The sequence below is a fragment of the Macaca nemestrina genome, chromosome 11, assembly GCF_043159975.1.
Source record: "Macaca nemestrina isolate mMacNem1 chromosome 11, mMacNem.hap1, whole genome shotgun sequence".
Lineage (NCBI taxonomy): Eukaryota > Metazoa > Chordata > Mammalia > Primates > Cercopithecidae > Macaca > Macaca nemestrina.
The window spans coordinates 70290334-70553985 of record NC_092135.1 but is presented as its reverse complement, the minus strand read 5'-3'; the positions used below and the strand labels follow the sequence as shown (position 1 = coordinate 70553985).

The window sequence follows — 263652 nt, the reverse complement described above, 5'->3', positions numbered from 1 at the left end:
CTAAAAGGGCACACTGTAACACACGCCCACTTGGGTTCCTGCACTTGTCCAGCTGCCTGCTCCCCATCCCGTAAGGGGTTTGAGCAGTGATGGTGACCAAACAGACAAGCCACAACCCTGTCAAACATCAGGCGAAGGGGTTTGGGGAACTCCTATTTCACCACCATGCTGCTTCCAGAATGACCAAGAAATGATCCAAGAGCTTAGGAAATATGGATTAGCACTTTTTCACCTTCTTACATGAAAAGAAAGTTAAATAAAATGTAAGCCTGACCATGTGAATGGGAAATAACCAAATGCGTGGAATGAGCTCTTTCTATTAGTGGGATTAGTAAAAGGTTCCTAAAAGGGGCCACTGGAAGTGAATCAGCGAGACCTGGAATGATGAATGTGTGACTAAAAACCACCATTTGTTCAACACTGGGAAATGTGAACACTGCTGCCTAAGGAGTTTGTATTCAATAAAATGCTCTCTAAAGAAATAGTTTTAAAGTCGGTCCTCGGGACAGATGATTACTTTAAAGCAGAGCCCACAGCCCTCATCCAGACCACAAAATGGGAGAGGGGCTTTGCCAGGTTGCAGAAGCCTGCTGACTCCAGCCACCAGGTGGGCAGGGCTGCAGGCCAGATAGCGGGGGAGCTCCAAAAGGTGGGTCAGGAGCTACAGAAGTGCCCCTTATTATCCAAAATCCAGGATATTCTGGCTGTACAGTCTTTGAGGACTCCCATGCTTGTTTTTGTCCATCTATGGGGTAGTGGTTTGGGGAAAGGGGATGACAAGGCAGTACTGAGTATAGCTGACAAAATCCCAATCCCCTCCAGCTCACAGACTTTTGCACTTGTATTGCCTTCTATGCCCGCTATTAGGGTAACCTCCCAGGTGAAACCGTCCTTACAGCTTATCCATAGCCAGGTAGGGAGGCCGTAGAGTTGCTTAGGCAACTGGGTTTTCCACAAGGCAGAGCGCATTGACATTTAAAATTTTTCTGTTTTGAGATAATCTTAAACTTACAGAAAAGATGCAAAATTAAGAAACAGTTACCAATATATATCTTTCACTGACCTTCCCTTAAGGTTAACGTCTTACCGTCTAACCATAGGACAATTAGCAAAACCTGGAAATTAACATTGTTACAATACTGTTAACTATACTGTGGACCTTTTTAAAATTTTATTGGGTTTCCTACTAATATCCTTTTTCTGGTCCAGAATCCAAGTCAGCATCCCATGCTGCATGTGGTTTTCATTTCTTCTTAGTCTTCAATCCATGACAGTTTCTAAATTTTTCTTTGTCATTCATGACTTTGACACTTTTGAAGGTTACTGTTCAGTACCTCAATTTACGTTTGCCTAGCATTTTCTCATGATTAGATCAAACTAAAACATTTCTGGCACAAATATTACAAAGTGGTGTGACCTTCCTTCTTGGTGCATCACATCAGTGGGTACGTGAGAATATGTCTTCTTATTGGTGATATTCACCTTGATTCTTGGTAAAGGTAGTGTCTACTGTGTTTCTTTGTTGTGAAGTTATGGTATTTCCCTTAGAAACTAAGAAGTATCGTGTGGTAAAGACTTTGAAACTCTGCAACTATTCTGTTTCTCATCAAATTTTCACCCACTAATTTTAGCATCCATCAATGGATCTTGCCTGCAACAATTATTACGGTAGAGCTCGCTCCATGGTGAGTTTCCAGTTTCTGCGTTCCTTGTACATTTATTAATTGGAATTCTTTCTTAAGGATGAATTGTCTCCCTTTATTTATATTTTACTCATTCAATTATTTATTTATGTCAGTATGGACTCATGGATATTTAACTTTTTTCTGAGGCCTACAATGAAATACTATCATTGTTTATTTTAGTCCTTGAATTAGCACTGCTTTGGCCATTAGTTGCCTCCTGTGTCCTTTTGACATGCCTCCATTATTTTTTGAGCAGTTTCTTGCTTGAATTTTACAGTTTGCCTCTTTTCAGCATATGCTCCTCAATGTGGTGGCCTTGAAGTCCCATCTGTCCTGACCAAGAAGCTGGCTTACCAAGAGTGATCACCACCAAGGGTCCCTCAACTTCACAGTGTATCCGACCATCATATTCCCTGGGCCCACCTCCTGAGACTCTGATTTAGCGAGTCTGATGTGGGCTTATATCTACATTCTGTAAATAAACACACAAAAAACTCATTAGGTGCTGATCCTAAAGCTCATCCGTGTTTGGCAATCACTGTCCTCCTTCATGGGCTATGGGAGTATGAACCTTATTGGCCTCTAATATGCTACTCAAAGTGTGATCCGTGGACCAGCAGCATCAGCATCACCTGGGAACACGTTAGGCTGGGCACGGTGGCTCACTCCTGTAATCCCAACACTTTGGGAGGTCGAGGCAGGTGAATCACCTGAGGTCAGGAGTTTGAGACCAGCCTGACCAACATGGTGAAACCCCACCTCTACTAAAAATACAAAATTAGCCAGATGTGGTGGCGCATGCCTGTAATCCCAGCTACTTGGGAGGCTGAGGCAGAAGAATTGCTTGAACCCAGAAGGTGGAGGTTACAGTGAACCGAGATTGTGCCATTGCACTCCATCCTGGGTAACATGAGCGAAACTCCGTCTCAAAAAAAAAAAAAAAAAAAAGGAAACACAAGGTTTGGGTCTCTCTGACTTGAAGCAAAATCTCTGGGGACAGAACCTAAGAATCAACATTTTAATGAGCTCTTTAGGGAATTCTTATGTATGCTAGTGTGAGGAGCACTGAAACGTGCTATGTTGTAATTACTAAAAACCACAGGCAGGCTAACAAAATTCATCCCTCCAGTCTAAACTCTACCTGAAGCAACTACATCAAGTTGACTGCTCTTTTTGCCTTGGATGTGTTTACCTAAAAATTCCCATAATTCAACATTCTCCTTTTCTTGGGTATCATCCAAACAGTTCCAAACAGATTACTTGGTTCCTCTATAAGGATGTCAAATTACAAGGAAAAAAAGTGGATTTTTGTTTGCAAAGAGTAATATAAATATTCCACCACAGAGCACCATTTCCTTTCTCTTTTCATTTCTAGTGTCCTTCTCACAGATGAAACAATGCCAAAAAATTGAAACAAAACAAAATAGCAAATATGTTAATTAAGTTGTCATCTAATTTAAACTCCTTTTGTATGAGAATCACTCTTCAACAGACATATATAAGAAGTCTTTTTTTCTGTTGTGTCTTTATTTATTTTGCATACTATTATCTATCCACAGCAAACCCTGCAGTAAATTACAATAATCCAGTTGGGGCAGTGCACACTGTGCAATTATGCTATCTGATTTAGTATTTTAAAAGGTGTTATTTGCTTCATTGTTAAAGGTACATGTTTATAAAGAAAAGAAAAGACAGAAATGAGTATGTTGGCTAAGTTTACCCACAGTAGCCTGACTCAATCAACCAGTCAGTGAAATGCTTTAAAAATCAGGTTTTTGGTGTGATATATGATCAATCATATACATTATTTTATTACTGCATGATCAAACTGATTTATTCAATCATGTATCCAACAAACACCCATTCTGCCAGGTACTGTGCTGAATCTAGGGGAAATAAAGATGAATAAAAGAGTCTAACACAGAAGGTTGCAGTGACCACTGCTCCAGTCTCTATGGCTATGATGACAACACGTTACTTGCCCTGTCCTCTAGACATAGTCTAAGTTGTTCTCTCTTGGAGCACCATGGGCACAACCATTCTCTTTCAGTAGTGGAGTTATACAGTGCCTCAAATAGATGTAAACATGTATTAAGAGCTCAATAAAGCAATAGTTTTAGGCCGGGCACAGTGGCTCACGCCTGTAATCCCAGCACTTTAGGAGGCCAAGGCAGGTGGATCACTTGAGGTCAGGAGTTTGAGACCAGCCTGGCCAACATGCTGAAACCCCATCTCTACTAAAAATACAGAAATAAGCTGGGTGTGGTGGTGGGCACCTGTAGTTCCAACTACTCCAGGAGAACCGCCTGAAACCAGGAGGCGGAGGGTTTCAGTGAGCCGAGATTGTGCCATTCTACTCCAGCCTGGGCAACAGAATGAGACTCCATCTCAAAAAAAAAAAAAAAAAAAAAAATTTGCCTATTTTGTGCTGTGTACTTTGCTAAGCCTGTTAAGTGTTTATCCAATGTCATCAGTGCAGTGCTGGTAAATGGATTTCTGGGGGAAAGGGCCTGATATACAGTTTTTGCTGATTTCTGTAGGGTAAATACTCTCATCGCAGCTAATTTCAAGATACCCAGTGTTTAAAAATTGGCTTATAAAATCCTGAAAATGTAACCATTGAGTCTGCCCATGGTATGAGCTAGCTCCAGCACACCACCGAATGTAATCCTCACAACAAGCCTATGTAGTGGATGTTAGTATTACTACTGTCATAGCGATGTTATCTGTGTTTTACAGATAAGAAAACCAAGGGCACAAAAAAGTTAAGTAATTTGTTTAGGGTCATACAGCAAACAGTAAAGTTAGGATGTAAACCTGGGCATTGTGAGGCTAAAGCTAGTATTATACTGACTGACATTATACTCCTTATGTGTAATAAGTATGGAATAAGATGAAAAGTTATTAAACTTCTTATCTGCATTTTCCAGATGATTCAAAAGCAGTCCTTCACATTGGAAAAGGAAGCCATTGCTCCTTTGGCCGTGAGACCTTTTCCTTCTCAAATTCAAGTTATATTTATCCTGTGGCTCAGCGCTAACCCATTCATTGAAGAGTTTGCTTTTCACTTTAAACTGTTCTTATTATCCATATAGGCAAACATTTTCCATGAGGACGAATAGTAATCACAACTCTCATTTACTGAGTACTTGAAATGCTAGGCACTCTATACTCTGTGTGTTTCATTTTATTTAATCCTCACAACCACCCTGTAAAGTAGGCACTATTACCATTCCCATGGTACACACAGGAAACTAAGGCACGGAGGAGGTTAAAAAAAAAAAAAAAAAAAAAAAAAAGGCCCAAGCCACACAACTAATGACCATCAGAGCCAGGATTTAAGCCCCAGGCATATGTTTTTAGAGCCTGAACTCTTTAACTATTATGTTATCCTAGTCAGTCCTGAAACACTACAGACAGAGGTGCTGGCTGATTTTATGTCCCAGCAGCCCAACTCCTTGTTATATTCCTTGAAGTTCTTTTCTGGTACATTTTTAAAGTCTCTCTTCCTGTCCTGCCCCTGGTCACCTCTCCTTTCTTACCTACAGCAGGTGTTTGCTGTGACCAGAAGAGCTGGATGCCTCCTCATGCCCTCGCGGCATCTCCAAGTCTGCTTTGCTGTAAACCTGTCACGCCCTTTGATGTTAACCATTCTCGGAAGATGGCACTCATAGAACTCAGTAATGGGAACTGAAGCTTCAAGTTTCATATAATGGGGGCAACACATGAGTCACTGTGGGTGGCTAGCCCACCCCTGACATTTGTGGGGCCTGGGGGCAGCAATGTTAATGGAGGCCCACATACCATTTGTCTAAATATTTAGAATTATAAATCAAGCTATTAAACTGTTAAACCAAATCTACTCTGTTCTTCATAATGCTTCAGGGAGCCAGGCTGGAATTCAGAATTATTGAACTCCTCAGAGTTTCTCATGGTGGGTCAGGGAGAACTGGCCCTTAACCAAAGGCCTGTCCCATTTTCTCCCCACCCTCAGCTCTGTCCTTGCACACATGAATGTGGACATCCCAGCCCATACATCCAAGCTAGGTCCCCCTCCCCAGCAAGCAGCTGCCCCTTGGCCACCCCTTGAGTCTAGGGGTGCAAACACTGGAGATATGGCCTGTCCCCAGAAAGATGGACCTAAGGAGGAGGTCTGCTTAGGCCTGGATGTGCACTCCAGGTATTTGGGAAGGAGATTCCAGGGCCCAGGGGCTGGAAGGGATGCCCTGAGGCTAAAAGAGGACTCAGCATAGCCGAGGCTCAAGTCCACACCTGACTCCTATAGATCTAGGCTTGGGAATGATGGTGAGTATGCTGTTCCTGGAGTACAACTTTGAACCTGTGGGTGTTAAGTTTGAATGACTCAAGTATTTGATAAATAGATGAAAGGAGGTGAAGTAGTAATCTAATATCTATAAAACTGCCACCATTATGAGGTGACAGCTACATGGCAATGGCTAACAGTCACCTTTTCAGCCCCAATGTCCATAACACCAATGTGAGAGCTAATGCAGTATCACCATTTGGCTAATGGCTTATAACAAACACGATATTCCAAAAAGAGCTGCAGTTTAATTGAAGGGAAGACTCCCAGCACTTTCTTATATACAATCTGAGTTTACTGAGTGCTACCTCTGTCCAAAGCTCCTCTTGAATAGGCAAATTTAGGGATAATCTTATTTTAGTTCACTGAGTATGAAAACGGTTGATGTCCTAAGAGAAAAGATTTGACACTTAAATTTCCTAAATCTCAGCAGAGAAGGAGGAGGAGAAAAAGAAAGAAGAGAAGGAGGAGGACTGGGAGGAGGAGGAGAAGGAGGAGGAGTGGGAGGAGTGGGAGGAGGAGAAAGAGGAGAAGAAAGCCAGTACCTTGGCACAAAGTGCCTGAGGGAGGGAGCCCAAGATCATGGGGCACACTTGAGGATGGGACCGGCCACCCTGTCAGGAGGTCTCTGTGAACACACTAGGCCCAGCTCATTCTCTCACTGGCTTAGAAGCTCTCAAACTTCCCAGCACATCAGACTCACCTGGAGGGCTTGTTAAAAGGCAACAGAGCGTTGGGTCCCGTGCCAAGAGTTTCTGATTCAGTAGGTCTGGGGTGGGGTCCGAGATCCTGCATTTTAGCAAGTTCCCAGGAGATGCTGATGCTGCTAGTCCAGGGACACCACTTTGAGAAGCTCTGCCTTAGGGTTTTCACAGCCACTCCTACACCATACTCACAGCTCAGCTTCCTCTATAACTGCACCCCCTACCACCTTCCTAATTACATAATTGATATTCCATCTTCACACCAAGTACCCACATAAGAGATTAAACTCAACAGTGTAAGCCATTTGCACAACAAAAAAGAAAAAGCACATGCAGTTTCCCAAGGTATTGGTAAATTCCAAAAGTCTTAACATTAATAACATATCCTTTTTTTTCCTACAGTCAGACAAACAACACCATAGACACTCCATTCAACTCTGTATTCTTCCCCAATAGCAGACATCAAAACATCAAAACAGAGGTGTTTTGTGGAAATCTAATCTCCAAAAATACTGATTTTCTTTTTTTTTTTTTTTTAGACGGAGTCTCGCTCTGTCGCCCAGGCTGGAGTGCAGTGGCGCGATCTCGGCTCACTGCAAGCTCCGCCTCCCGGGTTCACGCCATTCTCCTGCCTCAGCCTCCTGAGTAGCTGGGACTGCAGGTGCCCACAACCGCGCCCGGCTAATTTTTTGTATTTTTAGTAGAGACGGGGTTTCACCGTGGTCTCGATCTCCTGACCTTGTGATCCGCCCGCCTCGGCCTCCCAAAGTGCTGGGATTACAGGCGTGAGCCACCGCGCCCGGCCAATACTGATTTTCATAATTGGCCTAAACCACTCAAACATCTCTAACTTTCTTTTGGATTTGTTACTTATGATGTTATTGTTGGGGCTTAGAAAATAATGCCCCAAATGAAGGGCTCACCAGCAGCCTCAGAAGCAAAGGTTTTCTCTGATCTTCTGCCCGCCCCGCCGCCCATCTCTCAGTCCCACTCTCTCCCAAGGCCAGCCATAGAAACGAGAATTCTTCTTCCCCAAGGCAGGTCGTAGCAACCAGAATACCTTTTCCCAAAAGCCAGCCATAAAGCCTAAAAATATTACTCTAATTTTTCCTTTGCCTTTTTGTATAAAAACCGGCCATAAAGAAATGATCTGGGCCAGGCACAGTGGCTCAAGCCTGTAATCCCAGCACTTTGGGAGGCCGAGACGGGCGGATCACAAGGTCAGGAGATCGAGACCATTCTGGCTAACACGGTGAAACCCCGTCTCTACTAAAAAACACAAAAAACTAGCCGGGGGAGGTGGCGAGCGCCTGTAGTCCCAGCTAGTCGGGAGGCTGAGGCGGGAGAATGGCGTGAACCTGGGAGGTGGAGCTTGCAGTGAGCCAAGATCATGCCACTGCACTCCAGCCTGGGTGACAGAGCAGGACTCTATCTCCAAAAAAAAAAAAAAAAAATGGACAATTTACCAGATGCAGCACCTTACACCTGTAATCCCAGCACTTTGGGAGGGTGAAGTGGGAAGATCACTTGAGGTCAGGAGTTTGGGATTAAGCCTGGGCAACATAGAAAGATCCCATCTCCACGAAAAGGAAAAAATAATTAGCCAGGTGTGGTGGCGATTCGTGCCTATAGTACCAGCAACTTGGGAGGCTAAGGTGAGAGGATTGCTTGAGCCCAGGAAGTTGAGGCTACAGTGAGTTATGATGCCATTACACTCCAGCCTGGGAAACAGAGCAAGACTCTGTCTCAAATGAAGAAAGAAGAAAGAGAAAGAAAGAGAGAGGAGAGGAGAGGAGAGGAAGGAAGGGAGGGAGGGAGGGAGGGAGGGGAGGAAGGAAGGGAGGGAGGGAGGGAGGGAGGGGAGGAAGGAAGGGAGGGAGGGGAGGAAGGAAGGGAGGGAGGGAGGGAGGAAGGGAGGGAGGGAGGGAATGAAGGAAGGAAGGAAGGAAGGAAGGAGAAAAAAAAGAGAAGAGAGAGAGAAAGAAAGAAAAAAGAAAGAAAGAGAAAGAAAGAAAGAAAAAAAGAAAAAGAAAGAAAGAAAGGAAAGAAAGAAAGAAAGAAAGAAAGAAAGAAAGAAAGAAAGAAAGAAAGAAAGAAAGAAAGAAAGAAAGAAAGAAAAGAAGAAAAGGAAAAGAAAAGAAAGGGAAAAAGAAAGAGAAAGAAAATAAGGGAGGGAGGGAGGGAAGGAAGGAAGGAAGGAAGGAAGGAAGGAAGGAAGGAAGGAAGGAAGGAAGGAAGGAAGGAAGGAAGGAAGGAAAGAAGGGAGGGAGAGCTTCCCCTGTATATTTGGATCTTCATTCTCAGGGCTCCTGTGTATCCATGTGAAATAAATTTGCATGCCCTTTCTCCTATTAATCAATCAGCCTCATGTCAGTGATTTTCAGCAAACCTTTAGAGGGCCCTTGGCCCCTACATTATCTAAACTCTTCCTATTTCTATTTTGAACATATTATCACCTCTAACAAAAGCAGGTTAACTCTCCATGTAAAAGACCAATGCCTCGGCCGGGCGCGGTGGCTCACGCCTGTAATCCCAGCACTTTGGGAGGCCGAGGCGGGCGGATCACAAGGTCAGGAGATCGAGACCACGGTGAAACCCCGTCTCTACTAAAAATACAAAAAATTAGCCGGGCGCGGTGGCGGGCGCCTGTAGTCCCAGCTACTCAGGAGGCTGAGGCAGGAGAATGGCGTAAACCCAGGAGGCGGAGCTTGCAGTGAGCCGAGATCGCGCCACTGCACTCCAGCCTGGGCGACAGAGCGAGACTCCGTCACAAAAAACAAAACAAAACAAAAAAAAAAAAAAAAAAAAGACCAATGCCTCATTGCGGTTGGCTGTGAGCAGAAGGCCACATGCTCCAAGCACATTCCTGTGGTATTTAAGCAAAACATCCTGAACAAACAAAGAAAGCAAAGAGCTGCCAGCTATTACATTTCCAAACAATTGTTTGGGTCTGTAAACATACTATCAATCAATCAAATCTCATATATATATATATATATATATATATATATATTTTTTTTTTTTTTTTTTTTTTTTTTTTTTTTTTTTTTTTTCTTCCTCTCAGTCTTTGAGGCTTCTGTGTAGCCATTTGCCTTTGCTGACCTCATCTGCCAATGAGCAGGCTGAGTTCTCAGGCAGTTTTGCCTGGGGTATCGCTTTTCAGGACCAGAAAGGAGGGCCCAAAGTTAGACATAGTGTCTAAACTCATATTAAACCTAAATACATACTTATGAATAAATATAAGACATCTTTTCCAGTGAGTCTCAATTTCTGTTCACAGTGTGCTAGGTAGATACTGCCCATAACTTAACTATACTAAAAATGTTTACATTCTCCAGTCAGTAGCCTTCTATCCGTTGTCAAGGGGAAAATCAAACAGGATGAAGTTTAAAGACAAAAAATATTTCCTGGCAGTAGCCCATGGCCTCTATCACATTGTCCATTTGGAATATTTCTTCGGCTTTCTGGTTTGTCCACCAATTTCCATAATCCAGTCCTACCTCCTTTGTCCTCACATTTGTTTCACCTGCCACATAGTGATCTGTTGCTGAGGCAAATGTCACTGCTGACTCAGCCAGTGCCGATTGCTATGTCCTGTCTATGTAGACTAAAACCACAGTGATTGTGGTCATTCCTGACACGTCTCCCCTAAAGCCCACATAAAGGTTGGAGTCCCTTAGGGCAAAAGTGTGATGACAGTATTAGATCCCTCATCCATTTTGCTGAGGTGTTTTTTTGTTTGTTTGTTTTTGTTTTTTTTGAGAGCAAGAACTCTTGCCCAAAAGATGATGTTAATCCCTTCCTGAAGGTGGATCCCTCATGACCTAATGTCCCTTAAAAATACCACCATTTCTCAACACTGTTGCACTGGAGACCAAGCCTCAAAATGAGTTTTGGTGGCGGCAACCATATTCAAACCACAGCATATAGCACATTTAAGTTAGCATCACTTATTTTGGGAATGAAAATAATTCTACATCATTTACTGAACAAAAATCAGCATATTTTGTGGTTTTATGTTAGCTGCTTTTAATTGCAAAGAATAGAGAACTCCAGTTGTCTCTGATTAGGAGACATTATAAATCACCTGTAGTAATAAGGAAACGGGGATCTCAGACACGTGGCTAAGACACATGGGGACCTAGAAAAATCAAATGCCCAAACTTCACAGGAAGAAAAGAGACTCCATTAGCCAGAAACTTTGGAGAGTGAGCACACAGGTCATTCAGGATACAGGTGGCTCCTGAATTCATGTGACTGTGTAGCTCCCTCCACGGCTGCCTACATAGTGTTTAAGGCCAGTGCAAAATGAAAATGTGAGGCCTTCTTCTCCAAAAGCGGAAACATTTGCCATTAAATATACTTGGCTAGGCATGGTGGCTCATGCCTATAATCCTGCTTTTGGAGCAAAAGGCCTCACATTTTGGGAGACCAAAGTGAGAGGGTCACTTGAGCTCAGGAGTTTGAGACCAGTCTGTGCAGCATAGTGAGACGCCATCTCTATTTTTAAAAAATTAAAAAATGAAAAATTTTTTAAAAAGGTGTTAAAATGTTTTTTCTTTTCTTGTGCAGTTTCTCTCTCACCTTGTCATGAAGTTTTTATGTGCTATTTGATGCCATTCCAACTTAAAATCATAGATTATCAGCATTTTTACCTTCATCTTTATATGGTGTGATGCCAGTTTTAAATGCAAATATAAGAGTGTTTAATTTATATGTAGAATCATTTAAATTATGCAATTTGTGGCCGGGCGTGGTGGCTCACGCCTGTAATCCCAGCACTTTGGGAGGCTGAGGTGGGTGGATCATGAGGTCAGGAGATCGAGACCTTCCTGGCTATCACGGTGAAACTCCGTCTCTACTAAAAATACAAAAAATTAGCTGGGCGTGGTGGTGGTCGCTTGTAGTCCCAGCTACTCGGGAGGCTGAGGCGGGAGAATGGCGTGAACCTGGGAGGCGGAGCTTGCAGTGAGCCGAGATGCGCCACTGCACTCCAGCCTGGGTGACAGAGCGAGACTCTGTCTCAAAACAAAAACAAAAACAAAAAAAACAAAAACAAAAAATAAATATATAAATAAATAAATAAATTATGCAATGTGTATTTCCCCGTTCCTCTCTGCATATGTATTTCACTCTTACCAGAACAGTAGAAATACTGCACAAAACCAACTCAACTATCTGTATTTCGCTTCTTGATATATGTACATGTATTCTGCCAAGACTCTCCACCTTTGGCTTACTGCTAAGTAAGGAAGGACCGAAAGGGAAAGGACTAGGAGTTGCCCCATCTTTTCCCCTTTCCTTCAATGTCATTTTCAGTGTAAGTGATTGACTAATCCAGGGAAGTGACATGAATAAGAAAGATTCCTTGGTCATTTGTGTTCCTTAAAATGCACTGTATTCTTTCTGCTTTCACAGCAAGTTCTGGTTTTGATGCAAAGTATGGCTTCTTGGGGTAGTGACTGCCCTACTTACTCCATTGTAGATATAACTCCTTCACCTTGCATTCACTCTGAGTCTCACTGCCCCTCCATGGGTCCCCTGGAATTCTGTGCTCAATTCTTGCACTGTGAATTTTGTGTGCAAAAGGGTGGCAAGACATAGCAGACATGCCTATTGTGCCTGTCTTAGAGATTAAATTAATAAACATTTCAAGACAGTGACAGCAGAGGATTAAATCCAGTGCTGGGTTGTGTTTGTGGTCCGGTGTTCAGGAAGCTGGTCCTGGCCCCCTCAGTGGAGAACATGGTGATTCATATTCACCATTAATGTGGCCTGGATGTCTGCTTGTACTGATCTTACTGCTACCACTGACTTCCTTGCTCTCTATTTGGTATGTATTTTTTTTCAAACTGTTATTGTGGTAAAATATATATTACATAAAATTTACAATCGTAACCATTTTTAAGTGTATATATCAGTGATATTAAATGGACTCGTAATGTTGTGGAATGATCATATTTGGTGTGTGTTTTCACATAGTCCTAAATTCAAATCATTCATGATCTTTCATGGCCCTTTTCTCTGTATTTCTGCTAACTTCTTCTGATACTGACTGACCAAGTGTCTCCTCATTTCCACCTAACCTACTGACAGAGACACAGATGGTCCTTCTCTGTGTGGAGACTTTCGTGCTAGGCCATCCCTGGGATGGGAGAGGGGCAAGAATGGGTTGGGAAGAGGAAGAGGAGAGAATTAAAAGCACATGAGTAGAATTCAGGAACTTTAAGTGATTTCATCCATCCACAAAAAACAGGTTTTTGTTTACAAATGAATGACTGTAGAAACTAACTAAAAGCATCAATGGTAATAAAAATACAGTTTTTTTTGGCATATTATAGCTAAAGAAGTTGTATTAATAAGATTTAAGTATAGATATTTGCTAGTTTTATGCTACATATTATACTGAATATGAGCTCTTTTACGGATAAACACCATTATATAGATTTTACCTGTATGATTAATTCCACCAAAGAAATATTTTCTACATGTTACTATGTCAGCTGAAATTCAGTTAATAATTTTCAAAAACAGTTTTTTCCTCCCACTGACTTCACAGGAAGGAGGATTTTGTCTTTGGAAATGTATGTCAGCAAGAAGATAAAATGGCAGTTAAAGTTTCATTTTAATTTGTTTTCTTCACTTGTCTATTTTTGGCTTTGTAGTAACGAGTGGCATCACCTAAGACAACTCACTCATGATAATAAAATGCCATTTTCTTCATGAGTTAATTTTTTAAATAAAAGTGCCATCTCTGACCACGGCAGCAGTCCATGGTGTTTCTTTCTTGGGCCCATACTTGGGAAGGCTGGTTGACCACCAGTTGCTTGCATGACTGTTTCTATCCAAGTAGCAATTATGAAAATCAACCAAACATGAAGGAATTTATTTCTTTAGCTTAATATTGATTTGTATCAGCTTTCTCCCTACTCCATTTAAAAAAAATAAATGCAGGTGGGGCACAGTGGCTCACGCCTGTAATCCCAGAACTTTGGGAGGCTGAGGTGGGTGGATCACCTGAGGTCAGGAGTTTGAGACCAGCCTGGCCAACATGGTGAAACGCCATCTCTACTAAAAATACAAGAAAATTAGCCAGGCGTGGTGGTGTGTGCCTATAGTCCCAGCTACTTGGGAGGCTGAGGCACGAGAATTGCTTGAACCTGGGTGGTGGAGGTTGCAGTGAGCCAACATCGTGCCACTGCACTCTAGCCTGGACGACAGAGAGATTCCATCTCAATAAAAAAAAATAAAATAAAAAAATAAATGCAGCCTATTGATGTAGAAGTAGAAAAGAGAGCAGATCAGAATGAAAGCACTAAGTTATGTATTTACTTAATCAAATCAACTAAATAGTGTTGACTTAAATGTCAATCTATAGAAAAATGGATTAAAATGGGAGAAAACAAAAAATTATTAATTATTGATTATACTATTTCTAAATATCCTAAGGATGATAAAGAATCCTGTAGACCCAAGAGTCCCAACATTTATTGATTCTTGATAAAAGAATAATTTTAAATGCGATAAGGTGTATCAGGTACAGGGCCGACTGAGGCTGTTTGGTAGGCATTAAAGGAATATTCAGTGAAGGGAAATAGGCAGAATAAGTGACCTCTGTGGATGTTCAGCAGGAAGCATGTGAAATGTTCTGAACAGTGAAGGGTCCTCCATCAGATCGTGCGTTCCAGAACACAGCACCAAACTGCTAGCATCAGGAAGCTGCTCCGGAACAGGTCAAAGTGGGAACTAAGGAATACTTGGAAACATGAACCATTTTTTAAAAGTTATCTACAAAGCTGCCTTACACAGAAATCACTTGAGTCAGTTCTAATGCAGATTCATTAACCCATTCTAGACTCTTCTTTCTCATAAGTGTTATTGAAATCCTGCAATAACATAAACTGTTATATAAACAGCTTATGTATTATAAACTGAGCCAGGGATTCTGGGAAAGTTAAGGTCTGGAGTGGGAAGGACACTTACTGTTTACCTGTTGGTACAGTTTGGGTTTTTTTCTATGTGCTATTTTGTTTGCATTGGAGGGTGGAGGGTAACAGATTGACATTGTCTGGATGTTTGTCCCTTCCAAACCTCATGTTAAAATTTGATCCCCAGTGACAGAGGTAGGGCCTGGTGGCAGATGTATGGACCATGGGGTAGATCCCTCATTAATGTCTTTGCGCCATCCTTATGGTAATGAATGAGTTCTTGCTCTTTTTTTTTTTTTTTTTTTTTTGAGACGGAGTCTTGCTCTGTCACCCAGGCTGGAGTGCAGTGGCACGATCTCAGCTCACTGCAACCTCCGCCTCCCAGGTTCAAGCGATTCTCCTGTCTCAACTTCCTGAGTAGCTGGGATTGCAGGTGCCCACCACCAGGCCCAGCTAATTTTTGTATTTTTAGTAGAGACGGGGGTTTCACCATGTTGACCAGGCTGGTCTTGAACTCCTGACCTCAGGTGATCCACCCACCTCAGGGTCCCAAAGTGCTGGAATTACAGGCATGAGCCACCGCGCCCTGCTGAGTTCTTGCTCTTTAAGTCACCTCGAGAATATGATTGTTTAAAAGAGCCTGACACCTTCCTCCCCTCTCTCTGCCGCCCTCTCTCGTCATGTAATGTGGGTTCCCTTCGCCTTCCTCCGGGAGTGAAAACAGGCTGAGGCCCTCACCAGAAGCAGATGCTAGTGCCATGCTTCCTGTATAGCCTGCAGAACCATGAGCCGAATAAATCCCTTTTCTTTATAAATTGCCCAGCCCCAGGCATTCCTTTATAGCAAAGCAAAACAGATGATGACACAGACTTTCTGTAGATATGTCTCATTTGTGTTCACAGGATTCTAATTTGTGGAAGTGACTGTGTGCTGACAGGGAGAGGCCAATGCCACTGAAAGAAGAATTTATTCCTTACACCTCCCAAGAGAAGAGGCCAAACCACGCCATGTGGGGCCACAAGGGAAACATCAGTTTTGGTTAGGAGGCAGAAAGGAGCCAGGGGAGAGCCTAGGTCACAGCTTTTACTGGGTTTCCACAGGAAAGCCAAGGCAAGGCGGGGGAAACAGTTTAGGATTGGCTAGTGTGAATAATTCTGGTGGGCTTTGAGCTATTGGGGTGGTGCCAGGTTGACCAGTAACTGCCCCTGGAATGATGTGGGGAAGAGGAAACATTGGGTTGGTGTGTGAGGTTAAAGAGAGCGGTTGGCTTGCATATGAAAGGCATACTCCCAAGTCATTTGTTCACTATGTTTAGGAATTAGCCCTGGGAGGGACAGTCTCTCCCAGAGTCTGTAAGGCCACCAAATGCCAGAGCATCAAGAATACAAAAAATAGAAAAATAGTTAATACAGGCCAGGTGCAGTGGCTCACACCTGTAATCCCGGCACTTTGGGAGGCCAAGGCAGGTAAATCACTTGAGACCAGGAGTTCGAGACTAGCCTGGCTAACATGGCAAAACTTCATCTCTACTAAAAATACATAAACTAGCCAGGTGTGGTGGTGTGCACCTGTAATCCCAGCTACTCAGGAGGTGGAGGCAGGAGAATCACTTGAACCCGGGAAGGGGAGGTTGCACTGAGCCAAGATCACGCCACTGCGCTCCCGCCTGGGCAACAGAGCAAGACTCTGTCTCACCCCCGCCCCACGGCCAAAAAAGTTAATACAATTGGCCGTGTGATAAATAGATGCCAAATAGACAAATACAGACTCTAAGAAAGTATGGTAAGAATAAAAGTATGGGAATGAAATGCATTTCTATATAATTAAATTTTACTGTGAAATAAATATGCAGTCATGTAAATCCCACTGTTTCTATAGTATATAGAAACATATAGATAGTATAGCATGTGTTCAGATAAATACTAGATGTATATATTGAACAATGCAGTGATATTGTAGACTTAAACACATATAGTGAGATTTCACTATTTCTAATGAAACAGAGTTATGCAAGTATACATTTTAGGTTGTGCTTGATTTTGCGGGGGAAGCAGGGAGTATTTTAAAAAATTAGTTTTCAATAGAAATTTTATTCCAATGGAATAAAGAATGTTGACATTCTGATCAGAGCTCCTTCATGAAATGCAATTACAATGACTATTCATTACAATGCACTAATACACTGCAGTTACTTCATACAAAGAGGGTAAAGTTTCCTTAGCATTTTTATAAATTATATATTTTCTTTTTGAAAAGAATAAAAAAACTTATTTTTTTTTTCATTTTAAGAATAGATTGCCTTAATCAAGAGACTAGAAGGTAGGATTGAGGAATTCTTTGTACCTGAACATGAAAAAAGAAACATGTTCAAAGTTCACTGCAACAATGATTGTATTAACAAATGAGTGGAAACAATCCAAAAGTCTCTCAGTAAAGGAATTTATAAAATACTATCCAGACGTTAAAATAAATACATTACGGCTGGGCATGGTGGCTCATGCCTGTCATCCCAGCACTCTGGGAGGCCAAGGCAGGCAGATCACTTCAGGTCAGGAATTTGAGACCAGCCTAGTCAACATGGTGAAAACCTGTCTCTACTAAAAATACAAAAATTAGCTGGGCATGATGGTGCATGCCTGTAATCCCAGCCGCTCAGTAGGCTGAGGCAGGGGAATCTCTTGAACCTGGGAGGCAGAATTTGCAGTGAGCCGAGATTGCGCCACTGCACTCCAGCCTGGGCGACAGAGCGAGACTCGGCCTCCAAAAAAATATAGTAATAATAAAATAAATAGAACTACATCTGTATCTTCTAACATAGCAAGAACTAAAAACATAATGTTGAATGACAGTTGCAGAAATATCATAGACTTGGCCAGGCATGTTGGCTCATGCCTATAATCCCAGCACTTTGGCACGCTAAGGCGGGCAGATCACCTGAGGTCTCAGGAGTTCGAGACCAGTCTGGCCAACATAGTGAAACCCCATCTCTACTAAAAATACAAAAATTAGCCAGGGCTGTTGGAGTGTGCCTATAATCCCAGCTACTTGGGAGACTGAAGCAGGAGAGTTGCTTGAACCCGGGAGGCGGAGGTTGCAGTGAGCTGAGATTGTGCCACTGCACTCCAGCCTGGACCACAGAGCAAGGCTCCATCTTAAAAAAAAAAAAAAAAAAATCACAGACTAAAGATGTCATACAGGCAAAATTTTAAAATACATAAAACAATATTGGGAGGGTGAGATATGAGAAAGGAAAGAGAAGTAGGGAAATTTCATTTGTCATAATAATTTTCTTATTAAATAAATTAAGCTAATACATAAAATGAAACTTTTATTATATTTTTATTATTAAAAAGAAGAGAAAATTGAATTGAAGTAAATATAAAATGTCGATATTTGTTCATCTGCCAGGCTGGCTTATAGGAGTTTGTTAATATATTGTGCTTTTCAAAAAAATTTAATTAAAAAAACCACAAGCAAAACATAAAAACAGATTGGCTTTAGCTACAAAAAATGGAGAAGGCCGGGTGCGGTGGCTCAAGCCTGTAATCCCTGCACTTTGGGAGGCCGAGATGGGCGGATCACGAGGTCAGGAGATCGAGACCATCCTGGCTAACATGGTGAAACCCCGTCTCTACTAAAAAAAATACAAAAAACTAGCCGGGCGCGGTGGCGGGCGCCTGTAATCCCGGCTACTCGGGAGGCTGAGGCAGGAGAATCACTTGAACCCGGGAGGCGGAGCTTGCAGTGAGCTGAGATCTGGCCACTGCACTCTGGCCTGGGCGACAGAGCGAGACTCCGTCTCAAAAAAAAAAAAAAAAAAAAAAAAAAAAAAATGGAGAAATGCTCTTAGCATTATAAATTATCAGAATTAGTAGTGCATACAATAATTTGGAAAGTTAATGAGCATTTCTAGAAAATGATCAGTTTTGATTTTGATCAATTGGAACTGTCAAGAAAATGGACCAAAAAAAAAAAAAAAACCAAAAGAAAGAAAATCAACAAATACAAAATATTAAATAGGGCCAGGCTCATTGGTTCACACTTGTAATCCCAGTGCTTTGGAAGGCCATGGCGGAAGGATCACTTGGGACCAGGAGTTTAAGACCAGCCTGGGCAGCATAGTGAGACCCTATCTCTAAAAAAAAAAAAAAATTGTTTTAATTAGCCAAGCATGGTGGTGCATGCCTATAGTCCCAGCCACTTGGGAGGCTGAGACAGGAGGATCGCTTGAGCCCAGGAGTGTGAGGCTGGAGTGAGCTATGATTGCCCCACTGCACTCCAGCCTGGGCAACAGGGTGAGACTTTGTCTATAAAACAACAACAAAAAAGAAAAAATATTAAATAAAAACGTATACTATATTTGTTTTTTGTTTGTTTTTGTTTTTGTTTTTGTTTTTGTTTGAGACGGAGTCTCGCTCTGTCGTCCAGGCTGGAGTGCAATGGCCAGATCTCAGCTCACTGCAAGCTCTGCCTCCCGGGTTCCCGCCATTCTCCTGCCTCAGCCTCCCGAGTAGCCGGGACTACAGGCATCCGCCACCGCGCCCGGCTAGTTTTTTTGTATTTTTTAGTAGAGACGGGGTTTCACCATGTTAGCCAGGATGGTCTCGATCTCCTGACCTCATGATCCGCCCGTCTCGGCCTCCCAAAGTGCAGGGATTACAGGCTTGAGCCACCGCACCCGGCCTACTATATTTCTTTGAATCAAACCATCTTTTTTTTTTTTTTTTTGAGATGGAGTCTCGCTGTGTCACCCAGGCTGGAGTGTAGTGGTGCAATCTCAGCTCACTGCAACCTCCTTCCTCCCGGGTTCAAGCAATTCTCCTGCCTCAGCCTCCCGAGTAGCTGGGACTACAGGCGCATGCCACCACACCCAGCTAATTTTTGTATTTTTAGTATAGATGGGGTTTCACCATGTTGGTCAGGATGGTCTCGATCTCCTAACCTCGTGATCTGCCCGCCTCGGCCTCCCAAAGTGCTGGGATTACAGGTGTCAGCCACTGTGCCCAGCCAAAACCATCTATTAAAATTAAATTAAATTAAAGTCTAAGTAAAGCAATTTCAGAAAAGAAGGGGAAAGGTAGGCTGTGTCAGAAGTGTATTCGTATACAAATATCAGAAAGTCCTACCATAGGAGTTGCATAGACAAAGGATGATTTAACTCATGCTACAAGCCAAGAGACAGCTGGGTTGATATTGACAGCTAACCAATGCTACCAGTCATAGAGGTTCTTTGAGTTTTCCTGTCCTTACATCTTTAGGATGTACACCTTTGTCCCCATGTGTGTTACCTCAGAATACTGTCTACATTCTAGGCAAGCAAAGAAGGAAAGGGAGGAGAGAATGACTTTCTATGGGACCTTTTTACTCAGGAAACAAAAATCACCCCTAGGGAATTTTGTCTCCATCTCATTATTTATAACCTTACCACATGGCTAACTTCTGCTGCAAGAGTCTGAGAAAAGGAATATTTTAGCTGAGTATATTGCTGTCCCAAACAAAACTGGGAGGCCAGTCCACAATGGTGGATGTTAAGTGCACATGCACAAGCAGAGAAGGAAAGTTCTGTTAGTGAAAAAGAAAGGGAGTGAACACTGAATCATAATTAGGAGAGTCGGCTATAAGAGAGGACTGTGTCTTCTAGTAAACAACACAACAATCAGTACACATCTGGCACAAGCCAAACTAACTGTGGAATAGAATGACATAGGATGGGATGGGATGGAATGAAATAGAAAAGTCAAAATAGACACGCTTATATGGTAATTTGTTATTGGATAGAGGTAGCTCCACAAAACAGCAAGAAAGGGATGCATTAATAGATGGCATTTGGAAAATTGGCCTATTGTATATACAAACGTAAAGCTGAAACTTTGTCACCCTGTATATAAAGATCACTTCCACATGGATCAAAGACCTAAATGTGAAAGGTAAAGCTATGAAGTGAATACAGAATATGTAGGAGAGTATTTTTTGAGTACTTGGGGATGGAGAAGGACTTCTTAAGATTCCACAAGAGGGTGGCCGAGCGCAGTGGCTCATGCCTATAATCCCAGCACTTTGGAAAGCCAAGGTGGGAGGATCAGTTGAGGTCAGGAGTTCAAAATCAGCCTGGCCAACATGGCAAAACCCCATCTCTATCAAAAAAATACAAAAATTAGCCAGGTATGGTGGCATGCACCTGTATTCCCAGCTACTCAGGAGGCTGAGGCATGAGAATTTCTTGAACCTGGGAGGTGGAGGTTGCAGTGAACAGAGGTTGTGCCACTGTACTCCAGGCTGAAAGACAGAATGAGGCCCTGCCTCAAAAAAAAAAAAAAAAAAAATTCCATGAGAGGGTAAAAAATAGGTGGACATGACCATATGAATATCAAGGATCATCATTCAATGAAGGACATGGTAGATAAGCCTTACAGTTGGATGATCATTTGGTAGAAGATAGAGCTCTCTGTGATGATGAAATGTTTTCTGTCTGTATTCTCCAATATGGTAGTCACTATCCACACTGGGTTACGGAGCACTTGAAATGGGGATAGTGCAACTGAACAACTGAATTTTTAGTTTTAATTCATTTGAATTTAAATAGCCATCTGTGGCTAGTGGTTACCATATGGAGCAGTGCAGAACTAGGGTATTTGAGGGACTCTAGCAGATCAATAAGAAACACAAGACTGTCCAATATAAAAATAGGTCAAGAATATAAATAGGTTGACAGAAGGGAAGCCCAAGTACATAGTTTTTAGGAAAACATCCAAAATCACAAGTAAATAGCAAAATACAAATTAAAACCGTAAGATAGTACTGCTAAAATTGGAAAGTCATATGATCCCAAGTGTTAGTGAGGATGTGGGGAAGAGCAACCCTCACTTACTACTGAAGGTTGAGGAGTAGATTTGTGCAGCCATTTTGGAATTAAGTGTGTATATATCAGATAACCAATCAATCCTTCTCACTTTCCCTAGAACAACTCACACACAGATTGTTGAGGAGGTGAATGTGAAACAGAATATTTCCCTTCACCCCGTCACAGGACCAGCCAAGGGGTTGGCTTGTTTACTCAGCCCACAGCTTTCAAACCTTCATGGAAGGGGAAGCTCACAGGTAAAAGGGTGCAGAGGTCGGGATGAGCACTTCTGGCCAACCGGCAGGAGCAGAACTCCATGCAGGCCTGCAGCAGCATCTAGGGGTTGCCTGTGACCCCTGACGCCCCAGAGGGAGTGTTACATTGTGTTCACTTAGCTTTGCCATCTGCAGATGGCTGTTTCATAGCTCAGTGTGACAGCCCTCTGTATCCCAAGCTCTTGTTTGGTGTCCAGGAAGAATCAGGTCACAAGAACAAATTGAAGGATGGTGAATGTGGAGGATTTTATTGAGTGGTGGCAGGGGCTCCCAGCAGGATAGGGAGCTGGAAAGGGGATGGATTGGGAAGATGGTATTCCCCTGGAGTTCGGCCATCCCCAGCTGAAATCCTCTCTGAGATCTCACTGTCAAGTCATCCCTCTGAAGTCAAGCTGCTTCTCTCTGACGTCCACCTGCTGCTTCTCTTCTTCCTTTTTCTGCTGCTCTGCCACTCCACCAGTGCGGCCTGTGGGGTTTTTATGGGTACAGGATGGGAGCAGGGGAAGGGCCAGGGTGGTTTTGGAAAAGGCAACATTCAGGCAGGAAAACAGGAATGCATATTCTCACTTTGGGCCATGGGTCCAGGCTTGAGGGTGTGGCCCTCACTGGGGACCACCCTCTTCTACCCAGTATTTCCCTGCCTCCTGTCCATATCATATGTACAAAGGTGAAAGGTGCCCATCACATTTTTTTTTTTTTTTTGAGCCAGGGGTCTTGCTCTGTTGCCCAGGCTAGAGTGCAGTGGCATGATGAAGGCTCACTGCAGCCTCAACCTCCTCAAGTCTCCAGCAATATTTCCACCTTAGACTCCTGAGTAGCTGGGACCAGAGGCATGTACCACCACACCTGGCTAATTTATTTTTTGTAGGGATTGGGTCTCCCTATGTTGCCCAGGATGGTCTTGAACTCCTGGGCTCAAGAAGTCCTCCCACATCAGCCTCCCAAAGTGCTGGGATTACAGGCATGAGCTACCATGGCCCACAACATTAAGACAGTAGAGATTTAGAGGCGATGTAAGTTTATCGTGGGTGGGAATGGAGATGTTAAATCTGATGGAGGTATATACTATGGAATACTCTGTTACAATCAGAAATAATGAACCAGAGCTACATACAACAACATGAAGAGGGCTGGGAAATGTAGTGTTAGGTGAGAAAGGTAAGAAACAGAGTGAGGTGTGATAGTATGATCCTATCAACACGGGTTTTCAACATCAATTCACCCAGAAATAGTAATATATTCTTCAAAGATGTTTGTATAACCAAGGCCATATATCAAACACATTACTCTTGCTTGGTACCTACCGACAATTTTGCACCACGAAGTAGAGGGTGAAAGCGAAGTAAGGGGCAGGGATCGGGGGAAGAAGAGAAAAGGCTACTGTAAACAGGAGTGATGATAATATGCCATAAAGGAAAGGAAATAATTATCTTAACCCTTAAACCTGTTATACAACTGAAATGGGTTCTACTAGCCTGGCACCATGAGACCAGACATCCACACAGAGGTTTGCAGCAGGAGAAAGGAAGGTGTTTTACTGGCAGGGTGCCAAGCAAGGAGGCTCAGGTAGCTAAGCTAACGCTTAAACTTTGACCTATGACTAGCAGGCAAGGGTTTGTAAAGCAGGGGTAAATTTCAGGAAAGCAGAAGCTATAGGCAAAATAATAAATCAATGATTTATGGCCATGACCATAAATCAAAACCATAAATCAAGGTTACACATTGGTTTTGACCTTAAAGTGCAGGATATCTTGAAGCAGGGGCTTACAGGTCATAGATACATTCAAAGACTTTCTGATTTGCAATTGGTTTGAGAAGCTTTAAGAATTTGGGGTCAGCAGAAAAGAATGTTAGGTCAGCTCACAGGTGTGACTTTCTTCACCCCCTGCAGGAAGAAATTTAGACCAAAAGATGGTGGTCAGAGTTTCAAGCCCCAGATCTCCCTTATCTGAGGCCTATGTGCAGGTAGATGTGCAGGCAGATCTGTTTGGTGAGGGTTCAGTTTCTGAAAAACAACTCAGAGACATATGTTACAATGTTATCTTTGGTTTGTATAGGGGAACCAAATGTCCCTTGATTCTAGTTTCCTTGGCTCTTGCTTTAGGCTATTACCTTCTTGCTCATCAAGTTGCTTATTTACTTCTCAGGGCTAACTAGGTGCCTGGAACTTGAAGGAACTCAAGATTTTCCTTAATTCTCATGCTTGGGGGGGGGCCCCACAGGCCTCTAAGGAGGTCCTTACTCCATCTCACATCTGATGTCCAAGAGAAGGGAGAACAAAATATGGTCTAGTATGTGAATTTCCTAAATCTTTTAATGAGTATGTATGGCTTTCTTGATACTGTGCATATTTTTTGAGCTAAATAGAAGCATGTTCTGTGTTCTGTTGCCTCTCTTATGTCAGTGCTTGCTTTAAACATAAGCATGTTTATAATTCATCATATTGGGCTCTGCTCATTTCTATAAACTCCACCAGCTGCTGTTGCTTTGGCACAACAGAGTATTTTATGTTCCTCTGAAGTATTTCCCTGACGAATATAATGCTTTGTGAAACCTGTATTGCAGAAAATGCCTGAATGTTGAATTGAAACCATGAGAACTGAAGAGTGAATGGGCCAAGATCAGAGCTTGTGACAATCCACAGGTGGCCCTGGGTGCAGGTTTAGATACTATTCTTTCAGACAATGTTCTCAGCCCTGTGCATCACTCAATCCTCTACATCTGAAATGATTTGCATAACCATGTTGCTGGGCCTGGGACGAAATTCCTATGGCAGTGTTGCTTTTTCAGATTCTCATTCTCTCCCCTCTTTTTTTCTCTCTCTTTTAGAATTCTGCAGGAATGGAATGGATTTGTGTGGGGTTTTCTTTTCTGTAGAAATTCATGTTGTATGTCTTTTATAAGTGTTCAGACCTGAGAAAGAAAGGGTTTGAATACCGTTGTATTTTACCGTGCCTTCTATAAGACATTTCAACAATCTCTAAATTAGTTTATCTCCTTGTTTTTTATTTCTTAAATAAATTAATGACCTACCCCAAAAGAAGGTGTGACAGTAATTTCTTTTCTCTCTCTCTCTCTCTCTTTTTTTTTTTTTTTTTTTAGTGCCGTGGCATGATCATAGCTCCCTGCAGCCTCAACCTCCAGGGTTCAAGCAATCCTCCCACCTCAGCCTACTGGGAAGCTGGGACTACAGGAATGCACAACCACATTGGGCTAATTTTTTTATTTTTAGTAGAGACAGGGTCTCACCATGTTGCCCAAGCTGGCCTCAAACCCCTGGGCTCAAGTGATCCTCCTGCCTCGGCCTCCTAAAGTGTTGAGATTACAGGTGTGAGCCACTGCACCCTGCAACACGTTAATTTCAAACCTATATCTTTAAAATAATGGATATTAGTGTCTATATGGATTGCCAAACTACAGAGAGAAGAACAGTTATTTTGTTTCATTATTTATAAAGCTTCCCTCTTCTCCAAAATAACTATGTCTGTTGAATGCTGGCAATACCAATATGTCAACAGAAATTTTAAGTCTATAAATTCCTTTTTATTTATTGCCCCCATTATTACTAATGTCCCTCTACCTTCAAAAGAAAAATCAAATTGAAAAGTAGCACATCTCTGACTTAGGCTATTGAAAACTTTTAACTACTTACATTTCAGATAATAAATGAGCCTCAGCAACTAATCAAACTCAGAATCCAAAAAATAAGTACACTTAGTTTCTTAACTATAAATTATTTTGACCCAAGCCAAATATATTTTTTATCTTCCAGAGATATTATAATCTCCCAAGCCAAGGAAAGAAAAAAATGTTAGGAAGAATCCAATACATGACTGTGTTTTCAAAGATTTTGAAAGATTTCTAGGTAATATTTTTACCTGCTGCAGACTCACTACCTTCAGACGTCAGTTACCACACTTGCATGGGAGGAGGATCTTTGTGATGTTTTTATGGGAGGAGGATCTTTCTGATGTTTATATTGGTTTTCTCTTTTTTTGTCACTGATTCATTCATGTCATTAAGCACATATATGTATATATGATATATATGACATATATAGATACATATACATAAAATATATCTATATATTTTTTGCTATGTGCCAGGCATTGTTCGAGGCTCTGGGAATGCAATGCCCAAGAGCCTTTATACCTCAAATCCAGAGAGGGGAAGCAGACAATTAAGAAATGTAAATAAGGTGTCGTAAGTGCTCCACTAAGACAAATAGAAAGTACTATGGGAGTTCATAGCAGAGGCACCAGATTAGGATTAGACCAGACTAAATGTTCAAGGCAGGCTTACTGGATAAAGGAATATTTACACAGAGCCCCAAAAGATGAGTCAGATTCAGTCCTTGGAAAACAAGGGCATAAGAAAAATATGTTCCAATCGTAGAGAGGTAGAGCAGGGACTAGCAGGAGATAAGGTTGAAGGCAGAAAGTTACAAACAGAAGCATGATATGATTAGATGAACATTCCAGGAACATCACTCTGCCTGGAGAAAGGACACACAGGACAATTACATCTGTCAGGAAACCAAACAAAGGCTGAAATACAATAATGCAGTAAGTATAGAAAGAGAATTTACACAAAATTCTCTTTCTATCCTTCAAAAGGCAAATTCACAGGTCAATTAACTGTTAGAGTGGGGACAGGGGAGAGTGGCTGATCACAACCCTTGAATTTCAGACATACTAGTGAAGTTATATGGTGGGCTACTGTATTAGTTAGATTCGTTGATGCTAACAGCTGTTATGACTCAAAATCTCAGTGGCTTAGCACAACAAATGTTTATGTTTATTTCTCTGTCACCTCACAGTCCAAAGCTGAGCCGGGAGAAGGTGGGTTCTGCTCCACACAGTCATTCATATCTCCATGTTTTGTCCCTGGATTTAAGCATTCAAAAGACATTATCAGGCTTCTGTCCCTCCCCCTTTTATTTTTTACTTATTTATTTAATTTTTTGAGACAGAGTTTCACTCTTGTTGCCCAGGCTGGAGTACAAGGGCACGATCTCGGCTCAGTGCAACCTCTGCCTCCCGGGTTCAAGCGATTCTCCTGCCTCAGCCTCCCGAGTAGCTGGGATTACAGATGCACACCACCACGCCCAGCTAATTTTTTATTTTTAGTAGAGACAAGGTTTCTCCATGTTGGTCAGGCTGGCCTTGAACTCCTGACCTCAGGTGATCTGCCCACCTCGGCCTCCCAAAGTGCTAGGATTACGGGCATGAGCTACCTACCGCACCTGGCCCTGCCCTTTCCTTTTTATTCTCAGCTCTGCCTTCCTTTTCACTGGTTTACCCCTCTCCTTATGGTGGCAAGGATGGGACCCCAGCATGTCCACTCAAATGATCTCTAGTGCAGCAGTTCCCAATCTTTTTGGCACCAGGGACTGGTTTCGTGGAAGACAATTTTTCCATGGATGGTGGTTGGGGGATGGTTTTGGGATGAAACTGTTCCACCTCAGTTCATCAGGCATTGGATTTTCATAAGGAACACAAAACCTAGATCCCTCGCATGCACAGTTCACAATGGGGTTCACCCTTCTATGAGAAGCTAACGCCACCATTAAACTGACAGGAGGCAGAGCTTAGGCAGTAATGCTCACCTCCTGCTAGGCAGCCAGGTTTGTTACAGGCCCTAGAGTGGTACCAGTATGTGGCCCCGGGGGCTGGGGAACTCCTGCTCTAGTGTATCATCTCAGGAGATAAGCTTTCCCCAACCATTCTCTTAGCATGTCTAATAATCCCTGCAAAAGGATTCTGGACTTCCTTGGGTCAGATAACCACCCAGGGCCAGTCACAGTCCAACTGGATGAAGAACTTTGATTGGCCAGCCTGAGTCACACCCCAGAGGCAGAGGAGACCTGATGATTGGTAGCTCCATCAGATGTGGGAGGAGGAGTTCCTGAGAGGAACAAAGAAAGAAAGACTCTAATACCAGAAGGCAGGGATAAGTAGCTGCAAAAACAACAGCCATCACCAAAGCTATATAAGCTTTAATTTCTCATCAAATTTTGGTTTAGGATCTTAGCAGAACTGACGGGTAGAAAATCAACCTATGCAATTTTAATTTAGGAGTGCCCAATGAGCAACCCGCTGTGCTATTATGCTATGAAGTATGATGACTAAACATTTCCATTGTGTAAGTCTAGAATGTCACATTTTTTTCAAATCTATATGTTCATTGGTGTTTTATCTTTGAAACGACATGGTTTTTACTCCAGTCTTTAGCCTGTATTGAGGTTTATGGGTCTCCTGGGGAAAAGCTAAGTTTAGTGTAGAATTTGTTCTGTCTTCAATCACAAGGGAAAAACAACCTGCCCAAGCAAATCCTGTGGGAACATGATTTATGAGTGCATGCTTAGGTGTTTTATTACTACATATCATACCTTTTGTTAGTGCTTCTATTAATATTGCCAGTCACGAGCCATAAAATTGACTCTGAGTGCATCCATAAGCTTTTATAAACCTCTTTCTGAATCATTGGTTTTTCTGTAAAACATAAAACATTTTGGTAAAAAACAAAAAGTGGCAATTCACTTGGTTTTGGCTTAGCACTTGCATTTTCTAGGAGTGGAATCATAGCTGCTCAGAACTGTGGGAGCTCTCAGAAGTCATCTCACCTCATTCTCTATTTCTCTGTGACTGGAGGGTAGGCACTCTGTACACTTAGTGGAATGAATGTCTCCACTGTGGCATCACACTGCTGTTAAGCTTATTACCTCACAACAGCCCAGGTTTTCATGTGATTGTTTTATTTGCTTTTGAGACAAATTCTTTTTTTTTTTTTTTTTTTTTTTTAAACAGTCTCACTCTGTCGCCCAGGCTGGAGGGCAGTGGCATGATTTTGGCTCACTGCAACCTCCACCTCCTGGGTTCAAGCAATTCTCCTGCAATTCTCCTATATAATTATATATTATATACAAAATATATATAATGTATATATTTATATAAAAATATATTTATATGAAGGGCAGTTTATTAAGTATTAACTCACATGATCACAAGGTCCCACAACAGGCCATCTGCAAGCTGAGGGGCAAGGAAAGTCAGTCCGAGTCCCAAAACTGAAGAATTTGGAGTCCAGTGCTCGAGGGCAGGAAGCATCCAGCACAGGAGAAAGATGTGGGCTGAGAGGCTAAGCCAATCTAGTCTTTTCACATTTTTCTGTCTGCTTTATATTCTAGCCACACTGACAGCTGATTAGATGGTGCCCACCCAGATTAAGTGTGGGTCCGCCTTTTCCAGCCCACCAACTCAAATGTTAATCTCCTTTGGCGACACCCTCACAGACACACCCAGGATCAATACTTTGCATCCTTCAATCCAATCAAGTTGACACTCAGTATTAACCATCACACATGCCCAGCGAATTTTTGTATTTTTAGTAGAGATGGGGTTTTGCCATGTTGGCCAGGCTGGTCTTGAACTCCTGGTTTCAAGTGATCTGCCTGCCTTGGCTTCCCAAAGTCCTGGGATTATAGGAGTGAGCCACTGTGCCCAGCCGACACGTTCTAAACATCAGAAATGTGCTCTAGTTTTTTTTTCCTTTGAGCCTGTATTAGGCCATTCTTGCATTACCACAAAGAAGTACCTAGACTGGGTAGTTTATAAATAAAAGACATGTAATTGGCTCATGGTTCTGCAGGCTGTACAGGAAGCACTGTGGCATGTGCTTCTGGGGAGGCCTCCGGAAACTTTTACTTATGGTGGAAGGCAAAGGGAGCGCAGGCACTTCACATGGTGGAAGCAAGAACAAGAGTGTGAGGTGGGGAGTGCCACACACTTTTAAATGACCAGATCTCGTGAGAACTCAGCCACTATCATGAAGACAGCACCAAGGAGATGGTGTTACACTATTCATAAGAAATCCAGCCCCTGATCCAGTCACCTCCCACCAGGTCCCACTTCCAATACTGGGGATTATAATTCAGCATGAGATTCGAGTGGGGAGACAGAGCTAAACCATATCAGAGCCCCACAGAATGAGCCTGCATAGGATGACAGGTCTCACTTTCAGATTACCCTAGGTTCCCTGAGGCTTTTCTTCCCCAGACTTCATATCCTCAGTTCTGTCCAGCTTCCCTCAAATGCCATCGTTTCCACAGCCACATCTATCTTGACCATTTTACTGTGGCCATGTTCCAGTCCTCTTTGGGCACAGTTGTTCACTGTATTATAAATCTACCTGCCCTTCTGTCTTCTGGTTCCCATTCTTACATCTTATTCATGATATTTCAGAAGACTGTCCAATTATTTGCTGAAGTCCAGATACCTATTTCAACAGCCTTTGTCTGACCAAGACAAACTATCAAAAACATAAATGAGTTTTGTCTTGCTTGTTTGACACAGGGTCTCACTCCAGACTGGAGTGCAGTGATGTGATCTCGGCTCACCGCAACCTTTGCCTGCCAGGCTCAAGTGCTTCTCCTGCCTCAGCCTCCTGAGTAGCTAGGATTACAGGTGCACACCACTACCACCTGGCTAATTTTTGTATTTTTAGTAGAGACGGGGTTTTGCCATGTTGGTCAAGCTGGTCTCGAACTCCTGACCTCAAGTGATCCACCCACCTGGGCCTCCCGAAGTGCTGGGATTACAGGTGTGAGCCACCATGCCTGGCCTGAGATCAGTTTTGTCTGGAATGTTCTTCATGTAGAACATTAAGGTTGCCCATCTACAATTTGCAGCATCCTCTTTCTTCCTTCCTTAAATGAAATTGAGACTTTTCCCTGACTTTGATCATCTGATCCTTTTTCCTTTTTCATGAGCCATCAAAGGCTATTATAAGCTTTCATGGATCTCATCACAGATCCGGTCAATATCCCTGGGTGTAATTGTGGCGGGATAATATTTTGAGATATTACCTGAGAAATCCCTCTCTAAATTTTTTACTCTTTGCCTTTTATTCATTTAGTCAATGCATTCATTGCCTCAGGCAAAGACTGTTACAGCAGAAAACCAAAGAGCTGCTAAAATTTCTGAAGCTTACACCTTTAGATGTTTAAAAAAAAGAAAAGAAAAGGAAAAAAAGCTAGGCCTAGAGATAATTCAGGTCATAAAAATTAAACGGGAGAAAATGAGTTATCGGCAGAGTGTCTGCTTTTCCTGGTCCTCTGCTTCTCTTCAGCTCCACCCCCGGTCCACTGAGCTACGGAAATTTGTTCAGACTATGGGAAGAGAGAAATCAAGACAGTTGGAAATCCAAGAACAGGAGAGAATGTGGGCACCCCTGGTGAATAAGGCAAAGCTTGAGGGTCTTCTCCTGCCCAGCAGCAAAATGAGTGCAAATGTCCACGTGATACATCCCGGCAGCCCAAGAAAACCTCACAAGGCCCTGCTCTCCCTAGTGCAGCTGGGGGCAGGGGGTGGCAGAATGATTTCCGGTAAGCCTGAGAGTAGCATACAAGTGGTGAAAGTCATGCAAAGATAAGGGCTTAAAACAGAAATGGATGAGTACCAGCAAGAAAAATCTGCATTACTTCTTATAGGGGATACTGCAGCACTTCATCCAGAGTTGCTCCGTATGGTCGATGTACCTAACTCCAAGCTGCTGGGGATATTGGCTGCAGACCATAATTTCTTTACCCAAAGTCACACCCTTCCCAGTGCTCACTGATGCAGGAATAAAACGGCCCACTTCTCTAGCCTCAATGTGGGACAACTCTGAAAAGCCACCCCAACTCTGGAACTCCCAGAAGGATCAGCTGGGACCTCAGTTGCAGCCACACTGTAGGAAAGCTTCTTGCTTTGGTCAGTCCTGCCTGCCCCAACTTCTTCCAGGTTATTTTCTAAGAACTCTCCCAAACAAATTTTCTCAGCTCTCCGCTTAATTTTGTTGCCAGGGAATTCATCTAAGGTATCTGCTCACCTGAGCTGACAGCTTGAAGATTGCATAATTCTGCTCCAAACTTTTCCAGGTGCAGAGATAAATTATTTTACAGAATCGTGGTTTGCACTATTGTTCTTTTCTTCTTCATTCATCTTTGGCTTCAGTTCTCACACATCAATTTTACTTCTACTCTTTCCTACCAGATGATTATGAAAGTGAAGCAAAGTAGGAATGGAATGTTTTAATCTTTATTGCTTGTTGCCATCACTGTCCAAACATTGGACCAATGTATATTCTTGCCACCAACTTTTGGGTAAACTAAAAAGGACCCCTTGTTTTCGTCTTTAGCATGTTTCAAAATATCTCCTTTTAAAATTTTAACTTTTCTTTTTCAATCTTATACACTTCAATAGTTGTATATCCTAAGATGAATGATGACTTCAGGGTCCTAAGCCAGTTTATAAAGGCCTCCTTTGTATAATAAGTCCTACCTACATAGTCTATCATCTCACTATAGAATGTAGGGATAGTTGGATGCTTTTACTTGCAGACTTGGAAGCCTCCACTAAAATTGACCGAGTCTCATTTACTGTCCTGTTACATTGCAATAGCCTAAATAACTGTGATCAAATGACTGTTTAAATCATGACGTATCTATTATAACGGAAAACTACATAACCCCTAAAAGTGTTGAGGGTGATTTATGGGTTCTAACATGAAATATGCTTTGTAAGTAAAGGAATAGGTTATTGCCAAATAGTTTTCAGCAAAGTTTTTAAATAAAGTTATGTGTTTAATGTGTATAAATATATGTTTGCATATATATAGAAAATGTTAGAAATAATGCACAAAAATATTCAGTCATTACATCTGGGGCATGGAACTATAGAAGTTGAGAGGTTCAGAGGATGCTATGGTTTGAATGTTTGTTCCTGTCTTAACTCATGTGTTGAAAGCTTAATCCCCAATGCAACAGCACTGGGCAATGGGGCTTAATGGGAGGTGTTTAGGTAATGAGGAATCGCCCTCGTGAATAGGTTAATGCCATCAGAAAAATGGCCTGCAGGAGCTGATCAGCTCTCTCTTGATCTTCTGCCATGTGAGGATATGATGGTCCTCCCCTCCAGATGACACAGTATTCTAGGTGCCAAGAAATCTTGGAAGCAGAGAGACCAGGTCCTAACCTGCCAGTGGCTTGTTCTTGGACTTTTCATCCTCCAGAACTGTGAGAGAATAAATTTTCATTCTTTATAGATTACTCAGTGAAATCCTGTTATAGTAGCACAAAATGGACTGAGAATGCGTTTTAATACAAATTATTTCATTTAATAAGAATCTTTTTATCTTTAATAAAACATTATTTAATAATTTTTATCTATTCAATTTTCTTAAGTATTGAATTTTAAAATAATTGGCCAGGCGCAGTGGTTCATGCCTGTAATCTTAGCACTTTGGGAGGCCGAGGTGGGCGGATCACTTGAGGTCAGGAGTTTGAAACCAGCCTGGCCAAGATGGTGAAAACCCATCCCTACTAAAAATACAAAAAAATTAGCCATGCATGGTGGCAGATGCCTGTAATCCTAGCCACTCAGGACGCTGAGGCAGGAGAATCGCTTGAACCCAGGAGGCAGAGGTTGCAGTCAGGTGAGATCACACTACTGCACTCCAGCCTGGGTGACAGAGTGAGACTGTGTCCCTAAATAAACAAACCAACCAATCATTTTTATAAATTACAAAGACAGAAAAAGAACATCTTATTGGGAAAGCATACTGTATGCCATGTTCTGTTTTTCTATTGTTTTGAAGTTGACTTTCCAAGACACTACCCTGAAAGAAAACATGCATTCCACTGTCAGTCCAACCACTAGCCAATTTAGATGCAGAAGTATGCTATTCAAGAGGGAGCATTATTTTATTGCTTTTTAAATTAACCTAATTTAAAAATACTCCTAAATTTAAAAATAACCTATCACATGTAAGTAAATTATGTAGCATAAGATGATGAACCTCTATGAACTTATTTCTCACAAAACCTTCAACTTGAACAATACCATTCATTCACCTATGTGCTTTTCCCTATCCCATTCATGCAACCATTAGCCTGAGTTTTGCATTTATCATCCCCTCACCTTTCAAAAAATGTAGGTTTTCATAGGCCTGAGCACTGTTTTGTTTGGGTTTTTTTAGTTTATGGAGATATTATACAGTATCAGTCTCTCGGGAGTTCTTTTCCACTCGAAATTATGTTCCTAAGATTCATATCCATGTGTGGAGCTATAGTTCATTAACTGCTGTATATTATTTCGCTGGATAAATACAATATACCAAAACTTACTTATTCCATGTCATTGGGTTTCAAGAGTATTTCCAGTTGTTTTTGTTATTAGCATTCCAAATACGTGCAACTTTTCCTAGAATGTATTTCTAGGAGTAGAGTTTTAGGTCACAAGTTATGTCAATGTGTAATTTTACAAAAAACTGCTAAATTGGTTTTCAAAGTTATTTTATAAATTTGCACATGCATTATAATGTATGTGAGTTCACATTGATTCATATTCTCCCATTTGGCTTTCTTAGACCTTTCCTCTAAGGGATATAAAATAGTAGTACCTCAATGTGGTCTTAATTTGTACTTCCTTGATTACTAAGCAGGTTCAGCACTTACATGAGATTTCACTTTCTGGTTTTCTTCTATAAAGTGCCTGTTCGTAGCTGCGTCCCCACAGTGCTGCTTCTACTGTAGGCACTCCCTAAATGTTTGTTGACTGAGTAAATTTTCATGTAGCAAAATAAGACTCAGGATATGGACTTGCTAATTTAAGATGTAAAGATGTTCTTTTTTACAAGGTACCACAAGCTCTACTTCCCTAACCTTGTAATTTAGTAAGTCTCATTACATAGCCAATTTAGTGTAACTGATAACCGATTCTCTTGCATAATTGATTTGTTTCAAAAAGTGTTCACATAATTATTGTAAAGATGATTTTGCATAAGATATTAGTTATCCTTGGTGAAGCAGTATTTGGCTTCTATTTTTTTTTTTGAGATGGACTTTTATTCTTATTGCCCAGGCTGGAGTGCAACGGTGCAATCTCAGCTCACTGCAACCTCTGCCTCCCGGGTTCAAACGATTCTCCTGCCTCAACCTCCCAAGTAGCTGGAATTACAGGCGTGTGCCACCACACCCGGTTAACTTTGTATTTTTAGTAGAGACCAGGTTTCTCCATGTTGGTCAGGCTGCTCTTGAACTCCCGACCTCAGGTGATCCATCCGCCTTGGCCTCCCAGAGTGCTGGGATTACAGGCATAAGCCACTACGCCCGGCCTCTACTATTTAATTTTAATGGCAGTAGAGAAGTTCTAAATTTTGTTCTAGTCACTGAATAACTCAGTGCTGTTTTCAGAACACTAAGCTTTTTTTTCAGAAAAACATGAAATATTGAACCCAAAGTTGGCAGTGATGCAAGATTTCTCTCAGCCCCTTTGCCAGACTCCTAGCAGGGGCACCCTGTCTGCTTGGCCTACTGTGCTCAGACTCTTGTGGGAGGGAGCACATGAGTGGGCAAGTGTGGGATCCAGGTGGCCACTCCACCCACATAGGAGCAAACTCTCTGCAGGGTCTGTAGCCAGACAAGGCAAAGTTATGTCCAAGAAAAAGTGTAAACAGCTATTCCTGAACGTTCATCACTGTTATGTACTAATACTTAACAGACATGTCATGAGGCATCAAATTTATGAAAAATTAATACAACTTAAAATTCAGAAAAACGTTATCTGTTACCTTAATTTTTATGAAATCTTTTTGTAAGTGTTTCTGAATTAGAAATAGATGATTGTTACAGGATCTCTGGGGTGTCAATTTTTTCTGGCCAGAGACCTCTATGGCCATGGTGCCTGAATTCTTGTTCTCCATCCAGGAAGAATGAGGTATGCAGACAAGTGGAGGGTGAAGAAGAGTTTTATTGTGTTAGAATAGCTCAGAGGAGTGGGTGGCTCCTCTCTGTAGGCAGATTATTCCATTGGGTGTTCAGTTCTCAGCCGAGAGGCAGCCCTGGAAAGGGTGGCTCCTCTCTGCAGGCAAGTCATTCGGATGCCTGCAGGTCTCTGAAGCTCTCAGCAGAGGGTAGCTCCTCTCTGCAGCTGGTCGCCCATCATCTCCAGCTATGGGTAGAGTACTTCCTCTCTGTAGCTGGTCATCCCGTCATCCTCTGCCCTGCTCTGGCTGAGCCCAGGGCTTTTATGGACCTCAGAGGGGAGGAAGTACGTGCTGATTGGTCCATACGCAGCCATGAGCAGCACGGAAGAGCATGAGTCCCCACTCCTGTGGGAGGGACTGGCAGCCACTGGCAGCCTGGACCCCAGTCTTCAGGCCCTCCCTGGCCAGAAGGTGGGGACTTACTGGGGACCCACCCCTTCCATTCAGGACTCTGAACAGACACTCCTGAACCTGCAGGGCTAGGGGTTGGTGGGAGTTGGGGAGCCTTCCTGGGATCCCTGAGGGTGCAGGCTACAGAGATTCCCGGGTTCTACACCTGGGAGGGCGGTCACAGCTGCACCCGGGAGCTCCCACCCCATCAACTTGGAAGGGGCAGGGCTCCTGCTTATCCACAGCTCCTGCCTGCTTCCTGGAGCAGGAGACCCAGGTCTGAAGCTGTGGGTGCGGCAGCTGCAGCTGCACCCAGGAGGGCAGATCCTGCCTGTTTCCGGCTCCCTCAAGAACACAGGGAGGCTTGGATCCACGGCTGTAGTTCGGGAAGGCCAGGAGGGCAGGGCTCCTGCCTGCTCCGTAGAGCAGGAGGCCTGGGTCTACAGCTGCGGTTTGGGCGGCCACAGCAGCACCGGAAATTCCTGTCCCAACTCAGGAGGAGGAGGGATTCCCCTGGCTCCATGGCGTACGCAGCCCCAGCCACACTTCCCTGCTGCAGCCAGCATGATGGCAGCAGCCATTGGCATCATTATTACACATTTTTAAGTGGGTAGGTATTCCACAGAAATATGATTTTTAAAACCACGCTTCAGATAGTCCAGATAGGAGACTATCTGATAGGGAATAAGGAAAAAAGTCAAAGGTGGGCATGGTGGTAAACCCATAAGCTCAGATACTTAGGATGCTGAGGTGGAAGGATTGTTTGAGCTCTGGTGTTTGAGGCTGCAGTGAGCCATCATTGTGCCACTGCACTCCAGCCTGGGTGACAGTGAGACTCCACCTCTTAAAAAAAAAGGAATTAGCAGCAAAAAAGGTCAAATAAGGATTTTACTATTTGTCTTCTCCAGCATTTCTTCTGAAGTCATGGAGGTGTTCTGCTCAGATTTCCCCTCAAGAATGAATGTCCAGTTTAGCTGTAAAAAATGCAAATTAGCTGATAAGCTCCATCTGTCAGTTCCTTCAGGCTGTGCTTCAGCTTTCAACTCAAGGCCACACCCCTCTAGGGAAGTTCCTACCAATGACTGAGCAGGGCCAGGGTACCCTCCGCCATTTCTGCCCCGAGTGGGTATCCTCACGGGCAATCTTTGCTCCTGAGCTCCTCATGTTAGTCAAGACTCAGCTCTGCATCATGGTCTGAGGTTCTCTATGCCCAATACTGCTTCCTCCACAATTCACTTCTAAATTGTTTTGTTACCCTCCAATAAACCTTTTACATTCCTGTCTCAGCATCTGCTTCCCAGAGTACCCAAATGACACAACTTTTCTGTAGCAAAGGCTTTAATTAAAACACTAGCTGTGCCGGGCACCGTGGCTCATGCCTGTAATCCCAGCATTTTGGGAGCCCGAGGCAGGCAGATCACCTGAGGTCATGAGTTCAAGACCAGCCTGGCTAACATGGTGAAAACCCGTCTCTACTAAAAATAGAAAAATTAGCCAGGTGTGGTGGCACACCCCTGTAATCCCAGCTACTAGGGGGCTGAGGAAGGAGAACCGCTCAAACCTGGGAGGCAGAGGTTGCAGTGGTCTGAGATCACGCCATTGCACTCCAGCCTGAACAATAAGAGCGAAACTCTGTCTCCAAACAAAAAACAAAACAAAACAAAAACAAAACATTACTGGTAGCATTTTCTTTTACTGACATGCATGTGTAGCATGTATTTGGCTAAACACACAGAAAAACTATTAGCACATTTTAAATTGAATTTTGGATAGAGTGGTGACTGGACTTAGGAGAACACAGTGTTCCTATCACCTACGTCCATGGGTTTGAGAAATTTATGCTTAGCTTGAAAACGCTTTTTTTAAAAAACAAAAATCCTTCTAATCAATGTAGAAAACCTCTTGACATTGTTAGTTTATGGCAGTGATACTAATTACTATCATATATTGAGTATTATACGCAGGAAATGTGCTAAGCGTTGTACATACATTAGGCTCACTTAGTTCTAGAGGCTTATGTCTAAACAATATTAACTCATGAATTAGTTAATTGCTCGTAAGAGTTTCAGCTTTAGCCAGGAAGTACATTAGCGTTGGATCTGGGAATTGCTATCTTGGCTGTATAATGAAAATATTCAAATGTTAATGTATAATGGTGGATCTTGGGAAGAGAAATGGTCTTTACTAGCTTAGGCCAAAAAAGTGTGTACCATAGGAATAATTATGAATTTTCCAACAACATTACATATTTAGAGAAATGCTCTTCTCTGTGAGAAAACACCTTTTAAAATTGTGGCTTGGATAATTATGATTTGCTAAATACGTGTTTGATTTATTCCATTTCTAGCCATGTATTTCTTACGAATTCTGACTCACTGATTTATAAGATGAGATACAAAAAAGCATTATTCTTACATCAGGGAGTATCAAAGATGGGAGAAGGTGCCTGAGGGGAGTCAGCACTATCAGATCCCAACATGGGGACCACTGGCTATTTTGAATATATGTGAATTTTGTCAAATGCTTCTATGTCAGTTGATATTATCATATGATTTCTCTTCTTCAGCCTGTTTCTATGATTACACTAATTGATTTATGAATCTTGAACCATCCTTGCTTACAAGGGATAAATCACATTTGGTCATGACATGTACTTCTTGTTACACATTAATGGATTTAATATTTTTGGGGGAGTTTTGCCTCTAAGTTCATGAGAAATATTAATCTGTAGTTTTTTTTTTTTTATATTGTGTTTGGTTTTGGCATCATGGTAAAACTAGTCTTATAAAATGAGTTGTGAAGTGTTTCCCTCCTGTTCTATTTCCTGGAAAAGACTGTGTAAAACTAACAATTTTTTTTTTAATATACTGAATGTATGAAACTGATAACTTTTTTTTTTTTTAAATGTTTGATAGAATTCTTCAGTGAAACCATGTGGGTCTGGAGATTCCCTTTTTGAAGTTTTAAAATTACAAATTCAATTTATTTAGTGGTTAAAGGACTATGCACATTTTTTCATCCTGATTGATTTTTGGTACTTTTGAGGTTTTTGCTCCTGGTTTTATTTAAGGAAAAGATGAAAATAGTCAATGAGAGAATCACATAAAATATGAAGTTCTTACTAGTAATTTGAGAAGAAGTTGATAGAATGCAAAGTATTTTATACTCAGGATTTGACTATCAACTTGTTCATGAATTGAAACCATTGCTGAATGTGATGCTGAGGATTTTTTCCCCTTCTATAACCCGAAGTCTCTGATTTTATTGACTTTATATGCTACCAAAACCCCAAGATCCAAACAAATATTTCACTTAAAATCACACATAAATTCTACAAAATAAAAACCCTCCTTTGCCACTGAAGTAAAACTTTAGATACATGTTTTGCTATTTTTACAGCTGTATTAATCAAATAAGGAAAACAGAAACTAAGAATTTTAGAGGCTGAGTACAGTGGCTCATGCCTGTAATCCCAGCACTATGGGAGGCCAGGGAGGGCGGATCACCCGAGGTCAGGAGTTTGAGACCAGCCTGGCCAACATGGTGAAACCCCATCTGTACTGAAAATACAAAAAGTAGCCGGGTGTGGTGACGGGCGCCTGTAATCCCAGCTACTTGGGAGGCTGAGGCAGGAGAATCGCTTGAACCCGAGAGGCAGAGGTTGCAGTGAGCCGAGACTGCACCACTGTACTCCAGCCTGGGCAACAGAGTGAGACTCCATCTCAAAGAAAAAAGACAAAAATTAAATAGAGATAATTTGATGTAGGAAACTGAATATACAGATAATACAAAACTGAGAAACCAAAAGGTGATTATGAGGTAACCCAAAGATGAATAACCACAGGAAAATAATTTTTCAGCCCAACCCAGAGCTGGAGAACAAAAGAAAAGACGTGTTTCAAAAACCTAGACGCAGGGAGGAGCCCCCCATCATGCTGGCTTGTTCTGGCCCTGCAAGCTCAGATCCCACGCTCAGAGCTCTGAGAGGCATCATAGGGGCAGACAGTGCCTAAACATACTGGATACCTATTTTTCAAATAGTGACTGCAGAACAAGAGGGACGATTCAAGCAGTAGATACATTTTGGAGAAGATAAACCAAGAAGAGCCACTGTTGAGTGAACATAAACCTGAAATCCTGTATTATAGAATTAACAGCGAAGGATATACTAGATGAACAAGCTAGAATATTACAGACTAAAAGTGATACTGGCTGGGTGCAGTGGCTCACACCTGTAACCCCAGCACCTTGGGAGGCTGAGGCAGGCAGATCACTTGAGGTCAGGAGTTTGAGACCAGCAGACCAACATGGTGAAACCCTGTCTCTACTAAAAATACAAAAATTAGCCAGGCGTGGTGGTGGGCACTTGTAGTCCCAGCAACTTGGGAGGCTGAGGCATGAGAACCATTTGAACCTAGGAGGCGGAGGTTGCAGTAAGCTGAGATCACACCACTGCACTCCAGCATAGGGCCCATCTATTGCATTTGCCAGATGGATAATTCAGTTTACTTTTGGGACAATACTGCAAGTACAAACAGCAGGATAATCACGCATTCCAATGATGATGTGCACTTAAGGATACACGCATGTCCATTTTAGAAACTTAGTGTCTGCATTTCTTTCCTTAGAGCATTTCCTTCGATTTCTTTGGGTTGTTTGGACTCTAATATAATTTCTTCTGTGTGGTCTTTATTTTATTAGAGTGCAGCGGACACCTCTGTGCCTACAGCAGTAATACTCCAATTGAAATAAATCAAATTCACTTAGAATGCACCTGAGAAAAGTTAATCAAAAAAGCATAAAATTTTCTTTATAGTAAGTAAAATTTCAGATTGTGTTTAATATGATACTTAACAGAAAGAAGTCCAGTTGTTTATACTGATGAGGAGGAAAAGCTGTCTTCTACCTTAAATATACCTGACCAATGTACAGCAGTGCTCCCCTTGCAAAGACAAACCAGACAATCTCCAATTAGAATGTGCCTAATTTCCACTAAGAATCATTTTCTGGAAGTTGAATGTCCTTGTCATAGACAGCATTCACACAGAATACCATCCTAACTTTCTCTTTGAATTGGAATCAAGTGCTGCTATCTGCTGATTGGAAACTAAAAGTGCATTTAGGGTGCTATTTCAAAAGTGTCCATTATTAACTATCTCCTTAGAAAATAAAGCTTCTAAGTCAAGCATATTTTTAGTTTTGCATAGTGGAGTAAGTTTATCTTCACTGATTTGGGACTTTATGATTTTCCATTACAGAAATTCAGAAATATACAATTTAATGTGGTTTATGAAAATACCCAATTACCAACATCCTGAGTGGCTGTTAAATGATAGGGGAAAGAAAAGACAAATTCAATTCCAGGACCTAAAAAAGCCCATCTGCGGATGGTGGATGTCTTAGTCTTTTCCATTTCAGTGCCTTTCATAATGCTTAGTATGCAGTAGGCACTCAAAAAATACATGTTCAGCGAACGAACAATCATATAGTGGGTAGCTTTGAATTTTTTCTCAGAGGGTCTAGGTGGCTCACACAAAAATGAGTGACATATGATGCAGGAGAACATGAAGGATTTTAATCAGAAGAAAATGGAGTAAGAAGAGATACAATTCAAAAAAATAAAAGATAGTTTGGAGGTGGTAAAATGGCCACCGGTAAATCCACAGATTTGGTTTCACATAGACTTACAGCACAGTGAATGACAAACAGTTGTACAATTTAACATGATGGAAATGTAAAATTTCTTGCACAATAACTGGAGGTTCTTTCATATTCCCATTAATACTAACTTCTTCTGAGTTTACGGACATTGCAAATAACATTAGTCAAAATACCCCAGAATCTTGCGGGTGGAAGAGTAGACTAGCTATATAATCACCCAGAATCAGAAGGAAAATGTTATAAAATAAAACGACCTTTCTTTCCTTCTGTATGTTTGTGTATTTTTCTTTGATCAATGCCCAAGAAGTAGCTGACTCCTCTTGCTATGTATTTCCATTTCCTAAATAGACTTTAGTTCCAGCAATATCATTACCATTCAGTTTCTTTTCTCCTATCTCATGCTATATGTTTGTTATAGATTGTAAATTCCCCACAGGGTATGATGGTCTTGAGTTTTCAGCCTTCTCTTCTACTTACGTTTTTGCATCAAGAGTCTCAATGTCAGTTGAGTCAAGTATTAACTAAAACTTATTTAAAAATCTTTATTATTCAGATTTTTACCTTATACTACAAAAACTGCACACTATCTGATAGTGCTTGGATAACTACAGTCTAACACTGAAACACAGCTCCTTTTAAAAATATCATTTCTAAGGCCAGGCGCGGTGGCTCACGCCTGTAATCCCAGCACTTTGGGAGGCCGAGGCGGGTGGATCACGAGGTCAGGAGATCGAGACCATACTGGCTAACACGGTAAAACCCCGCCTCTACTAAAAATACAAAAAATTAGCTGGGCGTGCCGGAAGGCGCCCGTAGTCCTAGCTACTCAGGAGGCTGAGGCAGGAGAATGGCAGGAACCCGGGAGGCGGAGCTTGCAGTGAGCCGAGATAGCGTCACTGCACTCCAGCCTGGGAGACAGCGAGACTTCGTCTCAAAAAAACACAAATATATATATGTGTGTGTATATATATATCATTTCTAGATCACCGCCCAGGAAATGTCTTAGAGTGTAAGTATACACTGGATATGGTGTACTGCTCTGAACTGGAAACTGTAGGTTTCAGATGCCAGTTATCAATGCTACGCTGCTCCTAGAGTTCCCCTACCCCCTGCTCCCTTCTGGCCCCCTTCTGGCCCTCATCCTTGGTATTGCTGAGCCTATTCCCCTAGGACCGGCTCTGCTACAACCAGATACAGCGTCAGCCTCCACTCTGAGTTTGGCCAACCTCCTTCCTAGTACCATTGTTTCGGATTCACCGTCACGTTACTATCCCACTCCATTCTAGTAGTTACAAAGAACAGAGCTTGGCATGATACAACAACCTGTAGTTGTAGTGGCTGCCAAGGCAATGACAGTTGGCTTGTCTCAGGGTAACAGCAAGTCTTATTTTGGTTTGAGGCAGGCCCTGGAGTGACAAGACAACTGGAGGCATGTTGAAGCCATCATCCTTGGCTAGCTCAAACTACATCTTAGAGAATACCGGGAGTTTTTATGAAGAACTGTATATGAAACTTAGCCAATTACATTTTCACAATTGTTTGATTCTATATATATTTAAAAAAATCAATGCATTTACTATTTCAAATTTTTGTTTTAGAAGCAATCTCACTCTGTAACCCAGGCTGGAGTGCAGTGGCACAATCATAGCTCACTGCAGCCTGGAACTCCTAGGTTCCAGAAATTCTCTCACCTCAGCCTCTGGAGTAGTTGGGCTTATAGGCGCGAGCCACCATGCCTGGCTCACTATTTTGGATTTCAATTTGGGACTCAAAATATAAGCATGTTGATGTTAGTCTTTGGCTGGTTTAAAACATTCCTTTGAAGACAATATGCCTGAGGGCTAATTTAGACACAAACTGTTTCTAAAGGCTTACTCTTTTATATTTCCACCCTTATATAATTATACCACTGTAGAGAAAGATCCCAGGAATAAGACCCCAAAGCATGCTACAAAAGTGGCATGATAGAGAAACTACCACTATTTAAGGGGTGCAGGGTTTCCTTTTAAGGTGGTAAAAATGTTTTGGAACTAGATAGAAGTGGTGATTGCACATTGTGGATGTACTGAACGCCACTGAATTACACTTTAAAATGGTCATGTGAACTTCAACATGAAAAAGGTTTTTAAAAAAAGGAAAGAAAAAAGAAACTACCACCATTCTCACTGCTACCATAGAGCACTATAAGCAAGGAATTTGACTTTACTGCAGCCATTAACACCAGCACCGATGCCACTTCTGTATCAGGAACTTGACCTGGCAACCACGAAAGGTCCTCTGAAAGCCAGATGATACATATGGCAAAACTCATGACGGCATATGGGCAACTGAACAGAACTTGTGCTTCATGTTGCTGAGTGCAGATGTGGTTGCCAAGAGTTTGATTAAGTTCTGAGAGACAGGAGATCTTGGCATACTTTACCTTCCAGAGGATGCAGACAAATTGGCTTTGCTAAAGCACCCAATGTCTGCTTATGATCATTATACTCTTATCAATACTTCCCAGGTCTCCAGAATTAGGACACTCATTTGTTATTAAATTAGCTGTATATTTCTCCCAGGGATCATATTCTCATGAAGCATGATCAACCAATGACCCATTTAGCCATAGGACTATGCTATCCAAGAGAGGACCCAGTGATGCCACCATTGGAGGTATCTACAAAATTAAATGGTTTTAGATCTATAATAGTACAGAGTTTTAAGGTCACACAAAGTATGTACAAAATCTGGCTCATGGAGTTTGGGAAGAATAGTGATTGGACTGCAGAAATTATATATCTATCAGGTTTGGGGGAGGGGGAGTTGTGGGGGTGGCAGTTAGTGAATATCAGCATGCTGACCTTTCCAAACAGGTGGTAAATGTCTTTCCACAGATCCTGCCTCTATGCTGGTCAGAAAGTAAAGCAGGTGAATGCATTTTCCAATAATTAATATTAGCATAAATGGGGCAAACATGAAAATGAAAATCTAAAGAAACCCATTCAGCACAGCTTTCATGAGCTCCGTACCGACTCAGGATTTACAGAGAGGCTGAGCGCAGTGGTTCATGCCTGCAATCCCAACACTTTGGGAGCCCAAGGCGTGAGGATCACTTGAGCTCAGGAGTTCGAGACCAGCCTGGCCAACATGGTGAAACCCTGTCTCTACTAAGAATACAAAAATTAGCTGGGCATGGTGGCGGGCACCTGTAATCCCAGCTACTCGGAGGCTGAGGCAGGAGAATTGCTTGAACCCAGGAAGCGGAGGTTGCAGTGAGCTGAGATCACACCTCTACACTGTGGAGCAGAGGAGCAAGACTCTGCCTCAAAAAAAAAAAATAAATAAATAAAAAATAAAGATTTACAGTGTAGACCAAACCTGGGCAGTCTAGTTAGTTCCACTCACACATCTTCAAGCTCAGAGGCTCCTGAACGCATATGTGTCCTACCCAGAGGCCTCCAGTGTCCTTGACTGTTCACAGTGGAATAGAAAGAGGCATTATGGTATTTGGTTCTATCTCTTGTGCCTCTTGTTGACTGGATTCTCACTTAGAAATAAAGGCTGACACAACCCAATGGATGGGCTGGGGTAAGATGCCAAGGAGAGTAATATAGGTGTGTGACTAACTAAATGGGCCAACCAAGCCCTGTGCCTCCTTCTTAAAATGGTGAGTCTATAGAGGGAGAAGTTTTCTCTGAGAGCCTCAGGAATGTTAAGCCTGTCATCTACAAACATATCTTTGGGGCTGAGATCTTGAACCTTATAATTGCTTAATAAGCCATTTACCGCCTACCATTTGGAAAATAAGAAAGAAAAAGGCAGAGATCAATACCCCTAATGATACTTGGATAAGAACATACCCAATATAAAGCTCCAAAATAATCTCAAAACTAGAAAAGTAGTCTGCGCACATCATATTGTGGCACAAAACAGTAACACTCAAGCAGCCCTGGACTGGGCCAGTGAAATTTTACTGCTGACCCTTCCAAGTAGTCTAAATGGAAAGGGCTAGACAAGAGGGCAAAGTCAAGTTAATGGCAGCCTGATATTGCATTGGACATACTGCCACTTCCTCAATTATGGACACCACATCAAAGACCAAGTGAATAAGGTGGAACTATGTTATTTAGTAAAACTCCAAAGGCCATGATTTTTCTGAACTGGAGATTCAAATGGTGAAATGTATTAGCAATGAACATTGGAAAGGAAACACATTTTTAAAAAAAAATTTTAAGTTATTAGAAAAAAAAAAAGGAAATACTTAGGTTTAAGTCTAACAAAATATGCACGGAATCTGTAAGCTGAAAACTACAAAACACCAACGAAAGAAATCAAAGGCAACCTATGTAAATGAAGATATACACTATGTTTGGCTGGGTACCGTGACTCACGCCTGTAAATCCCAGCGCTTTGGGAGGCCAAGGCAGGTGGATCACTTGAGGTGGCGACACCTTGTCTCTACTAAAAATACAAAAATTAGTCAGACGTGATGGTGCTCACCTGTAATCCCAGCTACTAGGGGAGGCTGAGGCAGGAGAATTGCTTGAACTCAGAGGCGGAGGTTGCAGTAAGCCGAGATCACGCTACTGAACTCCAGCCTGGGCAACAGAGGAAGACTCTGTCCCCACCCCCGCAAAAAAAGATATATACCACGTTCATAAGTTGAAAAGCTCACTATTGTTAAATTCTCCTCAAATTGGTCTAGAAATTTAACACATCACAATCCAAATCTCAGAACTTTTTTAGATATGTTAACATCCTTGCCCATCAGTAGTGTCAGGAGCATCCACCTTACCAGCCAAATTGTAAGCGGAGTCTCCTTCGCTAAATCCTCAGCAGTCACCTATACAGGACATTCATGTATTAGATTATGTGAAATGACTATAGTCATCTGCTAAATTAACGCAAAACATTAATAATGAAGTTTTATCAAGGCCTTCCATTCACAGGCATAAGAGATCTTACCAAGTGACTTTGATGTTACCCGCCTAGATCTAACCCTAGAGACTAGATCCACATCGACATTCACCAGAGAAAATCACTTGAGCCTTGCCCTAAGGGGCCACAGTAAGTCCTATCTATCCGCTACCACTGCTGTAAAGTGCCAGAGTTTTCAGTCTTGGGTCCATGCTTCCCACTGCCAGAGACTTCACTTATTGTCTGGAACAGACAACGTTAGTGAAGCTCTCATTAACCACTGAAGTTTACCGTCGTCTTCCATGACCTTCCCCATGAAATGGATACAAAGATAAGCATTATACATGGATATCACTTCCTTGCATTAGCCAATTTTCAGGATTTCCACTAGTTATATGCTCACTGGGTAAGATCCTTAAAATTCAGATTTCACAAAGATTAATGGGTTTCAATTTCGAGGTCATGGACACATCCACCAAGTACCCTGGACATCAGGAATAGATCCTTCTTAAGTACTCTAAGAACCAGATTAGCAGATCTGTCTCTCCATTTGCTCTGCAACTGGTCTCAACTTTCCAGTTGGCCCTTTGGGCTGCTAAAAGCAGTTTATCTCACAACCTTTAGTCCTTTGCTACTCAAAGTGTGGCTCACAGACCAGCAGCATTAATACCACCAGGAAACTTGTTAGAAATGCAGAATCTCAGGCCCCACTCCAGACCTGCTGAACCAGAATCCACATTTTCTCAAGATGTCCAGGTGATTCGCATCAGAAGCATTGCTTACAAAGATTTAACCTTACTTTCCATTGGTTAAGCGAGTCTTTATTAAGCCAGCCCTGATCCAAGAGCAATAATCAAGTTCAGCTGTGCACCACAGCAAATGAGGCATCACCTGATGGTTCTTAATTGGTGGTGGTTTCTATTTGTTGCTTTTGTTTGTCACTGAGAGTTGGTTTTAAGATGAAAGGGATCTTCTTCTCCAAAGGAAGATTTGCCATACCAAAGCAGGAAAGGCAACAGTTTACCAAACAAAAAAACCCTAGGCCCTTTTATAAGCCTAATAATGTTTACCCAAACACAGAAACATCAGATGTTTGTTTCCTCCATGTTCCAAAATAATAGGCCAGAGTTAGAAAGGGGAATCCATAGGCAGGTAACTTTTTGTTAACACCTTGCAAATGGTGACCCTTGGACATATAACTCAACAAATTTTCCATGGCAGGCCCATGGATCCAACCCCATAGATAATTCCAGTATATCTGTCTTACATCTGCCACTATACAAGATTTATTGTAACTGGATATAATGGCTTATATAAGTGAGTTAAGCACTTTTAATTACAACCATCCCCTGCAAAAAACCTGAATTTCCTATCTCTGTTGATGTGTTCATGTTTTTCCTCCTCTAATCTGTAGAGAGGTAAATTACATAGATTTTTAGACATTAAAACATCCTCCTGTTCCTGGGATTCTCCTTTTGCTCAATACAATATTTTTATGCACTGCTACATTCAATGTGCCAATATTTCATTGGCAATTTTTCCATCTATGTTCATAAACAAGATTGGTCTATTAATATTTCATAGTCTTTGCTCAAGTGTAGTTTTGAGATTTTACTAACTTGTGAAATGGGTTGGGTAGCTTTCTCTCATTTCAAAGTTTCTGTAAGGAATTATCAGTTTTTTGATGTTTTGGTAACATTCATCTTTCAAAAATTGCCTTTTGGCGAGGTGGACTTGTGATTACTGATTTCATTTCCTTAGTGGTTGATTTAAATTGTCAAAATCTTAGATGGATCTTATACTGTTTTCCTAGAAATATATCCATTTCTTCTCCACTTACAAAATTTTTATCATAAAGTTAATGGTACTCTTATGATTATTTTAAATCTCTATTGGTAGTTATGTCCTTTAAAAAAAAAATCGAAATACTGTATATTTGGGCCTTTTCCTTTCCTGACTGGAGGTTTATCGGAAGGGTCCCTTCTGCTGCAGCCTGCAAAGCCTCCATCAAGGGACACCCACCAGCTGGCTGCTGTTTACCTACCCCAGCTAACCCAGTGGGTATTAGTCTGTCCCCACACTGCTATAAAGAACTGCCTGAGACGGGGTAATTTATAATAAAAAGAGGATTGACTCACAGTTCCGCATGGCTGGGGAAGCCTCCAGAAACTCACAATCATGGCGGAAGGCACCTCTTCACAGGGCAGCAGGAAGAATGAATGCAGGAGGAACTACCAAATACTTATAAAACCATTAGATCTCATGAGAATTCACAATCACGAGAACAGCATGGGGGAAACCACCCCCATGATCCAATTACTTTCATCTGGTCTCTCCCTTAACATGTGGAGATTATAATTCAAGATGAGATGTGTGCGGTGGGGACAGAAAGCCTAACCACTATCAGCGTGTTTGCTTGTTTACTTCTATTTTAAACTTTAAAATAAACCCGTAACTTCAGCAGTGCTGTTTTGCTACTCCTCTTAAATTCTCTCATTTTCTTGTGTATTTCATCCTTTTGCTAGTTTTGCACTGGTTACTACTCAGTTTCTTTATCGTACTGAGTCATTTTTAAGTATCATTTTGAGAATGGAGAAAAAAATGTTATTAAGTTCATTATTCCTTATGTATTTACTGAGCACACAATTGTTATAGAAGGCAAAAATAATTTAGGTAAACAGGGTAAAGCGAGTCCCCAGCAGAAAACTTTCCTTTTAACAAAAGCAGCTCAAAAACAGCTCCCTTTTTAACCTCATGCAGTTAACCCCAGTAAAACAGTGGCCCTTAATAAGCACATTCCTTTCCCTTTAGGGGCACTAAGATAAGGAAGCTAAAAGCAGACTAGGGGGGATGCCTGCAGCTGCAAGATGTTTGGGAACAGACATAGAAACTCTCCCTTCCAGATAAGCAGGACAAAGAAACACAGACTAAGAGTCTAAGAGCCTACGTGGTCAGGGACTGGGATAAGAGCTGATAAAAAGCTCTGCTCTGCACAGATAGCACACCTGGTCCCAACTAAAGCGTCCTCGGGCCCTAGGAGAATAAGACATCACCTCTTCATGAGCTCCCTCCTCGCTAGCCCATTTATAAAAACCCTGACATTTTTACTACAACTTGGCAACCTGCTCCCGACTCCTCTCTGTAACAGAGAGCTGTTCTTTCCTTTTGCCTATTAAACCGCTCCAAACTGTGTGTCTGCGACCTCCATCTCCTTGGCCGTGAGACCAAGAACCTTGGTATTTACCCCAGACGAGGCTGCTTCACAATTACAGGTGCCTACTACATACTGGGCATTATGGAGATACTGAGAGTAGAGTACAGTTTTGGACAAATAATTTCACACCATACTGTATTTTCATGCAATACTGTAACTGTAGAACTGTGTATTAAGTGTTTTCATACAGTACTATAACTGTTACATTCTGAATCCCATAATGAGAGACATCTAAGTACAAAACCATGGCAAGAATACTGTGGCTTTTTATATTTGAGTCAAACTTAAAAGTGTCCTGGCTTCATAAACTGTTTCCAAAAAAAACCTTCTCAGCATTTTTAACTTATAAGTAGATGGCAACACTTTAATCAAAACAACAAAATTTCTGATATTATCTGTGACAAATGCAGGAAGTGTACTTCCACTCTCAAAAAATACCCTGAATGAACATAACCCTCACGTGGAAGTTTATTTTACTGGGGTGAAACTACATTTTTGCTAAATAATCTCTAATTTAACAAAGTAAAAGATAGCTGTCACAATTCTCAATATAAACAACAGCTTTTCCAAGTCAACCAAAAAGAGTAGAGTTTTGCACCAAAAACTGACAATCTTGTCTTTTGCTATTAAAAACCTACGGTTAGCAATTGCTAAAGAACTGTGGAGACTTTAGAAAGAGGGGGGTGGTACATATGTTCAATTCTTTTTTCCAAACATGTCAATAGAACAGAAGGCGCAGTACTTTATGAATGCCAGAACTAAGCAAACTAGTGATTTGTTTTTTTTAACATGGAAAAAATCCTTCACACAGTATTAATTATATTATTTTTCAAGTGCATTGGGTTTGACTGTAAGAAAATTAATTATTGGGGCCAAAAATTAATCAGACATGATTAAAAGTTCCTCCAGCAAAAGTCATGTTTGCAAACTACCTAACTCAACCATGATTACCCATATGTAGATACTTCACACTTACATCACAATTAAAGACATAAACTGAAATTGGTTGGCTGTTTTTTGGCTTCCTCTGATTAGTCATTCACAGGGCAACAGTGTGACCTTAAAACTAACAGTTTCCCCAGCTCTTTACCTCTGGAGTTCTGTTATGGAACTTGTTGGCTTCAACAATGAAGGGAAATTGTGGTGCCTATATCCCATCAGTTAGAAATAGGATAGGAATTCATAGGAGTTTAGTTCTGCCATTCAGCTGATACAAGCAGAGGGTAATAATGCTGGTTAAATTAAGACTTTTTTTTTTTTTTTTTTTTTACAGTTATACTGTGGAAAGTTATTCAAATTTCAAATTTATTTACAGTGTTTGAAAAGCACACAACAGAAGATCTTCATTTATGCAACAAGTCAATCATCTGTGGTATGTATGGAAAATAAAAATCTAGGGTAAGTCAAACATACAAACTCTACCTCTTGCTTTCTCCATTAGAATATACACATTGGAAATCTAAGTTCCAAACAGTTCCTCTCTACTGAAGATAGTGAAATTTAGTGCAAGCCCCCTAACTATCAATTTTTTGGATGCTTACAAAATGTTGAGCCTTGATGGTGGAAGAGGATTCTATTTAAAAGAGATGATCATATTTTTAAAAGGCTAAATTGACTCAGTTTATTTTCAAAATAAGGGTTGATCCATGTTTTCAGTTTATTGTCGTACAGAAAACATTTTATAAAATAATAAGGTAGACTTCCACTCCAACATATTCACGTAAAAACATCACAGTGCAAGAAAGTGATCACAATTAAGCATGAAGACATCAAAAGCCCGCCAGTATTTTAACTACAGAGCAGAATATTCTTGCTGTCCCTTCCTAGAAAATGTTGGCACATTCATTAACTGCTCAGGTTACAAAAATCACTTCGTGTCCACTTCTTGTCCTTCAATATATTTTCATAACTACACTGTGTTACATTAATGCTGGTGGACAAAATAGCTCCTGTAAAATCTAAAAACCTTTCAGGTAACACAAGGATTTAAAACCAACTAGGAGAAAGCTCTCCCAGAATATTTTTGTATGTAATTTTCTGTCCATTACCACAATAACAGAGTAAAAAGATGTTTTACCTTAAGAAATAAGCTAAAGGAAAAAATTTCATTTTTCCTTTAAAACATTTCTTAGCTTTTAAATAGAGAGAAAAAGTTCTAATTTTCTTGAGGGAGGAGAATATTTCGTAAGTAAAAACATCAAATGTTGTACAAATGTTTCATTTAGGAAACAAATACTTAGATTCAAAGGATTCTAAAACATTTCATCATTATAAGAAAAGTGTAATTTAAAGCTAAAAAATTGTAATACATCAAACTAATATAAATTACTCATTAACATGTTCTATTGTATTTCACAAAATCCATAATTAAGGAATAGTGGGTTAGGTGAGACATTTTCCCCAACATTTGGTCAGATTAGCTAAGAAATTCTGGGCAAAGGATGCCTACTCTGAATCAGGATCTTGGCCTCTTAAATGAGGGCACTGGACTAACTGCCTATTCACTAACTGCCTCTAATCCACACATTTATCACAATTGTTCATCTTACATAATCCTTCCAAGGATGAAGTGTTTCAACTCGATGGATTTTCCAGACAAAGCTCTCCCGTTTAAGTGGCAAAACTCTTATTTAAACTTTAAAATTTTTACTTTAAAATGTTATGTCCACTGTATTTTCCTGCCACCTTAAAAGATGTTGAGGGGTAACTAACAACAAGTCTCTAAATGACACAGTCTCCTGGACTTGCCAGCTGATGACAGGATCTGCAGATACACCTCAGGGTCTGCTCCGACTCTGAGCAACTCTGGGCTACACTGAGTGAGAAAGACAATGATACCACCTACACTGCATCGCTTTGTTTCAAAGACCAATAGAGTTATAATATATCAAAGTGTTTGTAAAGTACAAATTACCATACGAATGCAAAGGACTGCTCTAATAAACCTAAGCAAACTTCTCCCTGATAACGAAATTTGGATAGTTTTAGAAAATATATGTTGTTTGTCAAGACTTGTGCAATAGGCCACGTGTAGTGGTTCACGCCTGTAATCCCAGCACTTTCAGACTCAGGCAGGAGGATTTCTTGAGCTCAGGAGTTCAACACTAGCCTGGGAACATACCGAGATCTCATCTCTACAAGAAATAAAAAAAATTAGCTGGGTGTGGTAATGCACAACTGTACTTCCAGCTATATAGGAGGCTGAGGTAGAAGGATTACTTGAGCCCAGAAGATTGAGGCTGCAGTGAGCCTTGATCATGCCACTGCACTCCATCCTGGGCAAAAGAGCGAGACCCTGTCTCAAAAAAAAAAAAAAAAAAAAAAAAAAAAAAGAAAAAGAGAAAGAAAAAAGACTTGAGCAATGATGGCTCTGATGCTTTGGTTACCTGGCATTTTGTTCTTCTGCTTCTAATTATGCTTCTAATTGCACCAGGTGTGGGATTCAGTTTCTGTCTTCTCGAGTCTATAAATCTGGCTTTAAATAGGTGGAAACCAAAACCTACAGATCTGTTACTTTAGTAAATGCTGTGTCATCACTACTTACTTTGAAAGAGTGGTTCCCAACCTAGGGTAGGCATCAGACTCACCTAGGAAGCATTTTTAAAAGTGAGATTTCTAGGCTCTAGTCCTAGGGATTCTGATTCAGTACATCTGGAGTAGGATGCAGAAAAACTCCCATTTTTTTCCAAAAGCTTTCTAGGTAATCTCAACAAGCAATCAGTTCAGTTTTGGAGACATATTACTTTGCCCTCAATTTCTTCTCTATTTTAGTAGCTGCTAGTATGTTTGTTTTCAGTATAAAAATTTCTCCTTGCATTAATCACAAGTACACTTAGAACAGACGGCCCATGATTTTGGCATAGATCCACAGAGAGATAGTCATTACACTTCTTTACAATAAAATTTAAAAATGATGAATTAACCTCATAGCTAAGACAATGCACATAGACGCCGAATGGTGGCTGGTTCTGTGATTACAGGGCAACTGTTTTCTGCTTTACTTGTAGTCAGTCACTGATAAACATGAAGACCATATTACTACCGAATAAAGATGGCAGAACTCCTCCAAATAACAGGAAGATGGCTAACCAGCTAATCACTATTATTTAGAAAATGTTTCTAGCAAACAAAGTATTTTTTTAAAAAAAAAAACTAGTTTCCTATAGAAACCCAAAGATTTCCACACTTCTGAAGTCTACCACAAAGCAAAAAGTTGACCAAAACTACAGTTGTTTAAAAATATGTTCAATTACTGTGAAATATAAGTGTAAAATAGGTGTGATTTCATCCTTTAGGAGGTTTAATGGGCACAAATGGAATTCAGTTTCCATTTATTCTACTCAAATAGTTTTGTGAAAACGACAAATGAAGTATTTGGTATAATATAGTTCTGAACACCATACCTTCCAAATTTAATACAAAAGCCACATTTGGATTTTCCGGATGTCCCAAGTGTGTCTAGGCACTGCGGAACGTCGTCATGTCTTTGGGTTCTCTGCTGGGGACGCACCAGTCATCAGCCTCGTGGTTGGTGTTGTAATGCTTCCAGGCAGCTTTGTTATACACTGGGAGTCTTTCTATTGAGTCTGTTGACAAAGCCTGAAAAAAAAAAAAAAAAAACCTAAGACCTATTAAGTCTGGCATTTTTTAGAATTCATTATTTGAGAAAATAGAGAATGGTAAAAAGGTTATGACAAATTAGATAACATTCTATTAATATCTTATTAATCCTTATACCACCTAACTATACTTTTAAATGGTATGTATATTTGAAACATCTTATTTATTAAATCTATGGCACTGACTGATGTGCAGGTTGACTGAGTTTGTTGCTTACAGTAGTTCCCAGCCATCCTGGAAGCTCCTGTATTGAAATTTTACACAAAACATGACCCAGATCAGAGTTGGCAAACTGAAGAAGTTGGTTAAATGTAAAAACATACAAATCGATATATGTATCTTAATATATGTACATAAAATTAATGAACTCTATTTTAATTATTTACTAGAAGAAATAGTTTTTGTTTTTTTTTTTCAGTATAGTCACTGTGCTTTAAAAAAACTCATCACAAGCCAGGCACAGCGGCTTACGCCTATAACCCCAGTGTTTTGGGAAGCTTACACAGGAAGATTGCTTGAGCCCAGGAGTTGGAGACCAGCCTGGGCAACATAGCAAGATCCTGTCTCTACACAAAATAAAAATATCAGCTAGACATGGTGGCACATGAGTGTAGTCCTAACTACTTGGGAGACTGAGAGAGGAGGATCACTTGAAGCCCAGGGGTTCAAGGCTGTAGTGAACTGTGACTGTACCACTGCACTCTGGCCTGGCAACACAGCAAGACATTGTCTCTATAAATACATAAAAATTTAAAAACTCATTATAACATTATTAATAAATATAAATCTATGTCTAAGGCATCTTGGCTTTTTTGTGAACTTTTCTTGGCCCTGGGTTTGAACCTGCATCTTCTGCAGCCTCCAATTTCAGTCACTGTGCACAAGATTGCTGCATCATGCATTATTTCATGTTTTCAATATATTATTACCATTAATTCTCCATTGTATTTCCTGAAAGTCACTGGAACCTGAGGTAAACTACATTTCTGGTTATCTTCTTCAAGTTAGGATTTTTCAGTAGTATTTCCACCCCAGGCCAAGGGCATTTCCTAAGATGCAGAACATCCTGAACCAGAAAATCTCATTCTGATAATGCTAAAGTCTTTTTTTTTTTTTTTTTGAGATGGAGTCTCGCTCTGTCGCCCAGGCTGGAGTGCAGTGGCGCAATCCCCACTCACTGCAAGCTCCGCCCCCCGGGTTCACGCCATTCTCCTGCCTCAGCCTTCCGTGTAGCTGGGACTACAGGCACCGGCCATCGCGCCTGGCTAATTTTTTGTATTTTTAGTAGAGACGGGATTTCACAGTGTGAGCCAGGATGGTCTCGATCTCCTGACCTCGTGATCCGCCCGCTTCGGCCTCCCAAAGTGCTGGGATTACAGGCGTGAGCCACCGCGCCTGGCACTAAAGTCTTTGATGTTGACAATTTTAATGATTCTCTAAGACTTCTTGTCTTCTATTTTCTCTAAGGTAGAACTAAAAACCTTTCACCTCCATATTCTCTCTAAATATTCCAGAATTTCTTGATCTATAGGCTAGATCAAGCTTGTCCAATCCATGGCCCACAGGCTGCATGCAGCCCGAGAAGGCTTTGAATGAAGCTCAACACATTTGTAAACTTTCTTAAAACATTATGAGATTTTTTTTTTTTGCAATTTTTTTTTTAACTTCATCAGCTATCGTTAGTGTATTTTATGTGTGGCCCAAAACAGTTGTTCTTCCAATATGGCCCAGGGAAGCCATAAGATTGGACACTCCTGGGCTAGATCAAAATGTTATATTTTGTCATAAAACTACTGCATTGGGCCAGGCACAGTGTCCATGCCTCTAATCCCAGCACTTTGGGAGGCCAAGGCAAGTGATCACCTGAGGTCAGGAGTTCAAGATGAGCCTGGCCAACATGGTGAAACCCCATCTTTACTAAAAATACAAACATTAGGCGCCTGTAGTCCCAGCTACTTGGGAGGCTGAGGCAGAACAGCTTGAACCCGGGAGGCGGAGGTTGCAGTAAGCCAGGATCATGCCACTGCACTCCAGCTTAGGTGACAGAGCAAGACTCTGTCCAAAAAAAAAAAAAAAAAAATTGCATTGATGTTGCCCTTTTTCCTCACAATTGACATGGTTAAAAAAACAAACAAAAAATACCATCTGGAAAGAATTTAGTCTTTTCAGATTTTTCCAATATAAATTCTTCAACATTTTCTATAAAATAGATGCCATCTAGTGGCCAAAACAAGAAACTAGAGTCACTAAATCAGGCATGAACAGTCACCAGTTAGCTGAAGAAGGGGAACGATGGAACCTAGTGTTTTTCCAACCATGTAAAAATGTATGGATCCCTCCTTAATGCATTGAACACTCCAGGCAAGCAAACTAAGTGCTTCTGTGTCCATCGGGTAAGCTATATGCTTACCAAGAGTCACTTGTGCTTGTTCCCAAATCTGTTTGTACAGTTCTGTCATTATAATTACAAAATTACATTAGCAAAGAATAAAAAAGGGAATGTTTCTTTGAAAACTAAGATGAATGTTTTGGAAAGACTCCTGAAGGAAAGTCACATAAAACTTGCTGTCAAATCAGTCAGGAGGTATCTGTAAAGGACAGCATAAAAGTCCAAAAAGAGTATGCACTTGTTTGTTTAAAGAAACTAAAATGATGCACTGTCAGTACAGCTTTTGCAAAAAAGACAATGTGACACTCCTATCTGCAGACCCATATACAAAGAAAAGGCCCTGGCAGTACATCAAAAGTTTGGTATATCAATGTTCATTCATGTGTTTTATGTTAAAATTATTCTTGTATGATATATAACTTATGATTCTCTACTTTAACCCAATTTTTTTCCTATTAATAGCCAGAGTCCTGATCACTCCAGGATACAAATCTCTTTCCCCATAGTTGAGGGGATCATCTATCAAAATTGGTGAGAACCCAGGCAAAAAACCATAATCTTTTTTCTATGTAAACAGCATGTGGTAAATTTCATTACAGTTAAGTATGGGCATCTATTCTTATCATCAAAAGAAATATTAAATCAAGAAGACTACAGCTATTACCTTAATGTAGATAACTGCATCTGTCCCGTAACCCTCTAGGGAATACAACTTCAGGTCTCCTTGGAAGTATTGTGCGTAAAGACGTGATATGGGCAATCCATAACCAAAACCAGCCTGTTTGATGAGAAAAACAAAATTCTATTCAGAGAGCCACACACTGAAATACTTCTAATTAAGATAGATGCCACTGAGGCTTTCAGAGCCTACATCTGAGAGAGGCATTATATTTAATATAATTAATATTTAAGCATTAATGATTAAGCTGAGGTTTACTCAAGTACTGTATCACCTAACTTCCCTCTGGTCATTTAAAACTCTTTATTCTTTCCATAAAATGACTTGTAGTTGGTCTGGAAAAAGCATATTGCTTTTCCTTGCTGCCTGCTTGATCGTATTGTGTTCGGAATTGGTTCCTTCCGGCGGGTTCTTGGTCTGCGGACTTCTCCAGGAGAGGGGAGAAGAGCAGCATAAGTGGCTGGCAGAGGCAGGGAAAGACCAGCAGAAAAGAGAGAGAGAAAGAGACAGAAAGTCAGAGAGAGAGAGAAAGGAAGAGAGAGACAAACAAGGAGTCAGAGAGAAAGAAAGAAAGAGACAAAGTCAAAGAGACAGAGAGGAGGAGACAGAGACAAAGAGGAAGTCAGAGAGAAAGACACAGTCAAAGAGAGAGGAAGAGACAAAGACAGAGTCAGAAAGAGACAAAGAAGTCAAAGAGAAAGAGAGATAGTAGCAAAGAAAAAACAGTATACCCTATTCCTTTACAAGCCAGGGTAAATTTAAAACCTATAATTGATAATTGAAGGTCTTCTCTGTAACCCTGTAATACTCCAATACCACCTTGTTGTCCATGTAAACAAGGGCATAGCCTGAAAGCACCGAGGCCACTGACAACCCATAGCTTTCCTATCAAAAATCCTTAACCCAGTGGGTTTCCTAACAGGGGATCTAAATCTGAAGGTCCGACCACACAAAGGAGGAACTCCCTTCAGGACAGGACGATAGATGTTTCCTCCCAGGCGATTAAGGGAAAAAGACACAATGGGTATTCAGTAAGTGATAAGGAAACTCTTGTAGAAGCAGAGTTAGGAAAATTGCCTAATATTCGGTCTGCTCAAATGTGAGCGCTTAAGGTAGTTACAGAATCAGGAAGGAGCCATCTATACCAATTTTAAGTTAATATGGACTGAACGAGATCTTATTAATAGGAAAGAATAATTGAAATCCCAAACTTACAAGGTTTCAATAAAAGTAAAGTTTGCTAAAAGCTAAGAGTGTAACATATATTATCCTAACTTCTAATCTCATGGAAATCAGACCCTATCAGTGCTCCTCAAAGCTCAAGTCCCTCAGCGCAGGGCCATACAACTAATACCCCTACTTACAGGGTTAGAAATGGCCACTGCTACAGGAACCGGAATATCCAGTTTATCTACTTCATTATCCTACTACCACAAACACTCAAAGGATTTCTCAGACAGTTTGCAAGAAATAACAAAATCTATCCTTACTCTACAATCCCAAATACTCTCTTTAGCAGCAGTGACTCTCCAAAACCACTGAGGCCTAGACCTCCTCACTGCTGAGAACGGAGGACTCCGCACCTTCTTAGGGGAAGAGTGTTGTTTTTACACTAACCAGTCAGGCATAGACCGAGATGTCACCCGGTGTTTACAGGAAAAGTATTCTGAAATCAGACAATGCCTTTCAAACTCTTATATCAACCTCTGGCATTGGGCAACATGGTTTCTCCCCTTTCTAGGTCCTGTGACAGCCATCTTGCTATTACTCACCTTCAGGCCCTGTATTTTTAACTTCCTTGTCAAATTTGTTTCCTCTAGAATCAAGGCCATCAAGCTACAGATGGTCTTACAAATGGAACCCCAAATGAGCTCAACTAACAACTTCTACCGAGGACCCCTGGACTGACCCACTGGCCCTTTCACTGACCTAAAGAGCTCCCCGCTGGAGGCCACTACACTGCAGGGCCCCTTCTTCGTCCCTGTCCAGCAGGAAGTAGCTACAGCAGTCATTGCCCAATTCCCAACAGCAGTTAGAGTGTCCTGTTTAGAGGGGGGATTGAGAGGTGAAGCTGGCTGGGCTTCTGGGTTCACTGATGGAATTACCCCATGTGCTATCACCATCCGAAAGTAGGCTGCCATGTTCCTACTACAATCCCTGTCAGGGTTGGAGGGCAGACCTGAAAGACGGGGTGAAAGTAAACCCTTCCAGCATGGGCAGTGGCAAAAAGTGGCTGGCTTGTTAAAGATTCGGAAAGATCAAAACTGAGTGAAGGATGAGAAGGAGGTCTGGAAGAGAGATGTGTGGATGTTCCTCTCTGGACTTACAGTGTAAAGCTAGCCTATCCATGCAAAGACCCACCAGAAGGTATCCACAGGGAAGAAGCCTTTAGTAACCAGGTGGACAAGAAAGCCACTCCTGTGGGCATCTGCTGGCCTTTTGCCAGCTACCCTACTGCCTGCTGACTGGCACCATCTACAAAGTGAAGTCAGCAGAAAGGAGGCTCTGCAAGAAATTAGTAATAGTCTTAGCCTTGTTAAGGACATGCAGATGTATGGGGGAGCCTGTTCAGGTCAAGCCTCCTGTTTTCTTAAAAATTCACATACATTTTATATCCTAAAATAACAAACACTTACATGGCATTTACCATGAGCCAGGCACTATAAAGAGCATTTTTACATATATCAACTCACTGAATTCTCACAATAACTCCATTTTTCTAACTGGGGAAACTTTGGCCTTCAGAGGTCAATAATTTTCCCAAGGCTGCACATCTAAGATGCAGCAGTATCAGAAATGGAATCAAAGAGTTTAGATCCAGAGTCTGGACTAGCTCACTATGCCACTCTCTACAAAAATTCTACAATATTCGTTTACTACAAAAACAGCAGCTCCTGTCTCTCCCTCTACTTTTTAGCATAAAACTAGACTTATGAAAAGATGCTCATGTTTATCATATGACACTGTCTGTCTGCCCCTGGATATATGGATGCCAACTCCTGGAAGCCATGTATCTCAACTGGAAAAGGACATTACTAGAGCAAGCATTTCAACTATACTACAGCTGTAGCCATAGAATTTGTGGTATGCATCTGGTAAAACTGAGAGGTGAAGTTGGCTGGGCTTCTGGATTGGGTGGGGACTTGGGGAACTTTTCTCTTTAGCTAAGGATTATAAATGCACCAATCAGCACTCTGTGTCTAGCTAAAGGTTTGTAAACGCACCAATCAGCACTCTGTCAAAATGAACCAATCAGCTCTCTCTAAAACAGACCAATCAGCTCTCTGTAAAATGGACCAATTAGCTCTCTGTAAAATGGACCAACCAGCAGGATGTGGGTGGGGCCAAATAAGGGAATAAAAGCAGGCCACCCAAGCCAGCAACAGCAACCCACTGGGGTCCCCTTCCACATTGTGGAAGCTTTGTTCTTTGCTCTTCACAATAAATCTTGCTGCTGCTCACTCTCCGGGTCCGCACTACCTTTATGAGCTGTAACACTCACTGCACAGGTCTGCAGCTTCACTCCTGAAGCCAGCGAGACCACGAACCCCCCAGGAGAACAAACAACTCCCGACGCACTGCCTTTATGAGCTGTAACACTCACCACGAAGGTCTGCAGTTTCACTGCTAAAGCCAGTGAGACCACGAACCCACCGGGAGGAAGAAACTCTGGACACATCTGAACATCTGAAGAAACAACCTCTGGACACACCATCTTTAAGAACTGTAACACTCACCACGAGGGTCTGCGGCTTCACTCTTAAAGTCAGTGAGACCAAGAACCCACCAATTCCGGACACAAAACTATCAGAATAAAGTCCTAGTAACTTCCTAGGAAGGGGTCTAAAATAGATCTGTCTTGTACTATATCCCATCATGTTACAGCATAATTCTACTGGAAATGTCAGAGAAGTTTCCAAGCCAAGAAGAATAGAGCTCTTCTAGAATTACAGACAAAATTTTGGCAACATACTTTCTGTGGGGGAGTTAGAACATAAAGATAAGGATGGAATCAATTCAAAAGTTGATCCTATTAAACCTGAAAATAGGTGGAACTAAGATTAATAAAAACACCATCAAAGAAATTATAATTTAAGCCCTCAGGTTGGTGATTGAACAGATCAGAATTTTAGTCTTATTTTTCAGTCTAGGATATGAGATCATTCTAATGACAAATACTTGAGAAAAAAGTAAACACTAAAAAGTAATTCAGTGTTGACCAAATACTGCTAAAACCAGTAATTTATTCCCCACATTAGAAATAATGTGGTTAACCACATTCTGAAAAAGGGTTTTACACAGGAAAACTACTGCTATGTCATGATCAAACGTTGTAACAAGAACTCCAGATCTCTGTCTCGTGCCCATTTCAGTTGAAGAAAAAAAGTGTTCTGAAGGTTGTTTAAATGTAGGGGAAAGTGTACATTTCTAAGAGCTTCTTTCTTCCTTGTGGAGTACCCTACATGACGGCTTAACTTACTTATTTGGCAGCTAGACCATGTGGAAGGCAATTGACAGAAACACACTTCACTATTTCTTGATAACATACCAGGGGCACCGCGCGGGAAGTCTCAACACGAGGTCTCGGTGCAGTTGAATACATGTAGTTGAAGAGTCTGTCAATTTTCCTCAGAGGAACACCACCTCCTCGGTCACTCATCTAAGGTAAGAAAAGGATCATGCTCTATGCCCAAGTCCTCAAAACAGCAAAACATCAACACATACTCATAGCATCACAGTTTAACTGCTGGTGGGAGAGTGCTGCGTTTTTTGTTTTGTTTTGTTTTTGAGATGGAGCCTCGCTCTGTCACCCAGGCTGGAGTGCGGTGGCACGAACTCAGCTCACTGCAACCTCTGCCTCCCAGGTTCGTGCCATTCTCCTGCCTCAGCCTCCAGAGTAGCTGGAACTACAGTCGCCTGCCACCATGCCCGGCTAATTTTTTTGTTTTTGTTTTTTTTAGTCAAGACAGGGTTTCACCATGTTAGCCAGGATGGACTTGATTTCCTGACCTCATGATCCACCCGCCTCGGCCTCCCAAAGTGCTGGGATCACAGGCATGAACCACCACACCTGGCCTGAGCGCTGCTTTTGAAAATGAATACAACACAATCCAAGTTGCCAATATAAGCATTTCCCTCGCTGCTGAACCCAACCCAACTCCTCTAATATGTGAAACTCTAATACATAAACTCCATCATAATACTGCTGTGGCTTTGTATATTGCCGGGAGTCTCATTAACAGTGCATTACAGCACAGAACTGGACACAAGTTAACCCTATCTTGTATGTAACTATAATTTGTTATTCCTTTCTGGTTGGCAGCGTGGTGACTAGAATCAAACATGCACACCTGTAATCCAGCACTTTGGGAGGCAGAGGCAGGTGAATCACTTGAAGTCAGGAGTTCAAGACCAGTTTGGCCGACAGAGCGAAATCCCATCTCTACTAAAAATATAACAATTAGCCAGGTGGCACATGCCTGTAGTCCCAGCTACTTGGGAGGCTGAGGCAGAAGAATTGCTTGAACCCAGGAGATGGAGGTCACAGTGAGCCAAGAGCACACCACTGTACTCTAGCCTGGGCTACAGAGCAAGACTCCTTCTCAAAATAAATAAATAAATAAATAAAAATAATAAAAATGCAGGTATTAGGCTGGACATGGTGATTCATGCTTGTAATCTCAGCACTTTGGGAGACTGAGACAAGAGAATCACTTGAAGCCAGGAGTTTGAGATCAGCCTGCACAACAGAGTTAAGACCCCATCACTACAAAAAATTTTCTAAAATTAGCTGGGCATAGTGGCATATAATTGTGATCTCAGCTACTTGGGAGGCTGAGGAAGGAGGATCACTTGAGCCCAGGAGGTGGAGGCTATAGTGAGCTATGATTGCACCACTGCACTCCAGCCTGGGTGACAGAGTGAGCCACTGTCTCTAAATTTAAAAAAAAAAAAAAGAAAAAATGCATATATTGGCTGGGTGTGGTGGCTCACACATATAATCCCAACACTTTGGGAGGCCATAACAGGGGGATCACTTGGGCCCAGCAGTTCCAGACCAGCCTGTGCAATATAGTGAGACTCCATCTCTACAAAACAAAACAAAACAAAACAAAAACAAAAACAAAAAAACTTTTAAATTAGCCAGATGTGGTAGTGCATGCCTGTAATCCCAACTACTTGGGAGGCTGAGGCAGGAGGATCACTTGAGCCCAGGACTTCGAGGCTGTAGTGAGCTATGATCTCATCACTGTACTCCAACCTGGGTGACAGAATAAAACCCCGCCTCTATTTAAAAAAAAAAAAATGCATGTACCTTTCACACAACGTCACTTCCAGAAATTTATCCTAATAAGCAGAAAAGCATGCAAAGCATGTATGAGAACATCCACCATAGCTCTATGCAGAATACCTAAAACTAAACAACCTAAATAGGGGATTAGTTAAGGAAAAGAAAGTACATTCTAAAATAGGATATTGTTAACCATTAATTAGATATTATACAGAACTCTACATACTGGCTTAAGAGATCTTGTTAAGCAGGAAAAAAAAAAAACCCAGTTATAAAGAAGCATTTATAATACTTTGTAAAAATTCTACTATAAAAAGGTCTGAAATGATATATAATTTTATTGTCTGTAGAATGAGTAATTTTCTCTTCTTGTTTGGGGTTTTCAGAGTCTGAATTTTCTTCACAATTACTTTAACAGGAAAAAAACAGTATAATTTTCATTTTCAGGGAGAAAAAAACAGAACCGCTACTTTGTGTTTGCATCTACAAGCAATTTTACAGCCTAGAACCCCAAAACACTTTCTGATGTGTTTGTAAGGCATGTAGGTCTTTACATTTTTATATCATTTTTCAACTCAAATAAACAGTATGGCAAATCAAATTTAGTAATTTATTTACGTATAATTTTTGTTTTCCTTCAAAGTTAACATGGACTTATTTTCCTAGCTAGTATCCAGCTTATATTCTCATCTACTATAGCCATTTTCCTTTGTCACAGAATCTGAATTGATTTTACTGCCTATAACAATACAGTTGTCATACACAAATCTGCTTTTATGTGTATATAAAATAGTACTGAATAATATGTATTAAAAGTCAATAGGCTGAATGGCTTATAGTTAAGTTCTTATATATTTAAAATTTTTTTACAGTATGTATATATTACCTTTATAATGGTAATTATAGACATATTTTGATTTTTATAACTAAAAAATCTGCCTTGAAATCCCATTTAAAAATCTGCCTCTAATACATCTAAAATTAAGTAATTACACTATCAAAGTATACAAGGACTTTATTAGGAATTTGTGGCTGGGTGTGGTGGCTTACGCCTATAAACCCAGCACTTTGGGAGGCCAAGGCGGGCGAATCACTTGAGGTCAGGAGTTCAAGACCAGCCTGGCCAACATGGCAAAACCCTGTCTCAACTGAAAATACAAAATTATCCAGGCATCATGGTGCACGCCTGTAATCTCAGCTACTTGGGAGGCTGAGGCACAAGAATCTCTTGAATCCAGGAGGAGGCTGCAGTGAGCCAAGGTTGTGCCACTATACTCTAGCCTGGGTGACACGGCGAGACTCTGCTCAGTTTAAAAGAAAAAAAAAAGAAAAAAAAAAAACTTTTATGTAGCATGATGCTTGAAATTGCTCTTGGCCCTGTAAAGCAATTTATTTTAGTAAGATGAATAAAGAGCTCTGGGTATTTTGAGAAATTCAACAATTTGTTAATTATTCATCCTTTAATGATATGCTCTGCTTCACATTTGCTAGTAACATGAATAAGAAGTATGCACATTCTATAAATACATGAAGGGAGTAAAGAACGTATTAGAATAGATATTGAGATAAAAAGGTAGACTTGAGTAAATTATTTTCTGGTTTTCCTTAACCTTTTGGCCAGGGAGACTGTAACAACAACCTGGCAAGTACAAAATAAGGAGCCATTTCCAGCCTCAGGCTGCATGGGAAAATAACAGGGGCTAAGCAGACAGGACAGAGAGGATGTGAGAAGCATCATCTTGCTAGAGGTAAAGGGGCAAACTAAGCCACAGGAATAGAGTTAGAAACTACAGTCAAAGCAGTACTTTGCTTTGCAGTCAACAATACAATAAACCGGAGCCAGTGGATTTTAAAGTAGGCGAAAGAGTTTCCAAAAGAGCAGTAATAGATTGGAGGATCCAAGTTCTTCAGGAAAAGGAAGGGAGGGAATAATGGTAGAGACAGACATTAAGTCTGTATATATTCAAGGCAAGAAGAATGGAACCTTTGATGACAAATGTATTGAAAGAGAGATGTGAAAACTAACACGAAACCCTATTAAGATAATGAGATAAGTATTGTCAACAGGAAGGCCAAGGAAGAGAAGTTCGCCAATTATTTTTAAAGTTTTCTCTTCAGCGCACAAAATCACCACATGTCAATGTCATCTAACCAAGAGCTGCCATCCCTAACTTCCTGTTCCTAGTAACACTAGGCTCGCTAGGTTAATTCATGTGAATTCCAGGCCCAGACGAAATGAACCACTACTGACTAGATGACAGCTCTAAAGCCAGGACATTCAACCAACCGTGTATTCACTCAGAGTTCCTAAAGTTTCTCAGCCAACAGCGTTTTCACTGTTAAGTTTGTAAAATTATCAACAGTAAATGAACCAAGACATTTAAATTTTAATTTAAATGACATGTAGGCTCACACCTGTAATCCCAGCATTTTGGGAGGCTGAGGCGGGCAGATCACTTGAGTTCAGGAGTTCAAGACCAGCCTGGCCAACATGGTGAAACTCCGTCTCTACTAAAAATACAAAAATTAGTCAGGTGTGGTGGCGCACGCCTGTAAATCCCTGCTACTCAGGAGGCTGAGACAGGAGAATTGCTTGAACCCGGGAAAGAGAGGTCGCAGTGAGCCGAGATTCTGCCACTGCACTCCAGCCTGGGTGACAGAGTAAGACTCCATCTATAAAAAAAAAAGACATGTGGCTGTAACACATAGGTTATTTATAGATTATATATTAAACACAGAATTGAAAGAGCAGCTAGGGCTGAAAGACAGAAACGACAACTTTTGTATAGGTTTTTAGCAGAAGGATAAAAGGTAAAAAAAGTCAATTAATTTGAATAAGCTAAAAAAAAAAAAGGGAAAGAAAAAAAACCAAGCCTTGATTCTGAAAGTCTAGGGTAAGTAATGGGGATAAAAGCTCGAATGAAGAAAAAGCAAGAATTTAACATGTAAAGAGAGACTGCAAGAGGAGATGCCTTCATGTGACCTTGGATGTGAGGGGAGAAACAACAGGTGAAGGCAGAGCCTAATACAGACAGCACTTCTAGAACAGTCTTTTTGAGACCTTTACAAGCCTTTCTGTTTTATTTTAAACAGCTTTATTCAAACATAATTAACATAGCAGGCTTCTAGAACAGTCTTTTTGAGACCGTTACAAGCGTATTTTATTTTAAACAGCTTTATTCAGATATAATTTACATAGCAGACTGGACGCAGTGGCTGATGCCTGTAATCCCAGCACTTTGGGAGGCAGAGGCAGACAGATCACTTGAGGTCAGCAGCCCGAGACCAGCCTGGCCAACATGGCAAAACCCCATCGCTACTAAAAATACAATAATTAGTCGGCTGTGGTGGCAGGCGCCTGTAGTCCCAGCCACTAGGGAGGCTGAGGCAGGAGAATCGCTTGAACCTGGGAGGCTTGCAGCGAGCTGAGATCATGCCACTGCACTCCAGCCTGGGCAACAGAGGGAGACTGCATCTCAAAAAAGATAAAATAATTTACATGCCATCTAATTTATGCACTTAAAGTATATAATTGAATGATTTTTAACATAGTCATAGATATGTGCAACCATTACCACAGTCAATTTTAGAATATATTCATCACCTCCAAAAGAAACCCTGGCTCCTTTAGTGGCCATATCCCTAGGCAACCACTAATCTACTTTCTGTCCCTATATATTTGCCAATTCTGGATATTTCATGTAAATAAAATCATATAATATGTGGCCTTTTGTGATTGGCTTCTTTCACTTAGCATAATGTCTTCAATGTTATAACAACCAGTTTGTAGCATATATGAGTATTTCAGGGCTTTGTGGCCAAATAATATTCCACTGTATGGGCACACCACATTTTGTTTATCCATTCATTAGCTGATAGATATTTGGGTTGTTTATACCTGTACACTATTATGAATAGTGCCACTATAAGTATTTGTGTATAAGTTTTTGCCTAAATATTCTCAATCCTTTGAGGTATAGTCATAGGAGTGGGATTGCCGGGTCATTATGAATTTTTCTTTCCATCATAAAGACAGATTACCTAAGCGAAGCCCATCCACCAGCACAGAAGTAATCTCTTCTGAGAGTCTAAGAACTCAGTAAACCTTGATCCATGCAATGATAGATATTAGCAATAGAAATCAGCTGCAGACCAAAATGCTAAATAAAGCACTACTAATAGAAACAGAAAAAGGTATAAGAAAGAACATGCTGCAGCACAACTTAAGCCCCAAACCAGAAGACCAGTGGGTCTTCTCTTTTCTTTTTTTTTTTTTTGAGACAGAGTCTCGCTCTGTCACCCAGGCTGGAGTGCAGTGGCCAGATCTCTGGTCACTGCAAGCTCCGCCTCCCGGGTTCACGCCATTCTCCTGCCTCAGCCTCCGGAGTAGCTGGGACTACAGGGCCGCCACCTCGCCTGGCTAGTTTTTTATATTTTTAGTAGAGACGGGGTTTCCCCGGGTTAGCCAGGATGGTCTCGATCTCCTGACCTCGTGATCCACCCGTCTCGGCCTCCCAAAGTGCTGGGATTACAGGCTTGAGCCACCGTGCCCAGCCAGTGGGTCTTTTCTTGACTATATAAACCTTAATGGGCAAGTAGTTGACACATAAATAACCAAAAAATAGACACATTAGCATCTGAGCTTAAAAAAAACAAAAGTGATACATTCATATTGTTTTTACAGCAAACAGATGGCATTGCCATTTATTATTTGTGCCTAGCCCTTTAAAATGAACAACCAGGAGAGAAACAGACAAAAAGAAACTCAGGAAATGGACAATGCAGGGTGCAGAGGCAAATTAGTTAAAAAAAAAAAAAAAAAAAAAAATATATATATATATATATATATATATATAAAATATCCTCAGAGCAATAAAACAAAACTAGAGCAGAATTCTAAAAAGGGATTAATTTTAAAAATAAGAGTTCTTGGAAATTTGTAAGATAACAGAAATAAGAATTCAATAGAAGGGCTGGGAATTTGAAGTCAAGGAAATCTCACAGAATAGAATAAAAAGTTGAAGCAACGAAAAACAGGAGAAAAAAAGATTAAAAACAGGTAATGATGTCATGAAGCCCAACATCCTCCTAATACGACTATCAGAAAGAGACTAAACACACAGTGAAAAGGAAAATATCAAGAAAATAATGGGAAGTTCAAAGACCATAGCCCAATAAATAAGAAAAGGCCCACAACAAGTCACATCACTGAAATTTCAGAACACAGCTTAAAAAAAAAAAAAAAAAAGATGTTATAAAGTCCAGTTAAACAAAAGTAGACACCTAAAACTGGTCACATAAAAAGAGGAATTGTAATAAACGTTGTCTTCTCAAAAAGAACAGCAGGAGTGACATCAGCAAAAATAGGAGAGAAAGAACCTGCAAAAGTGTCTCCTCTATCAAAGCATCAAAAAAAAATGAGGGGGGGTGGTGGCACAAAAATCATGAAGAATCAACTTTGACAGAATTCTGGAAATTAACTAAAGGCATGCAGCAATCTGGGGAACATTTATTAAAGTAAAACAACTGAATCCCTAAAAGAACAGTAAGCATTTTAACTTGTTCCTATCCTGCTCCCCCTCCCTCCAATAAATATGCGATCAGAGTGAAACCAGCAGCCTGGTAGCCGCTGGGAATACTATTTATTTGACCTGACTCTGAGCTCCCCAGTACAAAAGTCTTTCACCCCACCCCCATCCCTGGAAACATCTGTCAAAAACAATTAGCAGTAACTGATTAATTTGAGGGCTGTAGGAGGCACTGGACAACAGCTAGGGCAAAGAATAAGGCTAAACAAAAAGCTTGACAGGAAGGTCTAGGGAATGAGATAGCCATAGGAGCTTTGAAAAACTCAGCTATCTCCTGGGAATCTGAAAGGCCATACTCATGCCCAGGGTCATGCTCAGGAAAGACATGAGAAGACCCTAAGCTCTCACCTCTAACTGCTCTATGCAAGCAGGACCTAAAAGTTAAGGCACAGTTGTCAACTGCCTGGCTGACAGTTGAAGATATTCTCCTAAACACTTCTCCTATACACACACAGAGTCCCCCGGCAAAGACTGGGAAACTTACTGATTCCACGTATTTGAGGAAATCTCAGTCCAGTCATTAGCTGACCACTAAGCTAAATGAGCAGAGACTTCAGAGACCACACACAACAAATAACTCAAACTTAACAGAATTAACTCCAAAAAAAAAAAAAAAAATTACAAAACAATCACAAAAACAACCTTGGGGAGAGGGCAGTACCTCATCTCCAGAGCTGTCAAAATATATTATTTTAAATGTCTAGTTTTCTACAAAAATAACAAGATATGAAAAGAAACAAAAAAGTATTGCCCATACATAGGCAAGGAAAAATCAAGTCAATAAACTATACCTGAGACAGTAAAGTCAGACTCTGTAAACAAACACTAAAGAACTAAAGTATGAGGATGTCTCAAAATAGAAAATTTTAAATGATACAACAATAAAAGATATGGCAATAAAAATGATATGCATCAAGATTTGGCAAAGGTGAAAAAACATGATAGACATTATATAAGATAACTAAGTTGAAATTCTGGAGTTCAGAAGTACAATAAATGAAATGAAAATTTCACTAGAGAGGTTCAACAGCGTATTTGAGCATGTGAAAGAAAAGAATCAGTGATAGTGAAAACAGGTCAATTGAAATTATCCAGTCTGAGAAACAGAAAGAGAAATGACTCATCACATATTTGCAATATTCAATAAGATTGTAACAGCTGATTTCTCATCTAAAATCATGGAGGCTGGAAGGCAGTGAGGTAACATATTCCAAAGTGCTGAAAGAAAAAGACTATCAACAAGAATTCTACAACCAGCAAAACTATCCTTCAAAAATGAAGGAGAAATTAAGACATTTCCTGATAAGCAAAAACTGAGAGAGATCATCACTGGTAGACATACGCTATCAAGAAATACCAAAGGGAATCCTTCAGGCTGAAACAAAAGGATACTAGACAATACATTGAATCCATGTGAAGAAATAAACAGTACCAGGAAAAGTAATTACAAAAGTAAGTATTAAGGATAATATGAGTATATTTTTTGTTTGTAACTCTTTTTGTGTCCTATCTGATTTAAAAGACAATTGCATAGAATAATTATACATCTCTGTAGACAGGCCCACAATGTACAAAAATGTACGTTATATGACAATAACAGCACAAAGGATGGGTGGGGAGGGGCAAAGGCCTATTTAGGAGAAAAGTCATTGTGTATTATTTAAAGTAAATTGGTATTAATCTGAACTAGATATTAAATTAAGGTGTTTATTGTAATCCCCAGGATAATCACTTAAAAAACTCAAAGAAATACAGTAACAAAAACAAGAACGAAATTAAAACAATGTAATACAAAGTATCATTTTAACAAAAGACAGTAATAATGAAGAATAAAAAATGATATGACATATATTGAAGACAAAACGGCAAACATAAACCAAAATTACTGTTAATTACCTTAATAGTAATTACATTAAATGTAATTGATCTGACATTCCAATTAAAAGGTGGACATTGGCAGAATGGTTTTAAATTCTAACTATATGCTAAAAAGAGACACATTTTAGACTGAAAGGCACAAAGAGGTTTAAATTAAAAGTCTGGAAAGATACACTATGAAAACAAAAACAAAAAGAGAGTTGGGATGGTTACACTAACTTCAAACAAAATATACTTTAAAGCAAAAATTGTTACAAGAGACAAAATAGAAGATTTTTTAATGATATAAGGTTAATAAACAAAAAAGATATAATTAAAAACATGTATGTACTCAACAGAGCTCCAAAATACATGAAGCAAAATTGATAGAACTGAAGGGAGAAATAGACAATTCAACAATAATTGGAGACTTCAATACTCCACTTTCAACAATGGATCTAACAATTACAAGATTAACAAGGAAAGACAAGCTTGTACAACACTACAAACCAACCAAACCTAATAGCTATCTGTAGAACATTCAACAGCAGCAGAATGAACACTTCTCAAGTACACATGGAACATTCTCCAGGATAGACCCTATGTTAGGCCATAAAATGAATCTCAATAGATGTATACTTGAAATCATACAAAGTATGTTTCCAATCACAACAGAATGAAATTTAAATGATTAAGAGAAAACATGGGAAATTCACAAGGATGTGGCAATTAAAACCACCCACTCCTATTAACCAATGGAAAAAATCCAAATGGAAACTAGAGAATACTTTGAGATGAATGAAAATGAAAACAAAACATTAAAAACTTGTAAGATACAGACAAAGCAGTGCTTAGAGTAAAATTTACAGTTGTAAAATGTCTCAAATGAATAACCAAAACTTCCACCTTTAGAAACTAGAAAAACAGGAGCAAAATAACACCAAAGCAAGCAGAAGGAAGGAAATTATAATAAAGCCTAGAGTGCAACTAATGAAATACAGAATAGAAAAATGGAGAAAACCAATGACATTAAAAATTGGTTCTTTAGAAAGATTAACAAAATTGATAAATATTTAGCTATATTGACTAAGAAAAAAAAAAAGAAGACTCAAATTTATAAAACCAGGAATGAAAGTGGGGACATCACTATCAATCTTACAAAAATAAAAAGGATTATTAGGGAATACTACGAACAATTGTGTGTAATAATTAGATAACCTAAATGAAACGGACAAATTACAATAAAAATACAAACTATTGACACAGCTCAGGAAGAAATGGACAATTTGAATAGATAGCAAATATATTATTTATATTTATTTTATTATTATTATTTGACACAGAGTCTTGATCTGTCGTCCAGGCTACAGTGCAATGGCACAATCTCAGCTCACCGCAAACTCTGCCTCCCGGGTTCAAGTGATTCTCCTGCCTCAGCCTCCCAAGTAGCTGGGATTACAGGCACACACCACTGTGCCTGGCTGATTTTTATATTTTTAGTAGAGATGGAGTTTTGCCATGTTGGCCACTCTAGTCTCAAACTCCTGAGCTCAGGTGATCCACCTGCCTTGGCTTCCCAAAGTGCTAGGATTACAAGCATAAGCCACTGTGCCTGGCCTATTATTTATGTTTATAAATATCTATCCATAAATCTGAATAAATAACAAATAGAGATTTAACTAGTAATCAAAAATCTTCCCACAAAGACAAGCTCAGGCCTGGAAGTCTTCACTGTTGTGTTCTACCAAACACTGACAGAATACCAATCCTTCAAAAACTCTTCCAAAATACAGAAAGAGAGGGAAATTCCCTACTCATTCTATAAGGCCAGTGTCATCCCGATACTAAAACTAAAACATCTCAAGAAACTACAGACCAATAAACATACCTTATGAACATCAATGTAAAAATCCTCAACAAAACAACATAAACCATAAAAAAATTGAGACTTATCCCAAGAATGCAAGGTTGGTTTGATGTAGAAAAAGCAATGTAATACACTACTTAATAGAACAAAGAACAAACCACACAATCATTTCAATCTCCACAGAAAGAGCACTTGACAAAATTGAATATCCTTTCATGATAAAAACACTCAAACTAAGAATAGAGGCAAACTTTCTCAATCTGATAAAGGGTATCTATGAAAAAAATCAGAGCTAACATCATACTTAATGGTGAAAGACAAGAAGTTATCCCCCTTAGGATCAGAAAAAAGACAAGGATGTTTCCTGTCAGCACTTCTATTCAACACTGCACTAGCCACACTTACATCTTTTTGCAGAGACATGATCATTTATATAGAAAATTCTAAGTAATCCACAAAAATTTATTCATGCTAATGAAGACATTTAGCAAGGATGCAGGATACAAGATCAGTACAAAAAAAATCAGTTATATTCCTATCCACTAGCAAAAAGCACTCCAAAAAATGGAATTAAGAGAACAATTCCATTATAATAGCATTAAAAATAATAAAATACTTAGGAATAAATTTAAAAGTCCAAGACTTGTACACTGAAAACCACAAAACATTATTGAAAGAAAGCAAAGAAGACCTATAAAGATGCCCTGTGTCATAAGTGTAAAGATGTCTTGTGTTCATGAATTAGAAGAGTTAATATTGTTAACTCTAAGATGGCAACACTTCCCAAATGATGCCCATCAAAATTCTAGTTGGCATTGTTTTTTGCAGAAATTGACAAGCTGATCCTAAAACCCATGGAAATGCGAGAACCCATAATAGCCAAAATAATCCTGAAAAAGAAGTTGTAGGACTCACACTTGCAAATTTCAAAACTTAAAGCTACAATAATTGAGACAGGCGTTAAGTACTTGCATAATGAGAGATATATACATCAATGGAATAGAACTGAGAATCCAGAAATAAACCCCATACATTCACGAGCAATTGATTTTTGGCAAGGGTGACAGGGCAATTGAACGCGGAAAGAATAGGTTTTTCACAAATGGTACTGGGACAACTGGATATCCACATGCAAAAGAATGAAGATGAACCTTTACCTCAAACCATGTACAAAAATTAACTCAAAATGGATCAAAGACCTTAAACGTAAAAGCTAAAACTATAAAACTCTCAGAAACATAGGCATAAATTTTCAAGACTTTGGAGTAGGCAATGGCTTCTTAGACATAAGGCTGAAATCACATGCAATGTGAAAAGAAAACTGAAAAATTTCAAAACTAAAAACTTTGGCTGGGTGTGGTGCCTCAAACCTGTAATCCCAGCACTTTGGGAGGCCAAGGTGGGAGGACTGCTTAAACTCAGGAGTTCGAGACCAGCCTGCGCAACATAGCAAGACCCCATTTCTATTTTAAAAAGCAAAAAACAAAACAACACAACTTTGTACTTCAAAGGACACTATCAAGAAAGTGAAAAGAACACATAGAATGGGAGAATATACTTGCAAATCATACATTTCATCAGGGACTAGTAACCCCTATACATATACACACACACACACACACACACACACACACACACACACAGAATCCTTATATATATACATATACATAAGAGAGAGAACCCTTACAACTCAACAATAAAAGACAAACAGCCAATTTTAAAACTGAAAAAAGGATCTTAATCTGCATTTCTTCAAAGATACACAAAAGGCCAATCAGCAAATGAAAAGATGCTCAACATCAGTCATTAGACAAATGCAAATAAAAACCACAATGAGCTACCACTTCACACTCACAATAATGTCTATAATAAAAAAAGACAGACTACAATTGTTGACAAGGACAAGGAAAAACAGGAACTTTTACATATTGTTGATGAGAATGCACAATGGTGCAGGTCCTTTGGAAAACAGTTTGGCAGTTTCTCAAAGTTAAACAGAGTTTCCTATAATTCAGCAATTCAATCCCGAGGTATATACATAAGATAACTGAAACACATGTTCACACAATAATTTGTACACAAATGTTCATAGCTGTATTATTTATAATAACCAAAAAATAAAAAGGAACCAAATGTCTATCAACTGATGAATGCAAAACCCAAAGGTGTTATATCCATATAACAGAATATCGTTCAGTCATAAAAAGGAATGAAGTACAAATGCATACTATAACATTATAGTAAGTGAAAGAAGTCAGTAACAAAAGATCACATACTGCATGATTAAGTTTATATAAAACGCCCAGAAAGAGAAATACACAAACAGAAAATAGATTAGTGGTTGCTAAGGGCTCGAAGAGAGAAAAACGGGAAGTGACTTCATGGGTACTGGTATTTTCCTTTTTGTGAGATGGAGTCTTGCTCTGTCGCCCAGGCTGGAGTGCAGTGGTGCGATCTCGGCTCACTGCAACCTCTGCCTCCTGGGTTCAAGTGATTCTCATGTCTCAGCCTCCTGAATAGCTGGGATTACAGGCGCCTGTCACCACGCCCAGCTAATTTTGTATTTTTTTGTAGAGATGGGGTTTCACCATGTTGGCCAGGCTGCTCTTAAACGCCTGACCTCAGGGAATCTGCCCGCCTTGGCCTCCCAAAGTGCCGACATTACAGGCATGAGCCGCTGTGCCTGATGGAGTACTGGGTTTTTTCTTAGGACTGATGAAAATGTTCTAGAATGAGACAGTGGCAATATTTGAATAACCTTATGAATTTCACTGAATTGTACCTTTTAAAAAAAGGAACAACGGATGCCTTCAAACTTTTGCAAGATGATTATTCTCAACTTTGAATTTCATATACAAACTTAAATATTAGGATGATAGTACAGGGAAAGTGGCCCTTGGGCTAGGGGAGGGGAGCAGGTGCTCTATTAAAGAGAGCTAACTCCTCAACTACTATAACAGAAAGGTAATATTTACTGTTTAAAATGTAAACATTAGGCCAGGCGCAGTAGCTCATGCCTGTAATCCCAGCACTTTGGGAGGGTGAGGCAGGTGGACAACTCAAGGTCAGGAGTTCGAGACCAGCCCGGCCAATATGGTGAAACCCCGTCTCTACTAAAATACAAAAAATTAGCTAGGCGTGGTGGTGGGTGCCTGTTGTCCCAGCTACTTGGGAGGCTGAGGCAGGAGAATTGCTTGAACCCGGGAGGCAGAGGTTGCAGTGGGCCAAGATCACACTACTGCATTCCACCCTGGGTGACAGAGCGAGACTTCATCTCGAAAAAAGAAAGACTAGGAATCTCTGAGTAACTCGGAGTAATGAGGCCCACAAAGGGCCAGGAACTGACATATTTGATTTTTTATAGTCTCTGCATTTATTACTTTAATATAAATTTTTAGTGATTATTAAAAGAGAAAAACACTATCATACTCTTAAGAAAGTAGGGCCAGGCACAGTGGCTCACATCTGTAATACTAGTGCTTTGGGAGGCCAAGGTGGGAGGATCACTTGAGACCAGGGGTTTTGAGATCAGCCTGGGCAACAGTAAGACCTAGTCTCTACCCCCTAAAATTATTTTAATTAGCCAGGCTTGCATGCCTGCAGCCTGCAGTCCCAGTTACTCTGGAAGCTATGGGAGGAGGATCGCTTGAGCCCAGGAGTTCGAGGTCACAGTGAGCAATGATCATACCACTGCACTCCAGCCTGGGTGACAGAAAACAATTTTTAATAAAATTTAAAAGAAGAAACTGAGCCACCTGAACAACGTAATAGAAAAGGTCTAGTCCTGGGGACAGAAGACTGGATATCATGTCCCATGGTATTTATGCCCTGTGTGATCCTGAGCTAATCACCATGTCTTAGTCTACTCACCTGTAAAAGTGAGGATAAAATTACCTGCATTATGAGAATCAAATAAAACAAACTAGATTAAAAAGCATTGTTTTAAAATTTTTAAATTATATATTAAATACTATCTCCATAATACTGCAACTATCCAAATATTTTAGATCTTATCAAAGAGATATTCATGATAAATTGTCTGTCTCCAAGATTTATTTTAACTTGAATCACCTGGATGGGGAACCAGACTAGAAAAGATTCAAGGAGTAACTATAATCCACCAGCTCAATGAAGCAATGTGCTTATTATCTATTACAGACAAGATTCTTTTCCCCTGAGAGATTATGTCTTTTAAAAATTATGCGTATGGTTACCTTTGCATGTCTGTACATCAATTACAAAAAAAAAAAAAAAAACCACCAAACACATTTACCTTCACAGTCAAATCCTCATTACCCAACGTGACATGAACTTGAATAGGAGGGTAAACACCTCTGTTGGCATGGTGTTCCATAGTGGCTCTCATTGCATTCTGAAACACATTAGGGTTGTATTAAAAATACAGCTTTTTAGAAAGGACAAAGTATAATTTTCAAGTACATATGCACTATTTGAAGTTTTTAAATTTGATGAAAATATGCCAAAGAATCACAATTCTTACAACCACATTTAAAGTTTTTTTTTTTTTAATGGAGTCAATTTGGGGGGGATCTAAAAGATATTCTGACCTAAAGATTCCAACTAAATTCTGCATATTTTCCAAAGTCAGACTTCAAAACACTTTAAACTAGTTACATTAAAGCAGAAAACTCTGTTCAAACACTTTTATAATTTTAGTAAATGATGGGCAAAACATTTCTGAAAATGTAGTTTCAGCTCTATTTTCAGAACTATTTAAAAAACTGTCATACATTTCTTTAAAGAAAAGTAATTTTTTCATATAGTAGTAACAGCGATGGTTGTATTTGATGGAGCAATGAATCCCTTTATCTCTAGCTTGAAATTAAGGGTACTGACACTGTAAAGCTGCTTTGACTACTTTCTAAAGGAAATAGGGTACACAGTGCCAACATATCAGAAGCCTTGAACAATATCGTGACATTCAGCATTGCAGTAGAAAATAATACAAACTAGATGTAACTAAAAAGGCATCTGAATTTGGCAGTAAGTGTGTGTGGCCCTGGCACAGCAATTGCGATTGAGTCCCCTTATGGAGGAGATTCCATCATTTCCATCACAGGCAGTTTAAGATTAGGTTCCAGGTGAAAGCCATTATTACTGACATTATGAACAATATGTAATATAATATGGAATGCCTCAATCATAGGGCACAAGATCTTTATGCCACTGGAATTTCAAGGAAAAAATTCGTGTTAATGCTTTAAGTGCCCATCACTACTTGTTTAACAACTTGGATAAAAAGATTTTGAGGCTAGGTGCAGTGGTTTATGCCTGTAATCTTAACACTGGGAATCCAAGGCAGGACTGCTTGAGGCCAGGAGTTCAAGGGCAGCCTGGGTAACAGAGTGAGACCTCAATGCTACAAAAAATAAAATAAATATTTTTGAAAAGATTTTGTAAGGTATTAAATACGTTTTTGCTGTCTTAGAAGAAAGAACATTTTGGTGGTGTTCTAAGATATTTGGTCAGTTTTTCTATGTTTCAGTGCACTCTTCCTTTACATTATCAGATTGAAAGCCACCCCCTCTCTCTTCTAGTTTGCTGCTGGCTGATGAAACAGAACTAAAGAGAGACTACAAGCTTCTGATGGAGGGCAGTCGTTTTCACCCACCAGGACCTGTGCCCCTCACTCCTCACCCATTTTCCTGTCAACCAGCAAGTATCATGGGCAGGGAAAAAAGATACTCTCAATATTACTAGCATAATTTGTTTTCAAAATTTGTTGTAAAGAGCAAAGATAACAGCAAAAACCCTGTAAGTCAATATAAATGACCTCCCCCTCCCAAGAAAAGCCAGGCCAAAAAAAGAATTCTGGTCCTTTGAGGGTAGCAAGTTGAGAATTACTCGTCTAAATATTGTTTAAAAATGTAAAGATAACTTTATTATCTATATGTAATATGTTGCCACTGTACTGGACACTTAGTATGTTATTCCCAATCGTCATAAACAATCCTGGACAGTATTCTTGTTTTACAGAAAAGGAAACTGAGGCTCAGAAAGGTTGAGTGACTTGCCCAAGGTCACACACATATTAAGTGCCATAATTCGGATTCAAACCCAGGTCTTTCTGACTCCATAGTCTGAGCTCACTACTACAGGGAGGTGTCTCCCTGTGTTGATAAAAGGCTGATCTCCAGCAATGTGATACGATACTGACATGAAATGGCACTTCTTAATACGAGAACCTAGTGGAATATTTGGCTTTCAGAGCAGATTCCTAACCTCAGGAAAGTACTGGTAAAGGTTATGTAATACTATTTTACAAACCTTGAAAAGTTCAAACACCATGTGATAGAGATGGGATGGTACATAAACCACTTGTATTGGCTGTCCTGGTGATTTTGCTACAGAGCAGAAGAGAAAAATATGAAAGTACAGAGAGATGTGCTTTAAAGCATTTTTAAGAAAAAACTGTGTAGTGATGAAAAGAAAACATTAACTACGGAGGACAGTATAATCTGGGGGAGAACGCTACACCATTTCTTCAATGTATTAGTGTTTGAACCCATACCCACAAGTATTTACAACTGACGATGACAAGAGTCCGGTGGTCATTTCTCACAATCTTGTGTAACAATCGAACCAACCCATGCAACCATTTTTCTCTAGGATGGTAAAGTCTTTTTAAAGATCGCTCAACTGTTGGGTAGGGATTTTACTTTCCAAATAGAGAAGTGTTAAAGTCCATAAATTCCACAGTCCAATTCACATGCATACATTGTTATTCCTTTTTTTTTTTTTTGAGACGGAGTCTTGCTCTGTCGCCCAGCCTGGAGTGCAGTGGTGCAATCTCAGCTCACTGCAACCTCTGCCTCCCGGGTTCAAGCAATTCTCCTACCTCAGCCTCCCAAATAGCTAGGATTATAGGCACCCACCACCACGCCTGGCTGATTTTTCTATTTTTAGTAGAGATGGGGTTTCACCATATTGGCCCAGGCTTGTCTCAAATTCCTGACCTTGTGAGCTGCCCGCCTCGGCTTCCCAAAGTGCTGGGATTACAGACGTGAGCCACCGCGCCCAGCCCATACATTCTTTAAGCCATTTTCAAAATGTTTCACCTGGGCGGAATATTGTTTATTTCAGGCATTTCGATGGATATAAAGCTGAATAAAAAAATATGAGCTAGCATCAATTTCTCGAGACAGTAATTAATTCTACATTTAAACACTTAACAGGAGCCCCACTGGGGGTGGTGATAGGGGTGTGTATAAAACAGACATTTAGTAGAACAAATGATTAAGATTCATGATATCTTACAATTCTAATTCAACCAATAAATCAGACCTTCCTCTGAATAAACTCCCCCTTGGGAACAAGAATGGGATATCTGGAAATTGCTCACAGCAGTTCAGGTTTGCAAACTATCACTTGTACATTGTGATTGTTATTTACCAAATGCTATGCTACCATCATGGCTCAAAAGAGTTAATATGGCTTTAGAAAACCACCAGGCAATGCTATTTTCAATTGCGTAACTTCACTGCTCTCTCACTCTAAGGTCCAGAATACAGCTCAGTAAAAGCCTATTTCATTTTATTCTTTCCACCACACCTTCTTAAAGTGTCATCCTAGGAAATGTTTTTCTCTGTCAAACTACCATGCCTTCAGGAAAGAGACTCATCAATCCTCCTTCAAGGCATCGAAACCCTTTTTATCCAAAAGGCACTCATCAGGGTAAAAAGAAAACCATCAGAGACAAACACATTCTCAAATAGATGAACATCTTTCTTTCCTCTTTTACAAACCCAGTCTTTCTATGTCCTCAACAACAGAAAATTATTTATAACTCAGGAAGTAGAAAAAGGGTAAGTCTTACATTATTGAAGTGCATGTAAAAGTCAAATGTAACTTTCTTGGCATCATTTTTTTCTATGACTAAACAGAAAATTAAAAATAAGCAAAGAATCAAAGTTATCAATTCAAAATAAAGAAAATGAGGCACAAAAAGCCAAATTTTTTCATAAAGAATCTGACTAAATTACATATATATTTATAGATACACTTTTTACATGATTACTATCCTTTAGCCTTCATATCCAATGAATTTGATGAAAAAAGTCATCTTCCATTAAAACATTTAAATTCTTATCCCTTATGAAGTAATCAACGCACTAATCACTGAGAAAAAGACAACATCAGGCTTACCATTTAGTTCTCCAAGTTCTAGTTCGGGAGAGTTAATATAATACAAATCACACAGACGCCTAGCATTTTCATAGCCATCTAGTGCGAATCAAAACAAAACAAAAAAGGATTTAATAAATATACTTCCCTTTCATGAAGATGGCAATAGTATTGACAAATGAAAGTCTTAAACTCTCTACAGAAGAAAATATACTTTGATAGTTTAGGGAAAGTCTCTGCTTTTTTTTTTTTTTTTTTTTTTGGTGGAGATATGGTCTCGCTATATTGCTGAGGTTTGTCTCCAGCTCCTGGGCTCAAGGCCCCCAACCAGGTAAAGTCTTTGTCTCTCTTTTTTTTTTTTGAGACAGAGTCTTGGTCAACCAGGCTGGAGTGTGGTGGCGCTATCTCAGCTCACTCCAGCCTCCACCTCCCCGGTTCAAGTGATTCTCCTGCCTCAGCCTCCCAAGTAGCTGGGACTACATAGGCATGTGTCACCACACCCAGGTAATTTTTGAATTTTCAGTACAGGTGGGGTTTCACCATGTCGGCCAGGCTGGTCTCGAACTCCTGACCTCAGGTGATCCACCCGCCTCAGCCTCCCAAAGTGCTGGGATTATAGGCATAAGCCACTGCACCTGGCCCAGGGAAAGTCTAAGTGTGACATGACAAAGCTGAATAGCCATAAACAATAAATGACAAATATAACTACAAAAAAATGTAAAAGTGTATATGCTAAAAAGACACCAACGACAATGCAAAAAAAGAAAAATAACAGGTTGAAGAAAATATTTCCTATCTATATAACAAAACTTAAGAGTTGGTTAGGAAATACTCTTATCCACTGTTTGATACCTTTTTAGAGATACCAAAATTTTATATGCATTTAAATGTTTTTAATTCTAGGAATCTTACCCTCTAAAATACTAGCAAAAGTAAGCATGTATTTAAGGATGTTCACAGCAGAGCTGCTGGTATTGGTGGTAACAAAAAAATTAAAACAACCTAAATGTACGCCAACAGGAGAATTAATTAATACATACTGATACATTCCATACAGCCATTCAAAATCTTGGGGTATATCCAGATGTACTGAACAGCAAGATGTCTGCAAACTTGTAGAAAAATCACAGAGCACCCCATTTTCTAAAAACAACAATGTAAGGCCAATATCAATTGTGTATGTGTACAAGTGGTATAAATAGAAAAAAGCGTGAAAGGATTCAAACCAACCTGTTACGAATTACTGCTCATAGTGCAAGGAATTAGAAACAGGGGAGCAGGGACTTGAAATCTTTTTTAAGTGAAAGATACCCTCAGCTGGGCTCAGTGGCTCACGCCTGTAATCCCAGCTCTTCAGGAGGCCGAGGCAGGCAGGAGTTCCAGACCAGCCTGGCCAACATGGTAATACCCTATCTGCACTAAAGATACAAAAATTAGCCAGGCGTAGTGTTGAGCATCTGTAACTCCAGCTACTGGGGAGGCTGAGGCAAGACAATCGCTTGAACTCAGGAGGCAGAGGCTACAGTGAGCTGAGATCGCAGCACTGCACTCCAGCCTGGGCAACAGAATGAGACTCTGTCTCAAACAAAACAAAACAAAAAAGATATCCTCTATAGTATCACCAAACTTTGCCTATCTATAATTCTATCAATAAAATAGTCATCCTATAAATAATGCACAAATAATACTATAAGGTTATTTTCAAACCCATGCATTTGTGCCTACCATTTTATCTCATGATACAAATAGTTGTTTAATAGTAAGAAATAACAGTAACTTTGATTTTTGTATCTTTTTTGTAAAGAGAAATGTCAGTATTTACCTTTAATAACTTCAACTACATTGCAGTTTGGATTTATGCTTCCAATGTGTTTTCGATGAGACGGACTTCCTTTGCCTTTTCCCCCAAACAATAAAGCTATCCAAAAAGACAAAACCAACAAAATAAGCTAAACTACCTAATGCTCTTTTCCAAATCTGAATAGTGTTTAAATTGTACCAAACAGTAGAACAAATATTTGCCTTTAGGATAAACACAGTATTTTACATTCAATAAAAATACCTTTCTTGATGGCAGTCTATTTACTTCTCTGAATTAGCCAAAAGGTAAAACTAAATTTTCTACCTAAATGGAAGTTTCCTAAATACATTTAAAATATGCCAACACATCTCATTTAGCTGCTTCTCTTGACTCAGGACACTTACAGTGCTGATTGAGTAACATTCTAATTGAAATGCGACTCATGTAGAATCGATCCAAAAAGTACTGAACATTCTGGCTGGTGACAGGATCCACCCCAAAGCTCTCCTTGTATTCAATCACACCCTGGGCCATTGTGGGAATGACATCATTGTGTCGGTTTCTGATCCGTATCACAGTATCTGTAAAGCTAAACAAACCCATCTGTCAAAACAGCCAAATATTTTGACAAGTAAACTTAATATAAAAATATAAGTTTAACCAACTATGCTAGACAAAAATCCCAAATTTACTAAAAGGAAAATCAGTTCATGTTTTCCTATACTTATTTAAATGTATTTCAAATCATAAAATATACCAAATCTATGGAAGTATAACGACCTCCAAAATAAAACTTTCAAAATGTAATTATTTTCTTGGTTTCTTAAGAGTAAGGCTGTGACAAAACATAATCCTAAAAATGTTAATGGTTTTAACTGCTATCAACTAAGGTTATCTGAGCACTTGCTAAGAGGATGGTATTCCAGAGATATTCTGCATAGGAGAAGACAAAGCACTTGCCTCTAGGGAACACCTGCTCTGCTCTGCAAGGAATCAAGATGAATGAGCCAATAAAGCCTGCCTGTTTTAGAACTATTCCCTAGGGTTCAAAGAGAGAAGGAAACACTTAGGACAGAAAAACGAAAAAAGAATTATCATTTCATTTATCCTATGAGTTTATAAAATGGGAGAGGAAAAGTAAACAATTGTATTAAAAGATAAATCTTCAAATCATCTAGTAGCCTTCCCATTTCTGTCACTTAGAAGACGTTGCATGGTTAAAGAACTAAATAAAAGACAAAAGAGAAAAGAAATCTTTTTTTTCTTTTTTTGAGATGGAGTTTTGCTCTTTTTCCCCAGGCTGGAGTGTAATCACGCAATCTTGGCTCACTGTAACCTCCACCTCCCAAGTTCAAGCGATTCTACTGCCTCAGCCTTCCTCAGTAGCTGGGATTACAGGTATGCACCACCACGCTTGGCTAATTTTGTATTTTCAGTAGAGATGGGGTTCCTCCATGTTGATCAGGCCAGTCTTGAACTCCCGACCTCAGACTATCTGCCCACCTCGGCCTCCCAAAGTGCTGGGATTACCGGCATAAGCCACTGTGCCCGGCCCAAGAAGTCTTAATTATGCAGTAACAAAACCAATTTTCTAACATAACCCATCTGAATTTACACTTCCAAATGAGTGTTTTCCTATTCAAAGTCATCATCTTGAGTACTATTAACTTATTCCAATGATGTTTCCACTGCTTAAAACATTTTTGGAATTCCTAGTTAGTAACAAGCTTCAAAACAAGACTGTTAAACCAAAATACAAACAACAAAACTCTTCGAAAACAACAAACAACTCATCATTCTAGTCATTCCTTTATTTATTTTTCTTTTTTCTTAAAAGAAACACAAAGCTGTATTATTCTGCTTGACTACTTATTTTCCACAGCTCTGAACGACTGTTTTCAGAAGGCTCTATAGCATGTTTACTTCTAAAGTAAGGCTGCTTGGATTCTACCATGTGCTAACTATGTAACCTTAAGCTACATGCCCTCTTTGTGCACAAACAGCATTATTTCAATGAATTGTTTTAAAGATTAAAAAACATCATTCATGTAAAGTCTGCTCAATACCTAAGCAAGGAGTAAACTCTTGCTGAACGTTATTTTCAGATTAAAATCATGTTTAAAAAAATGAAGTGTTACTGTTCCCTTTAAAGACAGTCCAAAAAACATGTGTAACTAACTGAGGACGAGAGATGGTCATTACATTGTCGGTGCCCTTCACTGCAATAAGCAGGTAGCTGCATATGGCAAATACTTTGGTCTACCAATTCCGGTATATGGGTTATTAAACTTGTCATATTACTGACATCTTACAGGCCATAGAGAATAAACTAGAAACCTGCAACCATGTTTTATAGGCCTTCTATGTTTTAAAAAATGTTTTAATTAGCTGCCAATCTTTCAAAAGCAAGAGATTTTACATTACAAACCTAGACTTGTAGCTTTCCTTTAAAATCAGAAAACAATCAGATGATATGAGCAGTATTTTAACATGGCAAAGATCAGCTGGGGCTGAAGGTGGTTGTCCATTAGAAAGAGCATGCACCCTCCAGGTTAACAATCCAACTGCAACTGAGGCCACACCTACATTTCCATTGATCATCACACCTGAACTTTGTCTTTTGTTAAAGAGGAATGCGAAGCATTTCTTATGCCTAGTCAAATTTAATGATTAGGTTATTTATCCTGCCTGTATGGGCTGCTATAGTCACATATATCACATGTTGTAAAGTAGCAGAAACCTAAAAGTTAATCAATTTCCCCTAAGTGACCTAATAATAGGTTTAAGAATAGGGTCAAAATAGTGAACTTACTCATAAACAGCTTTAGCATCCTCAGCACTTTTGTCCTTAAAATCAAGAAGCTCCTGAAGACTCTGGATATACCTAAAATGCAGATCAAGAGGATAAGTTCGTTCTTTTATATTCTGAAAGTTATCATGAAACTTAGCTCAAAAGCTATTTTTAGCATTTTATAATTTTTAATTTAGAGTACTGCTATAAATTATGGTTGAAGTAGAATTTTTACACCCGTGCACATTCGAGAAAAGTGCTGGGAACAAATAGTAGAAGGTACACATTTTCTCCTAAAAGCATAGGTCAAGTTTAAGAATTTTAAGATTTTCTATTCTAAGTTCTACATCCTAAAATGGCTTTTAATTTTTTTTTTTTTAATTTACCACTGTACATTACAGTATACATACTGATTATGCTGAGATCTGACTCTGTCACCAATAACTATGTGATCTTGGACAAATGACTTAATTTGTCTTATTATCGGTAAAAGGAGGACAGCCTCTCTTGCTCTGAGACTCTATCTTAAATATCTATGCTTTAAAACCTTAATTTTACGTGGTTATGTCCAACTAACAAGTATTTATTAATAGCCTATAATCTACTATATGGTTCTTTTAAACTGAACAAAAAATACAAAAGTCATAAAAATGTAGATTTTAAATTCATCTAATAATTCAAGGTATCAAAGCATCTGTTAAGATATGAGCAAAATAAAGAAGGCCAAATGATTTTCTGATGGTCGTGCAGGCAAGTACAATGGCACTGCCGGGCCAGAGCTAAAAATAACTTGCTACCACTGAATTACTTTCTTTGACAGTGTAAGGGAACTATTACTTAGCTGTAAGCACTTAATCTGCAACTGCCCTAACCTAACAGGCATCTAGGAGCAATGAAAGTGCTTTAAAAACCTGTAATTCCATCTGTTGGTTTGGAAAGCTGTTTCTGACAAGCAGCATGTCTTAATGCATTCCAAAGTTAAGGGATTCTGATAGCCGCTGCTGCTTTGCTTTAACCCTTAATTTCCTCTTAATTGGTAAGAACAACTACGCTCTCCATCCAAGAGATAGCTGAGTACCTACAACAGATACCGCTCAGACTTCATGACTGATAAGCTTCAAAAAGCAGCATATTCTACTTCTAATGAAGAATTTTTTAAAAACAGGAAAAATCTTCCATGGATTATATTTTCTCCTTTATATCCCATCATAATTCCTAAACAAATGCTTCCCATTTAAGCCACACTTATAACTATTCCATACTTGGACTAGATAGCATCTGATTATCACATATATAGCAATCATACTTCTTTTGCTTTTTTTAATCGAGATTAGATCAACTTCTCCCATACACTATAATGACTACAAAAAGAAAACTTGAATCTCCATGAATCATAACTGGGAAATGCCCTGCAGCTAAACTTCTTCCATTTAAGACTTAACTCTAGGCAGCTCATTTATTTGAAGTGTATAGTGCTTAAAAGAACAACACTTTTAAAGCAATAACATTAACAAAGGCTGTGTATAGGTGGCTCCATGAGTGTATACCCTTAACATTTCTACTCATCTTTGGGAATAGATCACACTTTTTCTACACAATTCCAAAAACTTCTAATTGTTTTAAAACAGAAAAATAAACGTTTTAACTTTTGTAATTTATAAAAAGATACCCTTCAGTAAATACAGTTTATTAAAAATACAAATACCCTTTCATATATTTCATTGTTCTGACTATAGAATGGTATAGCAGAGATGGACAAATGGGAGTTTGAATCCCAACTCCACTATCAACGGTACTGCCTTATGCAAAAGATTTAACCTTTATGTGCCTCAGCATCCTCATCTGTAAAACAGAGTTAACCTGCCAGGTGCAGTGGCTCATGTCTGTAATCCCAACACTTTGGGACGCCAAGGTGAGAGGACTGCTTGAGCCCTGTTCACAACCTGCCTGGGCAAAAAAGTGAGACCCCATCTCTACAAAAAATAAAAGAATTTGTCAGGTATGGTGGCACATGGCTGTGGTCCCAGCTGCTCGGGAGGCTAAGGCTGTAGGATCTCTTGAGCCCAGGAGGTCAAGACTGCAGTGAGCCATGATCACACTACTGCACTCTAGCCTGGGTGACGGAGACCCTGTCCCTAAAAAGAAAATAAATTCATTTTAAAAATAATAAACAGGCTGGGCACAATGGCTCACGCCCACAATCCCTGCACTTTGAGAGGCCCAGGTGGGCAAATCCCTTGAGCTCCGGAGTTTGAGGCCAGTCTAGGCAACATGGAAAAACCCTATCTCTGCTAAAAACATACAAAAATTAGCTGGGCGTGGCACGCGCTTGTGGTTTCAGCTACTCAGGAGGCTGAGGTGGGAGGATCACCTGAGCCAGGGAGGTGGAGGTTGCAGTGAGCTGAGCTGTGATCGCCACTGCACTCCAACCTGGGTGACAGAGTAAGAGTAAGAACCTGTCTCAAAAAAATAAGTAAACAGGCTAGGAGCGGTGGCTCACGCCTGTAATCCCAGCACTTTGGGAAGCCAAGGTGGGAGGATCACCTGAGGTCAGGAGTTTGAGACTAGCCTGGCCAACATGGTGAAACCTCTGTCTCTACTAAAAATACAAACATTAGCTGGGTGTGGTGGCAGGTGCCTGTATCCAGCTACTCTGGAGGCTGAGGCAAGAGAATTACTTGAACCCAGGAGGCAGAGGTTGCAGTGAGCCAAGATCATGCACTCCAGCCTGGGTGACAGAGCAAGACTCCATTTAAAAAAAATAAATACATAAATAAATAAAAATAACAACAATGAATAAAATGGAGAGATTCATACCTACTGTGCAAGGTTGTTAAAGGGATTAAAGGCAATATACATAAATACCTAGTCATCAACAAATTGTAGACATTTTTCTCATAATATCCTTGCAGATATACTAACATAAATCCTAAATTTAGCATCTGTATTTCAGTGCAGTTCTAATTGGTTTTCTCAAAATCAAGGAGTTGTGGAGTCCAGGATTCAGGGCACAAGCCCAAATACATTGCCCCCACCTGCCCCCAGACAAAAAAAGAATACTGCTACTACCTTAAGATTCTGGCCAGGCACGGTGGCTCATGCCTGTAATCCCAATACTTTGGGAGGCCAAGGCAGGCGGATCACAAGGTCAGGAGATCGAGATCATCCTGGCCAACATGGTGAAACCCTGTATCTACTAAAAATACAAAAATTAGCTGGGCATGGTGGCACATGCCTGTAATCCCAGTTACTCGGGAGGCTGAGGCAGGAGAATTGCTTGAACCAGTGAGCTGGAGCTTGCAGTGAGCTGAGATTGCGCCACTGCACTCCAGCCTGGCCTAAGAGCAGGACTCCCTCTCTTTACTTCTTCCACTGAAGAGTAAAAAAAGCATTTGCCGTAACCTTGAATAGAGTCCACAACTCCATCAAATTGTAAACACAAGATGAGAATCTTACCAGCTTTGTACCAATTGAACGGATGGTGTTCTGAGAAGATTATCTGGAAGGAGACTTATTTCTTTCATTATATTTGCCAGTCTGACAGGCAACTCTTGCCGAAGAAACATAAATGAGGTCTTTTCACAAGCATTCACTGATCCTGAAACCAAACATGATGGGTAAAGCAGTAAGTAAAAGCCATAAGGAAACCGAAGGCAAGAGGCAGGGAGAAATGAGAGGCAGTTACCTGGCAAGGCCAGAGGGGTAGAATCACCACGATGGGGCAAGGAATAGAAGGCAAAGGTATCCCTGCCTGTGGGAGGTGAGGGATGAGATAACCCAGTCTCCAGAGTTATGACATTCCAATTACTGACATTCCAATGGCTCTGTACAGCAATTACGATAACCTTGTCTCCCTAACTTGTATTCTTATAGTGATGACCCATTTTAGAAGTTAGGTAAACTGAGCATTTCTGAGCAAGGCTTTATAAAATTAACAGCAGAACCTGGAAAAGTCTAGCCTGTACACCCTGTTGCTGCTATCATTTAGAAAATCTGTTTTTTAACTCTAGTTTTAAAGAGTTAATGTCTAAGAAACAGAAACTTTAAGGTGGTCTGAATGCAGTGGTATTTACGACTAATTGATTACAACCAGTTACAGATTTCTTTGTTCCTTCTCCACTCCCACTGTTTCACTTGACTAGCCTTAAAAAAATAAATTAAAAACAGGGGGCCAGGCACAGTGATTCATGCCTATAATCCCAGCACTTTGCGAGGCCGAGGCTTGAGGACTGTTTGAGCGCAGGGGTTCAAGACCAGCCTGGGCAACACAATGAGACCTCATATTTATAAAAAATAAAAAACAGCTGGGCGTGGTTGTGCTTGCCTGTAATTCTAGCCTTGGGAAGCTCAGGCAGAAAAGTGAGGTTATAGTGACCTATGATAGCACCACTGCACTCCAGCCTGGGTGACAGAGTAAAACCCTGTCTCAATCAAAAAGAAAAGAGTAAAATTTTGATGTTTGCATATGAAGATTCACTGATTCCATATAGAACCACAAATGCTAATTACAGTAAGCAAAGAGTAAGTGGAGTCCAGGTGTGGTGGCTCACACCTATAATCACTTTGGGAGGCCAAGCTGGGAGGATGGCTTGAGCCCAGGAGTTTGAGACCAGCCTGGACAACATAGCGAGACCCCATTTCTAGTTTTAAAAAATACACACACACACACACACACACACACACACGGGAAAAAAGAGTAAGTGCAGAGGAAAGCTTTCAAGCAACAGAAAGCAAAAACCACCACTGCCTGTTAGCACCATCTTCAAGTAGGTCCTATTCAATTGTCTGGTTACTGGAAAGTCTCCTGACCCCTCCACTCCCATATCACGATCCCATATCACTTCCTAAGCAGAATCGTTGTAGAATGTCCTTTGGCAAACAGCTCCACTTAATATTAAACTAAAAGGTCTTGCTATTCCAGTAATGCATTTTAAGCTTACTATTCTTGCTGCTTTAGCAGAGAAAACGTTAGCAAAAACTAGACTGTCAATAGTAGAAATTAAGTTATTAAAGGAAAACAGCTTGTGAAAGTTTCATGGCATACTTATGACCACCACCAAATTCGCCCCTACGTCGAACTAGGGTCATTTTAAAGTAAAAACAAAAACCTAAGGCTTTGACCCAAAAATTATGCGACTATAAACCACAATTTTAAGACAAAGTTGTCAACCATGCAGGTATCATTCAATGCAGAAGTCACAATGCAGAAGATAACCTTTGTACTCAAATTTTACGAATTCATTAAGGTTTTCCCTTTTCCCCTCATTGCCTTGATAAGTGGGAAGTAAAAGTTAAAATGCCTAACTATGCAATTCCTTCTGCAATCTGTTTAACAGCTTATCGAGAAAACAAGGATAATCTGGTAAACTTCACAGCATCCTGTCCTCATGCACTCAACACGTGCTCAAGACTTACTTGCTGATGATGAAATGCGCTGTTGGTGCAAACAATTTATGCTACTGGCAAGGAAAACATTCTAAGAAACTCTGGGCCAGTTATAACCTGCCTTGCCTATCATCACGCCATTTCTATGCAATCAGCATATGCAAAACTGGGCATTCATCATCACTGCGCGGAATCCAAAAGCGATCCTCGGGGGTGTCCACGCTCGGCCTCCCACGCGGGCGCGCCTCCTCGGAAGGGGCCTGGCCGAGCGCGCACCTGCACACGTGCGCCGGAAGGCGGGAGGTCATTCCGCGCGGCCCAGCTGGTTTGTTTTCAACAATACGATCAAAGCCACACGCCCACCGTTATTTACGCCGTCAGCTAGCGCCGGCACTTGGAGGGAGGAAGTAAGCACCTAAGGCGCTGGGGGCGGAAACACTGAGGAGGAGGGCTGCGCCTCAGGCGAGAGCTGGCCGGCACCGACCGGGCCTGGAGCAGGGGCCGCAGCTCCCCGCCTGGGACCGCGCACAAAGGCCCGAAGTCCGGGCCGCACTCACCGAAGTCCAGGAACTGCTTCATGGAGAGCGGGGACGGTGAGAAGCGCGCGTAGAAGTCCACCTGGCCCGGAACGCCGCGCTCGGGCGCCGGGCCGGAGCCCGAGTCCGAGCTGAAGGAGCGGCTGGGGCCGGCGGCGCGCAGCCCCGGGCCCGGGACGGCCAAGGCAGCTCCGCGAAGCAGCCGCGCCAGCCTCATGCCGAGCCCCGCTAGAGAAGCCAGAGCCCGGGCGCCACGTTTCCCCGCGCCTCTGCCGAGTGGTACGTGAGGGACGTGGCGGGCAGCAGGGGAGGGGAGCGGCTGTCACCGGCGCGGCCCCCACCCCTCTCGCCGGAGCCCGGCCCCCTGCGCCGCTGGGCGGGATGCAGAGCGGGAAGGAGGCAGGGAGAGAAAAGGGGGCGGGCGCTCGCGGGGCCCGCCCCCTCGCCGGAGTCCCGCCCAGCCCTGCGGGGAAGTAGATGAGGAGCGCGCGCCAGGCCGCAGCCGGCGAGGTGTCGGGTGCGCGTGGCAGTTGTCCCCGTACATTTCGGGTGACGGGACCGGGGACACTAAGAGGCGAGGCGGTGTGGAGCGTCCCCTTCCCGCGCCCTTTTGAAACAAATCCCACCTTCCTGCTTCCTCTGCCCTCCTAGTCTCGGCCAAAAGGCTCAAGGACAGGGCGGCCCTCCGCTTGCACACACCGCGGTGTCCTGCTGCGAGCGCGTTCTAAAACCGCTTCTCTGTGACGCAAGCCACACATTTCAGGGTCAGAGAGCTTCAGGAGTCCCCGCTTGCCAAACAGTGGTACGTAAATACGAATGCTGAAGAGTGGGACGTGTGGCCCTAAATAGTATCACCGAGACGGCGGCCCCAGGAGGAGAGACGTACTGCCATGTGCTGGCTGTGTGCCTTTGAGTTGAGCTCTTTAACCCCTCTGAGCCTCCATCTCTTTACCTGAAAAAGGAGCGTAGTATCTGCCTCAGTTGCTCTGACATGGGTAGTAGAGCTATCTGTGTTAGCACAATGCCGGGGACATACCAGATAATAAATGGGATTTATTTTTACCATTATTGCTTTTTAAAATTATGTCCTTATTAAGATTTTATCAGAACCACTTACCTGTGTTTTCCCTGAAGCACATTTTACCAAAAGTTTGAGAGAAAACAACAGTTTTTGGCCGTTTTGTAACTATTTGACGTATTCGAGTATCAGCAGTTCTTCTCCCACACTGACTGTAGGTTTTAGAAAGTGTAACGGGTACATAGTTTTGTGAACCCCGAAAGTTTGAGACAAGTCTCGATTAATGTATAAAGTTTATCTTGGCAAAGTTGAGAACACGTCCGTCTCTATATGTAAGAAGCAGACAACTTGAAGCAGGGGGGAAGGCTTCCAGGTTATAGGTAGGTGAGACAAATGGTTGTAGTCTTGAGTTTCTGATAAGCCTTTCCAAAAGAGGCAATCAGATATGCATCTATCTCAGCAGAGGGATGACTTTGAATAGAATGGGAGGCAGGTTTGCCTCGAGCAGTTCCCAGCTTGAATTTTCCCTTTAGCTCAGTGATTTTGGGGCCCATGTTTTCCTTTCACATTTCGGTGAATCTTCATTCTCCTTATGTTTTTCTGGACAATCACACGTGGATACGGTATGGGACATTATTCTTTTGGCCCTGACAGCTTTGTCAAACCTGGTATCAGTGTGCACCTCTGGAGTTCCCATCTCTTTCTTGGCAAATTTCCAGATATCTTTGCTGAGTGCCCGAGGGCCACACTTCTTGAAGTCCATTTCAATGGGATGTGCTTGGGAATGTTGATGGTGTCACCACCTCATTGGTGGCTGAATGGCCCCCTTCTGCTTCCCACCCTTCTTCTGCAGTGCCCAAGTTGGAATGAAGAAAACAATTTTAAGTTGAATATTACACGTTCTTAAAACAATCCATCAAACATTTCCACAGCTCTACTCCAGCTTCTCAGGTTGCCTCCTCCTTTCTTTTCTCCTTCCTTCTAGATTATTCCCTGAGCTCCAAAGTCTTGTCACTTTATCATGCACACCATTATTCAGCTTCCTCAATCCCTGTTTGCAATTTTGCTGCTTTCTGCCTGAGCATGTCAAGATGCTCGGCTGAACATTAATTTATGTGAAAGCACAAAGGCCCAGCAGAAACTTTGAGACTATTTTAGCAAGATTTTTTCCCCCAGGAAGGAATCAACTGTTGTATAAAGTGCTTTTTCTTTTCTCCAAAGTATATTCACCATGCTTCAACCAATATATGGAGAATGTGCATATAAAAGCACATATTAAGTGGTGTCAACTTTTGCTTCTTAGTCAAAGACTTTGGGTCCAGAAACTGGAGAGAACTTTTGAGGACTTTAGTAAAGAGCTATATTTTCTGTTGTTATGGTCTGAATGTGTCCCCTAAAATTCCTATGTTGAAACTTAATTATCCACGTGGTAGTATTAAGAGGTGGGGCCTTTAGGAGGGAATTAAGTCATGAGGGCAGAGCCTTATAAAAGGGCCTAAGAGGGTGAGTCTGTTTCTACCATCTCTTCTACCATGTGAATGAAACTGCCTTTGAAAAATTGTAACAGTGAGAAAATTCTGACAGTGAAAGAGATCTGACCTAACCAACTCCATCTTGCTTCTCACTTCCAAGCTGCCCTTGTTTATTGATGAGCATAGGCCAAACTAACTTTGGGAGGAATTTAGTTTATATATTAACTTTGAAACAAAGATAACAGCTCCTCCATGAAACAAACCCCCAGCTTTCCTGGGGACCGGAACACCTTTGTTAAACTAACAAATTAGGCAGGGCACAATGGCTCATGCCTGTAATCCCAGCACTTTGGGAGGCCAAAGTGGGAGGATTGCATAAGTCCAGGAGTTCGAGACCAGCCTGGGCAGCATAGACCTTGTCTCGACAGAAAATGAACAAAATTAGCTGGGCATGGTGGCACGTGCCTGTAGTGCTTCGTGGGGAGCATCAGTTGAGCCCAGAAGGTGTAGTTTGCAGTGAGCCAAGATCCTGCTGCATCATTTCTGCCTGTGTGACAGAGCGAGACCTTGTCTCAAAAAATAAGTAACAAACTAGCTACAAGATTAGAAATTATAACTCAGGAGTCATGCAGTCAGAGTCCACAAGATCACTGACCTCCGCAATTGCGCCTATAGATAACATTGCTATTATAAAACCTAACGTTGGTGTTTGAGTTATTTTTCAAACCCTGAATTCCAATGGACCAGGTAGAACCACACAGATAAGTAAAATGACTCATCTGGTCTTGTGGCCCCCACCCAGAAACTGACTAAGCATAAGATGACAGCTTCGGCTTCCTATAATTTTATTCCTGACTCAACCAATCAGCATTCCCCATTGTCTAACCTGCTGTCTGCCAAACTATCTTTGAAAAACCCTAGCCTCTGAATTTCTGGGATGTTGATTTGAGTAGTAATAAAACTCTCATCTTCCATTTAGCCAGCTCCACAGGCATTAAACTCTTTGTCTTGATAAATTGGCTCTATCTGGGCAGCAGGCAAGAAAAACCTATTGGGTGGTTTACATGAGGACACAGCAAGAAAGCCCTTACCAGACATTGAATCCTGGCACCTTGATCTTGAACTTCCCAGCCTCTAGAACTGTAAGAAAACTAATTTCTATTGCTTAAAAATTACCCAGACTGAAATATTTTGTTACAGCACCACTAACAGACTAAGACACACATGTAGATATAAAGTATAATCACACTGTAAGCTTCTATAGAAAAATTTTTACGTAGCAGACATGGAATTCACTGAGAATTTATGATCCATGTTGGACTGATGTGACTGAAAGGAATGGAAAAAGCAATAGAAAACAAATAAACTGTGTCACCTTGTCCCCAGTACCCTCTGGCTTCATGAGGTTCAGAAGACAAAAGGAAAAAGAAGTCATGATATTTCCCCCCCAACACCTTTCTTCAAGGCTATAATTTGTGTTCAAGGGTGGCCACAGCTTCCTATCCCTAGAGATATAGTACTAATTTTTCTCTGTTGCTGATTGGGTGCTCACCAGCCTTGGAGGTTTAATTCTGCCCACACTCCTGTAAATAGTCCCTTAATTAATCAATTTCCCTTTTGAGTGTGCTATCATTTCCTGCCCTAGAACCCTTTTTGATATGCTGGAAAGATAGTTTTCAAAAAAGGTGACATAATGACTCTCACGCAGCTATAAAATGAACATGTGTCAAATTTTATTTAATACATTAATTAAACGAGGGAACCAGTGAAGATATTATAGCCAGTTCAAAGGAGAAGTGAAAAAACGGAATACAGAAAAATTTGCAAAGGCTGTAAAACTGGCTGTTTCCTTGGGAATCAGGGAGGGTTGCCCTTCTACCTGACAGAATTTATTTGCACATGTATAGGTAAGAATTATGTGTGGTGTTACCATTCATCTGCAATTTATAGAGTTGTAAAATAGCTCAAAGACAGTGAATCAGAATCAGATATCCTGAAAAGTTGTGCTCTAAACAATACATAATATTCCACTGAAGCATAATTTTTCTCCATATACATTTGCCTTCTTTCTTTAAAGGGTACTTTGATTCAGGTAATTACATGTGTAGTGATATGAGGGCATCCTATTCACCAGGATTTATTTAGCAAAAACATAGTTTTTTTCTGGAGTAAGTGCTTTGAAATGCTGCTGGAGTGGAAGGAGAGATCTCTAGGGAAGGCTCAGAACAGCTTTACAGGAAGCTAGGAGAGGAATTCACTTTGTCGAGCAAAGGGGAAGGGGAGGAGGCAGAAGATTGCAAAGACTGTTCACAACGTGAGCACTCCTTGTAACCCAAACCCTCAGTAAAGTTTGCAAAAAGAGATTATTGGATACTGAATCTTTTATGTGTTGTGCTTTTGTGAAAATTGGAGGAAAGGATGATTTTTTATGAGAGTTTGTGGCAATGGGGATAGACTTTGCACATAAAGAGTCTGAGTGGTAGTGGGGGGGGGGCATAAATGAGACTATGAGCCTCAAGAATTTACAGACATGGACAGGGAGAACTCTAGACTTTCACAAACTGAGACTGGTAATGTTAAAAGATAAATTTGGGCACATTAAAAGTTTTAAAAATTTATTTGAACTGTTGATTTAAAAAAGAAGACTCAGACTCTGTAAAATATTTTAAGAGATTTATTCCGAGTCAAACATGAATGACTAAGGCCTGAGGCACAGTCTCAAGAGGTCCTGAAAACATGTGCCCAAGGTGGTTGAATTATAGCTTGATTTTATACATTTTTAGGGGAACGGAAGTTGCAGGCACACATCACTCAGTACATGTAAAGCGTACACTGCTTTGGTCTGGAAAGGCAGGACAACTTTAAGACATAATATAGGGGGGTTGGGAAACTTCTGGCAGGAGGGGGCTTCCAGGTTATAGGGAGAGTCAAAGATTTTCTGACTGGCAGTTGGTTGAAAGAGTTAAGTTATTATCTCAAGACCTAGGATCAATTGAAAGTGTCTGGGTTAAGGCAAGGGGTTGTGGAGACCAAGGTTCTTATTACACAGATAAAGGCCCCACGTAGCAGGCTTCGGAGAGTACAGATGGTAAGTGTCTCTCATCAGACCTAAAAAGGTGTCAGACCTTAAAAGGAAAAACCTGGAAAGGGAAGGCGATCCTCTACAGAATGTAGATTTTTTCCCCAGAAGAGAGAGCTTTGCAGGGCCAGTTCAAAATATGTCGAAAAAATATGTTTTGGAGTAAAACACTTCAATTTATTTCAGGACCTGCTATCTGTCATGTGATGCCACTGAGGAGTAAATTCTGATTTTTTTTATCTTGCCCAAATTCCTATCTAAGAATTCTGGGGAGTCATGCCCTACAAACCATAAATTCTCATCAGATGGGTTTTATTTAACCCTGTATATGGAGACTTACTTTTCAACCTGACTCTGGAATAACATTTACAAGACAAGGAAGAAAAGCAAAATATTTTACCCCAAAACATGTTTCTTTGCCATGTCTTGAAATGGCCCTGCAAATCTGTCTTTTGTGGGGGAAAATTTGCATCAGTAAAGAATCTCTATTAACATAGCTGGATCTTTTACTTCCAGGCCCTCCCAATCCTAAAAAGATTAACTTAAAGTCTAGCACCTTTTAAAGATCTGAATAGGAAATGTTTGTCATCTGTTGTCTCTGAGAGCAGCACAATAAAACTTCAAAAGAACTTTGGTCTCCACAATCCTTTATCTTAACCTGAACATTTCCTTTCTATGATCTCAGGTCTTTAGATAAACTCAACCAATTGTAAATCAGAAAATGTTTAAATTTACCTGTAGCCTGGAAGCCTCAACTTTGAATTGTCCTACCTTTCATGACTAAACTAATGTATTTCTTAAGTGTATTTGATTGATGTCTCATGCCTCCCTAAGACATATAAAACCAAGCTGTGCCCCAATCACCTTGGGCACATGTTCTCAGGACCTCCTGAGGGCTGTGTCATGGGGCCATGGTCACTCATATTTGGCTCAGAATAAATCTCTTCAAATATTTAACAGAGTTTGACTCCGCCTCAGCCTCCCAAAGTTCTGGGATTACAGGCATGAGCCACTGCACCCAACTTTGTAAATGTTTCTTATCAGACTTTAAAAAGGTGCCAGAGTTAGTTAATTCCCTTCTGAATCAGGGAAAGTACTTGGAAAGGGAATAGGATTCTCTATAGAATGTGGATTTTCCCCACAAGAGACAGCTTTGCAGGGCCATTTCAAAATATGTCAAGAAATATATTTTGGGATAAAATCTTTGGTTTCTTGCAGAGCCTGCTCCTTGTCATGTTGGTATCTTATGCTACAAACAGTCTGTTTTGTCAGATGTAAAGTCTCTGTGTTAATGTTAATGCTGATCAGCTGTACCTGAATTCCAGCAGGGAGGAGAGAATAATGAGACATGTCTGACCCCAGCTTCCCATCATGGCCTGAACTAGTTTCTCAGGTTAACTTTGGAAAGCTCTTGGCCAAAAGGAAGGGTCTATTCAGTTGGTTGGAGGGTTTAGAATGTATATAGTTTCTGAGACAGAGTCTCACTCTGTTGTCCAGGCTGGAGTGCAGTAGCATGATCTCAGCTCACTGCGACCTCCACCTCCTGGGTTGAAGTGATTCTCTGACCTCAGCCTCCCGAATAGCTGTGATTACAGGTGTGTGCCCTCACATCTGGCTAATTTTTGTATTTTTAGTAGAGATGGGGTTTCACCCTGTTCGTCAAGCTGGTCTTGAACTACTGATCTCAAATGATTTGCCAACCTCAGCCTCCCAAAGTGGTGGGATTACAGGCCTGAGCCACCACCTCCAGCCAAATTTTATTTTTGGTTTACAAGGGAGAAGCTCATTGGCTAAACCAACTAAGGAGGGGCAGAATAACCAAATACTTATTTTAATTTGTTAATCATTTCAGAGATGCAATGGTGTTGACAGATTTTTATTTTGTATTTGCCAGGCCTCTTTCAGACTCAAGCACAAAACACTCAGTTCAAACTTCTTTAAATAACTGAGCTGCAGCCAGAGATCACTGGTTAGTTCACAGGAATAAGCAGGGTTAGTCTAAAATGCAGACCAAAATTTAAAAAACTAATTATGAGACTAGAATATAATGACAAGTGTATGATAAGTTGTGAAACATAATTGCTCTCTCTCCAGTCCTCAGTTTTGTTAAATCATGATAGGACTGAATTGTTTGCAAAACAGAGTTTAGATTCATACTTGGCCTGATTATTTGCATAAAGTGCAACAAGAATAATTATTTTCACATAGACTTTTAAAAAGTGGCTTTGATGAAACCCTGTTCTCTAAGGAATCTCAGTTGAGACTTTTTAAAGCCAAGCCCAGCCATGGGTTTGTACTCTTAAATACCTGAGTTGGGTACATTTCTCTCTTCTTGAGGGCCCGAGATGACTTGGGGCTCCTAGCCCTGTTAGAAAGTGACATTTCTAACTCACCAAACCTGTACGGAGATTGTACAGACAAGGCATGAGGCAAGTTTTCCTAAGGGAAAACTTGCAAGTTTTATGCCTCTGCAAGTCAAGCTTGATTCCCTAAAGGGAACCACACCCTTTTAGTAAAAGCCTTTGTAAAAGAACCAGTTTCTCCAATTGCATCCTGTTGCAAAAGAAAATGGATTCTTACTGCACTTATGCAGAACATTATATTGCTATAAGTTAAGAATATTCACATCTAGCTTCCAAATTTTGGAGAAACCAGGCAGAGAGAAACAAATATTGCTCCAAATTTTGTTCACAGGAATATACCTTACTCAATTGTTAAAAGTTGTAAGTAGCTGAAAATGAAAGTTTTCCTGACTTTGGAAAGGATCAGCAACATTTTAAGCAAAAAATTGAAAAGGATTTCTTCAGTTTTCTATTAGTTCAGTCCATTCAGTTAACTCTTATTCTGCAATTCAGCTCTTCATGAATCCTGTATTGTTTTCCTCTATTCCAATGTCACAATTTCCTAAGTTATCAGAAATCTTTATTTAAGAGCACCTGTCAAAAAGTCCTATAGCTGATTATAAACCATCTTTTGAAAAGGATCAAAACAAGACAATTGTCTCTGAATAACAAAATGTCCAGTTTAGTTACAGTCAAAAACAGGATTAACAAAGAAATTTGGTTATTATTGTGGTTTACAATAACTTAACATAGTAACCCTAATTATGATTGGTAGCATATACTCAGACATTAGAATTTTAGAAATCCAATACAATTTTGGAATGTATTTTAATATCATATACTAAAATATAACCTGAAGAATTTAAACATAATTTTTATTTTGACAATGCTGTGTAACTAAATATGTCAGATAATCTCGTTTATTTCTCTTGGATGCTTCAGGGGCCCACTGTAGCAGCCCAAAGTTAGGAGTCAGGAAAGACAATTTTGAAGTTGAAGTTTGATTTTGGGAAGCCTATCAAATATGGTAAAGATTTAGAATACTTGATATTATGAAATAGAATTCCAGGTTATCATAAATCATTTATTTACCTAAATGATGACTGAAAAATCTTTTTAAAAGGCAAAAACCTTTACTCTTTTAGAGGGAAGACTTAGGTTTCCAAACAGTCTTGTCTCTTATCTCTCCCTTCCTTTTTTTTTTTTCAGTAGCTTATTTGCAAGGCAAACAAAAGTCTTTCATTATCCTTTAATTGTATTACATGAAAATCTTGTTTAAGAGAGAGAAAGCCAAACTCCACCCTTACATTAGTCTATTAATGTCAGCCTTAATGTTTAAAAAATGAAACCTTATAGGCTGGGGGTGATGCCTCACACCTGTAATCCCAGCACTTTGGGAGACCAAGGCAGGTGGATCACTTGAGACCAGGAGTTTGAGAACAGCCTGGCCAACATGGAGAAATCCTGTCTCTATTAAAAATGCAAAAATTAACTGGGCATGGTGGTACCCACCTGTAATCCCAGCTACTCAGGAATCTGAGACAGGAGAATCACTTGAACCCAGTAAGTGGAGGTTGCAGTGAGATTGCACCACAGCACTCCAGCCTGGGTAGTGACAGAGTGAGACTCTGCCTCAAAAACAACAACAACAAAAAAAACCTTATAGATAATTTTATCAAATCTTAACCTGTTTGTCTATGAGGTGAGTTTCTTATAAACCTTTTTTTTTTTTTTTTTTGAGATGGAGTCTCAATCTGTTGCCCAGGCTGGAGTGCAGTGGCCCGATCTCAGCTCACTGCAACCTCCACTTCCCTGGTTCAAGCAATTCTTCTGTCTCAGCCTCCTGAGTAGCTGGGATTACAGGCACCCACCACCATACTTGGCTAATTTTTGTATTTTAGTAGAGATGGGGTTTTGCTACATTGGCCAGTCTGGTCTCGAACTCCTGACATTGGGTTGGGTGATCTGACCACCTCAGCCTCCCAGAGTGCTGGGATTACAGGCAAGAGCCACTGCACCCATCCTCTTATAAGCCTTTTATAACTCTATGCAAAGTTTTGTTAAAGAGCAGATCGGTGCGTTTAGAAAACCTTGTTTTCCTTTTATTCCTATGTTCTATTTGTGGAAAAACCAAATAATACTCTTTTGAATTTAGTCAATACATTTACACACAAGATTTCTTTTACAAGGTTAATTTTTACAGACCTTCCACAGCTTGTTCAAACCTTGAGTTTAATTTAATTTAATTTAAAACAATCCTTTAACCCTCTAGGCAAAAATTGACACTGCCATGCCTTCTTATAATCTTTTACTAAAAACATATTTTACTTTTTTCACACACCTTGCATGTAAATCTATTTTCGGTAGCCTCAGTTATATGTTATGGTAACTTTTAGATATTTTTAGTGTTGATGTAAAACCTGGTAAGTTATTTTAATTATGTACTAGGCACAGATAAGGTATCTTTCCAGCATAGTTAGGGGCACAGTTAACTCCATATGTCCCCAGGCCTTAAACTGTAAAGCAGGCAAGTCAAACAATTTTCAACAGCCAAAGAAGCAATTTTTGACCTTAAAGCATTTAGTAATCCTAGTATTTGACCTGCATAATTTAGACCATGTATTTACATTTTGAAGACATTTGTCATATAATCTTTAAGACTTTAATTTCTCTAAGATTAAAGTCACATGAACTAAAAGGCATTACAGCTTCTATTTTTTCTTGAAAAATATTTGATCTAAGTGCTTATTTTTATTTAATCCAATTAATTGGAGCTCTTTTTAATATAAACATCACACACATATCACATGTATAACTACACGGACAGAAGAAGATCCAGTAGATATAAGATTTTTTTTTTTGAGACAGAGCCTTGCTGTGTTGCTCAGGCTGGGGAGCAGTGATATGATCTCAGCTCACTGCAACCTCCACCTCCTGGGTTCAAGTGATTCTCCTGCCTCAACCTCCTGAGTAGCTGAGATTACAGTCACCCACCACCATGCCTGGCTAATTTTTCTATTTTTAGTAGAGATGGGGTTTCACCATGTTGGCCAGGCTGGTCTCAGACTCCTGGCCTCAGGTGATCCACCCACCTCAGCCTCTGAAAGTTCCAGGATTACAGGTGTCAGCCACCTGGCCCTGCCAGATTTTTCACTTGGCAATCTCCTAGTTGGATTACTGGACCTGGGGTGGAGCTCTTCAAGAAACAGGGGTACGAAAACATGCCGTTTCTAGGGCCTAATAAGTAGGTATAGCTTGAAGACAAAAACAGATTTTGAGAAGGATCTATCTGACTTTGATTATTGGGGTTCCCTGAGGAAAACAGATTTTTCCCAAAATGGGTTCTGTGGTGCCTTCTCTGTTTATCCTAAGGAATCCCAGGCTATCAGAAATTATCTTAAGCTTCTCAGGTGTGCATTGAGAGTGGAGAAAAACAATTCAGTCAACTGAGAAGAAAAAACCTTTTTCCAATCAAACAAGAGATAGAGAAAAAAAAGACATAAAGGTGTTTTAAATATACTTATAGCTAGGATATCCATTTTTTTTTTTGTTTCAGACAGAGTCTCACTCTTGTTCAGGCTGGAGTGTAGTGGCACAATCTCAGCTCACTGCAACCTCTTGGGTTCAAATAATTCTCATGCCTCAGCCTCCCAAGTAGTTGGCATTACAGGTGCACGCCACCATGCCCAGCTAATTTTTTGTGTTTATAGTAGAGGCAGGATTTTTAGATGTTGGCCAGGCTGGTCTTAAACTCCTGAGCTCATGCAGTTTACCCACCTCGGCCTCCCAAAGTGCTAGGATTACAGACGTGAGCCACCACACCCAGCCTGTCCCCTGTTAATATAAGCTGACTTTTAACCATGGTGCTCTTTTAAAAAATATTTTTAAATCCCTTATTACTTGAGTTAGTCAAGCAGCCAATATTTCTGGCTTTTGAACTTTACCAAAAGCAACCTCACAGGTGAAACCAACAAACCTCAACTAAGGTTATGACTTAACCACAAGTGTTATGAGGTATTTTCAAAGAGGTGGTAAGCAGTTTTTAAAAAATCTAGAATCTCTAAATGTGCCTCACAGAAAGGAAGATTTAAAAAAGGAAGCTGAAAGTTGTGGATGGATGGGAATAGAATAAGCAAATGTAAAAGTCACACAGATAGGGCTGGGTGCGGTGGCTCACGCCTGTAATCCCAGCACTTTGGGAGGCTGAGGTGGGCAGATCACATGGTGAGGAGATCGAGACCATCTTGGCTAACACAGTGAAACCCTGTCTCTTCTAAAATACAAAAAATTACCCGGGCATGGTGGTGGGCGCCTATAGTCCCAGCTACTCGGGAGGCTGAGGCAGGAGAATGGTGTGAACTTGCGAGGCGGATCTTGCAGTGAGCTAAGATGTGCCACTGCACTCCAGCCTGGGTGACAAAGTGAGACTCCGTCTCAAAAAGAAAAAAAAAAAAGTCACACAGATATTAACTGGAAAGTACTCATTCCCTAAGGCAGGACTGAACCTGGGATGCCATTGTAAAATGGCAGAGAACAAGAGAAAATACTGCCATGTGGTTACAAGGTCAAGCTCCCAGGGATGTAAAATAAGATGGAGACCTCATCCAGTGTTTGTTTTGTTTTGTTTTGTTTTGTTTTTCTGAGACCTGTAGCAAAGATTGTAACTATCCAGTTTTCTGGCCTGCTTGAACAACAGGCTTATGGGATGCTAAGCCCAGGTTGTATTTTAAGGTATTCCACCTTATGACAACTATACAGAAAGACACACAAAGTATACCAGATTAGCTATAGGTTAAGACTAGCCTCACAAATCTTTTTTTCCATTAATCAAATCTACAGATTATATAAACATCGAATTTTTTTTTTCCACCTTTCATTCATCCAGGTTTTACAGAGAGAGGGAGGCCAGAAGTGTAAGAACTTCTATGCTTCTGCTGGCATGTCAGGTTTCTAAGTTCCCTTCCCCTGGGCTATGGAGTCCTATTGACCCTGGAGTCCTTTGAAGGGAAAGCAGACAGAGAGGTTATCTACATACTGTAAAAGTTGTCCCTCCTCAAGAGATTTTTCAGTTAGAGCTGTAATTTCTTCCTGGTTCATTTTTAGGCCAAACAGTTTAAAGTTTGGGGAAATGATATTTACCCCTGTTTGGGGATACATGTGAATGGGAGTTTCCTGTGGTATGGAGACACAATTATCCATCCACAAAGAGAGGACAGAGAAGGAAACAGAAAAAAGGCTTTTTTTTTTTTTTTTTTTCAAAGGAGTTCCAATGGTTCAGGATACACTGGAGAGAAGTACAAACTGAAGATGGTTTTTAACCATCCGGGAAAGAGGGGAAAAAGGCATCCCTTAATTTCTCTTCCCAGCAAATACCCAGGGTACATGAGGGAGAGGGAAAAAAAGGCATCCTCTTTTTTCTTCCATCCTTCTATCCCCACGTTTCACCAACCTTGGCAGGTGCTGCCCATGGGTCCCAATATGGCCTTCACCCATGTAGCAGGGAAGCCTAGAGGGTAGGAATATCTGCACTGGCCTATCCTCCCTGCTGTTGGTAACCTTCGAGTTCCCTAGACCTCATTTATGCCTTGGATACACACATGACCTCCTTCCATGACGCTGGGGGGAGTTGCCTAATTGGCAGGAATTAGTCATACTCGCCTGTGCTGTGCCGCTAGACTTCTGCTGTTGTCTGATCTAAGACCTAGTTTCCTTTTCTAGGGCTTCAGCCTGAAGGTTGGAATTGAGTTTGGAACAACAAAGTGCCCCAGGAGGGTGCATGGACTCATTAAATTGACTCCCATATGGGCCTTGCCAAACTGTAGTCAGTGACTGGCAGTGACAGCCTGGGCCATTCCTCCATTGTTTCTCTGCCATAAGCAGACTGCTAAGGTGAAGCTGTGGAACCAGATCCTCCTCTAACAAGGGAGAGAAAGGGAGTCCCAAGATTTGGGGATGTGGCCCAGTAAGGTGCCTCCCAAAAGGAAAAAAACAACTCTCGCATAGGAAAGCTCTCTGTATTTGCAGATCTGTGTTAACTCCTGACATAGTGGGGGGGAAGAAAAAAACAACAGCTTAAGTCAAGGAAAGTGTAGGCACCTGGGTTAAAAAGCCTCTTGCTCTTATGCAAGTGGGTTCCTTCAATGGGGAAAAAACTCTTAATCACTGCCTCCTCCTTGCCTCGAAGAATGGATGGAAACCACATTGTTCTGAATTACATTTTTGATGACTGGGCCACTTGCCCATCCTACCCAGTAATATCTCTGTAGTTTGCAACAACACCCTTAATATTATAAAAGAAGAGATAGGAGCCATTACAATCCATGAAAGAAAGAAGAGAAATGCCACAGCAAAGTCTTGGCTGACACCCTAACAGGTGGTTGGGTACTGGAGCTGATCTGGGGACTTCAGGCAACATCAAGGTGTGGCCTTGGCTGGATGCCTTCAGTTGCCCCAGGACCTTATTCTGATCCCCGATGATGGCCAGACCTTTGTGAGGGGAAACAAAGCCAGGATTCCCTACACCTGAGTGCAACAGGGCAGAGGTGAGTGTGGCAGGTTCCTCCCCAGCATTGCTCTGTAGCTGTGCTGTTTGCCTTTAATTGGCTAATCAGAGGATTGGTGCTTCATCTGCCTTCAGAAGAAAGTCTGAGGACGAGAAGTCTTGGGAAAAAGTGAAGCATCATAGGTCCACATTTACTCACCCTTCTGATGATCCTGGATGAGCTCTGAGAAATGATGCAGGATTTTTCTCAGTCACTTTGCCAGCAGGGACCTCCTGTTGGTGACCCACCCAGGCCTCATTTGGGCATACTACCTGCTCTAGGTGACCTGCCCACTCAGCACACCCAGTCTGCACCTAGCTTTCACATACGGCTGTGTTATAGCTCATACGTGCATTTGGTGGTTCCCAAGTTCGTGTTCTGCGTCAAAGAAGAATGAGGATATCCTGACAATTGAAGGGTGGGGAGGGTGGAGAATTGTACTGAGCAACATAATGGTTCTCAGTGCAGAGGGGGATGCAGGGGTGGTACCCCACCCCAAATTGGGTGGTTTCTCTCCCAGTGTGGCTGAGTCTGGGGCTTTTATGGGCCCAGAATAGGGGAGTGCATGCTGATTGTTTTGTGAGTATGCAAAAAGTTCAAAACAAAGGCACCACTCAAAGGTGTGCATGGCTGTGGAAAAAATCAATTGGGGAAGGGTGAGTATATGTAAGATAGGTGAAGGTTGGTGATCAGAGGCCAGTGCACCAAATGGGAAGACAGGTTCTCAATTCATTCTGTGGATTTGACTTGTGGCTTGGCTTTCAGGCTTTAAACTGTCTTTGGCATGAAGGTGGGGTTTCACCAGCAACCCGCCCCATCTCCCTAGGCATTTGTCTGACTCCTGTGCTATCAGTGTCACTGGAAACTCTTCAGTTATGTTGGACCTAAAGCACCAGCATGTGTACTGCCCTCACCTTCCTTCCTTTCCTTATTTCAGCTCTGCTTTCCTTGGTATCTGCTTTCCTCATAATGACGGATGGACAGAGTAGCACCAGGCTTCAATAGTCCTAGCTGAGCAAAACCTTGGTAGTGAGCACCTCTTTCATGGTCAGTTTTGAAAAGCACCAGGATAGTCTCTGGCCAGAGTTGGACCATGTTTCCACTCCTGGAAACTGGGAATAAGTAGAGAGGCAGCACACACACACACACACACACACACACACACACACACACACTCTCCATCATAGGATGCTAGGCAAATAAAAACCATACCCGTTCATCACCCATTTTGATATTCTGCAGACTGGACATACTTTCTTTTATTGTACTTACAAATTTTTACTAACTGAAGATTTTTAAATTTTTCTGGAATTTGTTAGTGGGATTTAATAAACACATTCAATTCAAGAAATGTGACATTCTTTAAAACTTGAAGAATAATGATTCTTTACACTTTTCTCTACTTTTATTCCTCTCATTTCCTGATTGCTTCTTTTGTTGGGATTTCTCAGACTCCAGGAACAAAAGACAGATTAACAAGAGTAAAACACACAGAAGTTTATTAACACATATATCTCATATATACATGGGAGATAATCCAGAGAAATGAGTAAATCTCTAAGAGGTGGCTTTCACTTAAGCTTAAATACTGTGGTTTTCTGAATCAAATAAATGGTGTGGAAGAGACTCAATTATGACATGGCCAGGAAAATCATGGTAAACGAGCAAGGTTTGTTGTGTAGATTTACACGAATGCCTTCTTCATTGATAAGCTTCTAGTGATTTTACAGTGCAGAGAGGAAGCCATCCTTACAAATGGCGATTTCCTTTATAGATGTATAATTTCTTTTACAAAAGGGTAACAGCTCTTTTTTCAGAGCTTCCCCTGTTTCTGCTGTTTTCCAAAATAGCTGAAAATAATCTTTATGCTAACAAGGTAAATTTAGAGTGCTATATTCTCCTACAGTCATATTTTTGGGTGGTGTGTCCTGAACCCTATCTCTTTTATTATTTATTTATTTATTTATTTATTATTTTTTGAAATGGAGTCTCGCTCTCTCACCCAGGCTGGAGTGCAGTGGTGCGATCTCAGCTTACTACAGCCTCTGCCTCCCAGGTTCAAGTGATTCTCCTGCCTCAGCATCCTGAGTAGCTGGGACTACAGGCACCACACCCTGCTAATTTTTGTATTTTTAGTAGAGAGGGGGGTTTCACCATATTGGCCAGGCTGGTCTTGAACTCCTGACCCTTGTGATCTGCCTGCTTCCCAAAGTGCTGGGATTACAGGTGTGAGCTACTGCGCCCAACCCCTTTTATTATTTTTTAGTTAAGTAATGTGCATATTTTCACCTTTCTTAGAGATTTAGAAAAAAGAAGAAACAGAATTCACTGTGATATGAACTTACTGGACATATCTTGAATAATCAAGTTGATCTTAAAAGCAGAAAGCGTACCGTGAATTCAGCATTAGCTGGAAGAAGGCAGCTACCTTTTGTCTACATATTTTCTCTTTCAATTTCCCAGATCTCATAACATTTTCTTTGGGTGGATGGCCATATCAGTAGAATTTGATGCATAAAATAGAAACCAGTGTAGATATTATTGACATGAAGAGATTTAATTCAGGGGATTGATTAAATGTAAACAAAATAGACTAAAGTGGTCTCTAGGCTGTGCCACTGAGAATAATTACTAAAATAATAACCCAGCTAGGGAATTCTGAGGCAGTCACTGAAAATTGCCAACTGAAAATGATTAAGTTAAAATTGCATTTGCAAAAATTATGAGAGTGGGTGGTGGCTCACACCTGCTATCCCAGCACTTTGGGAGGCTAAGGTGGGCAGATCACTTGAAGTCAGGAGTTCAACACCAGCCGCCTTGACATGGTGAAACTCTGTCTCTAAAAAAATACAAAAATTAGTCAGGCTTGGTGGTGCATGCTTGTAATCCCAGCTACTCGGGAGGCTGAGGCAGGAGAATCACTTAAACCCAGGAGACGGAGGTTGCAGTGAGCTGAGATCATGCCACTGCATTCCAGCCTGGGTAATAGAGTGAGACTCTGTCTCAAAAAAAAAAAAAAAAAAAAAAAAAAGGCCGGGTGCGGTGGCTCAAGCCTGTAATCCCAGCACTTTGGGAGGCCGAGACGGGCGGATCACGAGGTCAGGAGATCGAGACCATCCTGGCTAGCACGGTGAAACCCCGTCTCTACTAAAAAATACAAAAAACTAGCTGGGCGAGGTGGCGGGCGCCGGTAGTCCCAGCTACTCGGGAGGCTGAGGCAGGAAAATGGCATAAACCTGGGAGGCGGAGCTTGCAGTGAGCTGAGATCTGGCCACTGCACTCCAGTCTGGGCGACAGAGCGAGACTCCGCCTCAAAAAAAAAAAAAATACAAAAAACTAGCCGGGCAATGTGGCGGACGCCTGTAGTCCCAGCTACTCGGGAGGCTGAGGCAGGAGAATGGCGTGAACCTGGGAGGCAGAGCTTGCAGTGAGCTGAGATCCGGCCACTGCACTCCAGCCTGGGTGACAGAGCGAGACTCTGTCTCAAAAAAAATAAAAAATAAAAATTAAAAAAAATTACGAGAGTGAAAGGAATCTAACATAACCAACTCCATTTTACGTTTAACCTCCAAGCTGCCCTTTTTCATTTCTGGGCGTAGGCTGAGAGAGCAATAGGAGGAATTTAGTTTATAGTTTAACTTTGAAACAAAGATGATAATAGTGCTTTCCCTAAACAAATCTCCTTCTTGCCTGGGAACCAGACCATCTTTGTAAGACTAACAAATTAGCCACAAGGTTAGGTTTAGAAGTTATATAGCTAGAGGCCACAAGATTCCTGACTTCCACAATTGCTCCTAGAAATAACATCAATGTCTGTAAAAGTTTTCAAGGTATTTTTGAAACCCTGCATTCTGATGCACCAGCTGGCACCACCCAGACCAGTAATCTGGTTCAACCAGTTCTATGATCCCACCCAGGAACAGGATGGCAAGAACCCACGTAGAACCTCCTATGATTTCATCTCTAACCCATCCAATCAGCACTCCCACTCCTTAACTCCCTATCCACCAAATTATCCTTAAACACTCTGTCTCTGAATTTTGGGGGAGACTGATTTGAGTAATAAAACTGTTCTGCCCTTTAGCCAGCCCTGTGTGCAGTAAACTCTTTCTTTATTCAATTCCCTTGTCTTGATAAATTGTCTCTTATCTGGGCAGTGGGCAAGGAGAATCCGTTGTTCAGTTACAAATCTGGGGGATTGTCTGGGATAGCTCTTGTGGACATCTGTTTGTGATTTGGCAGTCCCTCACCAGTTTCAGGTCTGCAGGCCAATCCAAGTGGCTGCTTAGTTCTCTTGGACTAAGGGCTGCCTCTGGTGTTGTCTCTGCCAGCAGGCTGCTGCCAACCCAGAGTGCATGGATCTAATTGCAATGGAGACATAGTTCCTGGAAGACATCTTATAACCTGGCTTGGTGAGTATTCCAGGTGCTGCCAAAACCTTTGTTCTCCTGATCTACTGACCTCTCTAGAGGCACCTGTGGCCCCATCACAGGGACTATCCAGCTTTCCCTGGAATTGTAAGAAGAGTCTCAGTTTGTGGCAGTCTCTCCCCAGCTGGATGAAGAATAAGGAACCTGTTTAAAGAAATGCTCTTCTAGTTTAGAATCTGGTCTGGAATTGTGGTTTCGAAGGCCTTCTCTTTGTCATTACTTTGTTGTATATTTATATATATATGGAGGGGATCCCTGAAGGAATTGCTGACAGAAGTCCAGCAGGCCTAACTCAGGGTGACATTGCTCTTCGATCTTGCCCAGAGTTTTTATCCTTAGAAAACCCAGGTTTAGGATTTATGTAGCTAGAGGACACACACACACACACATACACACACACACACACAAAAGAGAGTGAAAGGGATCTAATATAATCAACTCCATTTTACCTTTAACTTCTAAGCCACCCTTGTTCATTCCTGGACACAGGCTGAGATAACTGTAGGAGGAATTTAATTTATAGTTTAACTTTGAAATAAAGATGATAATAGTGCTTTCCCTAAATCTCCTTTTTGCCTGGGAACCAGACGGGCTTTGTGAGACTAACGAATTCCTGGTCAGAGGTCATCCCTCCCCACCTTGAGTGGAAGAATGATAGGAGTCAATGGGGGCAAATTTGAGCCTTTCCAGGTCAGTATTTGGGCCCTGGCAAAGAAACTAATGTCTGTGTACTGTTTTGTGTGTATTCTCTGCCTGGGAATCTAAAATCTAATATTGGAGAGTTTCGTTCAACCTGTCCTGTCTGTAGATAGGTGTGCGTGGCCGGGTGGTAGCTGCTTTGCTTTGACTGTGGCCCCCGACCTTGGTTGCGTCTGCCCTCTTATGGCTACTGTTGGACAGCAAAGAGGTTTCTATACTGAGATCAACAGTGGGAACACATGTTCCAGAATCCACTTTGGGAGGGTGGTTATAAGTTGCTATGTGGTAGGTGGGGAAATACCTCATTCCCTCTTGTATGCCTGCACCTTCTCTTAATGTGCTGTTTTATACTGGGGGAAACAGCCCCCAATATTTCAACGTAGGTCCTTTCTGTTTTCCCTAAGTGTCGGCCGGTCTGAGAAATAGAGTACAAAGAGAGAAATTTTACAGCTGGGCCTCCAGGGGTGACATCACGTATTGGCAGGTTCCATGGTGCCCCATGAGCCACAAAACCAGCACGTTTTTATTAGGAATTTCAAAAGGGGAGGGAGGTACGAGCAGGGAGTAAGTCATAAAGATCACATGCTTCAAAGGACAATAAAAGATCACAAGAGCAGAGAGGCAGAGCAAGATCACAAGGCCAGGGTGAAATTAGAATTACTGATGAGGTTCCATGTCCCACTGGGCACGCATTGTCATTGATAAACATCTTAACAGGAAACAGCGTTCGAGAGCAGACAACCAGTCTGACTAGAATTCACCAGGCTGGAATTTCCTAATCCTAGCAAGCCTGAGGGCACTGCAGGAGACCAGGGCCTAGTTCATCCCTTATAAGTGTCAACCGCATAAGGCAGACACTCCCAGAGTGGCTGTCCATAGACCTTCCCTGGGAATGCATTCCTTTCCCAGGGTTATTCCTTGCTGGGAAAAGAATTCAGTGATGGTTCTCCTATTTGCTTTCTGCAATAAGAAAAATATGATTCTGTTCTGCCTGGCCCCACAGGCTGTCAGACCTTGTGGTTATCTCCCTTGTTCCCTGAAAGTTACTGTTATCCTGTTCCTTTTCAGGATGCCCAGATTTCATATTGTTCAAACACATGTTTTACAATTTGTACAGATAATGCAATCATCCCAGGGTCCTGAGGCGACATACATCCTCAGCTTATGAAGATGACAGGATTAAGAGATTAAAGACAGGCATAGGAAATTACAAGAGTATTGATTGAGGAAGTGATAAATGTCCATGAAATCTTAACAATTTAAGTTCTTCTGCTGTGGCTTCAGCCAGTCCTTCCGTTCAGGATCCCTGACTTCCTGCAACAGGGAAATACCTCAGTCCCTCTTGTATGCCTATACCTGCTCATAATGTGCTGTTTTCTTTGACCCACTAGAAAGCCACCAAGTTCACCCTCTGGCATATTGGGCTTCCTTTCGGGCCAAGAAAACGGAAAACTTGTTTTGGGCTTGATCTGATGGATGGGGTGTCCCTACAAACCACTGGAGACTCTTATTTGAAGATTGGAGACAAAGTTGTGATAAAAACACAGAAGTATGGGGACCCAAATGTCTGCTATACTGGAGGAGAACCCATTGGCATGTATCCCCAAGAAGTGGAAATTTTGGGGATATTACCCACTGACCTGTAAGCAGTTTATTTTCTCTGTAACACCACTTGGGCATAGTTTCCTGTGGGATTAAGAATGCATGATGGCCTTGTCAGGGTTCTGTTTGTCACCACAGAATCTTGGAGTTAGATTTGTTTTGTAAAAGGAAAGAGAAATGGGATGGGACCTCCTATGTACAGTTTTTAATGGCACTTTGGCAAAATAAACCAATGCAGAAAACGTGTAAGGTTGTGGCCCAACTAACTGGCAGTGGAAAAAAGCCTGTTTTTTTTTTTGAGTCACAGGAAAAAAATGATGACATTTTGATTGCTCGGTTAAATGAGCCCTCAGTTCCTCCTCCTACCTATGGCAGCTGGGGCTGCTCTATGAGCACCTGAGCTGAGGTTCCCATCTTCCCTGATCTCCCAGTCTTCCCTGATCTCCCCACCTTTGCAGGAATAGAAGCCAGGAGCAATAGGAATGGTCTACCCCCACACCTCTGACAGGAAACCAGATTCGGCCATAGTGCCCCTCCAGCTCAGGGAAGGCAATTCCCTCTTCAGCAGATTCCTATAGGAGGCATTGACGCTGTCACAGGTCAGCCAGTGGGGCTTATCTGGGTTTACTCTCCATTTCCACGTTCAATTTGTTTAATTGGAAAAATAACATGCCCACATAGTTGGAGAATCTGAGGAGGATGGAAGATTTGTTCTTGATATCTGCAACCCAAGCACATCTTGGGCAGATGTACAAAATTTCCTTTGTATTTTATTGACCTCAGAAGAGCAGAGAATGGTCCTGGATAAGGCCGGGGAAGAAGTTGGTTGCATGCATGAGGTCCCAGGTAACCTGGTAAGAATGGCTGCACAGGTGGCTGTACCCACCTCAGACTGGGAATGGAATGTAAATGGAGAAGGCTTTATCAAGATTTAGTCTTATCAAGACTGCAACTGCATTCTGGCTGGCCTCTGCAAAGGAGTGCTGAAACAGAAAGGTTTTTTTTGTTTTTTTTTTTGAGACAGAGTCTCGCTCTGTTGCCCAGGCTGGAGTACAATGGCACGATCTCGGCTTACTGCAATCTCTGCCTCCTGGGTTCAAGCATTCTCCTGCCTCAGCCTCCTGAGTAACGGATTACAGGCACGCACCACCTCGCCCAGCTAATTTTTTGTATTTTTAGTAGAGATGGGGTTTCACCATGTTGGCCAGGCTGTTCTTAAACTCCTGACCTCAGGTGATCCACCTGCCTTAGCCTCCCAAAGTGCTGGGATTACAGGTGTGAGCCACTGTGCCCGGCCTACAAAGGTCTTAATAAAGTTCAGGAAGTTAGGCAGAAACCTAATGAGAGCCCCTCAGAATTCTTGGAATGGGTGTTTAAAGTGTATAGGTGGTATATAGACATGATCTAGAAGTACCGACAAATGATAAATAATGACCTTTATCAGCCAAAGTGCTCCTGGCATTTGGAGAAAGTTGGAGAAGATGGATGGGGCTCTTGGGTATATCCCTGTCCCAGTTAATGGAGATTGCCTTTAGAGTGTTTGCCCAGTCCAGATAATTTTTTAAAAGGAACAATGGAAGATGAAACATCAGGCTAACCTTCTGGCTGTGGCTGTGACTCGAGGGGTCCCAGGACCACAGCGTGAATCTCCTTCAGATGCTTCATCCCAGGTAGGACCCCTACTGAGCCCCAGACCAACAAAGGGTGACATCCAATGTAGGTCCCAAGCAGTGCACTTACTACAAGCTAAAAGGCCCCTGGAGAAAAGACTATCCACACTGTAAAAAGAACAGCGTTAGAGAAAACCCCCTCCCTGTTCACCAGATGCCTGAAATAGCTGAGATGTCTGAGGTTAAAGATACCTAGGATAAGGACCAGGAATGATAGGGCCCTCTGGTTCCTCCAGACCCAAGCATCACTCTCCATATTCCCACATGGAGTCCCATGTCATGATGGCAGTGGGAAATCAACTTTTGGACTTTTGGGTGGACACTGAGGCTAGTTACTTGGCTGTCTAAACGCTTCAGAAACTGTTAAAGTGACCAGGGTCTTGGGAGAAACCTTAACGAGACCATCCTCCAACCTTTAGAATATCAGCTGGGCCAACCCACCTGAAGCACAGCTTCTTATATATGCCTGAATGCCCCATTCCTCTGCTGTGACATGACTTCATAACTAAAGTAAATGCCAAAGTTACTTTCATCGCAGTACAAGTAAATATTTTGGTACCCTCCAGAACAAGCCTATGCCCTGCAGGTTGCCGTGGAAGCATAGGCAGATGGGAGACCAGGAAGGGCCAGAACAGCTGTCCAGTACAAGTCAAGGTACAGGTGGGAACAACGTAGCCATGCTTAAAACAATACCTGTTAAGCCAACAAGTGAGAAGGGACATCCAACCTCTGCTGTGTACTTTCCTTCAGTTTGGACTCATTAGGCCTTGCTGGTCCTCATGTAACATGCCTATTCTGCTTGTTCAGAAGCCTGGGACTAAGAAACATAGATTTGTTCAGGACTTGAGGGCTGTCAATCAATGGTAAAAGGTATCTACTCAGTGGCCTCTAATCCCTATACTTTACTCACAACCCCAGCTGGTGAACTCAGTTGGTTCACAGTCTTAGATTTAAAAGATGCCTTATTTTACGTCCCACTGAGCCCAGAGTCACAAGAACTGTTTGCTTTTAAATGGGAAGACCTAGATACTGAAGCACAGTAAAAGTATTGTTGGACAGTTCTCCCTCAGGGGTTTAAAAACTCCCTACCATCTTTGGGGAAATTCTTGCTAAAGACCTCCCAGACTTGCAATTAAAGAATGGGACTCTATTGCAGTATGCTGATGACATCTTAATTGCCAGCACCACCCAGCAGCTGTCCGACCAAAACACTATATTGAACCTAAAGTTTTTTGGCCGAACAAAGGTACAGGGTATCCAAGAAAAAGGCTCTGATTTCTCAGCCTGCAGTAATATCTTGGGTTCGAGCTTTCCCAAGGGCAGAAGAACCTGGTCCCTGACCAGCGGGACACCTTCACCTAGGAAATATTAAAAGACCCATTGCTTGTTTCCTAAAGCAATTGGACATTGTCACAAAAGGATGATCTCCTTGCATTTGGGCTGTTGCTGCCACTTGTGACCTTCTCCAGGAAGCAGAAAAGTTTACATCAGGCCAACCAACCACAGTGCACCCACCCCACTGTGTGCTCCCCTTGCTGGAACAGAAGGGAGGATACTGGCCGACTTCTGGGAGACTCTGCAGGTGTCAGGTCATCCTTTCAGACAACCCAAATGTAATGCTGAAGGGCCATCTCTACTCTTAGTCCTGCCCCCTGCTTCATCAAATGCCATCTGAACTTGTGCACAGCTATCTATAAACAATCGAAGAAGTTCATTCCAGCTGGCCAGACCTGACAGACGTACCCCTAGACAGCCCAGACCTAGAGATGTTCACTGACAGGAACAGCTTTATGGGCCAGGGACAATAGAAAGCTAGGTGTGTGGTGGTAACCCACTGACAGACTTTAGAAACCAGAGCACTGCCCTCCAGAACATCAGCACCGAAAAGGGAGCTCAGAGCCCTCATTGGAACCTTCCTTCTAGGTAAATGAGCACAAGTGGCCATGTACACAGACTCTAGATATGCTTTCTCTGTTTTTCATGCTCATGAGGCCATCTGGAAGAAAATGGGACTACTAACCTCTAATAATTAAAAACATGCTAGAGAAACTGTAGTCCTATTAAATGCCATTTTAGCGCAGAGGAAGTAACTTGGGCACCAGCAGAGTTTGGTGGCAAAGGACAATATTGCATAGATGAGGCCACGAAGAAAATAGTAAGGAAAAAGGCCCCCAAATGCTATTGATACCTTTGCTACCTAAAATAGATTGTGGCCCTGAGCCTCCCATATACTCAGATGAGTACCTAAAAAGAGCACTCGATTGGGGTTTTGACTGGCACTGGAATATCTTAGGAATGACATTGTTGAATGTAATCATGACTCCACCCAGTGTGGTAGGGATGCCACTCTCCAATTGGATAAAAAAATACATTGCTGGTTCACATACAAACAGGACCATTTGGAACGTTATAGAAAAATGTCTCTTTGCCCAGAACAACACCAAAACTAGCCCTCCCCACTTAACACAGGCGTTCAGACCAGGGGTGAAGGAACAACAGAGAACTGGCAAATTGATTTTACTATGATGTCAAGGATAGCAGGTAACTTGAAATACCTACTCTTGTTTGTGGATACCTTGGTTTGGGGCTTTTCTTTGTTGGACAGAAAGAGCTTCTGAAGCCATTAAGGCCTTAATAAAAGAAATCATTCCTTGGTTTGGAACACTGGTTTTCATCTAGAGTGACAGTGGTGCAGCCTTATGGCCCACATCTCTCAGGGTATTTCTTAAGCCCTCGGTATAACTTAGAACCTACATATAACCTGGAGGTCACAGTCCATAGAGGCCATAAGATTCCCGACTTCCCCAGTTGCTCCTAGAGATAACATCACTATTGTAAAACCTAATATTGGTATTTGAGATATTTTTGAGACCTCGCATTCTGGTGCACCAGCTGTTGTCACTCAGACCAGTAATCTGGTTCAAGCAGTTCTGTGATCCCATCCAGGAACAGAAGACAGCAAGAAGAACCTGTTTCAACCCACTATGATTTCGTCTCTGAACCAACCAATCAGCACTCTCCACTCTCTAATCCCCTGCCCACCAAATTATCCTTAAAAAACTTCAGTCTTCGAATTTTTGGAGAGACGGATTTGAATAATGACTCTGATCTCCCCTTTGGCTGACTGGGCATGTGCAGGGGTATGTCCTGCAGACACTGATCCACCAACGGATGAATAAAGTACACTGACACAGATATGCTGCTTTGCCAGTCCAGCTGAGCATACAGGCCACTTACAGATTCCAAGAAGAGTGCTATCAATAGATGCGACCATGGCCTCAATCAGAGAGACTTGCATTTATTCAGTAAAGGTTAATTGACAAAGGTTGTGAGTAAACACCACTAGAGGGTAATTGACATTGTGGACCTCCTGAGCAGAAAGCAATTAAGCACCCACAGTAAATCAAAGGCTAGTCTTAGGACCACATGAGTAAACAAGCTAGTTAAATAAACTCTCCACATTCCTTTGTTTCTACTCTAATTTATTTAAGGGGACAAGGCTGCCTTCAGCCAAGTTCATTACTGGAGCTTATGCAAACACCTCAGACCTTCCAAGAAGGTTTGCGTCTTATAATTTTCCCCACCATCCTGACTGAACACCCACATTTCCCCCTTTTTTGTTTTCTGCATCAGGTCTTTTTGACTGGAGAGTGTACATGTATGCAACAACAGGTTTGTCCGGTGTGGCGGTTATTGCTCTTATTCTGGCTTTGCATCCTAGAATTAGCAAATAACATAATACAATCATGAGTACAGTTAGCAACATTCTTTTCCAGTCAAAGAGTGACCCCCAGGAGTGGGGGTCTAACCAGGAGAGATGATCTTGCACACCCTTCTATATGGCTGTTGGGTGTGTAGGTATATGGTGTGAAGGGATTCTAAAATTTTAGTTTTAGGTTGCTTTATGTCTGCTGTTAAATTGTCATGAAAGATTCCCCAGTGGTGGTGTTTTACCTCATCCCAACTATGTATTGATTGATTCCATGGTAGAGAAGTGACACAGATATGTTTATGCCCCAGTCACAGTTTAATTGCTGTTGGAATGCCAGTGCCTCTTGTCACTCCCCCACATATTCTAAGGCAGCCTCAAGGGCTTACAGTCATGCAGGTATCTTTTGATCCATACATTGCTGTAAGAGAAGTTCATTAGACATATTTTTGGCCAGATTATCTACAAAGCTAGCTGTTTATATTGACTCAGTAGTAGATGCAGCAGCAACACTAGCAGTTGCCAGGATGACTATGGCTGAGATTATAAAGGCCATAAGTGTAGCTATGAATCTTTTGTGTCTGACCTGGGACAGAGGACGTTCTAACGTGACAAGGGCAGGGAACCTTGCCAATCGTGTGTCAAACTGACTGGTAGAAATGCCTCAGATTGTCTCCTTAATACCATAATACTAGTGATTTTTAAATTAGATGTATTGTGGTTAGTGATATATGAGGAAAACCAGCCTATCCCTGCACCTCGGTTACAAACATGGAGTTTTGGGGTATAATGGAAATGTTTTTTCCCATAAGGAAAACATATGGATGGGTAGTGGAAATCAGGCACTGATGAGTGTGATTATGAATAAAGGTTATAGTATAGTTACGACTGGAATTATGATATGTCCCATGCCAAATGTTAAGGGAGGTGCTGAGATGTCCCAGGCACCATAAGGTGCCTTGGGTTGGCATGGACTTTACCTGGGGTCTGAGATATTCCCCCGTTGGCCCAAAATATAGGGGAACAAGACGTGGCTATGAAACTGTGATTGGTGCTATAATGGACGAAGACATTAGTAAGGCTGCCCTGCAATCGGCCATGGGGGCTTCAGTCTAAGATGTTATAATTGCCTAACTGGAGGCTGTGGGCTTGTTTCCCATGACGGACATTCCAGCTAAAGTGGAATCCATTACTTTTCTGGCTTTGTTCTTTAGCACTGGAAGGAATGTTTGGGAAAGCAGCATTGATTGCATTGCCTGGTTTGAGGCTACCTGCAGCAAAGAATGTTAAGGCATTTCCTTTGCCATGATGTAGCCATACTTGTTTTTGGGCAGGTACAGGTACACAGTAAGGGTTAGAACCTTTATAACTTACACACAGTGGGAGGATAGTGGAGTGTTATGTAGTGTTATTTGGCACTTTAGTCCAATGTGTGCCATTATTGAGGGACCCCACTGGGAGTAAATCTATCCCTCCTAGCCAAGTAGTCACATTATTAAAGGCTGGGAAGGGAGTGTCTGCCCAGGTGACAGGGCAAAAGAAAGGCAGGTCTAAGATACGAGCCCAAAAGAGTGTAGCAGGTACAGGTTGCAAACAAAGCGAGAGCATAAAAAGGATTAATACCCTACGTGAGTTGCAATGTACAACGGAAAGCATAGCAAGAAACAAATTATCTGGAGTAAATGCTGTCTGTGTCTGGAACATTTGTTCAGCCTCCTGAGTTGTCCTCTTCAGCATCCCCCAGGTAACATCTGGGGCTTGTGTCATCCACGGAAGCCGCATCTTCTGGGTCTGTGGGTCTTGTAGGGTTAACTCTTTCATTTCTGGTACCGGGTTGGGTCCTAGCCATGCCATGGTATGGTTTGATGTGTCATGCTGGAATCCAAAGAGGACCTGAGGGGGTGTGAACACAAGCATACTGTCTTCCCCATGTTAATAATTCATTTGGACCACATTACTATTTACATCTTTCCATCAAACTGCAGGTTTTATGCCTTGAGAGGTTTTAGCAACATGCTTTTCTACAGCTGATTGAAATTTGTCATCTAAATTTAAAAAGTTAAGGGTAAATAAGGCTTGTGCCAATAGTGTTGCAGGGTCTTTTACCCATACTCCTTCTTTCCTGTTTTTTTGAGCATACTTTTAAGAGTGGGCACGTTCTATTGCTTATCCTTGGGGGTTATATGAGATCCCTGTGGAATGTTGGATATTCCACATGTGACAAAATTGTTGAAATTGTGAACTGGTATAAGCTGGACCATTATCCATTTTAATTTTTGTGGGCCATCCCATAAATGCAAAACTTAAAAGACGATGTTTAATGACATACCAAATAGACTCTCCAGGAAGGGCATGTACACTAATTAGATGGGTGTTAGTATCAACAGATGCATGTACGTATCTAAGTTTTCCAAAGTTAGGGACGTGTGTAACATCTGTTTGTCATAACTGGTTAGGTTCTAGTCCTCTAGGGTTAATACCTGTGGAAGGAGGGGATGTGCCTGTGAGCTGGCAATCTGGGCATTGTAGGATAATTTGTTTAGCCAGCCTTTGTATATGTTGACATTCTTTAGATAAGTTTCCGTAATTTTGGTGGAAAAATTGATGCGATTGGGTGGCTTGCTCAAGCAGTGATGTTATAACCTGAAGGTCTGCTTGTTCATTGCCATAAGCCAATGAGCCAGGCAGAGAGCTGTGGGCTCGAATGTGTGTAATAAAAAGAGGGTGTGTATGCTGATCTAGCAATTGCTGAAGTCAGAGAAAAAGAGCACACACGGCTGGCTCCAGAGTGGACTTAATTAAAGCTGTTTCAAGATTTTGTAGCAAATATACTGAGTAAGCCGAGTCACTTAAAATATTTATGGGCTGAGTGGAAAAAGTTTCCAAGGCCGTGGAAGTATCAGAGCCCCAATGTCAGCTCTCTGATTGCTAGTAAACCCAGATCGAGTGATTGAATTGTGTAGTCTCCACAAGGCTGCCGCTTTTCCATGTTTACCAAACCCATCAGTGAACACTGTTAGAGCATTAGGTATGGGGGAGTGAACTATTTTTGTGGGTAATATTACCTGCGTATGAGATAAGAAATGAAGTTGTTTATCAGCAGGAAGCATGTGTTCTATTTGTCCTATATAATCAGAGAAAACTATTTGCAGATCTGTCGATAAGGACAATACTGATTCGCACTGCTTTTTGCTTAAAGGAATGCTGATGACATCAGGGTCATAACCTAGCAACTGATTGCATAATTTACAGCCTGAATTGATGAATATACGGAGATAGTGTTTTAGTCCTGGTATGTGAGCAAAAAACCCATTCTAGAAAGCATAGCCCTGGGGTTATCTGTCCTATTAACCCTGTAGGGGGGTGTTTGGTGGGAAAAATAAACAACTGAATTGAATATCATGGATCAATGCAATCTAGCTGCCTCTGAGAGATGGCGTGCTCTATTTTCTCAGTTTCCCTTTTTTCTGCAGGGGTTAACTATCTGGGAGAATCCAGGGCCGGATTGCCCTTTAAGATAGAAAACAGATTTTGTAGTTAATCAGTAGGAATCCTCAAAGTGGGGTGGAGCTAGGTAATATCACCCAATAATTTCTGATAATCATTTAAGGCGTATAAGTTGCTAGTATTTAATTTAACCTTTTGAGGTCTTACTGACCAGGAAGTTAGTATGTACCCAAGATATTTCCAAGGAGAGGACATTTGTACTTTCTTAGGTGCAATGATTTAACCTCTTAGCTCTGAATTCTTTATGACAGAGGAATATAAATTTAAAAGTATTGGCTCTGTTCGGGCTGCTAGTAGAATATCATGAATATCATCCATAAAATGAATAATCTTGCAATCAGGAAATTCTTTTCTACTAGGGAGCAAAGCTTGATTTACATGATACTGACACATGGTAGGACTGTTTAGCATTCCTGGAGGAAGCACTTTCCAATGAAATTGACAAGCTGGCTTTTCATTATTGATAGCTGGTATTGTAAACGCAAATTTTTATCTGTCCTGTTCTGCTAGAGGAATTGATAAAAATCTTTTAAGTCAATAATGATTATAGGTCAATCTTGAGGAATCGCCATGGGGGATGAGTGGCCCTGTTGAAGGGGTCCCATAGGCTGTAAATTAGCATTAATGGCATGTAAGTAATGCAAAAGTCTTCATTTCCCAGACTTTTTGGGAATGACGAAAATGGGCCAATTCCAAGGGCTGTTAGTAGAATATTATCCATAAAATGAATAACCTTGTAATCAGGAAGTTTTTTGTTTTTTGTTTTTTCTGGAGTAAAGTTTGCTTTAATTGCTCCTTAACTAAGGGCCGTTGGTAACTTCTCTCCCTTTAGAGGTTACTGTTTTACTTAAATTGGATTTGGAGAGAGTCACCTTAGGGGTAAAAGAGAGGTAACAGTGGGCATTATCAGAAGAGGTTTTTCAAATTCTGAAATTTTACTTAAATCTTAGCAAAGAATTATAATTTGGGATGTCTCTCGTCTACAAGGAGCACATGAAATTTTGCCATGGGCCGCCTGCAGAGCTGGAGAGCTGATCAGGCGGGTCCTGGGGTGGCGGCTGCCTTGCGCTTGCAAAGGCACTGCTTTTTCTTGGGCCGCTTTTCGCGTGTGACACTTCCTACCCTTGCTGCCAGGTGGCTATTGCCCACTGGGCCGACTTTCCCGCGTGCGCTTCCTGGCCTCTCCCTAACAGGCTAACTTCGGAGTGCTAGGCCTGGCTCTTTGTTGTCGCTGCCTCCGTGTGGACAGAGTTCCCAGGAGCACTTGCTGGCTCTGGTTTCGCGAACTTCCTTGCTGCTGAGCCTCTCCTTCTGCTTACTGCTCGCTTGACCGCCTGGCTTTAGCCTCTAATGCTTTTTTTTTTTTTTTTAAACAATTCTTTAGGTACCTGATTGCCTTGCTGATTTTGCATTTATGGGCAGGCTAAGAGGTCCCCTTTTAATGCTGCCTGCTTAAGACAGGGTTTCACAGCTTTTTTCTTTTTCTTTTTCTTTTTCTTATCTATTGGAGGAGGTGGCTCAGGCACAACCTCTGTTTCCTCTTTGTTATTTTGGCCTGGTGATATCAGGGCTGAGGGGAGAGGAGGCGATAAGATGGTTCTTCCTCCTTCCCCTTTTTAGGCTCTTCCGTGTATAACAGAACCAGGGCTGCTCTAATTAAACCCCATAGCGTTAAAAGCTGTTCCTGGGACGCTTTGCCTTTGTGCATAACATTGTTTAAGATTTCTCCCCACTTCTTGCCAGACGTCTACATTTAGCGGTCCTTCTGGGAACCATGGATTAAGTGAGACAACAGTTTGCATTAGGTCTCTTAATTGAGCCTACAAAACTGATGCTCCCCTAGCCTTAAGTAACTGTTTCAACACTTTTATATACTGTCTCTGTTGAACTGATAACTGTTGTCCCATGATGAAATCTCAGCCTGAATAATCCCCCACCAAACTTGGTAATCCCAAGCGGGCACCAATGACTAACTGTTTTACTGACTTGACCACGCCATCCTCTCCACCTTCATTTCTGGGAGTCCGTCGCGCTCCCTTCGCAGCAATCCCCACACGGGGCATCAGACCCAACAACGGATGAATGAAGTACACTGACACACAGATATTCTGCTTTGCCAGTCCAGCTGAGCATACAGGCTGCTTACAGATTCCAAGCAGAGTGCTGTAAACAGTTGCAACTGCGTCCTTGATCAATCAGTCAGCCAGACTTGCATTTATTCAGTAAATTGACAAAGGTCATGAGTAAACACCACTGAAGGGTAATTGACATTGTGGACCTCCTGAGTAGAAAGGAGTTAAGCACCCATGGTAAATCAAAGGTTAGTCTTAGGACTGCATGAATAAACAAGGTAGTTAGATAAACTCCCCACATTCCTTTGTTTCTACTTTAATTTACTTAAGGGGGACAAGGCTGCCTTCAGCCAAGTTTATTACTGGAGCTTATGCATCTCTCCCAGGCCTTCCAAGAAGGTTTGCCATCTCTCTTCCAAGAGAGCTTATGCATCTTTCCCCACTATCCTGATTGAATCCCCACAGGCATGCATTAAACTCTTTCTCTATTGTAATCCCCTGTCTTGATAAATTGGGCTCTATCTGGGCAGTAGGCAAGAACCCATTGGTTGGTTACAAAGCTTATAAATTTGGAAAGGAGAGCTTTATTTTTCATAAAAGCTTGCAGCTGGCAGGGTGACCATTCTGACACTGGGAAGGATAGCCTCTGGCCAGGAGCTAGAAACAGATACTTTGAGGGAGGGGCAAAGGGAACAGTAGTCTATGCTGAACAGAGTGGCCAGCAATAAGAATCATGAATATTTACAAAAGGAGAAATGTACACATATGCAATGGAGCTTCATGCCCCTTCATGAGTCACATGTAGACTAGCCAGAGCTACTTCAGTGGTCTCTTATCAAGAAGGAATGCTGGTCAGTTGTGTCAAAACCACAAAAGGGAGATGCAGCATCCCTTAAACTCAGCGTTTTCGAAATTACTCTGGGGTCCCTATGGGAAAGAGGGGGTCCATTTATTTGGTTGGGGGGCTTAGGATTTCATTTTTATTTTTCAAAATAGGATTGAAGGCAGATACTTGAAGTTGTAATCCAAGGTCAGGAAAACGGAATCAAGAGGTCACAAGCCTTCTCTGATGATGGCTCAGAAAGCGGGAAGACACTCAACATTGAATCGTGGGGCTCCATGCCATGCTTGCTAGGAGAAACAGCCACCATGAGTCCATCTTTCAGATCTCAAGTGAACAGGTATGCAAGTCATAGAATTAAATTTATTTCAGCCGGGTGCAGTGGCGCACTGTTGTAATCCCAGCACTTTGGGAGGCTATGGCAGGCAGATCACTTGAGGTCAGGACTTTGAGACCAGCTTGGCCAACATGCTGAAACTCCCATCTCTACTAAAAATACAAAGATGGCCGTGTGGGGTGGTGGGTGCCTGTAATTGCAGCTACTTGCCACTTGGGAGGCTGAGGTGAGAGAATCACTAGAACTCAGGAGGCGAAGGTTGCAGTGAGCCAAGGTTGCACCACTACACTCCAGCCTGGGCTACTAAGTGAGACCCTGTCTCTAAATAAATTAATTCATATGTACAACCCTAGCTGCAAGGGAGTCTGGGAAGGTATTTTTAGCCCCTCAGCCCTTCCAACTAGAAAAAGTGTGGAATAGAGCAAGCCGTTCCACAGATACGTATCACAGTGGCTTTAGGAGTTTTATTAATTTATGTGTGTTTGTTTTCTGGCATGAGTACTTGGGTTGATCGTGGTGGGCACAGGCAAAGAAACACTGAATAGTTGCTGCTTGAGAAAGGAAATGTCAAATTGCAAAAGCTTCTCTTTGAGTCAGCCTGAATCTTTTCAATGTTTTTGTTTTGTTACTGATTTAGAGAAGTCTTTATAACCAGATCAACATGTTACTGCTTCTATGGGTCAGCTACTAGAACTGGCACATTGTTTCCCATTCCGTTGTAATGCTATTCACTGTCATGGGATTTTACTTCTCACAGGGCAGGAATCTTAAAAGTATGGCCTATAAGAGTAGCCTACAATAAACATCAGCTATCCTGTCAAGACAGTGAAAGCTATATATTTACATAAACCAAAGACTTAACTGCACCCCAGTCAGTCTTTATTCACACATTTGAGCATGTTAGGGATTTGGAAGTTGTGGAGAGGTATATAAGTTGGTGTATATTCCTTGGCAGCCTAGGTTATAATCTTACTTACACCATTTTACAGGTGAAGGAATTAAAGCATCAGGCATTTAAACTTGCCCAGGTCATACAGTAAAAAGTGACACAGTAGGGACTTGAATAAAGACTGACTCTAGAGACCCTTGATACCCAAAGAATAATCCATAGATCAGTAGTATTGTAGCACCTGGAGCTTGTTAGACATGTAGACGCTCAGGCTCTTTCCCAGACTGTTTAAATCAGAACCTGAATCTTAACAAGATCTTCAGGTGAGTCTTAGGCATGTTAAATTTTGAGAAAGACTGCACTTAACTTCTCTAATTGAGATTTCCTGACCACCAGTGACTTCCTCAGTTACGTAGGAACCCCAGAACTTCAGTTCCATCAGCAGTTTGAGGACACCTTGGCATCAGGTAGTCCCCCAGTCTTCCTAGGGAAGAATGCATGTATATATATGTTTTTTGCCTTTACATAGTCTTTCAGTCCATGCATTATTGTGACATGTGGGAGGCAGGAGTTTTCAAATCTGTTCTTCGAGTAACGAATTCTGGTCTTAACACACATGGTGTAACTGAGGTGCAAGATGAGCTCTGTGAGCATTTCCTCTTCTGCACAGCAGTAAAGGTAATAAGCAGTAAAACTGTGGCTTGCCTTCCCACTAAAGGAAACCAAAGAAATCAATGGTGTATAAAGAACTCTGAGAAAATGTTCACAGAGAGAATCTGTCTTTTCACACTCTTTCATGTTGGGGAGAAAACAACACAAAGAATCAGTACCTAGCAATTTCAAGATGCTTTTTTCATTATCTTAACATGTCGTTTTTCTGACCCCAACCAAAGACAGCATTATGGTCACTGTATTAAGGGCAGAAACAGAATTTAACATAGAAATAAGGTCACTCTTGTCATTCAAAATGATCTATGTTAATAAGGACTTTAAAGAGTTAGTTCACCTTTTTTTTTTTTTTTGTAGTTTTAACACCCACTAATAAGACTTAAGTTGGTAGACACTGAAGAATGAGGAGACAAAAGGTTCCTGTGACAATAAAAATAAACTATCTCCCCATCTGTGAAATGAGGAAGTAAAACTAGATTTCCATGCTTCCTTCCCATTTTAACATTTTATAGTTCTATATAATAAACAAGGGTAAATATAAAAGTAACTAACATTTAATAAGCACTTCCAGATGGTCCAGTTTCCTCTTTACAAGAACCTCTGGGCTGGGTGCAGTGGCTCACACCTGTAATCCCAGCACTTTGGGATACCAAACGGGGTGGATCACCTGAGGTCAGGAGTTCGAGACCAGCCTGGCCAACGTGGCAAAACCCCATCTCTACTAAAAACACAAAAAATTAGCCACGCATGGTGGCAGGCGCCTATAATCCCAGTTATTCGGGAGGCTGATACAGGAGAATCACTTGAACCCAGAAGACAGAGGTTACACTGAGCCAAGATCACACCATTGCACTCCAGTCTGGGCAACAAGAGTAAAACTACATTTCAAAAAAAAAGAACCTCTGAGTACTGTAACCAATCTTATTTCATAGGCCGAGAAACTGGGCACAGAGATATCAGTAACCCACCCAAGGTTATGTTCTAAGAGGTGAAGCTAATTCACACCTGCAGCATGGCTCCAGAGCCATGCCCTTATGCACTGCTCAGCTGCCTCCCTGCCTATAGCAAATGCATCTCTAGCTTCTCAGCTCCTGTTACTGGTGCAGTGGAAGTACCACAAACAGGAATGAGGCATTTCACACAGTGAGCATATTATTTTGATAAATATTCACAACATCCAATAATCTCTAAAGCAGTTCTCAATCCTGGCTGCACTTTACAGGTCAGCTGGGGAGCTTTAAGCAGTGCTAATTCCTAGGTCTCGCACTCAGATTCTCATGTAGTCAGTGTGGCAGATTGTCTAGCCATCAGGATTTTAAGAAATATGTATTTCTTTGGTTGAGAAGGACTCTAAATTTTCTGGGAATGGGGTTGTTCTAGGGGCAAGTTCCACCCACAAAGCGTCAGGTATTGACTTTTTCTTTTTTTTTGAGACAGAGTTTTGCTCTTGTTGCCCAGGCTGGAGTGCAGTGGCACAATCTTGGCTCACTGCAACCTCTGCCTCCCAGTTCAAGTGATTCTCCTGCCTCAGCGTCCCAAGTAGCTGGGATTAGAGGCATGTGCCACCACCACACCCGGCTAATTTTTTGTATTTAGTAGAAACGGGTTTCACGATGTCAGTCAGGCTGGTCTTGAACTCCTGACCTCATGTGATCTGCCTGCCTTGGCCTCCCAAAGTGCTAGGATTACAGGCGTGAGCCACCACGCCCGGCCAGGTATTGAATTTATGTGTCAATCATTGATATATTAACTCAAGGTTTTAAATTCTGCTACCTATAAAAAGTGAATTCACTTATGCTTGTCAATACCATCTGTAGTTTTAGATTATAAGCTTCCTATAAAAGGTCAGAGCCAGTGTCTTATGTATATCCCCAGAGCCTAATTTAACATCTGTAAACATCTGTTTACTTCCAACTGGAAAATAATGATTAAATCACATCCCTCTCACAATGACAGAATCTTAACAGAACACTCACTTAAATCCACTTACTGGTTGTTGAACTGAAAACTTAATTGCTGGTTTTTGAGATAACAAAGGTAGCACATTCTGACCCTATAGTTTCTTGAGATTTTTGGCACATGTTCTAGAAGGCTGAAGAGTAAGAAATTATCTGACCTCTCCTAGCGTGGAACTGTTTCCATGACCCCAGCACAGGCAGCCTAACTGGGAGATGGCTACAGGGGAAGAGAAGATTGAGGCACTTACACTTTGCTGACTGCTACAAAAATTGCACTTGACCACTTGATTCCCTCAACTCCGGTGTAATCATCAACCATTACTGGTTAGTTTTGCCCTTTGTGGTGTCTGGTCCACCCTTGCACTGGACCACATCAGTTTCCTTCCTCTGGCTTGTGTTTTACAGTTCATTTACCCTGAGTCAAGAGGATTTGGCTATGAATCCCGTCATGATTTTCCTCCTAGATGAGGTCTGTTGGTAGCACCTCCATAGACCTGGCCTCAGCTCCTAGTGTACAGCTCTCCCACCTTCCAACAGCTGGATGAGATGCCTTTTGGAGCTGGCAAAACCGGTTTAAGGTACAGGAGAGAAAAAGCACTTATTGGCTACTAACTGTAATCAGAAACTACGGGAAGAACAGATGCCCACTAGCATGCAATAACCACTCTTTTGAAATCATTCTGAAGTTAATTTTCTTCACCTCTTTGACCCTCACCTTTTCCTCATTCCAAGTGGTCGGACCCTGTCCTTTGGTCTTGAGGAACTGCCTGTAATCACTTACTTTATGCTACCCAAGTTGATCAAACAACTCTTCCACATTTCTGTTTTCGCAGCCCTGTGGATGTACTTATGTGGAACCCAACCACTGACCATCTCTTTCCCTCCTTGAAAACAAGTCTTTCAATCCCAGTTTGTCTTCCCACATTGTCCTTTTGTGGGATAGTGTACTAGAGACCAGTTTCTCATTAAGATGTTTTCGTTTAGAGTAGAAGGCTTGATCTTATCCTTACTTCCCTGGTTTGGACAATTTTTTTAGAGATAGGTTCTCATTCTGTTGCCCAGGCCAGAGTGCAGTGGCACAATCATAGCTCACTGCAGCCTCAAACTCCTGAGCTCAAGTGATCTTCCCACCACAGCCTCCCAAGTAGCAAGGACTACAGGTGTATACCACCATACCCGGCTAATTTTTAAATTTCTTGTAGAGATGGGGGTCTTGCCATGTTGTCCAAGCTGGTCTCAACTTGTGGTCTCAAGGAACCTCAGCCTCCCAGAGTGCTGGGATTACAGGCATGAGCCACCACAGCTGGCAGTCTGGACTATCTTTAAAGCATTCCCCATTTATGTCAACACCACATGCTAGAATATTCTCAGCCACCAGGGAAAAGCATAAACCGTAACTATGCATGACACACTGAATTTGCAGCAACTAATTTGCAATCAATAATGAAGTATCAGTGTTTGCAATGATTCCTCTGTGAATCCAAATAGATCCAAGGATAACCCTGTAATAATACAATTGCTGGTAGACGTTCCTGTATTTTTTGAGAGGGAGGGGAAGTGCTGGAATCACAGGCACTGTGACTGGATGGGCCGTGACTTACAGACTGTCATTTATGCCATAGCCCTAGTCAAACCACAGCTACTGATAGGCTCTATGAGGTTATGATGATTACATATTATTGTAGTGATTTAATCTGGGTATATCCAATATGTGAACTGAGGCTAAAAAGGTTCACAGCCACCTGCCCAAATCATTAAGAAGTGCCAATCACGTTTCTTTGGGTGGTAACACTTGTTTGACCTTCAAAGAAACAAGAGGGCCAAAATTTTATGTAATGCCAAGTATAGTAGAAAGCTATTACCTAATATCTTGGACATTTATTCAGGCCAGGGCATGCTATATTGTCTAGGCATTATATATATATATACACACACACACACACATATATATACATATATATACACACACACATATATATTTTCTTGTATTAGGTTGTGATAATCCAGCTAGAGAAGTTTCATAAAACGCAAATCTAAGATCTTTTGCTAAAGAAAATATTTTCTGACTAGTTGATTCTGCCAAACCAGTCCTGGTGATTAATATGACACATGTCACAGCTAGCCTGCTCCCACATCCAAAACGTGTTCTAAGAAGGAAGCAGCTTAGCCATCAGAACTTTAATGCCAGGTTATCATTGCTAAGTAATTCCCTAGACTTACAAGGACAGGCAGTGAAGTGGAACATTCAATCCAAAGACAACTCCCAATTTGTAGGTTGTTAAATACCTGTAGGTTTCTTTTAATCATAAGGAAAATTAAAGACTTGAGGATCAACTAAACAGTGAAAAGAAAAAACCCTCAGTCCCATTTGCTTTGGCATTAATATCTTTGGCTGATCTGAGATTACATGAGACACCAAAAATAAAAACACTGAACTTTGGTTTGATGAAATAGACAATTTGGGTTGTCATTTATAATTTTAGAGTTTGCTTCACATATACAATGCTTGTTATGAAACAATGAACACTTTTATAAAAAATTTATTTCACACTTTTATACAAATATCCACAGGTAATTTCTAATCATGAAATAATTTTACAATGCTAGTTAGTATAAAAATGTATCAAATGCAAACAGACCAGTGACTTGACTTGAGATGACATTTTTAACAACTATAAATTTGAACACCATAACATCTTTGTTTCTTTGTTGAACCACCCTCCCAACACCCTTTTTGGGACTTTTTTTTTTTAAATAACACAGGTCTAAAAACTCAAAATATCAGCTCCTTAGCAATCTAAACACATTAGGGACACAAGTTCCCCAAGCAAGAAACTGAGACTTTATTTACAGACATTTTTGTAAACAAAATATATTTTGTGAATAAGAATTCCAAAGTATAACCAAAACAATGTCCTTAGTTTCTTAAGGTTTAAGATTTCTGAAAAGAAAAAAGCCCCCCAAAACAGTGGCACTACAACTGTGTTCTGTTCTTTCAAAAGACAGACACTGTTTATACTATATCCAAAACAAATTAGCACCTGTTTGCCGTTGCTCCCCATATAACTTAACATTGTGAAGCATGGTAATTAAAAAAAAAAATCAGGTTTCATATCGAATGTATAGAGTGATAATTCCACCCCCTGGCATTTTTACAATTAAAAACACAATTCAAAGTTCTGGTTAAATTAGTCCCAAAGTAATTTTGGGATTACAGATAGGGGAGGAAACAAAATAAAAAATGGAATATCGACTCACTGATTAAATGGTTCCAATAACATTTAACAATGTAAAAGCCACGATGCTCTGACTGGAATCACTGTTTTGGTAGCAGATTCAGTAGTCTTATACTGGATCGGTTTGGATCCACCATAGGCATTCACCATTTCTTTCAAGTCCTGAACATACAGTATTTGCAGCAGTACTGCACTAGAGTTCAGTGAATAAACCCATTTTCTCCAAGAATTCCTGAATGTTACAATATGAAATCCAGAAACATTACGCAGGCTTCTAAACTAAAAAATATCCAATGCCTGAAATAATTAAACATCTTTACAGTTATAATTCTGTTTCTTAAACCTTTTGGGTTGTGGGGTGGAGGTTGTCATGAAGGAGAGGTTATAATTTATAGATAAGTTATTAAAACAACTCTGGTACATTTATAAAGATTTTCTTTTTGTAGTAAATAATTTAGGTCAACGTGATGACCTCCCATACTCTAATGCTGATTAAACCAACCTGAAGGGTAAACTGGAGACTCTTTGGCCTGTTAGTCAATAACAAAATGGTTTGTAAAGAAAAGAAAAAATAAATACCATATACAAATAAGTATAACTAGCATTCAAGTCTGTTGCATCTGTGTGTTTTAGTGAACGGGAGAATGAAACCTGTATGCATTTGACGTGAGCAGGTATTCACACAGCTAGGAAATGGGAAAAGATGGCAGGATGGCAACATCACCTTCTATTGCACATTTAGTTTAAGACAGCACTTTCCATTGAAACACAACTACCCCAATGGCATAGTCTTGTGATGTGTGACAGCTAACGTGATGGATGTCTGCGCAGCAGTCCCGAGGTTAGGACGGCCACTCTGTTAGTGTAGCTGAGGAGGCACCTACACTCACCTGCACTATCGGGAGGATGTCACCCGAGTGCAACTAGGCAGGCCCTTCCCCAACACATGTAAGTCAGCCATGCCAAAAACAAAGGCAACCCAGAAAGTTAAATTAAAGCAGTTAAAGAATAATCCATTTCAACAGTTGTAAATTTGGCTGTGCAAAACAGGAGCCTTAGGCTACGTAACAATATCCACAGTTAAAACTGTAGGTTCGTACTGTGTGTAGTCACTCTGAAATCAGTCCTCAGGGATTGAGCAGGCTTTTAAATCCAAATTGAATTTCTGAGTTGGAAAAAGCAGTTTGGGTACTGTGAAGCTTTTTTTTTTTTTTTAGGCCCCCCACTATGAGTAGCTTTCATTTTCGTTCCACTTTGTGATCCACTGTTTTTTTTCAAGGTTATCAATATACTTTTCATCTTTGATCTCTCGCTCTTCTTTCCGGATCCTTACAGCATGGTATCGGGGAACACTGTCATCGTACCTAGAGCGTTTGAAGAATCCACACTGGAGAAGAGGGAAAGAGAAAGAGAAACCAATTAATCTCACAAAGAAGCAAGTGCACTAAATGGGAATGTCTAAGCTTTCTGTTCAGCTATGTCTACCTCTGGACTATGGGGGAAAAGACATGGTTTTCTTTTAAGAAAGAACTAAGAGGTTGAAATGAAAGAACAGCCAGTGGGGATCAACGGAAGAGAACAGCTGTAAAACTGGAAGAAAAGTCCATTTTCATCTTCTCTTTATATTTTATAACAAAATGTAGGCTACCTCTTTACTAACAATTTAAGACTATGAAAACAGTGCTTCCATATTTTAAAATAATCACTATATGTAAAAGATCTAATCAGATTAGAATATCATTTTAAGAATAATTTTTAAAAGGCATAAACCAAAGATTATTTCATGCCCCTGTCCCACTAATAAAATGCAAATCATGTCACAAGTATTTTACTAATTATTATTTGAATATGCCAGAGTTCCAGCAGGTCAATTTAATAATCTTTTTTTCTCCTCTGAGGCTCTAGTACACGTATCACTGCTCTCATTAGCTAGGATGTAATTTATGTTGCCTGGATTTGCTATTGTGCTTCTAATTAAGCTATTTCATTAATAAATCACATAGTGACTGTTTCCTACAATAAAAATCATATGCTGCATAGGACTTGAGAAGTGTATCACTACACTGAATTTCAGAGTACTCCCTAATTTTTCTTCTTTAAATTGTTAATGTGTATATGTGTGTATATATATCATTTAATATTCAATCTGATCCAAAGTATATTTTTACTGAATATATCTGAAAAAAATTGAGATTAAATTTTTAATGAAATATATTACTTTTCAGGAAATGAAAACATTTAATGAAATATATTTACTTTCAAAAAAGGTGTGTTTGACTAAAATGCAGTTTTGAAGAATGAGGAATAGTTATTAATAGAATGGTTGATTGTGTTTATTATGTGACATCAACAATAACAGGACATTTACGCTGAATGATGTTATAAAAATGCCATGGAGCAAGATAAAATTATATGCATAGTTATCACTAAATCAGTAGGCAAAATGGACCAAGATGTTTTGTTCCAGGTCATTTCTACATGGATTTATTTATTATTCTGTGCAATAAAAAAAAAAAGCCAAAGTACCTATCTGTTACAAAATATGACTGCTGCCTACCCCATTTAAACAAAGAGGGAAATTAAAGGTGATCTGTTAAGCTGAAATGGCAATGTTGTGATTCACTGTGATAGTGCCATGGAAAGGATTACAGGAGTAATTCTGTCCTATAAAATTTTGTGTAAAATTTTATACACAAGAATTTTACAGTCTTGTGTATAAGAATTAAACAACAGAACATCTCAGATTTATGCCCACATAAATGGTGAAAGGAATCACCAGCAATTCCTATTTCCATAGATTTACAAATAAGAGAAACTTGAATTTAAAATCAATGAGACCCAAGGTTGAATAAAATGTCTGGATACATGAAATATGGTCAAACTCCATCACAACATATTACAATAAAAACTTTTCAGGGCATTTTTTTGTACTAGAATTTGGTAGATAGAAGGTAACTTTGGTAGGGGATCATCTTCTGAAGTTGGCCATAAAGCCCGTCATGCTGATAACCATAGTTTGTTGTAATGGTCTTTGACCTGTAGGAGATACGCAGGAAATGGAAGCTGCATGCTTAGCTAGCAGAAAACGATTCCTGAGCAACAGTAAAAAGCATTCCAAGCCTTCCCCATCACTTTATAGCAAAGAAAACGAAAGGATGACAGTGAGGAAGCCTCAACCAAGAGAAACACATTTCCAACATGCAACAGGTTAATTAGGCAGTCGACACAGCTTCTATCTGTGGGAAATTCCAAAATGAACAAGAAATCTGGAGCAATTTCTTATGCATCTTTGAATTCCCTAGTAGGATGCTACATACCGAATTAATAACACGTGGCAAACTGGGCTACTATGGAGGGCTAAAAGCCTCGTGTGTGTGTGTACAAAGATTGCAATTCTCTTCATTGCTGTGGGTAATGTTTAACAACAACATAAAATAACTCACCTGCAACGAAAAATTCTTTGTGCATTTAAAAAAAAAAAAAAGGAGCTTTCAAGTGAAATAAAACAAATCCAAGCAAGGCAAGCCAGTGTGAACATTTGGAAACATCTGTTAATGGGACACACACAGCAAGCTGTTGTTCTTAAAGTTAGCTACCACAACCATAGCGGGTCCCACAGCTAGCAATTAAAAAACATTGATCAATTACCAATTACAGAAGTAGATCAATACTATGCATCAGAAGTAAGCCTCTCTTTATCAGATGGCTGAGCATGGATCTCAGCCTTGTGATATGTGGCATCATAATGATCTTTCTTATTTCTCTTGAAGAAACCACACTACAAGGAAGCAAGGTATTTAGTCAATTTTACAGTTTTAAGAACTAAACAGAACATCTCAGATTTTAATCTGCTACTTGTGGCTTGTTTATAAACAGACCACTTTTAGTCAACCAACAGTGAACAGCCACTGCATTGTTTCATTGTCACATTCAATACACCCTTCACCATACATCTCTGGTCAAATATTTATATGGATGACACTAGCCAGCTCATTGATTTTTTTTTCCCTTTGTGACAGAAATCCTGAGGACAAAAATCATTCTAATAGGGAAAACATGTATACACTGCTGATTGTAGCTTTGGGTAGTTTCTTCCTGCAGGAGAATATGAACTCCAAAAGAGGCAAAAGACTGACTGTGGCAGTTTGAGACAAAGGTTAGAAAATAAATTCTCTAAGTAAAAGTTAGCACAAATCCAAATAAAATATAGATATACTGTGGTTATCTTTCTGCCTTTTACAGTAAATTTTATGGAACAAATGCCATTTACTTGAGGCCTTTGGATCTGTGGGGTGAATCACAATACAAATTCGAATACACCATCATGAAAGAATGATTGCTGTCATTTTCCCAAACTCTGAGCACCATACAACCCTTAAATGGTAGGGACCCCATGCTCCTCAAGTTAAGTCACTCTAAATGAGTATAAAAGTATAATTCCACTTTCTACTATAATTTCCTTCATTCAGTGATAGAGAACTTTTCCTATTTTATCTAGTTCATAAGGCCATGGAACTGTCTTTTATAAAATTTAACCTGGTCAAATAAAATCTCCTGAAAAACTGCTTCCTAGTCCAGCAACTCATGAAGGTAAAAGCCTAGATTCACTTTGTACAATATATGGGAGCTGCTGGCTCCATGAGGCTATTCAGATTGAAATTAATTTAAATTACATTTAAAACTATGCCTCAATTGAACCAGCCATATTCCACGTGCTTAACAGCCACACATGACTAACGGCTACCATATTGGATGCTGCAGCTCCAGAACATTTCCATCAGTACAGAGTTTTGTTGGGCAGCTTTCAATAATATGTGCTAGTAAACAGGGTGGGAAGAATGAACCAGGAACCAAGAGGCCTGGTCCTGCCTCCATTGGCAACATTCTTTTTTTTGGAGACGGAGTCTCGCTCTGTTGCCCAGGCTGGAGAGCAATGGCATGATCTCAGCTCACTGCAAGCACTGCCTCCTGGGTTGGGTTCACATCATGCTCCTGCCTCAACCTCCTCAGTAGCTGGGACTACAGGCACCCGCCACCACGCCCGGCTAATTTTTTGTATATTTAGTAAAGATGGGTTATCACCGTGTTAGCCAGGATGGTCTCAAACTCCTGACCTCGTGATCCGCCCGCCATGGCCTCTCAAAGTGCTGGGATTACAGGAGTGAGCCACTGTGCCCAGTTGGCAACATTCTTAATATTCTTGGTCATGAGCATCTTTGTTAGCAAAATGAAGGTGATTAGACCAGCCCAAGGGACCTTTATTTTTTTTTCTGCAAACAAAATCCTATACAGAATCCTGATATTTAAAATGGATACAATCTGAACTACTGTGGTTGAAGTAGGGATCTCCATCTGTCTAAGTTTAGCTTTGCCCTCTACATGGATATACAAAATCCAATTTAAGGGCCATTGAACTGTAGTTCTGACCCTAAAATCCTATGACTTTAACATACTAAATAATTCAGTTGAATAGAAGTATAAAGTAATAAAAATGCTTCTCATGTGGGGTTGTATAAGTTGTCTGTATTTTAGAGTCCCCTTGACAGCCTGGATACTTCAGAGCTTCAAAAAACAAAAACAAAATAAAAACTCCCAAAATAATGAAGTCATCTAATCTAATCAATTTATTTAACAGACGAGGCAAAACAGAGGCCCCAGGGAGATGGAATGATTTGACCAAGATCATATACAGCTTAGGTTTCTTAACTTTAAATCCACTGCTGTCTCACTCTCATTAAAGGCTGCCAATGCTCTGAAAAAGACCATCCTATGACCTCTTCCAGAAAACACAATATCATCCTCAAATATCAAACCCCAACTTCAGCTTTTAATATCAAAATAATTTTCAAGGCCAGGTGCAATGGCTCACATCTGTAATTACAACAATTTGGAAGGCCAAGGCAGGAGGATTGCTTGAGCCCAGGAGTTGAAGACCAGCCTAGGCAACACAGCAAGGCCTTATCTTTATAAAAAAAATTTTAAAACTTGCTAGATGTGGTGGCATGTAGTCCCAGCTACTCAGGAGGCCGAGGTGGGAGGAATGCTTGAGCCCAGGAGGTCAAGGCTGCAGTGAGCCATGATCATGCCACTGCAATCCAGCCTGGGTGACAAGAGTGAGACCCTGCCTCAAAAAAATTTTTTTTTTTCTTCAAGGCATCTCCTTGAAAAAAAGTTTTATATTGACTGGCTATGTTTGCCAGAGGAACCTACTGCCCGAGGTAAACATTAGAGGTAAAACCGGCTGAAACTCCCTACCAGGAGGAGTTTTGTCATGAGCAGATACCAAGCTTCAATCCCATGTCTAGAAGACATCAGAAAATTATCTCAAATTGGCAAAAGTCAGTCGGAAAAAAAAAGCAAAAACAGATGCTCAATATTTGCAAGACTATTTTGAACCCTTATGTATTATATTTTTGGATCCAGCGAAAAGAAAAGGATAGTTTGATCCTAGGGGGTTGCTGGTTCATACAGAACCCTCCAGACCAGACATGTTTGAGAATCCAAAATTTTTGTCCTTTAAAAAGAGTAATGCACTGCATACCTAATGCTGCTATAATCAAAATGTTAATATTCCTGCAGTGAAATTAATCATAAAGGATAAAGACTTCAAAGTAGCCTCTCTTTACATCATGTCAGGTTTTATTGCCAAATAAAAGTCATTATACACCTCAAGGTTTCAGAGCTTTTTGGAATTGCAGATAAGGGACTGTAAGCCTCTATCACTCACTGGGAATAATCTAAAATTTTTAAGTTGTAATCTTTGGGCATTAAGAGTTTGTATCCATCTCATATGCAGTTTTTCATAATGTAGATTCTTCACTGGTAGAATCAGGGGAAGATATTACATTTTATTTACAGTCAAAGGGCCAAATTCTAATGAGGAAAATCATATCAAACCTAGACCTTCCTTATGTTTGATACATGCTATAATGACCCCCCTTGAGATAGAGTTATTCATTCATGTCATACTTTTCTACTCCAAATCTAGCTGTAAGCATAACCAACTCCAATGGCTGCTATGAACATTCTTCACAGAAACTGAAATTAGCAGGGATACAGATTCAGATTATTACGACACCCTAACAATTTGGCTTAGATCCAGGCTTCAATCTTAGGTGAAGAAAATGCTAAAGTAATAAAATCTAAATTTGTTATTTGCTAAACATGCTAAATTATGTGTGAGAGACACCAACATTCATTTAAGAAACTCATTATGTACAAATAATAACTTTAAATACAAAATAATCGGTAAATATACAGGTGTTCATGGAAAAATTTTCCTCAAATTTGCTATGTCAAAAGAGTTTCATAATGTTAGAAAAAAGGAAGCAATGAAAAAGAAAACATACTACCAGTGCTGATTCCCATTTGTTCAAACATGAAATAAAGTTTGTTATGAAATTCAAATGCCAGATATGACTTACCTTCCATAGTATAAACACTAACAAAGCAAGCATCAAAATCCCAGCAAGAACAGCCACTAGGATGATCCACCAAGGTACTCCTGAATACTGAGCTACAGTCTTTGAGGGAAACACAGTCACACGAACCTATAGGGCAGAAAAGAAAGCAGCATTACTACACACAGCGGCAAGAGTTCACACCAGGAGTTTATGGTTCTAATTCTGCTTTTGAATTATATTTTGGACAATGCAGCCTGTGAATGGATGAGATGACTTTCTGATGCAAGATCCTTTCTCTTAACAAAATATTGCTTCAAGAGACATTGCTTGAAGATCTTTCCCCAGAATCTTGAAAATGCTGGGTTGTATTCTGACAAAGTGGTTACTTTTTGTTAATTTATCTTTAAAAAACATTATTTTGTTATCAAAACAACTGTATAATGAACCCTTATGTATTCATCATCCTGTTGCAGCAATTATCAATACACAGCCAGTCTGTGTATCTATCTAAAGAAATTCCTCTCAAAAAGATCCCCAATTAAACAGATCTAACAGCCAATCTGTTCCATCTATCTAACCTAGTATCTTCTTGAGAAGAATAATACCTGTGTTTTTTTGTTTTTTTTTTTGAGACAGGGTCTCACTCTCACTCTGTTGCCTAGGTTGGAGTGCAAGTGGTGTGACCACAGGTCACTGCAGCCTCAACCTCCCAGGCTCAAGTGATCCTCCCACCTCAGCCTCCCAAGTAGCTGGGACTACAGGCGCATGCCACCATGCACAGCTAATTTTTTTTTTAATGTTTTGTTGAGACAAAACCTCGCTGTTTTGCTCAGGTTGGTCACAAAGTGCTGGCTTCAAGTGATTCCTGCTTTGACCTCCCAAAGTGCGGGGATCATAAGTATAAGCCACCTCACCTGGCCTATACTTTCTTTTAATTAATTTTCAGCAATGGAAAGAAAAGGGCCAGTTTAGGCACAAGTAGCCAACATTTCCTCATTCAAACTTTAAAGATGTTGTGAAATACAAGAGTAGGGATGGGGCTGCATGACTGATGGACACCATTTTACCTTTTTCTTAGGATATCACACTAAAGACCTTCATAAACAGTAACATTTCCTGAAATGGCTTGGTGCCATCTTCTATAAAAAGGTATATGAACAAACTAGACCCTGGACCCACTCAGAGGCAGCTTAGCGCTTAAGTTGCTGCTGCTGCTGAGAAGCTTAAACTCTAAACATAGGATAGTTTGCAAATACCAATTAAATAGAAATAGTGTTTACTCAGAAACCTAAAAAGCTGCTTCTGGCAATTCCAACAACTCAGTTACATGGGTGTAGAATGCAAATGAACTTTTGTGATACCAGGAACTATTTTTCCAAGCATGCTAAAGACCTGGTGATTACTGTGAACATGATTTTGTAAACGACACTGATTAGAGATCTACTGGTTTGAAGTTTCTGATATTTCTGAATTAACAGAATGTAAAATAAAGGGAAACAAAACTCAGGGGGAGCATTTAACTTCTGAGGAGCATTTTCAGTCAAATATTCTATGTCCGTATTGAACCCTGGATGCTGCTATGTCTACACTGTGCTTTAATACTTCTATGCAGTGGTGGTGTTCTTTAAAAAATCTCTCATCAAAGTACTTCCCTTTCCACTTCTAGGAAACAGTTTCTCAACCTCACCTGACTTACAGAAAATACTTAAAAGCAGTAAAACTGCTTTTCTTTAAACAGTCAATAGACAGCAACCACATCTTGAGATCTAGCCAATTATACTGACGGTAACAGGCAGGCATAACACACCTTTATCAGCCACCATGTTTCCTGTTATGCTCTAAGTGAGGTTTTCTACAAGCTCTGAGCCCCAAGGTGGCCTCGTGGCTCACTTCCCCTCTGCTTCCCTCGCCTGACAGAGAAGGGGTTACTGGGTTCAGCACAGGGACATCCACAAAGAAGGGAAGAAGAAACAGCAACAGACCAGTGAAGCAATAGAATAGTTATGTGGTTGGTAAGCTGACTACAATGAAATAAACCAAATAGATGATTTCAATTAGCCTAAACTGTATCTTGTTTAACTTTGTTGCCCTATTATCTAACACAAGGAAGGCATACAGTGTGTCCTTAGGGCAAGGTGGTCATGTGAAAGGGCCATCCTCATTTGTAAGAATAAGTTCCAGGAAATCTGGAAGTGGAGAGTGGAAACTGGTCTTCAGCAAGGGCAATCAGCTTTATTATAATGACACTGTGCACAAGTGTCTTTAAAACAGCTGACATAGGGGAAAGCCACCCCCATAAATGGTTGGGATCCAACATTGTAACAAATGAGCAAAGTACTTTTTGATTTTGCAGCCTGAAGTGGCAGGGTGGATGGGAATCCAGCTGAAGCTCTAAGCCCCAGGCCTGGCACCATTCACAGCAGAACTTCCACATGTTGTTAAACAACTCACTGGGCATCAAAGACTGAGCACCAAAGTCAGGGACTGGGTTGGGTACATATTTAAAGGGCAGATGTGCTCTGTGGTTCTGGAGGGTGAGAGGCCATTCAGGAAGATTTTATTGGTTGTTTGCTTAAACTGTCAACTGAAGGTTTTTTTGTTTTTTGTTTTTGTTTTTGGTATGACAGTCATTCTCCAGCTGGGATTGAGAACAAGGGGCAGCTGGCCATAGAGCCAGGTGACCAAAGATGGGAGACAGGGCAGGCTGTGATTCCTAGAGCTCCAAGCCCTGTTCTGTCTTGTCACACCAACTGTTACTGATGAATAGGTGAGTAGAAACTACTGTAGAACTTTACAACTCCAAAAAGAATTTCTTACCTTTGGTTTCATTACAATGTAGTTATTTCCATGGGGATGACACACACCTGTGAAGCTCATCCACCATGTGCCCATAAGGGGAAGAGAGATATAAGCTCTGTTGATGCATTAAATTTGATTACCAGTGGGCAGGCTTAGACCACATTAGCTTGTCAACTGCCAAAATACCTTCTCTAAATTACTCTGTAATGTACCACCCACTATTCTCACTGAACTTCAGTACAGGAAGTCACCCAATGAAAACAAAAGATAGTTTTGTATCTTTTACAAAACTATCTATTAAGGACATCATTCACTCTTGGTGTTTCTCATATAAGAAGCCATCTTATAAAAGGATCCATATCTTAAGTTCTCTGAATTTAGAGCCAAAAGGGAAAATCTTATTCCCCTGAAGAATTACACACTTTTTATGGTCATTTAAAAAATATATTTGACAGCTTGGATACTCTCTACTTGCTTCTTTAGGGATAAATGGGGACATATAAATACAACCAATAAACAATCCACCTCAACTTCCTTGGCTAATTTGACAATGTTTTCCTGGTTATGTCTCCTACAGCATGACATTCTTAACAACTGACACTGTATCTTACCCAACTTGGCGTCTCTAGCATTTAGCACAGGGAAGGCATACATGTGCCTTTCATAGGTGTTTATTAACAAGATGGATTTAATTTAATTGATGCTAAAATATAGCATGGCTTACCTGGCTCAATTATGTGACTTCTGCTCTCCCTGACTTCATTATAATAGTATCCTAATTTAAAAGTGTTTTTTATTGTTTGTGTTGAGACAGGGTCTCACTCTGTTGTCCTGGCTGGAGTGTAGTGGCGCAATCTTGGCTCACTGCAGCCTCGACTTCCTGAGCTGAGGTGATCCTCTTACCTCAACCTTCCAAGTAGCTGGGAATACAGGCATGTGCCACCCCACCTGGCTAATTTTTGTATTTTTTTTGTAGAGATGGGGTTTTGCTATGTTACCCAGGCTGGTCTCCAACTCCTGGGCTCAAGCAATCCGCCTGCCTTGGGCTCCCAAAGTTTAACTGTGTTTTATTAAAAGGTAAACACAAAACTCTTGAAATTGGTTGGGTTTTAAAGAAACAAAGTTTTTTTTTTTTTTTTTTTTTGCTTTCTTAAGCCAAATTAAGCTCAGATCTTCAAGCCCAGAAAAACTACAGCTTAAACTACTAAAGAAATGTGCAGATATGACATCTGAGCTATTGTATTTCAGAAAACAGAAAAGGTATCAGAAGACTAGAAGTTAAGAAAATGTCTCAATTTTCAAAAGACATGGGTTCTAGATATGAGACCAGTAACCCATTCACAAATCTACCAATTTGTGAAGACATCAATTCCCATTGGGAGGCATGAGTTCTCCAAGCTCTAAGAACATAAAATGCCCAAGATAACCTCATTTTCATTTGTGACCCAGTCATTAGACTGGATACCGGGGCCCCCAGTTCCATCACCTTCCAGAAGAGAGCACTCGAAGAGGAGACATCAGACCCAAGGTCTGGTCTCAGCTCTACTTGCTGGTAGAGTGACCCTGAGGGGGAGATATCTTTCCTTGGATTCAGTTTTCTTATCTAAATTTGAGATTTGGGGACCAAGTGTCCCAAAGTCAAAGAACAGAAGCCCTGAAGTCAGACAATTATGGGTTTCAATCAAGGGTCTCAAATTATATCCCCTCTCTGAGTCTGCTTCCTTATTTGTAAAATGAGTACAATGTCTACCCTTGGCATTCTTCTGAAGTTTAAATGATAGAGTATAAAGTATCTAGTAAGTTGTAGACATTTTATTAAGGCTTCATTAATGTTAGTCCCGTCCCTTCCCTCTGAAGTGTTCTCTGTCTAGCTCTGAAATCTCAGTGGTTTTCAGAGTTGCTGATTTACAGTTATAGAAAGCTATACCTGCTGCCTTTATAGATGCAGAGAAAAGATCCTTAGGGAAGGTGTGGTTTATCTGAAAGTCCCTTATGATGCCTGTTGATATGTCCTGGAGAGACCGGGGCAGTGCTGGTTGATACCATTTATCCCAGCAGCTTTCCCAGTACAGCATTTTTCTCAGGCACATGTATCCTGAGGCTGGGTGCAGTGGCTCACACCTATGATCCTAGCATTTTGGGAGGCTGAGGCAGTCGGATTGCTTGAGCCCAGGAGTTAAAGACCAGCCCGGGCAACATGGTGAGACTCTGGCTATATAAAAAACTGTGGTGGCATGCCTGTGGTCCCAGCTACTCAGGAGGTGAGACAGGAAGATTGCTTGAACCCAGGCATTCAAGTCTGCAGTGAGCCGTGTTTGTGCCACTGCACTCCAGCCTGGGTAACAGAGAGCAAGACTCCATCTCAAAAAAATAAATAACAAAAATGTATTCTTGTTTGGATAATAAATTATAAGGACCACTATATTTCAGAAAACAGAATGATTAGGGAGGCTCCCTGAATTTTCAGCTAGTTAAATGACTGAAGCCAGAACATTTCCATAAGTAGACTGGCAGATTAAGAGCAGTAATTCACAGTATTTCTTTCTCTAGTCTCTTTTGCAAAATATTCCCATTCACGATTCCCACCATGACATGCAGTCATTCTGCCTCGAGATCTTTATACAAGTCCCTGTGGGTTCTAGACTCCCACAGGGAACCCCTCACTATTGGTTCACTGCAAGGTTCTACAACTAGTCCTGTTCAACGTATTTGTCATTACCTGGATGAAGAGAGAGAATATGCTTCTCAGTTTTTAAAACTTTCAGGGATAGAAAGTTGAGAAAGCAAATGATGAAGCAAGATGCAAAGTTACTTTGCAAACTGAAACAATGGACCGAAAGCAAATCACATAAAATGTAAGGATACACTTAAAGGCATACATTTAGATTTTTACAAATAGCTCAAGGACAGGATACTGGAAACACAGCTTGACAACAAATTCTGACGAAAACACCTGGAAGTTTCGGTAGAACACTAACACAAAAATAGCAGCTGCTGGAAATTCAAACATGCTGCTCAGCAATGGTTTGAAAAGCCAAATTCTAGGTAGGTCTGACAGAAGTGTGGTGCCGAGATGCTGAGAGGTAAAGGCCCCAGGGTAAGTGGGACAAGCAGACCCCACCTTAGCTGCTCTGTCCACGTGGGAGTCACACTGCCCAGGAAGGGAGAGGCCAGGAGCTGGTTGGGCTGTGCCCAATGTGACGCACAACTCAAGAGCTGGGTGCGTAAGCTCTGAGAAGAATAAGAAACATCCAAGGAGGCATGATCATTTCCTTCAATTATTTGAGAGGCTGCTCCATGGTCAAGAGACAGAACTTATTTTAGACTTGTTTGAGGGGCATAACCAGGGACTTACTTCACAAGGTTCAGCTCAGGATTCAGCTATGAAGAGATCTTTTCTAATAATTACAGCTGGCCATGGCATGGGCCATCACTGGGGCATTACACCAATGGCTGCAGCATTGGAGATGGTAGAAGATACAGGTTTCTAGAGGGCTGTGAGGTATACCCTTCTTTCAATTAAGCCAATAGTTCTCAAACCTACCATGGGCACTGCTGAACTGGATGACCCTAGGATTTACTTCTTTTTTTCAATGATTCTATTAAAATACAGCTTGTAGTGCTAGTACCTCAAGACACTATTTTCTCCGTAATGGGGCTACGAGGGAAATGAGCACCAAAGCACTTCAGGACATGAGTGTGGGGTATCAGGAAGAGAGACCTATTCTGAACCTGAATGAAGCTGGGGAACCTCTCACCTGAGTGCCTGCATTTGGCAGCTTGATATTTTCGGCAGCAGCAGTCACATCAATGAAGGCTCGCACGAGAATGTCCAAGTAGTTCAGTTTGGAATATTCCTGTTTGGAGACGGTTAGTGAATGCATTAGGGAAGTGAGAAGTGTCCTAGGCAGAGGCAAATTAATTCCATGGGACATCCTCACGCCAAGGTCATACCTCTAGAAATGTGCTGTTCCATAACCTCGAGCGCAAAATAAGAGACGCCTTGCTGTCCAGCCCTCGCAGTGGGCATCTGATGTTCACACAGTTCACATTCATGCTACAGTTCTAGAGAGAAAAGGAAGAATGGTCATCAAAAGACATTGTTCTGAAGAAGTCCTTCCCCTCATCCTCTCAAATATTCACAGCTCTTGAAAAATACTTACAAGAGTCTGGTATTTTCTTTCAGCAAATAAAGAAAATTTTCTGCTATCATCTATCTGTTTTTCAGTAATTTCCCGTTTCCTTCTTGAGTTGTGAGACTCCTAAAAAAAATTATATCCAAAGTAGTTCCAATGTACATAATTCTTTGTCGCTACCATACAAGCCTCTTGAGCATACCCTCCTGAACAGTACCAGATTCACACACTCAATATTTGCCTCTCTCCTGCCAAAGGCACAGAAATAAGTGTAAAACCAGCAAGTATTATCACTCTAAATTCAAGTTTATTGATTTACTCATAGGACTAAGTAATGCATTCCCACTCTGACCTAAAAACTCAGAGAAAAAGAAATATGCTTTCTTTGTTTCTCTGTATCCCCACCAAACTGTGGGCATACTGAGATCAGAGATCAAATATTCCTGTATCGCTAGCCTCCAGCTCTGTTTCTAAAACATGGTGGTCAGCACATCTTGAAGGAATAAGTGACACTCAAGAACAGAGAAAGAAGGAAAAACACCCATTATATAGCTCATTCAGAGCAGAGCAATGAAAACTAAGCCATACAAGAACTTTTAAAATTGCATTTTCCTTATAGCAAAGATTAGTTTTTTGTTTTTTTTTTTGAGACGGAGTCTCGCTCTGCCGCCCAGGCTGGAGTGCAGTGGCCGGATCTCAGCTCACTGCAAGCTCCGCCTCTCAGGTTCACGCCATTCTCCTGCCTCAGCCTCTCAAGTAGCTGGGACTACAGGCGTCCACCACCTCACCCGGCTAGTTTTTTGTATTTTTCAGTAGAGACGGGGTTTCACCGTGTTAGCCAGGATGGTCTCGATCTCCTGACCTCGTGATCCGCCCGTCTCGGCCTCCCAAAGTGCTGGGATTACAGGCTTGAGCCACTGCGCCCGGCACAAAGATTAGTAATAATGGATTATCTTGATTTTTTAACATTAATGAGTAGAAGATCATGCTAAGCCATCAACTCCGATCACTGATCATACCCAGTCACCTTAGAATTTAAAATAAAAGAAAGAAACACACAAACCTTCATCGAACTGGAACAGAAATGACAGGCCAGTTATCTAAGCATGGAGCAGTATAGAGAGGGGTTAAGAGTACAGGCTTTGACATCAGGCAGAGCAGGGCTTGAATGTGGAATCTGTTTCTTAACACCTGAGTGGCTGAGAGAGTTACTTGCTCTCTGAATCTTAATGTCCTCATCTATAAAATGGTGGGGATAATGACACTCCCTCATAGGCCCATCCAGAGAATGAAATGAGAAAATGCAAACGAAATGCTTAGCATAGTTCCTGAGACACAATAAGTACACGGTAAATAATTACTATTTTAAAACTAAGCATAAAAAGCTTTCAAGGTTACTTGCTAAGATGCCATTATCTCTTCCAATGAATCTGGTTCTACTTGGAGTGAACACTGGCTGGCCCCTGGGTAATAGCAGCTACTATTACCCAGGAGCATCCCCCAGTTCTCCTTATTATGTAACATACTGCGTCATGACGAGACGTCAGAAAATGCCATTTGCCTCACCAAACACTGAATGACTCTGCCTTATGTACTATAATGGTCACTAACCAGCAAAAATGCCTCAGCCTGCCTCAGTTACTCAACTAGAAAAGAGAAATTATGACAACCAAAGAAAAACCCACCTGCCAGAATGCCAGTTTCCTAAGGACAGTAATGATTTTCCCCCAAAAAGTGAGTTTCTCTAATTTGCATTTATGGAGATATTAGATAAATCTACCAACATACCTTGAGGTTCAGGAAGTTTATCTCCTTTTGTGGCTCACAAGTTATCTTTTCCAATCCTTTGGATTCTACTTTCACCAAATAAAGCAACCATTTGCCATTGCTAATTTCTTTTGGCCACTGAATGTTCAAGGTTGCTGTGCCGAGGTTTTTAAGAGGTTTACCTAAGTTAATTACCTGTTAGAAAATAATACATATTATCTCAGTCTAATCTTCTCAATGTAAATTTAAGTAGCAGCTCCTATTACCAAGGGAAAGAAGCTAAAATATCTAGCATAATCCTTAAAGCACAGGCTCCAAAACTGGACTATAGATAGGGCATTCAAAATAAAGACTTGTACCTAAAGATTTTTATAAATAAAAACAAAAAGGTCAAAGGACAAACGATAGCTAACTCATTCTAGGAACAACTGCTGTATGCAACAGAATCAGCAGATATACCATGTTCTCAACATATGCCCAGGGAAAATCATGTGTGGATTTGTGAACTGCCCTGTAACCACCCGGCTTGGCCAATGACAAGGCCTGGGCCAAGGCAGTGTACCAACAACCTGCTTCTGGAAAACCCCATCCACTGCAAAAATGAAGCTGCCTCTGTCCCAGAGGAGATTCTGCAAAACCATCAGGACAGCCACAAATCTGAGAGTCCAAGCTGGGAACAGAGCGACGTCCTGCAGCAGAAGCCAAACACAGGTGGTAAGAGCCCTCTTAGTGTGGAGACTGTTCCAGAATCCAAAGACTTCTTTTCCAACTGCACCTGCATAGAGATCATAACCACCACCACCACCTGCCCCAGCTGTGTCTATAATGCTAAGAGACACACAGAGGAGAATTCAGCCTCTTCATTCTGCTGGAGTCAGAGGTGGGCCCATGCTTGCCATTTGAGGCTTTCACCACAATGGTCACTATGCCTTCAGGAATGTGATTTCAGCCACACAGACCTAAACCCATGTGTGAGTTACGAGCAGACTCCGTACCATATGTTTATGTTTATTCAACAGGACAAACAGTCACTGATTGCCTACTTTGAAATGGTTCAGAGCCAGTCACTGCCTTTCCTACAGGCATACACCAAATCTACATTCACCACAAAACTGGGCTTGTGAAAGGCAGGCATAACATTAATATTCTTTCAAACACAAGCAATAAGAAAGATGACCTTATAAAGGAGGAAGGAATAAATCATAACGCATTCTAAACTGAACTGGATTCTGAACAGTGACAGTTGTTCTCCATCCCGGAGCATGAAATTTTCACTAAAAGCCAGTATGTTCTTTAAAAGCTGGCAAACTAATTTTTAACTGATGATTTATTTATAATGCTTATTAATATTACTGATTTATTAAAATGACATACTCACGACCATACCTAGTATATATCAGCTTTTGGTATAATGAAAAGACCAACTGCTCCAACTTACCCTGAATTCATACTCTATTAAACTTCCCACTTCATCTTCAGATTTCATAGCTTGCTCGCCAACAACTGTACCTCCAAAATACACCTGGGAAGGTTTAGCAACTCTGTCAAATTAAAAAACACTAGTTTTAGTGAGGATTGTAAATGGTTCTTTCAAACATTGATTTGTTATGCTAAACACAAACACTTACCCCGAGACCGATAAAAGCAGTTCAATAACCACTTTTGCTTTAGCTGTAATTGGAGCCAAATTATCTTGATTGCTTGTTCTGAAAATGAAAAGGAAACAATAGGGTTGTATTTTACCAGTCAGTTTTCTCACTACAATTAGACTTCTTTTATGAGGTAGATCAGGGCCAATTCATTGACTGCCCATGTTTTCATGAAATAATTCTGAATGGAGAGGTTGATGTAACTCTTACGTTTCTAACTTCAGATTAATATCCAGATCTGGGGTGTCAAAGGTGACTTCAGTTGTACTTAAAACCAAATAAAAAGTAACCTATAAAAACATAAATAGCTGTTAACACAAGCCATGCGTACTGACACTGCAATGGTATTTAAAACAGTAAAATATAGTATATGAAGGCATCACCTACACTTGAATTTCTTTTAAAAGGATTTCCAAGCTCACAGTCAGCTTGCGAGCCATTCTGGTTGGCAACACAACTCAACTGTTTCTCCTGTAAAAGAAACACGCACTAGGTCACAATCCAGCCATTTGCCGCACAGTGTTGGCTTTTTCCCTCGCAGCTGGTCTCTAACAATACTTACAGGGAAAGCCCTCAGTTCTCTATATGCAGAATATGTCAAAGTGTCTGGAAACGTTGCAATCAGTTTAGCCTCATGGGCGTCATCGCCATCTTTTGTGGGATTCCTTGGGTTGGAAGGGCTGTTTGTCACTGTTATTTCTAAAGCAATATCCTTCTGATCTTTTAGAACTAGTTCTGGTACACCTTTTTGACTATTAAAAAAAAAAAAAAAAAGAACAAAAAGGCAAAGTCCTCAATACGTTTCCAGTAAACTTTCTTAACACAAAGCTATCGTGAAGCCAGAATCATTTTTGCTAGTGCTACAGAGCGATTCTTACATTGGTAAATAAGAAAATTTATCTTGATTTCCTTCTCGGGTGCAAAATTTGTATTCTAGTTTAAGGTTGCTGTTACATACATTGTCGTCTCCACATCCCTCTTTTAAGAAGTGCACCTGTAGGAAAACGAAACTATTGTCAATTTACACCATTCAGGACTTAGGAAGGCATCGATGTAGGTGACTGGCTATTCCACACAGTTCATTTCCCTGTGTGACAATTACCATTGCAGAATTCAAGCTTTAAATGTACTCTGTCACACATCGAATCCCCATTCTGTCCTTTAGTAAAATTGTGTTTGAAGAACACTTTGACCAGGGCATGGTGGCAGTGTGATATAGAAGAGTGTGACCCAGCAGCCACAAAGATTTGGGTTTGAAACCCAGCTCTACCCCTTACTTAGCTAGCAAGTCACTTAACCTTTCAGAGTCCAAGTTTCATCATAGGTCACGTGCAGATACCACCATTCTAACTTTATAGGGCTACTGTAAGAAGTATCAATAATAATGATCATGCCAACGATTATAATACTCAATTTACATATCTTAACTCATTTAATCCTCACAACAGGCCTCTAGAAAGATACTATTATTATGATTCCCATTGTAGAGATGAGGAAACAGAGAGCTTAAGGTCAGGTAGGCAAACGGCATGCTAGTACCATGCTAATGGGTGCTTGATAATCATACTGATAAATAGGAAAATCATCTCTAGCTATGGAGCTGGGAATGTACACAAGAAATATTAACATGATAATAACAAAAGTACATAAAGATATACAGAAATATAAGGAACTATATTTGGTGACAAAAATGACTGACAATGTGCAGATGTAAGCATCAGCTCCTGAGCCTGAGACAGTGAGGACTCACTTCTGCAAACCTGCCTCAGTAAGGCACCAGTACCAGGAGCCCCAGAGTGGACAGACGCTCATCATCAATTACATTTTTTTTTTTTTTTTGAGATGGAGTCTCACTCTTTTTGCCCAGCCTGGAGTGCAGTGGAGACATCTCGGCTCACTGCAACCTCCACCTCCCGGGTTTAAGTGATTCTCCTGCCTCAGCCTTCTGAGTAGCTGTGATTACAGGCATGCGCCATCATACCCGCTAACTTTTGTGTTTTTAGTAGAGATGGTGTTTCACCATGTTGGCCAGGCTGGTCTCAAACTCCTGACCTCAAGTGACCTGCCCGCCTTGGCCTCCCAAAGTTTTGGGATTACAGGCATGAGCCATCACACCTGGCCATCATCAATTAGATTTTGAAAGCAAGAACATAATGCCAAATCAAGCTGTCATAGCTCCCCGGGCTAACCTTGCATCTTAACCATCCTAAACCCCTAGCAAACAGACCCCACCTCATATGAAGTATCCAGCAGACCATCTAATATACATTTTTCTTCCAAAGATGACTTAGGCTGTATTAGGCACTAAATGACTACTGTATGCTAATAATACTTTTTTGCTTTGCTGAATTTTGCTATTCCTTGATTTAAATGTTCTAACTAGCAATATATTTGCTTTCTATATTTCAGTGTTCTCAATTGTAAAACACAATGTATTTTTCTTTCTATGTACAGCTAACGGAGAAACAGTGTGAGAATGTAAGCTCTACCATTTATAGTCTCAATAAGTTATAATGGCCAAAAATGAAGAAGGAAAATACATTCTGGCCCCAAATCATATTTCATGTTTTATGTGTCTATTGCTAATTTGGGAAACAAGTCTTCTCTAACTTTGCATACATTAAAAACATATTAACACAAAAGAATGGCCTTTAAAGCAAATCACTAGTTCTATTCCCTTCAAAGACATTTGATTTAGCACCATAAATGGCAAAAACTTTGGCAAAATGAGAGTCAGAGAGACTTACATCAGTATGAGCTGTCTTGGGTTCATCTGAATTCAGAATTGGAAGAACTTCTGGAAGTGAATTAACTCGCCTACGAGAGCTTGGTTCTTGGATCTCCACTGAAGCAGTTATGGGAATGGGACGCAGTTTATCTCTGATATTATCCTGAAAAGCATGCAGTCACAGTTAAGTGGGGGTATAAATCCTATTGGGGAATTCCAAAACAATGATTTTGTATTGATTAAGAGGTTGCTAGAATAAATTTCAGAAATCTGTATATCACCATATAACCTTTTTCTGTCCCCTTCATAAAACAGATGTGACCGTCCACAGCCCTCACCTGTAGCCAGAGGGTTTCCTCCATGCACACTTTCTGTTTCTGCCTTTTCAGAGTTAGTTCTTGAGTATATTTGGGCTCAGAACCTTGGTTTCGAAACTGAACTCTTGAGGATAGCCCAGATTTTCTTCTTTCTTTTTCAGCTTCGAGTGTGCCCACAATTGCTAGATAAAATTAAAATCATATTAATGTAAGTGCATTCATGCACAATCCAGCCACAAGCATATTGAACTCCTTTTAAGATTTTAATTTCTTATAGAAAACATTGCCATTGTTTCTCTTCAAATTTCCTGGTAATATGCATTCACACAACTGTGATGGTTCAAATCAAGCTGTCTTTTCCTTCCTTTTGCTGTTAACAATGTTTCAAAGTTAAATTTTCATTGTGCCACCTGGGGGAGCTCAAGAATAAGTTAAAACCTTTCAGCAGTTATTAAGAATCAGTTTCTGGCTGAAGCTCATGAACCCACAGAATACTAACGATAAGTAGAAGAACCCAACACTCCCCCTGAGGACCTAAACTGATTTTCTCCCTTTTAACAGTCACTGCTTATTCAAGTGGCCTCGTGCCTTTACTATTTGGAAAAGGTCTCTCTAGAACAGCAGCATCTCCTGAGGGCCTGTGAGGATGCAGAACCTCAAGCCCAGTTACACCTACAGAACCAGAATCTGTGTTATTAATCATCAGATGATTGTTATACATATTGAAGTTTTAAGAAACACTGATAAAGGATAGTTGTCTAAAAAGAGGAATAATATATTTTAGAGACGGAGAAGTCTTTCAACAGTAGGATGAGACCTTTACCTTATAAAATAAAAGAGGCCGGGCGCAGTGAATTATACCTGTCATCCCAGCACTTTGGGAGGCCAAGGTGGGTGGATCACCCAAGATCAGAAGTTTGAGACCAGCCTGACCAACAACATGGTGAAACCCTGTCTCTACTAAAAATACAAAAATTAGCTGGGCGTGTTGGCACATGCCTGTAATCCAGCTACTCGGGAGGCTGAGGAAGGAGAATTGCTTGAACCCAGGAGGCAGAGGTTACAGTGAGCCAAATTCATGCCATTGCACTCCGGTCTGGGCAACAAGAGTGAAACTTTCTCAAAATAATAATAATAATAAAGATAAAAAAGAATTAAGAGGTAAATTATATATTTTTGAGTGGATAGAGGGCCTGTCAGCATAATATAGCTCCTACAACTAAACTGCCTACCCTGCACTGGGCTAGAAGGCACAGCCTGTTCTTGATAACCTACACTAATGGAACCTGTAGGGAAGCCAGGACGTGGACGATCAGAATCTCATTTTTTGACTTCAGAACACATTCTTTGTTGGTTCATTAGATGTGGCTGCTAACTGTGTTTTTCATGGGCCAATACTTAAATTACTTACATTCATTAAGCACTCACTAACCATCAAAAGGGAAAGCAAACCAAAGTGTGTGGAGGGCTGGAGAAGGCAACCTCCAGGACAAAAATCTGCTATAGAAAACACAGAAAATTAATAACTCACATTCTAATATTCACTTTAGAGTTGGAAGAGACCTTTTCTGGGGAGGCTTGGGTCATACTGAGAGGGACAGAGGCAGCACCAGCTTCTAAGTCTCTATCACAAACACAAAAGGTGATTGCTTTCCACAGGGTCTTAGATGCCCAGGTCTCACTTGCCTCTTGGCCACTGCAGGAGTCACTCCTTCCCTCAGCCAGCTGTCTTTCCCTTCTTTCCCCTTCCACCTCCCAGCAGGGTTGGCCTGCTTGGCTAAGCCCTCCCCCTTCCCCTTCAAATCTCAGCTTGGACCTCATCTCCTCCAGGAAGCCTGTCCTGGCCTCTCCTCGCGACCCTGGAGTATTCCATCTCTCCAGTCTCTACACCTAGACCCACTACGCTGTGATTTTCTGATTCTCTCCCACAGTGGGGCAAAGCCGAGGACAAGGACAAGGATCCCATCAGTCTTATTCCCCACCACAGTCCCCAGCAACTAGCACAACACATGATAGACATATGATTTACAGAACAGATGAACAGAAGTGAAAGTAACGGGTTCCCCACTTGCACACTCATGCACACACACACGATGTGACATTTTTATGCTGAATGTGAGCAATTCAGACCAAAATTCAGAAACACTGACAGTTTCAATAGTAATTTTTGTGTCCATCTGGAGAATTCTTAAATGTCACAGCTGCCAAATGGAATGCTCCCCCATTTTAGGCCCTCTGCAGCCTTGACATCATCCATTTGTAAGTGACCTGCTAGTTTCACAATGAACCAGATAAAGGCTCACACGCTGAGTGCCCCTCACAGCAAAAGTATGGGAGGTGTGGGTGCAGGAAAACCGCTTATCTGCCAAATTTACTCTAACCTTCCCTAACCCTCCAGACAGTCCACATCATCTTAAAATCTTTGCAGGCCACCTTTGCTGACCCCTTGAGGGGCAAGCCAAGTAGAACACTCATTACGGCTCAATTATAGATATCTATATGTATGGAACACCACATCTGAGGACTGCTGAGTTAAAGCAGCCCAGTCAAACAATAAGCTCACGTTCTTGGATACTGGGAGGAGATTTTAAATGTATTAACTTATGTAGCTTTGTAGAAGTTCTGTCTTAGTTCATTTAGAATTTACTGTGGACGTAAAAGCAATGAAAGCAAATATTCTTTGAATGTCTTCAAAGGAAAGTTTCACCCATAATAGGCCATTCATAAACATTTGGTTAATGGAGTAGCTACATAACGTAAAAGTAATACACATGGCATCAAGTGCTGCGCTACAGCTAGAAGAAAGTCTGTATTTTATATAGGTGATTAATTTGGGGGAAGACAAGGAGTGCTCTAATGAGATTTCACATCTACAGTCAAACTGAGAGTGGTTTGAAAAAATGGCCATCAGAATAGAATAAAAATGTTTCCCCTTTTTCTCTGGCTGCCTAGTCAAAGAATCACTGTTTTCTTCTGGTCTCTCTAATCATTTCAAACACTGGCAAAGGGCTTGTTATCCAAGTGGGGTAGTATTAAGGTATGGCATTTGGGTAAAAATAACACAAATGATACTGAAAGGATGATAGATCCTGAAGGGTTACGGAACACATTTTCTCGTCATTAAAAGTCACACAAAGAATTGCTTTCTACACTCGACAAAATGCCGGCTGTGTCAAAAAGCAAAGCAAAAAGGCCACAGCTCCCCCTGTGCACGAAGTCATAATCCATCCACTCTAAGAATGCTTCGTGCAAGGTCTGCAGGTCCCGTGGAGAGACCACACAGCAGGAGACGACCCCACAGATGAGGAGACGGAGAAACCACCTGCAGACAGCTGGAAATCTGGAAAGATGAAGGCTAAGTGAGCTTATGACAGTAAGAATCGGGTGAACGGGGACTTAAAAAAAAATTAAAGATAGTACATTTATTTAAACTGTCCCTTTTCTTAATTCATTGAACTTTATCAGAGGTCAGTATCTTCATTCTGTTGCCTTAGTAGATACATTCATTAGTGTTACATAAAACTTCATATAAAATTAAAGAAGAATTAGAGTACAGCTAAGAACACAGCTGTGACATGTGAGAGGATTCACCATCGCAAACCCTAGTCCTTACGTGGCTATTTTTTTCCTGTTTCAAGCAACAACTTTAAGGTTATTTGAATTACATTACATTCTAGAATATTATAAGGGACACCTTTTTAAAGAAAGAAAACAGTACTACTTTAGATAACAGAAAGAACACTTCAGAGGACTCATTACCTCTTAGTATCGTAAAGGCTAACAACCATATCAAAGGACAGAATGACCTTGGTCTTCACAAAGTGTCCCTTGGTGGCAGATACAGTACACCAGTATCCCAAACTGCCAGGAGCATGGCCAGACCTGGGATGAGAATTTCCTCATACTTTTCACTTTCCTCTTTGGAGAAAAGATTTTCTTGGAATTCCTATGCCCCTGGCCTTGACTCTGGAGCCAGGGGCCAGGTGACTCACAGCTGAAGAAGTGTGGCTGCTATTAAAACATGCCAGAGGCGAGCTTACTACGGCCACTATTGTTAAAGAGCATCATTAACGGTGTCAAAATTCTTGTCAAAAATCCTGTCTTGCCCCATAAATATATACACCTACTATGTACCCACAAAAATTAATTTTAAAAATCTTATTTTGAATTACAAAGAAAGGAAGCAGAACAGTATCTAATAAATGACAAACTGCTTTTCATGTCTTCTCAGTTCATCTCCAGCACAACTGTATGCCCTAATGACTATTAGGTATTGTTCTGAACGGATGAGAAAACAAACTCAAATGTTAAGGGACTTGCCCTGTGCTGTAGGGCCAGTCAGCATCAAAGCTGAGACCAGGCCTCTGACCTCTCAGGGCTGGCCTGCAAATTCCCCAGGGGCCTGCTCTTGGGACACAGGGCGGGTGTTCTGGGAGGGAGAGGCGTGGGGAACAGAAGGCAGCCTGGCAGCGAGCCTGTGCCGTGCTCTGGCTCATGCCGTTGCCCTTTCACAACCACCAGCCACCACCCACCACCTCACAACCACAAAATCAATTTTCCACACTGCTTTTCAAAGACAGAAACGGAGGAAACGGTTGTGGTGGCAAATAAGTACTTTTCCAAGCCATTCTGTCCTAAACCATCTGCTCTGGAAAACTCAAGCAGCGACCAAGTGGAGTTTTTTCCTCCCTCACTGTGCTGTGCCCTCCTGATTACAAGGGAGACAAAATATACACTTAATTCTTTACACAAGAATTGACAGACCCATGTTGGCCACTACAGTTTTATTTTTCTGTGATTTATGCAGAACTTTCAACCTGGCAGACAGAAAATACACATATTTTAAAGGTACTAGGTACTTACATATTGAAGGATTATAACCAGCGGGTTTAGCAGTATATTCAAAACAGGCTTTAACCTGGAGGCTGAATAAAATCAAACACATATTTCTTAAAAGATCCATTATTGCAGTGGAAAAAACCCAACATGTTCCCTAGCTCTCCAATCCCCCCATTGCCCACTGATGATCAACATGTTATAGAAACACTTGACAGACCCTCTTCCCTTTGCCCAGCTCTCCCGACATCTTCCCTGGGGCTCCTCAGGACAACAGAGTCATCATGAAGTGGAGGTGGGAAACTGAGGGGGATCCCACCAAGACAGAGAGACGCTCACCATATCCCGCTAGGCGCCCCACACGCTGTTTTCTGGCGGAGGTCAATTCTATTAGGAGTTACTGTGATGGTTTTCTGAATATTAATCACAGGCCGGGATCTGAAGACCAAAGGAGTGAAAAACAAGCTCAGCCTCTTGTTACCTTGAATGTGAGACTAATTCACATACTAGATGGCATCCTTAGCTGCCCAGCACAGCTTAAAGACACAGGAAAAAAATACACGTGACGTTTTCCCCCATTGCTGAAGAAAATAACTGTTAATAGATATAAATATATATAATGCAAGCCTCATTATACAATATTTGTTTAAAAACATACACACTTATGAGTACATGTGCAACATGTAGGAGTTTCAGAGTTTTAAATACTGTCTCCATTCCTACCCAAACACCCAAGTAGCCTTGTATGTTCTTCCAGACACATGTCAGTCTGTTTCTGTTCAAATTATCTAAAATTAAATACTAAAATATATGTATAATCTCAACTAAATGGGAACTTAATTGCCATTGTTCTGTATGTGGCTTTTTCTCATTCATTTCAGAGGTCTTGTCCTATATATACACATAGATCTAGTTCATTGTTTTTCACACCTGATGGTGTTACACCGTATCAGTGTAACATTATTTAACCAGTACCTAATTGGTAGACATTCATGTTGTTGAGCTTTCTGCTTTCACAAACATCATCTATGCACACACTTGAGTTTATCTGTGGGACAAATTCCCAGCAGCAGAATTTCAGAGTCAAAGAATATGTGCATTTTTAATTACGAGTAGTCTTGCCAACATACCCTCTGGAAGAATTACACCAATATACACCTAATACCTGAGATGCTCATGATCAGCGTGTCTACAAAACGTGAATTAATACAGGCAGTCCTGAACTTGGGCGTCTCCATAGTACAAACACTCGCCCTTCTCTTCAGCCTCCCTCGGAGTCTCCCACCCACAACCTTCAGTCTTTGCCTTCCTATTGCCAGGATTGACAACTTTTCTACCTACGTGATATCTCTGCAAGCAAAAACTTGAACTTTTAAACCTCTTCCCACCTCTGTGCTGCCTACTGCAGTCCCGCAAACACTTGAGAAGCTGGGATCCAATTCCACGCCCTACTACGGTTCACCGTCTGAAAACACCTTTTCGTATGTTTTGGCTGCCCTGCTCCCAGCAGCCACAGGGGTCTCCAGGGGTCTATGGCCCAACTGCTGCCACAGGCACAAGAAATGCAAGTATGCAGTGGGTTGAGAGGTATTAGTGGGTGGGGAGGCCCACCTCCATTGCTCGCCACCAGAACTCAGAATGGGCCTGGGGTTTCATTACCACGTGGATTCAGTTAGGCTGACTCTGGTGGGCTTGTGGTAAACCCAGCCATTCTGGAGAACAGTGTTTCTATGAGAAAATGCATTCCAAATCCCAAACAACTAGCTCAAACTTCTGGAATCAATCTGTTGGTAGGCTAGAGAGAGTACAAGTCCATTCATGGTGAAGGTGGGGGAAATAAAGGGTCAAATACTGCCCACATTACCTGTTTTTCTATTTTCCTTTATTGTTTATCACTCTGTTTTTATTTTACATTTAGACAGCTGCTAGGTGCTAAGATACTAACTAGATACATTCTTACGGTTTGAGAGCATATTTAAAAGGCAAAAATTCACAAGTATTTTAAAATCAGTTGCCACAGATATAGTATTTTACATGTCATAGTATTAATGCTTTAGGGTGGCATAAATTTCAAAAGAAAATATTTTAACAGACATTTCTGCCTAGGACATATTTTAATTTCTGTTTTTTAAACATACAACACACAATTTTGAGGGCACAGTATACATGAATTATGAAAACTATGTCTTTTAACATAGAAAATAAGTCTTATTGGCTTGGCTGCCTCATGTTTAAAATTGGTGTTTATTTACACTACCCTAAAGTGTTAGTACGATTTAGTAGAAAAAGTGCCCAGGATTCAAGTCGGGAAGATTTAGGTGCTACATTCTGTCTCTCAGGCTCCAGACTTAAAAGCTCAAGCAAGGCCGGGCGCGGTGGCTCAAGCCTGATGTTCCAGCACTATGGGAGGCCGAGGCGGGCGGATCACAAGGTCAGGAGATCGAGACCACAGTGAAACCCCGTCTCTACTAAAAATACAAAAAATTAGCCGGGCGCGGTGGCGGGCGCCTTGTAGTCCCAGCTACTCAGGAGGCTGAGGCAGGAGAATGGCGGGAACCCGGGAGGCGGAGCTTGCAGCGAGCCGAGATCGCACCACTGCACTCCAGCCTGGGCAACAGCGTGAGACTCCGTCTCAAAAAAAAAAAAAAAAAAAAGCTCAAGCAAGTCCTGGGCCTCAGTTTCCTCATTTGTAAAATAAGGGGAGGTTAATGCTATTCTTATCAAAGGGTTGTTGAATTTTACTTTCATACTATCTGCAAGTAAAGAGGGAACAAGTGTACAGGGTTGACAGTCAACCTACTTATGAGGACACGAAAGTAAGGATATTAAAATATCAATTACACATAGACAGAGGCAAACATTTAACTGACTAAAGTTAGGTCATCTTTTGTATTGACAAGGAAGAGATATCCCAAGATTAAATAAAAACCAGATTAGACAGCAAAGTTACAGTGTAGCCTTTTGATGATACCCTAAAAGTAGAGAGATGCTCAAAAGTTTTGTGGAAGATGGGAATAATGTACTGTACTTTCTATAATTCTATATTATTAACTTTTTTTGTTGTTGTTGAGACGGAGTCTCGCTCTGTTATCTAGGTTGGAGTGCTTTGGTGCGATCTCGGCTCACTGCAAGCTCCGCCTCCCAGGTTCACACCATTCTCCTGCCTCAGCCTCCCGAGTAGCTGGGACTACAGGTGCCCACCACCGTGCCCAATTTTTTGTATTTTTAGTAGAGACAGGATTTCACCGTGTTAGCCAGGATGGTCTCGATCTCCTGACCTTGTGGATCCGCCTGCCTCAGCCTCCCAAAGTGCTGGGAATACAGGCATGAGCCACCGTGCCCGGCCTATTAACTTAAAAAAAAATAAGAAGAACCTGCTACTTTTTGAAAATTAAAAAACAAACAAAAAAAACCCCTCCAATTTTTAATGGTGATTTCCAGCAGTGATGAAAGCGCTGGTTAAAGGGAGACTCAAACACCACTGATGGGAAATGTCACACCCTTTCAGGAGGTCATCTTGGTGAAACCGAGTCAAAAGTCTTGAAGCACATATATCAATTTCACATCCAGGAATTTATAATAAGGAAATAATCAAGGATATAAACAAAAGAAAGAATGTTTTCCACAGCTTTTTATATCATGGGGGCAAAAAAAAAATTGTGAAGCAACGTAACCATCCAGTGAGAGCCCAGCAGTTGGTTAAATAAGCTCTGAACCAGTCAGAAGATGCCTCATAGACAATTGTTAACTTCATTTTGGAAAAGTACTCAGTGACATAGAAAAAGTCCACCATGTATCCTAAAGAGACAAAAGCAGGTTACAAAATTATGCACAATTATGATCTTAATTTTGTTAAATATACATGGTACAATCACAGAAAATAAAAATAGAAATCAAGATCTTGGAGTTTAATAATGCATGGTGAATTATAGGGGATTTCCTTCTGTATGTTCTTTGTACTGTCACGTTTTATATGTGTTTTGTTTTTTCATCAAAATTGGATCTATGTTTTCCTCAAATACTTTAAAAGATTTTAGAAAACAGGTTTTTATTACATTGTTTACTACCTTCAAAAGACAAAGAAATAGCTTTGCAATTCATATAAACCTTTGAAGTGTAAGTATGACAAATTTCAACCCAAAAGGTCAACATTTTAGTGTAACCTGATTATAGAACATGCTTAACACTAAAATCATAGATAACAGACCTGAAAATAGTTACTGAATCTGAGAGGGAACCAACAGCAACATCAGGGTAGGAATTTCGATCAAGGTCCATGTTTCCAGCAATTGAATATCCAAAATAAGGTGATTTACCCTTGAGAACCTGAAATACAGAGGTCATCCAAATGGACATTATGCTTGCAACATAAGCTTCTTAACTATGCTTTGAAAAAGACACACAAGTTTCTTTTGAACTGGAATTTGAGAGTTCACTTATAAGTAAATTATATGAAATTATATATGAGTCATAAATATCTACATGATCTAACACTTCATACATTTAATTTCATAAAAGTCATCTGATTTACACAGTCTCTCAAAACATAAAAGACCCCATTTCTGATTAGCTTGTTTACTGTATTAAGTCAATCAGGCCATTTCAAACCAAATCTCCCTACCCTCCCTACAAGTCTTATTTTTCTCAAAAGAAATTTTTAATTTTTTGTATCTACGTCCTCCATGTAGTTACAGTAATCTATTTTGTTTGCCCAGTTTCATCTCTATTTACTAGGCTACTAAAGAGAATATATCACGTCTCCTCTCTTTATGCCGTCAGGGTAGAATAACATTCTTTTGCTTTGGATTACTTTGATTCCTAACTTAGATATCTAAGAAATTTTACAATTAGAACAAGCAAGTAATTGCATTTATATTTTCTGAAGGTATCTTCTAGTAATACATTTTTTAAAAATCTATACTATTGTGGATTTGTAAATAAAATTTGTGTGAAAAGTCACTTAAACCTAAATATTTTATTACAGGGCAAAAAGTTGAGACTGTAGCTGTAGAAATCCAGGTTATGTGGTTACCTGTGTAGGTTTGGTATTTATTCCATTTGCAGATCCATGATAGATAAAAACCTTTCCCGTGTCATCATACGGAGCTCCAACTGCAATATCTGTTGACAACATGACATTTTAACATTTTAAGAAACACTTTAGAAACACTCCAGTACAATGTTTTAAAGTAAGATGACATAAGCACTATTATTTATTCGTTTGGCTTTTTTTTTTTTGAGATGGAGTTTGGCTCCTGTTGCCCAGGTTGGAGTGCGATGGAGCAATCTTGGCTCACCGCAACCTCTGTCCCCCAGGTTCCAGCGATTCTCCTGCCTCAGCTTCCCAAAGCTGGGAGTAGCTGGTATTACAGGCATGTGCCACCACACTCAGCTAATTTGTATTTTTAGTTTCCCCATGTTGGTCAGGCTGGTCTCAAACTCATGACCTCAGGTGATCCACCCACCTCGGCCTCCCAAAGTTCTGGGATCATAGGCATGAGCCACTGTGCCCAGCAGTGCTATTATTTAAACAATCAAATTATCTATAATCACAGCCATTTCATAATCTATTATCTACCTGGGTAGCCATCTTGATTAATATCTCCAATATTTTTTACTGCAATGCCAAACATAGAATCTTTGGTTCCATTAAGACGAATTGGCTTCACATTATTCCATCTGCCTTGCTGGTTCATGTAGACATACACTGCACCTCCAACTTCTCCATCTCTATCAAAATACTGTGGGGCTCCAATAACTATATCTTGCCACCTAAAAACATAATGAGGGGAAAGAGCCATGAACCAACAGCTAACATACCAGCAACACCAGTCTAGGTACTAAGGTTACAGAGAGATATAATAGAAAGGCCCTCAACTCCAGAATTTATGACTCAATTATAGCATTTTTTAAAAACCAAGGTAGCCTGTAAAAAATGCCCCAAGAAAAATACTAAGGGTAAGAACGCAAAGCAAGTTCCTCAAGTTAGAACCACAGTGCAGCAGGATTCCCATTAACACCTCACTATTCTACCCCACCCCAACTGGCACCAACAGCCATGGATCTGTTTTTGACTTTATCACCAATCCCTATTTTCAACAGGAGCTGATGCTCCATCAGCCCCATATGAAGCCACAGAACAGAATCATGCAAGTGTTTTCTGAGTTCTTTTTTTTCAAATTTTAATTCTCATGGACCCATAATCCCAACATGCAAGTAAAAACTGAAAATCAAAAATATAATCCTATACCCTGGGGGAAGGAGATGAATGTCTGTCTGCTGCCATCATACAAATGATAAAGATGGGTTGGCAGTAAAAATATTCTTTACATCAATCAACCTGAAAGGACGGCTCTTCTCAAGGCCTACAGAAGCTAGTCAAAGCAGCAATGATTTGCAGCATAAAATAACCTGAGGTATTCTCACCCATCCTTGTTGAGGTCCACCACCGCCACATCATAGCCAAATGAAGAGGCCAGACCTTCTCCATCGAATATGTGCTCAGGGAGGAGATGTGCAGACTTCATATCTCTCCTTAGCAAAACCACGGCTCCACTGTGATTGGCTCTGGGAGCACCAGATACAAAAGTGATCTCATCTTTAGAAACAATACCTTTCCCTGAGTCCAAAGAAAAACCTAGAAAAACAAAATATATACAGCCCCTCACATCAATCCATATATTTTAGGCCTATGACATGGGTAACTCCATCATTACCTCTTCCTCTGGCTTCCCACCCCTCTCTCCTCCTGACCTTCCCACCAGCTATCACATTTGTAATATGAGTGACAGAGTTCAGATTTGACCCAAGGACAAAGTCCTGGGGCTAGCAAATTTACTGCTTTCTATGGATATTAAGACTTTCAATGAAAAAAACTTATGTATAACTTGAATTTTGAAGTATTCATACATCTTAAGAATCAATTTGCACCTGATTTTAATATTAGAACTATGGTAAAAGGAGATCAAGCTAGATACTGAATTGTCTAGGAATAATTTGGTTATGTTACATCATTTACACAGAGAATACAACCTGACTTGAAGCATAATTGACTGCATATTATAGGGTTCTGCTATAATTTAATGGCCAGTATTTTTACAGGAATAAAATAAAATTGAAGAAAAAGTAATTAAGCTTGGTAAGAGGCATCAATCTCTTTGGTAATCAGACAAAAACAAATGCTATCACCACCATAGATAGCATTTCATTGTTTTGGACCAACTTAGTTCTCAGACACAAACATGCAGACAAAACAATGACTGATGATACATGATATTTGAGAACCTAGTATAAACAACAGAGGTGAGGAAGTTGTCATTGGTATCAGCTATATACTTGTTCAGAGGGCAGAAAACATTAGGACACTCCCATTATAAAGCATCAGGTAGGATGTCAGATTACAAAAATAAGAGATCTGGTGAAAAGCAAATAGAAGTGCCCATATCAAAACCGTTCAAATTAAGTAAATGTTTATATAGAAAGGTGAAGCAGATGCAGAATAATATAAGCTCACCCTCCTTATTGGGTTTTACTTATGAAAAACTTCACCACTACCGTTACAGTTCTCAAATTGTGAAGTGAATTAAAAAACATGAGCCACCAGATTAGAGAGGGCAATATGGAATCCAGCCATCTGGCCACAGAGCCCCAACCATGGCATGCTTTTTGTGTGTGCTTCAATGGAAACAAAATAGGACATAAAAAGATTTATGCTCCGTATGGATCAAAAAAAAAATGTTAATGACCACAACCAAGACAATTTATTTGTCATCGCAGAGGTCACAAACCTAGGTAGCTATTCATCATCACATCAGGGAATGTGTCAGGCTGCTCCCGGGGAGGCCGTGTTTTATAAACAAACTGATCAGGATCTGTATAGGAAACGCTGGTCAAAAACAGCAAGCCTGTACGCATGCACGGGACGGAAGAAATTGAAGAAAAAGTAATTATGCTTGGTAAGAGGCAGGACAGCCACTGCTGTTCTCGCTGGATGAGGAGGCCACCACTGCATCCGTCAAGCTGCTCTCATTGCCAGCTTCCAAAACCTCAAGCGGATCATTTTATTCCCCCAAACCCTCCAATCTTTTGAAGTGACAGATTCACACACAGCACAGACAAGCCAAATGTAACAATATGAGTTTGATATCTTTCTCAGGCATTCACTTTTGAGGAAATCCATTCTATAAGTGGCAAATGTATTTCAGAAAAAATGCTTCATATTTTCGTATGTTCTGACAGCAAGCACATTTATAAAATCCACAGCCATCCATCTTAAAGACCAAAGTATTGGTTTCTTGGCCAGTGTAATTACAATTAATTTTTGTCATAAGTAATCCCTAAATAAAACATTCTGAGGCAGGGTCCTGCTCTGTTGCCCAGACTGGAGGGCAGCGGTGCAATCACAGCTTACTGCAACTTCAACCTTGCAGGTTCAAGTGATTCTCCTACCTCAGCCTCCTGAGTAGCTGGGACTACAGATGTGCACCACCATGCCTGGCTAATATTTTTGTATTTTTAGTAGAGAAGGGGTTTTGCTGAATTGGCCAGGCTGGTCTTGAACTCCTGGCCTCAAGTAATCTGCCCACCTCGGGCTCCCAAAGTGTTGGGATTACAAGTGTGAGCCACCAGGCCAGGCCTGAACAACTTCTTAATGCGTGTTTACTAGCACATTGTTTGAAATTATTCATATATCTATACCTGTTTTTTCATTTTTTACCTTCCATTGTTCCAGTAATACCCTAACATCTGGGTACTTTTCTCCATTTTTTTAAAAAACAGGTTACTATTTAGAAGTTTTTTATATTTTTTCCAAGAAATCCACAGTAATTATTCTTTATGTCAACTCATACCAAGAATTAAAGCTTTTAAAAGGCTTTGTGTAATTACCATAATGCACATGAATAACTTAGGACATCCATTAGTCATGCAAACAAGCCTTAGGAGTTAAGGAATTGGCCCTTAGACACAGTCTGGGTGTCCTGAAAGCCGCTTTAGCAGTCCTGCTCAACCTCCACTGGGAAGCTTTTATCCATCTGCGGGGCCCTGTGACATGGGGGTCCCAATCCAGAAGCAGGGCCAATCCTCGGAGAACCACAATCACAGAGGGAGGACCTGGAGGTCTTGACTTGCCACTTAAGAGTAACTTTATTAAATGCAGTTCTTAAGAGTATCTCTGGAAAGAGGCACTGAACAAAGAGCTCAGCTTACTGTGAACACCCATGCACATTTTCATGGCTGCATGAACAAACTGTTTCAGGTTACGGGGGCCGCCATTAGCTCAAGAGACAGACTTCCAAGCAGGAAGAAGGACGGACGATTTTAGGTGATAATAGGTTTCTTCCCCCCTTTGAGGGAGCCCCGGTCAGAAAGAAAGGATCCCAGGCATCGGTCAGGTTAATAACGCCTCTAGATCACCAAGCTTATCAAGTTGCAGCAAAAGTGGCCACAGGTCCCGGCCCCACCTGGCCTCTTCTCAGCCTAGAAGTCCAGGGGCAGTAGGCCCTGCGAGGGAGTTTCACACAAAGTATCTGAGAAGGTGGCCAAAGGCAGCCATCTGTGCCTGCTCCTACCTAAGTAACTGTTAGCAGGAACAGGAACGAGACTTTCATCATGCTCAGTCTCTCCACCAACTTCATAAGGCCCATCTTCATAGATGTTCATGTCAAAAAAAGTGTTATTCTTTTGCTCTACACGAACAATCCCTAAAGGAATGAAATGGTAAAAACAACAACAAAAAATGAAGATGAAACAAAAGAAAATAAATGGTTCCTAATAAACATCCCCCATGCTATCACTAGTTACAGGAAAAAAAATTTGAAGGAAAAAAAGGAAGGACAGAGATGACTTTTATGGTTGTTAAGTATGTTTGCGTAAATTTTTATGAGAAAGAAATTTGAGTCATTAAAAAATGTCCCATGCATTTTCATGAACTGTCTTTATAATGCCATGAAACTAGATGAAAAATGGAAGGTTTGCTTAGTTAACAAACCCTACAGAGAACAAATTTTTAAATGACATGAACTTGATACATATATTTTACGTTCTCTGTAATCCCGCCTCAAGTTGTCCTTTTTCAGCAGTGTAAAAGTGACATATTGATCTTTTCTTCAATCACTTTAACCAAGATTTCATCTTCTAAATATTCTTACAATTAGTAATTTAAAACATAAGATTTCATATAGTAAGCCCAAATCACTATATGACTTTAAATGGCAACATTTTAGGTCAGGGTTTATAAAGCAAGAAAACCATATTTTCCGTGAATTAAAATATACATAATTGGTGGATGTTTGTGTTTTGTTTTACCGTATATGGCATTTATTCAGGCTAAAATAAAACTAAATTCAACATGTAATTTCAGTTAGGTCAAAATAACCTGGGAAATACTGTACATGAAGATCCTGTTGGGGTGAGGTGGGGGGCAAAGGGAAATTACCCTTGAAGATTGCACACAGAGAACGGTGTTGAAAATTCATTTAGAACCAGAATTAAAACACATTTTTGAATGGAAAGGGGAACATTTTCCTAAGTTCTCCCTGATGAGTGAAAGTGTTATGTGACTTATATTAATAAATTTCTCAAAAATGGCTTATTTTCAAATCAGCTGCAGTTCTCTTCACCATGGATGACAGGTTAATTGTCTTTTATGATACAGCATTTTCTATGCCTGCTTAATTTCTTCAGAGAAGTTAAACTGCTTAGCAGGAACTGACCAGGTTCACACAGTCAAAAAATGTGGGCCATTTTCCTCTTTACCTCTCCACATCTCCATTTACTCACATCACAATAATCAAACAACTTTTCCTCACATATCTGAAATTATACCTCAAAATTCCCCAATTTGTCTGTAATCTGCCCTTCTAACTTTACTGAATTATTAGCAAAGCATGGCCTTTGAAAATAACATATACAGAGAGAAATGTCCATATTAATACAGTTATTAATGTCCATGTTAATACACTGTTATTTGTATATACCATTATTTAATTCTCCTAAGTTTTCAGATCACTAACTTAAAATTAACACTTCTAGCTTCATGAGCCACACAAATATAAAACAGCAAAAAATACTAATGTTAATTATTATATTCCTACTTAAAAAAGTTAACTACCTGAATTAAAGTACTGGTAGAGGAGAAAAGAACGTCAACACTAAAACATACATTCTACTATTATTAGCTTTTAAAAATCATATTGTTTAGAGATTTTTAATAGCCTACCCAACTTTCATAATATACAAATGTCTTCTAACACATTTTAGCTCAAAATGTACTAAATCATGGTACAAAATCATATTACAGAAATTAGGAAGACATTCTAATCTCTATTTCTATAAATACAAAAGTCATACCTTTCCAGTTGTAAGTACCCGGGGCTCCAAATACAATGTAATGAAAGTCTTTAGTAAAAGTAGCTGCTACACCTTGCTGGCAAGAGCCAAATTTCTCATGGCCTCTCAATCGCCCATCACAAAAGCTCCAATCTCCCCCATCCATATCGTCTTCAATCCTGAGATTCTGGCTCAGGACATAACACCGCCCAAAGATGTCTCGGGATTCCTGCTTCGTATTAACATGCTGCCTTTTTTCATATCGGTGAGCACATGTCTGCAAGCAGATGGAAGAAAGTAGCCCATTCTTGTCTATAAACCTTGTTTTTAAAAAATTACATATAGATAAAATGGTCAATACAGAGGTTAATTCTAAAAAGGATGATTAAGCATGTCCTCATCTTGGGACTGGATCCCAGACCAGCAAATATTCCCCAAAGTGGCACTAAGAAGACCATTATCAAGGCATATAGAAACTAGAATGTGTCTTATTCTCACTGAGAATAATGCTCCAATCCAGGTATTGAATGACAATCTGTATCCATAGGCAATTCATTTGTAAATTTACCTGTCACATAAACAAAGGGAAACACCTTATTTCATTTTCTTAATTCAAATTGGCTTCTAGTGGCTGTATTAACCTTGAGAACATCAGTGTGAAAGTGGGTAATTATGTTCTAGAGGAGAGAAATCATGGACCTGTTTTCATAGGGATCAAACAAATACAGCTAAAACATTTCCTTTTCCCCACACTATTTCCTTGAACTCAGTCCTAACTCACACCCTGAGCTCTGAGATTATTTCCCAAAATATGCCTACTTTTACAAGGCAGAGAGAATTACAAGACCAGAAGAGACAGAAATAATCTCTATAACTTCTACAGGGTATGAATGGCTACCCTCCATGTAAACACAGGCTAAAAATATAATATCGACTCAATTTCCCAAAAGTGTCATTCCTCAAATATCAAAACTCAATGTTCACTAACGGTTTTTCCTCAAAATTCTGTATAAATTTCATTACAGCAACCAGATTTTGAAGGAGACAAAAAGATTATCATATTCCAACCAGGAAGACATTGCCATGACCATCTAGCCCAATCCACCTAACAAACCCTCTTTTCTTTGCTATCCCTTCTATTTGAAAAAACTCAGAATAAGTAACAAGAGTTTAAAACTACCTGGTTATTACTTTCCAAGACCATGCCCATATTTTTACTATCTATAAAGCTATAAAATTCCAAGGATAGAAATGATGTCTAGTTTTGTTTTGTTTTTAATACCATCTAGAGTTTTAGGAATATATAGTAAAGGTTCTTTAATAAGTTATTCAAATCTGAAAGTTCTAAAGAAAAGTAGGTTGTGTGATTGCTTCAAAGTATATCAGGAATCACAGGAGAAATAAGGCTTTGATTACTTCTTCTTCTTTTTTTTTTTTTTTTTGAGACAGAGTTTCACTCTTGCAACCTCCGCCTCCCAGGTTCAAGCAATTCTCCTGTTTCAGTCTCCCAAGTAGCTGGGATTATAGGCGCATGCCACTATGCCCAACTAAGTTTTGTACTTTTAGTAGAGATGGGGTTTCATCATATTGGTCAGGCTGGTCTCAAACCCCTGACCTCAGGTGATCCACCCGCCTCAGCCTCACAAAGTGTTGGGATTACAGGCGTTAGCCACCACACCCAGCCTGATTTCTTCTTAACATCCATTCCTGCTTTAAAGCAGTAAGTTCGCTAGAATGTATGCTCCCTGCTTTGTCCCCTGCTGTAAGCCTGGTGCTGGCATGTAACCAGCAGTCCAACAGTATAGGATGAACATGTGTCTCTACACTTACCACGACCTTGCCCCCCGGACCTTGGCTCTGGACGGTGACCCCCATCCACTGATCTTCCTTGCTTTCTGACGTGGGGTCAGCTGTAAAAAGGAGCACAGTTAGCCTTCCAAGTGACTGCACATGCTAGAACCCATCACTGAACAAAAATACAAGCAACTGTTTCCAAATGGCCTTGACTCTGAGTCTAGCTACTCGATAAATTCAGTTACTCAATCCAGAAAAATTACTTGTCATCTCAAGGAAACAGAAAAGTGGTTTTTGGTAAAAATCTTTCAAAAATTTGAAACATAAAATACTTAACTCTATATAGTCACCTATTTTGTCCAACAATACCCTTTGCCCTCTCTTGATACTCAGGGTCCTGAATGCAGAAGGTAAGTGAAAGTGTAAGACTAAGGGAGCCCTCCAAAATACATCTCTAAAGGCAACAATGTAAAATCTAGTATTCAAAACTCCAGCTACCATCTAAACTAACAAAAAAATGGGTACTTCTCTATATACTCCCCAATTTTTTTTATGTAACAGCATTAAATGTTCTTTACTGGAGATGGGAGAAAAAGACTCAGATTTACTTTAGGATCTTGTAACTGACAATGTATCAATGCCAAACAGGCGAGTTATTGTTAGTCAGAGAGAGGGGGACCACAACCACCACCATGTGCTCATTTCAGTATCAATTTAAACCCACTGTGTGACCTATATCCAAATTTTTGCACTCCTGGATGAGCAGTAACACAGATACAAGTTTTAATCTTGAATCATTACAAAAATATGAAACTAAACAACTTTTGCCAGAGGGAAAAATGCCAAAATGTTAAAAAATAAGTCTATATACTGAGATTGTCAGTGGATTTTGTTTTTTTATTCTTCATAGGTGTATTTTACCAGTTTCTTAAAATTAACACATATTATTTTCTAATAAATGAACACGTTATTTCTTTTTCTTCTTTTTTTTTTTTGAGATGTATTTTGCTCTGTCACCCAGGCTGGAGTGCAGTGGCACGATTCTGGCTCACTGCAGCGTCTGCCTCCCAGGTTCAAGCAATTCTCTTGCCTCAGCCTCCTAAGTAGCTGGGACTACAGGCGTGCACCACCACACCCAGCTAATTTTTGTATTTTTAGTATAGACGGGGTTTCACCATGTTGGCCAGGTTGATCTTGAACTCCTGACCTCAAATGATCCACCCAACTCGGCCTCCCGAAATGCTAGGATTACGGGTGTGAGCCACCGTGCCTGGCCAACGAATGTTATTTCTAAAAGATGAAGAAGCAAGAGAAGAACATAAACACGAATCTGCAAATCTACTTAGACCGAGCATATCAAATGAGGTTTGGCTAGAGCTTCTCAGTACACTAATAGCTCTGCTCAACCTACAAGAAGCCAGGTACACTGGATGTCAACATGCCTACCTCATGGTATCTTCTACCTATCCAGAGTCCTTAACAAAACAAGTCTCTATACGAGACAGTAGGGAAAACTTTATCTCTGTTAGCCAGCTCTCATTTCAAAGGGGTCTGATATTTAAAACTGTCTTTCTCCCAAATAGTTTAACAGCATGTGAGAACTTTTGGCTGATGAATACAAGATACGCTCATTCATTCTCTTCATTGCTATGAAATCAGTTTTTCCACGACCCCCTGCAGAATCTCAACACATCACTAGGTGGCAACATCCCTACACCATATTGGTTTAGTAACCATGGTTAGGAGGAACAGCAAAACACGCGGCATCCCAGTATGATTTAGAAAGTAAAGTAAGTATTTTCAGGGCAAATAAAAAACAGTCAAGGTTGATGCAATTGAAAGAGGTCCTCTCTACAAGAATAAATGTTTGTCCCCACTCTCCTCCCTCAGGGAAAAAGTACGGGCAAGCTGCCGGAGTGAAGGTTGAGTGAGGGACAGGAACGCACCATCGTTATCAAATTCGATGCGTGTGCATGGCCCCCGGGCGGTGATGTCGCAGCTGTACAGCCCTCCAGTTCTGTTGGCTCTCTGCAGTGGAAGCGCTTCTGCCCGCGGGGCCCCCACGAGCAACCTGTTGATGAAACAGAAACAATTTGGAGATGTGAATTTAATATACATTTAACATGTAAATCAGTCCGAACTAGGAGATAATGGGATTATTCTCTGTCTAGGAGTCCACTAATTCTTCCACAGCTTAGGCAGTGAGTGAGAACAAACGTAGACTCCTATGGCTGGTTCACGTAAAACGCACAAACACAACTACACAGGGAGGCCAAAGAGGGGATACCAAAACGGGGAAAAGAGGCCTGTCTCTGATGGTATCAGCATTTCCTGCTGGATATGATCTGGTGTTTAAAACACACCCTCTTCATAGAATACAACCTCTAAGCCCCTATGATGCCAGGGATATCATATGAAACTCAAGAGAAGAAACCAAATACTTGTGACAATGGGAGGAAAAAATGGCCACACCAAATGTAATAAGCAATAATATGTCAGTTTCTAACACTGTGCCTTCCTGAGGTAGTTTGAGAGTAATTCTGACTGTATCTTAGATTTTCAGTTTATACACTGATTGGGAGAACCTAAACAGTAAGTAAGATACAACTCAACTGAATTATTCACTTGCAGCCTTGGCCTCTTTCCAATTCTTTTTTTACCTCCAGTTTTATTAGGGTAGAATGGACAAATAAAAAGCAGATATATTTGAGGCGTACAAGTTGATTTTTGTTCTTCCAAGTCAGTTCTTACTTCCTTACAAGAGTTCGTCCTCTCTCATCCTATCAATCTCCCACAAAGGATTCAGGGACAACTGGGGTAGCTCCACTTATGTACTAGGCACTGTAATATTCCTTCTTCTCTCCAACCGCGTGTTTTTATCTCCTATAAGGAGGCCCCCAATCCAAATCCACAGTCCTTAAAATTTCACCATCTCACAGCTGGACAGCTCTTTAGAGACCCAACGACCTTGTTGCTAGGTCTCTTTTGCTAACAGCTTTACTCACCATAGGTTTACACAATATTTGAGGCCTGGCTGACTCAGGGAACAACTAGGACAAGAAACAAAAACAAAGAACACACACCTGACTGGACAGAGATAAACCAAGAGCTGAGAGTTTTGGAAACAAGGCTGGAGCTGAGGAAAGGACTGGAAACACGAACCTGTACAAACAACAACCTCTTACAACAGAAAACAAGCCACTCCTGGCCGTCAAGAAACCCACAAATCTCAGACGCAAAAGCAAAACAAGTGAAAGAAAATACAAACCAAATAGTCTATTACCTTCCTGCCTGTTGGGTTCCAATAAAGGAATCATTCCAATAAAGGATTCAACATTTTTTTTTAAAACCATTATCATGCAGCAGGTGCCATGGGAGGCAAGTGTACCTGGAAAGCAGGAAAGCAGGGAAGGGGGCTAGATGATGCCTGGACAGAGAAGGAGGGGTGGCTCATGGAGAACATATAGCCCCAGCACTGTCCTTCCTCCCAGATCCCTGGACAGTCAGAGTCAGCCTCCACCTCCAAACTCACCCTACATTTGAAGGAACAAAACAGCACACACCAAGGTACAGAACTGACACACAGAACTGGAGCAGTGTCCTTGGTGCCTGAACCTTCTTGACAGAGGACAGAGGCAAGGCTGGGGCCACAGGGTCCCCATAGGTCTGCCCCACACCTATTCCAGTGATGTCCCTGATCCCAGGAACACCAACAAACAAGTACCTGGGAGGTGAACTGGCCCAGACTATGAGGTGAATGTGTTCAATTACTGTACTTGGCAGATGTCAGAGGTGGAGTCATGTGGTGGGCGCTGGAAAGGATAAGTGGGGTGCCAGGATCAGAGGCCCAGAACCCCAGGACTTTTTCACACTGGAAGCCCCTGAGAGAGACCAGTCCTCCAATTTTACAGATAAAGAAACAGAGACCTTGAGGAGCTTCATTACTCATCCCCCAAGATCTCACAGCTAGTGGGTGGCCATGACAAAAATTACCTTGGTGCAATGTTGTCTCCATTTCTTTACAAAGCTGCTCAGGAAGTAAAACCCAGGATTTCAAGTTTACAACCTAGTTGAAAGGGCAAAACTTACACAAGTAAAACATCAAAATCAAAACTGTTCTGTATGTTGATAATGTTGATAAAGTTAAGATAATAGAGATAAGTAGAGGGAAGGAAGGAAAACATTATTGCATTTGGGTGAAGGCTGGGTAAGAGATTTCCTGTAAAGGTAACCACCAGCAAAGAGAAGCCTTAGAAAAAGCAGCACAGGAGTCCCAGTGTCTTAACGGTGTGTCTTCTCTAACCACTTCCTCTTCTCACCCACACCCAAGCTACCTAAGGCAGACACAGGGCTTATTTCCTGTTTACCCCATTCCCACATTCGTTCACGTATTCACTCAACAAACACTGATGAAGAGCCTCCTAGGATGAATAAGGAATTGCCCCCACTCCTCAATCTCTGGCCTGGGGAAGCCTGATCCGTGAACAGGTCATGACGTCATGAAACCACAGGGAGTTAGAGGTAATGAGAGGACGGAACAGAGTGCTGTGGGCACCAGCATCTGCTGGAGAGGAAGGGAGGATGTCACTAAGAGATGACAGTGGGGCTGGAGGTGGCCAGGTAAGGAGCACAGCACATGCAAAGGCTGCAAGGGAAAGAGCCAGAGGAAAGGGAGAAGCACACGATGGGGTGACAAGAAGGGGTCGAGGATCGGCAGCCTGGTCAGCAGCGCTAAAGGATAAAGGGTCAGAGACCCTGAGACCCAGGCTTCTGCAGCCTGCCGTGCCCTGCAGGGTACAGCTGCTTTTGGGTGTCCTGTGGTTTAAAAAAAGCTGTGGATGTTGTCCCATTCACATGCCCAGTCCCTCAGAGTGGGTTGGCTTCCCCCAGCTACTATCTGCTACTTGTTCTCCACTCTCTGTAACTAATATGTGTGGGACAAAGAACAGGCATTTAACTCGAATTTGTTGGCTGGTTACAGGGGGTGTGGTGACAAAATTTCACAAATGCCCACACCAAGCTCTTGCAGAAGAGGTCTTCGTGTCTTACATGCGGTGGCTACTGCAGATGACAGCAGACCACACGAAAGGATGGGGGCAGCAGGGTGGTTTGGGGGAAAAGGACAACAGATTCGAGAAGAGACCTGCAAGCAACAAGAGAAACGTACCCACGGAGAATAACTTTAGCTGTTGCACTGCTTCTGGGCAGGCTTTGCCTGCACATGGTCCTGGCACTGTCCTTCCTCCACGTGGGGTGGTCCTGCAGGGGATGGAGGAAGCAGGGGTGTTCCACTGCCCCTCACAAATCCCCTGGGCGGCTGTGGGAAGAAGAGCAGACACCCAGCAGCAGAGGGCGCCCCTGCTCCGGTTGCACCTGGTCTCCTGCAACCCACTGCGATAAGGTGGCAGAACCCATCATCGAAAGGTAAGGTAAAGCTACACCTTGATGAGAAACACAGTAACCCCAACCACATTCTGCAACTGGAGGTGCCTTCATCTTCAAGGTAAAGCTGTACTCCCTGGTTCAGGAAACAAGCAAAGGCTCTTAAATTCTGCCTGGAACCAGCCTTAAAGGCAGGAGAACACAGCCCATTAGCTGAGGCTATGGGGAGCAGGAACAATAAGTAAGGTAAATAGAGCTGTGTCCAAACAATGACAGCAGAGAACAACCTATCTACTTCCTAATCTAGGTCATTTAGGGTCTGGGTGCTGGTCGAAGCTGTTCAGAACACAGTTGGCTCCTGAGCTAGCACAGTGGGTACAGGTCCAGCAGGGACAGTCTACACCTAGGAAGACCCTCAGCCCACACAAAATCCAATTTATGCTCAAATTCCAGCTTTCTTCCCTTTCCCTCCAAGGCCCTTAAACGCCAAAAACTGGACCCAGGCCACCTAGATGGTTCAGTGTGAAAAGCAGGTACTCTCTGGGCACCACCAGGATGCTTGCAGCAACTCCTAGGACCAGGGCAGCGGCAGCACTCATTACTGACCGTCCCAGTACGTATGAAGGAAGTAAGAGCTATGTGACAACTCGACCTTCAGTGTGACAGGGACCAAGGGATATGAGTTAGGGCATTTGTAGGGAAGTGGTGGAAATTAACAGAGCAGAGCCTAAGAGGTCTATTCCCATATCCAGTCAAGGCAAGAAAAACTAAACACAGGGCAAGAATCTGGGTGTGAACTAAGATCATTTCACAACCGGCCAGTGGACAATGACCTCCACTGAATTTTAAAGCAGCACTGAAATAAAAACTGCCTTGGAATTTCAACATATCAGAAACCCACACTTAAAAGGCAAAACTCATAAACCACAATATCATCTTTAAAGATAAGAAATAAACATTGAAATTCTTAAATGGAATGTAAAAATCTAACGATATAGGTTTAACAGTAACTGGGGATATGATATAAATTCAGATCTTTGGAGTATAATCAGAGCTGTGGGCACAAAGACTCAGGACTCACTATCATGCTATGAACACAAGGTTATTTCAAAATTCTTCAAGTAAGCCACACCCGTTTCATATATTCAAGTTCTCCCCCAAAGAGAGCTGGTATACTTTTGCAAAAATACTTCAAAAGTTCTGAACACTGGGACACTTTTAAAACTCCAAGGACAATGGCGGCTTTGCTTCACTGTCTTTGGCAGTAATTCATTTCCTCAAGGATTAAAGATTCTGCCCCTAGCTATGCAAGCTAGTCAGAGGAAACATGAAATATTGCACCATTAGAACAAGAACACTATTATTGCTTAATTTAAAACACAGCCTTCTTAGTTTGTCCAAATTAAGACCTAAAAAGTTAGAAAGTAGAAATACTGTGGCAATTGTGTCACCTCTACATTTAACCCATTTTCAAACTCAGGATTTACTTTTTGCTTAAGTAATAAGTACAAATGATAGGAAATCAAAAATAAAGGACTTAATGGTAGAAAGCAACAGATTCCAAACTCATCCTAAGCCCCACACTCTGGATAAACCTCTTTTCATTCTGGATTTACTTCTCCATAATTCTGGATTATTATATATGTATTGATTTATCAGCTTTAGGCAATTACTGTTGGCCCCATAATATGAAAAGGAAAGAACAAACTGCTTGCCACTTCCCATCCTATGTTTAATAACTAGATTTAGTTCCTCTATTTGCTACTCTGAGTTTTGAAGATTTAAACCTCTATTTTCCCTTCAACTTTTGACAAAAATCTTGATTCCCTAGTTATTGAGACAAAGCTATCAGCACTTGGATTCTTCCTTCCAAACTTTCCTGTTAGTTTCTCCATGTCTTGCCATCTACCAGCTATACCTTTACACTTACAGGACCTATTACCACTCACATTTTGTCTTTTAACCACAATTCAGTCATCTATTATTTTACATAGCCAAATTACTATTATTCAGTGCTGAACCAAACTGTATTTAGATTTTCCTTTTTCTGTCTGGGAGCAGTATCAGAAGCCCTTGGCCTCAAAGGAAACTGTTCTTAGCATTAAGGTCAAACAGACTTGCTATTCTTACGTTCTATCAATTGCTTTATGTACTTCACATTTGGACCATGACTCTTGCTTTCCTTGGCTTTTCTCATTGCCTTTCTTTTTTCTTATATCGTTCACCTTTATCCAAGCCTCCATCTTCTCTGAGCTCCCAAGCCATACCCGCATTAAATCAGGATCTCATCTTGGCTCACACTCCCTTCTCAGAGCCCCTGGACCCTTCTGCTGCAACATAGACCTGATTCTCTGCCGGGTCTGCTACACAGGATCATGCTGGAACAGTCCTTCATGGCTATCCTGGGGTGACTGGATTTGATCTGGGACCTGATGTTCCCCTTTGTTTGAATTACTTTCTTAAATATTGTCCTAACAGCGTATGACAGGTAAACTGAGTGACTGCATATACAAAAATGTCTTTATGCTGCTCTCACTCTTGAATGATAGTTTGGGTGTAGAACTCCAGGTTAAAAAACATTTTCTTCAGAAACTTGATAGCACTGCTGTAATTAATTCTAGTATCCAGTTTTGCCAGTGGAAATTCTGGTGTTAGTCTGATTCTCAAAAGGATAACTTTTTTTTTTTTTTTTTGAGACAGAGTCTCCCTCTGTCGCCCAGGCTGGAGTGCAGTGGCATGATCTCCACCTCCCGGGTTCAAGTGCTTCTCGTGCCTCAGCCACTCCAATAGCTGGGACTACAGGCATGCGCCATCATGCCCCGGTGATTTTTGTACTTTTATTAGAGATGGGGTTTTGCCATGTTGACCAGGCTGGTCTTGAATTCCTGGCCTCAAGGATCTGCCTACCTCAGCCACCCAAAGTGCGTGAACCACCGTGCTCCAGAGGGTGACTTTTACGTTCTCTACTTCACCCAAGGCATTCTGAACAGCATGATGGTGAGCCTATGTGTGACCTCTTTCACTCCACAGACTTAGGACATGAATTTCCCAGAAACTTTTTATTGTGTGTGGATTGTTTCATTCCTTACATTTTCTGTCCTCTTTCTGGAACCTCTGTTAACTAGTCAGGTGGTGAACTTCCTGGGTTAATCTACCCTCTCATTTTCCCTCCTTCTCTGTGGTTCTGAGATTTTTCAACTGTATTTTCTGGTATTCATACTGAAATTTTTAATTTCACAGCAGTCACATTTGCAGTCTTCAAGAGCTCTTTGTTCTCATTGTGCCTTTTACATAACAGATCCTAATCTTATTCTGTGGGTTTAACATGTTCCGAAAATTCTAAGCATTTTGCCTAGAAGTTTTCCTACAGTTCTTTGTGTTCCTGGATTATCTGTTTCTTGTAGTTTTTCTGTTGGTTTACTTCGACCACTGCCTTTTATGCTGCTAGCTCTCATCACATGCCTGATAATCCCCGTTCTCTTTTGTTCTGATGTTGTATAAAAAGGTCCATTTCTGGCTCAATCTCACCCTGAGCAGGAATTCTGAAAGGGAGTCCTGGGTGGGGCTGCTGACTCCAGGGATTCGCTTTAGGCTGTGTGGGTAGCCAGCTAGCTGTCAGACTGCACACCACTCTTCAAATGCCAGAATGAGGACAGCTGAATTCTTGGAGTCCCAGCATTCACACTAGAAGCCCTAGTTTTGGGGGTTATTTTTAGTGTCATGACTTGGCCTTATCTACTTCTATAAAGAATTCATTCTTGGCCGGGTACAGTGGCTCACGCCTGTAATCCCAGCTATTCGGGAGGCTGAGACATGAAAATTGCTTGCACCCTGGAGATGGAGGTTTCAGGAGCCGAGATCGCACTACTGCACTCCAGCCTGAGTGACAGAGAGACTACCTTTAAAAAAAAAAAAAAAAAAAAAAAGAATTCATTCTTTATTTTTGTGCACTGTAAGCACTTTAAGCTTTGTAAAACATGTACATGTCAACATTCTCCTATCTCCCCACCCCCAAAAAGTGCTAAAAAGTGCTATGGGTTTGGAATTTTCCCACAGCCAGGGTGTTAAGTGCCAGCAGCCCCTACTCCAGACAGAGGTAAGGAACCACCTGGTCTCCGTGGTCCCCTGTATGGTCCTTTACCTCCAGACCCACTCCTCTCTCCTAGTCCCTGCTTTGCTTGATCACTCTTGGTTGGGGGGTAGGGGAGGGGCACATGATGAACTCTAGACTCAGCTCCTTCCCCTGCTAAGGTCATAAGCCCAGATCCCATCTGCTTTCTGCTTCTTCATATTCTCTGAACTATTAGGGAGCCTTGAGGAGCCAGGAATCAAACCCATATACCTACTAGTTTGTCATCTGGAACCACAAGTCAAAACACAATCATTTCTTGCAGGCATCAGATTTTCACCCCAGCCTAGTTTCCCCCAGTATGAACAGGAATGCCTTTCCCCAGCTGTTACCACAACGTCTCTCTTACCATGGCTACCACTCCTCAAATACTGTGTATGCCTAAATAAGTGAATATATGGGGTAAAAACATTCCAAACTTTTTTTTTTGGCTAACATGTATATTTAAGCTTCATGAATGCAGATGAAAGTCAACTGACATTTGATCATTTAAATTTATGCAAACATTTAAAGTCACACATACTTAACAGTCATTTAAAAATAATTTTATTTGTATTTCATCAAGCAATTTTAATCAAACTCTGTTTCTTTGACATTACTTCATCAGAGAGCAATGCCTAACGGAGTTTCCAGAACATTTCCAGGATGTTTTAAAGTTTGTAACATCCAGTACTTGCAATTACGATGTTAAATCCTGAGGAATGAGTACTGAATGAGCTAAATTTCTTTGCCTCTTTTTTTTGGGGGAGACAGAATCTTGTTCTGTCACTCAGGCTGAAGTGCAGTGTCAATCTCGGCTCACTGCAACCTCCACCTCCCAGGTTCAGTTGATTCTCCTGCTTCAGCCTCCTGAGTAACTGGGATTACAGGTACCTGCCACCATGCCTGGCTAATTTTTGTATTTTTAGTAGAAATGGGGTTTCACCATGTTGGCCAGGCTGGTCTCAAACTCGTGACCTCAAGTGATCTGCCCACCTCAACCTCCCAAAGCGCTGGGATTATAGGTGTGAGCCACCACAGCAGCCTGCCTCCTTCTTTAAATTATTTATTTTTATTTAAAACCAAAGTTAACCTCTATAAGCGTCCACAATTAAAATGGATTGAGGTCTTTTTAGATTAAGCTGAGGTGTTTAGAACAGATGACTGTGTCATTCCAAAATAAAGTAGTCAGAAGGGCAGCTCTCATAAGAGAACAGTTTTGTAATGTTCCAATACAAGGGGAATAATTTTGGGGTAAAAAATCTTGCTTTGTATTTAGATTATAAAGAAAACACCTATTCTAGACCCCTACCTCAGAGAGCTGTCTATGCCATGGGTATGTATGCTAGCAAGGGCACCTGGGACAATCCCTGTCTTCCTGGGGGTGTTGAGGCCCTCCCACACACAGGCTATGTTGTACTGAGCCATTTTGGGTCATCAGACCATCCTATGGAATGGTTAACGCTTCTAGCCTTAGCTAGGCTGGCCATATGTCCAGGTTTCCCCAGGAGAGTCCTGGGTCATACCTGTTGTCTCAAAACTGAACGTTCACTCCACTCCCTTTCATTAAAAGTGTCCTAGTTTGGAAGATGAATGAGACAGTCACCCTAGCCTCAGATCGAAAGCTGGCAAAGAAACCTGACTGATGCAGCAGCTTGAATTCAATAGCGCCACACTTCAAATCTCAACAGTGTGGCTGCATCTGGTCCTGGTATGGTTTCACAGGCACAGGTGAGTTATTTTGGTCTGGGAAGCCATATGACCAGTCTCTACATGATCAGGATACCCGAGGGTAAGCTCATCTGGTCAAAACTCACTGGCCTTATAGGAGTCCTTCTCCTTTCCCGCAGCTTGACCCTGCAGGTATCCACTGACAGAAGTACTGTCCCTCCTCTGGCTACAGGGGGAAGTGCCTGCTCTCTAAGGGCCAGTGATTAACAGGGAATGTCCACAGCCTCTACCACTTCCTGGCTGCCCTCAGCAAACCTGGTAGGCTGCCTTGACTGCTCAGTGTTTACTCTCCCCTCTTTAGTTAAGGGTCCCCCTTCCCTGCCTTCCCCACTTGGTAAAAAAAAAAAAAGCGGAGGAGGTGTTAAAGCTTGTTTGTGCATTTATCCAAAACCTGTGCCTCTGCCTCTGTAAACTCTTCTCCCTTTGAGCAAGAAATCAATCTACCAGACTAACACCTCGTATCAGGCTTTCTAGCCTGTATGTATGTTGGTGTGTGTGTACTTTATGAAAAAACTATTTTCCTTATTTTGGTGACTGACTTGGAGATCTAAAAAGACATCTGAGAACTCTGTACTCACAACAAGTTCTATCCAGCAGTAATGAGCTATGCTTCAGCAAATATTGTATTCAGTTTGTCCCATTTTATCAGTCCCAAAGAATCATTTCAAAATAACCTGGAAGGAAACTATGTCAGTATATGTTTTCCTACAAGTAGTTAAGGAAGGGACTTCTTTTTCAGGGAAAAGTCACTGCTATTCACAACTGTTTAGCAGCAGCCGCAGTCAGGAATGGTGTCTGGATGTGAAATTCATACTCTTGCTGGCCCTTCTGCATGGGGCAGGGCTGAGAGGTATCTAGAATGAAACTTGATGAGGGCACACATCTTACTGTTTTCACCCAGAAGTTATCCCAAGCTTGGAGAGCAGGGTCTGGCACGTGACAGGCCCTCAGTAAGTATTTACTGAGCAATATTTACCTGGAGGTGTGATTAGTAAGAGCCACTCTCCACTGCTCTGTGAGCAGCAAAGCAAGCACCAGAGGTCGTCACTGCCAAGTGACTTGGTGGTAACACCCACCTATGCAATGAGACTTTGAGTTGGGTAGGCAGAATGTTTTCCATTGCTGCTGTAACAAATGGCCGCAAACTTAGTAGCTTAAAACATAGTTATATAATAGCCTTCATCTTATTATCTCACAATTCCTTAAGGCCAAGGGCCAACCCAGGTCTCATTGGGCTGCATTCTTTCCTGAAGGTTCTGTTTCCCTGCCCTTTCCAGCCTTTTTTTTTTTTTTTTTTTTTTTTTGGTTCGGGGGTACACATGCAGGTTATATAGGAAAATTCATGTCACAGGGGTTTGTTGTACAGATTACTTCGTCACTCAGGTACTAAGCCTAGAGCCCAACAGGAAAATTTTCCCTGACTCATGGTTCCTTCTTTCCTCTGTAAAGCCAGCAGGCTAGCATCTTCAAGTCTCCCTCTTCCACATTACAAGAATCCCTGGGCCCATTTGGATAATCCAGGATACTTCCCGGATTTTAACATCAGTTGATGAGCAACCTTGATTCCTTCTGCAACCTAACTCCCCTTTGCCATTCAACCTAATGTAGCAGCAGGTCTGGAGGGTCAGGACATAGACTTCTTTGTGAATAGCATCCTGCTGTCCACAGCAGAAAATCCAAACAGCCTCCTATTCACATTCAGTTGTGCTCAGACACCAAGAACTCAGATGCTAACAATGGCTTAGGTAAAAGTATTTCAGGTTAAGTATTTCCAAAGGGCATGTTCTGGGTTAACCCTCTCCATCACTCTCTACCCTTGAACTGCACTGGGCTTCTTTCACACCCCTCCAACCACCAGCACTCTCCTGGCTCAGGACCTTTGCAGTTTCTTCTCTCCTCCAGGCATCCTCCTACTCACCCCTTCATGTCTCTGCTTAAAAACCTTCCCCGAGGTGGGCGGATCACACGGTCAGGAGATTGAGACCATCCAACTGGCCAACACGGTGAAGCCCCATCTCTACTAAAAATACAAAAATGAGCTGGACATGGTGGCGCACACCTGTAGTCCCAGCTACTCGGAAGGTTGAGGCAGGAGATTCACTTGAACCCAGGAGGCAGAGGTTGCAGTAAGCCGAGATGGCATTACTGCACTCTAGCCTGGGCAACATAGTAAGACTGTGTCTCAAAAAAAAAAAAAAAAAAAAAACCTTCCCACACTTTCCAGGCTAGATCAGGTCCCACCTCTTCTAATTCATCATTTGCCTTTCCTGCAGAGCAATGGCCACAGTTAGTGATTATACAACTGTGTGTGAGATCACTTACTCACTGTCCCTCTCCCTCCCTAAGAAGGTCAGCTCCGTAGGGGCAGGGGCCACACCTGTCCTGGTCACTGTTGCATCACCTAGCATCCAGCTCAGTGTCTAGCACTTAAAGGACATTCAATGGGGTATTTGTAATGAACAAGCCAAGTAATTTACACAATTAAAAGACAAACTCCAGTTTTAGTAATTTCAACACAGCAGACTTAAAACATTGAGAAACCTTAAACCATTTCGAAAGTAGACCCTCTAAAGGTGGAAGAAAGTAGGGAATATCCCTGTCAATGTCCCTGCCCAGGAAAGTATCTTGGATTATCCAGATGGGCCCCACGCAATCATCTTTCAGCCCAATACCAGCAAGCCACATGCTCCTTCGAAGGCTCTAGTTCTTAAAAACAAAAACAAAAAACCTTTGTATTCCATGTGTACTGTGATTTTCCTTTTGAGACAGGGTTTTGCTCTGTTGCCCAGGCTGGAGGGCAGTGCGTAATCATGGCTCACTGCAACCACCTCCTGGGCTCGAGCAATCCTCCCACCTCAGCCCAAGCAGCTGGGCCTACAGGCGTGCGCCACCACACCTGGCTAATTTTTTGTATTTTTAGTAGAGATGGGGTTCTACAGTGTTGCCCAGGCTGGTCTCGAACTCCTGAGCTTAAGCAATCCTCCTGCCTCAGTCTCCCAAAGTGCTGGGATTACAGGCATGAGTGACTGTACCAAGCCCTGTATTGTGATTTTTTAAAAAACAATTGTGTAAGAGTTAGATTATAATTAATGTAGCATTGTTTTAAACAAAAAGTTTTGTCTGAAAATCTTTGAGTAAAAGTGACGCAGAAATGCCAGCTGCCAGGCTGAGAACACGACCTTTCACTTCTCCACTCTTCATTCAGCAAACATTTCCTGAGCTCCCTGCTAAGTGACTGCTCTGCCCTGTGCTGTGACTGGGCACACCTCCCCACCTTAACTAGACTTATTAGAGGAGGCAGTGGTTCTAATTTCCAGCAATTCCTACTGGGTAATACATTTGTAAGAGCTGCGAAGGAAACAGGGCTCTCAAAATCGAATGCTTACTAACAGCTTAGCCATACAGCAGTTTACTCCAAATACCCACACATTTGGGAAACCAAAGCTAGGGCTGAGGGGTTTCAAAAGGCAACTCTAGTTAACGCAAATGCCCTTATCTGAACTCACCAGGTTACAAACGCCAAAATGAGCCCGTTAACATGGGTTTTGAGAGAACGCTTAGGAAACTTCAACTTGGCAGATGAAGCTTGAACTTTGTTTCTAATTTTACACTTGCAGAACTAACAGCACTAGTAATTTTGAATGTTGGTAACTGGTTTTTGGATTCTCCACATGGCTACTTATAGATGAGAAAATGCAGGAGAATCACCCTATTCCTATTGATGGGGTCACCATCTGGAGCTGGTCCACAGGCTTTTGGTTTGTACTTCCACACTGTGCAAATGCTGCCCACTCTCCAAAAAGCACATGCCCAGCCCTCAATCCCCTCTGCATCTCAGCTCAAGCTTCACCTCCATCAATGAAGCCTGGTCCTTTCCTGCCTCCTGTGTTGCTTTGTTGCTGCTCACACCTTTAGACAAGACTTGCTGCCATTGACTCTCACCAGTCCCTATTCCCTGGAAGAGACCAAGGAAGCCCAGCTTGATCTCATTTGAGCTCCTAATTTTACAGAAATAGGGACAAAGGTTCAAAGGGAACCTCACAGGTCACATGATCAACTATGCAGCCTGCATTTAAGCCCTCTGGTAATCAAAGCAATGAACCACCTGTAAAGAACTGAAAGGTTGAGGGAAGCCAGAGAAAGAAAACGGACTATACTCCACCTCTTTCTAAATCAAATTCCAAAACCGTATTTCATCGCAACATCTACAAGAAATCCCTAAAATGTCAGGTTCCTTCACAACCTTAATAGGTAAAATTACCAAAGTAAAAATGAAGGGAGGAAAAGACGATAGAGAAGATAATACACATGTTTAAGTACCGTGTGATTTCAAAAAGAACAGATTTTTTGAATCATAAAAGTAGACACCAGAACAGTACACCACCGCTCCCCTCCGTCCCTCGGATTATCAGGAGTCTGCGGGAGCTCAGAGCAGACAGTGAAAGTGGCCATCTTGAGGCAAAACACAAATGTAAGGGTCGACCACCAACCTGATTAATGTTAGCAGTGAGAATAAACACCAGGGGCTCCTCTTCACTGCTGGAGCTTCAAACAGTAACACTAGGAGGGTACCGTGCAAAGAGCCCTTTCTAATTTTTTCTTCCCCTAACTGAAAATGTACCATTGCCTATATATTCTTCAAGGTTAGAAACTATCCACTATGATCATTCCTATCTTGCCCCCACGATAAATTTTTTTTTGGGGGGGGGGCAATCTCATTCTGTCACCCAGGCTAGAGTGCAGTGGTATGATCACAGCTCACTGCAACCTCCACCTCCCAGGTTCAAGCAATCTTCCCACCTCAGCCTCCCTAGTAGCTAGGACTACAGGTACATGCCACCACACCTGGCTAATTTTTCTTTTTGTAGAGACTGGTCTCAAACTCCTGAGCTCAAGCAATTCTAGGCCTCCCAAAGTGCTGGGGTTATAGGCATTAGCCACCACACCTGGCCAACAAGCAATTTAAACTGTGGGCTCACTGCTCCGATTTAAGAGCAGAGAGATCTAAGTGTCTCTGTGACTTCCCACATCCAGTTCACTTTTGGCCCCTCTAATTCGATTCAGTTGGGAACTAGACCAAATAGTGGGAGGAAGGACAGCAAGGTAGAGGGATGTAAGTCAGTCGATACTTGCCAATTTCTCCTCAAGCTTGCTGGTTGCTTCTCTCCTCCATCCGATCTTAGCCCTTTCCCTCATCTCTAGCTGCGCACTCTCATCCTGGGGCTGGAAACACCATCCATTCACTGATGACTCTCAAAATACCTCTTTCCATTCACTCGATGACTCTCAAAACACCTCTTTTCAGCTCCAGCCTCTCTCCTGAACTCCATACTCAGATATTCAATTGCCTACTAAACATTTCCACTTAACATCTCGTACTTAATACATTCAAAATAGAACTCAGCTTCTCCCCCAGCCAGGCTCGCCATAAGCATTCCCTATCTTTTTATTTATTTTTTTTTAGAGAGTCTCACTCTGTTGCCCAGGCTGAAGTGCAACGGTGCAATCTCGGCTCACTGCAACCTCTGCCTCTTGCGTTCAAGCAATTCTCCTGCCTCAGTCTCCCGAGTGGCTGGGATTATAGGTGCCCACCACCACACCAGGCTAATTTTTGTATTTTTAGTAGAGACAGGGTTTCACACCATGTTGGCCAGGCTTGTCTTGAACTCCTGACCTCAACTGATCTACCCGCCTTGGCCTCCCAAAGTGCTGGGATTACACCACCACATCTGGCCTCCTTCCGTATCTTTAAAATTTTTTTCTTTTGAGACAGTCTCTGTCACCCAGGCTGGAGTGCAATGGTGCAATCTTGGCTTACTGCAACCTCCGCCTCCCAGGTTGAAGTGATTCTCATGCCTCAGCCTCCCAAGAAGCTGGAATTACAGGAATGTACCACCACATCCAGCTAATTTTTTTATGTGTATATATATATACACACATATATATACACACACTATATATTTATATATACAAAATATATATTTATTTACATTATATAGATATATAAATATATGTTTATATATTTTTATATAAATACATAAATAATACACATGTATATATTATATATATACACACACACACACACATATACTATATATATATTTAGTAGAGATGGGGTTTGAGATGGCCACATTGGCCAGGCTGGTCTCAAACTCCTGGCTTCAAGTGATCCACCTGCCTCAGCCTCCCAAAGTGCTGGGATTACAGGCTTGAGCCACCATGCCCGGCCCACTTCTCTATCTTACTAAATGTACACCATCTACCCAGGTGCTCAGGCCAGAAACCTAGGAGTCATCACTGATTCTTCACTTGCCCTTACATCCCACATCCAATGCATCAATAAAGTCTACAGGCTCTACCCTCCATATTTTACTCTGACTACTTCTCAGTAGTTCCTTTCCAGCTTTCTCACTGCTAACTTTAATCCAGTTCGCGATTAACCCTTTCATTTGTGTTTTGCCGCAAAGTGGCCACTTTCACTGTCTGCTCCGAGCTCCTGCAAACTCCTAAAACAACGGCCTGAGCCACCATCATGTCGTACCTGAACAACTATAGTATCATTTTAACCGGTTTGCTTCTACTCTTGTTCCACCCCAGCCCACCCTCCACAGAGCAACTGCCGTTCTTTACACATCTCAGGTCGTATCACATCACTCCTCTGCTTATAGCCCTCCAGTGGGTTCCGATGGCCAATGGAATGAAATTTGAATTCCTGCCACATTCTACAAGGCCCATGGTGAGTGGCCCCTTCTCTGCCTCTCCAGCTGCACCCCCTCAAGTGTGCACTCCTGCCACATTGACTCTGTTTCTGTCCTTTGAATATAGCAGCCTCATTTCCATCTCAGAGTCACCGTAATCACTTCCTTTGGTTCCAAACACTCTTGACTCAGATCTTCGCTGGTTGCATCCTTCATATTCCTCAGGGCTAACTCCACCATCCCCTTCTCTCTCTCTCTGTTTTTTTGTTTTTTGGAGAGGGAATTTCACTCTCGTTGCCCAGGCTGGAGTGCAGTGGCATGATCTCAGCTCACTGCAACCTCTGCCTCCCAGGTTTAAGCAATTCTCCCGCCTCAGCCTCCCGAGTAGCCTGTATTACAGGCGTGCGCCACCATGCCTGGCTAATTTTGTATTTTTAGTAGAGACAGGGTTTCTCCATGTTGGTCAGGCTGGTCTCAAACTCCCAACCTCCCAAAGTACTGGAATTATAGGCGTGAACCACTGTGCCCAGCCAACCATCCCCTTCTCACAGAGGCCCTTCCTTGAACATCCTAGCTACCAGCTCTCTCTAAATCACTCCCACATTTACCCGATGTAATAATTTTCACAATCTTCATCAGTATCTGAGATCATGAAAGTCAGCTGTCCATCTGTCCTCCCCTGGAATGCTCTTAGCTCCATGGGCACAGGGACTCCTCTTCTGTTCCCTGAATACAACACCTAGAGCAATACCTGGTATATCCTTGGCATTCAATAAATGGGATGAATACAACCCTAGGTATATATTATTCATGCATCCCACTATTTTTCTTGGCCAAAAAAGTAGCAAACAAACTACTCACATTTGCAGGACATTCTATAATTACAAAGTCCTTCACATACACTTTTATTCAAATATCTCAGCAATTGGGGGGCAAGTATCTTCATTCTAGAAAATAAAAATCCAAGGCTCAGACATTCCCTGACATGGGTAGGGCTTCCAGCCCAGTGCCCTTCCCACTGTGCTGCATTCTTCCCACCACAACGGGAGCCCCCTTCCTCCTCCATCTGGCCACACCCTGGCCATCCACCAGGAGCTGGCCCTCCTCCCACTTCCCAGGCACACAAGGACTTTGACACCTTTGCTTACATTTTCCTGCCACCTTGCCCCCAACCCCATAAACACTGTCTCACCACCAATTACCAAGCTCCAGCTCCAGCCTTTACCTATGAATTTGCCTTCAAGACCTCTACTTAAGTTTCATCATCTCTAAGGGCAAGTGCTTCTCCCAATTTTACTTTATTAGGCTATAAACTCCTTGAGGGCAGGAAGCAGATCCTGCTTTTGTTGTAACCTTAAGGGTGTCTGGAGAAGAAAAACCAAACCCTATTTTTAAATTATACTAACTGGATAATCCAGTTGGGCAAGTATGATCTGAAATTCACAGTGGAACAAATCTAGCCTGGAATTTTCATGTATACACAGAAAGTTGGTTAAAAGGCTGAGGCTCTCTTTTGACTATAAACTACAACTTCACATTCAAAAGACTAGATTTCTAATAACCTTCTAAGAAATCACAAATATAGCCTACTGTCAAAGGAGGCAAACAAGCTATTATTGTTAATAATGCCCCAACAGCAATCATCTCCCATGCTCTCATATTAGGTACTCTGCCTAATAATATGAGACACTATAAGAAACAATAGTATAAGAGACACTATTGCCACCACCCATTTTACACATGTGGACACAAATTGAGAAGACAAGTAACTTGTCCAAGGTCACACAGCTGCTAAGTGACAAAACAGGAGTTGTGGCTAGCACTCCCTGGCTCCCAGATCTTGCTCTAAACCATACACCGGGTCTCCTTTCTGCTTGATTTGATGACATCACTACATCCCAGTTTACTCATTTAAAAAAATCTATTGTACAAGAGCATGGTCAGTTATAATTAACGTCTATTAAGTACTTTGAGATCTGTGCTAAAGGCCAAGTTAAAGGCAAAGAATACCTGTTACCTTTAACTGGAGCACAAGACCAGCAATTTTATCCTGGCCTTCCCGAAATTTCACAAGATGCCTTCTTTCCTGCCTCCTTGAAAGAGCATGCTAGAACTAAACCCATTTTCTAGTGAATATGATGCTCATGGGACATTTGAGCCTGAGGGTTCTAGTTCTTAACCTGACTCAGTGCACTTTACTATGGGTGTGTCTCATTAAGAACAAGGGAGTTCACGCAATAAAGGAACATCCAAAGCAGAACGTGTTTTTAACATCCACAACTTTCAACTCCTTCAGTTCAAAGTCTTTACCATGTACTGGGGGAAAAATGTGAAATCACAACCATCAATTTCAACTATTTAAATGGAATGCTAATAAGAGTCGTCAGATCAGGAAAATGGAGAAAACAGGAAAAGAATTCTGGAATTCTGGTTCTATCCCTAGGATCTATTTTTGGTGTGACCTTGGTCCAACAACACTTGCTTCTAATCTCCCAACATAAGAATTTCAATAACCTCAAGGACAAAAGAGTAACAACAGCAACAACATAAAAATCACAAAAGCAACTTGCCTGCATTTAAAATGATCAAGAATTCCACTTCGATTCAACACAAATTTATGAAGTACAGAAATAAATACATAACTAATTCATTTTAAAATAAAATTGGGGCTGGGTGTGGTGACTCACATCTGCAATTCTAGCACTTTGGTAGGCTGAGGTGGGCGAATCGAGATCAGGAGTTCGAGGCCAGCCTAGTCAACATGTTAGAACCTCGTCTCTACTAAAAATACAAAAGTTAGCTGGACGTAGTGGCGGGCACCTGTAATCCCAGCTACTCAGGAGGCTGAGGCATGAGAACAGATTGAACTTGGGAGGCGGAGATCACGCCCCTGCACTCCAGTCTGGTTGACAGAGTGAGACTCTATCTCACAAAATAAAAAATAAATAAATAAAAATAAAAATAAAACGTGGCTAGGCGTGGTGCCTCACACCTATAATCCCAGCACTTTGGGAGGCCCAGGCAGGGAGATCACTTGAGGTCAGGGGTTTGAGACCAACCTAGTGCACGCCTGTAATCCCAGCTCTCCAGAGGCCAAGGCACAAGTATCGCTTGAACCTGGGTGGTGGAGGTTGCAGTAAGCCAAGACTATGCCACTGCACTCCAGCCTGGGCAACGGAATGAGACTCTGTCTCAAAAAAAGTAAAAATAAAATTAGCTCAAAAGTTTTTCAGCTGACCAAGCAATTCACACCAGTAAGACATCTCTCAAAGAGCCATAATAAAACATTGTCTACTGCAGTAAGGAAAAATGAAAGCCCAAGTTCTGATAATTGTCTCCAAGCAATCCTGTTCTTTCGGTTTCACAAAGCAGCTGCCAGATCTTGTCAAATGTGGCATTTAATCATTTCCTGTGCTTCTGAATTACCAGATACCCGACTTATCAGTCGCCAAACGACATCTGTGATTTGCAGTCCAAACTCTAGTGAGTTTTCCTTTCAAGAAACCAAGTCTAAGAAGCTATATACACTGGATTGTGAGCTCACCATTTCTATCCCTGACCTTTGCACAGTGCCTGGCACATAGTAGATGCTTAGCAAATTTCTGTTATGGCAATAAAGTTTTATCATTAATTCATCACTTTTAATAATTTTAAATTCTAGCATGTTGTGACCAAGCAGGTTTTTATATTTCAAGTGTACCAAGCATAAATATTATCAGTGTTAACTCAAACAATAAGATTCACTTCTTAAAAGCTATTATCAAATAGTTCATCTGCAAAGGAAAAAGTGACTTTTTTCCATCATTTTTCAATAAAATAATTTCAATAAAAAACAACAGAAAAGGTAGTCTTAATGAGCTCACACCTGGTGGGTCGCCATACCCATTTTACTATTCCAATAGTTTAGGAAATACAAATTTTTCAATGTTTTGAAAAGGAAATTAATATGGTCACAGTTTATTTTCTAAATGAGATAAATGAAACAACAGGCTTAGTAGCTCTGCCAGAAAGTGCTGGCTGTCACCCAATATCAGTTCTCCTCTTTCCCAGAGTAAGACTTTTTAGCTGGGCATAAGGCCACCCTGAATAAATACTACTCAACTGAACCTTCCTCTTTAGCTGGACGTGCCACACAACTCAGTCCTGCTGAACAGGACGCGTGACAAAGCATCACACCGCTGCTTCCAATATTTTCCTTAGAAGACAGCATGCATGTGCCTTTGGCTCTGTTCTTTGTTCCTTTCTTCAGCAGCTGCCTGGAATGTAGGTGCCACTACCTTGAATTTGAGGTTGAGGCTCCAATGGTGGAGCAACAAGAGAGCGAGTCCTGGGTCCCGACATCTCAGACCAGCTACCCAGATTTTGAGAGGACGGGAAGACAAAGACAAAGCAAAAAGAAAAACCAAAAGAGGTCTTTCAGGCTTTTCTTTAAAAAAAAGAAAAGAAAAGAAAAAGAAAACAGATTTAGAAATAGGATACTGTGAACAACAAAGGCAATTTAGAAAATATAAATACTGGCCGGGCACGGTGGCTCATGCCTGTAATCTCAGCAGTTTTGGAGGCTGAGGCGAGCAGTCACTTGAGGTCAGGAGTTCGAGACCAGCCTGGCCAACACAGCAAAACCCTGTCTCTACTAAAAATACAAAAAAATTAACCAGGTGTGGTGGTGGGCTCCTGTAGTCCCAGCTACTTGGGAGGCTGAGACAGGAGAATCGCTTGAACCCAGGAGGCAGAGGTTGCAGTGAGCCAAGATCCTGCTGACACAGGAGAATCGCTTGAAACTGGGAGGCGGAGGTTGCAGTGAGCCAAGATCCCGCCACTGCACTCCAGCCTAGGTGACAGCAAGACTGTCTCAAAAAAAAAAAAAAAACCTACAGAAATCAAGTTATATGCCTAAATGTTTAAATTGTTTACTACTCCATTCCTGCACTTAGATATTCAAGAATATTTAGGGACCAGTATGGCTTGGGAACCAATTAGCAAGCACAGATGGTGGCCATAGCACGGGAGCACAATGCAGGGGCTCCTTGTTTATGAGGGCATTTCCTCTTTAGTTGCTGGGTTGTGGGGGGAAATATGTGGCGATTAGGGGGGTTCCTATGTGAAAAGTGGCCAGGGAAGTAGAGAAGGAAACTCAGGGGGTTTGGGACAGAGCTATTTACAGGTTGAGTATCATTTTTCTGAAATGCTTGGGACCACAAGTGTTTTGGGTCTTTGGGTTTTTTTGTTTTTTTTTTTTTTGGATTTCGGAATATTTGCATTAATACCTACTGAGCATCCCAAATCTAAAAATCCAAAATCCGAAATGCTAAAATGAATGTTTCTCTTGCATGTCATGTTGGCAGGCACTCAAAGACACTCAAAAAGTTTCCAGCTTTGGAGCATTTCAAGTTTTGGTTGTTCATATTTGGGATACTCAACCTGTACCAACTAGAATGAAAGTTATTTCAATATTTCAGCAACTACTACTTCTTTATTTGTGTATACCGTATCAGTCCTACTTGGACTTGTTATTGCTGAGATAATACAGTGTATGCTTGTAGCAGCTACCTCCAGAAAGCGTCCATCTTCTTTTCTGCCCCGTAACAAACCGGCAGGCCACAACCACAACCAGAAATACCAAGAAAGTTACAAGAATGGTGGGTTCAAGTCCTGGCGGTACCACCCGTTAGCTGAGTATCACTAAGGATTATCTGTGAAATCGTTCTATCTAAATTTTATCATAGGGTGTTGCAAGGATCAAATGAAACGATGGGCCAGGCACGGTGGCTCACACCTGTAATCCCAGAACTTTGGGGGCCAAGGTGGGAGGATTACTTGAGCCCAGGAACTTGAGACCAGCCTGAGCAACATGGTAAAACCTTATCTCTACAAAAAATACAAAGATTAGCTAGGCGTGGTGGTGCATGCCTGTAGTCCCAGGTACTCAGGAGGCCGAGGTGGGAGGATCACCCAAGCCCAGCGGGTTGAGGCTGCAGTAACCCGTGATTGCGCCACTTGTACTCCAGCCTGGGCAAGAGCGTGAGACCCTGTCTCAAAAAAGAAAAAATAATGTCAAGTAACTTCGTAAACTCTTAACACAGTGATGAAACATGAAACACTATATGCAATCTTATACATTCCAACAAGCCACTCTAATTTTAACACATACATTTTAACAAGAGTAAAGTACAGCTAGGGCACAAACACTGAAGCCTTCAGGGATCCAACAGCTTGGGCATAAGGCTGGCAACTCTATTGTTGAAAAGACTCTACTAAACCCACTGATAGCGTAGCCTTTGGTCGTATCAGATGGTTAGGATAGAAAGGAATGAGGGCAGTCACTCCTCCAGAATCAGCCATGACCGTTAAAACAACAACGCTGGCCAGGCCACTCTGCACTAGGAATTAATTAATCCCCCATTTAAGGTGAAATGAGGGAAGCACAAAGTTCTTCACTGCAGCACTGCTTTTAACAGCAAAGGATTAGAAATTATCTGAATACCCAAATGAGTTAAATAAATCATAGTTCATCCTCAAAACTGAGTATTATGCAGAGATTAAAAATACTTAGGAAGCTCTTTATTTACAAGATTGAACAGGCATTAAAACATACCAGGAGAAAAAGGGCAAGGTGCAGAAGAATCTACATGGCAAATGAGTAAAACAAAAAAAACAAAAAGAACCACTATGTACATATTTGCTTGTAAATGTATAGGTGGCTCTGAAGGATTCACAGTAAGCTGGTGAAACAATGGCTGCATCCAGGAAGAATAGGGTGACTGGAGATCAATGGTGGGAGGCTGACTTTCATTCCATCTTCGTAGTTTTAATATTTGTATCATGTGACTGTACTACCTATTCAAAAATAAAAATGAAATTTTAAAAATAGAAGTCAGTCCATGGACATGGGGGTCACCAAAAATCTTGCAGAGAAAATGACAGAGATAATGAGGTTAAAAAAAAAAAAATCAGTGCCCACAAGTCATGAAGCAAACCTTATAATTGCATAAAACAAGCTCACACATGCTCTCTTTATGTAGACAGTTGCTGGCAACAAGAGTCAAAGATTGATTTTTACAGCCTGTTCCAGAGGCATGACAACACATCAGTAAAGCAAGCTCACAAAAACGTATCTACTGTGGGCCAGGCACTGTGCTGGCAACCAGGGCATTACAATAAAGAGCGAATGTAAGGCAGAGGCCAAACTACATAGAAGAAAAGAGGTGCAACAGCTGAAAAGTAGATAAGCCTTCCTACAGAGTCCCACAGTCAAAGTGAGCTACGGCATAAAATGCAATGACATCAGAGAGAGGAACTCTAACCTTCCCTATAAACATCCATGGCACTGACAGCACTCAGGGGAACCTTTCAGCTCTGAAAATACATCCAACACGAACTCCTCACCCTTCGTCCATCCTCCTTTCAGAAGGGACTGAATCTGTCCATTCCAGGGGAGTCCCACTATTCAGACGGCAAGCACTGTAAAGTGCTGTTTATAATAGCTGCAGGGTCCAAATGCTTTAGTCCTGGATACCATGGGCACTCCTCAACCTGCCTGGGGCAATCACTTCCTACTGGGAGGAGCTGGGTTTACCCAAGCAGAGTGAGTCGTGGCCTGAGTCAGGCGCCTCGCCTTTCATCTAATCTAAAGCAATGAATGAGGGGTGTGGCGGTAACCAGGACTCCTTATTCAGAAACAGGACGCAGGCGTTGGTGACCAATATGGGGAACACACAGCTGCTTCTGGATTTGTGGCCACAGGCAAATCCAAGCCTAGTTTCTAATGGAGAAATGTTTATCATCTGAGCAACTCAGGATGGCACCTCTCTATGATGAGAAAGAGATTCAGACAAGTTTGGTGGGACACGAACAGATGTGCTTAAGCTTCTGGTGACATTTTATAAAAACAGACACATCAGCTAGGTGGACCTCTGCTTAGGGGTGAGGGCAGGATGGGGTTCTAGCAGGAATGAAGCAGAAACAACTCAGGACAAGGGAGCTGTGGGCACAACTGTGTCTGTAGCTGTCTGCAGGACTATGACAAATCCTAGGTCTCCATTTCTTATTCTATGAAATGAGGGTGATGGTCTACCTTTCTAGGCCATTCCCCAAGTTCCTTCCCAACTTCTGCAAGTGGCAAATAGTTTCAATTGTGAACAAATTCACAAAAACATTGGGTATTACTAGAATGTGTCTACTCTCTTCACAGATGAAAACACCTATGTCTTACGCACTGGGATCCGATTTTTTTTTTTTTTTAAGAGACAGTCTCCACTCTGTTACCCAGGCTGGAGTGCAGTGACGCAATCATAGCTCATTCTCACCTGGAGTTCCTGGGCTCAGGCCATCCTTCCACCTCAGCCTCCCAAAGTGCTGGGATCACTGGCATGAGCCACCATGCCTGGCTGAATTTAGATTTATTTTAAAGCATATTTTTAAGAGTTTCAAGCGTCAGGCTCTGTTAAAGCTCTAGACAAACACAGAAAAATCAGACCCAAGCCCCTGCCTTCAGTGGCCTCACAGTTCAGAACCCTCAGTAAGCTTTTATTCTGACAGCTAATAGATAGATAATATTTATCAGTTTCTATTCTCATAGCTCCCAAATAGCTTATTAGAAATCTCATCATGAAAACATCAGTACGAAAAAAGACAGCCTATTAAACTCAACAGGATGAGAGCAACAGAGAAATTAGTCATTACAAACTCCAGAATCTAGAGCTGCTCCCAGGTAATAGATTAACATGGCTCTAAAGGAAGCAGGGTGGGGAGCAGGAATTAATGAACAAGGAAAGTATTTGCAAGACAAGCTAAAGATGACCTTCCTACAAAGGACAGCTGTTAGTCCAATTGGTGTTCCCTGAACAAACAGGCACTTCCTTTCAAACTTCAAGCCACAAATCAAGCCTCAGCTTCAACCGAAACACAGAATGCAACTGAAACCACTCTTGGTTTCATCTTAAAGCTACCAAGAGTTAAGGAGTACTAACAACATATAAATGACAAATAAGCTAATATAGCCAGGCATTTTATCAGTTGCAATTTTCTGTTACTCAATTAAAAACTTGAATTACTTGGTTTTTCAAAGGCTGCTGGTGCCAGGTATACAACTGCTGAATTCAACTCATAGCAGTCCTTAACCAGATTGGAAAAACACACAATAAGCTATGAGACTACATTTCAACTTGTACCATAAATGTTAAACTTTTAATTTCATTGCCACTAATACACATTAGAATACAGTATTAAATGATATATGATTTAGCACAATCATATATTGAGTTAAAGTTTGCTTAGCTTATCAATACTTTATGGCCTCATAATATGAAACATCATCATTTCCAGGCAAGAAATGATGTGAATATACTTAACAGTACTGAATCATACACTTTAAAATGGTTAAAATAAATTTTGTCATGTATATTTTAAATTTTTTTTCAAAGTACCAGCGTGTAAAAGATCATTCTAAAGAAATGGTTACCCTGGTTCTTATTCTCTAAAAGTCTTTAATGTATTTGGGGAATCAAAGAGCTCAACAAATACCTACTGAATGTCCATTTCTATGTATTAGATTTGAACCAAAAATGAACAAGACTGACGTCTTGTTCTTAGGAAGCTCACAAACCAACAAGAATCATATCCATCAGGCAGACATTTATAGGGTGCCTTCCATATGCACAGGATTTAGAAAGGCCAAGAGGGCGAACAGGTGCTGTCTTATTTGCAAATACCCACACAACAGTGAAGGCTGACCAACACTGACCTGAAGAATTCTGAGACTCCACTGAAAAAATGTTTTATGGTCATTTGGAGTGCCCTAGTAAGCAGGGAAAGGGTGACAGTGGCTGTATTTGCTACCTCTCCCAGCCCACTATATAGGGCACATTTAAAAAACCCAAGATACTGTTCTATCAAGGGCAAGATTTATGTGGCACAAGTTTAACTCCAAGAATGGGCTATTTCACCAAATGGAAGATGTGTACGGCATACCATCAGGTGGACTGGGCACTGGGAGCTAGGTTTCAGGGCCCACATTGCCACCGACTAGCTGTCACTTGACTTTTCTGGGTCTCAGTCTTCTTTCTATAGAGAAAAGGTTGAGCTGGTCAGTGCTTCCCCACCATTTTCACAAAAGCACTATATGATGGAGGCAGATGAACATATATAGAGGCAGACTGCAAAGCAACCACCAAAAGCTTGCAATGTCTTCAAAGACGTGTTTTATATAAGCACACACTTCATTCTGTACTATAATGAAGCTTTTATACCATCACTAGGCCACCTCAGGCAGATGTTTCATATCTGATTTGCAGCACACCAGGGGAATGGATGCCCAAGTCCTGATGACTCACACTTTTGCAAAATTCCAAAGATAGTCTCTATTTCCTTCTGGACTCAGCTTTCCCTCAAGGTCTATACCAAACATCTTGAAAGAAGAAATTTGAAAAAGGACAATATTTTAAAACCCAAAGTGCTGATTTAACCTCATTTTCTACACTCCTGAAAATTCAAGAAGGCCATGTGTCCTTTTTTATTCAATATATGCAGTTAGACGCTGGATACATTGACTAGGATTACAAAGACAAATCAACCAGGAATAGGAAGCACAGCCTTGGCTCTCCTGCTGCGTTCCCGGAGCTGGCTTCCACCCTGTACTACAGGCACCCCGTGTCAACCCCCTCCTGTCCATTCAGTCTGCAGGATACAGCAATACTGTGCCATCCAAGGCACTAACCAATTCTGGACCTGCACACCCACATGGGAAGAGCTCTCTCCACACCTAAAATGAGCCTTGTAAGAACTCAAAACAAAAAGCCGTGGTTCTCTGTAGCTCAAATATAGCGCAAAGGCCTGCAGATTGCCAAAGAGTTTTGACATGTTGCCATCTTCTCTTTCTTCTTCCAAGTCCTGTACTTCCCCTTCCTGTCTTCATCAAGACAATGTATACTTCACGGCAGCCTGTGGACTGCCCTCCAGTTGCAGTCTTCCATAGGGAAAGTTAACCTTGGACCTGGCCCCCAAAGGGTAACCTCTGCTGTCCACCGGACTGAAAAGATAAGAGAGCTACAAAAACTCCCCAGTGTGAGGGAATTATGTTCATATCTTACTTTAAGAGACCCATAACAGTAAAGGTTGATGTTGATTGGATGTGCCAGGCACTCTGCTAAGTGCTTTATCCTCACCTTTAATGTTCACAACCCTTTGAGGTAGGTGCTATTAGTACCTCCATTTGACCAATGAAGACAAGTAATTTGTCCAACATCAAAATCCATAGAATGTAAAGGAGCTGGGATTCAAACCCACATCCATCTGCCTCAGTGAAGTTCTTACTCCTAATGAGGCAAACTTTTACACAACTACCGAGTAACTTAGAGCTAATGACTTATTATTCACTGAGAAATTAGAAGCAATGGAAAAACCTGGTACCCTTCCACCAGGACAACTAGCCACCTACCTGCATCGGTGCCCCTCATCCGGCCTTTCTTCCTCATGACTGTGATGAGCTACCCTTGCTCCAGTCATCAGGCCAGCTCCCCCACGGTACGTTCTCTCTCACCTACTCGGTTGGTGAGGTCACACCAACAGTTCTCCCCTCTCTTGCATTAACTTTTCTTTTTTGACTGAATCATCTTCATCAAACCAGCTCACTATAATCTTCTCCCATGTTAAACAAAACAAAACAAAAACCCACTATTTCCCCTTCCAGTCCCCATGGCTCTGCTCCCCTCTACAGCAAAACCCCTCAAGAGTTCCTATGGTCTCCAATTCCTTCTCTCCTGTTCTCTCACAAACCCACTCCAATTAGGCATTGCTCCCACTCCTCCCCATCAGTGCTCTCACAAGGTCGCCAGTGGCTTCTACACTGCCAATCTCGTGATCAAATCTCAGTAAGTGTCATTTGATATAAATGATCTTTCACTTCCTTTCTGAAACACCATCGTGTGGCTTCCAGGACCACACACTCCCTCCCTCTCCTCCTATCTCTCCTCCTGCCATAGGTGTCAGTCTCCAGGGCTCTCCCTAACCTCCATCTGTAGGAACACCATAGGGCTCAGGCCTCGGTCCCCGTCCTTGGTGCCCTCATCAATTCATCATTCTAAACACAACCTAGAGGCTCCTCTACTTGCATCACCAATCAAACCTTTCAAACTGAATTTCAGGCTTTTAAATTCAATTTTTTAAATTGACTCAGATGCTTACCCAACTGCCTAAATAACTCGCTTGGCTGTCTAGACACTCCAAACCTGACACATCTAAAACCATACTCCTGCCCCGCCCCCAAAATCTATTCCTCTCACATTTCTCCCCAAACCATAATAGAACTCCATCCTTCCAGCTGCTCAGGTCAAAAACTTTGGACACATTCTTCTCTACTCTGTCTGTCCCAACTGATATCTAGTCCACAGGAAATCCTGTTGATTCTACTTTCAAGACATATCCAGAATCCAAGCACTTTTTACTATCTTCATTGCTGCCACATTGGTCCAAAGCACCATCTGTTTATTACAGGAGCCTCCTAGTTAGTATCATTACTTCTATCCTTGTCCTCATACAGTCTACCCTCAAGGCAGCAGGCCAGAGAAATCCATGTAAAATCCAGGTGAGGTCATGTCCTACTCTTCTCAGAACCTTCCAATGCTCCCCCCAATCTCATTCATGAGTAAAAGCCAGTCATTCGATGATCCATAAGGCCCTATACAATCTGCCTCCAAGGAGACTTGCTGCCCTGCCTGAACATGCTCCTGCCTGAACATGCTCCTGCCTTAGGGCCTTTGTGTTCGCCATTCTCTCTGCCAGGAATGCAGTTTCACCTTCTTAGCAAAGTCTTCCCAGGTGGCCCTATTGCCGACTACTTCCCTCCCCATCTGCACCTCCCTGTTCCCTCTCTCCACTTTATTTTTGCAGATCACACCAACCATTCTCCCCTCCCTTGCAGTTAACACTTCTGCATTAATTATTACTATCTAACATAACACACCTTTTTGTTTATGATTTGTCTCCCCAGTCAGAACATAGGCAGGGATGTTGTCTATTTTGTTTGCTGCTGTAGCCCCAGCACTGGAACCATGCCAAATACATAGTAAATATTCAGCGAATATCTGTTGAATGAACAATTTCTATAGGAAAACCCCAAAAAGCTGGCCATGGTTTCTCTGGCAGGTCTAGAGCACATTCCCCTGTTGTTCAAATAAAGACAAAAATCTCTATTTCTTTTGGGTTAAAATATAAAACAAGTATAAATCAACATGTACACACACACAGAGAAATAAATGAGCTTACAAAGCTTATATATTCTACGATATTGAAAAACCACCTCAGCTGGCTTCTGGCATGGCTGCTAAGCTTGGGGAGAGGGATCATTGTCTCTCAGACCTTACCTCCCAGATCAACCTGAATGAGGGTCCTCACAATGCCTCTCCAAATTCCTACAACCCCTTCTCAGTTAACCTCTGTAGCAGCCCTTTCTAAATAGAGGGCAAGCCTTAGAAGGTACTTTTCTTTCTAAGCTGGCTTATCTGATACAGTATCTGAAATGGCTTTCCCATGTTCTTGGCATTAAAACACTTCTCTAGTCTGGGATTCCCAAAAGTCCTCCCTCAGTCTTGACACCATCTAATTCAATAGGTGTCTCCTTCAGCCTTCCCCAAGGCCACTGTCCTTGCGCCTCTAAAAGGCCCAGCAGTGCCCAGACCCATCTCTCTTTGCACTTGTAAATTCATGGAAGTCTTCTTCATTCATCACCCAGGTCTTTAAGCCTCTCAACTTTTTCAAAGTATTGTCTTAAGTCAGCACCTGGGCCTAGTCTCAATAGCAGTAACGAGGCCTCACTGGCAAATATTAATAATATCCCTTTCCTAGAATTATGTCTTTGCATGTCCACCTGATCACTTCTGAGCCTCTTGGAACTCTTCCTTTTTTGAAAACTCTTGGGGCTGGGCACGGTGGCTCACGTTTGTAATCCCAACACTTTGGGAGGCCAAGCCGGGCTGATTGCTACAGTCCGGGAGTTCGAGACCAGCCTGGCCAACATGGTGATATTCTGACTCTACTAAAAACAAAAAACATTAGCTGGGTGTGGTGCTGCACACTTGTAGTCCCAGCTACTCGGAAGGCAGAGGTAGGAGGATTGCCTAAGCCCAAGAAAGTCAAGGCTGCAGTGAGGTGAAATCGTATCACTACACTCTAGCTTGGGCAAAGAGAATGAGACTGTTTTAAAAAAAAAAAAAAGAAAGAAAGAAAAAGAAAGAAAACTCTTGGGTTTTGTGTCACAGCAAAGCTGGATTCCTTAGGTCCAATCAACAGGTTTTCAGCACCTTTGATTGGAAAACAATGGCCTTTTTCCTACCTATCTCTAATCTCTTTGGAGCCTTGCAGAATTCTAAACATTTTCCATTTCACAACTTTTATTGTTTCGATACCTTTGTTCTAAAGGGACATACATAATCACACTGCCAGTAACAGGCCATCACCCAACAAGATATATCAGGGGAATGGGGCCTAGGGAGGATTTCTTACTACCTTCAGCAAGGAGGAAGGAGAACAGAACAACTCCAAACTCTCAGTGCTGCTGAATGGGGCATCCATACCAGAGGCCAACCATTCCACCCCTTGGCTGTGATTCAGTTGGATAAGGATCCTCTTGTTAACTTTACATCACAATACTTTATCATAATGGCAGCATATCCGCAAGAGAAGGGCTCCTGATTCTGCAAGGACAAAGGAGGTATTTGGCTCAGGAAAGCTTAGGTTCGGTGACATTCTACCCTCTGGGTCTGAAATGTTTATTATCATTTGCATCTCTCTCTCTCTCTCAAACACACACACTTAAAACAACCTCAGTACAAATGAACGTCCTTTTCAAAATGAAGAAACCACAGTGACATTGATATCACCGAGCAAAGCAAACACAGCTCTTGGGTAAAGAGGCATTACCGGGTGCTTCCTTACTCTTCAAATCACTAACCAGTGTGCCCCTTTCAAATTATTGCAAAGTTTATTTTTATTTCTATACTCCCAGGCTTAGAAAGCATGTTTCTCTCAAAGGCTTTTCTTACACTATATCTGAAATGGCTTTTCAAAAAAGTAAGTTTCAGATTGTATGACATGCAAAATATACTAGCCGGTTGGCAAATAAACATGCAAGCGGATACCCATGGCTCCACGTCACGAGTTTTTGCCCTTTGTACTTGCATTTAGTGGTACTTCCTCCCATTCCCCTAATTCAGAACAGTCGTCTTCACCATTTAATTGGTTTGAGACTTAGTTTTCTAAACAGTCTTTTTGCCAATTTAGGATGAGATGAAGCGATAGTGGGACCCAAAGTTGGAACCTGGCATGGGGCTGAACTGGGGAGGGTCTGCTGCCACACTGTGGCCTGTAAACAGTCTTCTACAAACATGCCAACCTCGGAATTGGTACGCTGGTTTGAGATCATCTTGCTTTGTTTATCTAAACGGAAAAGCCAGACAGCAGATCTGATGGTGGTTATCAAGCCCTGTTATTAGGTTGACAGGGACCCACGCCGGTGAGAGGCCCATCTACCTGCCCCAGTTCAGGGCTAATTAACAATTAGCCTTTTAACTCAGTTCCAAGAGATCAGTGTCTGTAAATCTAAATGCCAGTTTAACAAACAAACCTGCGAAGGAAGCACTACTTCCATACTCTACCCACATACTTTCCAACCTTAGGCAGTCTTGTCATCAATAATCCACAAGCTCCTTCCTAGCAAACATTAGTGCCAAGCAAAAAACTAAGAAAAATAAATCGTCTTCAAACCTGCCCTGGGTGTTGTGCAAGTTATCCAGCCTCCTAGGGATGGGGGTGTGGGGGTGCTTTCAAGGTCATAGAGGTCTAAGAAGGCCTGGAAACCAGACAGGTGGTATTCCTTAGCAGTAAGCCCATCCTGTAACTGCACCACCCACCCTCCTTGGGTATCCAGCCCGCAGTCACTGCCCCGCCATGTCTGTGCACCCATCTGTCCACTCATCGCTGAACACTGAGACCTCACTGGGATTTATCTATGGCTTAGTGGCTATGAAGGGCTGCTAAGTAGAAGGCACGGCTCTTCTGAGACACTTTCCAACTGGAGAATGGAATGGAAGAAAGGGAGAATGTACACTTAAACGTGATGAAAACCAAACCTAAAAGGAGAAAGCACACACACAACACAGACCAGGAAGCAGGGAAGATGAAGACTTTAGACCAAGTTTGCCCAACATGCTACGGCCACTGCACCTCTTACAGTCTTGGTTTCCTCACCTATTTAACAAACACAAAGTGTTCCCTCTGGACCAGGACTACTCTAATGTGCAAGGATCCTAGCTTCACAGCTGAAGGCAGGAAGGCCTAGGAAGGTTAGGAATCCTGCACAAAGTCATAGCTAGTCAATGGCAGAAAAGGGTTTGATCCCACCTGGCTCTAGGCTCTGCTCTTAGTCACTACTTTATACTCTGCCTTCTGTGTAGAGGAGAAAAGCTAGTCTGACTCAAACGAAGAAGACTTTGAGAACAGATTCTTGGAGCACGCTTATGGAAACGGATGTAACAGATCTGGGCTGGGCTGAGAATCACACTTTTATAAAAGGTTGCCCAAGTAGTTACCCTGAAGACCAGCCAGGTTTCAGAACCCCTAAGCTTCCTTCCAGATATAAAGTTATTTGATTCCTGAGTTGTACCCAAGCCCAGAAAGGGAAGACGGGCACTGGGGACTGAGACTACATCCACTTCCCACTGCTGCAGTACTTAATCTTTACCATCATCCTCCCAGGAGCCAGTGGGGGTGCTACAGATTCCCAGATCCCACACTATGGCTCCCAGGCTCACCCCTGGAGTGGGGAAGCAGTCTTCCCACCATTCTACCGAAAGAGTTAAATACATCCAAGATTCCCTTACTATCCTTGAAGAAATAAACCTACTGCTATCAATTCACAAGTGACTTCACACATGTACTACACACTTCCATTTGACTCCCACACTCCCGTCAAGCTGCTCTCAGAAGGATCTCTATTCCACAGCCATCCTTCTCTATCCAGCCTCATAACAACCAACCACCTCAGCAAGTCCTGAATAACCACTGCAGTGTAGATCAGTCTGTATTTCTGGGGTTAGGTTCTAAAGTCTGCCTTTAGGGCAAAAGCCAAGTGTAACTTAAAATCACTCATGAAAATCCCTTAGCTGGAACCCCCGCCTTTGAAAAATCAAAAACCAAGAATTAACTTCTTGTACATTTCTTTGCTAAGCTTATAGCTTCTGTTTCCTCGGAGGCAGAAGACACCAAGGCCTGAGCAAGGAAGGGCGAAGGGTTAAAGAAAGGGATTTCTCCCTCTCCACCCTCAGCAGAAAGAGTTGATTTCACAGGTTAAATTGAGTGTATAATATCAGACTCTATCTATTGTATTTGCAAGGCATATGCTAGGTGCTAGCAGGCAAAGAAATGAATGTAAGACCCCTGCCCTCACACAACCTATAATCCAGTTGGGAGAGATTAGATCATCTCGTAAAGATAGTGGATATCAGTTAAGCACAAACCATTAGAATTGTCAGACACAACGTGGTACAGACATCCAGAGGAGTTAAGACATTGCTTTAGTGTAGAATGGGGAAATTTTAAACTGATTCTTAAGCTATGATTATATTCTTAAAATGGGCCAATTCAGCACTAAATCAGTGTTTCAGGCACAACTGACCCTGTCATCTAAGCCTACGACAGTATTTTCTGTTTTGTCTCACTATCCCTCTTGAAAATACCAAATAATTCACTGGCCTCACTGTCCACAGTAATATGGTGAGCCGAGGTCTTCAGGGAAGCATGCGCCACAATTCTGGTACTATTTGGTTATTAAAGCTTAAATTAAATCTCAATATATTGTTATGCTAAGAGAGTCTATACAACTGAGAACACAGGATAACCGCTTCTTTATAATAAAGGAATCCTTTTATATAAGCATTTAACCTGACTTCCTCAACAAATTATTTATACCATATAAATATGTTGACCCTTTTTTCCCCCAACCCTGTCATTACTTGCTCTCACACCAGCCTGTGTTAAAATTAAACTTGCCTATTTCTGCTTTCTTGCAGAGTCCTAAGACTTCCTGTAAGTCTTGCTGCCCGTTTTGGCTTTTTCTCTACTCTTAGCATTCAAGGTGACCCAGCAATCCCTGGAAGATGGCCCTGGGCCACATGGCACTCCGAGTGAATAAATGCAAGGAAGCAAGTGCTTAGGTACACATCCTGAATACAGCTCTGATTCTTGGCTAGCTATAGCCACACTTCACTGGGCTTTTTCAGAAGGGAATGGGGCGGGGGCAGGCAAAGAAGGACGGACCCAGAACTTGTTCCAAGGCCAGCTGGAATAGCATCAATAGTAAGAGTCCAGGCACCAATACTTAAATAGATAGCCCTGGCCTATGCATATAGGAAAGCAGTTTGATAAATCAACACAATATAGTACACTTCCAAAATTTAGACGCTTGCTGATTTCTCCAGGTCTGAAGAACATTTCTGGCTTTTCTATTTAAAGATGGTACCAGCATGGGTCAGACACATCAAATTCAAATCCACATTCTGTTAAGATTCTGCTCAAGCTGAACATTCAGCTTCGGTCTGTAAAGAGAGGCAGTTGGACTAGATAATCTCTAGTTCAGAAAACATGATTTTAAGAGACGGAACATGAGAAGTCTGAGAATAGTCAAGAACAAACCTAGTAAGGGTCAGAACAGAACAGACAGTGGGCCTGGAGCATTTCTGGAAGACGGTGGTGATCAGAGAGAGAGACCCCATAAAGAAAATGATGGTTGGCAGAAATCCAAAATGACTTCATGAAACTATCTCTTATAGATCTCCTTCTTCTAGGTTCTTCCCTGTGGTCATATTTAGATCCATCTCTTCCCAGAAGAGCTAAGAGTGATGATTCATAGGCTGGATATACCCACCGTCATCATCATATACCTTCCACCTCTGGAGATGACTCAATCTTAACTACCTAAGAGAAATTAAAGAGTCCAAGGTGCTCAGCCCCTGACCTCAGTCACTCGGCAGACCAACTCGGCTGACCATTGAGTAATCTTTTGGAGTCTGAAACTTCTTTAATATAGAGCCTGAAAACCTGGATGAAGTTTTATGGTATCTACTTCAATTTTATAGTCTCCAAAGCTTTAGGAACACCCGACATGTTCTGAGGCTCTCTGACACAATATTATTCTGTCATAAAGTCATAACTAGAGTTTAAAATGTGACTGAATAGTTAAAGGCACTATAGAAAATTTAAACTACAAAAATTTATGATAGGTCTTCTGTGATAGTGCATTTATCTGACGGTCCCATGCATCTTTGATATTTTACTTCTCCTTCCTCAAAGTCCCCTATTCATTAAACTCACTTTTGTTATAAGTCTAATTAACACCTATTAAAGTTAAGTTGCTTTGAACATGGGTTTCGTAAACATGACTGAGTTTAAAATATCATTACCCCAAAACAATAACCTTTGGCTTTACTCTGAGGCAATCTTACAATCACAAAATGTTTAAGACACCTTGTAAGGTACCTGACACACAGTAGGTACACAATTACTGCTTTTTAAATGATCATTAACAGCTACCATTTAGCAAGTACCCATGCCAGGCAGGCATTAAGCACTTTGCATATTATCTCTTAATCCTCATAATAACCCCAGTAAGCAGTAATATCTCCATTTTACAGATAAAGAAATTAAAGCTCAAAGTAAATTAACAGCTGCTAATAAAAGGCCAAGAAGGAATCTCAGCTTAGGTCTCTCTCCCAGCAGGTCCCTGAAAGACCCCCACTGAGTTTTTCCATAGAATTTGGGAAGCTGGTCCAGAAGTTTTCTCAATCTTACTGGCTCTGCCATTTACACCCACATTCTTTACTGTCAAACGTGACAACTGACCTGTGCTATGGCCTGTGTGTGCTGGTTCTCCTGGGAAGACCAATGCTACTCCTGAAGCTGGAACACTTTACAAAAGCATGGGGGTGGGCAGCACGTGACATAAACCACAGCCTCTTTAAAGCGTGGACACTGCCTTTGGACTCTAGGAAACATACAGTCTTCCTTACATGGGGCCTGTCCCCTCTGTCAGCTGCTAAAAAGAGCATTTCTAGAAGGCACCAGACCCCACTGCAGGCTTATCCTTACCTCGGGAGGAGTTGCCTCAGCTCTAATACCAGAGAAGCCCAGCAGCAGTAACAAGTTTTAGCAAGCATGCTGCTAACCTTCACGACACAGATTCCTGGCAAAGTCACGTTTTGCAAATCTCCACTGCCAGGATATTTCTTGTCCCAGTACGTTCCCTTCACACTTTTTGCTTGAACAAGTATTTCAAGGAAGCCACCGGTTTCAGTGGGCCTCCGGTGCAGAGAGAGAATGCCCAGGAGAATGAATTCCCTCTGCTGGCCCACAATCATTTCTGCACTGACAAGCTCAAATTCTACACACCAAGTATTCCGAGACAATAAACGTCATCCATTATCTGAGTTAACAGGAACCTTTCATTTCAGATTTACAGCTTAACAACAATTATTTCTGAGAGAAAGCAGAGTATAAGCAGCTGGCCAGGCATACAGCCTCAGACCACCCTCCTAGAGCTTCCCCACCCCCAGCTAATTTCTGTGCTTCACCTAGCAGGTGTTACAGAAAAAAACTACTGACTAAAATTCAGGGGCTGCAACATTCACGAATTCCAAAGTTGTTAACCGCTGAAATCAAGAGGTTTCCTCCAGTTCTAAAATCCATTCGCCTCTCCTAAACACAAAGTCTCTTCACTGTGGCTGCACTTTGCTTTCTCCGGTCTGTTGGTCCTGGAAGGTCCTGGTTCAACTCAAGGCCTGGGTGGGGAGGGGAGACCTTTTGTTGCTAGAGCCTATTTTTCAGTAGCACAGATCAAGAATGCAGCCCCATAGCGATTAAGGCGACTAAGCGCCAAAATACCCTCTCCGGCTTAAATAGCTCGATCATGTGGGAACCAAACACTGTTTAAGAAATAAAAGGAGAGGCCCGTAGTGCCAGTCTCCACTTTCTCCTGGGAGGTTTACCGCTACGGTCGGGGGTTATCCCTTTCAAACCTTGTTTGCAAAGTCCAGGCTCAGATCGGACATTTTGCTTTAACCCCTTGGCTGTGCCTGCCCAACGCAGGAGCCGAGCGGGTCTCGGGTGCGGCCGAGTACTTTGGGGGCTGGGCACATCACTCAGACTTGTTTTCTCAGCTGATCTAGCCCAGAGAACAGGTGCTTGGTTAATTTTTTTTTTTTTTTTTTTTCAGGCGCGTAAAAGTATATCCTAAGGAGCGCCCCCGCCTTGCTGGGAAAGTCATGCAGGACACATGGAAAGTGGCTTTCCAACTTGTGCGGGGCGCGCGAGTCTGCGAGGGAGACAGGGTGCACTGAGAGTTTGGAAAGGCCTGAACCATCCTGGAACTACGCTCCCTGCAAACCCACAGCAGAGCTGCGGTGACCCCGCACCCCACCCCCGCCCCAAACACACACGTGAAGCTCAGCAAAGCGTGCCACCTGCCGGGGTCTCAGCAAACATGCCCGGAGGGAAGGACCGGCGGAAAGCACTTTGTTTAAAACAGAAAAAAAAGTAAACTCTCCCGGGGCCCAGCCTAGCCCTCGGGTGCTCCTCCTTCCCGAGCTGAATGGGGGGGAGGCGCCGCGCGGAGCGGGTCAGGGCGGGGAGCGGAGTGCGCTGAGCGCTGGGTGCGCCTCCGCCGGCCCGGGCGCGACCCACCGGCCAACTCCTCCCCGGGGCCGGCGGGAACAGGGCGCGCCCTCGCCTCTCCTCGCGCTCAGGCCGGCGCGCCGGTGGGGGTGGGAAGGGTCGGGGAACTCACAGCCGCTTGTCCTCGGGCTGCAGTTGCCAGTGCATGGCCAGCGAGAAGCCGAAGAGGCTCCCGGGGTCCCCATATTTCCGGATCACGTTGTCCTCCTCAGCGTCCAAGTTGAAGGCTGAGCCGAGCCGGGGCAGGAGCCCGGCCGACAGGTAGAGCAGGCACAGCTGCCCCGCGGCAGCCATGGGCGGACGCACGGGGAGGGGAGCGGGGACCTGCAGCGGCCGCCCTGCGCTCCGGACTGAGTCCGAGGCTGCCGCGCTGCTACCGCCGCGGCCACCTTCGCCTCCTCTTGCCGCTGCGCCCAGCCCCACCCCCGGGACGGGTCGCGCTCTCCGTCCGGCCGCTCCCCCTCGCGGGCAGCTCGCGACCGCTGAATGAGCCCGTTGTTCTCTGGAGACTCGCAGGCGTTTTATCAAGTGACGAGGACGCCGGCCCCGCCCCTCTCCACCCTCTCGCCCCTCCTTGCGCGCCGGCGGCCCGGCGCACCGCCCGCACCTTACCCGCCGGCTCTCGCCTCTCCAGCCGCCCGGTACCTGCCCGGAAGCCACGACGTAGGAGACCCGGAGGCGAGCTCGCGGCGAAGCAGCCCCACTCCGCCGCCCGCTCTGGAGAGAATTGTGGTTGCCGAGCAGCGCAGAGCAAGGGAGACTTTACTACCCGTTATAAAGAAAAGTGCAGGTGATGCACCGGGCCTCATTGCCTGAGCAGCCTGTTCTCGCAGATGTGGGCCCACGTACAGATGCATACGTCATTCATTCATTTCTACAGGTGTTTGTGGAGTGCTTAAGGCGTGCCCAACACTTCGGGACTACAGCTGTGTAGACTGTGCTGGGTCCTCAAAGACCTAACCCTCAAAAATGATCACAGCACACACCTTGATCGTGCTGTATAATGTACACAACCCAGCCATTACCTCAATTCATCCTAACAGTCCTACGAGGTGGGTGTTTCTTTTTGCAGATCAGAAAACCGAAGCTCCGCCTTGCCCCCAGATCACCTAGGATTTTGCCCAGGTGACCAGGAGAGCTTGTGGGAGAAGTCACACAAGTCAAGGATAGGTTGTTTAAAGTGGCGCCAGGAGCTCAGGCGATGATGCCTTTCTTTCCTAGCCCCGAACTTTAAGAACTAGTTGTGGAGAGAACTGCTGGGCCAAGAGACAGCTCCGAGTTCTGTGTGGGTGGCATGAAGGCTCCTGCCTCTAGGACCTGAGGCGGGGCCCCAGTGAGATGTTGGCCCTAGGGGCAACCTTATCCTGCAGGGGTTCTTAACCCGAGGAGAGAAAATTCATTCAAGGGTACTGTGAACTTGGATGAGAAAAAATTTACATCTTAATTTTCACTAACCTCTGACATTTAGCATGTTTTGCCATTACGAACGTAGACAACAAACTGCAGTAGCAGTAGGATAAGTATTTATGACTTAGTAATCACTAGAAACCATTGGTTTTACATCACATCACAGTTGTTGCAAATATCTCAAATTACAGTAGTTATTGGACAATTAGCCACATATGTCAATAATGAAGCATATATATTGCTCTAGCAGAAATTTTTAAAAACATTTTGTTAACTGTATTTCAATATTACTGGCTTTTTGGGTAACCTCTTGTGGTTTCTTTTATGTATTTAAAATCCTTATTCTGAGAAGAAGCCCATGGTTTTCAGCAACCTGCCAAAGGGGTCCCATGGCATGAAAAGGTTGGGACGTGCTGGGCTGAAGCCTCTGGAGTGCCTTGGGGAGCCCTCTTTGGAATCTGACATCCCTGCACTGGAAACACAAGCAGGGTGCAGCCCCAGGAAACAGCAGGAGCTGTGTGTGCACAGGGGTAGGGGTGTCCTCTTCTTCACCTCAAGGAGTATTGAAGGGAACAGCATGTGCCACTCAGAAAAGCTGCGTGAACATCATCAAGGGTCGCCACAGGTGGTAGCAGCTGCCAGAGTAAGTCCCTCAGCATATTAGGGGTGTTTACCACTTCCTTTCCAATCAGTAACTCCAGTCAATTATAGTCCAAAGTGGGGTGCAGTGGGTTTAAATTCAGTAGATGATTTTGGAGAGCACACAGTTTTAACGAATACATCTTGATAAAGTTGAGAAACTATTGGAGAAATAATCTAGTAAACTAGGAAGTATTTGTAAAGTGATTTTTCATGCAAATAAGTTGCAAGTTAGCCTTTTCCCTTCATGTAAAATATGTACTATTCCAGAGAGATGGGGTCCACACTGTTATAGCCATAGTATAATGAACCTCACTGCAGAGTGTACTCAGCCAGGAGCCAGTGATGTGGCTGTAATGGTTGCTGAAATATTCCGAATTGGTTGATAAAAGCTGCTGCCCTTAGCTTCTCACGGGCAACCATCCCTGCCCTCTCCATTTTCCTGGGACTAAGCAACTTCCTCACAGCCTAGCAAATGAAAGTTTAAGCCCTTAAGCCCTGGTGCAGCAAGGGCTCCTTCTGCTTGGATATCCCCATGTCATACCAGCTGTTAACTATTCTGAATATCACCCCTTGCTTCTAAGAGGAATTCTGTGGACCATTCATTCCTGTCTTCCCAAGATGTGTTCAGTGGATGATGTATGAATGACCAGAGTTATTTACTTCATCCCAAACACAGATTGCGCTCAAATTGAAATTCTAAATAATATTAAATTTAAATATCACAACTACATGTATAGCACTACTGAAGCAAATTATGCTTGTGTGGGAAGAGGTTCAGATAAAGAAAAACAAGGCTGGGAGTCTTGTTCTGGGATATGTCAAGTGCCCATCGCAAATGGAAAACTTATTAGCCCAAGTCTCCTGCCTACTTGAAGTTGAGTCAAACTCTCACTCTTAACATAGATGCCAAAGATACTTGAAGTTGAGTCAAACCCTCACTCTTGACATAATTTATTTGAAGATTGTCAGCTCCTTCTGACTATAACAATCACATTTTGGCCAGGCGCGGTGGGTCATGCCTATAATCCTGGCACTTTGGGAGGTCAAGGTGGGCGGATCACCTGAGGTCAGGAGTTCTGGCCAAAATGGTGAGACCCCCCAGCCCCCCCCACACCCTGTCTCTACTAAAAATACAAAAAGCTGTGTCTAGTGGTGGGCACCTGTAATCCCAGCTACTTGGGAGGCCAAGGCTTGAGAATCACTTGAAATGGGGAGACAGAGGTTGCAGTAAGCCGAGATTGTGCCACTCTACTCCAGACTGGGTGACACAGCAAGACTCTGACGCAAAAAAAAAAAAAAAAAAAAAAAAAAAAAAAAAAAAAATCAAGTTTTGTGACTCAGTCGTTTTTTCCATGGTAAAATAGAGTTGAGTGTTTTACAAAAGTGTCTTACAAAAAGGAGGTTTAGAGGTCATTCTGGATCCACAGAGGACATGTCAATCTCTGGGGCCAAAGGAATAAAAGAATTCAGAGCCCTAAAAATTATGAAGAATTCAGAGCCCTAAAAAATTAAAGACCTGGGGAGGGAGTACACAGTTTTAATGGGGAAAACAAAATCTGGGACAGGAAGATACTTGACTGGAACCAAAGGGAGAGACAGCTTGGTGATAAAGGTGTGCTGAGTATATAGGGCACAGGGCATATGCGTGTGTGTGTGTGCTAGCACACATGCCTACAAAATATATGCACGGTGCAAGAAGGGCCCTACAAATCCAGTTAACTGGCAAAACTGCATCTAAAAAAAAAATGCTGACTAGAAAACAAAATAACACATCACAGAAGAAATTTCTATAAACTGAACACTTTTACTTAAAAGGCAGTGAAAGCTATGAATAGAGGCATTTGCTCAGGTGAGAGCTTTTGAATTCTTATGTTTTACCAGTACACTCTTCAAAATAAAATTACCTATTTGTCCTATAGCCCACCGTCTGTAGGGGAGCTTTCAAAATAATTTTAGAATATTGTTCACTCATGGAGAAGTCTGAAGAATCCGTGTCATGCCTAATATATTTTCCATTCCCTGAGACCTACTTTAATCATTTTGTTATCAAGTTCACTATTATATTGACTTCATCATCACCAACAGCAGACAATATATTTGCTTTTTTCATGCAACATAAAAACTACTTATTGGGCCGGATGTGGTGCCTCATGCCTGTAATCCCAGTACTTCTGGAGGCTGAGGCAGGCAGATCACCTGAAGTCAGGAGTTCGAGACCAGCCTGGCCAACTTGGCGAAACCCCATCTCTACTAAAAATACAGAAATGAGCCGGGCGTGGTGGTGGTGCCATAATTTCAGCTACTCAGGAGGCTGAGGCAGGAGAATTGCTTGAACCCAGGAGGCAGAGGTTGCAGTGAGCCTAGATCGTACCACTGCACTCCAGCCTGGGCGACAGAGCAAGACTCCATCTCAAGAAACTAGTTATTGAAAACATCTCTTTATTCTCCTTCTGTGGTTACATTATCCCAACAGTCTTACATATTTCCTGGAACCCTCTAATGTGAGGCCATCCATGAGAGTGGGTAGCACATGGTTTTTGGAACCTGAGTTCCTTATTTCGGATCCTGCCTCTGCTCCACACTGGCCACATGGGCATTTAATCTCTCCATGTCTCAGTTTTCCCAGCTGTAAAGTGGAAATGACATGTCATCTACCCCTCAGTAGTTGCCTTTTCTTAAGGATTAGTAGAGTTGATGTTATCTAAAGCCCTTAGAATGTTGCATCAAAACCAGAGCTCCCACCTGTGTACCGTCTTTCAAGATATGGCTTTTATGAGCTATGCATTGACCACAATATACTTATAGTTTCGTGAACTAAACTTAATAAACTAGGCATTCTTCTATTCAATGGCAGATTTTTTGTTCCAGAGAAAGAGTTTTCCCATACTGTTTTTTTGTCTTTTTATATTAGTGTTGAGAGTTTTCTCTTCTACACTGAAACTTCATGCTTTTGTGTTTAAAAAAAAAAAAAGTGACACTTTATTCACTCTAGGTCACAGACCATTTAATAGGGGCAAACCTGCCTTTGGTTGGGATCAGGAGACTCCATACTGCCAGCTGTTCCTTATAACACCCAGATCTATTTTGAAGTAAATTGCATTTCAGTGTTCCTAATTCACTTACAATGAGCTCATTAAAATGTGACGTATTTCACGCTGCCATTTTAGGTGGGCAAACTTTTTTCAAGTTTGTTTTGAGGGAATTTTTCTAAGCCAGGAAGCCACATTTTGCCAGCCAGAAATAAACTCCAACCTTAAATGAATCAAGTTAAATCTAAAACTGAGTTCACAGGGCTGGGGTGAAATCCCCCACCTGGCAAATTTGGTTTTCCATCCCCATCTTCATTAGAAACAAACGTGAAGCTATGTACATCTCATGCCATACACAATGCACTCTTGAAAGACCAAAGATGGAGTAGACATTTTAAAATGAAGTTCTTTAAAGAAAAAAATTCATTGCTTTCTATAAAAATGTCTTCTGTGGAAAAAAAAAAAAAAAAAAAAAGGCTGATTTTGAGTTAGGACTTAAACCAGTGATCTGTGGAGTGTATTAGGTGAGATTAAAGCAAACACGCTTAGACTCACCCTCTTCCCGACCGAGGGCTTAGAGCAAGTTACCCAACTTCTTTAGGACTCAATTTTTTTTTTTAGACTGAGTCTCGCTCTGTCGCCCAGGATGGAGTGTGATGGTGCGATCTCGGTTCACTACAAACTCCGCCTCCCGGGTTCAAGCGATTCTCCTTCCTCAGCGTCCTAAGCAGCTAGGATTACAGGTGTGTACTACCATGCCTGGCTAATTTTTGTATTTTTAGTAGAGATGGGGTTTCACCATGTTGGTCAGGATGGTCTCGAACTCCTGACCTCATGATCTGCCCACCTTGGCCTCCCAAAGTGCTGAGATTACAGGCATGAGCCACCTCACCTGGCCTAGGACTCAATTTTCTAATCTGTAAAATAGAATTCTTACCTCATCAGGTTGTTACAAGGATTAAATGAGATTATGTGAGGTATGTAGTACAATGTCCACTATTAAATGCGTGCTGAATAAAATAGTAGCTGTGAAAATTAAGGTGAAGAAAGCATACTAGTAAATATAACAAGAGAGGACTTCAAATAATGGAGATTAAACATAGGGAGAGGGAATATGCAAATGAGATTACTTGTGCTCCATATTCACGTCATTTAAATGGTCAGGATAAACCATTCCTTATCATTATAGCTTGGCAAATATAGTCGTCTCTCAGTATACACAAGGGGTTGGTTCCAGGACCCCTGCACATAACCAAAATCCATGCATATCAAATCCTGAAGTCTGCCCTGAAAATCTGCATGTAGACAAAGTCGGTCCTCCACATTTGCTGGATTCATCCTGCAAATACTGTATTTTCAATCTAAGAGTTTGTTTGAAAAAATCCATGTGTAAGTGGGCCCCTGCGGTTCAATCCCATGTTGTTAGAGGGCCATCTATAATCTCTGTCATATGATAGTTTCCTGGTGCCAAGATCTGCATAAAAACAAGTTTGTGCTTCACTCTGGGTCTGAACCATTTCTGTCTTTTGCCAGGATTTGGAGAATTAACAGTGGGTCCCAAACTCTGTGTCCACCTGAACTTCAAAAGAGACAAACAGTCCAGAGGACAAGCCAGCTAGGAGGCCTGGGGGGATACAGAGACAAAAGCAGAGGGACATTACTGAACACATCCTTATCACCCCCTGCTCAGCCAATGAGAATGTTAGTGCTATGAATTATCCCAAATCACAGCCAACTTATCATTATTTTGTTTGGAGCTTTATCTTCTTGAATACATCTTGCTGCTAATATTAAAGCAGCTTATACTACTTAAAATAAGCTGACAGGATGGTTACGAGAACATGTCACTTGATAGGGAAATTGAATCTTGAACTTTAAAATTTCTTCAACATTTTTTAATCTGGAAAGCAAGTCACTGGCACATGAAAAGTTAAGTAGTCACTATATTTATGTGTCCCTTCTTATGGCACATTAACAAAACATTTGAAGCAATGCAATAAATTCTGCCCTGTGAACACACTACTCTATAGAACAAATAACAAAGAAAAGAGGAAAAGAACATAGAAATCTGAACCACCTAATAGCCGAGAATGTCCCTATTGCAATGGCTTTGTTGTCCCAGATCACATGCCAAAAGTGAAGGGCCAAACGTTTCTGCATTATACAACATATTTCTGAACTTTCCCTGGTGAAACAGGAGAAAAATGCGTTCACAGATACTTATATCACATTTCATGTTCAAAAATCTTTTCAAACACTAAAGTCAGTGCATCTCCACAAAGCAAAAGCCAGTGTCCTAATTTTATGCCTGGAGACACTAAAGCAGGGACTTTTCCTAAAAAGAATGTCAGTTTCTCTGACCAAATTAAAATTTGAGATTTCCCGACTTCTGATTTCATAACCCAGACCACTCCATTGAACCCTTCTTCAGCCTTGGCAGACAAATTCTCCATGGAGACCAAATCTCCTGCTTCCCAAACAAGGAACTGTAGCAGTTTGCAAAGTGTGATCTTGAGCCAATGTGTTTTCTGGCAGGGAAAAAAAACACCAGTAACACGTTGTCAGTTAGGTTGGGATGTTCAGGCGTTATAAACACATGCTACTTGTTCATCCTGCTTACAGAAGGATGCAAAGCACAGAAAGGCTACTTAGGGGGATTTGTGCCCCCACTTAATCCAATAAACCAGAGTGAATTTTTTCAGCCTTGGACCCTACTAGGAAATAGAGCCTCCAATCCATTGCCCCAGAAGTTTACTTTCCCTGAGTAGCCAACCCCCCCAGTTGCTGCTGGTTACAGAAACAGTTGGGTAAATGCCACATTGGTTTAAAAGGAGGTAAGAGTATGGGAGACAGTCACCTCTTTGATTTTGAAGGGCTTTTAGAATTTCCTAATTTACACTCTGTAAATAACCAAAATGCATCTATTTCTCTGAGACTTTCCTTATGTGCTGACTACAGTCAGCTAGCGATGTCTTTAGTGCTTATAAACAGTTCTCATCTGTATTTTTAAAATAATTCAAGTGCAGGGAAAATAAATTGAGTGTTATGTGTATTTTGAAAATATACTCCAAAGTTGAAACATTTTCAAATGTTAATTAAAAGGATTTATAGCTATAGATTATACTCCAGCCATCAGCCACTTATATAACAGTGAAACAGTAAAAGAACTAACATAGCAAACTTCATTTTTAAAGAGCCTTTAGCCTGCACGTAAGCTAGGATAATTTTAGAGCACTGAGAAAATATGCAAAAACAACAATCATGTAGTTTTTGCAACTAACTCTGGGATTAAAGGGAAAGTATGTAAACAATTAACTATGTTTTGTTAAAGATTTATATGAGTGTTGTGACCTGACCAAGACAGAGTTGTTCCCAGCCTCCTCAGACCCTCATTGGCGCCCAGATGTCTATGGTCATTGGTCACCTCTTGATCCCAACCCTCTCTTCTTCCCTCTGCCTTTAACATAGAACCTGAAATTTGTACTGACTTAATATGGTACTTTAAGATGCTAGTCCACCATCCTCTCTGTTTACTGAATCTCCAAATAAACCTGCTTTTCCTCCCACCAACTCTTGCCTCTCAAATTTTGGCTTTTGGGCAGCAAGTAGCAGAATCTAGGTTTGGTTACACTTACGATAAATTCAAAGCGGAAGGTGGACATTAAGTAGACACTCTTTCCATCTGCCCCCCTCTCCCTTCCTAGTCAACAGTCTGCATATCCCTCTCTCTTATCTCACACTGAAGGACACTGTGATTTATTTGCCTACATAGATGCCTATTATTAAATCCTTAGTTCCTTCAGAGTAGGGACTATGCCTTGGTCATTTTTCTATGCCTGATGCCAAACACTGGCCCTAGAGTACAGAAGCTACCAAACAATCACTATGTTACCAAAGGGTTTTTACCAATCATCATTTTTATGCCAGAAGACTTCTTTGAACTTGAAAGGATTTTTTGTTGTTGTCGTTATTTTTAGAAAATGTGTCATCCTTGCATCACATTCTTAAAATGGAGCATACCCAACAGTGTACTTTATCCAAAGGGTACATGCTGTCTACATAGGTAATTCTCATGGAAATGAAAAACTGCATCAAGTCAGCTGATTACCAAGGCACCATTTTGGACTCAAGGTCTCTGGTGCTATAATGCTGTCAACAATCCAAAGATATCGAGGAAAAAGTTAAGATGAGCTGCATAATCTAGAATGGAAATTCCTAGCGCAGGACTTTGGGGAGGTTGGAGGGAAAATGGGGAGAGGAGAGTAGATTGGAAAGGGGGCCATGATGACCACAAATTGAGAAGCCCTTTGAACAAAGCAGCAGAGTTCTGGGAGGGGTAGATTCCCTAAATTGGGTAATGTATTTGTTTCACTCTTTGGTCTCCTGTGCCAAGATACTTATAAAGCTACCATCTTCAGTGTGTCCCCTCCTTTAGTCACCATACAAAGACATGGTAACATGAACTGGAAAGTAAATGGTTGAGATGATAGACTCCTCTAACCATTTCTCCCTCCATTGTCCAACCCACCCAATGGTAAATAACTGGGTCAGTCTCTGAACCCTGCCCTCTCCCTATTCTAACTGTACATATCCAGATGGTAAGAGGCTCAATGCCAGCAAGGTCTTCTCAGGAAAATATCTGGGAGAAAGCATACATTGAGTATCACAGCAGACATGGCTGAGGTTTATGAGCTTGGAGAATACTTCAAGTGTGCCTTTTCATTGCAATGAAAATGAAAAGACTGAAGGAAATGGCCTCTGTTCACATCTGCAAGGATGATATGATATCCTTCAAAGCCACAGCTATAGTGTACACAGAATTCTGTAGACATCGGAGATGTGTGAAGGAGTATGGTTATAGTATGAGATAGCAGACCATGATGTGAGGAATGGGAAGAGGCATCCAATGTGTGAGTCCCAGAATTTAATATTTATGGGCTCTGTTGTTTTACCTAAACATCAATTTTCTCTGTGATTTATTCAAGCTTGACAGTAAAATTTCCAGCCAAGAGTTATCCATTTGAAAGCTAGGTTATTACTCTCAGTCATATATTCCATTTAATGGATCTCTCAAGTGTACTGAATATTATTAAGTACTGAGTTCATGATAGAATTAAAAGCCATGGGCCAGGTGCAGTGACTTATATCTGTAATCCCAGCACTTTGGGAGGCCGAGGTGGAGGGATCACTTGAGGTCACTTCGAGACCAGCCTGGCCAACATGGTGAAACCCCGTCTCTACTAAAAATACAAAAAATTAGCTGGGTGTGGTGGTAGGCACCTGTAATGCCAGCTACTCGGGAGGCTGAGGCATGACAATTGCTTGAACCCAGGAGGTGGAAGTTGCAGTGAGCCGAGATTGGGCCACTGCACTCCAGCCTGGGTGACACAGTAAGAGTCTGTCTCAAAAAAAAAAAAAAAAAAAAAAAAGAATTAAAAGCCATGTTGGTGGGGAGAAGAGCACCAACAAAACCAAATTTAGAGCCTATGTTCTAAGAAAAACCAAGCCTGGCAGAGAATATGGCATCTTTTGAATAAGGAATATGCCTTTTTTTTTTTTTTTTTTAATTTGGGATTATGTGAAGGTTTCTATAGAAAAGAAGCCTTTTTTTTTTCCATTTTTCGGTAAGATAAATGAAAAATGACTTGATTTAGAATACTGAATTCTTTTTCTAAGGTCAAAAGAAAGTGTTTGAGGCAGATTCAAGATGGCTACAGATTTTTTGACACTCCTCTCATTAAGAAGTGGGGTCTACCTCCCTTTCCCTTGAATCTGAACTGGCCTTAGTGACTTTCTTGACCAACAGAAATTAGCAGACATGATGACCTGGGAATTTCAGGACTGAAATATAAGAAATCTCATGTCTTATTCCTGGGACTCTTGGGAATGCATTCTTGAACCTTGAGCCACCATGTAAGAAGCCCAGCTTCCATGGTGGAGTAAATATGAGGCCACATGGAAAGGGAGAGGTCCAACTGAGCCCACCCTGCTAGCTGTCCAGGCCAAGGCTGTGGAAGTGAAGCTGTCTTGGAATCTACAAACCTGCCTACCCACCGGTTGAATAACCGAGTATCCCCAGCTGACACTAAACGGAGCAGAAGAACCACCCAGCCTGAATCACAGACTCACAGACTCACAGATTTAAGAGGTATTTATAAAATGGTTGTTGCTTCAAGCCACTAAGTTTTAGGACAGGCTATGATGAAGCAATGAATAGCCAAAACAGATATGGTGTAAAGTTCCCACAAGGGACTCTTCTGATGGTAGCTGTCAGCTTCTATTCAGCTGGCCACCTCCTCTGCCATTGTCACAGTGGGAGCAAGTCTGAGTGCTAGGCCAGGGTCTACAAAGAAATTGAGTCATGCTCTTTGAGAAGTGAGATCAGTTATGCTGGCTAAAAAGGGACTAAAAATTGGGGGTGATGACTTTATGGCTCCATGACTAATTCCTAACCACTCAATAATAGGTCCAAGGCATGTGCCACTGGGATAGGTTTTACACACTTCCCCCAAGCCTCTTGTTTAGGGTGGGGATGGGAGATAGCTGGAAACAAAAGCCGCTCTGTCTGACATCGTGTGGTTGGTGATGGCTTCCATGGATCCACACAGTGCTCCCTGACCCACTTCATCTTTATTTTAAAGAGTCTTTTCCAATCCTTAGTTGTTGTTAGCATTAAACATATCTACGATCACAAAGAATCTGAAAACAGCACTGTAGAGTTTCTGGTGGGCAGGAGGGCAAGTCCCGAAGTGTCAATTCAACACGGAGCCTAAGAACTCCAGTACAAGGGAGGCACAAACTTAAAAGTTCTTCCACCAAAGTCTCAGCCTACCTCTTCATTAAAGATTTTGTGTGTTTTCCCCCCTCTCCAGCTCTAGTTTCATTTTGTGAAAAGGTTCACTGCCTTATGTGCCATGAGCAGACAGGCTTATCGAATGAACTGTAAATCTAATCAGTTTGGCTCAGGGGTTTCATGGGAGCCATGTAAACAATAGCTGGAGTTGTGTTAAGCTTCAGTGACTCCAACTGATTCCCAGTTTGGTTCATTTGTGAAGAACAGTTGGAGATACAAAGCCAAGCCCATTAATTTCTAAAGAGCAATTCTAAGAGAGGAATGAGCTGTCATCCCCAGAAGATTTTCACTCCAAGCTCTAACTACAGGATTTTATTTATGGTATAAGGTGTGTCTTCCAGTTACTGTTTCCTTCCATTTCTCCAATATTCTGTATTTCTAAGGTGATCCTGGCAACTCTTGTTGAAATTGGAATCCTGTGGAGGAATTGAGCAGAGAACTTCTCCAAGTTCCTATAGTCTCTAAAATAGTGATCAAAGCATGGTCCTGGATCCCCCACCTGTGTTTTCTTTAAAATGTAATTGTGCCCTAGGTTACTTCTGACAAATGGACTTAATTAGTTTCAGTTCTAGTTCTCATTCAATACTTTTACAGAAACACATTTTTGATTTTAATTTCACTCTCAAGACTGTAAAGTTTATATAGTTATAGTGCTGAAGTCACACCAGTTTTTAATCTCCCAAATTCACACATACTTAGTTTCCAGATGGAAAAATGAATATTCACCACAGCTCTATTAGGAATGCCAATTTCCCATCACTCCCTAGCACTGGGCGATGCAGTTATAATACTGTGTTAATTTAAGACATCTTCTGGTCCTCTGAGCCTTGTATTTACATACTAGCTGAAACTGCAAGTGGAAATGAATGGAGCTGATGATATTTGCCTTATCCCAATCTTTCTGTGAGGAGGAGAAAAACACTTGTGCTTCAGATAAGCAGATGTGAAAACACTTCTCACTAATCAAAATGTTTACCACTAGGTTATAAGAGGCTGCCTTTTTAGAGGCAGTGAACCTGATATGTATACTTAGCAATATCAGTCTATTTAGTTTGACAAAACCTTAGAGCAGAATTTTTGCAGCTTAGTTCAGGATGATCACTAGCAAAGTCACACTTCATTTTTTGTTGAACTCAGATCCAAGAAGGCCTGGTGTGTCTATTTCAGTATAGACTCTCACACCAATATATTTATGCTTCAAGTCACTACACCCAGAAGTGATGCGGCGGGGGGAATGCAAAGAACATCACTGTAAGATTCACAGAATGATCTTTGTAAAATATTTTATATTGAATTGAGGAAACTTTCATTGGAATTAATTAAATTAAGTCTCTAATATTCTGGAAGACAGTAAAAATCATGCAATTGTTCTCAATTTGATCCCAGGCAGTTGGAAATATTCATAATAGGAAATTCATGAAATAATACATATGAAGATGACAGAAAATTACCAATGTGATTCTGTAAAGAGCTTGGCACAGCAACTTGCCTAATTTCTTTCTATAATAAAATTATGGCCACATAGACTGATAGAAAATGACTAGGAAATCCATCTGTATTTTCTTGATTGAGACCATTGTGCTAGAAAGTTAAACACTGCATGTTCTCACTCATATGTGGAAGCTAAAAATGAGTTGATCTCACAGAAGTAAAAGTAGAACAGAGGTGACTAGAGGCTCAGAAAAGGAGGGGGAAGGCAGTCATAGGGAGAGATTTGTTAAAGGATACAAAATTACAGCTAGATAGGAGGAATAAATTCTGGTGTTCTATATCAGTGTAGGATGTCTACAATCAATAACATATAGATTCAAATAGCTAGAAAGAGGACACTAAATGTTCCCAAAGCAAAGAAATGATGTTTGACATGATGAATATGGTAATTACCCTATACCATGATACATTATATGTATCGAAACATGTCTGTTATATGTACAGTTATTGTCAATTTAAAAAAATAAAATTTTAAAAATGGCTTAATAAAAAGACCACTGTGATTGTAAAATTCACAGAACTCTGCCTGAAACTAGCTTAAGCTATATAGTTGGTATTCAACAAAAGGTTATGGAATTAATTGTGACAATGTAACTATTTTGTAGAGTATTTACCTTGTAGTAGATACTGTTCAAAACATTTTACGTTGATTAGTTCTTTAAATCCTCACAATAGCCTGTCTCATAAATACTCTTAGTGGTGCCATTTTATATACAAGAAAAGTGAGGAGCAGTGGGGTCACATAAGCCCCCCACATGATACAGCTCAGAAGTGTTGAAGCCAGGACTTGATCCCAGGCAAGCTGGCTCCAGAGCCTGTGCAAGCAACCCTCACTCTCAACTGCTTCCCAGAGAACCTGGGACTCTATAGGTTGCCAATCAAGAAAAAGTATACTCTTTGACTTTATTTTGGTATGAGTTACAGTTATGGCTTATGGATTCAACCCAAAAGGTAGTAGTGTTCCGTGGGACAGTATCCACCTGGGATATTCAGAAAAAAGTCTCATGGAGTTCATTTGTACAATCGATCTTATTTAATATCAGTATTTATTAGGTAGATAAAAAGTGTTAGAATATATGCCCCCGACTTTTATATGACAAGAAATTTAGAAGAATTAATATTCTGGGAGATAATGAAAATTCACTCTCAGAAAGTGGGGAGAATAGTTCTATGAACACTATTCAGTTCACTTAGGATGTACCAGATATTTATCAATCACAGTACCTGATCAGTTGCTCCCAGCTGCATGTTCTTTGAATGACAATTTCACATGCCCAGCACGATGAGGGACATAGGTGAACACCCGACCCAAGGTGCTAGGTCACTCTTGAGCCTCAGTCACTCCACAGGCTGGAATGAAAAAATGAGCTGGTCCTATCAAATCCTCACTCGTGGGAATTTGCTTTGAAAGACAGAATGACCCAGTTGGCAACCATAACTTAAGCTGGAAAGTTACGATGTGGGGAAAGGAGAAGAGAGATCATTGTGACCAAGTGCATGTGCAAGCCAAGGCCACGGAGGACAGGAGCTTTGAGGGAGCAGAGCAAGGTGGTCACTGTAGAGAGACGAATGAGATAGAAATGCAGAGTGAAAGAGAATAGGGGAACGGGAGGAGACGCACATGAATGAACATGAGAGGCCGGCAGTGGCCCTGTGCCAAGCCGCCAAGATTTCTGGTGGCTCTCAGGTTCCGTCGTGGTCCACAAGGACCCTTACAACAAGCCCCATGGCCTTAGATAACTCAAGAGGGTCTCTGTTCCTTGTGAACAGAAAAACCTAATACAAAAAGTAGATGAATAAAAACGGTTAACTTTTGGGCAGAATCCTTCCACCCAAAAATTAGTTAAGGAAATATTAATGTGGAAAAAGAAAAATGACCTAAAATTAAGAATAATTTACCTATGTGGGAGCATTGTTAAAAAAACCAATATAATGTTGGCCTATATGAAAATGAATGTATTATATAAATCATGATTTTCAAAGAGCTGGGGTTTTTGTTCTTTTAAAATCAGATCTTACATAGCACACCGTCTCATTTTAGTCATCCTTTTAAGAAAAGACATAGGGCTTCTGACAAGGGTTCCAATAATAATCAAAATTATTAAGGTATGACTTATAAGTAAAGGCACAGGGAATTGGTGCTATGTGGTCTAGAGAGAAGAAAGCTAATGGTGATTTCTCTTTTATCTTTAAGAATATTGGCTGAGGTGTGAGGATTTCTTGAGCCCTGGTGTTCGAGACCAGCCTGAGCAACATAGTGAGACCTTGTCTCTACAAAAAATAATAACAATAAATTAGCTGGGCATGGTGGCACTTCCCTGTAGTCCCAGCTACTTGGGAGGCTGAGGTGGGAGAAAGGATTGCTTGAGCGGGTGAGGTCAAGGCTGCAGTGAGCCGAGATTATGCCCCTGCACTCCAGCTGGGGCAACAGAGCAAGACTCTGTCTCTTTATTAAAAAAAAAAAAAAAAAAAAAAAAAGAATATGGAAGAAGCTGGGCATGGTATCTCACATCTGTAATCCCAGTACTTTGGGAGGTCAAGGCAGGAGGATCACTGAGCTCAGGAGTTTAAGACCAGCCTGGACAACATAGTAAGACTCTGTCTCTACAAAATAAATAATAAACAAACAAACAAACTAGGTGTGGTAGCATGCTTCTGTAGTCCCAGCTACTCAAGAGGCCGAGGTGGGAGGGTCACTTGAGCCTGGGAGGTCGAGGCAGCAGTGACCCATGATCATGCCATTAAACTCCAGCTTGGGCAAGATCCTCTCTCTCAAAAAAAAAAAAAAAAAAAATATATATATATATATATATGTATATATATATGGTGTGTGTGTGTATATATATATGGTATATATATAGTGTGTGTGTGTATATATATATGGTTTTAACCACTGACCACAATTATCTCTTTTATTCATTGAAGTAAAACTAAGCTTTAGTCAAAGCTTTTCTGTCAAACATGAGCGGCAATCTGTTGACAGCCTGCAAAAGAAGACCCAGAACTCCTTAGTCCTGGAGACAGACGTTCAGGAAAGAATTTAGAAACACCTGGAAGTCTTGGATGGTTGGCAGATAGGGCTCAGTAGGTTTTTTTTTATCTTTGGAACTGAGTTGCAGATAGGAAAATACACAACGTCCATCCATGAGTGCCATGGGAAGTCATGAGTCAGTTAAGAAGGTAGAACAGGAGTATAGAAAAAACAAGGAAAAAGAAACAAACAAAGAAGGGAAGGCTTGGCCGGGCGCGGTGGCTCAAGCCTGTAATCCCAGCACTTTGGGAGGCCGAGACAGGTGGATCACAAGGTCAGGAGATCGAGACCATCCTGGCTAACACGGTGAAACCCCGTCTCTACTAAAAAATACAAAAAACTAGCTGGGCGAGGTGGCGGGCACCTGTAGTCCCAGCTACTCGGGAGGCTGAGGCAGGAGAATGGCGTGAACCGGCAAGGCGGAGCTTGCAGTGAGCTGAGATCCGGCCACCGCACTCCAGCCTGGGTGACAGAGCCAGACTCCCTCTCAAAAAAAAAAAAAAAAAAAAAAAAAAAAAAAGAAGGGAAGGCTGTCAGAGGAGGTGTTCAAGTTAACATTCACTTTCAGGATGAGGTCTGAAGGCCACTCTGACCTCTCTTATTTTGTACAATGTAGTATGTAATGGGCTGGTCATCATCAAATCACATCCATGCTTAAAAGTGACTCAAGTTGAGTCTGACATATAGAGTGGCCAGGCGTTTGGGCACTTCATGTGCAGTTTCCCTTCCCCACTCTCCACAAGACTTCCTTGGGACAGATTCCATACCTGAGGGAATCAGGCCAAGACCAAGTGAGTCATCAGCTTACTTCAGGAACCCACCCGCTCACTCCAGAGTGGCCCCATCAGAGCAGGAATGGCTTGGCCAGAAGAACATCACTGAGGGTGCCACCCTGTACCACCTCTGCCCGTGAGCTAGGAGTAATTTAAAGGAAAATGGGTGACATGGCCCTTATTTCTAAGGTGCTGCGCTGATGAAGAGAAACCTGAAGGCAGACTTGTCTCCATGTGGGAGCAAGGAGTACAAGATCTTAATCCCAAATACATACTTGTTTCATGAGAAACCCCGAGCCCTCCATGTCTCTTGGTCCTCCCTCTCCCATCCTTATAAAGCAGGTTGGGCTGACTTTTCTCTGACGGACATGTCATACACACATAACATAAAACATAGACCTATATGACTACATATATGACTATGACCGAGTTGCTATGTTTACTTAAGTTGGGCTTTTTTAAAAAGGATGAGGTTGGGCATGGTGGCTTATGCTTATAAATCCCAGTACTTTGGGAAGTTAAGCCAGGAGGATTGCTTAGACCAGGAGTTTGAGATCAGCCCTGGAAATTTAGTGAGACCCTGACGCTACCACAAAAAAATTTAAAAACTAAAAAAATTAGCTGAGCACAGTGGCATGCACCTGTAGTCCCAGCTACTCAGGAGGCTGAGGCAGGAGGCTCCCTTAATCCCAGGAGTTCAAGATAACAGTGAGCTATGATGACCCTATTGCACTCCAGTCTGGGTGACACAGCAAGACCTTGTCTCAATCCATCAATCAATAAGGACAAGAAAGGAACTGTATGGTACTCACTACTCAAAATTCTTGGTTTAGGAACCACTTCAAAGGTCATAAGGATTTTTGTGCCAAAAGAGACCTTAGAGATCATGTAAAATTCAGTCTTCTCCTCTGCACAGAGTTAAGGAAACTGAGACCCATAAAGGATAAGGGGCAGAGCCAGGCCCAGCTTGTGAGTCTCCCTAATCTTAGCAAGTACTTTCCCCAGAAAACAAGATTAAAATGAAAGTAGCATGTTCTTCTTCTCAACATCTCAACACAGTAGGATTCATAGGGTTCTGCAGTGGCAAACAAATCATGCAGTTGTAGAGCAAACACTTCGCAGAGGCTGAGGCAATTCCATGGCTTTCCGCTGAGGCTGGATCCTCTGCCTTAATGGGGCACAGTAATCACCAGTCACTGCCACCAAGGTTCCATACAAGGGCTTGCAATCTGCCTGGTTTTGCACCATTTCTCAATCCAGAGGTCTGGATGAGAAGAGACTGAGAAAAATCATCTCTCCTGCTGTAGGAAGAGGCTCTACCCTAAATTACGTTGGTTTATTTCCACAAGTTCCTCCTAAAGTCAATCAAATCAAATCAACTTTTCTAATATGCCTTGAATAGTGCTTGCTTGTGACATGAGTGTGAATCCAGTTTAATTTTTCATAAGTGAATGAAATTATTCTAAATAAAAACTATTTTTAAACAGTTAAAGTATGAGTCACATGCTCAGTATTAAACAAAGAAACTTAGACAATAGAAGCGTATAAAACAGAAAGTGACATTTTCCACCCAGTCCAGTGCCCCTCCCTTGAGATAATCATTGTTAACAGTTTGGTTTACATCCTCCCTTTTATGCCTGTAGGAACATGTTTATAAGTATTTGGCTTTCAAACCTTGACTAATGTTTAAAAGCTCCTTATTAAAGATCATAAGTCAAACTTCCTATAATAATGTATTAAGCTCACTTTTCGGGTCCTAAAAACAAAAATAATAAGTACAGAATGAGAGCAACCTGATTTTCTGTGACTACTTTTGGCAGGTTACCTCAAACATGCAAACAAGTCAAATCTGGTAATTTAAAAACAGGACTCCAGCCCTGACCATAGTTAATAATAAGAACTATAAAACCGAAATTATTTTCCAGTGCTATTCTGTGGAGTTGCAGAGAAGTCTCAAGCCTAGGAAAGTTTGATTTAATCCTAAATGTTATCTTATTTACCACTCATAATGAACCTACTTGGCACAGTCTGGCGCTCTGTGTTCTCTGGGTATTTCCTTTGGTTACAATAGTAACTACGGCTAGGGTGCTGTTCCCCTGATGTTTGGGGAGATGGTTATAAGTTGGTCTGATTTGAAGGAACAGCCTCTCTAGTCTCCCTATGACTAAAGCAAGTCCACGCCCAGATACCTGAGGGTTGTGTCTCTACATGCCACAGCTGAGGCAATGTAACCTCAAGTGCTATTTATCTGAAGGGCTTCCAAGGCTGCTGAGCTCCTGGCAGCTGTTCAAGAAGGGACACCTGCATTTGGGAAAGACTAGTAGCTTCCCATGGCAAGTATTCACCGCTTGTGGACCTATAATTAGAAGGGGATAACATCTTGCAAGCTGACTGCTGGTTCTCATGGTCTCAGAAAAGCGATTAGTGATTAGTTTCCATTTCATCCCTTGTAGCTGAATAGGACACAGGGGGTCAGGCACAGGGATTGCATGTTTAGCACAAGTGCCTGATGAGGCTCGCTGCATTGTGGTCTGGGATGCCAAGTCCTGTTTAGCTAGGGAAGACAAAAGGTACAGCTTAAATGAGTGTCAGAGAAAGCCAAGGCTAAGCAATTTTTGTCATTGCCCCTCACTCTCCCTCTCAGGCACAACTTTGACTTCGAACCTAAATTTCACCACAACTTTCTCTATGCCCCTGGAGTGCTGTTGTCTGCCTCAATTTATTCATCTGCAGAATAGGCTCAGCAGTGCCCATCTCTAAAGGAGAATCAGCCAGTTCATGCCAAAGATGGGTGCTGAAAACATAGATCAATGTCACAAAGTCTCACTTACAATAATCACAAAATACTACCCAATTTCTTCTGTTATCCTGGAATTTCTTTTTAAAATCAATTACTACTCGAAGTAAGCTAGGGTAATGTTTTCTCAAACTGAGATTCACAAGTTCTGAGATAATTTTTTAAATTTGGGGTTTTTCTTTGGATTATGATCTAAGAAAAGTCATATCAGAGTGTTCTGGCCCATCAGGCTGACCATCTTGTAACGAAATACTGGCTTGAGTTCGTTATCTGCGTTTGTGTTTCCAAGAGAACTGGTGCTAAACTTTCAATGCTGTATGCAACACTGTACACAATATCGTATACAAGACAATGTACTAAATTGATTGGACATCAACACAGTCAAACAATGGATAAAAACAAATATACAAGCTAAAAATAATAGTGATGGGAACAACTAAGCCTCAAATAATGGCTCATCATATTCCAGATCAAAAGCATCAACCAGCTAGTGAAACATGAAACAACCAAACACATCTTCCTCCTATTCAATCCAACACCAGCAATTTGGTTTCCATAAAGTATCATTTATCACATTTCAAAAATATTCCTCATTTGAATTTCACTGATTTTTATAATTATGGATATTTAATTGATAAATATTTTTTAGCGTTATACTTGCTTAAGGGTCAAAAACCTAAGACGTATATAACTAGTTTTGTTTGATGGTCATGAAGTAATATTACTTAAAAAAAAATTTGAGTCATCACTTGGACTAATAATTTTTTCCATGAAAAGCTGTCTATAACCAAATTTGCGAAACATTGAATGAGGGCATTATCTGGGTCTTGGTGCTCTTGTTAAAGAGGAAATCTCATTCTAATGTTACTTATTATAAAGGAATTTTGTCAGCAACTTACCGGCAGAGATTTAAAGCTAGTAGATCTTCCTAATATTATTCAAAGTCTTCTTTTAAAATATGCATGCCACCACACCCAGCTAATTTTTATAGTTTTAGTAGAGATGGGTTTCGCCATGTTGGCCAGGCTGGTCTTGAACTCCTGACCTCAAGTGATCCACCCACCTCAGCCTCCCAAAGTGCTGGGATTGCAGGCGTGAACCACCGTGCCTGGCCGTTACATGGATTTTCTTTCCGAAGGGTATTAAAACATTTTGGTCAGGTTTTCTCCAAAATCCTGTTGGGTTTTTTTATTAGGAATGGGTTGGAAATCAGAGCTTAATTTGGGGGATTGACTTATTAATAACGTATCTTTTTCCTTTTTTTTCCAGACAGAGTCTCGTGGCAAATGAAACCACAATGAGAGACCATCTCACGCCAGTCAGAATGGCAAGTATTAAAAAGTCAAAAAATAACAGATGCTGCAGAGAAAAGGGAACATTTATACACTGTTGATGAGAATGCAAACTAGTTCACCCACTGTTGAAAGCAGCTTGGGGGTTTCTCAAAGAACTTAGAACTACCATTCTACCCAGCAGTCCCATGACTGGGTACAACCAGAGGAAAATAATTCATTCTATCAAAAAGACATGTGCATTTACATCTTCATCACAGCACTATTCACAATAGCCAAAATATAGAATCAACCTAAGTGCCCACCAACGCTGGATCAGATAAAGAAAATGTGGTATATAGACACCATGGAATACTATGCAGCCATAAAAAAGTGAAATTATGTCCTTTCCAGCAACATGGATGTGACAGGAGGCCATTATCCTAACCAAATTAATGCAAGAACAGAAAATCAAATACCTTATATTCTCACTTGTAAGTGGGAGCTAAACATTGACTACACATAGACATAAAGATGGGAACAATAGACACGGGACTACTAGATGAGGGAGGGAGGGAATGTGGAATGGGCTGAAAAACTACCTTTTGGGTATTATGCCTACCACCTGGGCAGCAGGACCATTTGTATCCCAAACATCAGCATCACAGCAATATATTCATGTAACAACTCTGCACCTGTACCCCCAAATCAAAAATTTCAAAAATAATAAATAAATACCTCATTTTGGTCACGTTTACATTACATTCCTTAATATAATATTTGTTGTAATATAAATAAATTTACAGACACTATTTTATTAATAAAATTGATACTCCAGTGTGATATGTCATGCATATTTCCCAGTATGTTCATCCCAATTTGACAAACATAGTTTTTCAGTTACTTCCCCTGGTTTAGACAGTCTTCTAACAGATGTTCTACTTTTTAAATAAGGATTATTTTATCTCCATTAAATATTTACATATAATAAAATAATATTTTGTTACAAAACAGTTCTTAATGAGTATGCTACACTTTATTTAGTCAGATGCCTTACATTGCCTCTTAGTTTACTGATAACACTGAATAATAGCACGTTGTTGCATATTTCCAGTGACAGGTCAGAAGTAAAAATCTAGTTGCTAATCTGCTGTGCTTGCGCCATGTCAGACTCTGGCTTTTGAGCAGCAGAATCTTGGCATTTTTGGTCTGCTTGCTCACTGTTTTGGCCCAAGGAAATGAGTTGGATGAGTGCCCTTCTTTTTTATTCAGAGATGCCATAGATTAATTTTAAAGACTTTCTTTCATCTACATAACAGAATGGGTTCAGATAGCCTTTTAAGCTATTATCTGTTCAGAACTTTGCGCTGGAAAGTCATACTGGTTATACAAAAGGAGTCTGTTAGAAACACTGAACAATGAAAGTTTGACATTTTTCTCCTTCTGCCTCCAGAAAAGAACCAAAGCAACTATTTTATTGCATTTATGTATTTCATAAAAGAATGTGGGAGTTATATTTATATGCCAGCAAACTTCATGAAAATGACAAAACGGTGGAGCTTGTGTCAGGGGACACTGATTAATAACTCATTCCCATTGAGTTGGTTGAAAGAAAGTGGCAGCAAATTATTCCATGTGTTCTACTAGACATTCAAACTGTATACTTGTTAAAATGTGAAAAAATAAGAAGCAGTGCCTAATCTAGGATGAAACCTAGCTTTACCTTGTAGGAGTAGAGCTGCAAAGGGGGAAGATAGTAAATAGCATGCAACACATTTTGAATTTTGGCTGTAATTAGGCCATGTATACAAATATTTTAAACAAAAATTAATTTTTTTTTTTTGCCCTGCCACGTAAGTGCTTCTCAATTACAGTCAGGTTTTTTCTGTTTCCCCTCTTGACTTTATTGATTTTGTGTGAGCCTGCATGTGTGCACATTCTCTGAATATAAACTGCTTTAATTAAAAACCACCTGAGCCAGAGAGTTCACTCTGGTTCAGGAAATTCAATTCTCAGCTTGGCAGGGTGAAGATTTAGTAGAAATGATTTTACATCCTGGTTGCCCTTCCAAAGAAGCTGTGACTTTTCCAGGACAATCTCTTCTTTGAACCCAACATGAAAACACATTAGTGCTCTTTTCAGAACAAAGAAATATACATAGGAAATAAAGACATTGTTTTATCAAAGCCTCATCTTCTACTCTGACGTAAACTGGCTGGGAAAGAAAGTGTCTCCTTCCGAGAGGAAAGTGGTTCAAGTCTGTTTTCTCCATACTCAGAAATCTTACTAAACTCAATTGCAATGATAAAAAAGTAGATGTGAGCTTTCCCATTTTCTCTTCTCTAGAGTTTTGACCTGATCTTCCCCAGTTTGTCCAGCACAGGTTGTGAGCCCACTGCCACTCAGTGAGTGTGAATTACTGACTGGACCTCCAGGCTTGGTCCGTGCTCTTATCTGAAGGGCAGCTGACACATTATTCATCAGGTTTGTTTGAGCTGGCTTTGCCTCCTCCTAGGATGAGGAGGAGCACTGTTGTCAGAATCCGGGCTGCTCAGAACACAGAAGAGAGCAACAACCCCTATCTTGCAGCCTCTCTCTACATGCATGGCCTCCACCCTGGGCCCCAAAGACAGCCTGGCTGAGACCAGTTCAGGATACATTTGTCTTGGGTATTCTGCCCACTCCATCCATATCCTCTGACACACATGGTGTGTTTGTGGTGGCCCCCCAGCTTGCCACTGCATGTAGCCAAGAGCCAGCTTCCTTCTGTCTACTTCAGAGCTCACTCATGACCCCAGATAATCCCTCTCCACCCGTAGACTCAATCGTGAGTGTGGAGCGACGAGGCCCTTGCTGCATCCCATTGTCTCTGGGAGGCTTCCCAGTACCCCCTTTCAGGGCTCCCTCTGGCTTCTTCTCGCTTCTACAAGTATGGACTTGATGCAGACCTACCACTGCCCTCATTGATGGCCCCCATTCCCTTGTATTACTCATCTGAGGTCTGAGACTCCCAGTTCACTGAAAGGCTTGGGCACTCTCTGCCAGGTGCCTAATGAAGACATATCCCAGGATATAATAGGACTGTGGGACTGACAAAATGCCCAGATTGTGCTCATTGCCTCTGAGTTTATTCTCCTCCTAATATGAAGAGTAACAGAAGTCTAGTTGTGCAAGTTAACAGTCTGTTACCCGAGGACGTTTAAGGAATATCTAAACCAAGTGTTGACAAAAATTATATTAAGCCAAGCACTCCAGAAGATACAAACAAAAAGATATATAATAATCTGCCACTCTGAGTAGTTAAAGAGACGTAAGTTTAAAAATATTTTTTGTACGCTTGTTTAGCACCTTCTATATATGCCAGGCATTGTACTATGGGCCGGATAACAGAAACCAATAAACCACTTGGTTAGCACAAGGAACTTTACAATGCTGTGGGGGAAATGAGACACACAAACGAATAGCAATGATGCGGTAATGGATGTGTGCTGGGAACAGCAGGGACCTGCAGCAGAGTGCAAGAGGCTCTGAGTAGAGGCGGTGGGTTATTCCCCAAACATTTATCCTAGGCTTACTAAGCTCCGGTACTAGGAATAAAGTCCCTATTTTCAAGAGGCTCACCTGTTATTAGGAAAGCAAGAGAAACAAACAGGTGCATACCGAACAGCATGATAATGAGCAAATAGGGATATATATGGGATGCAGTGGAACTCAGAGGAGGGGCTCTAACCATAGGTAATACTCAAGATCTTTAACTCACCAATCGGAAATGACTCCAGCAGTAAACAATTGACTCTATAAATGGCTGCACTGGCTGATTAGGAAAAAACCCTGTCCCAGCCCAGACTGGATGGCCCGGGAGCTTCCTAGAGGAAGTGAGGCCTGATTAGGCACTTGAAGGACAAGGAGAAATAGACCGAGCAAGGGCATTTCAGAGAGAGATAACAGTACATGCAAATGCGTGGTGGTGTGAGAACAGAGAATCAGCATTCCTTCCCTAAACACCCCCAGTGAGCACCCCGACCGCACGCACCTGGGGGTTCTCAGAAGTAGGCCTTGTGGAACAAGGCAGCTCGCTCAAGTCATTATAAGTGACATTTGAAGATGGTCAAGATTCAAAACAACACATAACACACGCATCCACTCATGCATGCATGCACGCACACAGCACACACGTGATACTGCTGTTAATAACCAGAAGCCCAGGATCCACCCTGGGTAATGAAGAGCAACCACTGAGGATGAAAAGGGAGAGACTGGCAAATCAAGAAAAGCAGATCAATATGGAGGGAAAAATAAAAGAACACGTCTGAAAAAAGGCCTGAAAAAATTTCCCCTAGAGAAAAAAAGATTAAGGTCAAACTATAAAGCTGCTCTAATTATAAATCTACTTAGTGGCTTAAGTGAAGATACGTTAAGAAGACAAAATGCAAAAATGAAAATTAAATGGAAAATAAGCAAATGTAACAAATGTAGTGTCATGTCTGATGTAAGAAAGTAGGAGGCAGCCAGGCGCGATGGCTCATGCCTGTAATACCAGCACTTTGGGAGGCTGAGACGGGTGGATCACTTGAGGTCAGGAGTTCGAGACCAACCTGGCTAACATGGTGAAACCCCGTCTCTACCAAAAACACAAAAAATTAGGCAGGCATGGTGGCATGTGCCTGTAGTCCCAGCTGAAGCACAGGAATCACTGGAACCCAGAAGGCAGAGATTACAGTGAGCCAAGATCACGCCACTGCACTCCAGCCTGGACAACAGAGCCAGACCCTGTCTCAAAAAAAAAAAGAATGTAGTAGGTATTTGTAGTTTCTTCCTGCCCAGAAGCCACCCTATTCTTCTGTAAGGGAGAGACCCCCTGTCCCTTGAGGGGCTCAGGTGGTACAGTTCAGCTAGAGCTAACCCTTACCTCTCCTCTGCCACAGGTGTGGGAATAGGACTTGGGCTTGTTCAAGGTGGCCCATTACCTCCGGTTCCAGTGATGGGTTCACACGTGAGCATATGATGTAGTCCTCTCCCAAGACTTTCCTGGTGGACTTAATGTGAAGAAGCTCTTCCTCAATGGGAGTTGCTAAGCAGGTTGCATGTGAGCCCCAGAATGCTTGAAACCATCTTCACCAGTGGTGGGAGATGGAGCTTGATTACATCATTTCAACTCCTGGAGCAGTTATCCACTCCTGGACTTTTCTGTTCTTTGAGCTAGTTCCCACTTTTACTTAAGCTAATTTGAGTTGGATTCTGTCACTCGAAACCCAAAAAGTCTGATTAATTGAAGAAAACTTTCAATCACTAAAATAATGGTTTCAAGTGACAGGCAGTCTGGCCCAAAACTGACTTTCCTAAATGGCCAGGCCCTACATACATTGAACACTCATAAATGGAAATATAGGAAGAGAGAGCTAGATGACATTCACAGAATGCATTTGGTTCTGATTTGTTAAAGAATTTCTGGTACAAAAAGTTTAGGCCAGCAAAAAAGCACCATAATAAGGTGTCTCCCAAAAACATTTTGCATATGTCAGAAACACTACCCAACTGATTCCTTCACTTCATAAACGTTTATTGAGCAGGTCTAGGCTGGGCACTGCTAGGGAGAAACAAGGTAAGACAACATCCCTGCACAGAGAAACTCACAGTCCTGTGGGAGGCAGACATGGGAGCAGATGCACTAGCAGAGGAAGGGCGGTAATCCAGGAGAGAAGAAGTGCTATGGGAGGCCACAGGCAGGCAAACAGTTTTCTTACATCAGAAGTAAAAACAATCCTTCTGTCGCAGCAGAGAATAGATCCAGAGAGACCTACTCACCTACCACATTTCACTGGGACATATTCATTAAGCTGGAGAAGATTCCCTCAAGCTTTGAGACTTTCCACCCTTGAGAGTGGAAGAAAGGAAACCTACGCTTGTGGAGTTCCTAACCTGCGCCAGGCACTGTTAATTATCTGTGTTAACTCGGAAGTAATGATGCATCATCCTGTTATACAAATACCAAGGCCTTGATCTGCTCTGAAACCATTAAAAAAAACACCAATTCAACAACTAAATCTAATCTGACAGTGCTGGTGATTGAAACACTGTTGACTTCATCAAAATATAAGGGGATCCGAAAAATATCAGAAAGCAAGAGAATATTTTAATGCAAAAATCCAGCATGAACAAAATATCAAAATGTTAAATAAAGACATCATCAGATCCAGCACTGCACTTGCATGCCTTGTCCTCACTTGCCTCACCCTAATTTGGACCCTGATCCCCAGCCACATCACCTGGCTCCATGCACCTTATAAGGGTTGTCACCTGGCTTCCTGTTCATAAACAACAAAGCAATCCTTAAAATGGACGTGGCTCTCGTGCCCATGTTTGGGGACACCAGGATAACGTAAAGCCAGAAAGTCTGCCTAATCCCTGCAGATAGAAAGCCACCTGCTTGGGGGAAGGAGGAAAGCTAGTGTGGGTGATGGAGCCCTGTCCTCACTGCTGAGGTAGGGAGACGGGCTGGGCAAATGGTGAGAGGAGAGACTACCCTCTAAAGAGACCTTATTCATCAGGGTTCTTAAAAACACCACCAAACCCTCTCAATCCTGATGGAATTAACCAGATACCCTCGGGGCTTTTGAAGACACCAGTAATGAAATGCACACTACCTGTCCTATTTCCCATCTGCTTGAAATTTAGCTGCCATTGTGACAGTATTCAAAGGTGGGACCTTTTTTTTTTTTTTTGAGACAGAGTCTCACTCTGTTGCCCAGGCTGGAGTGCAGTGGCACAATCTTGGCTTACTGCAACCTCCGCCTCCCAGGTTCAAGCAATTCTCCTGTCTCAGCCTTCTGAGTAGCTGGGATTACAGGCGCGTGCCACCACGCCCGGCTAATTTTGTGTATTTTAAGTAAAGACGGGGTTTCACCGTGTTAGCCAGATTGAGCCATGGTCTCAATCTCCTGACCTCATGATCTGCCCGCCTCGGCCTCCTAAAGTTCTGGGATTACAGGCGTGAGCCATCACACCCAGCCCAGAGGTGGGACCTTTCAAAGGTGATTAGGTCATGAGGGCTCTTCCCTCTTGAATGGGTTAAAGCTGTTATCTTGGGAGTGGGTTCCTTATAGAAGGATGGGTTCAGATTTGTATGGAATGGGGAAGCATTCCATTCATTCTCTACATTAAAATAATTAAAATAGCTAACATTTATGTGCTATACACAACACCGGTTTATGTTTTCTCATTTAAAAGTTTTTTTTTTTTAATGATGAAGTTCAAAGAAAGTTACAGGAAATATACATATATTCTGTTAATGAAGAACTAATTTTTAATTCATTTATTATTTAACAAATACTTATGGATGGATAAACGAACATACAAGCTTTATTACTTCTACATATTTAGGGCATCATGGGATTACTTCATGTTATCTTAGAAGACTTTGGAGTTTTACTTATAAGAAAGAACACTGACTTAACTAATAATTTGATTATACTAATAAAAATTAACTCGGGCTCTGAATGTGAAATTAAATGTACTCCCCCTACTGAGAACTGAAAACCATGCAATCCTTTGTATTTTGACTCTTGATAGTCTCACTTTTCCTGGAAGATCACCCAAATTCTGTGATGTAGTTCATGCAAAGCAGTCATTGAAATAACATTTAGTTAACACCTACAATATGCTACAAACTTTATGCCATTAGTTGCTGAGTCTACAGGAGTGAATAAGGCATAGTTCTTATCCTTGAGGAAATGGTCATTAAATGAGGGAGAAGTATACAAATAACCAAAATACAACCATGCTACGTGGCAACAGAGAAGGGGACACGAAACACTGTGGGAGTATGGAGGATATAAAACACAGATTATGAATCCTTCATATTCTAGAAATGAAAAAAGTAGAAACCCACTTCATTGTAACATCAAGGGTGTTTTTAGGCTGTCAACAGAAAGATCTGCAATCAAGCAAGAAAGACACTGAGAGGAGTGGTGTTGGAAACCTTATTAGGAAGTGTGGATTATCACACCCTTGAGAGATGTCCCTTTTACCCCAGCATGCAAGTCTTTTGGAGTCAGATGGGGAAATTGATCATTAAGGCATCCGATTTCAGAGCCAGCTGGGAAGTACTGGCTGGATTCCACCTCTGGGAGGTGGAAGTTCTCCCAGAACGGCCTGGGAGGGGCAGTTCTCCAGGTAGGTATCCCTTGCTATTTATCTAGTGCCCTTTTAGCATGCGCAGTAAGCAGCTGTTGACTTGACTAGACTTCCCCACCCCATTCCATGTCCTTCCCAGGTGTGCTGGGACAGGTCACCTCTGACCGTCATTGAGCCTGGGGGAAGAAGGAGGGAGAGAGAAACAAAGCACAACAAAAATTCTCAAATGAGCTAGAAAAAATGAATTCTCTATCTCACTAAGCCAAGGGGGATCTATTTAATACACCAAGACTACAACTAGGAGGCTACAATTTCTTCCCAATTAGCCTTTTATTTCTGCCAGGTCTCCACAAAGTAAAAGAATTGACATCTATGCAGAATCAAGTCACTTGGAAATAGTCCCCTAATATTCGTGCCAATAATTGTAATTAGTTTCCCACATCTATTATTTGAAGGCTATTGACCTTAAAGAATAATTGGCCAAATTGTAAAAATGTTGTTGCTAGAATGGACCACAGATATCTAGCCATGAGAAATCTGAGGCCCAGACAAGTTAGCTGAGTTATCCCAAATCACACAGCAAGGTAGTAGCATTAATAGTCTAGAAGACCACAGCTAAGCTCTGGACTCCTAGAGGACCTTTGATGGAAGCTCTCTTATGTATGTTCTTGCCTTCATCCTTGCAATAATACCTAAGAAGAACGACAGTTTTTACATTTGTGGAAGATTTTCTACATGTTAATGAGCGTGCAGGTGTGTGTGTGTGTGTGTGTGTTTTCTTGGCAAAGCACATGTCTGTTTAACCGTCAGCTCAGTCCCCTATTGTGCTTAAGATTCTTTGAGTTCAGGCAGAACTGCCCTGAGGCTCCCGAGAGCTCTACACCCACTCCCTGGGACTCCTCACACACACCGCTGTGGAAGGTCTGCCTGGAAGCCTCCCAGGGCAAGTCCTCCCAAGGGAAGGGGAGAGGATACCACCCAAAGAGCTCCAGTGCACATCTGTTCCCAGGGCCTGGCAGAAACCATCGCTGGAATTTAGCAAGAAGCCTGCAGAATCATTGCTATTGCTCTGGGGCTGACAGTTGTTAAGGACTCATTAGGGAGTGTCAGTTTTCCACAGGCAACTGCATTTCTGAGAAAAGGGCCTGAACTTGGACTAAAGAAATGCTAGCAGCTATTTCTATTTCAAGAGAACAAGTTGTTGAATCTAAGTGGCAAAAGAATTCACAAGCCCCTTGATCTCCCACTTCTGGCATGTTCCATCCACTCTGAACTAAGATGTGGGTCTGAACTATAAAATAAGCACTCGATGAACTTCTGCCTTCACCTCCGCCTCCGCTCCCCTCCTCCAAAACCCATGCTGAGAACAGTCAGCAGCCTTACGAATTCTTCACAGTCAAGGAGGAAGTTGGGAAGACAGGTTTGAAAGCTGAGGCCAGCCAATGATGGCACATGCTCAGATGCCCATTTATCCCCTGTGTGAGAATGCCAGTAAATGAACAGAGACTGAAGTTTTAGAAGAAAGGAAAGAGGCAACAAATACCATCCCTGCCCTTAAGGAGCATACGACCTGAAGCAAAGACCCCTTGGAAACAAAGACCCCTTGGAAACAAAGACCAAAATAAGAAGGAGCACTACACATGATTCAGAGAGGGCGTCTTACAGCACAGAGTTTAGGGAGCAGAGAGGTCACTGAAAGCTGGAGTATTGTCCACAGCCTCCCTCTCGTCAGGGCCTCTGTAGATGCTGTGCTCTTGGAGTCTGTCTCAGCCTTCCTGTTGAGTCCGACTCCTCTCCTAGATCAGTGGTTCCTAAGAACCCACTTTAGTCTCTCTCAGTTGCTGTGATAGATATCCAACTTGAATGAGCTTAATTCAGCAGGTCTCCATTTTGGCAATGCATTCAAATCGGGGGAGCTTTAAAACCTACCTATGCCCAAATCCTATCCCAGACCAATTGAATCCAGTTCCCCAGGTGAGAGACCCTGACATCAGATCCTAATGGCAGTCAGGTTGAGAACCACTGGGTTTAAGCAATAAAGGGCAATTTGCAAACTCACAGAGGAAAACCACAGGAAGGTGGAGCTGTCCTTAGGTACAACTCGAATCAGGACATTGAACCAGTCAAGATCCTCTCTGTTCCTCTGTTCCCCTTTTCTTGCATATCTGTTGCATCTTCTCTCCTTGAGATAGGAATCATTATTAGTAGTGGCTCTGGCTTACCCTTTAGCAGTTAGAGGATAGAGCTTTCCTTCTCAGTTCTGTATTGATCATCCCCTACCCCATTTTTTTTTTTTTTTCTAAAAACAACTCTGATTGGCCTTCCAGGGGTCATGTGCCCACCCCTTGGCCGCCCATGTTGAGAGGTTTTCATTGGTCCAGTTTGATTCGCGATTGTGTTCCTACCCCTGGGGAGGGGTGCTGGGGAGACTACCATAGATCCTTGCTAGTCAAAGTGTGGTCTATGGACAAATTTTCTGGGCATCACCTAGAAGCTTGTTAAAAATGGAAACTCCCAGGTGCCGTCACAGACCTGCTGATTGAGCATTTGCCTTCTAACAAGCTCCCTAGTTGATCTGTATGCACATGAAGGCCTGAGAACGACCACTCTAATGCTCTGGTATCGCTTTCTCAGGTTGATGAAAGTAGAGGTATTTCTTTCTCTTGGTTTCACGCTAAAGCCTCAGAAGAAGGATGCCACCACTCCTCTACAGCTTCTGACAGCATCTGTACCAACACCAGGTCTGTCTAGCCTGGTTGGCGAGAAACCCAGTCAAGCTCCCCACACCATTCCTTCTTCTCTTTCTCAAAAGCTGGCTGTGGATGAGGTCTGTGGTTTTGCTGCAGTAGCTGATAGGGAAGAGGATGTGGTGCTCTGGGCCAAATAGGGTCCAGCAGCTGGTGCTTATCAGCCATGCTCTGTGATACACACAGATGTGTCCACGCCTACCTTCCTGGCTGAGGACGTGTGGGAACTCAGAGTTTCCCCTGGGAATGAATGACAGAGCAAGGAAGTGACAAGGCTGATGTAGGTATGATGGCATCCTGCCCAGCATCTTGCTAGTCAGCCAGGTCGGGGGATTTGCCTCTGAAACCCGGAAGCACGTGGGAAGCACAAATATATAATCTGGGCATCTGGCCACTCAGTTCAGTGATGCTCTAGGTCCTTCCTGGAGGATACCATTTTCAAGTTCAATGTACTCCCTAGGCTCCAAGCTCTATCTTCTGTGTCAACCCATTTTTTTCCCTTACCTTTCCCTTCCCCTGTCCATTTGTTTTCCCACTCAAACAGGAAAAGGTGAAAATTAGTGGGCACTCAATAATTATTGGTTGAAGAAATAGATGAATAAATAAATGGTTTTGCATTTTTGGAAGAAGGAGAATTGAGCTTTATTTTCATCTGCTTTGATGGATAAATAGCTTTACTTCTGGGAAACGACACAGAATTACCACCTAGAAATCATCACCTTTGTTTAGATCTCTCCTGCATCTCTGCCCTCCACAAACAAGAAAGCCTATGCGTTTGTACACCAGAGCCTCGAGTTTTAAGTTTTCCCTCATGTGGGCTTCAGGAAAAGCCTGACTTTTGGTCTCAGTGGCTTCTGACCAGCATTGCCTCCAAAGAATGAAGAGAATATCTCCCCAATTATTTGGGTATTTTCATCTCAAGATGAAATCTACTTCTATCCTCTTGTTCCAGATCAGAATTAAAACTTTAGAATGTGTCTGCTGGAGAACTGGCCTAACTGCTTCATTTTTATAGAGGAGGCAACTGAACCCAGAGGAAGGGAATAGATCTGTCTGAGGCCACACAACTAGTAAGAGCCAGTTGTCTGTGTAGACCACAGGTTTCCTGAGTTCGGATCTAGTTCATTCTCCTTTCACGCCACAGTGTAGCCCATTGACCACCCTGCTATCAGAACTCGCCTCAGCAGCAGCGGTGATGCCACTTTCCTGTGGCTAGAAGGATGGCCGATTAAAGGACCTCAGTCAGCACCCCCCTCTAACGGGAGCCTGGGGAGGACGCCCCAGGTAGGATTCCAGCGGCCAGTTCCACACCAGCCCCAGAGTCACAGACCTGTTTTTCCAAAAGTCCATTTATTTCTGTCTCCTTTACCCAGCCCAAACAGCAATGGAGAGGATTTTGCTCAAACTTTCCAAAATAACTTCCCTCTGGGCTGAGACCAAGCATGTGTAGCTTCAGGCCAAGGAATATTGAGAAGTTTATGAGCCACTAAAAATAGACAGTTACAACAGAAACTTCCTCTTACTTCTGCCATTTTCTCTGCTGGCTACACAAACACAGAGGCAGACTCCCTGATCATGGAGGGTGGAAAAAAGCATTCTGTGCTCCAAGCTATGGTGTGATCAGATGGGAAATATGTTTAAGGAAGAACATTGCCATTTCAAGAATGAGTCTGGTCCAAATATTGCAACTGGAAAGGAGAGGACCCATTGGTGCATCCTCTGGTCCCGAATTCTTTCTCTCACAGCCAAAGAAGGGCAGAGGCAGGAGCAATGGCGGGACTAGAGACAACAGGCAAACCCATCGTAGGCCTCTGCCCATTTGTAGCCTCTCATCTGTGTTTGGAATGGAAGCCATGTTTAACCATGGTGTCAGTCCTAAAATAGTCCAGAACAATTCCAACAGGGCAGATTATGTCTTTAGGGTACGTGTGAGCTGGTTATGCAGTCTATCCCTTGCCTTCTCTTTGGACTACCTGGCTGCATTGAAGATTCTGGTTCACTTCATTACCTTTATAGAGTCCAGAAAACAGCCAAATTAAGAATTTTCATTAGGTCCCAATGTTCCTGGTTTCCAGCCAGCTACATACCAGTAATCCCTGAACTAGACCGCATGGAAGTAAAGGCTATAACTTATAGGCTTGTGTTAGTCCAGTGTCCACTAAGCCTGTATAGTGCTCTACGTTGCAATGGGATGGAATAATAGAATCCCACCAAGAATGGAAATCAGCCCACGTGCTTAAGAGAAAGCAGTTGCATGTTTGGTTCATTCTGAAGTAAATGACTTTCATGGCCTCAGTCTGTATAGAGATGTCATAAGAAATCTGAAGTTATACAAAGGAATAAAGAATAACAGAGGTCCAGAGAAAAGAAGGTGTATCTTTCCCATCTACCACATCCAGAAGGCTGAGTGGGGCCCTGATATGATCCTCAGTATTCCAGTTCTCCCCCAAAGGAATAATTCTCCCCCAAAGGAATAATTTAAAGTTGTATCAAGTGCATTTCTTGTACTTAAACTCTGTTTTATATACTTGGCATTGAACAGTGACCCATCATAAGATAGCTCCATTCTTCTTTTTATTTATTTATTTATTTATTTATTTTATTTATGTTTTAGACAGGGTCTCGCTCTGTCACCCAGGATGGAGTGCAGTGGTGTGATCTTGGCTCACTGAAATCTCCACCTCTGGGGTTCAAGTGATTCTTGTGCCTCAGCACAAGTAGCTGGGATTACAGGCACCCGCTACCACACCCAGCTAATTTTTGTATTTTTAGTAGAGACGGGGTTTTGCCATGTTGGCCAGGCTGCTCTCAAACTCCTGGCCTCAAGTAATCTGCCCGCCTTGGCCTCCCAAAGTGCTAGGATTACAGGCATGTGCCACCGCACCTTGCCAATTCTCCCTATTTTTAAAGGCTCCCAAAGGGGAAAACCAGAACATTTTTTTTCTGGCCATCTTAATGTTTTAACAGCTCTTTAGAGAAAACAAAATCATCCTATTCCTGACCCAAATCTCTTGTGCTGGGATTTAAATCCATTTCTTCTTATTTGTAGAGATAGGAAACACCTGGAGCCCTTCCTGTGTTTATTGTACATGGTGTTTTGGGTTTCTCATTTTATTCTTTTTTTACTTCCTTATCCATCTCTCCTGAGTCCTCTCGAAATTCTTCATCTTCCTCTCTCATTATGAAGTCGTAAAGGAGCCACAATGCTTGGGACGGGATGCCAGTGCCCATAATATAAATATATATGTGTATTATATAGCAAACATCTATATATATATACACACACACACATGCATATATATAGATGGTCTCTGACTTGTGATGGCTTAACTTATAATATTTCAACTTTATGGTGGTGCAAAACCATTGCAATTTCAACAAAATACACAGTGTTCAATAAATTACATGGGAATTCAATACTTTATTCTTTTTTTCTTTTTTTTGAGACGGAGTCTTGCTCTGTCACCCAGTCTGGAGTGCAGTGGCCGGATCTCAGCTCACTGCAAGCTCTGCCTCCCAGGTTTACGCCATTCTCCTGCCTCAGCCTCCCGAGTAGCTGGGACTACAGGCGCCTGCCACCTCGCCCGGCTAAGTTTTTGTATTTTTAGTAGAGACGGGGTTTCACTGTGTTAGCCAGGATGGTCTCGATCTCCTGACCTCGTGATCCGCCCGTCTCGGCCTCCCAAAGTGCTGGGATTACAGGCTTGAGCCACCGCGCCCGGCCTCAATACTTTATTCTAACACTGGCTTTGTGTTAGATGATTTCACCCAATTACAGGCTAATGTAAGTGTTCTGAACATGCTTCAGGTAGGCTAGCCTAAACTATAATGTGCAATAGGTTAGGCGTATTAAATGCATCTTCAACTGATAAACTCATTGTAAGGTGAAAATATTGTAAGTCAAAAAAGGATTTAATGCACCTAGACTACCAAATATCATAGCTTATCCCTTTAAATCCTTTTAAAAAGATGTTCATATGCACCAGCTCATTTAAACCTTAAAACCGCCATTCTGTGAGATGGCCAAGGAGCCATTATTACTTCTATTTGATAGCTGAAAAAACTCATGGAGTTGAAGTGAATTGCCCAGAGTCCTAATCTAAACCTAGTAAGTAGCTGGACAAGCAGCCAAACTCAAGCCATCTGATTCCCAGTGCAGGGCCTTCTTATGACACCTCATCTTTTATGTGTCAATCTTGCATTGTAGGACTGTATACCAGGCCCTTGTCCATCTAGACCCAACCCCTCCCTCCCTTGTTTTTCCTCTGCATCCTGTTCACACTTATGTCAGAGCACATCAAACATTCCATTCCACTTATCTTTTACTTCTGGAGAGTAAAGACCACAGCCTACTTATCTTAGATGTCTCCTGCCTTACAGAGTGGTTTAGCCTTTTGTAGGTGCTCAACAGATGTTATGAATGAATGACAAAAGCATCATAGGGAGGCATAGAGATGGTGTTTATTCTATCAAATCTACTACTATGAGGCAAATAAGCTTAATTAAATAAAAGGTTCAATTACACAACTGCTTTAGAGAATTAAATGAAGCTTCCACCTTGATAATTTTTATAAAATGAGCTTCATTAGTCACAGCATATTAGACAGCATTATAATATCCAAGTTATAATTATGTATTGCCGTGGTTTTAAAATATTAAAAATCAGTCCTGGCGAGGTGGCTCATGTCTGTAATTCTAGCACTTTGGGAGGCTGAAGTGGGCGGATTACCTGAGGTTGGGAGTTCAAGACCAGCCTGGCCAACATGGTGAAACCTCATCTCTACTAAATATACAAAAAATTTGCTGAGTGCAGTGGTGTGCACCTGTAATCCCAGCTACTCTGGAGGCTGAGGCAGGAGAATCACTTGTACCCAGGAGGCAGACGTTATGGTGAGCTGAGATCACACCACTGCACTCCAGCCTAGGCTACAGAATGAGACTTCATCTCAAAAAAAAAAAAAAAATTAAAAATCTATATAACACCAATGTCAAATATTAAATCAACCATTTTTCCCTTCAAATCCAGGAAATTCTTTCTCATGTTAATAGTAGTCTTATTCTTCACGGTAAAGTGACTCCTCCTTTTTTTCCCAGAACATTTCCAAACAGTAGATGTCTAATATCACTAACTACATGGCAAGTATTTATTGCTCACATTGATGGGTCATATTTTTATTCCTAACTTCCCACAGAAAAGCTACATAGGGTAAGCCAGCTTAACATTTCCGCATAGCTATTACTTTCGTCCCATAAAAAATAACAGTAGATTAGAAAGTCCAACCTCTGTTTAGAGAGTGGCTTGGCTTTTAACTTCTTTATGGCTTGAGAGAAGTTAAAGTTTAGATATTTAAAACTAAACATTGAATCTATAGTTCACATCGGAAAGCACAGTTTTCACCCGAGGACTTCCTATACCTGGAAAATTTCTGTTCCCTATGACATCCTGTAAAATGGTTTTTTTCTCTGCTTGGGGGGAAAATTTGCATTCAGTGATGCATAATTAGCAAATTAGGAGCCAGCAATGAATTAATAAATGTCTCCTCACAAAGTCTTAAGGACCAAGTATTTATAATATTTACATTTTCTTGCTATTTTATTTCATTGTGAACACTGAAGGGAAATTAGTAGTGTTGATATTATTACTACAGTACCATTATGAGATTAAAAGAAAAAAGGCAAAGTCTGAGTGTTTATGTAATTATTTATGGCTTGTTATCTAAGATCAAAATTTTTTAGATCCTCCAAAGGAGAAGGAAAGCCGTTGTTTCCTGTACACAAAACTTGCTTTGTCACAATCAACAATTTGGAGACCATAATAAGCAGTATAGGACTTATGGTTTCTCCGCCAGAAAGGACGGCTTTCTAGAGACTTTGAACTGAGCTCTTTGTGAAGATCCAAAGTTCCCTTGCCGGCAGCCATCGTGGTGCTCAATGGCACACAAGGGGAGCAAATTTCTGGCATTTTCAATTCTGGTGGAAGTTCAGCACTTGGTTTAGCCAAATCAGACCTCAGGCTTGCTAGGGCTCAGGAGTCTGGAAAGTTGATGAATATATGCAGACTGCAGGAAAACAAATGGACAGGTGAGCTGTCAGGATCCAATGCCCAGTCTTTTAGGCTAGGTCATGTGGCTGGAGTCAAAGTTCAGCAGTGCAGAAAGGACAGGGAGAAACATGTGGTACCCGCATTGGATTTGAAGTTCAGAGCTTGGGAGGCACCACCCAGATCCAGAGCATTAGTTGAAGGATGTGAAACTCACAGAGTGGAGTGGGCAGGAATGCCGGCTTGACCTCAGCTTGCTTCTTCAGGCTTCTCTACAACCAAACCTGCCAGCCATATTGAACCACTTGCCACTTTTCTGAATGAGCTAAATTTTCTTTGCCTTGTTTCCGGGGCTTTCCACATGCTGCTACCTCTGCCTGGAAGGTACATAATTGTTCTACTCTACTCTACACACACTCAGGAATCACCTTTTTTTTTTTTTTTTTTTTTGAGACAGAGTCTCTCTCTTGTTGCCCAGGCAGGAGTGCAATGGCGTGATCTTGGCTCACTGCAACCTCCGCCTCCCGAGTTCAAGTGATTCTCTTGCCTCAGCCTACTGAGTAGCTGGGATTACAGGCATACACCACCATGCCTGGCTAATTTTGTATTTTTAGTAGAGAAAGAGTTTCTCCATGTTGGTCAGGTTGGTCTTGAACTCCTGACCTCAGGTGATCCACCCGCCTCGACCTCCCAAAGTGCTGGGATTACAGGTGTGAGCCACTGCGCCCAGCCAGGAATCACTTTTTATGGAAAGCCTTTCCTAATCCATGCCACACCCCCAAGATTAAATTAGGTACCCCACCCCTAGAATCCCCATGGTCTCCATAGACATACCACCAGCGTACCATTTAATATAAAACCCTCATAGGATTTCAACCAGTTTTCTTATTAATGGAGCACTTTCTTCAAAAGAAATCTTACTCAGAACCCAATGCAAAAGAGCAGGCGCTTTGACAAAGTGGAGGAGGGTGACTAAGGCCCTGCCTACTTGGCCCCATTGCTTACCCAAGGACGTCACCCCTGAGAAACTTTAAGAAAAGGCTAAAGGGGCTCAGAAAATGCTTTTAAAATCCCAGGCCTAATATATATATATGCTTGCTTATATTAAAATACATAAAATACAGGCATGCTTTATTCAAAGCTGTCCCATGAAGTACTTATTTATGTTGAAGTACTTATTTATATCAACACTTTTAGCTGATATACTTTTGAACTCGTATGGCATGGACACTGAGTAATCAGAAATCCATCAACTATTAACAAGCGTGGCTGTCCAATGCATACCAGAAGAACATAAGCGTTGAACATGTGCAAACTTTTATTCACTACAAATCCACTATTAATGTGTATTTTTATCCAGGCTGCAAGCCACTGGCACATCAGCTATATTACTCCGAGTTGGACAACCATGTTTTTAATCCAATGTGGCCTTTCTTCCTGCCCATTATTTTACATTATGATGAATACCCATTATAGTCGATAAAGTGTGAAGGATGGAGTCAAACCTTCTCGAAGAAGCAATGGAAGTGACCCACATAGAATTTGGAATGCAAATGTTAGCGTTCCTTCTATCATCTCCAAAGAAGTGGCTAAGAAAACAGTAAGTCTCATGATGAGCAGGTAAATAGGGATTGGTAGACATCATGGATATCCTGGTAACCTAGGAGGGTTAAGCCCCGGGTGTGCGAATGGGAGTTGGAAAGAATGAAAGCATGTTTGCCAGGGCACCAAAACTGGGACATAGCTCCACCAGGTCCCTGCTAGAGTGACTCTGTACCCTCACCACTTCAATTAGAGTCCTCATATCCAGTAGACATCTATTGTATGTCCACCCCAACTCAGATACCTTGGGTATATGCATGTACACATATGCCTGGGAGAATGTCAATTCATTTCTTAAGTTTACTTGGGAGAAAAACCAGGGATGTGCACCACAGAAGCGAAAATAAAATGTTTTACTGTAAACCTTTCATATGATGTTAATTTTACATGCTCATATATAAAATCACCAGCTTTCCTGTCTGCCTCATCTATTAAACTGTAAGTTTCTTGAGGATAGAAACAATGTCCTATCCATCTCAGTATCTCTGACCCAAATACAGCACCTGGTATGTAGTAGGTAATAAATGGCTGGCTGGCTGGATGGATGGATGGATGGACAGATGGAAGGGTAGATGGATAAACAGACAGATCTCAGCAGACAAGCAGTTTTAGCACCAAAGAGATTTTAACAGCAGGTTCCTGGGCCTAAACAAAGAGCCGTGCAAAAGAAGAAATCCATAGAATCCACTGCAGAGCGACTGGGAGGCAACAGCAGAAGAGCACAGTGGCAAGACTGAACCCTACATAAGAAGGTCTCTCCCTGTCCAGAGCTAGAGCTGGACACAGTCCAGGGCCCAGGGTGCTCCCAGAGACTTGGGAGAAAATGCAACTCCATTGCGCGCAGTAAGATTTCCGGGAAAGTCAATAGAGGGACATACGAAGCCTGATGCTTCGTGCTTGTAAGATACTTATCTATCTGTCTCTGACTTGAGTGGCTTTCTCAGGCCAAAGAAAGAAAATGAACATTATGAAAGGGCTTTAATTGGCCTGGACAGTGCTGATAGTAACATAAGTTACCATGGTAGCTAATGCACACACTTCCTTCTCAATAAATAATACCTTCTTATCTGCTCTCTAAAGAAAGAATTAATGAAAGAAGAAGAAAAGAAAGAAAGCTACACCTCCTGCAAAAGATGCCCATTTCTTTCTGCTGTTACTTTTGGGGATTCTAGCTGTTGCTTGAGAAGCTACCATGTGATTATTTGAATCTCAAAGAGCAAACAACCCTTACTTAATAACAGATGCTGCAAAAGCCATGCAAGGCAACATGTTAGTCTCTTTGACTGCTATAAGGTGGAGGGCATTTTGAGGCACCAGAGGGAACTGGGAGACTTATTCAGAGTTCATTCATGGCAACGTGTGTAGTAATTATGGAAGAAGAAATGGAAGCACGAAAGGCTATTTGAAATGGTTCTCTCTTTAAAATTGAGAGGATGATCTTACAATATTTTAGGATGACATTATGTGTAGATGCTTTTACAACTTCTTTGGTAGAAATGATCTGGAATCCAAGCCCAACTAGAGATTAAACGGCTTGGGGTGAGAGGGGGTATGAACTTACTTCTTTGTTTCATTGGTTCAGCTCCAGCCTTTCTCCTTCACAGAAATCAGATGCAGGAAAAAAACCCTCTGAGATCATCTTATGGATGCCCTGCAGGGTCAGCGCCAGTCTATTCTTTGTGTATCTGAGTGAAGTGCTTTATTCAGGCAGTTTTGAAAAGATTTAAGTAATGCAGCTCCCTCCACTTTCTCTGGCAAATTTTAGTATTCACAGCCTTGAGCAAAGGTTTGGTTTTATTATTATTATTATTATTATTTACAAAATGGCAGGCAGATAATGGCTGGCCATTGCTTTCAGGCCAACGACCTGCAGAATCTTCTGTTGGTAGAAATGCCACATGAGTAACAGGGGACTCTGTAAGAGTGGGCTTCCAAGACACCTCGGCATCAGGGGTGCATCCAGGGTTTTGTGGAATAGTAGAAAATTTCGTTTTCTCCCTTTTCACACTTTTCTTTATATACTGGAGGGAACCATCAAGTTCTGCAAGCCCACAGTCTTCTTCTAGGGAAAAGACGCCCACCCCCCTTGCTAAGGGACAGGTCTAGGCAGGCAATGTACAGACCGATGAGTATCTTTATTTATTTAATTTTTTTTGAGATAGATACTCACTCTGTCATCCAGGCTGGAGTTCAGTGGCACGATCTTGGCTCACTGCAACCTCTGCCTTCCAAGTTCAAGCAATTCTCCTGCCTCAGCCTCCCTAGTAGCTGGGATTACAGGCACGTGCCACCACGCCTGGCTAATTTTTGTATTTTTAGTAGAGATGGGGTTTCACTATGTTGGCTAGGCCAGTCTCAAACTCCTGACCTTGTGATCTGCCCACTTCTGTCTCCCAAAGTGCTGGGATTATAGGCATGAGCCACCGTGCCCAGCCCTGGTGAGTGCCTTTGCATGAAATCCAGAAGACTGCTGGTGTCAAAACCAGGCCCGTCATTGTGAAGTTTGAACATAAGATATAAGAGCAATGATTCATTGGCAATGAGCAGCGAGAGTCCACAGATGAACCAAAGCCATAAGTAAGCAGAAGCCATGGCTCTCCCTGAGTGAAGGGCCAGCTGAATGCGCCGACACAGAGCAAAGGCACAGGGGATGAAACACAATGCAGGGCACTGGGCAGACGCTGGGAAAAGCCAAGGAAAAACGAAAAGAGCTCAATCACTGTAATGGTGGGGATACAAAATTGTCACTGTGAGGGAGCAACAAAGTAAGCCCTAGAGAAAATTTAGATCATTCCAACTCCTGAATTCTACTCTGTCTTCTGTGGGCAGCTGGTGTCCTCCATCCTGGGCTCTTGTGGGATCCCCATCTTCTGCCATGTCTGTTTTTACAACATCTACCATTACTTGAGGCAACCTGAGAGAATCTCCAGGCCCACAGAGCGTGATGAACCAGCCCTTTACCCCAGAGCCCGAACTACAAACTCAGTCATCACACAAATGGACTTGGCCCAAATGAGGAAGCACCAAGAGTATAAAAGAAATGTCTAGGGGGCAACGTGTAAGGCACGAGGTACAGTTTCGAAGGCCAAGTTCCAAACGTCACTCACAAGTCTTCTTTTGGTCATCGGCCTCTATTCAGGAAATAGAATAACATGGCAGATGTTTAATATGCAGCAAAGCCATGAAGAGGGTTCCTCCCACATGAGCACATCTCGGCCTTCAGAGACTTTCGCCCTTGCCACTTAGCCAGCTGCATGACTGAGTCGAAGCCAGCTAGGGAGGCAGGTAGGGTGGAGGCGGGGTTGTGGACTTTCACTGTCTTTGTTACCTCTCCCCTTCAGGCTGCCAGATGGAAGCCCACAGACCTAGTATGCCAGCATGACAGTCCCCAGGGTGAATGGGGCCCCTGGAGTTGTATAACACAATATCCCTGCTTGGTGGCCCTTCAGGAGGCCCAGTGGCAGGAATGCCTGTGCCCTCAGCAGCTACAGACCCTAAGCCTTCCCCTTCCCCAACCCCTCTGTACCTCCAATCTGTACCATTCTTGCTGTTCTTCCAAGAGAAAGCCCAACTTGTTCATTTTCAAACACCAAATCATCCTGCTTAGCCCCCGATTCCCCACTCCCATGGCTACTCTCTTTGCTGTGACACAAGAGGGACCTAAATCAATAGCATGAGCAGACAGCGACTCTCAGTCACCAACAAACATGTCGACCTAAAGGGAAGGAGCTAAGGCAAAATTAATATAAGTAGTTTATTTGGGCCAAACTTAAGGGTTGCCACTTGGGAGCACAGATTCAATTGCCCTCAATATACACACGATTACAAGTGGATTTTTAAAGGCAAAAGGGCAGACTGGGAGTGGGCTGATACAAAGCTATTGTCAGGAATTCTCATTGGTTTATAGAAATGACATTGACTAGCGATTGGCTATAGATTTTTAAGCTATAGGGTGTGGGTTCAGTGTCTGGTGTGGCACTACTAGGTGAATTTATAGTTACTTGTGGCAATAACAAGCAGTTTCAGGAGATAAATACATAGTTCAGAGTGGGTAGTGGAACATAATTGCTATCTCATTTTAATGTCTTTCTGGACCTGATAATTTAAAAGGACTCATATTCCTCAGATAAAAGTTCTTTTATTTTCTCAAATGGTAACTCTTCTTCCTTCTGAGTAAAGAGATGTGACTAATGTGAGGCAGGGCTTTTGAGGGAGGGACCAGGGGCAGCTATTCGGTCCTCCTTCGCTCCTCCCTCCTCTGCTCCTCCCTCCTCTGCTCCTCACTGGTTTGCTCTTTGATCAAAAGAAGCAGCCGGTACTAAGGAAGGAAGACCAGTACTGAGCAAGTCACATCTATCATTCAAGTTTCCTTACAAGAACTCACCACCAAAAGAAACTGTAAAGTGGGAGAAATAGGATGACTTCAAAAGCAAAAATGCAACTTACTAGCGTATTTGATTATATATAGTCGCAAAGTAGGGAAAGGTCAATTTTTTTTTTTTAAGTTTCAAATATTGTATTTGTAAAATACACTCTTTTTGTAGGAAGTGGCTGGCCTGATCCCATTACTGGGTATATACTCAAAGGAATATACAATGTTCTATTATAAAGACACATGTACATGTATGTTCGTTGTGGCACTATTCACAATAGCAAAGACATGGAATCAACCTAAATGCCCATCAATGGTAGACTGGATAAAGAAAATGTGGTACATATACGCCATGGAATACTGTGTAGCCATAAAAAAGAACGAGAACATGTCCTTTGCAGGGACATGGATGGAGCTGGAGGCCATCATCCTTAGCAAACTAACCCAGGAACAGAAAACCAAATACCTCATGTCCTCACGTATAAGTGGGAGCTACATGATGAGGACACATGGACACATAGAGGGGAACAACACACCCTGGGGCCTACTTGAAGGTAGAGGGTGGGAGAAGGGAGAGATCAGAGAAATAACTATTGAGTACTAGGCTGAGTACCTGGGTGACAAAATGATCTGTACAACAAACTCCCATGACTTGAATTTACCTATGTAACAAACCTGCACATGTACTGTTGAACCTAAAATAAAAGTTAAAAAAAAAAAAGTTATATCAGTTTTCTGGAATTCGTGGCCAAAAAAGTAGTTGTTGTGTTACAGGAAAGGGGTCCTGATCCCAACCCCAAGAGAGGGTTCTTGGACCTCATGCAAGAAAGAACTCAGGGCGAGTCTGTAAAGTGAAAGCAAGTTACTGGGAAAGTAAAGAAAGAAAAGAATGACTACTCCACATACAGAGCAGTCCCAAGGGCTGCTTGTTGTTAATTTTTTTTTGAAACAGAAGCTTGCTCTGTTGTGCAGGCTGAGTGCAGCGGTACAATCTCAGCTCATTGCAACATCCACCTCCTGGGTTGAAGTGATTCTCCTGCCTCAGCCTTCCCAGTAGCTGAGACTACAGGTGTGTGCCAACATGCCCGGTTAATTTTTGTATTCTTGGTAGAGATGGGGTTTCACCATGTTAGTCAGGTTGGTCTCGAACTACTGATCTCAGGCAATCCGCCCGCTTTAACCTCCTAAAGTGCTGGGATTACAGGCGTGAGCCTGGTTGCCTATTTTTGTTTTGTTTTGTTTTGTTTTGTTTTTGAGACGGAGTCTCACTCCGTCACCCAGGCTGGAGTGCAATGGCGCAACCTCGGCTCACTGCAACCTTCGTCTCCCAGGTTCAAGCGATTCTCCTGCCTCAGCCTCCCCAGTAACTGGGACTACAGGTGTGCACCACCACGCCCAGCTAATTTTTGTATTTTTAGTAGAGATGGGGTTCCACCATGTTGGCCAGGATGGTCTCCATCTGTTGACCTTGTGATCAATCCCTGGCCTTCTTGGCCTCCCAAAGTGCTGGGATTATAGGCATGAGCCACTGCTCCCCCTTATTTTTATGGTTATTTCTTGATTATATGCTAAGCAAGGGGTGGATTATTCATGCCTCCCCTTTTTAGGCCATATAGGGTAACCTCCCGACGTTGCCATGACATTTGTAAACTGTCAGGGTGCTGGTGGGAATGTAGCAGTGAGGACCACCAGAGGTCACTCTCGTGGCCATCTTGGTTTTGGTGGGTTTTAGCCGGCTTCTTTACTGCAACCTGTTTTATCAGCAAGGTCTTTATGACCTGTATCTTGTGCTGCCCTCCTATCTCATCCTGTTACTTAGAATGCCTTAACCATCTGGGAATGCAGCTCAGGAGGTCTCAGCCTCATTTTACCTAGCTCCTATTCAAGATGGAGTTGCTCTGGTTCACATGCCTTTGACAGTAGCAAAAAGCAGTCTCCTCTTATTTCAGTCCCATTGTTGTTCTTTTCTCTGAGTTTTTAATTCCTTAAATCTCTGTGCATAGCTTTTGTTCCCTAAACGTGGTTATGAGTTCAAGATGGCCCACTGCTCAGACCTTCCTTAAATGCAGAGGGTTTCTGTTGACTGTGGACTACCCCAGAGTTACCTCTGACAGGCAAACACTCATAGGCCACTGTGTAAGCCAGCTATGGGTGCCTGTCTAGAACACCACTCACAGGCAGGATGCAGATGGATGAAGGCACACAGTCCTGCTTCCTCAAGAGATGCATTTTCTCAGTTTGTTTTTAATTAACACATCCTTCTTCCCACCCCTGATACCAGGGTAGGTTTGTCAAAATCTATGGAAATGTCTGTAGGTTGCAGGAAGGTCCCTTGATTCTGAAACACAGGGCTGGAGAGAAGGCATAGTATTCCAAGGGAATAATTCACAGAACCACTGGCAGAGAGTAAAGGAATTCTTGGCTTTATCTGCGTTCCCCTCCCCCCACTTCATGCAACATTTTAAAGTACTTTCACCTGCTTCAGTGAAGGCACAGCTAGGGAACTTGTTGACTATCACGTGCTGTTATTTTAGTTAATACCCTTCTCCCCAGAGGTGAGCTTGTTTGCAGGAGGGCTTTGCAGTGCATGGCTTTCTTTCCATCCTGATAGGCTTCATTTCCAAGCTAGTGGCTCTCTGAAATTCTTTTGCAAAACAGAGTCTCAGATCTCTCACTCCTTCCTGGTTCTATCAATATTCTATATGAGAATTTAGAACAAGGCTCGGCATTCACCAGAATCGCCTGGCCTTCTTTTCTCTCCTGCGATTGCTATGTTAATGAATCTGTTGGATGTCGCTGTGACCTACAAGCTCCTACCCAGCAGGAGAGCCCTGCATCTGAACTGCTGATATGCCACACTAAGAAAGGAAAAGAGGCCCTGCCTGGCCAGGCAGAGAGGCAAAGGAATTTCAGAAGCCTTCCAAGACTCAGATCATTGTGTAGAGATGTAAAAGATCACCACTCTCCTTGTTATTACTGGTGATAAATGGCTGGGCAGGCGGATCTGCACCACAAGAATTGCTGAAATTGAGGAAACCTTGTGGAATGAACAAGCAATTGAGGAGGAAGTGAGAGGCCGATGGCAGTGTGACCTTAGTGGCAGAAAAGCCAAATGTCATGTTGCTGTGACAATTTATGGCAAATATTTCTCTGGGGTGTGCCTTTAAATAGAAATTGCAAATGATGCAAGCTCAGGGTCATCACCTCCAAGTGCAAAGTCCTGCCAGTGGAGAAAGCCGCATAGAAGGGTTTCACAGGTTTGGGGAACTTTGGCATGAAAGAGCCCAGCTGTTTGAGTTTCATCTATTCTTTTTTAAAGGATGAGTGGATATGTGAAAGTTGCAGCTGGAAATGAGCAGCTTCTCATGGGCTTTTAGCAAGCTCAGGGTTTGTTAAAACAAGGATGAGGTGGCTCATCCCTGTGTCTGAATTCTCAGCAGCTCAGACCCCTGGCTTGTTTCTTGGGGATCCCATCCATGAGGACTGATATGGTTTGACTGTGTCCCCACTCAAATCTCATCTTGAATTGTAATTCCCATAATCCCCACATGTGGTGGGAGGGACCTGGGAGAGGTAATTGAATCATGGGGACAGTTTCCCCCATGCTATTCTCGTGATAATGAGTAAGTTCTCACGAGATCTGATGGTTTTATAGGGGGCTTTCCCCTTCACTTGGCTCACATTCTTCTCTCTCCTGCCGCCTTGTGAAGAAGGACATGTTTGCTTCCTCTTCCACCATGATTGTAAGTTTCCTGAGGCCTCCCCAGCCCTGTGGAACTGTGAGTCAATTAAACCTCTTTCCTTTTTAAATTACGCAGTCTCAGGTATGTCCTTATAGCAGTGTGAGACTGGACTAATACAAGGACCTTCATGAGTGTCTCAGGCCTAGCAATGTCCATTAGTCTGGACAAAGGCATTCATGGCCGTGGAGACCCTCTGGCACCATGTCAGCCACACACATTTCCTAGTTTCCTCTCTGTTACTTCACAAACAATGCTGGAAAAGTACAAAAGGTGACTGGGTTGAGTTACCTCTCTACAACACAGGGAAGAAAATGCTCAAGGCCATAGGAAACTGGGAAGACATTCCAGAAATAGGATGTCCAGGGTTTCAAAGATAATGCCATCATGGGGACTGGCTATAGGGAGCACTTGATCCAGGAATGGGCAGAAAGTAGTGCCATTCGGCTCTCCGGCTGGTAAAAGGAGCAGCCATCCTTCACCTCCCACCTGGGGAGCCACCTGGAGACCCCTGGTCTTGGGTAACCACCTTCAAACTGCAGTTCTGTCTGCCCCTCCCCTGCATCACTCATGAATTTACCTCTCCATCCTCTGGATCTCATGGTAAATGCATACCCTTGCATTTCCTTTGTCTCTTATATAGTTTGAGCCCAGGGAAGGCCTTGGCTTGGTCATCACAGCTTAAATACCATATTCTTCTTCCTCCAGTCCTCATACCCGCCAATCAAATAAGGTGATTTTGATGGTTACCAGGTAGCTTGTGAGGCCAAGACATCCCATTCACCAGGGCTTAAAGTGAGTCAATAGGGAAACACAGAATCTACTCTATTGTTAAGAAAACACTCTCTTTATGGGTACTTGGCCCAAACAAGTTCTGTTATGTGGAGCACACTGATAGAATTGAAAATGTAGAATGTTAAAACCTTAGTATCAAGAATCAGTGGCTCAAAATAAACATGGAGATGAAAGAACACAGATATAGGTCATCATCAGAAAGGACAATACAGTGTTCTTAAAGCAGAGATCCAGAAAAATATGTTAAAATGCAAAACATGATCTGAAACAAACTCTAATATCAGTACTTATACATATATATACACAAGCTGGAAGCAGTGGCTCACGCCTGTAATCCCAGCACTTTGGGAGGGCGAGGCAGGCAGATCACGAGGTCAGGAGTTCAAGACCAGCCTGGCCAACATAGTGAAACCCCATCTCTACTAAAAATACAGAAATTAGTCGGGCATGGTGGTGCACACCTGTAGTCCCAGCTACTAAGGAGGCTGAGGCAGGAGAATCGCTTGAACCCAGGGAGTGGAGGTTGTGGTAAGCCAAGATCTGCACTCCGTCTAGTCTGGGCAACAAAGTGAGACTCGGTCTCAAAAAATATATATATAAATACATATATATATACACACACACATACACACACACAAGCGTAGGTCTGTCATGTGTATGTGTATTTGTGTATGTGTGTGTGTATATATATATGGAGAGGGAGAAGGAGAGAAAGAACAAGAGCTTGAGGAAGCAGTGGAGGTAGGGAAAGATCTCTTGGTCATCATCTGTCCTCCATTTCCTAATTCTAAGAAGCAAAGAAATGGCCAAGATTAAAATTTTAGGTTAGAGGGGACCTCTGGGTTATTAGAGGCAAGGCATCAGAGCAGCTAATGGAAATTCTTGCTACCTTCACGTGACACCATGTAATTTGTCTTTATGTGGGGCCCTGGTTACTGAGCCCCCTCCCTTCTTCCCTATCACTCACTTCCTTCCTCTAGCCTTCTGATCACTGCTTGTAGCAGTGCAGATCTCTCTGCACTAGTACTATCTTAGGAAATTATCTGCAAGGAATCCTGTGGACCTGATTTGTTTTATTGGCTAGCAAGTAGATGCATTATTTCCTAGTCAACAGGCAGGACAGAACAGCGTAGGACCAGGATGCAAGGCTACATTAGCAAAGGCAGCTGTTCGGACCACAGTCTTCTCAGGCAAAGTAGCAGAGAGGAGTGACTGATGTCAGCTTCCACCAACACTGAGAATTCTACATTGAGCTGGAACCAGGATCTCGGGACAGTGGCTCTAGATAGGATCTGAGGCAGCAGGATGTCATGCTTGAGAGCACCTTCCTGGAAGTCTGCTCTATTGGCCAAGTGGAAACCTAATCATTTCAGGAACCAAGCACTTTCTTCTTAAAGGAAAATACAATCTTCTCAAAGCAATCTTTGCCTGTCCTTCATGCATGCTGCATTTTAGCTATCTATCGCGTGCAGAAAATTCTTCAGGGTGCCCGAGTTTGAATTCCTAACCTTTGCCACTCAAGGTGTGGCTGCTTTTGGGACCTCCAACATTCTTCCAGCAAGTTCATAGGATAATATGGGGACCAAAAAAATAAAAAGGAAAATCCTGGGGTTCAGAGAAGAGGGAATTAATCTTTTCATCCTCTCTTTTTATGAGTGCCATTATTAAGAATACGCTAAGGCTGATACATATCTTTCAGGCATTGAGCCAAAAATGCCAAGACATTTTAAGTTTGACTAGAAGGAGACTTATGCTTTCCAAATTGCTACCTTGATAAATGTTTCTATTTTATCCCCTGGATAGATTTAATTCATTTACTTACTGCACTGAAAGATTCAAGCTTAAAGATATTTAATTATGTCTAACCTTTCTCCCATTAAGTAGATTAAAAGTCTAAAGCATTGGCTGCTCCCACTCCCCCAACACCATATGGCTGGTCTGTTGGGTATATATGTTCAATTGGAGCTTGCAAAAAGAAAGATATTACATCAGCCTTAAAACAGTATGTATTCAAGATTTGATTCTATTTTGAGCTTACACTTGGCTTAATTTTACTAAGCAAGGAAATAATATTACAGAGACGCCACTGAATTCATAAATGTATTTCTGTTAGCGAGAAAGGCCAAAAGAGTCATCCAATGTAAATTTATCCTTGGCTACTGAGTGATTACTCTTTCAAGGACTTGGGAAATTGGCAAGACTTCTGGTTCTATGCCAGAAGTGCTCTTAACTGTGGTCTTAAAATAGGGAAAAAATACTCCACCTAAGAAAGTAGGTACAGATTTCTTATTTGGGTGAGGCCCCTCACAATAAGGAATTCCTTAAAGGGAGAATGGGGAGAAATCTAAGGACTATATGTCTAGTAATGTCATTACTTACTGCAAAAGGGAGACAGATAAATATCTTGGTAAAAAACTCTAATTGTGAATGATGAATATACTACAATATTTCAATGCATGACAGCATTTTCCTTGATATGCTGTGCTGAGACATACAGTAAAGGTGATGCCACCTGTATTTTAAAAAATTGAAGAAATCTATCCTGGGGTAGTGTGTGTGTGTGCACATGTATGTGTGTGTGTCCATGCACATTTACACGCATGTGTGCACATGCAGTGGTATGCTGGCAAATGTTTAACAACCTACTCTGTGGAAGAAAAAGACCAGGTTTGTAGTGCTTGCCAATACCCATGATGTAAATACTTGCATCATGGCCACGGTAAAATTATCTTCCTTAATGGAACACTGATCATGCAAAATAAAATCTAAACATCTTAACACGGCCCATGACATCCTTAACCTTGACTTTCCAGCCCCATTGCCTACCAAACCCACCTTGCACCCTGGTACTCAAGCCAAATTTTCTGTTGCTTCCCAAACACACTGAGATTTTTCTCATTGCTGTGCTTCTGCTCAGGATGTTCCTTCTTTCTGGAATAGTTGGTCCTCTTTTCTGGGCATGAAAAATTCCAAAACTTTCTTAAAGACACAGCTTAAATGTCACCATGAAGCCTTCCCAAAATTCTTCATAGAAGGAACTCCCTCTCCGTTAATAAGCACATTAATAGTACTTTTATATAATACCTTTATTGTTGCAATTATTACAACATAGAAGAATAACTTCTATGTTAGCCTCCCCACTAAATTGTGAGCTTCTTCAGAAAAAGGAGTTTTATATATATCATTATATCTACATATGTACCATTATATATGTACCATTATCTTATACATTATTTGGTACATTTTAGGCACAAGTCATGTTTTTTTTGAATGAATGGTCAAATAACTTATAGCAGATATTCTTTAAGCACTTATTACGTACTAAGGACTTTACATGGACTATTTTGTGTAATTCTCTCGAGAGTCCAATGAGGTAGATACTATTACTGCAATTTCCCCATGAGGAAACTAAGGCTCACAGATATGAGTCACACTCAAAGGTCACACAGAAAACAGTGGTGGTACCAGGATTTGACCCAGGACATCTGACTCTGGCTCTTATATTTATACGAAACTGCCTCCCTGCATTGAAAATCTCCTTTTGCTCCAGATATTCGATGAATCCTTTTTGGCTGTCTGGAATTAGGGAGCTACACAGCCAGCTCTTATTCTGGAAGCCACCTGGGCATCCCATGGAAATTCAACACACAATCCTAGTTATGCCATTTGAACTTGGAAAGAGGACCCACCTAACCCCATCTCAGAAATATTTGGATGTAGGGGAAAAAGGATTCCTCATCCACAGGATGAAACCCTTTGGGATTTCTGTCCTTCCAGGGTGGGGCTTTAAGATTTAAAGAGCGAGGCTTAATTAGAGTATTTCCTGGCTGAGTAAATATTAAACTTAAACTCAGCTCCACATTTGGCTAGCGAGTCTCAGTTTGAGGCTTGCCTTCCATGTTTCCTCCTGGGTTCCTCACAGGGGAACAGGGGTGGGGAATGAAGTCAAGGAGACACTGTGGTCTAGGGAACAGAGTGATCCAAGGAGTGCTGATGAGGCAGAGACTGAGTCAACCTGTGCTGCAGATCTGTTACTAAACCCCAAACACACAGTTACTCTTTCCAACAGGTTAAATATTAATCTGTGTCACTGTTTCTTCCATTGGGCATTAATTAGACTTTGTTTAATAAAGTAATTCTGAGATCTATCTGCCAGAAAGGCTACCTTGGGCAAAGCAAGGGTTTTTCCACATTCTAAGAGGCCAGATCCACAGCAGTCACAAAGGAAGGACTCTATAGTTCTATGAGGGGATGGAAACGTCACGAGAATTAATCCTGTTTTTCTCATTTTAACTGGAACACTGCCCAGAAGGCCAAAATAAAAAGTGCAACCAGGATACCAACCCAGTCCATTGCCCTTAGCTCCCAGAAAGGAGTCAGACTTTCCAGTGACCTGTACAGTGGGGCCTGGAGGTAGGACGAGCCAACCAGGCATTGTATCAGTATTGCTGTTTTGTAAGAGCTGTTGTATGAACGAATTTGGATCAGCTGTGGGTTCTAAAAGGGTAGAAGCTGTGAAAAGTAGAGAGTAGGAGATTCAACTCAAGGACACAGTCCCAGGCATAGCTGGTCAAGGAGATTGGCACCTACAGCACTTAGCAGAGAGTGAGCCATCCAACCGGTGTTTTATCCTAGTGAATCGCCTTCTCCCCTTGGTTGGGACCATCAATCAAGGTGCCTTACTCAGTCCCAGCTAAGGAGAAGGTCTCTGACCCAAGCAAGACTATTCAGGAATCTGAATGTTTGACCAAGTGATTAAATGATTGTTGGAGTTGATTTGGTAGGATATC

The 263652-nt window shown here is 41.6% G+C and overlaps 2 protein-coding genes and 1 long non-coding RNA gene across 22 annotated transcripts; 1 reads left to right on the top strand and 2 right to left on the bottom strand.

The window, feature by feature from the left end:
* Positions 1–21984: 21984 nt before the first annotated feature.
* Positions 21985–92395, bottom strand: LOC105483232 (pyruvate dehydrogenase kinase 1). Of its 18 annotated transcripts, none has more exons than XM_071072939.1 (15): positions 91699–91960; positions 89213–89354; positions 85778–85849; positions 83370–83554; positions 82987–83082; positions 81186–81263; positions 79308–79384; positions 77293–77391; positions 61965–62075; positions 57401–57514; positions 48652–54326; positions 31628–46439; positions 28149–28251; positions 26570–26643; positions 21985–24670 (listed from the first exon to the last, which is right to left on the bottom strand). In XM_071072939.1, exons 1-11 carry the CDS (start codon positions 91892–91894, stop codon positions 54186–54188), a joined length of 1311 nt encoding a protein of 436 aa, XP_070929040.1. In that variant the 5' UTR covers positions 91895–91960; the 3' UTR covers positions 21985–24670; positions 26570–26643; positions 28149–28251; positions 31628–46439; positions 48652–54185. The 18 variants fall into 18 exon arrangements, with proteins under 18 accessions (XP_070929040.1, XP_070929042.1, XP_070929044.1 ...); XM_071072941.1 differs by having other exon boundaries at positions 26570–28251; positions 31628–36927; positions 46392–46439; XM_071072943.1 differs by having other exon boundaries at positions 46392–46439.
* LOC105483231 (uncharacterized) lies at positions 91963–124803 on the top strand. The gene is made up of 3 exons (XR_011609858.1): positions 91963–92479; positions 110462–110542; positions 112651–124803. It is a non-coding gene; the product is annotated as an uncharacterized lncRNA (long non-coding RNA).
* Positions 124804–132943: 8140 nt separating this feature from the next.
* Positions 132944–210580, bottom strand: LOC105483230 (integrin subunit alpha 6). Of its 3 annotated transcripts, none has more exons than XM_071072937.1 (26): positions 210252–210580; positions 172453–172577; positions 170543–170622; positions 168734–168989; positions 166954–167085; positions 165172–165288; positions 163811–164021; positions 162963–163156; positions 162417–162505; positions 161592–161710; positions 157724–157822; positions 157412–157473; positions 152570–152730; positions 152251–152394; positions 150382–150497; positions 150066–150255; positions 149891–149974; positions 149714–149793; positions 149483–149560; positions 149293–149395; positions 147876–148049; positions 146115–146213; positions 145906–146016; positions 145710–145808; positions 139174–139299; positions 132944–133136 (listed from the first exon to the last, which is right to left on the bottom strand). In XM_071072937.1, exons 1-26 carry the CDS (start codon positions 210431–210433, stop codon positions 132975–132977), a joined length of 3393 nt encoding a protein of 1130 aa, XP_070929038.1. In that variant the 5' UTR covers positions 210434–210580; the 3' UTR covers positions 132944–132974. The 3 variants fall into 3 exon arrangements, with proteins under 3 accessions (XP_070929038.1, XP_011742274.2, XP_011742273.2); XM_011743972.3 differs by lacking the exon at positions 165172–165288 and adding an exon at positions 135398–135527; XM_011743971.3 differs by lacking the exon at positions 165172–165288.
* Positions 210581–263652: the final 53072 nt, after the last annotated feature.

What these genes read in the sequence shown, in the direction of transcription:
- LOC105483232 (XM_071072938.1), bottom strand. Translation starts at nt 91,894, where the DNA reads ATGAGGCTGGCGCGGCTGCTTCGCGGAGCTGCCTTGGCCGTCCCGGGC. An exon ending in GTTCAATTGGTACAAAGCTG is followed by an intron (nt 85,850 to 89,212) that starts GTAAGATTCTCA and finishes TCTGCATTTTAG; the next exon opens with GTATATCCAGAGTCTTCAGG. An exon ending in ATGAGGATTTGACTGTGAAG is followed by an intron (nt 62,076 to 77,292) that starts GTAAATGTGTTT and finishes TTCTTACCTTAG; the next exon opens with ATGAGTGACCGAGGAGGTGG.
- LOC105483230 (XM_071072937.1), bottom strand. Translation starts at nt 210,433, where the DNA reads ATGGCTGCCGCGGGGCAGCTGTGCCTGCTCTACCTGTCGGCCGGGCTC. An exon ending in CTTTTAAAAGAAATTCAAGT is followed by an intron (nt 149,794 to 149,890) that starts GTAGGTGATGCC and finishes ATGTTTTTATAG; the next exon opens with GTTACTTTTTATTTGGTTTT. An exon ending in CTGCTTTTATCGGTCTCGGG is followed by an intron (nt 149,396 to 149,482) that starts GTAAGTGTTTGT and finishes TTAATTTGACAG; the next exon opens with AGTTGCTAAACCTTCCCAGG.